At 38.6% G+C, this 258,157-nt stretch overlaps 9 protein-coding genes across 17 annotated transcripts; 6 read left to right on the top strand and 3 right to left on the bottom strand.

The window, feature by feature from the left end:
- Positions 1-25,974: 25,974 nt before the first annotated feature.
- Positions 25,975-35,666, bottom strand: dnaaf4 (dynein axonemal assembly factor 4). The gene is made up of 10 exons (XM_086074165.1): positions 35,515-35,666; positions 35,299-35,427; positions 34,922-35,069; positions 34,189-34,322; positions 33,020-33,236; positions 30,103-30,248; positions 29,238-29,347; positions 29,000-29,153; positions 27,251-27,356; positions 25,975-26,396 (listed from the first exon to the last, which is right to left on the bottom strand). Exons 2-10 carry the CDS (start codon positions 35,413-35,415, stop codon positions 26,278-26,280), a joined length of 1,251 nt encoding a protein of 416 aa, XP_085930291.1. The 5' UTR covers positions 35,416-35,427; positions 35,515-35,666; the 3' UTR covers positions 25,975-26,277.
- Positions 35,667-37,114: 1,448 nt separating this feature from the next.
- Positions 37,115-50,643, top strand: anpepb.1 (alanyl (membrane) aminopeptidase b, tandem duplicate 1). 2 transcript variants are annotated; one of them, XM_086073298.1, is made up of 21 exons: positions 37,115-37,433; positions 38,064-38,370; positions 38,994-39,136; positions 39,239-39,375; positions 40,928-41,054; positions 41,524-41,678; positions 43,307-43,420; positions 43,534-43,677; positions 43,811-43,876; positions 44,765-44,834; positions 45,160-45,370; positions 45,694-45,770; positions 46,026-46,159; positions 46,248-46,303; positions 47,528-47,675; positions 48,104-48,195; positions 48,402-48,509; positions 48,587-48,754; positions 48,834-48,974; positions 49,832-49,913; positions 50,076-50,643. In XM_086073298.1, exons 1-21 carry the CDS (start codon positions 37,130-37,132, stop codon positions 50,232-50,234), a joined length of 2,943 nt encoding a protein of 980 aa, XP_085929424.1. In that variant the 5' UTR covers positions 37,115-37,129; the 3' UTR covers positions 50,235-50,643. The 2 variants fall into 2 exon arrangements, with proteins under 2 accessions (XP_085929424.1, XP_085929426.1); XM_086073300.1 differs by having other exon boundaries at positions 37,130-37,433; positions 44,765-44,830; positions 45,189-45,370.
- Positions 50,644-53,220: 2,577 nt separating this feature from the next.
- On the top strand, positions 53,221-66,490 carry LOC147176048 (aminopeptidase N-like). 2 transcript variants are annotated; one of them, XM_086073302.1, is made up of 24 exons: positions 53,301-53,323; positions 53,422-53,567; positions 54,491-54,588; positions 55,417-55,533; positions 56,738-56,924; positions 57,018-57,160; positions 57,553-57,689; positions 57,986-58,112; positions 58,285-58,439; positions 58,531-58,644; positions 58,852-58,995; positions 60,477-60,542; positions 60,691-60,756; positions 61,670-61,842; positions 61,968-62,047; positions 62,123-62,253; positions 62,392-62,447; positions 62,748-62,895; positions 63,010-63,101; positions 63,376-63,486; positions 64,045-64,212; positions 64,304-64,444; positions 65,388-65,469; positions 65,546-66,490. In XM_086073302.1, exons 2-24 carry the CDS (start codon positions 53,425-53,427, stop codon positions 65,699-65,701), a joined length of 2,835 nt encoding a protein of 944 aa, XP_085929428.1. In that variant the 5' UTR covers positions 53,301-53,323; positions 53,422-53,424; the 3' UTR covers positions 65,702-66,490. The 2 variants fall into 2 exon arrangements, with proteins under 2 accessions (XP_085929427.1, XP_085929428.1); XM_086073301.1 differs by lacking the exon at positions 64,304-64,444 and having other exon boundaries at positions 53,221-53,323.
- A 116-nt stretch (positions 66,491-66,606) lies between these two features.
- Positions 66,607-99,255, bottom strand: LOC147176047 (synaptic vesicle glycoprotein 2B-like). The gene is made up of 15 exons (XM_086073424.1): positions 98,938-99,255; positions 90,680-91,229; positions 88,634-88,857; positions 83,117-83,297; positions 80,357-80,508; positions 80,122-80,255; positions 79,801-79,890; positions 78,387-78,500; positions 76,912-77,000; positions 76,747-76,822; positions 75,424-75,512; positions 73,369-73,502; positions 72,718-72,915; positions 70,917-71,076; positions 66,607-70,037 (listed from the first exon to the last, which is right to left on the bottom strand). The coding sequence occupies exons 2-15, from the start codon at positions 90,919-90,921 to the stop codon at positions 69,854-69,856; spliced, it is 2,067 nt and encodes a 688-aa protein (XP_085929550.1). The 5' UTR covers positions 90,922-91,229; positions 98,938-99,255; the 3' UTR covers positions 66,607-69,853.
- Positions 99,256-106,156: 6,901 nt separating this feature from the next.
- LOC147176046 (dual specificity tyrosine-phosphorylation-regulated kinase 4-like) lies at positions 106,157-116,116 on the bottom strand. Of its 2 annotated transcripts, XM_086072567.1 has the most exons (13): positions 115,926-116,116; positions 114,456-114,638; positions 114,293-114,373; positions 114,046-114,209; positions 112,395-112,531; positions 111,931-112,071; positions 111,698-111,836; positions 110,311-110,386; positions 109,454-109,587; positions 109,322-109,382; positions 109,093-109,192; positions 108,902-109,002; positions 106,157-108,083 (listed from the first exon to the last, which is right to left on the bottom strand). In XM_086072567.1, exons 2-13 carry the CDS (start codon positions 114,517-114,519, stop codon positions 108,001-108,003), a joined length of 1,281 nt encoding a protein of 426 aa, XP_085928693.1. In that variant the 5' UTR covers positions 114,520-114,638; positions 115,926-116,116; the 3' UTR covers positions 106,157-108,000. The 2 variants fall into 2 exon arrangements, with proteins under 2 accessions (XP_085928693.1, XP_085928694.1); XM_086072568.1 differs by lacking the exon at positions 115,926-116,116 and having other exon boundaries at positions 114,293-114,356; positions 114,456-114,628.
- A 3,185-nt stretch (positions 116,117-119,301) lies between these two features.
- LOC147176045 (F-actin-monooxygenase mical2b-like) lies at positions 119,302-170,746 on the top strand. 5 transcript variants are annotated; one of them, XM_086073315.1, is made up of 37 exons: positions 119,302-119,473; positions 133,255-133,599; positions 136,331-136,538; positions 138,493-138,609; positions 138,864-138,965; positions 142,102-142,257; positions 142,381-142,481; positions 144,486-144,743; positions 144,879-144,994; positions 146,806-146,932; positions 149,741-149,825; positions 151,188-151,335; positions 151,966-152,165; positions 152,944-153,023; positions 153,343-153,411; positions 153,538-153,663; positions 154,602-154,769; positions 154,915-155,178; positions 155,968-156,102; positions 156,186-156,599; positions 156,745-156,846; positions 156,977-157,069; positions 158,289-158,475; positions 158,577-158,641; positions 159,883-159,964; positions 163,814-163,930; positions 165,192-165,242; positions 165,545-165,663; positions 165,754-165,921; positions 166,038-166,216; positions 166,382-166,716; positions 167,034-167,101; positions 167,207-167,296; positions 168,421-168,514; positions 168,873-168,984; positions 169,089-169,162; positions 169,282-170,746. In XM_086073315.1, exons 2-37 carry the CDS (start codon positions 133,336-133,338, stop codon positions 169,515-169,517), a joined length of 5,310 nt encoding a protein of 1,769 aa, XP_085929441.1. In that variant the 5' UTR covers positions 119,302-119,473; positions 133,255-133,335; the 3' UTR covers positions 169,518-170,746. The 5 variants fall into 5 exon arrangements, with proteins under 5 accessions (XP_085929441.1, XP_085929440.1, XP_085929442.1 ...); XM_086073314.1 differs by having other exon boundaries at positions 166,017-166,216; XM_086073316.1 differs by lacking the exon at positions 154,915-155,178 and having other exon boundaries at positions 166,017-166,216.
- Positions 170,747-171,304: 558 nt separating this feature from the next.
- Positions 171,305-189,540, top strand: LOC147176044 (alpha-parvin). The gene is made up of 13 exons (XM_086074309.1): positions 171,305-171,696; positions 176,959-177,048; positions 178,306-178,376; positions 178,865-178,967; positions 179,150-179,290; positions 180,594-180,709; positions 180,827-180,885; positions 182,839-182,858; positions 182,956-183,017; positions 183,432-183,500; positions 184,518-184,619; positions 185,563-185,635; positions 187,396-189,540. The coding sequence occupies exons 1-13, from the start codon at positions 171,558-171,560 to the stop codon at positions 187,470-187,472; spliced, it is 1,122 nt and encodes a 373-aa protein (XP_085930435.1). The 5' UTR covers positions 171,305-171,557; the 3' UTR covers positions 187,473-189,540.
- A 14,200-nt stretch (positions 189,541-203,740) lies between these two features.
- On the top strand, positions 203,741-246,886 carry LOC147176043 (transcriptional enhancer factor TEF-1-like). Of its 2 annotated transcripts, none has more exons than XM_086073852.1 (12): positions 203,741-203,980; positions 217,223-217,556; positions 227,597-227,661; positions 230,794-230,856; positions 233,576-233,650; positions 234,501-234,550; positions 235,277-235,338; positions 237,111-237,235; positions 238,202-238,375; positions 242,734-242,874; positions 242,946-243,098; positions 243,179-246,886. In XM_086073852.1, exons 2-12 carry the CDS (start codon positions 217,352-217,354, stop codon positions 243,290-243,292), a joined length of 1,227 nt encoding a protein of 408 aa, XP_085929978.1. In that variant the 5' UTR covers positions 203,741-203,980; positions 217,223-217,351; the 3' UTR covers positions 243,293-246,886. The 2 variants fall into 2 exon arrangements, with proteins under 2 accessions (XP_085929978.1, XP_085929977.1); XM_086073851.1 differs by having other exon boundaries at positions 203,742-203,980; positions 233,519-233,650.
- Positions 246,887-249,514: 2,628 nt separating this feature from the next.
- On the top strand, positions 249,515-253,296 carry LOC147176042 (ras association domain-containing protein 10-like). The gene has a single exon (XM_086072562.1). It carries the CDS (start codon positions 249,819-249,821, stop codon positions 251,217-251,219), a length of 1,401 nt encoding a protein of 466 aa, XP_085928688.1. The 5' UTR covers positions 249,515-249,818; the 3' UTR covers positions 251,220-253,296.
- The last annotated feature ends 4,861 nt before the right edge of the window (positions 253,297-258,157 follow it).

The raw sequence follows: 258,157 nt of genomic DNA, 5'->3' as shown, positions 1-258,157 counted from the left end.
TCAACAAAGTTACTTTGTAATATTTATGAGACTTATTTCTTTTGCAATATGAAATATGATCATCTTACTCATAATTGCATCACTTTCAGATAATGGCTGCTCGTTTTTGGACAAGTTAATGCAATATCCTATCAAATGCTTGCACCTTAATATTACACCAAAACAAAACAATGTGGATGGGTAAAAGAAACTGCATGCAATAAGTTATATTTATTATATAATAATTTATATAATAATTATTATAACTCATTCACTGCCATTGACGGTTGTAGATGTCAAAAATTCATTTGAACTATTTTTTATTAGTTTAACATATTTTTTCCACTTTTGTTAACAAGAGTATGAAAACCTAGATTTTTTGTATTGTACATTTAGAACAGATATAACATTTGTGATTAATTGTGAGTTAACTCATGAAGTCATGCAATTAATTGCGCTAAAAAAATTAATGGCCTGACGCTCCTCATTTTTAATAATCGTTTCTTTTTTTTAAATTGCCTCAAGCGATTACATTTTTAATTGTAATTAATCGCATGACTTCAATAGTTTACTCATGATTAATCATACATTTTATATCTGTTCTAAATGTACAATAAAATGAATTTTTGACGTCAATGGCAGTGAATGAGATTATAATATATAATATATATAATAATTATAAAAAAATATATAACAATCATTATTTACCATAGTTTCTAAAAAAAAAAAAATTCTCACATCCATGCATATTTTTTTTCTTTTTACTCATGATCTTAATGAGTAAATAAATGATCAAAGTCATGTTTTCTCTTTGCATGCTTCGTCTTTATGTTCTCTCTCTCTCCCTCTCTCCCTCTCCACCGGAGCATCTGTTTCCAGGCGGTGTGGAACAGAGTGGATTAGTGAGGCCCTGGGTGTCGGAGAGCAGCAACAAGCATTAAAACCATATTAACTTTCCATTAAACATCACCTCGCTGTGTAGTGGGTGAGAGAGACAAGTCTGCGAACAAAGCTGCTTAGAAGCGAGCGAGAGAGAAAGCGAGTCCTCCTCAGTGCACCTGTTCTCTCAATGCAATGTGCACCGAAAAAGAAAAGCAAGTACAATGCCTTTGTTAGACATTGTGATTGTACATATAGAGTGGATTTAGTTGAAAAGACTCATCATTTTATTTTTTAGGATATACATCATTTCTCATCAAACCACACATTTGAACCACGAGTAATTGAAGGACTTGGCGGAAAGATCGAATGCATTCTCCCAGTGCCCACTTCACAGATCTTATAAAAGCTCTTTGCACGCCTCGACCTAGCACAGGTCTGCAAAAATATCAAAACTTAGTCTAGTCTGCCCCTGCACAGATTTTCACCGCAACTTGTGCCAGACTTGCACTGGACACGAAAATACTCAGAGCTCCAAAAGTTTGGATTATTCGATTCATCGTGTGCCGCACTCAAGCATTAAACACATTGCCCAGTTGGAAGGAGTGGTATTGGGAAGCAAATGCGGACATGTTATCGTGTCAATTTCAGATAATTATTAATGATAGATAATATTGCATGTAGAAATAATACATTTACAGAATTTTATATACAGTATATATATATATATATATATATATATATATATATATGAGTGTAAAAATTGGTGCATTAATTTTGAGTTAATTTAAAGTTACTTTTTTTATTTTTAACACACGATTAATGACGGCCGTAACTTGGAAAGTCTGGTGGAATTCCACTCGCAACACAGCAGACACGTCCACATCAACATTTAGCAGTAATACATTTCATATTAATGCAAATATGTGTGGAGACTGGGGTCAAGTTGCATTTTACAATTTTAAAAATGTGCAAAATTCCACAAGTTACTTCATGTTAGAGATTGGAGAGGTCTTACTATAAAAAGAAAAATGCACTGAGATGTCACCAACATCTTACAAATGCAATTATGCCATCTAGTGGCAGAAAAATGACCTCAACACAAATCAATATCACACTCGTTTTTTACATTACAGACTGGATTTTATGAATTACTATGAAATTACTTTATCATTGACTAAAAGATGCAGTCATATTTCTATTAGTTTAACATTTTTTCCCCACTTTTATGTTCACAACAGTATTAAAACTTAGGGAAAAAATTATTGAACATTTAGAACAGATATAAAATTTGCGATTAATCGTGAGTTAACTATTGAAGTCATGCAATTAATTGCGATAATTTTTTTGGGGGATGTCCTTATTGAGAGGTACTAGTGGTCATTGAAAAAAACCAACCACTTTTTCTAGGATTATTCACAAAGAACACCAGCACGCGATTGGCTTTCACTGCTTCAATAATTCGTTCCCTTGATGCCTCAAACATATCCCTGTGAAATGCTCATTGGCCAACCCCATGAATTTTCATCAGTGTCAGGGTGTGAGAACGTCCCTAGCTTGAATTCATGCGTGCAACAAAAGTGAAAGTGCACCAAAGCAATTAGACTGTGTTGCAGACAAATATGAGAAGTAGCATGCCTCCGTGTCCCCATCATCGGGGTACTTGTGACACATAGCATGCTCATTAGTTGCAGATTGGTCATGGGAGCTAAGAGCATCACATCACTGTTGCACATTCGCTGCCGTTATAACAGCAGCCATTCTTCAATTCAAAGGCCATTCTGCTCTAATCTCATTGGAGTCTCATAATGTTCTACGGCCTTTTAGTGATGCTCTTCAAGCACCTGGCAGGTTGTTTAGAAGGGAGCTTGTAAATGTCTGTGGTTAAAATGGGCCCTGGGGTTCAAACACAAGCCAGCCGCTGCACAGGCAGAAGGAGGGGGACCGATTTGCTTGTCAAGTTCAGTTTGTGGTTTGGGTTTTCAATGGAGTGGGGATAGTGACACACTTCTTGCAACAACTTGTTGCTTTAGGTCTTTCACTTTGGGAAAACCGCAGTGCATGTTTGCCACGACTGGTCAGCCTCTTTTTTTGTTTTTCCTCTTAGAATACATTTCTCTTTCTACCTTTCTTTGGTGGCATCATAAAAAAGACAAACATCAAGCTGACTCTGCAACCTGATTGGCCGCTCCGGTACGGTTTTTAACTGGTTTAGATCCTATCTAACGGATCAGAGTTTATTTGTAGATATGGAGGATACATGTTCCTCTAGTACCTCTATTTATCAGGGGTGGGAATCTTTGAATGTCTCACGATTCGATTCGATTCAATTCCGATTTTTGCGTGCGATTCGATTCCGAATCGATTTTCGATTAGGAACAATTTTTGATTCAAAATGATTTGATTGACAATGATTTTTGCTTCAATTTATAGATGTTCAAGAAATCGTAATGATCTACTCCAGTCTGACTAGCTAATGCTAATTAGTGCTCTACTCGCGGCACTTTTATCACTCAAAAAACATCTCAACGCTGCAAAAAAAACAACTTTTATTGGAATAACTTGATCGTGACTTTTTCCTTCTACTCTCTAATGTGGCTACAACAGTGTATCAGACCGCATGGAACCACACTGCCCCTAAGTGGCCAAATCGGGTACAACATGAACAACGCTCCCAATAAAGGCACACACAAACAAAGGGAAGACAGTATAAAATAATTTAAATAAAATAAATTTTGGGGCATTTAAAATCGATTCTGAATCGTACTAAATGAGAATCGCCATTCTTATGAGAATCAATTTTTTGGCACACCCCTACTATTTATGCTCCCTCTTTCATCAGGAGGCATTTCATCCGTTTCCAAAGTTATACAGATGCTATGCACACAGCTGTACATGACAACCCTTTTAAATGTTATTTTAGATGGTAAATCATGGATGGCAGTGAATTTCCTACAGCTCAACCAGGACAAAACAGACATTTTAGTGATTGGTCCTGAAGGCAAGAAAGAAAAAAACTTTAATCAAAATTACAAGACTTTACAAATTCCTTACGTGCAAAGAACCTTTTCCTCACCTGGTGCTTTTTCATGTCTCCACATAGTCACTGAATGTGCGCTGTGTGTGTCGATGTACACGTGGGTGAGTGTGTTCATACAGGTGTGTGATTTTACTTTGTATTTCTGTAAAGCACTTTGTGTTGTACGACGACATATTAAGGCCTCATATAAATATATATTTTTTAGAGGGTGGGGGCAATATTCAGAGAAAAAAACCCCTCTTTCTTTAGTGGCAAATTTTCTACTTGGTTGTTTGTGCCAATCCTTTTTGGTCGGGATTTCAGCATTTGAATTTTTGATTTAGATTTAAGCATTCACATTTTGAAGCGTTGGGTACTGCCAGCGATAAAGACACCTCACTTTATTAAGGTCCCGAGAAGCAAGCATTTAAGTTAATTTGTTAAAATGTATATTTACTTGCATGTTTATGTTTCCAGAATTATTATTTACAAATTCATATATTTTGGTATATTTTGGTAGAAGTAGCTAAGTTGATGTGTCGAATCTGCTGCTCTCCATCATTCACTTGCATTTACCTAGTATAAGTTTAAGTATGCTAGCTTCTGATTGGTTAGTGTTAGTCAACTGATAGGGGATCAGGAAGTGTTGTCGCTCTCGCTGCCGCGTATGACATAAAGTGGCAAATTTGCGAGTTTTTTTTCCTCTCGCAAATTTGCCACTTTATAAAGTGGCAATTTTGTGACTTTATAAAGTGGCAGATTATATATATATATATATATATATATATATATATATATATATATATATATATATATATACAGTATACGCCGTCGTAGAGGTGCATTTAATGTATGAAAATAAGGGAATCCATTTTTTTCTTAGAGCGTAACTGGTAGACGTTTCCTTTCTCATCCTTTGTATTTTTTTGCTTTTCTTTGCTCTGTATATTAGCGGCTATTCATTTAGACGGCAGTACAGGCCTTTTGATTACTTTAGAGACGACTTTCTTTCACGTTTGGAGTTTGAGTGAGCCAGGGGAAGCAAATTGTCCTGTCCCAAAAGGCCTTTATTAGGCTGAGTTGAGCTCAGTGCTGAGGGCAGAGTCTCAGAGCTAGCTGAGGTGAAGCGACAGAAAGGTTAGCAAGAGGCTTGACGCTGAATGAAAAACGCAGTCTAATTTCTTCGGCTGAATACAAGGACGCCAGCGCAACTCTGCATGACTACCAGGTATTGAAGCGGACCACGCCACATAATTGGATTGAACGCTGGCTACGGTATTTATGTCACTTCTTGTCTTGTCAATCCCATAACAGGCATGGCAACAGCGTGGGGATCTCCCATGGTGACGGAGCTTTGCCTTATTCAGACAGAATGGAGAGAAAAGAGCCAAGCCTCATTTAATTCACGTTTAATTCTCACTCAAAACATTTTAAGGGCTGACGTTATTTGCATAACAGGGAGAAGGGACTCTGCCTTTTCAGTGTCCCTGCATGCGTGTGTGTGTGTGTGTGGGAGAGAACAGGAACAGTGTTGTAACTGAAAGTGCATAGCAGGCTTATATATGCATATGCTGAGGAACACGCTTTCTCACACGGATCAGCAAACAGAGAGATTCTGTTGCAATACACTCATGCATGCTGCTGTTTATTGACTGGTTCACATCTTTGTTGTGATGGCATTTCAAGCAACTATTTCCCACTTACTCAGACCAAATCGCACAAAAGCTTTTGTTGAAATGTATGATACCAAATTGAACAAATACAATAGTATCCTTCCTCAAAGGTTCTGTTTCACAAAAGTTGTTCACATAGGAAAGGCATGCAAGAAGAACAAGTATCTTTAAGTATCGGGGCACTCTTTAAAAAAAATAAAAATCTGTATCTTCATTTTTTTCTATAGTGAGGGGAACATGATCAATGATACCTGACAATACTATGCTGTTACATAATATACGCTACAGAACAATATCATATTAGGGTAAACCTGAAAGAAACGACAACGAGAGACACATGCAGCCTGATGGCTGGAAGATGAGTCAGATTAGGGTCAGACAGAGGTTAGGCGTTCCCCTCCCCAACTGAGCTGTCAAAGCCTCAAAGCAAAAGTTGAACCTTAAAAACTCTTCTTGTCATTTCCACTTGTCAGTCTCACAATTGTGTTCTCTTTAATAGTGAGTGGCAGGCAGTGACAGACTCTAGCTCTAGTTTGAGTAACCTAAATGTGAACTAAAACAATACATAGCAAATAGCTGAATTAGACCAGAACACACAATAAGCAGAGGTTGTAAATCCAGGTCCAGAAAGTAAAAACCCAGCCAGAGTTTGGCTTTAGCCCCAGATGCTAGCTTGCGAACGCCATAGCTAGCTCCCTGGGTGCTCGGTTATGTTGGAAATCGTTTCTTTGATTTCTGCGTGTTCAAAATAAAACTCAAAGTTGAAGTCTCGTGGAGAAGTTTTTTGCCAGCTTTATTTTCAGAATTTCTGAAGACACCTAAGAACCTTGCTCAAACAGCATTTGGTCTAGAAGTGTACCCCCTCTTTCCTTTCTCCCTTACTTATACATCTTGTCCTGTCAGCAGAGTGAAATACAATACTTGATTATCTTACTTCAGTTCCTATCTTAGTCCACTCAAGATGTGGGTAAACAATTGGCCCCCGGCGCCTCCTTGCACCACGGATTTTTATGGACGGCCCTCTGATTTGCATTTACAGACATCCCCTCATTTAGATTGAATCAGAAACCTTACTTCCCCAGGGAAGAGAACAAAGACTATATATTGACTAACATCTGAATGAATTGTTGTCTTATTATTACACATCTCTAACTAATATAAAAAACAATTAAAATATAAATTGAAACAAAAAAACAATGTTAATAATCTAACAGTTACCTGCTAGGGAGCTAGCTAGCTAGCACATTAAAGCTATTAAAGCACTAAAGCCAAACTGTGGCAGGGTTTTTACTTTCTGGACCTGGATTTGCCACCTCTGCCATTTAGAAAGGAATACAAAGAAACGAAGACATTAAGGCATCTGCAGTAGCCTATTTCTGAACTTTTTGAAAGATTGAGGGGTTTTCCTCCACATATCCCAAATTAATTTGGCATGTGAGTTTCCTTCCGTTGTCCAAAGATTGTGGTTGGCCCGTGTTGAACAGAACTTGCACCAGGCCAGAAAGGCAGAGCCACATTACTGCCAAAGGTTACGCCTTCAGTGAATTCTTTCAGAAAATGCTTCGATCGATAGATCATATATTGATACAATGGACTGCAGTAGAATGGAAAATTGAAAAAATAGAACTAGAAATAATGCTGGCAGCCCGGTGAGCTAGTGGTTAGGATGTCCGACACGTTTCTGAGATTTTAGTTTAGAATCTCAGCTCTGGCCTTCCAGTGTGCAGTTTGCATGTTCTTCGTGGGTTTTCTCTTTCTCTTTGTCTTCTTTGTAGTGACTGGCTTCAGCAGTAACATGGAACACAAAGTGGACACAAGGACTTATGAGCAGGTAAGTAGCCCCTTTTTTGTATTAGTACAACCAAAAATACTTGCAAATGTGAAAAATTAAACAAAACAAAATTCTGAACGAAAAGGCCACAGGGTAATTATATTTTTGACATTTTCATTTTAATTAGTTTTTATTTCATTTTGAGTTTTGTTTTTTAAATTTAGTTAGTTTTAATTAGTTTCCTGGGCGGTTCTGTTAGTTTTTATTCATTTTAGTAATTAAAAAAATGCTTAGTTTTAGTTTAGTTTCAATATTAGGCCTATTTTCTTAAAAAAAAGAAAGTGTATTACTTGTGTGCAATATTTAATATACACCATGGTAAAATGAAAAAAGTAACACATTTCTTTCCTAGGATTGCATTTCGGCTGAGTTAAATGAAAAAGCCGGCGAGGTGAGCCGTTAGAGCCAAAAGTCAAGATTCAAGAACGCAAAATTGTCCCCTCGGAGCGACATCATCTAAAGATGCTTTTCTATTGGCTGCTGCTAGATGACGTCACTTCTGTGTGACAAACTTTCAGACGTCCTTATTCCGGTTAATATCGAAATTAATATTATTTAAATCATCCTCAAATACTCATATATTAAATTAATTATCAAAGATTAAAATCAAATACATTTTTGCTATAATTTGTTAGTTTTAGTTAGTTTTGTAAAGAGAAAATATCGTTTCAGTTAGTTTTCATTTTTTTTAAAGCATTTTTTATTTTGCTTCATTTCGTTAACAAAAATATTTTTTAAATGTCAGTTTGAGTTATTTCACTAGTTTGCATTAACTAAAATAACATTGAAAGGCCATCACAAAGGACAAACCAGTTCATGCTGCTGACAACAAAAGAAATGTAGCAGTACTAACGCAAACACAAGGATGGAAGATAAACTAGCATAAAGAACAAAGCCGGTAAAAAAGCTTTGTGAAGGCGGCTGAAACAAGCAATCTGAAAAATAATAATAATCCAGCACCTTCCTTCCTCTGTGACCGACTTTAAATAACATGGCAAATGGATGCCAACAGGTGCAAGGGAGCTCTGCCCACCACCAACACTTCCAAAAGGTGCCGGAATAGAGAACAAAAATAAACAGAGGGTAGAAAAATCAGAAAACATAACATTCTCTCCACATTTCCTAAAATAAGTTTGACGTGGGCATCCTGAAGTTCAGTACTGACGGACGCCCGTTTTGCTGACAAATGATTCGAACCTTTAAAAAAAAGACAGACTAAGCACTGATGGAAGTGGGTTTTCATCCGTCAATGTAATTGTCACCAATTGGGCCACGTACCAATGGACCTCTCAGGATTTTGTATGTGAGGCAATCAGGCAAAATCCTGAACATAAAGGCATGGCAATTCCTGACTTGTGCTCAATTAGTCAGCCTCTCAATCTTGGGCTATTGCTGTGATATATTTGGAAATATTAACCATCTCTTAATTAATTTGAGCTCTGTGACACATCACTCAGCGTCCAAGATGCAGTCAATGAAGGAAAATCAATTTGTAGTTACATACAGTGGCATACAGCACATAGACAATCTAATTTCGTTTTCACTGAAAGTCATCCTCTCTGTGTGCCTCTACGACTCTCTTTTAACCCGAACCTCCCTTCCACCTCCTCCAGCCGAGGCTAATCCCTGGTTTAGCCTTTGATTTTTAAACTTCAACTTTCTCCCTTCATCCCACCGTCTGCTTCAGCAAGGAGAGGTGGCTGGGATAGAGTGACTAGTCAGCTTCCTGCTGCTCCTCTCTTCTTGATCTTTGTTGCCTTTCGGCCCTTTAGCCTGCCTCTTTGCTCCCAGCCAGCGCACACACACACAAATCCAGGCGGGCACACGTTATATATGCAGAGTCTACACATGTATTTGAGTGTGTGTGGTTTGATCTGCTTTCCTAGTGGACCCTATTGTGTCGGGGCAGGAAACAGCTAATCCAGTCGGATCTAGACCCAGTCAGGGGCCCGATGCTCTTATTATCATCGTCATCTTGGCTTTGGCACAGCTTTTTCCCAAAGGAATAAAGATAAATCCTATTTCTACATGGTTTCTGTACCTGTTGATATCACGCAATTTTTGATTAAGTTTGAAAACAAAAATAATTTTCAATTTGAAGTGAATGCTCTCAACTGTCAGATTCGAGTACAGTAACATCACAAATAAAAAATGCGGTTTAGACTGTAGTATGGATAAAAAATTGCAATGCGCTTCAAATCACATTTGAAAATAGACAAAGAGAGACAACTGCATATATGGTATTGGACTAGATTGGTTATTTAAAAAGTATGTAAACTACAGCAATTCTCATTTGGCATTAAAGTACTGCATGCTTCTAAAATGAATGCACTAAGTGTAGATTAGCTTCTGTTAATATTAACATACTAATCATATTAAGTTTTTCAGAGTTAAACAAGGCATTTCTGGGGCAGGGCTACAGGGTGACTATCTGAGCTCCAATTCAATAGTTAAAAAAAAAAAAATGTAAGCCCCATATCTGAATTTTACTTTAGAAGAAGAAGAAGAAAAAACTGTCCAATGAGTGCTGAACTGGAGTACAACAAGGTGGACTGTCAACCCAAAAAAATAATTATTTTGACAATAATATGTTCTATGCAGCCCCACTAGTCTAAATACGGTATTCTGGTTAATATTGCGTTAGTGGAATATGACTTAAGCAGCAAAATCCAGCAGTTGTTATCAATATCAGAAGGCGGCCATTTTGCCACTTGCTGTCGACTGAAGATGACATCAATGTTGCTCAGGTCTCAGGTAACAACCAATCACAGCTCAGCTTCAGAAAACAGGTGAGCTGTGATAGAACGTTGCCTGAGCCCTGAGCAAGTGGCAAAATGGCCGCCCCTTAGATTGACAAAAACAACTGGATTTTGCTTTAAAACTCCTATTCCACAAATGTAATATTATTCGGAATGTCATGTTTAGACTATATTATTGTCAAAAATTGCTTACGGTCTGCTTCCCCTTTAAGGTGGTCAGACTGTAATTTGAACTTTGTTTGTTACTCACCGTGAGTGCATTTCTTGTTTAGCGCTATTGAACTGTCAACCAAGATAGCATTTAGCATTATTGACAGCTGATTGGCTGGCAAGTTGGGTCGAAATGAGCATTTTGCATTTTTCTCGCTGACAATGTTGACAGGAAATGTAAAACAAATCACATACGATTGATAATCCACCATTCTCATGCGTTTGCGTTAAGGTTAGTCTTAGCTTTGCATACGGTGGCGGCAACAAGATAATAAAATAGGGGGAAATGTCCAATGTCAAAATAAAATTGTGCACTTTGAGAAGAATTCCTTTTATACAAACAAATGTTCATTTTGTAGAGTCATTTTGCAAGACTTCGGTTGATTAGAGGCATCTAAAAAGTTAAATTACTCATTTGAATATCTATTCTGGAAAGAGTTTTCAATTTAGCAAAAAAGAACATCCCTAGACAAATCATGCCCATCATCATTCAATAGAAGCACAAAAAGGATGTCCTATTCAAGGATGCAAACCAAAAAAGAAAACAGTAGGAATATCAAACTGGAAAAACGCTGTTAAGACATTCTTATACAGCAAATGCGTACAGACACAAACATACACCCCTCATTATGCTACGGTCATGGTGCCCAGCGTGCCTCCATTCATTTGACTTCCGACTTGTGAAATTATCAAACAAAGCTCGAGCGGCAAAGTCAGCGGCCCACGCCAAACATCGTGCACGTGCACGCAAACACACATTGAGTGACGCCCTGGAGAAGAAAGGAACAGCTAGGAAGGATATCCTCATTTCTTCCATATCAGGGCTCTTTTGAAAGCTTTGACTCGGAGCTGAATGAGAGGTTTCACTGAAGCCATTCACCTCAATGATCTGCTCTGATCCACTCACAATCGACCATATCTGTTATACATGGCTAGGCCTTTCATTGCCAGCAACAAGGGAATTGGACAGGGGAAAGAGAAAGAGCGCAAAAGAGAAAAGAAAAAAAGGAAGGAAACCAGAGCTCAACTAAATAATTCATATCAATTTAATATGCATATTACTAGCACACTTTTTTATTAACACACGCAGTTAATGATCATTTAGCAACAACAACAAAAGTGTGCAGACCCTCTCATACCTCAGGATGTGGCTATCTTCAAAATGAACCAGTCACATTGAAACTCAAAAAAAAAAGTTCTATGGCATTGAATATACCATGGACAACAGTGAAGACAGTCATTATCAAGTGGAGAAAATATGACAACAACTGATGGCACTCCAAAATTGAAAGGACGAGAAGAAAACAGAATTTCTGCCAAGTACTTGCTAGTTAGTACATTCCCATATTTGTCTTACGTTTGGGCTATTTGTTACTGAAGCACCATAATACAAAGAAAACCGTCCAAGCCGGGCAACCTTCCACAAAAACACACGTGAAATTTCTTAACCACATATGAGAAAGTGTGTTATAGTCCAATGAAACCAAGGTTGAGCTTTACGGAACATCATTCCAAAAGTGAGCACTTTATCTACAGTGAGGCAAGATATGGTAACATCATGCGTTTAGAACAAGGACATTAGTCAAAATACCTGTCAGTGTTACCACGAAAGATGAAGACTTCTGCTGTAAAGAAAACAATACCAGGAAAAGCCTCCTAGAAGATCAAAAATTCATTTAAATGGTAGCAGGTGTATGATGACTCCAATCTAAAATGAGATTGATTAATATTTCAACAGTTATTCACTGATGGAAAGGTTGTTTTCGTACGAGTATTTCTTCTAAAGGAATAAAGCTCGTTTGTCAGCTATTGTTGTACGTGCTTTAGTTCGAGGACGTAAGTAAGCCAAGATGTGTGTGAGTGTGTGTGTGTGTGTGGCCTAACCCCCCCCACCCCCCAGCATCCTTAATCCCTTTAATTGAGTGGAGCTCATGAATTGTCCTCAAGTCTTCGTAGCCTGCTCCACTTCACCATATGTCCGATAAACACTGACGCTCAAGATAATTTCTTCTTCTCATTTCTTCTCAAAGAAAGCCAGACTCTCTTTAACTCCTTTCCTCTCGTCTGTCCACAGCTTATTGTGTCAAGATAATTGTTGCTTTTCAGCTCGTAAAAGGTGCAGGCAACGAGGGCCAACCATACGTGTGTGAGTATGTAGTCGTCTGCATTTGAGTCAAAGACTGAACAATAGCATGAGACTTTTGCTAAATATGCAGTGTAATCCCTAGCAGAAAGAACTCGTTTGAAGAGCTGGCTCGTATCATGCATTTGTATCTTAAGCTTAGCTGTATCTTGCCTTTATACACCAACGTAATGGATTTGAAATCCATCCATCTATCCATCCATCCATCCATCCATCCATCCATCCATCCATCCATCCATCCATCTTCTACCGCTTATCCGAGGCTGGGTCGCGGGGGCAGCAGCTTTAGCAAGGAAGCCCATACTTACCTCTCCCCAGCCACTTCAACCAGATCATCCTAAGGCGGTCCCAGGCCAGCCGAGAAACATAGTCTCTCCAGCGTGTCCTGGCATCCGAACCAGATGTCCGAGCCACCTCAAATGGCTCCTCTCAATATGGAAGAACATCGGCTCTACTCTGAGTCCCTCCCGGATGACTGAGCTTCTCACCCTATCTCCAAGGGAGAGCCCGGACACCCTGCGAAGGAAACTCATTTCATGCCACTCGTCTCTGGGATCTTGTTCTTTCGGTCACGGCCCACAGCTCGTGACCATAGGTCAGGGTAGGTAGATCGACGTAGATCGACCGGTAAATCGAAAGCTTTGCCTTTCGACTCAGCTCCTTCTTCACCACAACGGACCGATACAGAGTCTGCATCACTGCAGACGCTGCACCGATCTGCCTGTCGGTGTCTCGCACCATCCTGCCCTCACTCGTGAACAAGGCCCCAAGATACTTGAACTCCTCCACTTGGGGCAGGATCTCATCCCCGACCCGAAGAGGGCACGTCACCCTTTTCCGACTAAGGACCTTGGTCTCGGATTTGGAGGTGCTAATCTTCATCCCAGCTGCTTCACACTCGGCTGCAAACCGCTCAGATCGATGAAGCCAACAGCACCAGATTATCTGCAAAAAGCAAGGATAAAATGCTGAAGTTACCAAACCAGCCCCCCTCAACGCCTCGACTGTGCCTAGAAATTCTGTCCACAAAAGTTATAAACAGAAACGGTCATAAAGGGCAGCCCTCACTGGAAACGAATCTGACTTATTGCCGGCAATATGGACCAAACTCTGACACCGGTCGTACAGGGACCAAACAGCCCGTATCAAGGGGCTCGGTACCCCTTACGACCGAAGCACCCCCGACGGGACTTCCGGAGGAATACGGTCGAACGCCTTCTCCAAATCTACAAAACACATGTAGACTGGTTGGGCAAACTCCCATGCAACCTCGAGGACCCTGCCGAGGGTGTAGAGCTGGTCCACTGTTCCACGGCCGGGACGAAAACCACACTGCTCCTCCTGAATCCAAGATTTGAATTCCCGACGGACTCTCCTCTCCAGCACCCTTGAATAGACCTTAACAGGGTGGCTAAGGGGTGTGTTCTCATCTACCCCCGGGGCACTGCCACCGAGGATCTTTTTAACCACTTCAGTGACTTCGACCCCAGAGATAGGAGAGCCCACCTCAGAGTCCCGAGACTCAAATGAAGACGTTTTGGTGGAATTGAGGAGGACTTCGAAGTATTCTCCCCACCGACTCACGAAGTCCCGAGTCCAAGTCAGCAGCACCCCATCTCCATTATAAACAGTGTTAATGGTGCACTGCTTTCCTCTCCTGAGATGCCAGATGGTGGACTAGAATTTCCTCAAAGCCGTCCGGAAGTCGTTTTCCATGGCCTAACCGAACTCCTCCCATGTCCGAGTTTTTGCCTCAGCGACCGCTGAAGCCGCGTTCCGCTTGGTCAGCCGGTACCTGTCAGCTGCCTCCAGAGTCCCACAGGCTGAAAAGGCCTGATAGGATTTGAAACGCAATCATTGATATTCTATTGACGGGAGAGGTTTCTCAAAATATGGCATTCACACACAAAATTGTTGAAACTAACTTATCAACATGTATATTAAGCTACAAAGCTTCTGAGAGAATATTCTTTGGTTTGGTTTTAAGTGTGGCAAAATTTGAGTTACATCAGCTTCCTTATTTCCAGGAAAAAATTAAACATACAAAGATTTTTTTTTTTTTTTTATGGAGGGCCTCAGTTATGTTCTGTACCCACCGCAGGATGTCTTGACCCTGAGGGTACAATGAAATCTTAAATACTGTTAAGGAATTCTGGAACAAAATGTGCTACGATTCGAGAAAGCTTGGTCTCAGCCACAGATCATGGGTCCTGCAACAGGATAATGATCCAAAACAGAGAACTACATCACCCAAGAATGGCTAAGCAGAAAATATTGGAGTATTCTTCAATCCTAATGAACGTCTGAGGAAGGACCTGAAACATGAGAAGAGAATGTACCCTTCAAAACTACGACAGCTTTGGAGATATAGAAGTTTTATTGGAAGTTACAGATGTATTTATTCATTATTATAGCAGTGATTCCCTCAAACGGTTGTGCAACAATATACTAGGCAAGGCACTTTTATTTGTATACCACATTTCATACAGAAGGCAACTCAATGCGCTTTACATGAGCAAAGACACACCGACAAGCGTCAACAAACACAACAGTTAACGACATTCATAAGCAAAGCAGAGAAAACCAAAGTATCTTACAAAAATGACTAAAAGAACATACATTGACAAGATTAAGACACGTGAAATAGTCTGGATTTAAAAGTATTTACACTTGGGGCATTTCTGTGCAGCATAACAGCTAAATGCAGCTTTACTATGTTTACTTTTAACTCTGGGCTCCACTAATTGACCCAAGTCTGCAGATCTCAGAGCCCTACTCGGTTTATATTCAATCAGCATTACTTTTGTATTCAGGACCCAAACCCTTCAGTGACTAAGGCTATGTTCACACTGCAGGGCGTGGTGCCCAATTCAGATTTTTTGTTAAATCCGATCTTTTTATGCACTGTTCACGTCACAAAAACAAATGCGAAATCTAATGTGAATGCAACGCGCCCGTGATGCGACTGGCTGGGTCGAGTGCACTTCTGTGTCTTTTTGACGTCACTAAGTCACGGAAGTTTAATCTGCCCGTTTGAAGCACACATTTTAGAAAGGAGGAAAAAGCTAAAGAAGTCACGGATGGACTTTTTTCATACCTGGTTGGATTGTAGACAGGCCGGGGATGCATATTAGTGATAGAAAACCCCACTAAAGTGCATTTTCATACGATGGGAACTTTAAATGTTGCCTGATTCTTCTCTTCAAGTGCTATTACCGGTATTCCAACTGGACTTTAAAGCCCAATGTTTATCTCAGCTCTTACCAGCCATTCTCTCACTTCTCAGTGTTTGGGTCTAACATAAAAATGACATAAAGAGACAGAGGAGGAAGACGTTTTAATTAGAACGCCATCTCTCTCCCTCTCTCTCTCTCTCACTGCATCTAATAGCTCTTATTGTAAGAGCTGCCAGGCCACAAGGACACTCAAAAGGCAGAATAGGGGCATTCCTTATGCCACTTTGGCGAGAGGATGAAGGGATAAGAGGTGATCAAGGAAAAAAAGTTAGGGTGGCAGTAGTGGAGCAAGAGCAAAAAGAAAGAGAGGCAGAGAGAGGGGTATTTAGTCTTGGACTTTAATTAGAAACCACCAGAGGAATTCTAAACAACTCTCTTCTTTCTTTCTGTGAGTGCACAGCTTTTAATGTGCTGGAAAACTTTTGGGGGCTACAATAGAAGAGGGATGAGAGAGTAGTTGATAGGAGTAGGTACTGAAAGCAAATGAGAGGATGTTTACAGATAATGCCATTGAGGCTGATCGTTAATCAATTAACTCATTCAAGGCTAATGAAAAGTCTAATTAACTTCAGGTTAAAGGCCATGGGAGGTTTTGAAGGAAAAACGGTTGCTGAATTTGAGAAGTGCTACAAGTTACAGCAAAATAAAAAAGAATCCGATAACCAATGTAATTGGTTGGTGACATATTTTGTTAGTCAAAATGCAGTAGTTTAAAGAGACAGAATTCAGAGATGTGTTTCTAAAGGTGTTCTTTAAATCTGCCTAGTCTGAAGATAACTGCTGAGAAAAATGTAGTAGCTACTCACTTGTGGACAGGCTTGAGGAGTAACGGAATACATGTACCGCCGTTACGTAATCAGAAAAAGAAAAAAAAGTAACTGTATTCCGTTACAGTTACAGGAAAAACATGTAATCAAATTACAGGTACATTTATTAAAAATAGGGAATTACTTCGATGAGGGAGAGTGCGAAAGAGAGCAAGGGCGAGAGAGAGAGAGAGAGAGAGAGAGAGACAGACAGAGCGAGAGAGCGCATGTGCACGCCTGCGCGAGTGGGACTGTTGCGACATGTCGGGGAGGTTGGAACGAACGAACTGACTCGTCGTGTCCTCCACACGTAATGCAGCAGACACGTCAAACTTTAGCAGTAATAAATGTAATAATAATGCATATATTTGTGGAGACTGGGGTCAGGTTGTATTTTACAATTTTAAAAACGTGCCGAATTTCACAAGTTACTTCATGTTAGATAGCTCTTAATATAACCAACCAACGTCTTACAGATGCAATTAGGCCATCTAGTGGCAGAAAAATGAACTCAACATAAATCAATATCACACTCGTTTATTTTTTTTACAGTACAGTGCATCTTTTGAATTTTAACCCAATTTTATGAATTATTATGAAATTGCAGTATCAATGACTAAAAGATGCAGCCATGTTTCTATTAGTTTAACATTTTTCTTTCTCACTTTTATGTTTAATTATGTTTTTTTTTTTATTGTACATTTAGAACACACATAAAATTTGAGATTAACCGTGAGTTAACTATTGAAGTCATGCTATTAATTACAATAAAAAAATTGAATCGCCTCACACCACTTATAATAATAATGATGAGATTTTGGAGTCCATTGCTAGGAGAAGATCATTAGTTACTTTAGCAAGGGCCGTCTCAGTAGAGTGATCGGCCCTGAATCCCGACTGATAAGGTTCATATTGATTGTTAGCGGCCATGTATTCATTCAGCTGTTGCACGACAACTTTTTCCAAGTGTTTTTGCAATAAATGGTAGATTACAGAAACTTTCTGGGTCAAGATTGGGTTGCCTAAGTAGAGGTTGAATAACAGCGGTTTTAAAAGCACAATATGGAGGCCTTTATCCTTGCAACATTGCCAGAGGAGAGTGATACATTTATAATATTTATAACGAAGGTTCAAGGATGGTAGACAATTGTCTTGCTGGTTCTTTCTTCCTTCTTGATTTTCACAGGTTCTCTGCTCGTGTCAAGATTGTTAGACGGTCTCTGATGTTGCCCTGGAGAATGTTGATGACCTCCTTCTCAGTCTCAGAAGCCTTTTTTTCCACTACTTCCTGTCTTGAGCTGCTTCTGTCTCGGATTTGAGCATATTAATAAAAGGATGTTTCACCATGGGTTTTTGTCGGGACAAATAAAGTCTTCTTTTTGAAGACTTGAGAGTTCTGGATGGCTCGCATTATAATTTAATTATGATTAAGTTTATTCGTTTACCATAGTATAGCATTGTTTAGTAAGTTTATTATTAAGTTAATACCGGTAATTCCGCAAGTGAGAAAGGATCTTTGTAGGAGTGAGCATCCAGAGCCTGTTGAGTCAGAGACCGTATAAAAGAGGCAGTGAGGCATGCCAGACCTACAGGGTTTTTTGCCACCTGAGAGGAAACACACACTCATGCACACACACACACGCACACACACCAAAGGAAAGTGCTGTCAAGTGCAGCTTAGAGAGGCCGTGAGTGGGGCAGTAACAATTGGCTCACGGGGTTACTGGATGACCCCTCGGAGTCTATAATTCAGAATGGGGTTAGTCTATCATTCACACGCTCAGACCACCATACACAAACACACGCACACACACAGATTCACCGGGGAAAGATACAGGAGTTCATTTCGAGGGTTGGTCGATCAAAGAAAAGATAGGCAAGACACAGTGAAGGAGAGGAGAAGTTGTGATAGTGTCTATTAGAATCAGGATGACTGAATTACACGCAAGCAAGTTTAGAGACCAAAGGTCATGTCTGTAGAGACCACAGTATTTAAGACCCCTAAGGACTCCTTTATAAAGAGCACATAAACATTTGACCTTTGACTTGAAACTCCAGCAGTTAGAACTTTCTCAATTCAAAAATTGCATTCAAATATTCAGTAGACGTCACCATCACCAGGACACTGGTCTAGTAGTAGTTCATGCTGTATTTATTTATTTTTATTTATTTTATTTTTTTCTAAGAGCTCAGTATTGTAATTCGGTAATTTTACCGATTTGACATGTCATCATCATTGCTCTTTTTTTTATTTTATTTTTTATTTTAATTTTATTTTGTATGTGGGTGAGTATGTGTATGTGCGTGTGTGCGTGCGTTTGTATTCATTAGTTCACCAACAACCTAATAAAAAAATCCCATACCGTTCACCTAAACCGAACACCGCCGTCAGGAGACCCGAGGAAGGATCAAAGAAAAGAAATGCTGTATTTATAATAATAAATTAAATAACATTTACAACAAACAACTTCTATGTAGATTATGTGTGTGTGTTTTTTGCATGTTTGACTGATAGTCTGTCTATGGCCATAATCAATAAATCAATAAACACTTCACTGACAAATTTGTTTAAAAAGCCAGCAGAATCTAGTAACATAATTTAATCGTCTTTATCTTCGTTAGGCATTGATTGATTCATTCAAGTTCAAAACATAAAAGAAAAAAATCCAAAAGCTTTTCAATTTGTTTTGCTTTTCAGATGACCCAATTGTTATCTTTTTTTATTTCTAATTTGTGCTTGAGTGCATTTACTCTGGGTACTCCGAGTAAAAAACTATACAACCAATTCAACCAATAAAACTGGGTGGCAGATATCCCAAAGCAGGGCCCCACACAATTTTAATGACCATATCCGTAAATTGCAGATGTGTTAATTTCTTTTCACTTTTCATGGCTACAGTCCACTGACATTAATGCGGTCAAGCAGGGTGATGGCCAACTAGATTGAGCATATGTGAAAACCACTTAGGTTCATTTTTCCCTCCCATTTTTATTTGTATTTTTTTTCATTCAGTTACACCCCAAAAACATAAAAAGGAAAAAACTGGAGAGAAAAAAAATCGCAGCGATGATATGCAGATTCACTTACAGGACTTCTGCACTGTAAAATAATAATAATAATTCTTCCCTTAAAATAAATAAATAAATAAATAAATAACCACTTTTTGTGCATTTTTAGTTGATGAAAACGTTAAATGCAGCTCAGATGGGGAGGTTTATCGCAGAATCCAATTAACTATGTCTTTGGACAACGCATTAACCGTATAATGCCAACATATGGTTACTGGTGTATGTGCATGTTTGCATGTGTGTTTGTGTGTTAGGAGATACCACACAGAGCTGTGACGAAAGGAGCAAAATACAGACATTTCACACACACACATACACAGTGATACACACACACAGAGGAGTTTTTCAGCTCATTAGGCAGAGGGTTGCGTGTCAAATCAGGTTTTGTACAGAGGCTGCGGGGTCATTATGATCTAATTTACCTTTAGTGGTTATTCAGCTGGGTAGACAAGCAGAGGAAGGAGGAGGGAATGGAAGCGGGAAGAGATGAGACTGGAGGGTAAGGAGGGAGTGACAGAAGCAAAAGGATCAATTAGGTTCAGTCACTTTTTCTGCTATCATTCATATTGTTATTCCATTTTGTATTTAAAAAGTGTTGGAAACAGAAGGTGAATTTATGAAATTAAATAGAAATATTCGAGTAACAGTTATGATTTGTGGGCGGTGGCAAGATAAATACAACATCCAAAAAACATTGACTTTTACTGACAAACAAACAAAATGCATTCTCTATTTTAAATGTCACCCAAATGCAGACATTATATTGCCTCATTGCTCTCCAAGGGCGCCCGTCAAGGGTTCTAACATTAGCTAGCTACCTTAGCTTCGTCAATCACAATGTCAAATCTACCTGAAAGAAAACCATCAATGAATATTCTGTATATCTCGCGTGTTTTTATACAAGTTTGGGAAAAAAAACGTCTCTATGGCGACACGCGAGCACGTATCCTGAAGAGACGCACACCCGGAAGTCAAACATCGCAAAACAGGAGAAGCACAAAATATGAACACTGACTGCTCTTTTTGTGAAGATTCTCCCGAGGATATATTTCATTTGTTTTGGGATTGCCTGTTTTCTGTTAAGTTTTGGAAATATATTTATGATTCTGTTTTCATTATTATAGAACCGCAGTTTTGAAAATATACTGTTTGGCTTCAATAATAATCCATCTGGAAGTAAAAAGGCATTTCATATCATCATTCTTGTTCTAATATTGGCAAAATGGCATTTACACAAATGTCGATACATTAACCAGAGACCAAATTTTTTCATGTTTGAAAATTAAGTCAGACAATATATTAAGTCTATTGGACATTCCACAAACAAGAAAGCAAGCAAAACCTTATATTTATGTGAACTTTATAATATATTTTTGTAGAAGTCCCCCCTGGCTGTTATACTGTTTTGTATTATTGTATGTTCAAAAATAAATTTTAAAAAAGAAAAAAAAAGAGAAGCACGCGAGAGAGAGAGAGAGAGAGAGAGAGAGAGAGAGAGAGAGAGAGAGAGAGAGAGAGAGAGAAAGAAGAAGAAGTAGAAGAAGAAAAGGAAGAAAAAGAAGAAGAAGAAAAACGCTGAAATGCCACAAGGCACTGCATGACATACAAATCAACACAGTAGAATATCGATGCATTTTATCGGGCATTTTTAATACTTCAGTGATTTGAGTCATCATATTTCCTTTTTTTTTTTTTTTTTTAAAGAGCTCAGTATTATTCATTCGGTAATTTTACCGATTTGACATGTCATCATCATCGCTCTCTTTTTTTAATTTATTTTTATTTATTTTGTATTTTGTATCTGTGTGTGTGTGTGTGTGTGTGTGCGTGCAAGTGTGTACTCATTAGTTCACCTAAAACCTATTAAAAATCCCATACCGTTCACTTAAAGTCATCATATTTCCAGTATTGTACCAGAAAGGAAGGTAGCACAGGTTTCGATTAGTAACCTACACCCTGGACTGGTCACGAGTCAACACAAGGTCCAAATAAAAACAGACTGCTGGCACCGTCACTGCACGAGTGACATCTTAGCTCACGCTTCCTGCACTTAAATTGAGCTTTTGAACTCTGATCAGAGAGGAAATTTATTCCTATTTCAGTGTTTCCAAAGAAGCAAGACGGTGTCACGTAGAGGCTAACAAGACCTAACTTTGGAATCCAGGTGCTGATGGAATTCTACGCTGTTCTTTGTGGCCGGAACATGTATACATGGGGGTCCCCTGCCTTTGTATGAGTGTGTTAAATGGGTTAAAGTGTGGTGTCCAGAAGCAGCAGTGTGTGTCCTGGCCAGCGTGCATGGATAAAGGCCTCCATATTGTGCTGGTCACTCAGCTCCAGTAGCCAGCCAAAGGGGGTGTCCAGCTGCCAATCAAACCGACCTCCGGCAACAATGGGAAAGTCACCCTGAGCCTACACACGCACACGCACGCACACGCACACACATGAATACCTAGATTTAGATTAGCAAATAGTGTGAATATTTAACATGAAATCAATCATCATTTGATTTAAAAACAACAACAACAAACTTGGATATCATCCATCCATTTTTTTAAGCGCTTGACCTCACGCGGGGGGCGCTGGAGCCTATCCCAGCCGGCTTCGGGCAGTAGGCGGGGCACACCCTGAACTGGTTTCCAGCCAATCGCAGGGCACACAGAGACAAACAACCATCTCACAATCTCACCTAGGGAAAATTTGAAGTGTTCAATGAACCTGCCATGCATGTCTTTGGAACGTGGGAGGAAACCGGAGTACCCGGAGAAAACCCACGCAAGCACGGGGAGAACATGCAAACTCCACCCAGGAAGGCCGAAGTCCGGACTCGATCTCACGTCCTCTGCACTGGGAGGCAGACGTGCTAACCAGTCTTCCACCGTGCTGCAACTTGGATACCTCATCATAATAATAATAATTATTGGCAACAAGTCAAAGGTATCTGCCAGTTGTTGCCCCAAGTCAGCGAGGGTTCGCTTCAGCTCACCCGAGACCCAAATGGGGACAAGCTGTATTGAATATGGATGGATGGATTTATGGCTTCCAGTATGCGTGTGGATATTATATTTGTTTATCCAATCAGATTTCATCTGCCAAAGGCCTTCAGAATTAAGTGTTGGCCAATTTACAACGGGAACATTTCTTTAACACGTCAGAAGTCAAATTGTTCCCACCTCACGATAACTTCAGCATTTTTCTGTCCTTTGATTGGTCGATTGGAGCAAAGCTCTGCACACATGATATGTCATAGTAATTAGCCTGAGAGTAGGATGTATTTTAGGACAGCTTTTTCAGATAAATATTGATTCTCCAGATGACGTAGCTGGCCCAGTTTCATGATGTTATGTTGCATTTTTAATGGTTTCTCTAATTGTGTTGTGATAGGCCCAGATGAAGGCCCGGGTACCAAATGCATGGCCCAGCATCAGCCAGGCATCATCTCTCAGTATACATAATTCGCATTCTGAAGGAATTGTAATTTGTAGTGTAATTGCAAAGAATCAAATGCAAGTCCCCGGTTTGTTATTACCAGTGCAAAATACCCCACCTTGATGTCAGAGTGCAAACTAGAAGCACGGCAGTCAATTCCCAGCAGCGGCGCTCAGTGCACGGCCCTCCTTTAGTTGCGTTTCCAAGACCCTGCATTAATCTTTTGTAATAACACTTGAAGCCTTTCGCTTGTCCATGAGCTCTGGAATTGTGTTTATCTTTTCAAACGCTTTGAGAAGTCATTCAGTGACAAGCATTCACTGCAACGACGCTGCCACAATGGAGCCCCACTACAAATCACAGCCTCTTAATGACCCCATTCTTTTGATGCTGAATTTCAACTATTGGTAATTCCCGGCGAAGCTTTCGGCACATTTGATTAGAAGATTAGAAGAAGGGGGAAAAAAAACACAAAATTGGCCGTCGGATTAAAAAAAAAAAATTAAGAAGAAGAAACGCGGCTTTGCAAGGTGTTTATAGATTTCAATTGTGTCTGTGGACAGAGGGCAGGGTGTGTGGTCGAGGTCCTCGAGTGGTACTTCCCATCTTTGGAAGGATTGGATCTGCTTGGATCGGTAACAAAAACAGAAAGCACATTTAAAATCCAAGATACTGATTTGATAACATCTCACGAGATGAGCTCACGGAGCTGCAATTCGAAAGGGCGACAACAAGCAATTACTCTAACTAATTTGGATGATTTTGGTTTACAACTAATGAAAACCCCAAATTCACAGAAATATGAATATTACATTCAAACCTTTTTGATAGATTCCACGGATTCACTTTATTTAGCCGAAAGAAAAACAATGGGCTCGGCGGCACCACGCGTTACAATGACCGTAGCTTCCACGGCATCAAAAGAAAACATTCGCCACCCCAAAAAAAAAGGAGTGCTACACATGCACACAAAAAACAAAGAAGCGCCACCCTGTGGCGCGGTGCCACACTACCGATTGTTACAATTCGTGAAAATAATTTTCCAATGAGATTAATTTCACAATGAAACGTACATATTGTGCAGGTGAGTGATATATATGAATGTAATTACAACAAATGGGAGATTTAAATAAATAAATAAATAAAAAGGTAACAAAAAAAGGTAAAACATAAAAAAGTACCCCAAATGCAATTTAGCAATTGAAAGCCTTTTCTTCTACAGCATAAAATCCACAGGTTAGGGGTGGAGTGTTGTAGGTCGTGCAGGACTTAAAAAGTCTGAAGTCTGCTTTAGCTCATACCAGAATGTACCACGAAAACTACGACTACTATTATTACTAAGGTAGCCTGGTGGGGGGAAAAATGTGTAATATCAAAATGTTCCTATTGTAGGCCTACGTCTTTCTTCAACAATTTATCCAATTGTGTTCAGTAGTCATTACCACAGTATGACCCCACAAAACAACAACAAAAACATTCCATCCATCCATTTTCTACGGCTTATCTGGGGTCGGGTCACGGGGATAGCAGCTTTAGCAATGAAGCCCAGACTTCTCTCTCCCCAGCCACTTCATCTAGCTCCTCCGGCAGCGCGTCTTGGGTCCTCCCCGGGGGCCTCCTGCCGCCATTCCAACCTTAAAAAAAAAAACAACCAGAAATATGTTGTGGGACGGGAAAATTTGCATCTTGCTGGGACTCCTACTTAAAGCTGCTCTTTATAACAATTTGCCCGAAAATCTCTTTACAATAGCCTTTTCATTTGACCAACATTTTCTAATAAATAATCCTCCCCAAAGCCTTTAAGTGTCTTTTTTGTGCATAACAGGTTTAATGAGTTGAAATTCCAAGCAAATGTCCAAAATTTATAATATTTCAGGCTTCTAAGAAAAATATATTTTTTATTTTTATTTTTATTTTTTAAATTATTATTTATTTAGTTATTTTTGCGAATAATTAACACCAAGTAAAATATATGAAGCAGAACAAAATTTAGAGGATAATTTAAGCTTTTTGTTTGTTTGTTTACAAATTAATAACTGAAAAGGTCGGCCTATGTGAAATTATTCAGCCCCAAGTTGAAACTTTGTAAAAACACACACACACAAAAAAAAGAAGAAATAAAGAAGGCTTATGATACCAGTTTCACACAGTGGACTTTAATGTTGCTGCCATGGTCTCAATTACTGTAGGTACTGGTCAGTGCCTCTTCCACGATCCTAGAAGTGATCCTTCTGTCCAATTGGTACATTTTTTCCATCACAGTCATTTGAGATGAGGTCGATTGTCTGGACAAAGTAGTCAATGAATCTTCACCAAGCAGTGTCTTTCCAACACATCCTTACACAATAAGAAGTGATTTTGTGTTTAATTGTTTCTAGAGAATTGCAGTCCCAAGTTTGTAGTAATTTGCTGTCCCCCTTTGGTGAATTGAGGCTCTCACACATAATAAACTTTATTATATGCTTTATTATGCTCTATTAATAAAACATCATAAGGCTCTAAAATTCTATGACATAATTACTTAGAAGCTATTTATTAATGTACAGTATATGGTAAATGATTTTAACGAAGAGATTCTTAGTATAAATAGAACCGTGCACAATGCAATGCCATACACATTTCTAAACAAAATAAAAACTATAATAAAAAATCCCAAACTATTATATAAACCTGGTGTCAACACTACCTTTCATCTGGTAAGACAAATGGAAATGAAATATTAAATATGATTAAATGTTAAACAAGGAAAGTGATGCAATTCCAGTGTAGCGCTTGTCCTCATTGGGTTGGTGGGGGAGCTGAAGCTTCTCGCGGTCACCGTGACCGAACTTTAGGCAAGATGCGGGATGCACCCTGGTTTGGTCGCCACCCAGTTACAGTAATTTATTTCCATGTTTCAAAATGACCAAATCACTACCTTTCTTTTTCATGAGTCAAAACCTTTTATTTTCAGTGTACAGATAGAGAGAGAGCAGTGTATACATGTCAGAAGTACAGTACATATAAAAAGCCTACCCAGCCCAGTTCAAATGACAGGTGGTGTCCCTTTAAGCGGGCGTGGCCTTGTGAGAGACGTCAGAAGCGCTGACTCCAACTCAAGCCATTTATATGGTTATTTAGTGTTTGCGTCTTCTACATGCTCTTTGGTGTTTTCTCATTTTGTATTTGTGTGTTAGCCCCACTCAAAAAACGGCTAAACCCCACATTGACTAAAAAAAACAAAACGTTTTCAGTATCATGGCTTTCACTTTGTCACAGGCTCTTCTTCACTTCCTTGTATGATGTCCCTAATTTTGTGTGTGTCCGCCTGCAGTGCTTCATTGTTTGGGTCAATCTTCAAAGCAGTTTGGTATTCTTGTAATCCTGTGGAAAGAGTTAGATGAGTTAATATCAGGATAGCCCAATAGGGGTGCGTTCTCCCCCCCAAAAAGAAAAAAGGTCACGATAACTCTCGCTATGTGGCTTACTAAGCGTGTAATGCAAAACAATTTGAATAATAAACTTGGTTTTGATAACGAACCAAATCAACATTTTACATTTGAATGCCATTACATTTTAAAATCACTACATCCTTGAATCATGTCACACTCCATGTATTAAGATATGTATTCAATAATCTTTTATGAGAGATGCACACCAGGTTCAAATTGCTATAAAACGGTTTGATGTTGCTGATGATTTGTCGTTTTTTTTTTTTATTCAATTAACTTGAATTTGGATTTTGGAGAGCTTTATACAAAAATAATGAATATTATTCTTTACTGCAGTGATGGTCAGCAACTCATATTATAGTGAACCTATTATATTTGGCATTTGCTAATGTTCAATAAAATATTGTAATTATTTTACCGCCATCTTGTGGCATCATGGTGCCAAGGAACTTTAGTTGACGTCACAATCCTGTTTTATGCTGCTGCTGCTTTGGTTTTGACTTTGCTACTTTGACTTTGCTGCCATCTTGTGAGCAGAAAGTTGATTTCTTTTTATGGTAAGCTACTGCGTCTTCAGCCAGTGCCATTGATGAAGTGTTTTGCTGTATCAAAATTTGATTGTCAATATTCCAGTTTGAACATAATATGCAACAATACTTTACTTACAGTACAATTTCCTACTAAAGTCTGATGAGAACAGTTGCTGTTTAGTGAGCGGGTTGTTAATGTGAGTGCTTTGATATACGACTGCTTAGTCAGACTCGGTCGGCGTGGTGCATTTCAGACCTTCCGCATAGAGCTGCAGCTGGCAGAAAGCAGAGCCTCGACGCACGAGAGCTCTCGCTCGGGCAGCCGCATTGGCAGAAACGGCTGGAGTCAGCAGTTCAAGAGCCTGCAGAGAAAGATCCACTTCAGCCTTAACCACCGCACAAATACATTTTGAAATACAGCATTATAATAAAACCTGGACTGGATATAAATTTACTCAGAGGCCCTTTTCAAACCTTAGACGAGTGGAGTGCAGTATTTGACTACAGGAGCCCGAGACTCCGGTTACCATTGACCCTATGAGGACGAGCGGTATAGAATAATATTAATTTAATATTAATAATAATAAACAATGGCGTCTCTCAATCCACCAAAATCATCATCAGGTTAATGCCTTTTTGATGTAATAGGCGTAGAATTATAATATCGTATCGTGAGCTTCGTACAGTATTCTCACAGTGCAATGTTTACTGATTAGTACTTCAGTGTAGAATTTTAAGACCAAACAATGTTTCCTATGCATAAATCTGACTGCGAAAGTCTGGCTGCCATTATTTAGAGTGTGCCTCATATTTATATTACTACACGTTGCTTCATGAGATGTGTCACACACAAAAATCTTTGCTGTGCAACTGGCTGTGAGGAGCTTTTTTAATTAATTTATTTATTTTAAATAAAGACTGATTTCAACATTGAATGAGTTTAAATCTACAGGAGCCATTTTTATTAGTGTATTGAATGGCAAGGGATTCCATGCCAGTTGCATGAAAAGCTCTGATGGAAATCACTTATGTGCAATAAGTCATAACTTAGTATCAAGTTTGCACCTTCACATTTCAACCAAGTCCCAAGTTACTGTGGCAAAAATCAAGCCAAGTCGATTTCAAGCAAGTCAAGTCATTAAGTGAAGCAAGTCATAAACAGTGGCTACCTGTCAATCGAAGGTGCGAGGGACAACATTTAAATGACAATTATTTACAATTAAATATTTAAAATGTATTTTGTTTATCGCCGGTGTCTCAAATGAGCACATACCTCTGGTACGTGTGCACAGAGAATCGCTTATAGACACTCGTTAAAAATTTGACAAGCGTAGTTGGCCCTTGTGCAATACACAAGTATTAGGCACCATGTTGGGCGCCGATTTCCACTGCCAATAACATTTAAATGGATTACTGCTCGGGCTGATCTGAGCAGGAGCCTCATCCAACATGGCCGCCACGTTTACACAGCCGGCCGTCAACATATATACATGGCGGCCATATTGGATGAAGCTCAACCAGGCTTTTACAGCATATCGTCGCTGCTATGTGAAAAACACTTATGTCCATTTTTGTCATTTTTAAAATGTTTATGTTTTTGGGATGAAACTGAATGCAGACATCCCAAAAACGTCAAAATTTATTTTTTTTAAAATGGACATGAGTATTTTTCACATAGCAGTGACGATATTCAAGTTTTGTCTTCTTATTCAACAGTGAAAACTCTATAATATATAAATAATGATACTCACTTCAAGACTCGCATTCTGGCTAATACCAAAACATGCCTGTCAAAATTCACTTGTATATAAACATAAACCATAAACAATGCCTTTAAGTGCCATCACTTTGTTTACTTTTTGATAATTATTGCTGTTGATGTAACAATCATTTGCTGCCTTTCAAATTGCCCGAATACTAGTTTAGTGTTTCTTTGTTACTTGCCAACCTACTAAAATCACACCAAATTAATCAGGTATATAAATAATATTGCGACCATTCTGACCTGAGAGGAGTCCTCAATGGCTTTGTGAAAGTTCCGTAGCTTAAGATGACACGCAGCCCTGTTTGAAAACAAAGCTGGGATCTTTCTGTTGAGTCGGATTGCCAGGTTGTAGGCATTCAACGCACTCAAGTAGTTTCCAGCTGCAAAACATTTGCTTGGGGAAAGAAATATTTTATTTAGTAGTCTCCTACACCACAAGTCAGCACCTACGATAGTTATCAATGATGACTTGACTTACTTTCCTTTCTCCTTCAACCAGTCGGGATTCCTTTCCTCCTCCCTTAAGTCCTTCAGCTCATCAAGATCTGCATTGACCGCACGCCTGGCCTCGGCTTGCTTTTTCAGCCACTGCGGTTAGCGGAGCAGCACAGGTGTTGGGTGCAATTCTTAATTCTTTGTTAGAGTTTGTTTGGCGTCAATGGAAGCATATGCACGGCAACACGTTAAGCCAGGAGTGCCCAAGTCCGGTCCTCGAGAGCCCTTATCCAGCCTGTTTTCCATGTTTCTCTCCACCAACACACCTGATTCATGATCAGGATCATTATCAGGCTTCTGCAAAGCTTGCTGATGAGCTGATGACCGGATTCAGCTGCTTGAAGGAGGGAGGCATGGAAAACAAGCTGGATAGGGGCTCTCAAGGACCGGACTTGAGCACCTTTGTATTAAGCGTTTATGGTGCAAAGGTGTGGCAGCTTATGAGTTTGTGTTTCTGCTTATTTCAAGCTACTGGGATGCCGCTGGAGGGAATTTGTTTTTAATTTTTAAATTTTTATGTGTGATAATGTGGGTTGGTGTACTAGGTCTATTCAATAATTGGATTGGAAAGTCATCCAAAGTTGTGACTTTTTAAAGGCGAAGAGACAGCTCCTTTGGCCAATGCTGTGGTGTGCCGACCATTATCTTGAGCGATTCAACTAACTTGATGTCATTCCAGCAGAGGGCAAGTATATTTTCAAGATGTATTTTCATGCTGCCATTGTTATGTGTTAGCCTAGCGACCAGAAGTTAGCACGCCAGCACATCCCAAACGCAGAAATGGTGTGTGCTTTGAGTCCATTCATGGAGTTGGACAGTTTTGAGTCTGGACTAAAATATGATCTTACCTCTTCTTCCTCCTCAACTAGTGACTCTCTGAGGGCTGTCGGGAAAACTCGAGGAGTGAATGAGACCTGAATGTTTCCTGGAACTCTTGGAGCAGGAAGATCCATTTGCTTTTTCTTTCGCTCTGCTTCACTGACACGTTTTTCATCTAAATGCAAGAATGAAATTTGCATCTACAACTATGTACAGTTCTCATTATAAAAGAGCACAGTTCAATATAGATAGTTGATAGACAATCGTAAGGTTTCCTTTTAGAATCATTCAGAAGAAGCATTCTAATGTGGGGACCATTGATTGCAAATTTCAATGTGCCCACACAAAAATGTAATATTTCAACAAATGATTTTCATGGTCCATCAACATTCTGAAAATTGCACGCGTTAGTGTTTTTGTTTTGGTTTACATTATGTTTAGTTTTGTCATGTTTTCCCTGTAGCCATTTTATTATGTCTTGTGCGTTAAGTTTTTGTTTCTATTTGTTCTTGTCAGCAAAGTCTGTTTGTGTCTATCAATAAATGTCCATCCATCCATCCATCCATCGCTTATCCGTGGTCAGGTCGCGGGGGCAGCAGCTTCAGCAAGGAAGCCCAGACTTCCCTCACCCCAACCACTTCAACCAGCTCCTCTGGCGGGGTCCCGAGGCGTTCCCAGGCCAGCCGAGAGACATAGTCTCTCTAGCATGTCCTGGGTCGTCCCAGAGTCCTCCCGCTGGTGGGACATTCCCGAAACATTTCTCCAGGGAGGCCTCCAGGTGGCATCTGAAACAGATGCCCGAGCCACCTCAACTGGTTCTTCTCAACGCGGAGGAAAAGCGGCTCGACATTGAGTCCCTCCTGGATGACCGAGCTTCTCACCCTATCTCTAAGGGAGAGCCCAGACACCCTGAGGAGGAAACTCATTTCAGCCGCGTGTTTCCGGGATCTTGTTCTTTTGGTCACAACCCACAGCTTGTGACCATAGGTGAGGGTAGGAACATAGATCGACCGGTAAATCGAGAGCTTTGCTTTTAGACTCCATCACCGCCAAGGTCCCCGCCTTTGGCTGCCGCCCAGCTCACTGCGTACCCGACCCCTTCGGCCCCTCCCACAGGTGGTGAACCCATGGGAAGGAGGACCCACATTGCCTTTTCGGGCTGTGCCGGGCCCTATGGGGTATAGGCCCGGCCACCAGACACTCGCCTTCGAGCCCCAGGTGCACCTAGTTGTCTGTTGATTGTTGTTGTCAGTCACGTTTCCCCTTGTTAGACTGATATTGATATTCATAATTCATGTTACTCTTTTGAAATTATAGTTGTTTTAGATGACTCTTGCTATCTAGTCCTGCCTTTCTGCTTCCCTGCACTTGGGTGGCAAGTGGCTGAAGAGAGCTGAATGGTACACACAAGCGAACAGTCTGACGAGTCTTCTTCTTTTCCTTTCGGCTTTTCCCTTCAGGGGTCGCCACAGCGAATCAGTCGCCTCCATCTAACCCTGTCCTCTGCATCCTCTGCTCTAACACCAACTACCTTCATGTCCTCTTTAACTACATCCATAAACCTTCTCTTTGGTCTTCCTCAAGACCTTCTGCCTGGCATTTGGAAATTCAGCATCCTTCTGCCAATATACTTACTATCTCTCCTCTGGACATGTCCAAACCATCTCAGTCTGGCCTCTCTGACTTTATCTCCAAAGCCTCTAACATGTGCTGTCCCTCTGATGTACTCATTCCTGATTCTATCCATCCTGGTCAGTCCCAAAGAGAACCTCAGCATCTTCATCTCTGCTACCTCCAGCTCTGCCTTCTGTCTTTTCCTCAGTGGCAATGTCTCCAGACCAAACAACATCGCTGGTCTCACCACAGTTTTATAAACCTTTCCTTTCATTTGAGCTGAAAATCTTCACACCTGACACTTTTCTCATGATAGTCCATGGAGATTCCTGTCTAACCTCGTCTGGCATCCTGTCCATTACATAGCAAAACAAAAAGGGGCTCAGAGCTGATCCCTGATGTAGTCCCACTTCCACTTTGAACTGCTCTGTCACACCTACAGCACATCTCACCACTCTTACAGTCCTCATACATGTCCTGCCCAACTTGAACATTTGGGGTGGGGTGGGGGGGCGGGCGGCATGAAACCATACTGGTGCTCAGAAATATGTCCTACCTGTCTCCCTGATCACATTTGCTGTAATTGTCCAGTCATCTGGAAGCACCTCCTGACCATCCATAGCCCGTCTCAACTCCTTCCTGAAAGTCATACAGCACTCTTCCTTTTTCAGCTTCCACCATTTCGTCCTCTTCTCTGTCTTTGCCATCTTTGTCTTCCTCACCACCAGAGTCATCCTACACACTACCATCCTATGCTGTCTGGCTACACTCTCACCTAGCACTACTTTGCAGTCGCTGATCTCCTTCAGATTACAGCATCTACACAAGATGTAGTCTACCTGTGTACTCCTACCTCCACTCTTGTAGGTCACCCTATGTTCCTGCCTCTTCTGGAAGAAAGTATTCACGACAGCCATTTCCATTCTTTTTGCAAAGTCAACCACCATATTTCCTTCTGCGTTCTTCTCCTGGATACCAAACTTGCCCTTCACCTCCTCATCACCTCTGTTTCCTGCACCGTGTCCATTGAAGTCTGCACTAATGACAACTCTCTCACTTCTGGGGATGCTCTGCATTATTTCATCAAGGTCCAACCAAAAGTTATCCTTCTCCTCCAGCTCACATCCTACCTGTGGCGCATACCCACTAACCCACTAATGAGTTAGAGGTCACAAAGACATAAGAAAATGGGCACAGGGAAATCATGATGAAACATGAAACCAAATTAAATACAATCTAAACCAAATAAAAAACACAGATCATGAGATAGATAAAAACTTACTTTACAGAGCGGGTGTATAAATGTTTTTTTTGCACTCTTACATTACTCACCAAATATGGCCTTTCCTCCACTTGATTTGCCATTCTTACTGTTGTGTTTCACAGCTTTTACTTTATTTAAATGATTGGTCTGAGTTTGGAGTTTGAGTCGCGCCTCTTTCTCAGCTTTCTTGTTCTCCTTCAGCTGCCATGCTTCGAGTTCAGCCGTGGTTCGCTCTCGTTCAGCATCCTTCATTTTCTGGATTCGTTCTCGTTCTTCACTTTCAATCTATCACCAGATAGTAAAAGTGGTTATAAAGGACTGCGCAAAAACTTAGACCTGTTCAATCTTTGTTTTATTAAAGACAGTTACTTAATAGCATTCAATACTGTTTTTAAAATGGTAAATAGTAGGACAGATACAGCAATGAAAAAAAATCCACAATACATTAGCTGTTTTCACAATGGCTATTTAAGCTGGCATTGTGATTGCTCATTCCTGTCTTGCTGCTCTGTATGTAAAATACCAATGCAGGTTAGGGAGCTAATTCAACTTCTGATTTTGTTACTTTACGAGGGAGTGGGTGAGCGGAATGTAAAGTTTAACACCTGATTTCTCTTGAAAACATTTGTCACGTTGGGCTGAATGTGAGAAAATGCAACATTAAATTATTGATCAGCTCTGCCGTGAAGGTCATGTGAACCTGTCACCTGGTGCACATGGGCAAGACATTTTGGTGAGATCTGGATTTCGGTGAAATCTGGATAAAGGCACATCCAACTTTTTCCCTTGGTGAATATTGAGCGTGCAAAAAAGCAAATCGATAGAATGAGTAGCAAAAATTTGCAAGTAATTAATGCGCCATCCTCAAAATATTTACAATTGCCTACAGACTTAAACACACTAAATTTGTTTAATTGAAGCCCCTCAAGTCACTTCAACATAGTTCCTTGGCATCAAGATGCCACAAGATGGAAGCTCGTCATCTTAATTCAGCATGTCACAACACGGCACTCAAGTATTACTCTTATTGTTTTGGCATGAGCACAAAAACAGTTAATAAGTGAGTTTTCCATAAATAATGGAGAAAACTAAAATATGCAGAGGTTACTCTATTCAGAAATGTATTGTTTGAGTCACTCATCACACAATCAATACGACAAATAATGGAGTCTCATTTGTGTCATCAGTGGAATTTTTTTTTTTAAACGTTCTTTTAGAAAACCAAAAGGTTTCTTACATTCATCATTGTCTTCAGAGTATATTTCTTCTCATTGTGCTTTTTCTCCGATCTGTTTTTGGTCTCTGCAGCAAGCTTTTCCTGCATATTGGACAGAGCTTGCTCTCGGATTTCCCTTTTTGTTTCTTTATCATCTGAAACAGAGCAGAAAAAAAATAATTCATACTCCAATAGGAGAATTGGCAATAACATTTTAACAGTTAATCTTAAAAGTTAATATAAAAAAATGCTAAATACGAAACTGTATTGAGTCATTTCTTCTTTTATCTATATATATATATATATATATATTTACCATCGGAAGTATTTTTTAATTTCAATTGTATATTAAATTTGTATATATATATTAATAGTTAAAAATTCAGCAGGTCTCAGTAACCCTATGAGCAAATTGTTTTAATAAATATCTCCTATTATGTTGTCGGTTTAAGAAAAAGCTGTATTTTCAAAGTAATTGTTCTCATCTGTACATTCTATAATTTTTTATGTTGGAAAATGTTTAACACTAACTTAGATGAACTAGTTTCCCATATTCACAGAAATATATTTTCATTTATATATATAAAAAAAAGAATAAATGAATGTAGTAGACACAATTTGGAAGGGAAAATTGGTTATCCAAACATTTGACTCCTGGTTGGCTCATTATTGACTTATTTGCGACGAATGAAGTATGGTATCCATAACATAGAAGGTCAAAAAGTATGACAATAAATGAGACATGCAATCTTACATGTGCTTATTGACAAATGTTCCCACTGTTTGTTAGTCCTCTTTGACAAACTGATCACTGCAACTCCGTTTCCAATCTTTGCTGAGCTTTGCTCATCATCAACCAGCTCAGAAGGGAACACTTCCAACAGGAATGGTGGAAAATGAACCTAATGAAAACAAATCACAAATCTAATATGTATCAACCAGAATGGTGGGAATAGAACCTATTGAAAACAAATCACAAATTGTTTTATGCTTATAAGCAGGATTTTATTTCATTATTTTATTTTTATTTTATTTTATAAATCTCACCAAGTAACTTGGGTATAATGATAAGTGTCAGTGTATGCAATGTGTGTGTTAGTCAGTTACTAAGTTTGTTTAGCTCGATTATACCTTCAGGTACTCGTCTGACGAGACGATGTCCACCTTCTTGGCTCCTTTCAGAGGCACGCTGATAAAAACCATTGACTCTGTCTGCGTCCACGAGTGGTCTGTCACGAGCAGAGGCATCTCGGTCGGGGCCTACATTATACAAAGCGCAGGCGGATTCGACACAAACTTTCATTTACACCGAAACCAACCAAGGACCGAAACATTGACTTTTGTTACCTGGCACTTTAAATTAGGACAACGTTCTTTCTTTACAATTTTCTGTTAGTTCATTTAATTGGTGGTATTTCTGGTTATGTTTTATCACTTAAACTTGCAAGTCACGCTTAATTTATGATTCAAAACGACTTTATTGCGACGTAAGTGTGACAGGCAAAAAGCTACCGGAAATAGTACAACAGAGTCTTGTCGCTATGGAGACCATGGAGCCTGAATGTTGCCTTCAAATGTATCGGAAACACGAGAGTCACAGAATTCACTATGGTAAACTAGATTTGATCATTCTCACGAGAAATGGATGCCATAAATCTAATTTTACTATTCTACTATTTAAACGTTAGTAGCCTTATTACGCCCCTAAAAGATAATGCATTAAAAGAGACCACAGGGCAGGAATGGATCACTGTGTGAAGAGGTTTAATTTTCCCTACCAAAAAACCAAACAAACAAACAAACAAGAAACTTTTTGATGACGAGTCGCAAATTCAGCTGCAAACATTTTATTCTTAACTTGATGTGCATTTTATAATGCAATTGAATCACGTGTTTTTATTTATTTATTTTATTGTATTTGTTACTACTGAATTGCCATTCAAATGTATTTCATTTATGATTGATGGAGATTACATAATAGGAACCTTTGCTTCCAGTCTTCATAACAGCTTCCTGTTATCCATTCTGAAGAGGCCAATTGTCATTTTATATTGTATTCCAAGGTTAGGTTGTGCATTCACAACCTTGTTGCGTGTGTAATCAGATGGAGATAAGTTTATAAAAATCGCTTATCTTTTAAACATCACTATTGTATGGGTGAAAGTGAATAATTCACTTCGACTTGGTTGTATCTTTATTGTCTTACTAGAGCAAAAGGTGACCTCTGTCGTGCTTTACTGCTTGTGGGGTGTTATACAAAAGGAAATATGATTATCAACTTATCATTTCCCTGCTGTTTTATTGACTCTCAAACCATTCAATCATATCCTTTGTGACACAGGAGATAGTGCTCTTTCCGTCATTTTTGCCCATCACTGGTACCAATGACAAACATTCAGGTAGAATAGTAAACCTCTCAATACAGAAAATCAGCACCTTGATAAGTGAAAGTCCCTATCTTCCAAACTAAACTGTAATGTGTTAAAACATCGAAATACCTTTTCTGTACAAATTTGCACAAACTGTCACTAATATATTGGAGATGTATTGGTCATATTATGTCAAACTTTCTTTCTGGCAGACTGATTGATGTCACAAACTGTTTTATGATACTCATATTTTAGGGCATTTAGGACTTTATATGATGTACAAAAAATGCATACGAATGTATATCTTAGTGTGTTTTTTAAATATGACTAAATAAAAGAACATTTATTATTACTGTACTTAACTTTTGCAATTAGTATTGAGTAACAAGTATTGCAAGTTACTAATTGTTAGAGTAATGAAATCATCCTTATGTAACTGGTGGGTTAAGTTAAATGTCACTGTTAACTCATCAGCTGATGCAGTAAAAAAAAAAAAAAGGGAGGAGAAATGCTGTACAGGGCTATATATAAAAGTTGACCTTTTCTCTATTGTATGCACTGCTTCAGACTAGGGTTCACCTCCTGGCAGCAAAATGGGGAAAGGGTTCTTTATTAGTAAAGCTGTTGGGGTAGTTTGTATCATCCTCGGAGCTGGTGCTGTGGCCACTATAATAGCCTTAAGTGTGGTTTATTCCCAAGAAAAGACTAAAAATGATAATCAAGTGTCCCCAACAAATGCAGCAACTACATCCAAGCCCGCTGCCACGACAACTGCCCCATCCAACAATCCTTGGGACAAATATCGACTGCCCAAGAGCCTGGTACCAGAACTCTATCACATCTCACTGTGGCCTCGGCTTACTCCAGATCCAGAGACAACGCTCTATATTTTTACAGGTAAAGTCTTTATTTATTGAATCTGTAGTCTAAAATTTTTCACCCAAAAACTGTTAAATGCTGTAATTCTCATGACTAAATTTTGCCAGAGAACATAGTTAAACACAATGTTAGATAAAGTGATTTTTATTTGGCAGGTGTCTTTTATCTGGTTGTGAATATTTGTTCAGAAAAAAATCATTTAAAAAAAAAATTGGTTTGACCAAAGTTTCCATAATTTTTTGTCTCCTTTCCCAATACAGTATAAACATATCCAATTTTCCAAATTTAGAGTTGGTTCGCATTTTCTAGAGTATTCTAGAAGCACCATTTAGAAATGTGGCCAAAACTTGTTTCTTCCTTTAAGATGGGGTAATGGACACATTTTCAAAATGTCAAATAAAATAAAATAAATATAATTCTTCTGTCACAACGTCTTCAAGTGATTTGCCACTTTACCTATACAAACTCACAGCTTTGACTGACCTAAGTACTTGTTGCTGTCATATTGCAAGACTTTGAGATAGTAGTTTCTGGTTTAGAAAAAGACACATTTTACACATTTGTGTTACATTTATTGAACATAATTTTCAACTATTAATATCATTTCTTCACTTTCTTTCCATCATATCACACTAAATGTCATTCTAGGTGATTCCAGTGTAGAATTTCTGTGTGCTGAGGAGACAAATCTGATTCTCATCCATTCCAATAAGCTGAACTACAGCAAATATGAGAATGACCAAATGGCAGAGCTCATAGCGGTGGATAGTGAAACCAAAGCTCCCTCAATAGTTTCCTCCTGGCCCCAGAAAGAAACTCAGTACCTGGTCTTAATGCTGGATAGTAAACTGATAAAGGACCAGCGGTACAAGCTTCACACAAAGTTCACTGGAGAGCTGGCTGATGACCTTGGAGGCTTCTATAGAAGTGAATACATGGAAGATGGAGTAAAAAAGTATGTGTTCTTGTTTCTGTTTTTGTTAGTAAAATATATTTTAAAAATCATTACTACATTCACGTGTGTAAGATAATCTGCTTCTCTGTTTTCTTATCTATAAGACATTTTATTGCCCTCCTTGACATGTTTGATGATGAACATGGTGATCCTGATTGAAATCCTGGTCATGGTGAGCGGTAACAGCCAGTTGGGTCTGTAGGCAAGACCCTTTATTCTATCTATATCTCAAGCTTGACTAAAAAAGGGTATGTTGTGTCAGGAAGGGCATCAGGTGTGAAAACTGTGCCAAACATATTAAGTGAAGTTCTTCACTCATTATTTTTAACCTGGTAACACACTGTTTGGTAGCGCAACTTATTATGTATCGTTTTGTAACTTTTTACCCCTTATTGGATCAAAATCTTGACTCAACATGCTTGATCAAATCCTCAACCCAACTCGCTGGGTATAAAACCCCAGCACTGGCGCAGTCCTTTTTGGACCTAGCAATGAGTTAGCTATTTTACCCAGTTGGCACTACTTTTAAGTTTTAACCCAGCAGTTGTAAGAGTGCAGTAGTTTTTCCAGAGTACTATATTTGATGCAGTGAAATGACAAGTTTAATACGCTTTATTGTTCAGGGTTGTTGCAACAACTCAGATGCAGCCAACAGATGCCAGGAAGGCCTTCCCTTGTTTTGATGAGCCGGCTATGAAAGCAATTTTCCACATCACTCTGATACACGACCGTGGAACTGTGGCACTCTCCAATGGCGAACAAAAAGGTTCAGACACGTGGCAGTGATCATTCATCCAGATTATTGTTACCTTGACTTATTTATCATTTTTGTGCTGTTGGTTACAATCCATCATATCATTTTCTGCAGAAACAAGTGAAGTCATCATTGGTGATCAGACTCTACAGCAGACAGTTTTTGAACCAACTGAGAAAATGTCCACCTATCTATTGGCATTTATTGTCAGTGACTTCGGTAATATCACCAACAAGATTGATGATGTCACGGTAATGTATTCAATTCAGCAATACCAACACTTGTATAGGTTTATTGTTGAGCTTATCAACAAGCCAAATTTGTAAATACATGTTTGCATTGCATACAGTATGTCACAATAGCAAGTGCTCAAAACAAACAAAATACAACGGACCTTTAAAGATACAATCCTGGACATTTTTTGACCTTCTATGGGCAATTCCGAGCTTGTGTCACAAGTTAAAATGACGGTCGTACTCAGTGAAAGAGAGCTCTTCGCTCATTGAAAAGCATTGAACTTTGGGTCATTGTAATTTGATATGTTAGGACTATTTCAATTTCAACATTTGATTAAATGCTATTTGTGTAATGATTTCCGGAACAATCGGATAGTGGATCCCGCAAACGCAGAGACACAAAAGAGTGTGGATTGACAAATTGAATTGTACGCAACGGAATTCTACGACACAAAGCGCTGGACGAAGCCAGGAGAAAAACAGTTGACAAAAGTCGCTTGCAAAGTATGCAAGGAAAATAAAGTAACAAAAATACACCCGAGGGCTGTAGAATCGCACAACGTGAATAAAAAAAAACAAAATACAAAACGAGCTATACAAAGCGGATAAACTAAAAGCGACGTGGGGAAAAACAACACGTTGATACTAATCACTCAAGCGTAAAGCTGAGGAAACACAAAACTACGGCTCAACGCGTCGCGTGGTTAACAAGCACTCAGGCAATAAGCCAAGGAAACAACAACATAAAATTATGTCTCAAAAGACTCACGTGAGAAACTGGAAACAAGAAACGAAGCTAGCGATAGGAATTTGGAACACAAAGTCAGAATAAAGCTCTTGGGCGAGGACGTCGCAAGGTCAATACTCCAGTCCTTACAAAGCGTTGATTTGTGAATGAGAAACAGGTGCGGCGCAGGAGGACACGGCCCTCTACTCAATCAGAGACTGAAAAAAAAAAAAAACACAACGCAATGAAAGCACAACCTTAACAATTTGACTACTATAACAATCTGCCTGGTTTGCATGCTCGTCACAGGCAAAGCAATATAATACGCCGTGTAAAGGAAGCATTTGCAATTTGCGTTGCATTGTGGAAATATCAGAAAAGCCCGGATGCTTGGAATTGTCCATTTGGAAAAGGTTTACCCCATGCAAATGACCAGAAATAAAAATAATCCGTTTTAAGGACAAAGTCTTGACAGACAAATACCACATTTTTATAAGTAACAGTTTAGTTTAGCGTTCTTAGCTGTCAGAATTATACAAGTGAACAAATACATTCATAAAATGCGTTAACATAAAAAATAGTCGATGGCTAAAACAAACAGTCCTGCTCAGAGTCAATCCTAAGGCAAAATGTTCTTCTATTATTACTGTATCAAGGCTAGCACAGGCCTGGCCAGCTAGCGGCAGTAGACCAGAGACAAATTCATCATCAGTCTTTGAGTGTTAGCATTTAAAGACAATCGATGTAACGCTGCTTTGTTCGAGTAAATCTAAGAGATCTCAATTCATGAGATGTATTTCATTTTCACATTAGCTTCTGTTCTGTGTTTTGTCGGTTTAGATTCGAATCTTTGCCCGCAAGTCAGCAATTCAGGCTGGCCAAGGAGAATATGCTCTTAGCAAAACTGGACCAATCCTGAAGTTTTTTGCGGAATATTACAATTCCACATATCCTCTGCCCAAGTCAGGTAAGTCAAATACGCTGTTTCTACTTTCCAGGGTTAAACAACCTATATATGAATTTTCTTCTTGGGCAGATGATTTCATTATGTTAGTATTTTGTATTTATGCAGAAATAAGGCAGTATTTGTAATCAGAATGAACTTGAAAACAATGAAAATTGATCCATAAACGGTAAAATAACAAGGCTGCATTTCTGTGGTAGGCCTAGTAGTAGCTTGCAGACATACCAAATTGTACTTTTCAATGGACTTCTTTGACAGCACTGTAGGCTCATTCATCATCCATTGTTGAAGAATGACAAGCTTTTATCAGCTCATCAGAGGCACTATTTGATCTCTTTATGTTTGTATTTCATGGCTCGATTGGGAACTGCATCCTAACTGGTCATAAATGACAACGTTAAACAGAAACAGCAGTCATTCAAAGGCTGCCTTTTGCAAACATAAACAGTTGCTTTACTCTTCTTGAATACAGATCAGATAGCCCTGCCAGACTTTAATGCTGGAGCCATGGAGAACTGGGGTCTAATCACCTACCGAGAGACAGCTCTCCTCTACGATGAAGCCTTCTCCTCCAACGGCAACAAGGAGAGGATCGCCGCCATCATCAGCCATGAACTGGCTCATATGGTTAGTTTACATAAATAGTGGTTAACAATGCATCACACCTTTTTTCAGTAAGGCCTAAAACATCACTTTGTAAACCATTGTGGTAGATGCAAATATGAGTGGAAAGGTAGAAGTTCATCATCACTCCAAAGGCAAGACCAGGCAACTCTGGTTCAGACAGTGCATTTTTATTTTAAATTCACTACTTTGATGGAAATAATTTGTTAATGAGCATTCACTGTCTGGAGTCAATGGATTTATCCAAATTATTTGATAGATTATGGAGATGCTCTACCATGCCTTAACTTCAACCACCTTCACTTTCTGCTTGTTTGTAGGTTTTGTTGCCTTCAGTTGAAGCAAGCATTGACATCTGGCTACTAACTTGGAATCTTTTCTTTCAAAAATTGTTCAGTTTCTTTTATAAAAAAAACTAAAAATACAATAAAAACTACATATGTATGGATAGTAGGGGTGTGCCCCAAAAAAATATTCTCATAAGAATCGCGATTCTCATTTAGTACGATTCACAATCAATTTTAAATGTCCCAAAATCGATTTTATTTAAATTATTTTATACTGTCTTGCCTTTGTCTATGTGTGCCTTTATTGGGAGCGCTGTTCATGTTGTACTCGATTTGGCCACTTAGGGGCAGTGTGGTTCCACGCGGTCTGTTGCACTGTTAAGTTGTAGCCACAATAGAGAGTAGAAGGAAAAAGTCCTGATCAAGTTATTCCAATAAAAGTAGTTTTTTTTGCTGCGTGGAGCCGTTCTTTTGAGTGATAAAAGTGCCGCGAGTAGCGCGCTAATTAGCATTAGCGAGTCAGACTGGAGTAGATCATTACGATTCTTTGCACATTTATAAATTGAAGCAAAAATCATTGTCAATCAAATAATTTTGAATCAGAAATCGTTCTTAACCGAAAATCGATTCTGAATCGAATCGCAGACACAAAAAGCGGAATCGAATCGAATCGTGAGACATTCATAGATTCCCACCCCTAACGGATAGGTCTGATGCCAATAAACATTTTGGGTGGTTGAAAGAAAAAAATAAATAAATAAATGACTTAGTTATCACACCTCAAAGTAGCAGTTACATTTTTTGTAAAATAAGGCAAGAGGGGTGTTTTCCGGCGAACTGCCATTGGCACAAAAATTGGCATACATTATTATTTTTTGTAGTTATGTTAGTTATTCCCTTATTCAAAGCTCTAATTATGACCTATGAAGTATTCAATTTTTTTAAATGTACATATACAACACAGTTTTCTTCATAGTCCATTTTTTGGACTTGTAGCGTCATGGGGGGGGGGGGGGGTATTTAAATAAATATAAAATACACATGTATGGATAGGTCTGATGCCAATGAACATTTTGAGTGGTTACAAAATGGCTTAGTTATCACACCTCAAAGTAGCAATTTTTGGGGGGTGTAAAATAAAGCGAGAGGGGTGTTTTTCGACATTGCCATTTACATTTTTTTTTAGCATACATTATTTTTTTTGTATTTATGACTTTTATTGCCTTCATCTGCACTGTGTGTGTGTGTGAGGGGAGGGGGGGGGTGTTGTCTGTGTGTGTGCGTGTGTGTGTCAAGTGTCACCGTTACAGCAGCAGTAGTAGTATTCTATTTTTGTGCTTTTAGTGGTTTGGGAATCTGGTCACCCTGAGGTGGTGGAATGACTTGTGGCTCAATGAAGGTTTTGCGTCATATGTTGAGTACCTTGGAGCACATGAAGCTGAACCTGACTGGAATGTGGTGAGGATCGCTTTCCAACTCACAGTCTCCAGAATCACTCTCATGTTAGATGATAATGATTTCGATCAAGCACTAGTTAGTGACCGTGCTGTTTCAAATATTTCTTTCAACAGAAAGATCTTATTGTGCTGAGCGATATGCACAGGGTGTTTGCGATCGACGCTTTGGCCTCCTCTCACCCTCTGTCCTCCAAAGAAGAAGATATCCAGAAACCAGCACAAATCAGTGAGCTGTTTGATGCCATTTCATACAGCAAGGTAACTTCCTACAGCAGGCCTTTCACACCTACCTGAACTTTTAACATCGCTCTAACTGAAGCAAAAAGCATCTTTATTATTGGGTAATCAGTTAATTTGCATTTTGATCTACATGTTTTTCCTTCATATTTAGGGAGCGTCTGTACTAAGGATGTTATCAGATTTCCTGTCTGAAGAAATCTTCAAAAAGGGCCTCAGGGTAAGGATTGTTTGCACCAATATTTACCGCCTGAAAAATACTCATGTGATGCTTGAAATAATTTTAACTTTGACAGTTTGTGTACTCACGACCTAGGAAAATGCTGTATATTAAAACTAGGGTTGCCACAAACACTTATTTTACTCGTCGACAAGTCACCGATAGTAGTCGGCTCGTCACTATTAGTTGACTTATCGGACCATATCCAAATCGCAGCATATCACACCAGCAGGCTGCTGGTCTTATGTAACCGTCATTATCTTACAGCTTAAATTATTTAAGGTATATGCAAATTAAAAATAAAGATGATTTTATTCAGCTTTATTCCTGACATGTTTATAAATGATGGTGCAACTTAAATTGAAGGCAAAACTGTGGCACATTATTAGCTGTAAATGTTTAGTGCATTTTAAAATGGAACCAAAAACTGTGTGTGTGAATTGTCAATTTTCCAAAAATGAAAATCTGAATCAATAACATTAGTGTCATACTAAACACTTGACTGTGAATTAGGTGCTTTTCCGGGGTAAAATGGTAGCAGATCAATATGAGGCAGTGGTGGTTTGCCCACAATCAGAGTGCCCGCACACGTGCAGTGAATGATTGACACTTTGTTGGCCACACCTTCTGTCTCTGATTGGTTATTTTTCTTCGGGGTCAGAGTTATTTTTTTCTTGTGCAAGATGGAAGCAGGGTTAGCATTTTTTTTAAATTTATTCTACAGATCATATTAAGTCATATTACAGTAACTGTTTTAACAAATTTGCCCAAAAAGTGATTGTTGAAAATTGAAAAATTCCCCTGCCAAAAAGTAGGCTTTGATTGCATGTACAATGATGGCTGCATTTACACGTTATATCCACTTTTACCTTTGTCTATATCCTTTAGACCTACCTGGCTGAATTTGCATTTGGAAATGCGGTTTATACAGACCTGTGGAAGCATCTTCAAATGGCAAGTATTTTTCATGTATCATTATATAACAAAAAAATAAATTGTACCCTGTATCTTCTATTAGTGGCACATATTCTGCTACATGCTGTGTGTATGGCAGTGAATGAGTTCATGACTGTGTGTGTTGTGTGGGTTCACGTGCATGGGGTCAGTTGTTTTACTGAGAGTATGCGCCATGTGTGAAGCTCAGTGTTTCCCAGCCTTTAGTCAGCCAATGTAGAAACATATACATTTAGGAAATTAAAAATGAATCCTGTAAATACAAAATCAACAGTGTCTAAAATGTGTGACATCACGGAAGCAGGACAGTACTGTAACTTGCGCGTCAGTTGAACAAAGAACAATTCTGTCTCTGCAGGCCGTTGCCGATAGTGGCTTAGGTGATCTTCCTGGAAATAGAACTGTCCGTGACATCATGAACACTTGGGTGCTGCAGATGGGCTTTCCCGTGGTTACAATTAATACAACAACTGGAGTTATAACCCAGAAACATTTTCTCTTGGATCCAGACTCCGAAGTTACTGTTCCATCTCCTTACAAGTATGAATTGTGTTCAGTTTTAAATACTTTCAAATTTCTTCATCCAAAGACAAGTATATCATATATCGTATATCATATCATTTTTTCCCCCTGCAAGTGAATAACTATGATTTGACCCTACTCAACATATGGTAGTTATTTATTTGTAAAACTGTACATTCAAATATGAATGAATAACAAACCTAAAATCTAAATTTAAGAAATACAAGTCAGTTAAGATATTATACCCACTGGAGGAATTACTACAAACTACAAAGAAAAACAAAAAAATATTTTGGTAGTGGCCGAACATATGTGTATGAGTAATCAATTGTCTTTTGCAGTTATGAATGGATTGTACCTATCAGGTGGATGAAGAATGAAATCCCCCAAGCTCAACAATGGTTAACGAAAGGAACAGGTAATTTGCATTAGTAGTTTGACAAAACGTAGCCACCAATAAAAAAAAAAAAAAGTTATTCTCAAATAAACACCCCTTTGACAATATTATTATCTTAGTCGATGCAGTCTATTGTTCAGATTTAGCCTGTGACTCTATTGTCCCAGTCAGTATCAACTGTATGTCTAAATCCCCAACACCAGTACCTTTACCAGCCTTGGCACATAATATACTTTAATAATAGTGACTAACCCATGTTATGTTTCTTCTCTCTAGATACAGTAGAGTCAATGAAGTTATTGGAGTCCGATTGGCTTCTGGCCAATCTCAATGTAGTGGGTTACTACAGAGTTAACTACGACCAAGGCAATTGGGACAAGCTGCTGGAGGGTCTGAACAACAACCATTTTGTAAGACATTTTGTGACATCACCACACAGTTTTTCAACACCTTTTGATTTGTTTCAGTCAAGTGATAAGACTTTTGTATTTTCTCAAGATCATACCGGTGATCAACAGAGCTCAGCTAGTGGATGACGCCTTCAACTTGGCCAGGTACTAACTAACTAACTAACTAACTAACTAACGAACGAACGAACGAACGAACGAACGAACTAACGAACTAACGAACTAACGAACTAACTAACTAACTAACTAACTAACTAACTAACTAACTAACTATTTGACCAAATATCATTATAATGCAATCTGTTTTTGCAATTTTGTTACACAGCTAATAACTACACTAATTTTTGCACTTGTTGCATTTGTGCAACCAACTTTTTCAATTGGTCGCACCAGCATAGGATTTGGTTGCACCCTTTTTGGGGAGGTACACCATGACCGTATTTGCTGATGTATTGTTGTCTTAATAGGCATACCATTGTTTCGTATGACGTAAAGCTTGACAGTAACTCAAGATATTATATTGTATATTTGAGTGTCCAGAAAAGCGCTATATAAAGCTGATGTATTATTATTATTATTATTATTATTGCTATTTGCAAAATATTCTTCTGTAACAAGACTTTGTCTGCAACAAGCAGTGGTTGACAAAACAAGTCTATTATTTTATATAATTTTAAAAGAAGACCCCTAAGGCTTTGCTGTCCTCATTTTGTATAATAAAATAAAATAAAATAAAATAAAATAAAATAAAATAAAATAAAATAAAATAAAATAAAATAAAATTAAATTAAATTAAATTAAATTAAAACATTTAAAAAAAACAGCAATAGACCGTGTGGTGTTGGGACACAAATAACAAGGCCAGAGCGTATACAAAAAAAAAAAATGTTTACTGAACACGCTATAAAGTAGTTCACAAGCAAATCGTATTGTAACCTCTGCTTCAAGTAGTCGCCATCTTAGAACTCCTCTCCTTCTCTCATGTGTCCCAATGTTATCTGCAGAGTAACACTGCCACCTAGTGTTGCTCAAAGCGCTCCCCTTTCATTAATTTCCGAACAGAAACAGTTTTAGCCACGTTTTAAACGGCAGAAACATGCAAAACTAGTGTCAACGGATGACATTTTTACCATCCCATATTGAAAGGTTAGCCACATTTGCAAGCATATTAGTCACAGTCTCAAGCCCTGACTTACTAGAAAAGTAGACAATCATACCATTCGATGAATAAAATACAATTTAATAACCACCTCTTTGTCATGAACACAACAGATGCGGTCATGTATTATATTAAATAATATGCAGTTGAGATATGGTATGAAAAACGGACTAATGTTGTACTCATCTTTGCAATGCTTTAACCCCCAAAAGGGCGGAGCTCGTCCCCACGGTGCTGGCTCTTAAAACCACCAAGTTTCTGGATAAGGAGAGGGAATACATGCCCTGGGAGTCGGCCCTGAACAACCTGGACTTCTTCTACCTCATGTTTGATCGTAGTGAGGTTTATGGTCCAATGCAGGTGGGGGTTCTTCCGGCTCAGCTTGTTAGTTGCCTCAGAATAAACATTTTGGAATTAAACTTGGTGGATAAAGTTTGGCTCAGTAAGGCAAGGATGGAGTTTGATGTTGAAGGTCTTGACTAGCCCACACAGAGCAAGCAGTTTTGGATGAACCAGGACAGAGACTGTGATCCAACACCACTGACCTATGATCGATATTCATGCTTCTTCACAAATATTCCCACAAGAACTTCTCAAAGAGACACATTCCATTTTCTTTTGTTTTGAAAACTTCGCAATCGAGTCGACGTTTTAGGAGCAGCTATTTTCAAGAACTAGATGTTGCCACACTTATACTATGCGCATGCGTGTGTATTTACAGTATGTGCTATATGCGCATGCAAATGTTATTTGCTCATATCATTCAAGCTCATTCTTGTTTGTTTCAGGATTACTTAAAAAAGCAGGTCATCCCACTGTTTGACTATTATAAGGACTTGACTAAGAATTGGACTAAAGTACCAGATGGACACATGGATCAGTGAGTAAAGAGTGAAGGAAACATTTCATTTGCCCCTGATATAATCTGCCACACTATGCATTAGACTAGACAAATTAGACTCCTTTATTATTTAAAAAGTCACTAAGCTATTACTGTATATTCATCAAGATTCCTGTTTTTAATCATAGTGACTGTTACTCTGTTAGACTGTTAGTCCTTGTTCATAATTTTGGATTTACATGCAGGTACAATCAGGTGAATGCCATCAGTGTGGCTTGCAAGACAGGCCATCCGGAATGCCAAGAGAAGGCCACGATGTGGTTCAAGCAATGGATGGATGACAAAATAAACCCGTAAGTGAATAGTAAGATGTGTCCATTTTGTACTTCTATTGCCATTTGTGATTTTCTGAAACGCCATCTGTCTCCAGAATACACCCCAACCTACGTTCTACTGTCTACTGCAATGCCGTTGCAGCAGGGGGCGCTAAAGAGTGGGACTTTGCTTGGTCTGAATTTCAAAATGCTACCATTGCGACTGAAGCGGAAAAACTCCGTGCTGCTTTGGCTTGCACAAAGCAGCCTTGGCTGCTAAATAGGTACAGTAAGTTCTGTCCAGATCATCATTACATCATACCATACTTTTTACTTAACAATCAATGTGGCGGGTCTCTTCAGGTACCTGGAGTACACGCTGAATTCCAGCATGATTCGAAAGCAGGATGCCACCTCCACCATTGTCTACATTGCCAACAATGTGATTGGCCAGTCTCTGGCTTGGGACTTTGTCAGGGCTCATTGGTCATACATTTTCACACAGTGAGTATGAAGTAATACTTTTTAAGTCCGTCACGTGTAGCCTGTTAACCATTAAAGATCACAGCATGACTGTTTAAAAGTGCTAAAATAAACTTTACAGCCCAGAGTAAAAGTTTTAACTACAGTTATATGGCATGTCAGGTGACTTATTTACCTGACATTTGACGAAAAGAATCTAAAGGCAATGAAACGGTCCCACTCATGTGACATCAAAACTGAATGGTAGCTTTACAGCTTGATCATTGTGAAACTTGTTCTAGTTCAAATTCTGCTGTGCTGACTGTTGATCTCAGGCCAAGTGCAACATGTTCAAGTTAACAATCAATCCAGTGCATTAAACACAACATGTTAAATACACATTGAACGTTTGATAAAGCGAATATTTGTTTGTTTACTTGTTTATTTTTTTAGTTAACTTTTCTGCTTGGTTTTTGTCAATTTGTCATCAAGGAATTCAATTACGATGGTCCCATCCACGAAAATGAACTATTGTGCTTCCAAAATTGTAGATGATTAGAGACTGAAAGTCCCTAATGAAGTTTTAAAAATGATCAGGGGGTACAAAGCAAGACGGCATTTACAATATTTTATTTATTTTCTTTAGTTGACATTTCTGCTTGATCACTCAGTCTCTAGTACAGACTGAAAAAAATACTCAATCAATTCCGAATCCTTTATATTGAAAAAAAATATGACTTTATTCTCAAGCCTGCTTCTTTTTTGTGTGTGCTCTTTTCTCATTAAATAATACTAAACATATCCCTTTCCACGGCAGTTACCTTTTACTAGTGTTTGTTTGAAACTTTGTGTAAAGTTTTAAAATATAATAATATCTTGTTGTCTTTCTGCACTTACAGGTATGGAGGTGGATCTTTTTCCTTTTCCAACCTCATCAATGGAGTCACCAAACGGTTTTCCAGCACTTTTGAGCTCCAACAGGTTTGCTTTTCTAGATAATCTAACAGTTATCATACCAGATGCATTATTCCTGACTGTGGCGGCAAACAAATAAAATAAAAATAATGTTATTCTGTTCAACAAAGCTTTCATAAGCATTACTAACGATTCTAATAACAATGTACACTTTCTTTGCCATTGCAGCTAAAGCAGTTCAAAGAAGATAATGCAGAGGTTGGTTTTGGCTCGGGGACCCTGGCAGTGGATCAGTCCATCGAGAGAACCATCGCCAACATGAAGTGGATAGCAAAGAACAAAAACAGCGTCCTAAATTGGTTCAAGGATGAAGCAAAAGCTTTATGATGCCCTCACTTGCTGTCAAATATAGCTAAGTGTATCAAATTATATTTTAATAATTGTTTGATAGAGTAAACAAAGCCCCCCCCACCTTGAAAATATAGTCTTCATTTTAGATCTTAACCTAAGATTTGTTTTGCCTTCTCTGAAATAAGTAAATGATTCAGTATTTTCATTTGAAAGGAGAACTTTTTCATGCAATTTATTTTGAATAATTCAGAATTGGCTCACCCTATTATTACACGATTTGAATTAAAACAAACTAATTTGTATATACTTTCTGGAAAGTTTTGACAGTCAAGGGTAAAATGACCAAAATAATTTGAAGACAGATGCTTTGATTACCGATTTGCATACTATAATTCCATTATTTATTTTTTATGTACTAAAGCTTTAGCTGGTTTTGCCAAAGTTTTTGCCATCAACATCCTTCAATAAATATGTCTATATTTACTAATTTTGCCAATGATGATTTTTTCCCCCAAACTGAATACTACATACAGAAATAATTGACATGAAACAAAACCAATTTAGAAATGTATAGAGATGTTCCTTCAATAAAGGATAGACTAAACGTTCATCTCATTTTGAAGGAAGTACAATTCCAAGTTTTATATCAAACTTTATTTATATAGCACTTTTCTGTCTCGATGGGGTGGAGGACCCAAATGCAGGGAGGCAGGAGAACCACGGTAGGGATGCATGCAATACTGAAAACTATTTAACAGAACCACTAACAGCGGGTAAAACTCTAAATAAACAAAACCAACAAAGTTATGAAAATACCAAAAATCAAAGTTACAACAAAACACAAGAGTGGTGGCAGCGACAATGATCCAACCCAGACTGAACAAAACCTGGAAACTAAATACAAGCCAACTGACGAGACAACGAGAGACACAAGTGGCTGGAGGAGATGATTGGATGACAAGGGAACAGGATGACGAGTACAGATGCAAACAAAACCTAACGAGCAAGACAGGACACAAAGCCAAACCTAAGCATGACAGACACAAATCAAAACACTTTTCATACATAAAAAAGTGCTGTGCTATTAAACATCCAAAATACAGTATAAAAATAAACCCTCCTCCTCACTGCAACATCCCCATGTTCACCCCCCAACCCGTCCTATGTAAAAAATAAATAAAAATAAGTCATGACGGAGCACAGAGAAAGCATGTGAGGAAAACCACCTGAGGGGAGCTCATCCACACTGAGAGGCATGACAGCCCATGGCCCCAGGGAGTGTCGCCATCACAGAGACCCCGTACCCTGATTGACTGGGGTAGGCACCACAAAGTCGAGCCCCCACCTCCCACTACCCCACAGCCACCCCTCCCAGCGCAGAACTCCCCCATGAGGAAACACTGTAGCTAAAAAAAAACAAAAAACAACAACACTGAGATTAATAAACTAAAAGAGTAAATGAGACCAATTAAATGCTGATTCCATATTTGAGGACTATAATGGCTGAATGCAGCCTCATTGTGTGTTTTGGTCCTTACCCTCGGAAAAGATAAAAGGTCGATACCAGATGGCATGAGGATCTGCAAGGGTTGATATTTTGATAATATGGGTTTTGTTGTGCAATGTGCAGGTGCCATCACATGCCTTTACTAAGTACCATCAAAAATGATTGTTATGTTGGTGAACAAATTGTCAACAACTGATGACACCGTATGTTAGGGTTCCCCAATTCCGATCTCCGAGGTAGTGATGGGACGTAAATGTGTGCCGAGGGTTCGGAGCGTGTCGAGTAATCCAGAAAGAAATTTCAGAAGCGCGTATCGAGGCATGATTCATTCCGGCCAAATGACGTCACCGATGACGTGTGACACTTCACGGGTTCAGGAAGTGTCAAGACTAAAGCATGTGTAATTATTTCTAAACCAACACTGTTGCAAGAGACCAAAAAGGCTAAGTCGTTCAAACTAGAGTTTTAATTTTGGCCACAAGGGGGGGTTTGTGTGCCCATGAAGCCTCACGAGCAGAATCTTGGGACAATCTTGGACAATAAGTTAAATTTTACTTGCCGCTCAGGCAATCTTAAAAAAAAGGTCCAGCAACGACTGTCTTGTCTGAAACTTTCCAAGTTCCACATCGATAAGTCTTTGATGATTTGATTTGACAAATCATGCATTGAATCTGTGTTGACTTTTTCTCCTCGCTGCTGGTTTGGCAACCTTAACACCAAATCAAAAAAATGGACTGAGCAAAAATAATTAAAACCAGTGATGGCAAAATCAAAACTGTGTTTTGGTTCGTACCGGAACCCAGGCGGAACTTGTGTTTCGAATCGCGTTCCTAAATCTGTCTCAGAATCAGGATGTCACGTGATAGTTGCCTTTCGCGTTCTATTACGCCTCCAAACGTCACATTGTTTCAGCAAATCTAAAATTCAATAAAATCCGACCATTGCACTATATTAAAATGTCTTAAATCTGAAATCAATCCAACCTAAGTATACTTCGTATGTAAAATTGCCCTGCTGATTCATCGCCCTACATGACAAAATATCTACAATCTCTTGAACCCTTTTAAATTTCAAAAAAGAAAAAGATAACATCCTGTACACCAGAGATGGGAAATTCAGGTCCAGAAAGTAAAACCCCCGCCACAGTTTGGGTTTATCCACAGGTGCAACTGGCAGGTAAAAAAACAAGCTTGGGTGAGTAGAAGCACCTGTGGCTACAACCAAACTCTGACAGAGTTTTTACTTTCTCGAATGATATTTCTCATCTCTGCTGTACACTCTGACTGAATCAATAACAGCAATGTTTATTTTCAACAAGTTTACGATGGGAATGACTAGAGAGTGAATTATGATCACCGTGATGAAGGAAACACATCTTTGAATTTCACGAGGCCGTGGGAACATGCACCGGACATTGTTAAAGATAACATTGTAAACTACTCTTATCACTCCCTGGAGTCAATGCTTGTCAGCTGTTTATATCACTCCTCTGTCCTAATACGTCATCCGTTGCCCTGCGTACAGCGAGAGGGGGTGACTTAAGAAGGAATAAGGGAGTATAACTGTAGAGTGCTGACTTTCACTTGTTTTTGCCATTTTGGATCTAAGGCCCTGGAAAGTAAGCGCACTTTGGCTAAAATAGCTTTTTGCTTTAATTACACCGTGACTAGAGGAATGATGCCTTTTGGTGAACCTTGTGTTTGTGTTGTTTATTAGGTGATGGAAAAAAGACGTCGGGTCAGCAAGTTTTGTATTCTGTGTGTGCTCTTAGCTGTTGTCTCTGTAGCAACCATTGTCACGCTGTGGACTATTGCCCTGACAGGAGGGGATGAAGGTGATGATGTTGCCGCTCCTTGGGACAGGTAGGATTATGGGCCTCTGAAGATGTCGAACAGTTTACAGTAGTAATCTTGATAGGAGATCCTTTTTTTTCTTTGTCAGTAAATTTGCTGTAAAACACACGGCCCAAAACACCACTTCTTTATTAAGATATACTCCACATAGAATACTAAACATTAAGTTAAACAAATATGTCATTTTGTTGGATACAATTTGATATTTTTTTTATACACTGATACGAAGTCATTTATTTAAGGCTGTTTCAAATTAACACACAATTTAAAAAAAATGAAATGGCATAATGTGTTTTATCTTTAAAGACAATATATCCTGCAGAAAGCAAAAAAAAACAAAAACTTTCCCATTAGACAAAGGCAGATTATACTGGATTCTATGCCGGTCAATCACTCATCATTTATCTTTATCGTATTTTAATTTTTGAACATCCTATTACAACTGCGGTTAATGTTATCATGACTGCTTAGCTCTCTCTCTCTCTCTCTCTCTCTCTCCCTCTCTTCCCTCTCTCTCACTTTCTCTCTCTCCCTCTCTCTAGCCCCCCCCCCTCTCTCTCCCACCCCTCTCGGTCTCCCCCCCCTCTCTCTCCCCCCTTCTCTCCCCCTCTCTTCTCTCTCTCCTCCTCTCTTCTCTCTCCCTCTCCACCCCTCCATCTCTCTCTCTCTCTCTCTCTCTCTCTCCCTCTACCCCCCTCTTTCTCTCTCTCTCTCAATCTTATATTTTGCTGGTATAAAAGTCTTGTTATTGTTAAGACAGTATCCACTTAATGTACATGACTATGTAACTTTTTTTGTGTGGATTAAATAAAAAAATAAAAAATAAAAAATAAATAAACGAATGAATGAATGAATGAATGAATGAATGAATGAATGAATGAATAAAATAATAAATAAATAAATAAAGTCATCTGTGTGTGTTATTTTGTCAGGTACCGTCTCCCCACATCTCTGATCCCTCTCTCATACAACATTACCCTGTGGCCTCATCTAAGCCCTGACCCCAACTCTGGGCTCTACCTCTTCACAGGTGAGTCATAACATTAAATAACTGTTTTGGGGGAAACGTTGCTAATACACTATGCACAATATATTCACTGCTGTTTACAGATGACACTCTTTCAATGCATTTTTATTCTATTTCGTAAACCACAAGATGGTGCTGTGGGCGAAGAAAGGCTGACTTGCATTAATTTGCTGTTGTATATTGACACCCCTTATTTCCTATAAAAAATTTTTTTAAAGCAGTGCTTTAATAAGAATCATGTCTCATGGCCAAAAACTGGAAAATCAAGAGCTGATCTGTATTTAAAATTTTTATTTTTGCACGTTGTCCCCACTTTCATACTTAAAACCATTAAACAAATGTGAATTTCAGACAAAGCGTACCCAATTAAACATTAAGGGCTCTTTTTTCATGACCAGTGCATATTTGATGCAAGGTGCGGTGTAAATCTACGCAGGGGCCGGCTAGACTAAGTTTTGGAATTTTGCAGACCTATTCAAACCGAGTATCGAGGCACATTTTAAAAAGGTATTTTTGTGAATACAGCCAAAACACATTTGTTTTGCTTCCAATCAAAGCGGCTCCATTCCATACGCGATTAGTGCACTGATACTGCAAGCAGACCTTAACGGGCAAACTATATAAAGTTGGCTATAGGGAGGTCATAGAGCTGTGAAGTGGGCACCTAGAGATCACTTTTCACCCGTATCGTATGTGTTCTTACGTATGTGTGCCTGCACCTTGATTAAATTCACCCAAAAGGTGTTACACTGCTGAATAACAAGCTCAAAATGTAACCTTGTTAACCAAGTACTAAAATATTTGCTGCACTGTGTTGTTCTTTCCCATCAGGTTCTTCTACTGTGACGTTTGAGTGTGCAACTGAAACCAATCTGGTCCTGATCCACTCCAACAAGCTCAACTACACTTTGCTGGAGAACAAACACATTGCCCTGCTTCTTGCTTCAGGTACATTCACAAAAACATTGACACATACTGAAAAAAAGGGATTATATTGTGTGTCCGTGTTTACGCAGAGCGCATGCCACATTGCATGTTAGATTAAACCAGGGCTGGACTGGCACAAAAAAAAAAATGTCACTGGCATTTTGACGAAGGCCCACCGGCCAGGCCCAGCCTGACTCCTGCCTAACATGTAGTTCCAGTGACGTGCAGTGGGCTCTAGGTTTGGGTAGGCAGGCACTCGCAAATTGAGACGCACACACCAATGACAAATTTGTGTGTCAGCAGGCGAGTGTACAGCATATCCTAGGGTGACCATATTTTCATTTCCAAAAAAAGAGGACACTCAGCCTGACCTCGAGATACTTAATACTCAGATACAAGATGCCATACATTCATTCTATTTTGACATATGCCTCCTCTGTATGGGTAGAAAATAAAACAAAAAAAAAAACTCACTTTTGAAGTCTTACATTTTTTGCGCCGCAATCTTTTTTTTTTTTTTTTTTTGAGCGAGGTTCGCACTCATCGCCTCCGGTGCGGCAGCTCAACACTTGCCACTAAAGTAAAAAGTTCTGGGGCACCGTCAGCCAGTGCGCAGTCTGCCAGCCACAGTAAATGTTGCAGTGCACTCTGCCTCCCATTTGCCGCACAACGAAAAATGGACCATTTCAAACCCGCTGTTTCACTCTACATGGTGTTTGCTGACATGGAGGAATTAGGCTGACAGGGAGATATTCACTTTATGACAGAAAGAATGTCATAAAGTGAATATCTCCCTGTCAGCCTAATTCCTCATAAAATCAAGCTAGCAACGGCAAACACCATGTAAAGTGAAACAGCCAGTTAATCAAAGCACATCCACAAAGCCAATCTTTCCTTTTGCACCCTTCTTTGTGAAAAGTACGAATAATTCTTTGTCCCTTACTTTGCTGAAGATCCGGTAGCTAAGGCGTTGGTCTCCCATCCTTCAAAATATGGCGTTTGGTGACCAGTCAAGGGCATGGTTTCAAGTTTTTGTTGTTGTTGTTTTTCTAACTTTTTTTTATAGGTTTTCTTTTTTTCGTCCACACTTACTCACTCTTTCACACACACAAACATGGTCTCGAGAAGTGAACCTGCGTCGCTTGCACTGAAGGCAAGCGACGTCACGGCATGGTTTCAAGTATTAGCGTGCATTGTCACTTTTAAGATGTCTATTTTCACGCAGGCGATGGTTTTGTTCCAAGTGTTACATCCACCTGGTTGCAGCCAAAGACACAGTACCTGGTAGTTCAGCTAAATGGCGTCTTAACTCAAGGAGAGACGTATCTTCTGCACACCGAGTTCACTGGAGAGCTGGCTGACGACTTAGCTGGCCTTTACAGAAGTGAATATGTGGAGGATGGAGCCAGGAGGTAAGATCTATTGTACGTTTTCGGGCAATCTTTTAAGATGTGTTTTGAGTGAGGTCAGGTCAGACGCTCAGAATGATGATAACTTATTTACAGGATTGTTGCTAGCTCTCAGATGCATCCAACTCATGCCAGAAAAACCTTTCCTTGTTTCGATGAACCAGCTATGAAAGCTGTTTTCTACATAACTCTCGTCCATCCACCTGAAACTGTAGCCCTGTCCAATGACATTAAAACAGGTCAGTTTGAACTGCAATCATTTATTCAGATTGTATATAGGCCCTCTGCCGCTTTTGCCTTACACTTGAATTACACATAAATGATTTTAAATAATTGAAATCATCTTTTAATGTGTTCTGTGTAAATTAAAAATGCACGTTTGCATGTTTGTTTACCATTTGCCGATTCATGCACAGCCCTACTACTAAGTACAGATAAAAAATAATAATAACCAAATTAAAATATTCATAATCCAACAACAAAACATTGTTGGCATAGTGAAGGTTGAGAATGAAGCACAACTGGCAACTCGGATTATGTTCACTCCCTTCACAGTCCTTGCAAATGAAATTGTCTCCCATTGATTTTCAATCATTTGTTGAACAATCTTTTGTGTTTGTATCCATCTCAGATGCGGTTAACATCACTATTGATGGCGTATCCGTGACAAAGACCACATTTGAGCCAACTAAGAAAATGTCAACATATTTATTGGGCATTGTCATCGCAGACTATGCACACCTCAATGCTACACAAGGCAACATCATGGTAATATTTGATTAGTGGCAGTAGATTTGTTTTTATAATGTCATATGTGCACCTATAAATGTGTTTATCATTTATATATGTATTACCATGTTAGAGTCAAAAATAACTTTTATGGGGAAAAAAAACCTTAACTATTGGGTTTAGCTAGCTACACATGAACATACTATCCTGCTGTCTGCAATTACTGTATAACTATAAGCTCGTGAAAAAATACTACAAATAATTTTATTTTCATTTCACTTTGAAATTTACGTTAAGAAATAATGTGTGTAATTCCAACATGGTTGTGTTTTCAGTTACGCATCTGGGCTCGGAAGAAAGCCATGGAGGAAGGACAAGGAAACTATTCGCTCAACGTGACGGGACCCATATTGGAATTTCTTCAACACTATTACAACATATCCTATCCTCTGAGGAAGTTGGGTTAGATCTGAACCATTGGCCACAATATAATTTTTTTACCCCTTAAATTTAACCTCTTGAATTGTGCAAGTGGTTTAACTGCCAATGACGCTAACATGAAATGCTTTGTTAGTGAAAATATTAGAGGATGCCTCCAAAGACTCTCCAATCAATACATTCTCTCATATCATAGATCAAATCGCTCTGCCAGACTTCTATTATGGGGCGATGGAGAATTGGGGTTTGGTGACATACAGAGAAACCAAGTTGCTATACAGCCCTTTGACCTCCTCCAGTCAAAATAAACAGAGCACGACCACCATCATTGCTCATGAACTAGCACACATGGTCAGCTGCTGTTTACATTCTCACACTTAAAACGAGGCCTTCAACTGAATGATTCACAATTGATGGTGTGTGATGTCATTCACTGATGCAGTGGTTCGGTAACCTGGTGACCCTGAGATGGTGGAATGAGGTGTGGCTCAACGAGGGCTTTGCTTCCTATGTATCTTATCTGGCAGCTGACCATTTGGAGCCAACATGGGGCTTGGTGAGAACCTAATTTCAGGGTTGAACCCCCCCCAGGCAATGACAAGTTTTTGGCTTGTTCAAGATGTTACAGTCCCACTTGTGCTTTGATGCTAATGTTACTCTTTTCAATTGTGTAAAGTGCTTGTGCAGACAGTTTTGCTGCCTTGCTACATAAATCTGTATTGTGAACTCCAGAAACTGATTACATATCACGTCTTTGTTCTAGAAAGAACAGATCGTTCTCAAGAAAATCCACGGAGCGTTTGCAATTGATGCCTTGACCTCCTCCCATCCTTTGTCTTCGAAAGAGGACAGTATCGTACTGCCCGAGCAGATCAGTCAGCAGTTTGATACCATTTCATACAACAAGGTTTAACCCACACCCACACACACATACAGGTTTCCATATGAGATGGGGACCAAGGTTTTTATTTTTATTTTTATTATTTTTTGTTATCAATTGGAAATAGCATGGGGGCTTGGCCCCTCACCGTAGTGATGGACAAATAAAGCTTCATGAAGCACAGACGCCTTCTTAAAATAATTGCCTAAATCTTTTTTCTTTTTTGGGATTTTTTACAAAGCACACAGAATTAAACCATTTGCATCATTGAGGAGATGATTTAGGCAAAAAAAAAAAATTTGTGGCAATTATTTTAAGAGGGTGACAACTTGATATATATATATATATATTACTTCTCTAGATGGCACTTTTGTTTCAAAGATGCAGTGGAAGTGTAAACAATGTAGATTGCACTGGCATTCATCTTTAAACCTAAAGCACCAGCTAAAGGAGTAAAAAAATATGCTTAATGATGCTTCATTTTCCCATCACTACCTCACCGTTGAAATTTGAATCACAGATGCATGATGTGGAGACATCACAAATTACAGCCAATGAAAATGCACAGAAACTTTCACTTAGGGGAAACATCCATTTCTGTGTGCGAGTGAAGTACAGCCAACGGCAAGTTGAAAAAAATACAGTAACCAATGCAAGAATTGTGAATTTGGTAGTAAATCAGTAAATTGTAACATTACCTGTTAAAATGTAAGCTTTGGATTAAAAAAAAAGATGAGCCCCTAAAGCTGCAAATTTAACAAAAGGATTTTCGGTTCTTTGCCGTCTATGTAATGTTTTGACAGCCTGTGCCTAATAATTTGGAAAGGTGCATTTTAATGTTCTTATTTATTTTTTTGAAAAAAAAATCTGTTGTCGTTGGGAACGTTGTTTAAAAACACCTCACCCATGCTCTAATGGTTGATGACATATTCATCGACTATTTAGAAAAATCTGAGAAATATATTACGTTGGAGTGGTGGTTGCGGACGCAAGGAGGGCGGGGAGGCAGAGCTGCAGTGAAAAGGGATTTCATTAAACAAAAACAAGGAATTAAAGAAGGTTCTGGCTGACAAACAAAAACAACATCCAAAAAAGGCAAGCAAGTAAAAACGAGGCAGCTGACGGGAGGAAACGATAATGGATCAACACAGACAGAGAGGAGACAAGAGACTATATACACACACACTAATGACAAAACGAGACGCACCTGGGCAAGACACAAGTGGCGGAGGGCACTGATTGGTTGACACGAGGAAAGGCAGGATTACACTTGACAAGACCAAGGGAGGCACACAAGGAAAAACGGAACACAACATGATCATGACAAAAACTTAAAAAAAAATGACAAACTCAAACGGAAACCAAACTATACCTAAACCATGACAAAAGTAAAATAAAAAACTAACTAAAACCTAACCCAAAGCATGACAAGTATCATTTGCATACAAATTTGGAAATGTAACTATATTTTCTTAATGAATTTCCTCTGTTGCTGTCTGTTTCTTCAGGGTGCAGCAGTCTTGAGAATGTTGTCTGGTTTCCTATCTGAGCCCGTCTTTGTTCAAGGACTCAATGTATGTGCCTTTGTGCAAATAAATGTTCTAATTTTTTGTTTTGCTTAAGCAATTTTAATTGATAAAGAAGAATCATCAATATTGTCCAGAACCCAAAAACTAATTGCTTCTCTAATGCAGCATAATGTGCTTGTCTTTTTTTCTACAGAAGTACCTGAGTCACTTTTCCTACAGTAACACAATAGGAAATGACCTATGGGATCATTTACAAACGGTAATGAGCTTGCATTTCTTTTCTTTTTTCTTATTCCTGAGCCTATTCCGAAGATCGTTTTGAATCTGCCGCAGCTCATCAAATTGCCATCGTGATTGATTTATGTTCAACATCAAGTTCAAATCCCAGGATGAGTCATTTTCAACTCATAGGTGGTGTTGTCAAAAGGCATGAATGAATGTATGAATTGTAATAGCAATGCTGTGAAATACATGGAAAATTGCACACACAAACACTCAATTTATTTGTTTAGTGTTATGTTTGGTTTTGCTCAAGCAAAGGTGTAATTTAATGTAGTTTATGGATTCATTTAAAAACATCAGATAAATAGAAAGAAAGAAAGAAAGAAAGAAACAAACAAACAAACAAACAAACAAAACTAAGCTTGAGGAACAAATTCTCAAATTAAGGATATGAAATAAAGTGATTTTTATTTAAGAACCGTTTGTGTTATATGTTCTACTTTTTGAGGATCATCAACACGTACGAGTGAGGGTGTGCTCAAGGTATGACTACATTTTTCGGGGGTACACAAGTTGAAAAGGTTGGCAACTACTGATTTAGTGATTTTAGAGGATTTGATGCCCGCTGAAATATGTAAACACCCACTAGTACTCATGTCCGCTGAGCTCAGAATCTGCCTGCCTGTGGCCCAGCCAAATTCACTGAAGTTAGGTTAGAATATCTGCGCCAATTTTTAGACATGGTACGAGGCGAGCTGGCATATCCAGTAGAGTGGACCAACTTTCTGTCACCAAATTGTCATTTCACCTATCTTAAAAAGGCACACCTTCCCTAAAGCCAGAATGCCCATTTTGGCTTAGACCGCTCAAGCGCCTGCATGAAAATCGGGATGCGCCAATTTATGCACTCTGCCGCAGGTTTATGGAAAGAGCGTTACCTTTGTTTACAGGAGGTGGAAGCCAACAATATATATCTTCCCCATCGAGTTCATGACATCATGAATCGTTGGGTACTCCAGATGGGCTTCCCCGTCGTTACCATAGATACTGCCACAGGAAAAGTAACTCAGAAGCATTTCTTGCTGGACGCCGAGTCCAGCGTCACTGTGGAATCACCATATAAGTATGTTACCACACTTTTTTATTCATTTATTTTTTAATAAAATAAATCTTTCAACTAGTATTTGACTAAATATTGACTACTCATTTTATGCTATCCAAAATGTGCTTTTGTCATGAATTCGCCAGCTATGAGTGGATAATTCCTATTGAATGGATGAAGTCTGGCGAGGTCCAAAGAGATATCTGGTGGCTGATGAAAAAAACAGGTATGGAGAAAAAGGATACATTTTCATATCTGCACATCATGAACTGTTTATCCTCGCCCGCCTTGCCCCTTGTAGCTATGAACTTGGAGATGAAGAGTGGCAGCTTGTGGATTCTTGCAAATATCAACGTCACGGGATATTATCGGGTAAATTATGATCTAGGAAACTGGGAAAGACTTCTGGCTCAGCTTGTCAGAGATCATCAGGTACAGTAAACTGATTTAAACACAAATCAATTATTTCATGTTTCTGTCTTTAATCATTATTTCTTGCGCTAATGTCTTTGTAGAATAAATATAATTGCGATCATGTTATTTATGTGAACATGAAAATCTCCTGTGCAGGTTATACCGCTAACAAACAGAGCCCAGTTTATGGATGATGCTTTCAATCTGGCCAGGTAAACACAATGTCTGCGATTTTTTTTTCCCATTTGCAACCCTTTACAAGTCATTTATTGTAACCCATTACAACATTTAGTTGACCAATTGGTTACAAATAAATAGCAATGTTCAGATTTATTAACAGTCTGACGTTGACATTTAAGAACATTCACCGTTTCCTAACTAAGATATCCCACAATAGCGTCCAAAAACATATGAAAAGAAATCCATGAAGAAGATTTATTATTTCTCAACCAAATCATAAATTGGATAGTTCCTAAACAAGTCAAATTGAAGCATTTCTGTTCACTTTGCAGAGCTTGGCTCATCTCTCCCTCACTTGCTTTGAGAATCACATCTTATTTGTATGCTGAAACGGAGTACATTCCCTGGCAGACTGCTTTGAATAACTTTGACTATTATTACCTTATGTTGGACCTAACTGAGGTCTATCACCCTATGCAGGTACGTAAATAGTAACTTTGAAGCATAACTCGGACACATTGTCATGTTTGTTGAGGTTATGGAAAGCAAAAGTTTGCAACTTGTACTTCACTTATCTCTCTCAATCACTTCCAGGCGTACATGAAGAAGTTAGTCACGCCTCTTTACTTCTATTTTAAAAACATGACATCAGACTGGACCCAGGTGCCACAGAGACAAACCGACCAGTGAGTACATCACATGGATTCTAACAAATTGTGGCGAGACGCAGGAAAGTTAAATTGCAAGAACACAAACGATGGAAAGATAATGGTCACCAACTTCCACTAGTGAGGATTCGAACCATGTAATAAGTATCCATGAAGTACTTGGTAAGCCCGTACCAAGGCTGTGATTATTTGCTGATGCGGATGAACATAGTATAGTCTCAGGCAGACTGAACAAATGGACCAATGACACATCAAGCTGATGGCCATGTTGTTGCTGTTTTTCCCCTCACAGGTACAATCAGGTGAATGCCATCCAAATGGGCTGCAAGATTGGAATAACACAGTGCCAGACCTTGACCAGCACATGGTTCAAGCAATGGATGGACAACCCTCAACAGAACTTGTGTGTTCTACGTAACATTATTCAGCCATCCTTTTTCAGTCATAAATTCAGTAATAATGCATTTACTTGCGGAGACTGGGGTCAAGTTGTATTTTACAATTTAAAAAATGTGCAGCATTTCCCAAGTTACTTCATGTTAAAGACTAGCTTTTAATATAAAAACAAAAACGTACCAACGTCTTACAAATGCAATTATGCCATCCAGTGGCAGAAAAATGACTTCAACACAAATCAATATCACACTCGTTTTTTTACAGTACATTACATTGGCTACTCAATTTTATGAATTATTACAAAATTACTCTATTAATGACTAAAAGATGCAGACGTATTTATTTTAGGTTAACATTATTTTCCACTTTCATGTCGACAACAGTATGAATATTTTTTTGTATTGTATATTTGATTGTACATTTAGAACAGATAAAAAAATGTGCCATTAATCGTGAGTTAACTATTGAAGTCATGCGATTAATTCCGATAAAAAAATAAATAATCACCTGACACCCCTAGAACTAACATATAAAATGAAATCAAACTTTGTATTTCTCTTGCCAGGATCCATCCACACCTGCGGGAAGCCGTATACTGCAGCGCCATCGCATCTGGTGACAAGGCAGAGTGGGAGTTCGGCTGGGCTCAGTTCAAGAATGCATCTGTAGCCAGCGAGGCTCATAAGCTGATGTCTGCCCTGGCCTGTACCACCAACACAAACTTGCTGGAAAGGTGAGCACATTTTACTCATTCATGCTTTGAATACAAATGAAGTGAATTGGATTTGATCTGTTTTTAATGGCTGTGATGGCTCATTTTGTAGGTATCTCTCATACACCTTAAAGCCAGCTATGATCCGTAGGCAGGACGCCGCTACAGTCATTGGGGCTGTGGCCAGCAACAGATTGGGTCAGGAATTAGCGTGGAACTTTGTTAGGGTACAATGGGAGTACATGTTCACTCAGTAAGCATTATACACTAATGCGTGTTTGTGTCTTACTGAATGTGATGAATTGAATTTGATCATGATCTGTCTTTTCTTCATCTTCTGTTTTTTGGTTTAACATTTCCCATGCTGTAATTAAATCAGAGTTTGTTTGTGACATAGAGCAATGGTAAAATTACTTACGAGCAAATTCAATTCCAGCAGTACCCCAATATATGAGTGCCCCAGCCGTGCCAGTAGGGCGGTTCTCGTCGCCAAACTTTTACTTCACAGCAAGTTTTGAAAAGACATGGCTAGGACTATACTTGCTATCTTCAGAATTATGTTTGGCTGAAGGTTGTCATGAGCTTGCGCTACGGTAGCCCACAAGTGATTTAGAAACAAAACAGACAAAAACGCGGCAAAACGTGGGGGCCACTCTGACATTTAAACTTTGATGTCAAGTAGGGGGCTGCAAAATATTGTCTTGCTAGCCACAAATGGCCTAAGTTTGAGACCCCTACTGTAGCGAGTCTCACAGCTGACCTGGGAATCCTCTTGAACAAGATAAGGGGAAGAAAATGGATGGGGTTTAACCTGTTCCTGTTTAAGGCTACTGAATGTAGAATATTCAATTTCGAATCGCTAGTGATGGGAAAATGCAGCTTCATGAAGCACCTGTGATATTTTTTTTACTCCTCTAGATGGCGCTCTTGGTTTCAAGATGCAAGTGGACATGTAATCACATTCCATTGCACTAGCCTTTATCTTTAAACCAAGAGCACCATCTAGAGGAGTAAAACATATTGCAAATGCTTCATGACGCTTCATTTTCCCATCACTAGACTGTAAACTGTATTTTTGGGGGGGTTCCATATTGCAGCTTTAAATTTAAAGACCAAATACTGAAACACAATTTTTGTTGATGTTCTTAATTTTGCTGTCCGCCACCCCCCACAAGTCACTGTATTCTTCTTTTTAGATACAGTGTGGGCTCCTTCCATTTTGCCTCGATAATTCATGACGTCACAGCAAGGTTTTCCACACCTGCCCACTTACAACAGGTGTGTCAATTTGAACCAAAGTGATGTGTTTTAGTCCTGAAGGTGTCTGAACTATTTCTCATGTTTCCTCTGGTAGCTGGAGGATTTTGTGAGCGAGCACCGTGCCACAGGCTTTGGTTCAGCAACTCTGGCAATGGAGCAGGCCGTGGAGAGGACCAGAGCCAATATCAAATGGCTACAACAGAACAAACAGGAGATCCTAGACTGGTTCAACAGTCAGACAGACCAGTGAAGTGTCAGAACGCAGCTGTGATTCATTTGCTTACTAAATAAACCTTTGGAAAAACAAACACATTTGTTCAAATTTGGATTGTTGAAATAACACAAGAATGTAATAATTGCCCCGAGGTGGTGCTCAAGAACCTGCACATTTGTCCTGGAAGAAAAAAGTCCCCTTTGTGCTACAGCTCATTTTTTCTTCATTCATAAATTAAAATGAATAAATAAATTCACTGTTTAAATGCCATTTTTTTGTGATATTAAAAACAAAATCACTAAAAGAAATCATTTAAAACCTTTCCCCCCGCTATTGTTGTGACCTGTGACATGTAATCGGTAATTAGATCTCGGGAGATTTGAAGTGAGTTTTGGGATTGGTTACCCTTGAAAGGCCACACAGACCTTCATGTTCTAGCCAGATGCCCCTGGCTGCTGTTAGCAGGATGCTCAGACTCATTGTTAGACCATCTGCTTATACAAGCACTGGATTCTCTTGGGGAGTTGAGAACGTGAGTGCCTGAGCTAATGTGGCAGTCGTGATGCAGCAGTTTTCGAGTGATGAAGCAAATGATGCTATTGACCGGCCCCCTCCCTCCAACACTTTGGGACATCATGTATCGTTGCTTTCGCTGTCTGCATTGCAGGAGACCCTGGGAGAGGTTTTGGAGGTAATGTCTCTGGAACATTCCAATATGTTGTTCGTCATTAAAAAAAAAAGAAGACATTGATTGTTTTGAAGCTGGTCACAATAATTTGCAAATATTTGTGATGCAATATCAGCATCAACACTTTTTTAGTCTCTTATTAGTAACAGTTACATATGCCTAACACAAATATTACAATATTATGTAAAAAGGATGTGTATGAATGTCTTGTTTTGGTCATAGGGTTAATAAATCTAGTTCAAAGACGGCAAAGCACTGACAATTTTGCTTTAATGATCAGATTTATCATTGCCACCAATACACACATGTAATAAATAGAAATCAAATCAAACCATAAACCAACAATGAAATGATAAACAATAAATTCAATCACTAGCACTTGGAACAAAACCAACTGTGAGCTTCGCTTTCACTTGTTCCAGACAAAAATAATGATACGAGAAAAAAAAAAAATCCGTAAATATTTTGTGTACTATTCCACTGTCATGAACAATTTGGTTATTGGTGTTATGACATCAAAAATGAAATCAAGATACTCACAACATTTGCTGATTTGCTTCTCTTTTTTTTTTTGCGCCACATTGCAACAGCAATTATGATTGAAAGTCAAATAACTGCTGATAGCACAATTGTATAAAATATAAAAATCAGCAAGATCAAAAAAATATGCACACAACCGAAATTTGAAAACTTAAACAAAATTTGCATTTGATTGGCTCATTGACTGTGTGGTAATGGTGTGGAATATTTTCAAGGGAATAGACTTTGTGGTAACAAGATTCTGATTACTTTTCTGAAACTCTTAACAAAATATTTGAAGATTCATCATAAGTATTTCCTAAATTAAATTTAGCAGCAACAGCAAAATTATAGAACATCAAGAGTATTGCTCTGTTTGTTTTGGATGCTTTCAGGTTGTCAGAAGCTTCTCTTACACCGTTATGTCTGACATGTATGTTGTTAATTATGTCCTACTGTACATGCTGCAATGGCCAAGTCGACATGCAGACTGCGGAGGTGGCAGGTAACCAACCTTAAGTTCACTCACTGAATTGAAGCAAAGCGGCGTAATGAAAGTGTTGTTGTTATGTATGTTTTTGTTTGGTAACAGCTCATGTATGTTCACCTAAAGCTCGTAGATCTGCACACAGCAAGTGACCAAGTGTCATCAGAGGTCATCCATGAAAGGACACAACCAGAGCTAAGCAACAAAGTGAAATCAGCTTATTTTTGTCTTTGGAGAATGCCGAGTATGAGGAGACCGGGGCTTGATGTCACACTTCTTCCAACTTTATATATTTCTAGGAATCAATACATCATATAGAAACAAAATGTATACCACATGTAAGACAAAAGTCTCAGGAATATTTTTGTATTGATGTAATTTTCATATTTTGTGTCAGTGCAGAGCTATAGCAATCAAAAAGAGAGTGTGAACTTGTGACATTGGGTATGTTGTCTCACTACATGGAGTAAGATGTCACACTGGATTTGAGAACTAATGAAATAAGGACCAACTTAATGTTGTTCTCCCATTTTTTTGTTTTACTTGAAAGTGAACATTGAAGTCAGACATAAAGTTTATAATTTATTTTGTAAAATTGTTGAGCATAGCATTGAACAAATGTTAACGTAAAATATTATGCAGCATGTATTGGATTACAGTTCTTAGGAACTGCTGCCATGTAGATCATGGCTCTCAGCCTCAGTGATGCTTTTTTCATTGGCCCATTCCTTGCCTTTATGTCACGTGACAACTTACCCCAAAGTGACTGAGACATGACGTTTACTGGATTGCAGCTCAGCTCACAATTATTCTCTTCTCAGACAGGATATTACTTTATATATGACAAAAACTAGTATGCCACTTTTTTGTTGCGCCCTCTGGCCGAGAAGATAATTGCAATGTGACAATTTAGCCATGTGACAACAAATCCTAGTCTCCATACATGTGTGTACATGTGTCACTTGTAACCCAATATGAGATGTGAGTCATATGCAGAAAGATGAATGATTTATACTTTAGAGGAAGCAAAGACCAGGTGAGGACATTTTTAAAGGTGCACGTTGACATACATACAAACAAGAAAACGTTAGACAAACATGCAGTTAGTCACTTACACAACCAATTGCGGTACAGAACCACTTGCAATAAATACGTCAACATCAAATTTTACAAGAAAAATAACATTTGGCTCCATCACCCACACATGAAGCGTTCTTTCGTATGCGTTTGTATATGTCTTACGTAGTTAGTGTGTTGATAAATTAATTGTATGAGCTGCTTGGAATGCAACTATCACATGCCTGTTAACAAAAAAACAGTTTAGACATTAGACACACCTGCACAGTTTCGGGATTTCATAAATTGTATTAAATGTTTTTCCTTTACAAAGGTAAGCATGTTATTTTTGACTGACACTACTAGAGATTTACTTCATTCAAATGTTGGGCATGCAAATAAGTAAAATTCGTTAAAGAATTTTTTTTTGCAAATTTGTTTATTTGCGGCAAACACACACACACACGCACACACACACACACACACACACACACACACACACACACACACACACACACACACACACACACACACACACACACACACACACACACACACACACACACACACACACACACACAAAATGAAGTCATTGACAGTTCAGTGGGTTCATTTCCCATTCAGTGACAGTCTGTATGTGTCTGAATGGTCATCCACAGGATATCTATAAAATATATGGATGAATATTTAACACATTACACCTATCTAATAGTGTCAGTATAAAAATAAACATCCTCAATGTAAAGCAGCTATAAATAATAATACATAACCGACTATGGTTATAAAAACTTGATATTTGGCAAAATTCTGGCCAAAGACATACGTGTGATGTAGCCATAAAAGAATACCTAAAAATTTAGATTATTATTGATTCAATTAGCATCGTTTATTCTGCCCTACATGTACCAATAATTCCAGTCAATAGAACTGAAACAGGTTAATATTTAACAAATAATGGCATTTGGACCAGCTGGATTTTTAGCCAATCACAATTTCAATAAAAAATTGAGTTTGTTGTCACTGAGACAATTCCATCCTTAAATCGCCTTGTAAGGTCATTTCACATTACATATTTAACACAGACAATGTGGAATGATGATCAATTAGAACATGTGACTTGTGTCATCATAATGAATGTGCCCGTCATTTTAATTAGTGTAGGAATATTATTTTCACACATTATGGCAACATCATCCCATCTCTGATCTTAAAAACATCTCATCACACACTATCTGATCAGCTTCTCTAAACACACATTGTCAACATGAAAAATAAACATTAGAAGATGGCATTTTGATTTTGAAAAGTGGTAGGTGTTTCTATCCTTGCTTTGGAAAGAAAAGTGCAGTAAAAGTCAATTGGTGCTGCCAAGACTTCAACATCAAGCAAATACAGAATGTCTTCAACGCTCGCTCTCATTCCTGAACCTCAAGTGACCTCACTGGAGAATTTTCTCTCGTGTGTCAGGCAGTCTGAGGGCAACCATGCCGCCGCAGATCAGTGCGGCAAATGACAGCAGGATGGGGATGGCTTTGGTGATGCCCACAAAACTGGCGAAGATGGAGCTGCCGAGAACCGCCGCAAGCTTACAGAAAGCATTCAGGACGCCGAAGGCTGTTGCCCTGGGACACAGACACAGATGTAAGAAGATTTTTTTTCCAAGCTTAAAATAGCTTTGATGAAGTAGAAATGGTGTTGCATGTTTGCATATTGTTAGTACGGAAGCATATTGAATTCTCTTGGGGGGAAAAAATCCTCTTTTTCTGACAAATTTTTGGGGAGCTATGCATTTTTTATTTTTTTTTCTACAGAAGCGTATTGCATTTACTGAAAATTTTTGGGGGAGCTCTGTTTTTAAATGTATTTATTTTTTAGATTGTGTTTTATTGAATATTTGCCCCTGTTTTTCTGAGTATTTTTTTCATTTATGTATTTATTTTTAATTTTTTTTTTACCTGTTTTTCTAAATATTTTCCCCCTGTTTTTCCTGAGTCATTTCCCCCCTGTTTTCTAAAATAATTTTCAGGGTTTTTTTTCTCAAATGAATGATACGCTTCCGTATATTAGTGGGGTTTTAAAATGAATTAATTATTAGTTCACCACTAGATGGCGCTAAATAATACACTGTCTCTTTAACAGCTTGGTAGGAAAGTCTGGTGTCCTGGGCGATTTTAGCAGTGGGGCGGGGTACGGCTGTCCCCTTTTCTCTGTGGTCTTCTAGCCATACTAGCCTGGTCCACAGGAGTCTAACCTCCTCCATCACACACTTAGAACCATGGGGGTGGTTCAAATCCCTATTTCTCATGTTTGTTCTGTCTCTCTGTATGTCCACTGAAATTCATTTCTGTCAGGCTACATTGTCAAAAACAATCACAGGGGGAGTTTTTCAAACTCCCCAGTTGCACAGCAAAAACCTTTGTTTTAGCATAAACAGACATACAAATCAACCATTCTGCATGCCCATGCAGTTGAACAGGACAGTTGTGACAAAACCAGGATACCTTTTAGAAGCAGGGTACAGCTCTACTGTCACCACCTCGATGCCATTCCATGCAGCCACACTGACGCCACAGAAGAGACACTGTAGGGCGATGATAGCAGATTGGCTGAAGCTCAGAAAGAGGAAAAAGGTACAACCTGCTGAGATCAGCATTGAGCCACCTAAGGAGACGATAATTCCAATTAAAATGACAAACTGTTACTTTGACAACTTGGCTGTTCATCCGATAATATTCGACTCAAAATAAATTCTTCCACAACCCATATAAGGTGGTAAAGACTATTTTTGTGACAAACACAAATATGGCGTTGTGCGTGGCATCGATGCAGGAGGTTCGATCTGATATTAGTAATTTCACAGATGGGTGCAAGGTAACAGTTTTGCAAGTGGTGGGGCTGCGTTTCTGTGGGAGTGGTCACAGCCTTCTTTCATTCCCTTTAAAACTACTGGGCACTAGTCGCGCCCTAGAGCAGGGCTCAGCAACCTTTACTGTCAAAACAGACATTTTAAATAAATAACAGAAAATCTGTCAGGAGCCACAAAGCATTTAAGTCAGTATGTTAGTGTTAGTCTAATGTACTAAGGGCCCAAGAGCTAATTAGAGCTGCACCACAACACAAAAATAGGAGAGCATCATCCAATACGTAGACATTCATTTTCTTCTACCTTTACCCTTCCCTTTTTTGGATTTTTTATTTTTTTATCTTTCAGACTTAATTTTTTTGTTTTCTCTTTTTTTGCTCTGTTAACTACTGTGTTTGTCGATGCTTATAAGTGTTGTTTTTCCTTGTGTAAAGCACATTGAGTTGCCCTGTGTATGAAACGTGCTATACAATTAACTTGCCTTGCCGTGCCTTTGGATATTTTGTGGACATTTTATGGTCATTTTATGGTCATTTTATGGTCATTTTATGCCTCTCCATCCTTTTTGGACATTTTATGGCTATTTTTTTTTGTAACTTTTTTCTGCCCTGTTGGCTATCAATTTTCTGCCATTTTATGGTAAATTTCAGGATTTCTTCTGTTGTTTTTGGATGTGTTATAGGTAGTTTTAAAAGTTGTAGTTTAAAAAAAAATCTGCCTTTTTTGGGGGGCAATTATGTGGATACTTTATGTTAATTTTAAGTTTTATGGTTACTTTTTTAACATGATCTTTTCCGTCTTTTTGTTAATAAAATTCACTGACATTTTTGGCAATTTAATGGACATTATATGGTAATTTTCTGCCTCTCCTCATCCTTTTTTGGGTATTTTTAGGTAATTTATCAAAACTTTTTCATCTACCTTTTTCTCACAACTTAAAAATGTGGACTCTGATTTTTTTTTTTACATTAATTATTATTTTTTATGTAAATAAATAATAATTAATTTAAAGAATATTTTATCCCCCCAAAAAATAAAAATAATAATTTCTACATATATAAATATATATTTCCAGAGCCACAGGACAGGGATTTAAAAGCCACCTGTGGCTCCAGAGCCGCAGGTTGCAGACCCCTGCCCAAGAGCCTGGACATGACGGAAACACATCTGGACTGGTAAGTGGCCAAATGGAAATTGTGCCCTCACCCCTGATTGTTCATGTGCCCCCAACCCCATAGCTGTGTCGGCCAGTGCAATAATTTCTAAAACATAATAATAATAATTATATTAATAATAATGCATTCAATTAATTCATTTCCACAATGATTCAGAGAGTAGAGCTCTGTATGGTTTTATGTCTTGAAGCTGTCAAATCTCACAGAATCTTTCAGGTATAAAAATGCGCATCAGGTGAATCAATAAAGTAAAATCCTCATCACCTATAATCTTGACTCTGCCAATCTTCTCCATGAAGAGGGCGGAGATGATGTTGCCAGGCAACACGGCAAGACTGCCAAGGAAGCTGACCAGATATATGAGGACATCATTCTCTTCGCCAGTGTCCATGTGGCAGCCACGTTTGTCATGCTCAAAGGTGTTGTTTTCCATTTTACAGTCAATGAACTTCTCCTTCAGATCTACAGAGTATCGCAAAGAGCATAACGAATAAGCGAGGTTCAGGGTATTGTCCCTCCATGATAGCATGGCTATAGAAATGAAAAATAAAGAATACCAAGAGTGGTGTCACAAAACTCGAAACTACAAGTCTTCCCCTTCAAAGTAACCATTGCTCCAGGATGGCTCATCTCACCCACTAAACAAATCAAACCGCAGTCGACATGCTGGTCATCTGGCCAACATTGAAGATGAAATACAAATTTTGTAGGTTGGGTTATAAACATATTTTCTATTGCTATTCCCTTTCGATTCTATTTCCTATCATTTCTGACTCACGTGGTATATGAAGCTGCAAGAGGGTGGCCAACCCTGTGAAGTGACTTTTTCCATTCTACCTCAAACCATAATACTGAGTAAACATACCAGCCAAACCAGTGAGCCTCATCAACATGAGCTGCTTCACCTGAACCTACCTGTATTAGTGAAGACAGTGTTGCGTATGGTGCAGTTCTCAAACACTGTGTCAGTGGACTTGATGTCCTCAAAGAGACAGTCTTCAAACAATGAGTCCTCAAACTTGACAGACTTCAGTTCTATTTTGATGAACCTATGGGCATGGGATGGGACACACAAACAAGCCAAGAGACAAAGAAATCGTGGACTCGGACTTCTAGTGCTGGGGCATTGCAGAAGGAGCAGAATGGTCTCAGTAATACATAGCGGTCCATCACAATCGCTATGCAAACAAGCTTTGCCGCATGCATTGATATGAGCACCATGCATGTATGTATACATGATGGCGGTATCATATTTTAAGCAGAAAACTTGTTGTTGTATTAAAGTAAAGTCACATTCTGTCTTTTTTTAATTCTGCAATAGCATAGAAGTCAAGTAATATACAGTAGTAGTAATCACATACTGTATACTGAAAACTTTGTTTTATGTCATTAAATATCGCCGATGATTTAAAGCCTTAATAGCGGCTACAAAATTCAAATGTGTTACTTAACAAATGTATGTGCTGTGAATAGAAATTAATATTTTGACACACATTTGGTGATGTAAATTCCCACGTATAACACAAAATGACATAATGTTAGTTGTGGCTAATATGGTTTGCCCTTTTCTGCTATGGTGCAATATAACAGCCATATATTTATAGTTTTGACTAATTAGACAAGTATGTGTACCGGTTTTTAATAAAACTTTTTTTTTTCTAAAACAAAACAAAACACTAGCAATACAATAAATTAAAATTGCTGTGTTTAATGTGCACATTGCCATCCATAATCACTCTCTTTACCAGAACATTATACTGTCATTCAATTAAAAGGAAAAATATATATTGTTAAAAAGAGTTAATGAAAAATTAACTCTTCATTTGGATTAAAAAGATTCCAATGACAACATTTGATTCTATACAAGGTAAGATGGGGAAACGCTCTTCAATCATAATGTTAAGCAGCCCCTATTTAAACTGTGAACTTTTTGTGCTTCATCTGAAGCCGAGAGGATGTCAATGCCACCACGTCTGCCAGCCTGTCCGTCTATATCTGACAGTAATGACAAGCACATTAAAATCAACAGGAACTGCAGTACATATTTTCTATTTTCAATATTTTCTGCTTTATCACTATCCAGGATCGTACGTGTGTGTGTATGTAAACAAAGTGTAGATCTAGTCCTAAAGCCCTTCTCTAAATTGCTGCTTGGTTCATTGGAAGATGACTTCAAAATATACTGAAAACATAAATAAGATAAAAGGCGCTGTACGTCTGTAGTGGTTATTGTGGGTAAGTCCTGTAAACACCTGCGCTTAGATTAGCATAACATTTCTAAACAATATAAGACTAAGCCTTAACTACAAACAATTTCAGTGAAAAATATACAGTCAAGGCAATGCTTGAATTATATTGTGAGCTTTTTGCCTGTTTCAAGCTGAAACTGACAGGAACGTAACGACGCATAATTATCAGCTTGTCATGGAAAGTCGTTTTAATGCGGACTCTGAAAATATGACTTTGTCTGTATCAAAATACAGTATCACAATACAACATCAACATTGACCACTAGAGCAAATCTTTCAACTCACTGGGTGCTTTATAAGGTCTCTGGCATTAATCCGCAGTTTATCGATCTATTCTAAGTACACCGTACAAAATGTCAGTATCCAGCATTTAAATGACGCTTGCGCGTAAACCTCAGAAGGTTTATCAGCGTCACAGCTTAAACATTTAGCTATCGGTAGGCCTGTATGCAAGAGCGAAATGAGCAATCACTAACTAATGTTTCACATACAGCACAGCATGCTCTTGAAATGAAATGGCTGATATGCTGATGCAGATGCTGTACACTTCCCAAAAAGATGATTTACAATACTTTGACTGAGGAGGGCTGTGTCGAGAAGGTGAAGTAATTTCAACATGTCATATTTTGATATGCGTTCAGTAACCTCGTGATTTGATTTAAATTGCAACTCATATAAATGTCAATTAAACAACCTAAGGGAATGGCAAGGTGGCACCTACTTGTCATGGATGTACTCCCCTTCTTTATGGACTTGATTCTCCAGAGAAAAATTGAAATGGAAGTTCTCCACTTTCTCTTTATGGAATACCTGAAGACAGATACAAATATTGATGAACTAGTCTAATGAAAATAAATGATTATAATGACAATATCTGTCAGTGTGAAGTATTATAAGCAGGCTTGGGGAGTAACGGAATCTATCTATCTATCTATCTATCTATCTATCTATCTATCTATCTATCTATCTATCTATCTATCTATCTATCTATCTATCTATCTATCTATCTATCTATCTATCTATCTATCTATCTATCTATCTATCTATCTATCTATCTATCTATCTATCTATCTATCTATCCATGTATCCATCCATCCATCTATCTGTGGTGTGGTTGCTTCCAGTGACAGTTCGAAAACAGCATATGGTCATCAATCAATCAATCAATCAATTAATCAATCAATAGCCTACATGCTTTTTAATTACACTAGGATTTTTGCTATTTGTAGGCTGCCCGGGTCCCTATCACCCGCAAATAGCAGGAGCACATTGTATAGAATATATATTGTGGTGATATTTATTTTTATTTTGTCTTCATGAGCATACTCAATATTGGAGTAATCCAAAAGTAATCCAGTTACATTACTTTAATATTATGGTACTTGGATTACATTGCTTTTAGCAGGTAACTTGTAACTGTAATGGATTACATTTTGAAAGTAACTCTCCCAACCCTGATTATAAGTTAACAAATACTATGGACAAAATTAACATTTCACAGATGGGATCTGTGATTTACATAGACTGTTAAAAAAAGAAAATGAAAGACTTGAAAAAACCTAGTTAAGTGTTTTAACTCAGAAATTCTAAGTACATTTTGCAAGAAGAGTTTTAAGAACATTTTACTAGTTTAAAAAAAGCTACTCAAGGGTTGAGGAACAAACCCACAACCTTCAGGTTGGGGGACAGCCACTCTACCACCTGCGCCCACACCACTCTTGTGGTGTGTTAGTATATTGCTGGTGTCAGGTGCAATCCTCGTACCTCGAAGAGCATTTTTGGTCTCCTTTGGACACAGTGCAGTATGGTGGCAAACAAGAGTGGCATGGCTCAGGTGGTTGAGTGGCTGTCTCCCAAGCTGAAGGTCATAAGTTTAAAAAAACTAAGTAAATATCACTCCCCATTTTTTACAGTGGAAGTTCTTAAGTGATGTCATAGAATACACATATCAACCTACAGAAAAAAGTTTAATATGAAAAAATAATATCTACATAATTACATGGAGATATTTGGATGGATAGAATTATATTTCACTGTACATTACCTTGACTCTGGACTCGTACTCCTCATTTTGAAGGTGCTTGATCATGTCTGGGAACCACACCGACAGACCATAGTAGCTGTGACAAAGCCGTGTGACCAAAAAAAATTAGGTGTTCATAATGCAATGACTGGAAAGTTGTATGTGCGGGTGAAAGTGTGAACAAACCTGAACGCCATGCAGAACCAAATGATTGCCATAAAGAGAGTGGCAAATCTCAGCTCAGCAGAAAAAAGAGAAAGTACGTTCTTTAGTACCTGCAACCAAAACACAAATACTGTACATATTACAAAAAATCGACATTGAATTCAACTTTCTCATTGGATCCACACAATTTCACACAGTATACTGCTTATCCTGTTCAGGGTTATAGAGTAAGCTGGAATCCATCCCAGATGACATATGGTGAGAGATGAGGTACACCCTGGACTAATCACTAGTCAACCATAACGCTGACACGTGGGGTTCTATTTTTGTTGATGCCTCATTCAGAATGTCTGAGACACTGAGACAACAAACTAGGTGACTGCTACACTACAGCAATAAAATTTACCATAGCAAACAAACAAAAAATAAAAAAAGGCTTAAATTGAATCCCCCACAAAAGAGTGGCTGTTTAAATTGCAGTTTTTAAATACAATTGTTTGACTTTTTCCTAGTCAAAAAAGGAACGAGCAAAACTAAAACAAATCCAAAAACATAAAAAATATAATCACCAGAAACAAGATATGGACTATAAATGATAGAAACAACAATAATAAGCCATTTTCTCATATTCTGTGAGTGGCTATTGTTGACCAATAATCAGCTCCACAAAATCAATAGCCCACTTTGGGTTGAAGGCTAAATACTCTACATTATTATTAAGTATGAGCAAAACTGGCTGCCATTTTTTTGCTGAGGCGGTGTTTGCACCTTTTCAATGTAACTAATAACGTAACTTTTAATTTGACTTCAATTAATCAGTAAAGTAATTATGTTACTTCATGTACTTTTTCAATGTAACTGTAGCAACGCCGACTGTTAGTCAATGAGGTCCATTGTCTGCTTGGGAAGTTCAGCATTACTCCAGAGCAGCAATTTAAAGGGGAAGTCAACCACTCCAAATTGTTTTTGATAGTATGGTCTATGCACACCCACTTGTCTAAATACGTTATTTTGCTTCATATTAAGTTAGTGGAATATGAGTTAAACAGCAAAATCCAGTCGTTTTTAACAGTATCATAAGGCGGCCATTTTGCCACTTGCTGTCGAGTGAAAATGACAGCACAGTTGCTCAGGTCTCAGGTAACAACCAATCACAGCTCAGCTTCGGAAAACAGATGAGCTGTGATTGGTCGTTGCCTGAGCCCTGATCAATGTTGATGCCATCTTCAGTCGACAGCAAGTGGCAAAATGGCCGCCCGCTGAGATGGATAAAAATGGTTGGATTTTGCTTTATAACTCATATTCCACAGATGTAATATTAATCAGAATGTCATGTTTAGACTAGTGAGGTCACATATAACAAATTGTCAAGAAATGTTTAAGGTTGACTTCTCCTTTAAGGGTTGTGAGACGTAATACATTTGTCATTGGAATCAGTTTTCTGTATTACATTTAAAATATATACAATGGAACTGTACTGTGTGTAATGTACATACCAGTTTACAGAGCGTAAGCGAGCGGACAGCCCAGCGTTGAACAGCTGTTCCTGTAGCACTTTGAATTTCAATTAACTCATCCTCTGCTGTCTTTGGAGCCTTAATGTGTGTCACCTGAAGAAGGTAAATGAGAGGTGATATGCTAATCTTATCTTTGTCCCACGACCAATTAAAATTCTTCGACATCTCCAATGGTGTAATTTTTTATTTCCTCAAATAGAAGCAAGGAAAACAAACTTCTGGGCTAATGCAGATGATCCTTAAGGATGTTCATAATATCACGCACACGTCTTATTTCTTCACTTTTTCGACACAACTCTGAAGCTAATTACATGTAAATGCAAAAATGATATCCCTTTAAATCTAACTCTTTTAACTCATTCACTGCCGTTGACGGTTATAGACGTCATAAAGTCATTTGAACTATTTCTATTAGTTTAACATTTTTTTCCTACTTTTGTTAACAAGAGTATGAAAACCTAGAATTTTTTTTGTACATTTAGAACAGATATAAAATTTGTGATTAATCGTGAATTAACTAGTGAAGTCATGCGATTAATTATGATTAAAATCCTAACGGCCCAAATTTTTAATAATCTTTTCTTTAAAAAAAATAAAATACATTAAAAATAATTGTAATTATTATTTTTATTTTTTTATAATCTTTTTTTTTTTTTAAGAAAAGATTATGAAAAATTAGGGGCATCAGGCGATTACAATTTGTAATCGTAATTAATCGCATGACTTCACTATTTAACTCACGATTAATTACAAATTCTGTTCTAATACAATAAAAAAAAAATCTAGGTTTTCATTACTCTTGTTAACAAAAGTGGGAGAAATGTTAAACTAATAGAAATAGATCAAATACATTTTTGACGTCTATAGCCGTCAATGGCAGTGAATGAGTTAAATTATGCCCTCCAGATATGGTAGAATATTCAATGCCGTCTTGAGAATATTAATGACTACTAAAAAAGTGTTCCGTTTTATCATTAAAATGATCTTAAAACTTCAACCAGACTAAATGTAACTGAATGTGATCAATTGTGTGTGGGGGGGGGGGGGGGGGACGTTGAATGCGATTCATAGATTAGTTGAACTGTCTGGGCCTTTATTAAAGATCGTATGAGTTTGTGCATCAAACGCATTAAACTGGACATTTTCCTTAACCTTTTCTTTTGTTCCAAGGGAAGGAGTCTGTCGTGTGACTCAAAAGGCAATGAGGGAAGAAAATGTCATTTGAAAGCAGCCTTTTCAACCCTTCCCCAATTTTTGCTTGTAATTACCATCTTGGTCAGAGCTGGAACTTTAATGTTGAATTTAACTTAAAGTTGAGTAGACTGTTTCTGGATACTTTGCATTTGCAATACTATCCATATGGATATTAGATATAGCTACAGTATTTACTCACAGTGAAGACTTTTTCCGGTTGTCCTTTGGCTCTCCAGTTGGTGTCGTGGACCTGCTTCAGAATCATCCATGCTTCATCGTGCTTGGCATTCTGCTCCAAATGAAATCACAATGTTAGCACTAATTTCACACAGCAAGTCCACAGGTGGATTCTTAGTGTCTGTAGATCGACATTTTCAATGCGCTTGCAAATTTAATGTCATTTGACACACATTACATTGTTGAATGAACTCCTAGTTGAATTTTAAAGTCAAGTCAGATGGCTGCGTTGAAATTGTTTAGCAAAAATGAGCATGGAGCCCAAACATGGTGGCAATCTGACCTCAAGCAAGAAGCGAGGGCTCTCAGGCATGAATGTTAGTCCGACCAGAGAGGCGATGGCAGGAAGAGCCGCAACAAGAACAAACAACCTCCAACTGTGAAACTGGAACTCTGTGCCCATACTGAACCCCCAACCTACACAAAATACAAGCACAAATACATTGTTAAGCTTAAGATTGTGCACCAAGTTGTATTGCAAATGTAGCTACAATTACAATGAATTATTAGGATCTTACCATATCTGGGAATGATTCCCCAGGCAGTGAAAGAGGCATAAATCCCACCAATCATCCAAAACATACACAACCAGGAAAGATGCTCTCCTCGCTTGTCACTCTGGAGGAACTCGGAGAAGTACGAGTAGACGATCGGCACTGTGCCACCGATACTGAAAAATAGATGGACTCTTTTAACTACAGCTGTTATTTGCATAGAATTGTTTTCCCCATATTAAAACAATTTATTAAACTTGCATGAAATACACACAAGCTGTAATTAAAAAAAATAATGGAAATAAAAGTTATGAAAAAGGAATGTGTTTGTCCATCATCAAACAACAACAAATCCCACTTGGACCACTACAATACAGTCCCCTCTTCCTGTACAATTTGATTATTTGGTTAATGCTAATCCTTTGTTATCTGCAGATAAATAAACAAACAAATAAATAAATAAATATGCATGTATGTTCATAGCTGATCAGAATGCATACTTATATAACTCATTTAAATTATTTTTTCAAATAGTATACGTTTTTTAATTTATCTCTGATAATCTGTCATTAGTTATACTTAAAAGTTATTATTTATTAATTATCAGTAGTGGGAATCTGACTCTCATTTGACAGTTTATGGCTTTGATTCTTGGCTTATTCTTTTCTGTTGGGAGTTTGTATGTTGCCCCTTGCATGCGGTTGTACTGGCTTCACCAGCTTCCTCCCAAAAAGATGAATGTTAGGCTAACTGAAAACTCTAAGCTGCACATCATCACCCTCTTAAGATAATTGGCTAAAATAATTTTTGCATATGTTTTTTTGTGCCCAAATCAAATTTTGTGTGTGAAAAATCTGAAAAAAATGTCTGCAGTGTACAAGCTGCTTCTTGCCTGAAGTCAGCTAGTATAAAAATGGATGAATGAAAGGGTAGTACTACCATTAATAGTATATAATTCCAAAACGATTGAAAACAAGTCAACCTGCAACAACGTACCACACAGGTACCTACACCAACAGTACACGTGTGGTTTCCATTTGCTAAATACATTTGTACAACCACGTGAAGACCCATGGTTATTACACACGTACAATAAGGTAGGATGTGGCAGACAAGCTACACCTACACGACGTTTATTGATGTGGTGCAAGCTGTTTGTGGATGGGATCATTTGCGCTGTGCCGTGACCTGATTTCTGAGTGTGTGAATCCCAGCGGACTGGAGTTATTCTGAGCTTAAGCATTGTGCTTGGTTCCTGCAATCAAACACCAAACTGCGTGCATGCGGCAGTAAATAAATTATATGAGCTTCACGGCTCAAGGAAAGATAATATAATATTTATTGTTAGACATCAGATGGCGACAAAGAAAATATTTATTAAATGCAGTTACATTAATTAACTGATGAGAAGTTAATGGTTTTGGCGGTGGTAAATGTTGGTTAAAAAAACTACTGAGTCAAAATGATCACAATGCCAGACATGATACAGCTACCACAGAGAACGGACCTGCTTTCAAGCCAGGCATTGTCACCAATCCACACTCAGTATGATGAGCCAGAACAAGTAAATCCAAGATTGATTATTTAACACCTCTGGTGAAATGGATGCCCGCCAGTCTCTGTGGTAAAAGATCAAGGGCTAAAAGTGGTGCTACAAATCGTGTCGTAGGACCAAACTTATGGACTACTTGCAAAAAGACAATTCATCTGCTTAATGACACTGGAAAATAGTGGAAGTTGAATGTGTTGCTGGGACTGGGGATCACTAGATCTTGGTAAGCAGTACAAATTACAATGCATTGGGGTGACTGCACACATCATTGACTTCACAGAAAGCGCAATGCTCAATTTCCACTTTTCTGGAAAGTGCCGGTTTTTATTTTAATAAAACTAATTTGTTCAAGACAAGAAGTTTAAGAAAAAAAATGTCCTGGAAAATAGTCAACAAAGCTAACTTGAATATAGAATTTTGTTAGGAATTCCTAGAAGACGGAGGAAATGTATAAGACAAAAATAAATTGACTTTGGCCATTATTTTAAGGGTGGCGAACCAGCAAGTTTGTCTGGATTGGAAATCACACAGGTGTCAGACATCATCACTCAGCTCTTATTTACATTTGAACATAAAGTGGCATGACCAAAATTATTCATACACTTTGCAAACTGTCAAAGTCTATGGGAAATTTTAAACTTTCAAATATTATTTCAAATAGTCCAAGCTCTTCTAAAGCATCCTACCCTGACCCTGATTGATTAGGAAAAGTTGTCATGGCTAAAACAAAGGAGCTCATTGATCTAGGATTACCACCAAAACCAAATATGTGAATCTGTTCTCAAGCTGGTTTCCACGGTCACAAACCAAGCAAACACACAAAAGGCCACTTGGCCTTTGTGAATGGTCATTTGGACAAGTGGAATATTTTTGGTCTCCTATTTTATGATCAGATATCCTTAATTTGGTGTAAAAAAAAAGGGGGCGGGGACTCTCCAACCCTATAGAACATCATGCCCACTGTCAAACATGGTTGTGGGAACCTTAATTCTGCTGCTAGTACTGTACTGTAAATTAACAGGATTTTTTTTTTTTTACAGTGTGATGGGGAGAACAGGCAAACTGCACACTGGAATGCCGGAACCCAGATTCAAATCAAGATCTTCAGAATCGTGATTCACATTATCTCCGTATTTTCTGTGTCCATGTGTGAAAAGAAGAATAAGATGTTCATCCAGAAACTGATTCAGATTAAAAAATGTTGTGTTTGTGTAGTTATGCGCATGAGTTACCCAATGCCTGACAGCAGCCTAAAGAAGAGGAAGAAGCCATAGCTCTGGGCGAAGGAGGACAGGAAGACGAAGACACAGTCTATAGCTAAGGCCACAACCAAACAGCGTCGACGGCCAACTTTGTCTGCGAGACCACCCCATATGAACGCTCCTACCATCATACTCAGGAAGACAGTCAGACCTGCAGAGAGAAACATTAACATAAGTGTTAGAAACTTTTTTCTTACCTCTGACACATAAGTCGCGTTTCCAACTCAGGACGTTCGGGTATGGGGAGGCGGGTAGGGACTTTCACAGGAACCGTCCTCTCAACCGGCCCGCGTATGGCTGTGTCTCCACTGCAGAGTACGACCCATTTTGCAACGTTACGAGTTTCGATCGACACGTAAACGCCGTGCAACGGTTTCTCCTGTGACGTTACCCAAGCACCGCACAACGAAAATCACAACGAGGAAAGAGAAAAACTTTAGTTGGTTGCTGTTTTCTCTGCTTTTTATTTTATGTACTTGGCATGGATGGATGGTTTGAGTGCGAGGAGACGGCGTCTGGATGAAGAATTTTAAAAGGCTAACAGTAGAGTGGAATGAAAACAGGCAAAGGATTACTAATATAATTGTTTTGGTGGAAGAGTCTTAAGCCGAGAATGCATCATCGTCGCGCATGAAGGTCAGATCATTTTTTATACTAATTAATTTTTAGCCAATCAACACGAAAGCCCGATCGGGAGTTTATCGGGCCGGCGGAGTACCTACTCTCGAGTAGGACCTCCGCTCATCCCCGTAAATTCCTGTAAATGCGGCCTGGTTCTGCAGTGGAGACGTGCACATACGGGGCTGGCCCCGTAAATTTACCCCAAAGTTCCTGCGGGGGAAAAGCGGCTATAGTGCTTAATCATGCGGGGTTTCCTTGTTTTTCAATGAGGAGCATCCATCTAGTCCTGATTGATGTAAAGTGCCTTGAAATAATAATCAACCAAGGTTGAAATAACAAAACAAATATATGTAATTATTTTAGTGGATTACTCTTTGAGATTAACTGAGTAATGACATATTTTAAGAGTATATGAAGAAATTAAAGTAAGTCTGCGTTACTCCTAACCTTTCACGTTTTTGTAAACGACATTTTCATCCGTGGCTGTGATTGGTCAAAACAACGTGTACAAGATGCTGCATTGTCCAATCAGCTGAAAGTATTGTACAGAATGTCCCACCTTTCCCGAGCAAATCACCGTGGAGCAGTCCCAGATTGTTGATGTTGTGGAGAATTCCCTTGAGTGAATCACAATAACAACCTGGCTATTGCCAGGTTAATGTAAAGTAGTCAGTGTATTGCTTGTATAATAGCATACATTTACTGTTTAAATATAACTCAACACACAGCCATTATCTAAACCATAGGCAACAAAATGGAATACAGTATACGCCTAAGTCGAAATTTGTCGCTTTCCTCCAACACAGCTGACTCAAATGATCAGCTAATCAACAAGCTCTGTAAAAGCCTGATAATGATCTTGTTCATGAATCAGCTGTGTTTGTGGAGGGGGACATGGAAAACGGAAGGCAGGACAGTGACTCTTAAGGACCAGGGTTCCCTACCACTGGCCTCTGGCGTACTCGCGTTTGTGAAATACTGTAAGTATTTTACAAACAGTATATGGAGTAGTGCTGTGAAAAAAAATTGCCTAAGTTGGATCAGTTGTCCACAAAAATACCTCGCAAAATATTTGCCCCGAAGTTTCGCCGATATTCTGACACCAAGATTCTGACAGTAGTAAATTGACAGCTCTGAAATTACCTTTTTGGAAATATTTGGGAAAATAAAAACAGAATTTCCCCACTAAACACAGTCTATTATATTTTTAAACAAAATCCAGACTAGCGGTACTTGGTACAGAAGAAACATGTACCAATTTAAGTTAAGTAAGTTAGTAAGTAAGTAAGTAAGTAAGTAAGTAAGTAAGTCAGTCAGTCAGTAAGTCAGTAAATATATGTAAACATTCTTCTTTTGTTTTAATTCTTCGTATTAAGTCAGTGTTCCATCACTGCTGAGCGTTTTTTAGAACAGACTTGTGGCCTACTCATGTTGTTCTTGGGGCTATCTAGTACCTGCTGGGTGGGACATTTTTCTGCACAACCCCTCCCCTCCCTGCTCAATAACTGTTCACATTCACATTTACACCTATGGACAATTTAAAGTCTTCTTTAAATCCAACATGCATGTTTTGGGGATGTGGGAGGAAGACCCACAGAAGGACGGGGAGAGCATGCAAACTCTACACAGAGATGTTCCAACAGTGATTTGAACCCAGATCTACTGACTGTGAGAAAGAAGCGCTATTCCAAGCAATAATTCATCTGTTTTGTTTTTTAGTTTTATAGATGCTTCTAAGGCATTTGACCATAGGAAATTATTTGAAAAATTAGATCAGATGGTGTGCAGATGGAGCATACTGTACTCCTCTGTATACGGCACATCTGTGGTTAAATTATAGCCGAACTAGTTTGCAAAAAACCAAGATAGCATATAATGATGCACTGAGAGTATTACTAAATAGATCTCGATGGACGAGAGCGAGTGAAATGTTTGTAACTGAAAGGGTTAACACATTGCAAGAGACACTAAGAAATCTGATGTTTAAATTTGTCCGTCGACTAAATGACTCGAATAATGAAATTATTGCACGCTTGTCAAACATCAGTTGAAGTGCTACACGATACCAGTCCCAGTTCTGGAAACATTGATATTGTTGTCTTTTATATGATGCTTCCTAGTGTATTTTGGTATGTGTGTATTTTTACTCCTCTATTTTTATTGTGGAGTTGGTTTGTTTGTGGTTGGACTTTGACTCTATAATAAAGCATCATCATCATCATCATCATCATCATCATCACCATCTTCCTTGTACAAATCAGTGAATTTTAAATTGATGGTTATTTAAGGGAATGTGATCTCAAGGTTGATATCTGGGTGAAGGAAGAAGATTGTCTGTGGCGATGGAATTACAGAAACTCTTCAAATGACTCAGAGTTGTGTGCAAACAATACACTTGTTCTGCGTGTTGCATAAGACTAACTCTGGAACACAAAACCCGTGTGCAGATGGCCGTACAACAGGGGGGAGCTGTGGCTGTGATCATATTCACATTATGATCTTTTTTTTTTTATGTTACATGTTATTTAGTTAAGTGAAAGTATAAAAACACATCAGAATATTTCATATAAATAATAGCATTGGTGTCTAGACTGCATTTTAGGACATTTAATTTACAACCAAAACGGTTGATGGTGGCTGCACTGCAGCACTCTTTTTACTCCACCCATATTTCTTCACGTCACATCTCCATTTCCCTTTCGCATCCACTGCCCTGCTTATTCATTCACACACTGGAGTTCTCCCCCCCTGCATTTGACTGTTATTTGTTTTTCTTTTTCTGCTGCTGTTTTTGTTATTTTCTCACTCATTCTTTCCCAGTGGAGTTTGTTTTGTTGCTCAGCCTTTATCAAACGAAATATTTGTTCTCACAGTTCTATGAATGTCGGACGTACGTACGTACAGTATATATACGCTTCCCCTTCTAATCATGCTCTGGGTAACCTGTAGAATACAAATAAGTGACTCGAGTAAGCTCTTAATATTCAGAGCAATAAAGACACAGCACGCAATCCCTTGCCAGCAAGCTGATTCATTTCTGCATTCTCAGTGCCCAGTGGATAACGTTACTGTATAAACAGTACTCTACATTACTGGCACTCATTCACATGGATATGTCCCAAAACGGATTTACAGCATTTTAGTGTTAATTGTGAAAGGTTAAACTTTATTGGCTATTCATTTATTTGTGATTATACTAAATTTAATACCTAAAATTATAATTATATACATATATTTTCATTAACTTAATTATGAATAAAATGATTGTATTTTTTCAAACACATATAAGGCGCAGTTAAAAATCAACAGTGCGTATTATTGTATTAGTTGTGCTTGTGCTTGTGCGACCTCAATGGATTTTATGTGGTACACGGTGCTCAAAAATCTGTCCAAATGTTTTAGTATGCAGTATAAATCCACACGAAGGCAGGATGTCGGCTTTTAGGTTTGTCATCTCAAATTCCTTCCTATTTACTTTCACGTTCTCATTGTCATCTCATCTGCATTTACTTCCTAGCAGGTACATATTTCCATCATGCATGAACTCAAACACAGACTGAAGATGCAAAATTGCTACTGATGTGAATTTAAACACGTTAAATTGACGACTGGGAGATAAAAACAATAAATTCCATATAGTAATTTTTTAAAACACGTTTTACTGTGTTATGGATGCCGACCTGCTTTGCCATAGCCTGCTTGTAAGCGTGTCCCCAATGAGAAATAGTACACCAAAATACTTCACCAAAAGCTGAAGCTTTGGAGGAGGAGGAGCCTTGTATATATGCAGCTTAGCAAAACTACACTGTATAACCCATTGTAGCCTATTAGCAATGTGACAAAATTGAAAATGTTTAGTCTAGTTAAAATGGCCACTTCAACCTGAAAAGTAAATCAGATGAGTTCTGGAAAAAAATAAGTTTCTATAGTATACTGAAAAAATAATAATAATTATGAGAACCCTTTTATGTGATATTGCCTATAGAAAATCTCGTTAAAAATAAAGTATAGGACACAGTAAATTCTGTAGAGTAAATTCGATTATTTAGAGTGGGACCAAATAGACTCAGTTTTAGAGTAATATTTACACTTGGAAGAGAGTAAAATAAATGATTGGGGAAAAAGTAAATAAAAGTCACTCAAGGGTGGATGAACGAACTCACGACCTTCAGCTTGGGAGACAGCCGATCTACTCCGCGAGCTACGCAGTTCCTGCTGTGTGTTGGTATATCCATCATGTCAGGTTGAATCTTCTGAACTCCAAAATACCAAAAACTATGTCTTTGGTCTCTTGAAGATAAGCAAACAGCAGGTAGTGTGGCAGTCTCCCAAGATGAAGGTCGTGAGTTTGTTCATCAACCCTTGAATGACTTCTTTATTTTACTATCGTCCTAGTGTAAATGTTAGCCTACTCTAAAATTGAGTCTATTTGGTCCCTATCTAAATAGAGTCAAATTATACGGAATTAACTGTGTATATAAGTAAAATTAGAGTAAAACAACCATCACTTTCTCAGCATACTGGTACTGTATCTCCTCAACCCTTTGTTTTTGTCTTCTTCTCGGCGATTAGCTGACAAATGTCAGCCAAAAATGCAATTGCCAGGTATGATGTGTTTGTATGAGCAATGTATATTCTTGCCCTTTTTCTGTTGACGTCCATGTGGGAGGGTCACGTTGCACCACGATTGACAGGAGAAGTTTGTTTTGTGCTGAATTTGTCAAGTATTGTGAGCGAGGTACCTAAAACACACCAAGACAACGAATCCCGGTGTGTGTGCTCACTCTTTTTAAAACATTTATCATTAGCCCACCATGACCCCCAAGCGATAGCATGTTGTTATGTGAGTGCCAGAGAAAACCTTACCCAGCATCCCTTTCTCTGCATTGGAGAGGCACAGATCCTTTTCGGCAGACGGCAGAACAAAGGCAACCACAAAACATTCCACCCCATCAGCCATGAGAGCCATGCCCAGCACCATGAAGAGTGTCCACTGGAACTTTCCATGGCCGCAATCTTCCATTATGTCCTCGTACTGTTCCGATAGCTCCTGCAGTTCCGAGAGTGCACCATCAGCTCGAGATTTTGCCCTGAGATTGCATATCGGGGGGGGGGGGGGGGGGGGAGATCCTGATGTTGAATCACTCCCTATTGAGCTCACAATTAACATAATAATGATAGATGATGTTAATGGGACAGAATGACTACTAAAGCTACTAATAAGACTCAAATTCGTTTTCTTTCTACCCAGTAGTCCCGGATGCCATTTTTAGATCACGTCAAAATGTTAAACTAACTATCTAGATTTTATTACTGCAATTAGTAACTGAGTTTAACTGAGCATCACAGTGCCTCTGGAAAGTATTTACAGCACTTCCCTTTTTCCACACTGTGTTATATTACAGCATACAGTCACCTCCAAAACTGTTGGATCGGAAAGGTTTAATCCTTTGTTTTTGTTACTGAAGACATTTGAGAATCAGACCAAAAGATGAATAAAGATTCAGAATTCTGGCTTTTATTTCATGGTATCTGCATCTAGATGTGTTAAACAACTCAGGATGGAGCAGCTTTTGTTTGAACAACCCACTTTTTAAATGAGCAAAAGTATTGGAATGGAATTGACCGTGTCGTTCCAATACTTTTGAAAGGGACTTTATTTATCAGTAATAACTGTACCAAATCTTTTTGACTATGATGCCACAAGCTTTTCATGTTGCCATTGTAGCGTGTTGTATGTATAATTTCGAGATAAAAGTTACTCTATTTTACTTTGCAATGAGGCTGTAACAAAAAATGTAGAAAAAGTGGACACTGACTACTTTACGGATGCACTTTAAGGGTCCTATTTTCGTAGACAGATAGCAGGCACTCAGCATAAAAGTGGGCGCATCTTCATCTATGGTGGATGACATCATATTTAATTTATAAAATGACAACAAGCTGTCTATCGAACCCTCTGAAACGTTGTAGTAATAAATTAATCAAATATATTATTCTTATTATTCTTAGAATGGGGGTCCAAGACCTGAATCCACATGTCAAAGCCATTCGATTATATGCAGAGCTTCCAGTGGTCAAAAAAAAATAAAATAAAATAAATTTAAAAATAAAATAAAAAAATTAATAATAATAATAAAAATTAAAATAAAATAAAAAATAAAATAAAAATTTAAAATAAAATTGTGTGAACCTGTTCAACAAAGTAGTTATTTAAAGTCAGGTGTCTCTCTTTTCTCAATTATGGCAATCACCTCTAAAGGATTATCTGTGCAATGCATGTATCTGATCCAATTTGTCAGACTTTTAAGGGTAAAAAATACTATGCTCATGAAAGAGAGGACTCAAAATGTCTTGTAGCATATATGATACGTTTGGCGTTACAGGGTTTGCACAGATTTTACAATAGATTTGAAAAAGTCAGATTGAGTCACGACAGCTCGTTGATGAAGATTCAGCTGCCGAACCGTCGTCTTTATTATTAAATTATTTGCTCAACCATCAAATTCTGACATTAGTGCTTTTCGGTGTTGCATCACTTTATTATCTTGCTTATTTATTTTTATTTAAGCATTCATATTTATATTTTTTGTTTCTATTTTTATCATGATTTTTGACCTGATGGATTTGACTTCTACACTAAAAATAGCAAGCAAATTCATTGCAATTATCTTTTGAGAAGAGTTCTGGTGCTATTTGATTTGGGTGAATCTTGAGTTTATCAACCACAGCCAATAAAGTGTGCATATTGTGGAGGTCTTGCCTAATGTTTATATAAAAGTTTTGCTGTCTAGCCCTTACTAACTATTGGGAAAAATGTACAAAGTAACATTATCTTGGTAATAAAAACAAAAGTCATATTTTTTTGCCCACTTTTGTACCCTGTGAGTGCATCGTAGATGTGTGTCTCACCTTGCAGCTCTCTGTGCGGCCTTCACCTCATCGGGATGTGGTATACCTTGATATTCTCCTTCATACATTTGGTCTTCTTCATCATGACCTTCAGTCACATCACTTGCAGCGTCCTCTTCCTGGGGAGGGTATTCGGCCTGGTAACCATATCCATCGTGACCACTTCCATCACCTTCTCCATAAGTCCCATAGCTGTCACCGTCACTTTGGTGGTATATGTTGTTTTGGTAGCGGTCGGCCATCCTGTCTGGTTATAGCTTCTATCAACGCTGACAAACCAATTGGAACTAGTGGTACGTGTCTGTCTGCTTCGATTGTTTGTGGCAATAATCAGCAGCCCGTTTGACCTTTTAAGGGTATAAACTCTGATCCTTCAGTTATAGCATGATGAGTAAATTGCTCTGATCTGTTGGTCAGTTATTGCATTTCTTGCTTTCTTGTTTTGAGTGTGTAATAATGCATGCCTGAATGTCTTAAGACCAGATTCAGTAGCTGCAGTGGTGTAAAGATGACTTCAGAAAAGTGAAAAACTTGTCTCCAATGTCCAAACCTAAAGACAGAAAAAAAATGTTCGGTTACTTTTTGGTTTGTTTTTCCACATCTTTAGGTTACATTTACATTATAGTTAATCACAGACTCCAATAGGTTCCCTTTATGTTCTGATGTCCCTTACATTTCCAATCCTGAAACATGGACGTCGGGCAGCTTTGGAGCATGTTTGTGGTCCCAGCACAGTCTAACAAAGCTCCCTTGCCAGTGTTGATGTCACGGCAGGGGGTCACATACTGTACCAGATCGCGTGCTCGAAAAGGGATTCTTAAATTTAAATACACTATGCATACTTTTTGGGCTCATTTGCATAACTGTATTTGCAGTATTGTATCGGAAATGAAAGCGTTGATATCGATTAGCAGACGCACACAAGGACCGGAGCGGCACAATCTCCGCGCAGCCAAAGAAAGCTAATACATCGGGCACATATTGAAAGGTCACAGCAAAATGATTTAGTGGCAGATAAAATTCACTTGTGCGGGCCTGCCACAGATAAATACATACGTGGGAAGCACTAAATACAGTAGCTAGCTGTTTTTGTAATATAGGAGGAATCAATGAGAATATTTATAAGGACTTGAAGAACTTCACAAAATCGGTAATCATTTTGTAGAACCAAGCCTAATTCAGAGGTGGTGAGGATGTAATCATGCTCAGAATTTGATTTTTTTGACAAATTTGTGTGAATGGAATTACTCAAGGGCCTGTCTAGTTCTACTGGTTTGTATCCTAGTACAGCATTTAATTGAAAATGCTATGTCAATACTTCATCCCAAGTGTCAGTGTGCATGGACAAACTTATGCAGCAACCATTCCGGAAACATCGTTGACAGGACATGACTGCACTCAAAACACTGTATGCTGTATTGTATATAATAATGACATATAGCGCATACCATTTTCGCTCAATCATTCATGTCGAACATTTAATTTTTGTGCGTGTTTACTGCACCCTTTTATTTGCTTTCTTCAAAGTAGCCAATAATACAAAGCACGGAAAATAAAAACAATAATAAGTTATCTGAGTGACAGTTGACCAGCGTTGATTCGACCTATCAACAACATGTACAGACAATTTGCTACTGACAGATGGGCAGCAGGAAATTAAATTCTGGCAGCCTCATTAGTTCGCCATTGTTGCACAGCCAGGCCTTATCCGCCCTCCATCTTTGAATAATACACGTAATTAATCTGATAGAGTCAGCAGCATGCACTGAGGCTTTCAACAACTTGTAAAAGTGTAATCAGATCATTTTCTGATTCCAAGAATGTCACATTCAGAAATGTATTTTCATACATTAGCAATACAATAGGATTTACAAAGGAAGTAAGCAATCATTTTGCAAAACTATATGCTGTTATTAAATCATGCACAAATATGCCTACAACCAATATGCGGCCATCTATAAGCGGCTCCTGAATGACGTGCAGCAAGACTTCATGAGAGGTGACTTGCCTTGATTCCTAATCCACTTTATCTCCTTTTAATAAAAAATAAATACAAATGTTAGCTCTGAATTGACAAAATGCGAATAAAGGTTGTCTGTACTGTTCATGAAGATATGATAATGACAACTTGACCATGGAAATGATGATTTTAAATTCCATAATTTTCTATGGAAAAATTAATTGTAAAGGCAGGCAAAATGTAGGCTCCTCTTTATGAATATAATTTTCTGGAATAGAATTACACCTGATAAGAATGTGAGTTTAAGTGACACAATATAAGGTATATTGCTATAAAAATCTATATACTGTACATTGAAAATGAGTGGGCCATCAAATGAACAAAGATTCACGCGTTGGAACTCAAACACGTAAACGAGCACTACTTCTTAGCAACTTCCTACTGAAAAAATATATGTTTTTTTAAATAACCTCCAGCCATGTTTTAAAGGTGTAACCTCACGCAAAGTGGCATGAAAATGTTCCACTTATTTAGCATGAAGAAATTCTTTGTGAGCAGAACATCTACTGCATGTACAGTAAATGTAGTGTATCAACAGAAGTGCATTATCTAATCTTCATCTGTTTTTTCTGCGTCATCCTTTAATTAGTGGCTCAGGAGATGAGTTTTGTCTAGAACAGATGCTCAGTCAGGTTGCAATCTGATGGTTAATTAGTTTTTAACTTGGTTAAGGACTGCAAACAAGAACACATGTAAAACACACATGCACGCGTGCTTTCACATACACTGTCAAAACTAATAATAACTCAATGAGCTTGATTAACTGAAGGTTTGCAAGTGCAGCAACGGGCGCAAACTTGATTGCTCACGCAAACAGATGTGAAAGCTGGTTTACTCACTGGACGCAGCTATGATTGCATCTGGCAAACACGCCATATTGCCATATAGTTCATGTATGCGTGTCGCGTGACCTTCACAATCATTAGTGCTGGTTGATGTAACTTAAATTATTAGCAACAGGACCGTTTCTTCAAATGACGCTCAAGGCGAAGACGAGGCGAGAAAGAGCATTTGTGGTCCTTTAAGGCGGTACGGAAACATGAATTGACCGGAGCGCGCCAACCGATCAGACTTTAAAATTTGTCCTCACAGAGTCAGAGTGCTATCCCTCGATTCTGATTTTCCATCTTCTGATTGGTTGTTCTCATGAGCAAAAATTGTTCCAGCCAACATGACTATGCGAATGCACAAGCAACACAACAGTTAAAACGAACAGTTTAGGCAGTTTTCTGAAACCATCATAACCTATTGTTATACTTATTTGGACTTACTATACTCTATGTTCACAATCTTAAAGTTTTTACTGGTCCCATACCAGTCTTTGTATTCCTAGCTAAACTATGATGCTAGCAGGCCCATCTGGAGGGGCGGGACAATTCCCAGTGGGCCGCCCTATATTTCGGGCCGTGAATCGGTAGGCAGGAGCCCACACATACGTTTTAAAATTGCTCGTTTTGGAATCAGCCATTTAATATAAAAAATAGCAAAACTTTAATCCACGAATAGAAGCAATAACAATATAACTATATTAAACCTTGTCTATAGAAAAATAACACATAAGAGGAAAAACACAATCACAAATGTTACTAGTACCAGCAACAAAGCATGATGGGAAAGCCTCCTACGATTACTGTTGCTCTCCAAGTTAGCATCAGTCAGCTCAGTAGTGCACCAGAAGTGGTGAAAATACATTTCAAAATAAGAGTAGTGTTAGCTGCCGTAATCTTTGCTAAATTTGCTTATTGGTTTCTTTTTAATCCATGTCCATGCAAGTTTTAGTTGGAAATGTCGTCGTTCAACATTAATCTGTCAGTTAATGTGTTTTCAGCAATCAGACACACAAAACATGTACCCGATGTTGGAATATTCAACATGTATTTATAATTACACATTTTTCACATTGATTTAATATCATAGAACATTTTTCGTGGGTTTAGCAAACATTTTCACATGATAATCATAACACTTTATCAAAGTTTACTTGCCAACTTTGGGTTGTGAAAAATCGTGATTTAAAAAAAATAAAATTACTTGACGTGTTTGTTTGCAGTTAGCAAGCTAAGATAGCTTGAAAGGCTTCGACGTACAGCAAGACGAATTCATCCGGACACAAACGATTTAATGAATGACGTTTTAGACCAGTAACCCGTGTCAACCAAAAGATAAATAGAACATACATTTGCTGCCACGAGACAAACATTGCCGTGTTGAAAGCAGCCGATATCCTTCACCCATCCAGACACAAAGTAATTGTACGACTCCAGACTCTTGACAGCATGTTAGCATCAAAGTCCTACCAAGTGTAGGCACTCTTCTTTACAATTAAATAATTGAAAATGTTGTGTATTTCTATTGATTGTTTGCCCTCCTGGAGGGTAAGTGGTAGATAAGCATTCTGGGTAAAGTGACATCAGCGATAGTCCCAAGTTGTGGGTCGTAACCAAAAGAACAAGGGTTAGGGTTGTTCAAGTCAATCCTTCAAACCACCAACCTAGGAAAAACAATGAAACCCTACCCTACCTAAATATTGTTGCCACTGTCCACTCAGGATTTTCTTTGGTAGCTTGTAGGAATACGACAAATGCTGTTTACTCCTTTTGCAAACAAATTCCTAACCTGTTCACTGTGCACACAATATGGCCAATGTGAGTTAATCTTCTGTAACAGTCTGTTGTAGTTCATCTGGACCATAAATTACATGAGTTTATGTTTTCACACCAAACACCTCACACCATGTCTTTAACTTTGCGTACTGGGTTACAGTCATGGTGAAGCAGAAAAGGGCCTTCTTCAAGCCATCACTACAATGTTGAAAGCATGAAATTGTCTAATGTCTTGGAAAGATGAAGAAAGATTCACTTCTGAATAAATATTTCTACTGAATGAATTCTGGGTAGCATGGTGGAGCATGTGTCTGCCTCACATTTAAAGGTTGTGGGTTTGAACCCTGGCTCTGACCTTCTGTGTGCGGCTGCATGCTCTCCCCATTGGGTTCAACTACAACACGTGTTGACATGACAGCTAGGACAACCTTCCACACAAATTTCAAATAGACCCCTCCCCCCAAATCTATTTCCTTCCTTCCTCACTGTTATAAATGTTGCAGGTGCAGCTTGTGCCTTCATGTATATTAAATGAACGTTTGGTCCCCTCCCTGCCTGGTTGTTCAACCAATGTAGCATTCACTCTGGTCTAACATCCGTCTCCACCCTCAAGACTATTATTAACAGTAATAGTATGGAAATATGCTCTGAGTTTTCCTTTCCTTGAGGTTCCCTGCGGATTTGTGCTGAGAGTTTAGCCTTCAAGGCAAGCTGACAGAAGCACGTCTTCCTTTCTTTATAAAGACCAACAAACACAGTATCTTCCCTTCGATATCTTAATTACTAAAGATTTAAGTTAAAAAAAATATCTAAATGTCAATTTGCGCTTTACCAACAGTAATACCAAGAGGTTTTAACCTTTCAGCTCACATACTGAAATAAAATTAGCACTTTTTTTTTTAAGTTTGGCAATCTCAAGAGCACAGCACAAAAAAACTCCCACTTGCTTTAAAGCCACCTGTTATCGTGTTATGATAACTTTGAAAGACCCAATGAATGAGCCCAAGAAGTATCTCACGGTACATACATATTATACTGTTGCAATATTTCTAGCTCAACAAGAATCATATGAAAATCATTCTTATTTTCTTTCTGGCAAGCGGAGTTTCAGTTTCATAGCACATTATTGTTAACTGCAAAGAGAGTAGTTGTTTGAAGTCAATCAGTCCTTCCACCAGCTACAAATGTGACAGCGGGCAAGTACCAATTGCAAACAATCTTGAACCCGCTCGCTCATAGCCAGGCCCAAACACTTTCAATGAGGCTCTAACATCATTCATACTTAAGTACAGTATCAGACTAGATTTAAATCATGGATGTATGGTGGGCCCTACTCTGGCAGCCAGACCTCTGCAACAGGGGTTTTAAATCAAAATGTAAATGTGAATGACTTCTGATTTGGGTGTGAGTCTAAACTATAAAAGTCTCAACTTTGGGCAAAAAGTAAAATGTTGGTCTTATTATAACATTATAATGTGTGGGATTATTTTAAAAATACAAATGTTACATCATTCCTAAAAAAAAAAAAAGAAAGAAAAAAAGAAATAGAAATGACATACATACAAGAAATACGGAAAGAACGACGCCATGGGTGTCCAAATATTTTCCTGCCACATTCAGAAAAATAGAAGGATGTAAGGCCCCCTTTGAAATTCTTCACCTTTATTTAAAAAAAAGGTAAAAGCAATCTTCCAAGCAATTTCATATTGTTTATGAATTGTAGCTATTAAAACACCCAACTACATATATGCTTTCTGTTAAGATGTGAGAAGCAAATTTTGGGGTGGTATACAGCCGTGTGACGCACTAGAAAAAAATCCACCCCAACCAAATACAAGAGAAATCTGGATAAAATTGACTTCTTTTTTTTAGGATCATCAATTGGATCTTCCTGACTGTCATGCAGCTTTCACTGAGCAGCCTGTGTGAGACTCAACTGAACACCAGCGGGATGAGATGAGGTAGGATGAGGGGGCTGCTGTTTATATAATACTTTGACTGCGTAAAGCTCAAAGCCTTTCTAGATATGCATCACACCGCAACCTTTACACACAACAACACTTTCTACCTGATAGTTTGTTTGGAATGGGGGCGAGAAAAAAAAACTTCTCAAGTGGCTTTTAGTTTTGAAAATTGCAAGTGATGTGATAAGGGAGACAAAAACAGCACTGGGCTGTGATGGATGTGAAAAGAGGAAGCCGAAGAGTCAGCCGAGTCATTTAGACATAATTAATAATGCATCGTGTTCCTATCTACAGCAGGAAGACTCTCTCTCTCTCTCTCTTCTCTCTCTCTCTCTCTCTCTCTCTCTCTCTCTCTCTCTCTCTCTCTCTCTCTCTCTCTCTCGCTCTCTCTCTCTCTTTCTCTCTCTCTCTCTCTCTCTCTTTCTCTCTCTCTCTCTCTCTCTCTCTCTCTCTCGTCCTCTTTCACACACACACGTTAGCAATAGTGCAGTCTACTCAATCTAATTGGCGCTGAAGCAACCTGCTCAATGTTGTAACGGTATCACCAGATCTGAGGACAGCAGGTTTTGAAGGACAATCAAAGTTCCTTTAGGTGACATTGCTTTTCGCATCACAATGTAACAAAAATTCTAGTGATGGTCATTTGTAGAGCTCCCACACTGTTGGTCTGTTGTCCACGCCCATCCCGCAGCTCAGCAGGATGGGAGCTAAAGCCTTCCGCCGCACTCGCCATGCGTATTACTCTTTTGGCAACTTAATCATAAGGTCAGTCTCATGCCTCACTATCAGGGAAAAGATTTCGCACAATCAACAACGGAAGGAAACAAAAGTAATAACAATTTTGAATCCATCCTCATTCGGATCATGCTTGAGTTGGAGCCTATCCAAGCAAACTCTGGACTGTTTTCCTGCCAGTCACAGGGTACACTGTATAGACAAACAAACATTCACACTCATATTCACCTGGACAATTTTGAGACTTTGAATAATCCATTCCTTATCATTTAAACGAATGTCTTATGGAGGGCTGAATTTGTGACTGGGAGATTCTGAAAACTGAGAGAGCATAAAAATAAATTCCATCTTGACCTTCTTGAAACTTTTGAGAAGGGTTTAAAATAGTCTTGTTGTCAACTAATACAGGCTTTCATTAAAATGCAAGACTTGAAACTGTTGGTACAGAAGTGGTTCAAATGTACCTTTTGATTTGAGAGTACAGTGAAGGTCGAAACAGAAATAATATGCCATCGAGTTCCATTGAACAGATGGCCTTGCTATGATATGCAACTAGGGAGTGTAAATAGGATATGTGAGTGATTTTAATGTGCACATGTTTATGTAACACTGGCACACAATTTTTGCCTTTGTGCTTTCTGCCAGTTTTGAACGCATTTAAGTTATATTCTTACTTTAACACCATATGAAATCGCCTAAATGATGTTTGACTTGTTTCTATACAATTATGGTGATCTGCAGAATGTATGTGCAATGCTCATGTTATAATAAAAATAAGTACGGTATATTGCTTGCATTGTTAAATAAACAATATCGACATCGATTTAAACCATTGGACAAAAGTAGATACTTTAAATATTTAATTACAGCTTTGAACTAATTTAAGCTTCAATAAAATTAATTTCAAATGAAATGCATTACAAATAGTTGACTTACCAGAAAGGAGTCAAACTGAAGTTTACGAGTGTTCAGTGGTGTCACCGTCTCACAATAAATCTATTTTGCAGCTCAATAATCACCCTCAAATCTGAATCTAAAGCTTGAATACTGTATGTATAGAGAGCATCAGTTGGACTACACAGGCAGCACGCAGACAGAGCTGAGGGATTAGAAAAGCAAAGGATAGATGCAGCCTCTCTTTCTCTATCTGGCAGTCGGTCTCTCTCTCGCTGCAGCAGTCCTCTCTGCTGCGTCCTTCCTATCTGAAGCACAGTGGTATAGTCTGCCTCTGTCCTGTATTATGTGCAAGACCATTCCATTTGTCTTGCTGCAGGGGGAGTCCAGGAGTGATGTGAGGAGGGAGGGTGTGTAAGGGGGAGGTGGTGGTTTGAGAGAAGCAGATGGGTGGCTTGTGGGAGGGGGATGGATGGAAGCAGGGAGGGATGAATAAATGAGGAGGTGGAGTAAGTGAGTGGGGATGCCCAGTGACAGATGTGTTGACTTAGGGTGAGATGCTTTCTGCACATTGATGAGAAAGTCCTGTAGATTGCACAAATATCAGACTCTTAACTCCTCTGTGTCTATGGATTCAAAATTGTGTATGTGCATTACGCTATTTGGTTTCCAATTTTTACAACATACCAAATTGACAGTGAGCACAGACTGCCAAAAAAAAAAGGCCAGACAATCCTTATTTGGATAAATATCATGGCCAAGAGAAATACGATAAAAATTCTAAATTTTTAATTGTACACAGTTGTGAATATTTTCCTGAATTTAACTGTTTTTTTATCCCATGCTGCACTGCATGATTTTTGTGTAGTCATGTTTATTATCAAGTAAAAACAATTACATTATTATTATTATTATTATTATTATTATTATTATTATTATTATTATTATTATTATTATTATTATTATTATTATTATTATTATTACAGCAACAAAATTAAATTAATAGTTACAACCCTTCCAAGAGATAAATACAATGGAGACAAAATGGGAAGCCTGACGGGTCGTCAAGCAGCGTCCCGATTTACCAGATAAAAAAAGAAAACATAAGGGGGGGATGAGAAAAAGCAGCCCCAGCCTAAGCTCCTTCCTTGAGATTCAGCATTTCAGAGTTGATTTTAACCCCCAAAGTGTGTTTTTGACACTCTCTGATTTAAATGGAGGACAGTGTTGGAGTTATTTGGCGGAGTTGATGAATTTAGTGTTAAACCAACTCTGCAGAGAGCTACTGGTAATCAAAATGCCACCTTCTTGATTAGAACTGCTCTGCTCAAAGACTTCTCAGAGTACTAAGTGTTATAGGTATTTTTTTTATGTTATGTTCATGGTTTCTTATTGACTTTTTTTTATGACAATATCGGTAAAGTTATTACATTATTGTGTTTTATTATATTTTTGTTAAAGTACAAAATTTCAATTTTTAGGTGCTATTACATTTTCAGGAAATTATTATATTATTGTGGATGACTGGTTAGCACGTCTGCCTCCCATTGCAGAGGTTGTGAGATAAATTCTGAATTGTCCCTGTGTGAGTGTGAAAGATTGTTCATCTGTTTGTGCCCTGCGATTGGCTGGCAACCAGTTCAAGGTGTACCCACCCCGCCTACTGCCAGAATACACCTGGGATAGGCTCCAGCACGCCCATGACCCTCGTGAGAGCTGTTCGAATAATGGATGGATGGACCACACATACAGCATCTCTTGTGAAAGTGCTGTATAAATAAACATTAGCCTTTGAAACCTTTGAAAAAGTGTCCCTTTTGGAAAAAAAACCCTCAGATGTTACAACATCAACAATGTTGTCACAGGGCTGTTGTTGCATCTGTGTTTCTAAAGCTTCTGCAGCAAAGTGTGAATGTGTCTGAAATGGTGAGGAATCATCACTGCTGAGGACAGGAAGAACTATTGTGTGTTAATTAGAACTATCTTCACGCCAGTATGAAATATACACACACGCGCGCACTCGCACACTCATACACGCACGTTCACACACAGATGTGACTGCTGTGTACTTTGCCTTTAGGTTGCAAAAGTGATTTCATAATAGCAGAAAATGTCGACCATTGTGTGTTCATCTTTTTGTATTAAATATGGCAATTTGCAAACGTTCTTATAATTTTGTTCCAGTACACTACGACAAAATAAAAAATGTAGTAAAAGAAAAAACTTTTGGGGATACATAACATTTGACAAGGTAATTTTTACCATACAAAAATTATACTATTAATATACAAAATATAGCCCACCCCATAAACCATTATTATTATTATTATTAATAAAAATAATAATAGTAATAATAATAAAAGGCTGACGTTTACCAGAAGGTGAAGCAATTGTCCAGGTGGCTTCAAATGAAATTGACAGGAAATAAATATTACACGAAGCTGTGTCTAATGAAAGAAGCTGAAAAGATTATCGAGGGGCTATGATGACAGAACGGTGCTTATGCTAAAAAATTTACACCCTGCAATAGGAACCAGAATTATTATTGATTAAAATTAAATTAGGCGGCATTTACTTTCCGCATTCCTCAGGGGCCAAAGAGACCAAGACGAACTCTGCTTTCATCCCCTGTTGTTGGTTTAGTGGTGTTACAGTGGTAACTAGTTAGAGATGATTCAAAATGCAGCATTTCTTATTCATGCAGTGGAAATATAGGTCACATGAAATCGTACTGCCTTTAATGTGTGTTTGTTCCTGCACATAACTTCCGAGGTGTATTCCGTTTCTATTCTCTCACAATCATCACTAAAGAAAAAGCTAAAGCAAAATAAAGTGTGATATGTATGACAATATGGCAGTTTGAATTTTGAATTATTTCATTCTGGTCAATGTGATTAAATATAAAAAAAATGAATTACATTGTGCTCAATCACCTCCTATCCTGTCCCAATGCCACCATTCCTTTGACACATCAGTTGATCATTTGAAGCAGGAAACTGTGTATGTAACCAAGCACACACATGCAGAGGAGGGAGGAAATCCTTAATCCCAGAGGTACACTTTGGCAGAACAGCACAAAGCTGGTGGTTGAGGATTAAATCAGTGTCATCACTCTGCCAGTCAACCGAACAGCCAGTCAATGTGAAGATGAAATACAAATGAAAATCAAAAACCCAATTTAATTTTCTGTGAATCTCCAAAACGCCACGGCAGCATTCGTTTTGTAGTTGTTAAAGTCAGATAGAAATGGCAAAATGTGGACTGCGGATGTTTTTTTGTTGTAGTTTTTTTTACATCATTGTGCTCAATATTACCATGTTCACCCAATGATAATTGCAAACAGCCATGGACAGGGCAGAAAGTAAGCAGTTTATTCATACTTTGATGTACATATCATGCAAAATGAAACAAAGCCCCTGATCTAGTTTAAATTACAATCTTTCTTTAGAGGGCAAATAATCAGTCATTTGCATTTTATTTGTTACATCATGAGCTAGTCAGCAAAGGTTGAGGTAATGGTGGGCGCAAGGGCTGAATGCTAATCTTTTTGTTTGTTTGTTTTCAAGACAGAGATTGCACATACTTAATCACTGCTTTATACATATTCAAAACCACACGGTTGTGCATCGTTCAAAGGTCCAGCGTTGGAGTTGAATATATGAAGTATGTTAGAAAAGATTTAGGACTGATGTCACAGAACTACAATCTGGGAGTTTTCCCTTTAATGTGGGCCAGACAATCAGATAACATGTCTACAAAGAGATCCTGCTGTTTTTTTTATTTTCTTTGTGCAGTGTGCAAGATGTTGTGGTTGTTAAAAGGGTTGTGTGTAATGGAAATTATGCAGGAATAAAAAAAAAAAATCACTGGCCAAGGCGGCAGCCATATTAGTTTCAAGCACCAGTTCACATCCCTTGCAAAATCGTTATTTATAGGGATGCGGAAATGAATTCCTGTAATCTCCATTCATGATGTCATTGGGGAAAGCCTCCGTTTTGTTTTGCTTTGATTACGGTACAGATTATTCTTTTGGAAATGCAACAATTCTTGTAACGGTCCTTGAATAATGCTATGCTAATGCTAATAATTCTATGCTTTCTTCATGACCGAAAAGCAGTGGAAATAAATGACAAACTATCATTACTAGGATATTTTCTATTTTCAAATGCCAAAGCCTTGTATTGCTGCAACCTAACATTTTATTTTATTTCTTTTTTTGAAGATAAGAAACACGAGTCAACCAATCTGCTGGCACCATCTCCATCAAACGAGTGACACCCTGCTCTTCCACGGTTTTCCAGAGTCTTTAAAGGGCAAGAGCATTTTTTTTGTATTCCGTTTGACAGTGTCCTGAGCTGTTGTCCAGTGACCCTCAGTGGCAACAAAATGTCGTGCCATATCCCGCCCAGACAACGAAGCTGCTTCCCTTAATGAGCACTACGGGCTTGATTTACTAATATCACAAAACGTAGGCGCTAAATTATGTCCTCACCCTAACAGATTGCACATCATGAAGTGAAGAAGTAGTGGAGACTGGATTTTTTTTTTTTTAATTTTTTTTTTTTTTTTATGTTTTTGCACCTTGTGGTCTGATGGCCAAATGAAGTCTGAAATAATGAAATGTAAGTTTTAGTGGAAGAGATAAACTAACCTCAGATATAAAAATTTTTTTACAGGCCCTTTTAAATCACACATTTCTAGAATGTGTGCGCTTAAAATGTGGTACAAACTCCTGTCTGAGGTACTAACACGTAACATATGAGAGAATTAACTTTGCTATGAAATATCTGACCATGACTCAGGGTCTTCCCGTGGATGATCAATCCTGGCTTAATAACTAAATTATCATAGGAATTGAGTGCTTGGTGGATAATTAAAAGTGGCACCATGAATACCTGCACAGTCATTGTTGCCTAAATGATAAATCTTCCAAGAACCTCACTAGTGGCAAATGAGCCAGTGATTTACAACTCAAACATAAAAGTCAATGCTAATCAGCTAAGTGAAAGAGTGAAATTCTTCCTTTTGACTGAATTTACAATATGTTCACTGTGCTGTTAGGTCTTTGCTTCACCACGAATATGGTGGGTCGTGGAGTACAAACCATACAATGTTTAGCCATCATTGAGGGGGGGGACTTTTCATCTGCAAAAGACTATTTGACAAGGATCCAGAAGCAGCGCTTTTCTTAGATTGATGTCAAGTCTGACTCACTGCAGTGCCAGTGATGCAGTTATGGATTGGATGAGAGGAGTGTGCCAAATGGCAACGCTTTTCTCCTTCACTTTTGATGTTGACTAAAGCAAATGCTAAAAAACAAATTTTAAAATGGTTCAATATTGTACATGGAAATGAATTTACATATCATACTAAAATGGTTACTGAACTTCACTTGTATAACACTTTTCTACCTTTAGTTTCTCAGAGCACTTTGACACTCTCATTTGAGTTAGTGATGACGTAGCATCAGAAGCAACTTGGATGGTTCAGTATCTTGCTCAAGGATGCTTTGACATGAAGGGTTGAGGATCAAACCCACAACTGTCTTGTGTTCAGGTTGGGGGTCGACTGCTCTACCAACTGAGCCATGCCGCCATGATGTATTTTCTTGTCAATAATATTTGGATTATCCATCCATCCATTTGACAAACCGCTCATCCTCACGAAGGTCGCGGGCATGCTGGAGCCTATCCCAGCTGCAGTTAATGGGCGGTAAGCGGGGAACACCCTCAACTGATCGTCAGCCAATCGCATGGCTATTTGGATTATTTTTAAAATATATTATAAATTCTTCATAAAGTGACCCTGGAGTTGTATTGGAAAAATTACCCTAATTTGTGAAGGAGTTTCCCCCTATCTCAGTTCAATAATGTGCATTCTTCATACAACAAGTAACTTTTGGAATCATTCTGAAACCTTCTGAAGCCCCATCACCAATTCTCGTTATAACACAAACCCGTTGTCAAACCTCAGTTAAAATGTTATGTCTATGCACATGCACTGTACATATCGAACTCTACAACTAACATAAACGTCTAATTAGGAAAACATTTTAATAATTTTATTAAATTGACATCATAAATATAACGTTAGATTTTACATCTGTTCTAAAGATGGAGCCTAACCCAGCTGACTTTGTGCAAAAGGCAGGGTACATCCTGAAATGATAGCCAACCAATCACAGGGCAAATAGACAATAAAACATTTGCACACATTCACAACTACTTGACCATTTAGAGTGGTAGGGAACCCTGGTCCTCGAGAACCGCTGCCCTGCCTGTTTTTCATGTCTCCCTCCATCAACACACCTGATTGATGACCAAGATCGTTATCAGACTTCTACAGAGCTTGCTGATTAGCTGATCAGTTGAAACCGCTGCTTGAGGAGAGACATGGAAAACAGGCAGGACAGTAGCTTCCCCTTGCTTTCCTAAAAGATGCTGGAGACCCCAACGAGATGATGCAGGGAAAAACGAGGAGGGAACAAGAGGGGAGAGAGAGGTTTCTTGATGCAGTCTAGACAAGGTCTGAATACTTATCAGCTGTGCAGGTTAGATAGGGTTTTCCTCCCGTCATCGTGAGGGGCAGTTTTGTTCCTATTTTCTCTTACCCACCACATCCATGTGTATTTCATATTCATCCTCAGTTATAAACTTCGTGTCAGAAGCCATTTGAAAGGCTTATCACATGCTATACACACTCACCAGTTTTTATGTTACCTATCTTGTTCAGCCCATTTCAACGGACATTTAGCGAAAGGCAGCTTGCATCCTGCACACACCTGGAGCTCCTGCTGGAAGGTAGCAACTAGCAATGTGCATGTGCAGGAGAAATTGGAGCAATGCGTGAAAAACGTGAAAAAAATAACCAGACGTGAAAAAATAACCAAAGTTTAATTTGCCCATTTGATATAAAAATTTACATGACCATATTCTAGAAAAAGGAAGAAAAAAAAGACATGCTGCCGTCCTTCTCAGGGAACCTATTTTTCTACCAAAAAAATTACCCCAAATAACCAATCACCTCCCAAAATCATTCCAACAGGAAAACTACCAATGCAATAAATCCTGTGGATGGATCCCCAATTATTCATTAATGCTCATTTGGTGGAACCTCTTTGCACAAATCCACTACATCCTGAACTCAATGCCACTCCTTCATTTCCTGTCTTTCATGAACGGACAAATTGATTAATCCAGGTATGTCTGGCCATTGTCGTTACTGTGGTCAGGCACACCTGGATTAATCAGTTTGTCCAATCATCAAAGACAGGAAATGAAGGAGTGGCACTGAGTTCAGGAAGTAGTGGATTTGTGCAAAGAGCCCACTGTCAATTTCTTGTCATAACACCAGCAGCATCCATTAAATCCAGTAACAGTACCAGCTGGGTATTTTATGACAGCTAGCACATTACCGTCAAGGCTTAAAGGTCTAGATAGCCTACACCAATCGGACGTCGGGAGTCGGACAGCGTTGGACCGACGGCATGCGGCGTCTGATCAGTGTATAAACTACTTTCGTAAAGTCAGATCAAGTTGGAAAACGTCGGCGGGGGTGCGTTTCCAGCAAATTCGGCATGTTGAATTGTCGTCGGGCGTCGGGGCATTTGATCACTGTGATTGACTGTTAGCTAGTGAATCAGCGCACGGGGCAAGAAGAGGAAGTGACGAACGCGGATAAACAGTACAGATGGAAAGCCTGGACCATTTTTTTGTAGCTAATTTTGCCCATTATCACCCTTGTACACTCCGCATTTGAACGTAGGAAGATGACTTTGTCTCTTTGGTTCAAGAGAGACCGGCATTGTATGATATTGTAACGAACTAAGTGTGTTGTGTGTTCCAGTGTTGCGATTTCTGTTTAGCACTCTTATGTCCGACTGTTAGTAAATGCAACACAGGTCTCGCAGGAGGGGAGGTGTGTTCCTGGCTTTTCTGATAGCCCCTCGTGAGTTGTATTCTATTTTCCGGCTACGGCCAACAGAAGCGTTTGTTAAGAATAAGATAAATAAAAGAGTGACATCCCAACCGGTGGCGTTCTTGCAAGACGTTACAATATTACCGTTGGGGTATGTCGACAAAGGTATGAAAGCCCAACTATGGCATGACACGGGGACGTGACTGGATATAGCGGGTAGGATTTACTTTTATACTTGAGAAGTATAGCAACTGTTTGTAATTAGTATTTAGTAAAAGTTAGTAAAAGTAACCGGTATTCATTTTGTTTACGTTTTTATATCCCGACCCGTAAAGAGGTTTCTTTCTAAATAATGACTACCGCCGGCGATGGTATGGAGTTGAATTACTTTTTGCGCATGCGCTGAAGGTACGTAATAGTCGGTGCGGTGTGTATTTACGCCATATTTTCTACGCAGACGTCTGGGCTGAAGCCACAGGGGGTAGGCATCGGTCACATTTGGCCGACGTCGGATTGGTGTATCTAGGCCTTAACTCATTCTTTCACTGAGGTGGCTTCTCAGTACCTGCCAAAGCGTCACAGTAGATCTGCATCCATGTCGTCCTTGCATGTTGGGGACTTCATAGAGCACGGAGCGGCTCAGAACCACAAAGTCTCATTTGCCAAAATATTCTTGAGCAAGTAATTAACCTAAATTACTCTATATGCTACAGTATGTCAGTACACACCATCAATTGGTGAGTACTTTGGTGGTTGAAAGGCACTATGGAATACTGTACATTAAGTTTGCACTCGGTATATGCCACACTTCGAAGTGAAAGGTGCATTGGTCTTGGAGCTGGCTTTCAGTTGTTTCAGCATTGAGTTGGAGGTGAAGATCAGCAGGCTGTTCGTCTGTATGTTGCCATGTTCTCTAGTATCCATTTGTGGAGCACTGAGTGGTAGGCATTCTCCTAGTCAGTTCATGGATTCCTTGCGAAGGTCTGTAGAGCCACAAGAGTCTTGGGAGTCGTGGTTTGCACACTAGTAGTGGGCGCTTAGGCCTCTTGTTGTTGTCTCCTCTCTTAACTCTACTACTGACGTAGCCAACTTTGCTGTGGTGGTCTATGGAATGTTTTTAATATAAATGCATGCATTTTTAAATATACATGCAGTGTGTAATCCCAGTGTCCAAGGGTTCAAGCGTCCCTATTTATGTGGTACCAATGGCTGCAAAAGTGGTGGTGCAATTTTGTCTCTCTTTAGTAAGCTGGTTTTGGCTGCCTTGACACCTGTATAGGGGTAGACAAAACAAGATAAATTATTTTCAGCCTTTTTAAACAACAGACTTTGTGCGCCCATACCCACTGATTACAAATCATCATGTGTCTTCATGTAAGGGCTAGTGTTAACTTGGGGTAGCTTCACACCAAGGGCTCTATTTTTGTAGGCAGTGCCCATGCGCTACAAAAAAAATGCCGCATCTCGAGTTTTGTGCTAGTACAAGCCTAGTTTAGTGTGTTAGGGAATCTGCTGTGGGCGTTGTGACGACTGAGGCTGTTTTTTTTTTCATGCCATCGGCACACAATTTGGTGGCTGAAAGTAGATTAAACTCTAGACCAGCTGGTAGCAGGTCCAAGTTGTGGCGCAGGTGGTGCAATGTGATTTTGGTTAATTGGAAGGAGGTGCAGGAAGATAGCTTCTGAGCTCTGGGGATGTGTGGTAGATTGTAGCAATCTATTAATTGAATGCATCATCAGTTTGTAAAGAGGAACGCTCCCAAAATTTGTACCTACCATTGTGCAGGTGTGATCTTCAACTTCAAGGTTATTGCGGCTTAATGTGTGATTAGTTTAAGAAACCTGTGTATCTATAGAAAATCAGATCATGTTTTAAGAGCAATTCGTAAAATGTATGAAATCCAGCTAATTTTAAAGTGTTAAAAAAAAAATTTTGCAACTGAAAATAACACCAAATACTACCATTTCACGGAACACCAATGGTCATCAAGGCATTTAAGTGGAATGAAACTGGTAATTAATACTAACATGTTAATGTTAGTATTAATTCATCATCAATCACATACAATAACAGTGAACAGTTGACTCACTCATTTTAATAGTTGTCTTCATTGGTTTGGGCGCATCAGTGTTTAGGATCCATGGATGACGCAAAGCCTGTTCTGGCGTTAAGCGCTTCTTTGTATCATACCTGATAAAAGAATACATGCATGTCTTGGACCATCATAAGGATCTACAGTTTCAGGATATACTGTACGTGTTTCAGTGTATGTACTCTTACTCCAAGCAACATGAAATGAAATCCAGAAACTTTGGATTGCTTGACCGTATCCTCAAGGCCAGTGTGTTTTTTTGTTTTGCGAATTCAATGTCCGGGCTACCTGCATTGGACGGGGGGGGGGGGGGGGGGGGGGGGGGGGGGGAGTGAAAAAGTAACCCAAATTTTTTTAAGGCATGATAGGCTAGGGGAGGAAACCAGAAGATGGTGAAAAGTATATCAATGTACTTACCAATGCGGAATTTTTTTTCATTTGCTTCAACCTGCATTTCCATTGGTGGGAGGCCAAGCACCTGAAATGAATTGATATTCAGTACCTTGGTTTAGACATACTGTATAAAACTGGTGAGACTTGCAGTCTTACTCTTGTGATAGAGTAGAACATGTCTGCTTTAGTATGGCCACTAAAGAGAGCGTAGCCTCGGTCGAGTTCACCCAACATACAGCCCAGGCTCCACATGTCAGTCGCTGGGGTAGAAGTTTTGCCGAGGAGCAGCTCTGGAGACATGTACGGTAGAGTGTAAATCGTCGGTCTCTCTGTGGTAGATCATATAGAAACGATATATAAGCTTCCGCATTGTTTGCCGTGTATAATTTCCTATAGTTGTGAAGATTGATGGGATTTCCTGTCCCGTTTTTCCCCCCCCCCAGTGTGCACTATGGTGCTGTAAAAAAGTGTTTATCCCCTTAATTATTTAATCTATAATTTTATTCAATTTTGATTGGCAGTACAGGGTATTACTTTAAAGGGATACTTGACTCATTGAGCCGTTTTCAGCAGTAACAAAAAAAATAATAATAAAAAAATATATAAATATTTTGTCCAGAATTAATTTGATAACTTCATTATTTTCATGTAATATTATTAACTTTAAAAACAAATGTTTCTACTTGTTGTCAACTGTGCTGAGGTAATGACCAATCATGGCTCACCTGTTTTCTGGGTTTGATCAACAAACTGAGCCATGATTGGTCGTTACCTGTTTCCTCAGCACAGATGTGTCATCTTTAGTCAACAGCAAGTGTCCCAAAATTTTTTTTGAAGGTATTAGTTACACACACATCACATTAGTTATAGACAAAAAAAAGTATCGCCTTACTGTTGAAAATGACTTAATGAGTCAAGTATTCATATTGTGGTTGCACTTTGGGTGTACTTGCTCACTTTACAGGAGTCTGTAACACTGAGTTGTGACATTTAGTTGAAAAAGATACACTTGCCATTGTCTTTCAAAAAAATGCAGCCTCCAAAATCGCTCACTGCAGCATTGTTTTCCTTGTCTAATAGAATGTTTTCCTGCAAAAAGGAAGATTAGATAGAATTTTACCAATAGTAGAGCTACTGGACTTGAATTGTTTTTTTTTTAAGAATCAGATAAAGATGACATTGTTGTGAAAAGATTTTGTTCACATGAAGTTTGAAAAGTGTATGCTGCTATAATGCATTCAATGACATTATCACTTCGGCCTCCATGATACAAAAAAGCTGCTCTTTGTGCGATATGATTCACTCAAATTCTCATTTTGTGTTGTTGTTTTTCCTCATTATATTATACAAACATTGAACAAATGTAAAAGAAAAAATGCATTTCCATACGAACAAATAAGGAATCTGTCACAAATAACCTGTTAAAAAAACTGATGGGAAGTGTACATATGCATTCCATCAATTGTTGCAATAATGAATGGAGCTCTCCTTTCATTTGGGACAAACTTTTGACCTGCAGTTTCAATAAAGTTGTTTTGTTTCAATTCAAGTTAAGTTTGTCTTCATTCAAGTTTCTTTCTTGAAACAAGATCATTCACCATACAACCTACATCTTAAAAGCATAAAAACATTAAGGCAAGTCAAAAATACATACATTAATTAATCTAAAATATTCCTCAAAATAAGATATTTTCAAGATTTTCTGACTTAACAAGATATTCAAGATGCACTGTCTTGAAACAAGGGATTTCCATCTTTGGGTAATTTTGGTTGTAAAAATTAAGTACATAGAAATAATTTGAGTCGTTTGACTAGAAATAAGACAAATGTTCTTGGCAAGATTTCGAGTTTTTCCAGGGCAGTATATGGTACCATCAAAAATGCTTTAAGGTGTTGATTGGTTTAATGATGCACTGACGCATGCAGATGTAATGACCAAAGGATTTGCTAGAATGAGCTCAGTTGCTCACGAGTGCTGATAGAAAAATGTTTCACGCAATTGTTATACAAGATGAATCACTACAATAACGATACACATTAGCAGCAACCACTTCTGGTTGACGAAAAAAAAGTTTTCAAACTCAAACTACAAATGGAGAATGTTCCCCTGAGAAGAGGTGAGAGTTGTGACTGCACCCAGAACTTTTCGAACACCTCATACATGTAGTGATGAGGGTCCACAAATTCATTATCTTGAGCAAGAGAAGCATAGCAATGCTGTGGTCCTCCATTACTATTTTGGTTTTGATGTGTGCGCATGTGACAGTGGACTTAATATGTGTGTACTGTATATTTAACAGATGACCTTTATCACAATTCATGAAAATACCTTTTTTTCTACATGTATACTACATGCGGTTGCCTTACAAAGTTAAATCACAAAGATATAACATTTCTTACCGGCTTGAGGTCCCCATGAACAATCTTCATGCCTTTGAGCACTTGAAGACACTTGAGCACATCTGTGGCATATTTTCTAATGTCCCCATCATGGAGTCGTCGCATTTTGCTCTGCATTAAGGCTTTAAATAGGTCCTTTCTGAAAACAAATGGAATTCTTAGAATCTCTCACTGCATGAATCAGAAGTTTTAGTCCAACTACAGAATTTAATTAAAATGTATGGTCAACTTACTCAAAGAGGTCAAATGTGATGCACAGATGGCTGCGAAAGTAAAAGTACTCCTTCATGTGAGCTATATTGGCTTTGTTGCTCTTGTCTAACTTTTGCAAGGTCCTTAAAACTTTTAGTTCCGCCTCCGCAAACCCATGACCCCTAGGAGCAAAAGTATGTTCAAAATGATTATTTTTATTAATGTGTTATAAATTAATTGAGAAATGTACAATACGCAGTGCAGCTTTTACAGAAGTATGGAGTTAGTGCTTTTGTTCATGGCAGGGGTCCGCAGTTCCTTTCCTACCTAACCTGAATTTGTACGCAAGTTGAAACTTGCCATTATCTATTTCTAACCTTAACGAAGTATGCTAATTAAGTACTGAAGTCATATAAAAAGTACTGCAGTAACTGAGCACGTTGAATGACATTCTCAATGCCACCAAAACGCTTAACTATATAACATTGGTTTGGTGACATCTTACTCGGTTGTGTTTCGAAAGACCTTGACTGCCACGAGCATTGTTGTCTTGTGGTCCTTACACTTGAGGACTTTTCCAGCAAATCCTGATCCTATCACCCTCAATATTTCAAAGCGGTAAGCCAGGTGGTCGCCAATCCGCTGTTGATGAAAAAGTCATTAATTTATTTATCAGTATAAAGTCATAAGTACTGTAAAGTTTCACAATACACGGTATAGGAACACATTCATGATGAGTAAAGGGTAGTCACTCCACAGTAGATATTTTGGGGACACAAAAGAAAGAACATGTAGCGGTGCAATTCAATTTTATTTATATAGCATCAAATCACAACAGTTGTCTCATCACACTCCTCACCAAGGCTTGAAAGAACGTTTTTCTTTGGCAAACAATTTTGCTAATCAATGACTTCATTTGAGCAGCAAATCAGTACTTTTGCGGAGCATTTCGGGCTGCAGTTTTTAAATATTTCAGCATTTGAGTATCCTACTGAAAATCCCATAAAATAGTTGTGTATTCGGATAAACAATATTTTTTACTTAGTACAATTCACTGTAATGAACAACCAATTGGGTTCAATTTATATATAATCAAGTTTTTATACACTTCTGACACACCCATGTGTAACTTGCACAGTTGGGCAAAACAATCGTTAAACTGGCCTGTCATTGACAGATGCCCACTTTTTGGAGAATGCTTTTGCATACCTGGCAAGTGCTTTATGACATGTGGCCTCGTAAAATACACGGGACTGAGAAGGACCGTCTGTACTGATGCGGGTCCACGAACGCAAGCATTCCTCAGTTGGTGCTCAGTCCGTGTATTTTTTCGAGGCTTCGCATCATAAAGCACCCACCTAAAAGTAACAAAAGTAATAAAATTAACTGCAACAAAAGTTTATTCCAAAGTAAAAGGTTTTTTTTTGCCAGGGCAAAATAAATGTATTGAAAATGATGCTTTCAACCAAATAATGAATATAATATGAGAAAATGTAATAAATTTAATGGGAAGTGACGGGAGACAGATCTGGTTTTCTGAAGCTGAGCCGTGATTGGTTGCTACCTGGGCGCCGAGCAATTGTGATGTCATGTTTAGTCGACAGCAAGTGGCAAAATGGCCACTGCCTGAGATGGATTAAATGGGTCAATTTTGCTGATTTACTCATATTCCACAAACGCAATATTAGTCAGAATTCCATGTTTAGACAAGTGGGGGGCACATACAACGCATTATTTTAAAGAAAATTTTTGGATTGACTTCCCCTTTAAAACAGGATTAGGATATGATAAGAATCCACAAAAGTCAAACATTGTGCGGAACACTGTTCAATCCATCATATTGAACATGGAGAGAGTATCTGACAACTCCAAGCTTGACCCAACCGTCCCTCTAAACTTGGAGCATTGTCATGGCCTGTGTGTCAACAGAAAACGTAGTGTGTACACTCACTCAATTACAGAATGAGCTGCAGGTGATAACCGCTGGTGACAAATACGTTCATGGAACTCAGATATCATGTTATACTGTAACATCAAATTACATTATAATAACATGATACATAATTTCCCTCTGGCGTGGTAGCCATACATTTCCATAGAAATATACATTGTATAAAAAGAAAAAAAAAGAAAACGGTAAGTAGTTCTGTACTTACTGGTTTGTAGAATCCTTGGTCATCATCAAATGACTTGGCCTCCTCAGATATGGTTTGTGTCCGAATTTTACTATCCTTTTTTCCTATGTACCAAACTTTTCTGTATTCTTTAATTTCAATCTGCTCATACGGTGTCAAGTATCGTCTGTTATCTCTAAGAATACCTGTTCACAGATTAACATATTATGTTTCACATATTTGTCATGAGAACAACACAACTGAAAGGCTAGTGCCCTGAAGTTCTTACTTTCATATGTCATACTTGGTAAATTGAAAGTGAATATTTTGTTCTTGATGGTTGTTCGGTATGCCTGAATAGAATGAGAAACTGAAAACATTTACAATAAAACTTGACAAACTTACAAATACACAGAATACCGAAAAATTTGCAACAATCCATTGGAACAGACCTGAATGGGTTTGGGGATGCCTTGTTGATGCATATGGCTTTGTGGGTAACTGATCTTTTGACATATTAACCCAAATTCTGTCATCTGAGGAGGAGGAGGATTTGATGGTGGTGATACCTTACTTTGTTCAGCACATTTTATTGAATTTTGGCGGTCCTTGTTGCTTCTTGAAGTTGGACTGATCTAGAAGTTTAAAAGGTAAGGTTAACACATATTTAGGCTGCTGTGAACAAAATCATCTGTATTCATGTTGGCAACCCGGATTACATCATCATGTCTGGCGAAACATTTGTCTCATTTACGGGTTCCATTGATTCATTCTAAAACATGCAGTCTACAGTTCACTTTAGTAAAAACAATTCATTATGCATTATGTTCACGCAGATTCCTCTTTGAAAAGGCTTGCCATCTGACAGGCTGGCCAGTATATGTTGTAATACTTAAAAAAGGAAAAAATGAATACATTAGGTATTATACTGTGCAAAGAGGTTTCGAAACTATGACATGCAGTATAATGGTATTTAAAACTGCATTTATACTGTGTGTGTGTTCCTAATATGTTGGTACCATATAGGTGAATTAGAAGGACAAATTATGACAAAACCGCTTACAGTGTCACTCCAAATTGTAATACTATGTAAAAGTAAACACTTTTAATACAGGTCTTGCATGGAGATATTGTGCAAATGTAACTAGTGTTATGTAGGAATTTAGAAATGGAAAACGGCCTAAAATCAAATAACATGAAGTAAAAACTATCCTTCTAAAACCCACAACAGAAACCAATCCAGAATCGGCAAATTTAACAATGTTACATTTTAAATGACATGATTCCATGTATATAATAGGGCTCCAGACTGCCCCTAAATTGTGGCATTTTGCTCCTAAAATCTGAGAAAGAGCAAGTAGAGTTTTCATACTCGTCGTGCCTGTGCAACAAGAAGGCCTAAATGTGCTGTTTTGTGTGTTTGTATTACTATTCTTACATTTTCGTTGCTGACAAACTTCTGCTCTACATTTCATTCATCAGTAACAGAGAAATTGAGTGGAGTTAATATTTGTTTTACAAGTCGATTTACAACGTGCACCTCTAAAATTTCAGGTTAGGGCAGGCTCAGCTTCAGGATTGAAAGGTGGGGATTGACCGATTCATACGGAGGTGGAGAAAATAATTTATAAATACTAAATGTATTTTAGAATATCAACTAAAATACTGGCGTGGCTTAAGTGGTACCAGACATAGGCTATTTTTGACGAGGCTACAGCACCCCCTAGCCCCGGTCCTGGGTTAGGTGCAAAAAAGAAAAGAAAGAAAAAGTTTAGTCTGCAGCCGTGATTATATTGTAATGTTGGTCTCAATTAACAGATGTCCCCGCATTTATTGCAGTGGTAGGTCTTAAATTACCCCCTGCGCGGCCAATTTATGTCACATTAAAAATATATATATTTTAAATCATAAAATAAACTTACCTTGTTGGGTTGCAACATTGCTCTGTAAATACATTGTCGTTTTGGGAATCTCCTCCAGTATGCTGTCTTTTCAAGTCCCAAGCACCTCTGCTTGAAGACTTGACTAATATCAAGATGGTTGAAAGTAAACATTTATGCTGTCGCTTGGTGGTGCAATACGATTTTATCAGAAAACCTCGTGTTGACATAGGGTCGTTCTTTGAATTAAAGGCTCGTTGACATCGTCACAGTTTATCTAAAGACTTTTTTTTGTAAACCAGACAAGAACTCATGCGCGCGTCAGCAGAAAATCGTCGTCACAATTTGTGGTAAACAACAGTTTGGTGCTGCCTAGTCCCAAGCTCCATCCACAGCACCAGCAATGCCACATGTCACACGATACATTTTACTTGATGGGCTTTCTTCATCCTTTACACACACACAAAAAAACGTTCGTTTAATTCCTTTGTGATGGTGAGTGTTTGTGTGTGTCATTTATGTCTAATAATACAAATAAACGGGCATACGTTGATACGGTGTCACAGCAGTTTTTACCACCTGAGGGCAGAAGAGGACAAAATGTCAGGCAATGTGAATGTTTCACAAACACATGAGCTGTTAGGCCAGTATGGTGCAATATAGTAGTTAATTATCTTATCCATCTATTATCCATACATTATCTTCACTAAAGGTCACATTTGTGCTGGAGCTCATTCCATTAGATTTTTTGCGAGAGGCAAGATACATATTGACAAACAACCATTCACACTCCCATTAAACGTTTGCAACCAAGTGTATCGCTGAGCTAATTTCCTGATGCTTCCTTCATTAGCATATCTGCCTCACAATATATGTTCCGGATTCAAATCCCAACTCAGATCCTCCTACGTGCACGGTATTCCCATGCTTGCTTGGGTACAGGTGCTGATCATATAATTAGAATTTTGAAAAGTCAATTCATTTCAATAATTTGTTTCAAAAAGTGACACTTGTTACATTAGTTCAGCTCACGCAAAGTTAACTATTTCAAGCCTTTACTGGTTTCACGTATACAAATAGAAATCCAGTGTTTCACAAAATTATAATATTTCATGTGACCAACAAAAAGGATCTCAAACAGAAAAATTGACCTTCTGAAAAGTGTAATTAAGTCAGTACTTTGTTGTACTTTTTTTTTTTTTTTTTTTTTACATTAATGACAACATCAAGACATTGCGGCATGGAGGCAATATATACAACAACAATTTTCAATGGTTTTCAAGTCAGGTGAGTTTGCTGGCCAACCAAGTACTACTGTTATTCCATGGCTAGGTATTGGTAGTTCTGGCTCTGTGGGCAGGTGCCAAATCCTGCTGGAAAATAACTCCTTGTCACCAAAAAGCTTGTTGACAGCGGGAAGCATGAAGTGCTGTGAGATTTCCTGTGCTGTAGACAGCTGTGTTAACTAGTGTGGACTCGATAAAAGACAATGGAGCCTCAGCCACACCAGCAAATGACATGGCTCCCCAAACCATTACTGACTGTGGAAACTTCACCCTGGACTTAAAGCAGTTTGACTTTTGTGCTTCTTCAGACTCTGGGAGACCTTGATTTCAAAATCAAATGCAAAATTTACTTATCTGAAAAGACTGGACAACAGATTTTCTCCTTAGCATAGCACAGACACTTATGACGTTGGTTCAGAAGTGGCTTGAGTCATGGAATTCTACAGTTGTAGCCCATGTCATGTCAACATCTGTATGTAGTGGTTCTTGATGTATTGATACTAGTCTCAATCCAATCCTTAGGATACAACCCCCAGATTTTGTAATCACCGATGCTTGACATCCTCTCCATCCCTGTCACTTGTGCACCTTTTTCCGTCACATTCCCCCCTTCTTCTTAACGCTTTGTTAATGTACTTTGATACAGTGCTATGTGAACATCTAGCTTCTTTTGCAATTTTTTTTTTAGGTCTTTTCTCCTCATCTCAATGATGGTCTTATGCATAACCGTCAGGTCAGCAGTCTTCCCTATGACTCTGAAGCTTACTAAACCAAAGTGAGACAATTTAAAGGCTGAGGAAAACCTCTGCAGTTGTTTGCATTGTCTAGCTGACATGATTGGGTCACAGGGCGCCTACAACGTTGAGCTTTGTCACAATATTTTGTGAAACACTGGATTTTTATCTTTGTGTCTTTCTGCCATAATCATCAAAATTGAAATAAATAAATAAATGCTTGAAATATTTCACTTTGTGTGCTCATATAACATGCAAGATTCACATGTGTGAATATGTGATTTAAAAAAATAAATACAAATTTGTTTTAAATTTGACCTGTTATGGAATGTTGACCGGTGACCAATCTAGTATACTCCCGCCTTTTGCCCAAAACTCAGCCGGGACGAGCTAAAATTTCCAGTGACTCAAATGAGGACACGCCATGTAGGAAATGGTTGGATGGATTAAATTTCAGTTAGTGTCTGGAGGTAATTTGAAGTGTTGTGAAATTGAATTAGGCTATTGTGACCACAATAAATAAATATATACAAATATAGATAAATAAATAGATAAATAAATAGATAAATAAATAGACAAATAAATAGATAAATAAATAGATAAATAAATAGATAAATCCATCCATACATCAATTTTCGTGACCGCTTATTCCTCACAAGGGCCGCAGGGGTGCTGGAGCCTATCCCAGCTGCCTTCGAGCAGTAGGCGGGGTACACCCTGAACTGGTTGCCAGCCAATCACAGTAAATAAATAAATAAATTAATAAATAAATAACACCAAAAAAACGACATGTATGCATTTGAAAACGTCTTTGGTATTGGTAAATACAAAAAGTCCTTTGTATAAATAAAAATGTCCACATTTATACGTGCTTGAATAATAGGCTCCTTGTGGAAATATTTGTGTGACAATGACATTGATAAAGTGGTCTCAAAAAATTTAATATGGCGGAATCCTCTTAACATCATGACATGAATGGTATAATATCATGACATAATACTGTAAATTGAAGGCCTAACATCCCATGATGACGCATGATTCTAAAGGGGAGAATCTGATTACTGTAATCTAAACTGAAAATTTTAGCTGCTGAACGCTGACTAATGTATGATATAGAACAGTGAGTGTCAATCTACTCGAAACAATAAGAGTTTAACATCAAAACAAAACCTATTGTGAAGCCAATTTTTTGCTGTCAAATATACTATAATGGGTGACAATTAGAATTTATTAAATGTGTCTAAAATGACTTAATGACTGTCATGTTGTATACATGCAGATAAAGCTGTTATTAATGCGTATGTGTTTTATTTTGAAAGGCAATACGGAAGCGTTTGATTCTTTATGATAACAGACTTTATGCAATTCAATTCAGTGAACGAGAAGTAAGTAGACACACACCGGGCAGCGGTAATGTGAGGAGCAGACGCGTCACTGGAACGGTGGAACCATTCTCGCGTCTCGGCATTCACGCCAACTTGTGGCAGCACTTTGGAGACATTATTTGGGAGACAACGCGGAATAAAGACTGAAGACTGCGACAGGTTACGTTACTGAAATGAGTTCCGCGGTAAGTAGCTGACACAGCCGCTATGTGAGTGAAAGCACGACTTAATGTTCATCAAGAATGTTACTTGAATTTCGCACCTGACTGGAATTTGCCCAGTCAATTCTACTCTCTCTAACTTGCTCAACGCGAGCGGTTTTTTGAATGCACTGTTTTATTTACGCTGTTTCTCGCTTGAAGCGGCACAACAGGTGAATTTTAAAGCAGGCCACTTGCTAAGGTGTAATGTTCAGGGATTTAATTCAGGCAAGCCGTAATGTCACGACAAGTGGCCGAAAAGAGGCCGTGAGCACAACCACTGTCAAGAACATTGCGATAGCTTTCAAGAATCTAATTCTACTTCAATAGCTTCGATTCACAACTGAAATAACAAATGGAAAGAGAGAAGGTTGTAGGTAAATCCTTAAACTGTGAGCTGAATTTCCCTTGGCTGCAATTATGCCATATCTACCGAATCAAATTGTTTTCACAAGGACGGCAGTCATTCGGGATTTTCATTCCTCCGTGGCTTTGCTCCGTTTGAAACAAATGCTCTTGCTGCTTATGAATTGCTGTATTATAATGTCGAGGTCAAGTCACAAACAAGCCAGATTGTCAATATAAAAACAACAAATATTGAAATATTGTATACACACACACACACACACACACACACACACACACACACACACACACACACACACACACACACACACACACACACACACACACACACACACACACACACACACACACACACACCAAGGTAATATACTAAGAATAATCATAAGGCAGCAGTACCAATGTTTCCAGAACTGTGACTGATATCATGTAGCACAGGGATTTTCAAGTCCGGTCCTCGAGAGCCCCATCCATCCTTTTTTCCATGTCTCCCTCATCCGTCACACCTGACTCAATTAATCAGGATCGTTATCAGGCTTCTGCAGAACTTTCTGATAAATTGATAATTTGATTCGGGTGTGTTGGAGGAGGGAAACATGAAAAACCGTCTGGATAGGGGCTTTCAAGGACTGGACTTGGAGACCCCTGATGTAGCCCTTAAATTGATGTTTGACATTTCCGGCATATACATTTCTACATCAGATTTCTTAGTACAGCCTGCAAAGGTATTGAACCTTATACTGTATTTCCCCCATTTAAAAAATCACCATACTGATAATTCTTCTTCTGCCAGAGTCATCCACTAACTTAAAACCTCTTTTCCTATTAATACAGATTTCAGGTAGCCAACTACATGCAAGTCTTCAGACTAGTTTTTTTAATTATTATTATTATTATTTTTTTAACAAACAGCACAATATTAACCCCTAACCTGAAATTTAAGGGTGCAAGAAAATAAATAAATAGTGGTGCACGCCACAAGTCAACAAAGTAAATATTCATTCCATTCATTTTGTTAAATGAGTTGACGTTTAGAGCAGAATGTTGTCAGCAACAAAAGTATTACATTTTTAAAAAAAATCAACAAATTTACTGGTCACACGGGCACGATTAGATGTAGTAGACAGTCTCAAAGTTTTGGAGCAAAATGCCACCATTTAGGGGCCGTCTGGAGCCCTAACTTGTCAAAGCAACAGGTTGCGCTACAACAGGGGTGGCCAAGTTCGGTCCTGGAGAGCCACTATCAAGCCTGTTTTCCATGTTTCTCTACATTAACACACCTGATTCATGATCAGGATCGTTATCAGGCTTCTGCAAAGCTTGCTGATGAGCTGATCATATGAATCAGCTGTGCCAGAGAAGGGAAACATCCACAACCTGCAGGACTCCGGCCCTTGAGGACCAAGTTTGCCCACTCCTGTTCTAAATGTTCCAGTGACGCGATTCCAGGTTTGTTAGTTTGCTAGTTTGCTAGTTTGTTTTTCTTTCCAGTGGCAGAATCCTGATTAGTGCCATGTCAGTGTAAACAACAGCAAAACAAACAAACACTCCTGGATTTGGACAGCGTCAGTTTGGAATCAGGCCACTTACAAAGGTTGATGAAAATCCCAATTTGACCATCCGTCCTTCCATCTTCCCATCTTCAACATGCCACCTCCTGTTCAGTGTAATTGGGTAGCTAGAGCCGTTCCTAGCTGACTTCAGGCAAAAGGTGAACAGCTACCCTGGACTGGTCACCAGCCCATCAAAAGGCACATATAGAGAAAGACAACCGTTCACATTTACACTATCTCTGAGTGGAAACTAAATCCACACTGCCTTCACTAAAGTTTTAGGTGACGTGAGTGTACTTTGCCCAAACATCAGAAATGCAATAAAAACAATAAAAACATAAAAATACCCGCTTGAGTCTAAAGTACAATGAAACTACAAATAAGAATACATTTGATGCTTTTAGTTAGTCTGTTTTCTTTTCTTTTCAGACTCAGGGCTGTTAAACACAAGCATTTGCTCGCCTAACATAAACCCCCCTTACTCTGCCCCTGATCATCGTGGTAATAAAAATCATGCTCAAGTGTTGGCACCTCGTAGAGAGCAGTGGCTATTTTGCATTAGAGAGGCTGCCGGCTCCAGACTGGCCGTAAATGGTGGCATTTTGCTCCTAAAATTTGAGACAATACATTTTTCTTACACTTGTGCCAGTGTGTTCAGTTAATTTGCTGATTTTTTCAAATCATTACTATTATTGAATATTTTTGTGACTGACAAATGCTCTACACTTCTAGATGTTCAATGCAGGAAGTTGAATTTTGAATCACTACTGCTACGTGTGGCTGAAAAATGAAGCTGCACACTCCCTTCTTCACATAGACAATGCACGCATGACATCACATCTGCAGACAGAGAGCGGGACATTTCAATCCTGAATCTGAAAACTACCGGTCGGAGGCTTGCAGGAGTACCCATTGTGAACAGCTAAAGTGTTAATCTGCTATTTTAAAAATAAAATAGATTGTATTCATTGGGGGGGGGGAGATATTTACCCAAATATTTCAAAAAAGGACAAAGAATCTAATATCGGCCCAAGTCTGGCTGTAACTGAGCATTAGAGCCGGGTTTAAAAAAATTGAATAATCAATATTGAATTAATTTTCCTTTTCAAGCCTGATATTGATTTATGAATAGATTATTTTAATGTCTCTTTTCCCCATAAATTCATAAAAAAAATTAAAACATTTAAAGGCTGATTTTTTTCATCTCTAATGAATTTAAAAGCATTTTCTTACATTTATGAAAGACCTGACTTATTGCACATAAAGCAATGCAGAATCGTTTTAATTTATAGTTACAATTATTGAATTAGAATTAAGATATTTTCAAGTCATCCTTGCTGATGTCAATGTTTGTGTAACACTTAAGTGATTATAACGTGTTACTTTCCTTAATAAACTAAATAATTTAACCAGTTACTGCCTCTGCAAAATTCAATTTGGAATTTGTGGAGTTTTTATCATGTCCTTGATATTTAAGAATAATTGACATTTCATAATTAATCAATATCGCATCGTATTGAAGAGAATTGAATCAAATTGGGGGAAGAAAAATCGAAATCGAACTGAATTCTTGTTAATCAAAATCGAATTGATTGAGGAAATTAGAATTGACACCCAGCCCTACTGAGCATACCTTCATCTTGTGCATGAAGTGATGTGTTCTGAACTTCTGATGTTGCTGCGCTAATACATTGTGCGCCGTTTCTAAACTCAAAATGTCTGATGTCATTACCATTGTAAACCAACGATCCCTCTTAAAGGTGCATTGTGCCGTTTAAAAAGGTCATATTAAAGCTTTTTTTACATCATGCATGCTGCACCAATGCTCAGATGAGCATGAAGAGCCCTGACTGTTTTACTCTGACTGCACCTATCAGCTTTTATCTTCCCTTTATAGTAGAGTGTGCGGACCCTGCATACTCCACAGTTTCTCTGGGGAGGGACGGAGTTTTTCTTTACTCCATTTGAAGTCATGTCTTTGTTTGTCAGCTGTGGCTGTCGCTTTAAGATCGTGCACGTACTCACACGCGCACCATGAACGAGCCTGACACAGATGCTGCAGTTACGCTTTGGGCCAGAGGTGGCAGTTGCGAGTAAATAAAGTGACAAACTGCACAAAGATCCTTTGGTTAATCATACTGTACGTCATCATGTATTGTATACATTAATGTTATGTGTGGCAAAATGCATGCAACTTATGCAAATACCCTACTGGTCAAGCTGTAATTTATTAAGCATCTGGATGAACTTCAAAAGGGGTGTGTGTGTGTGTATAATATTGTGGAAATGTTTAAATGTACATATTTGTTTTTTGTTTTTATTTGTTAATTTTTCCTTTCCAATTATTGTGACAATTATCAACATTCAATTTTCACATACGTAATTACACCCATATTCTGTCTCCATTATTTATTGGAGTTCCATTCCTTTCTGTACTGTATGGTTTTCTCACCCTGCTTTGTATTACAAAGCTCTGACCGTGTCTAGATAAAACAGTGTTAGGAATTACTGGAATTAACAATTGTGTTTTTATTATCACGATGTTGCAGTTGACACCAAAGATGTTAATATCACATTTCCTCTTAGGCTTTTCGCATTTATCTTTCTGTCATTCAGTGTATAACGGCATGAAAACAAGCCACTGTGGCACACACTGTTCCTGGAATGAGTGGTTGACTTATATGGGGGTGACACTGCACGTATCGGCATGAGGGGAGAGAGCAGGCGACAAAAATACACCAGGGAGCTAAGTGTTGCTGGCTGACATGGGCTGCTGTCAGATGAGAAAGGCCAAGTTGAGCTCCAGTGTGTCAGATAATCTTTTCATTGGTTGACTTGAAATAAAAGAAAAAAACAACAACCCTCTCCTCATATTTTTGTTAATCTTTTTTGGGGGTCTTACTCTATATAAACAGTCAAGTGTCAGACCAGGCTATAATACCTGTTCAATCAATGTTAAAAGCAGATTCAATTTTTTGTTGTTGTTGTTGTTGTTGTTGTTAGTCAAGCAACCATTAACGTGAGTATGAATCAAATAATTATTGACTCATTTATCCAATAACTTATTTAAACTTTATTCATTTAATGCTTTTGTTGCATTTGGCCACTCATTCCTGCCTCCCACTAAGATAACATTGAAATAAATGTTGTTGATCATTGAATAGGGAAAATCAATGCTTGCCGTAATCGTTTAAATACTTAAAATATAAATTGTTATATGAATACATAAAATATATATTTTTTTACTTTGTTTACAGATTTTTTGTTGTTGTCCAAATAACTATCTACTGAAATGAGAAATACATTCTGCAGCAAAATTGCATGCAGCTTTACTTTATTGGTGACTAAACCTATTTAATTTAAATCACACACACACACACACTGCAATTAAAAGTAATCTATAACTTTGTGGTTCTTGGAGAACCAGTGGATGCATCTCAATTCTCAGGGTGCACTATATAGGCAATTTGTACAATGATGAAGTGTTCAAATGTTGAAGCTTAAATTGTTCAGTGCCTAAGCACACTCTCTTCGAACGACACTGCTGGAAGAAGTGCAGCAGTGGTTCAATATGTTGTAGCTTAGAACAATGATATCCACATAAATTTTTGAATTTAAAATGTTGCTGAAAACGTTAACATAACGTGACAGCATTATTGTTTGACCATTGTTGACCAATAAACACAATCATACGCAATATGAGAAAATGTTGAACCTAGGGATTTTTTTTACCTAATCAAAATAAAAAAATTGATAAGCTTTAAAAAATAAAATCTACTATTAAAATTAATTTTCAAGGATTGTACAATGTTTTTGTGTACATTGTAATGTGCAATGTTTACATGGCTCAAGCAGTGCCGCAAAAGCGTACATTAACCTTCATTTGTTCATAAAATGTAAGTGTAGTGAACTAATACTGTGTTTGACTGCATGCATTATAGTTGACCAGCTGTCTTAAGTCTACTTTTAACCTGTTGGCGGCTCAGGACACGTTATTCTTTTATCTAATTGTGACTTCATGGCAATGCTGAGCGTTAGAGGCGGAGCCGTCTATTTAAAAAATAAAAAATAAAATAAAAAAAAAATTAAATGTGGGGGAAAAAACCCCAGCAACCAGTACAGAGACAGAGAACTCCTTGACTTTAACTCCATGTATCCATCTTGAGGTGTTAATGTGTACAATACAATCTTATTGCAAGAGTTGCACTGAGGTGATTGATCATTTATTTGAACAAAGTTAAGCCACACTTGTCCGGACTACATACGACACATGTACGTGCGCACGCTTCTTCTTCATTGGTCCATCTGCTTCTTCTTTGTGTCCGCACTGGGCAAAGGAGCACACTGTGACTACCTCCGCTCAAAACATGCAAATGTGATCGAAATTTCCACTTAGACGCTTGTAAATGTGGCACAGCTTAACGCCAACAGCACGAACAATGCGGGGGGCAGGTTTTTCTTCCTGTTTTTTTTTTTTCTTCTATCGAACATTTTCTATTGTAATTGGTAATGTGTCTATCGCGATGCATATTGATATTGAATTATTGCCCAGCCCTAGCAATGGTTTTGTAATGGCTATGCATCTAATGTACAATGGAAGTGCGGAGTATTGTGTCACAACAGCTACTGACAAGTTTGTCGGTTTAATCCAGCCTCCGTCATCTACAGTTTGGGGAGCTAATGCTATGAGGATTAGGAGTTTGATTTAAGGACTTGCATGCGACAGTTAAAGCTGGTCTCAGTACTTGTAAACATATGGCATTCAAAATGCATTGTGTTCAATGTGGCTGAGTTCTCACTAATCTGGATTTAATATAATTAATGTGTTGTACATGGGTTAAAGTTTTGTTTGATTTTCACGTGATAAATTAGAGCTGTCAAACGATATTTTTTTTAAATCAGATAATCCCATTTTAGAATTTTGATTAATCACTTAATTAAAAAGGGCTTTTTATCGACATTTTTGCCTGCTAGATTTAAAGAGCAACTGTTACGTGTTAATTCTTTCGATATTTAATGTTATGAGGACGTCGTCAACATTTTTTGATCCACTGCGTTCTCATCTTCCTCTTTTTCTAATCAGTTAATTGCTTGCATAATTTAAAATGGGGGAAAAAAAGACCCAGATAGTTTGACATGAACAAATATTCTGAATGTCTTACACAAACATTTATTAAATGCTTTACTTTAATGCATGTAGTTATGGTTATTGCTCAAACACAACCTGTGCTACCTTTTATGTAACCATTCGCTGTCAAAATAAAGGATAATCTGTGGTCAAAATTATTACTATTAATCTGCGTTAATACGATAATTTTTTTGTGATTAATTGGTTAACACTTTAACTTTGAAAGCACTAAGATAAATACAACATCATGAGTTTTAGTGCCTACACACTGCTACCCGTCTTGCCAACCAATGTAAATATTTGACTAATGGATTTGACTAAATTGTTCTATAGAGCCTTGTTCTAAAATTGATTTAAGTCCACCACCAGTGTTTCTCTGTTTCGAAAGCAGATACCCTCCCAGAAGGACAAGCATTTCTCCTGTAATCCTCCAAAGATAATGATCGAGTAGCTAGACAGAAGCCACTTCTTAGTAAAATTGTACTGTACATGCATGGCAGGTAACCTGGAGTTTGACCAAAGGCAAGAACATTTAGACCATGTGAGAGAAAATTCTCTGTTCGGCTCAGGCAAAGATTGAGCTGTTGGCATGAATACCAGATATTTGGAGGAAACCAGGCTCTGCCAGTGCTCATCACCTGGCTGAAATCATTCATACACTGAAGCATGGTGGTGGTAGCATCATGCTGTGGGGGTGTTTGTCAGTGTCACGAGCTGGAAGACTGGTCAAAATTGAGGAAAAGATGACATCCTGGATGAAAATCTGCTCCGGAGCACTCTTGACCTCAGCCTGAGGTAATAAATAGTTCATCTTTCAGCAGGACTACGGCCTACAGCACACAGCCAAGATATCAAAGCACCATCTGAATGTCTTTGAGTGGCCCAGCCAGCACCCGGACTTGAATCCGATTTATCATCTCAAGAGCAATTTATAAATGCCTGTCGTGTGTACTGACGCTCCCCATTTGATCTGATGGAGCTAGAGATGTGCTGGAAAGACAAATTAGCGGAATTGCCCAAGGATAGGTTGTGCTTGTGGTATTGTATTACAAAGGGCTGTAATTGTTGTTTAAGGTCAATCAACAAAGTGTTGAGCAAAGGCTGTGAATAATATAGATTGCCCATTTTGCTTTTTTTCGGGGGAAAAAAAAATCCATGTGGTCGATATGGGGTGTTGTGTAGAAGAAAAACACAAGGAAACATATTTAGTCACTGGAATAAGGCTGTAACAAGTGGAAAAAGTGAAGTGCTGTAAATGCTTTGCGGATGGACTGTCACTTGGCACCTGAAAAAATGAAACATGGGTAGTATTAATATTAACCTTTGATTATTAATTTCAAACAATCATGAAAGAGCAATATTACATCACTACCAGAGATGGGAAGTACAAATACTTCGTTACTTTACTTGAGTAGTTTTTTTCAGTACTTTGTACTTTTTTTGAGTATTTATATTTTAGACTACTTTTTACTTTTATCTGTTACATTTTAACATGAGTAACTGTACTTTTTACTTGATACGTTTTCAAAACAAGGACACAACTTTGAGCCACAACAGATGGACCAACGCGGCATGTCTATTATTATCGGCGGATTTCTTTCTTATCTGGTTTATCTGTTTGACGTCAAATTGGTCACCGATATTATCGTGCATCACTAATTACAATGAATTATCAGATACATATTTTTTGGTAGCACGGTTGAGGGCTTGATTTGAAGGAAGACATTTTCACCGAATTTATACTCTGCAAAATATAATTGTAAATTCAAGGACGGTTTGCTAAATGTCACTGAAATTGATATTAAACAAGGGCGGTCAGGTCGGTATCCATTTATTTTCATACCTTTTATAATTTATTTCAATACCTTTTTATCACTCCGAGTCTTAAAGACTATTAATTTAGTGATGATGTCAAACAAAGAAGACTAGGGAGGGTAAGCGGGTATCTGACCAAAGGTGCTTGAAGCAGCATCAGGCTGCAAAACCTCTGCCTCATATTTTATTTTAGCAAGCATATGGGCTGACTGTGTGTCAAATTATACCGGAGAATGTTTTGTAATATAAGCACAAGATTGTGTTAAATCTGGTGCCATTTAGCACGTAGGAGAGATGATGTTTAGATGCCACCGATTTCCTTTCCAATCAGTAAAATTCTAGCTGTTATTGGCGAAACTGATCCAACTACACCTAATCTAATTTCAAATCAGTTTTATGAAGAATCCAAAACATAAGAGTAATGAATTTATTGTAAACTCAGAGAGAAAGCAGTCAGACCATACTGAAATTGTCAGTAAATACTAAAACAAATTAATTAGTGTTGTTATGATACGTTTTTGGGCCTCCGATACCGATTCTGATACCCAGCTTTGCAGTATCGGCCGATGCCGAGACCATGCCGATACCATTTTTTTTTCTTAACTTGAAAAAGCTGTCTTACCATTGGTTCAGAGCATTCAAGGGCCAGTAGGATAGCTTAGCTCGGCATGCGGTGAACATGTCACACATCAGTGAATGTTGTGCATGAGCAAGACACAAGATGCTGCATCCAAAGTCCTATATTAGCAACAGAATTAATGGTATCGGCATGTTACTTGTTAGTACTCACCAATACCGATACCACTGTTTTAATGCAGTATCGAGGCCTATGCCGATACCAGTATCGGTATATGACCAACACAAAAATTGTGACAGTAATTATTACCTGCATTTTTAAATGTTCATTTAACAGTGTAAGTGCCTATGTGAGATTTTCTCAGTGATACACTGTACAAGTTAAATTCATGAAGATATTTATGAAAGCAAATATTTAGTTTATTTTCATAAACTTATTTATTGAACTCCACAGCTAACATTTTTGTACTGTAGCTCGTTACTTGTACAGTAGGAAGCAAGTAATTGGAAGTATTCTGAAACTGAATAGCTCCATATTTCATTTCATTTGAGTTATTTGTGAAACGTTTAGTTAGCTATGTTCATGTAGAGAATAATTTGCTAAATATTTAAGTATGGATTAACGCCACATCCATATGATGTGTTCCCTCTGGAACAAGGCACAACACACATTATCAGAAATTCAACATGAATCACCCACTCCACTGTGCTGACGAAGGGCGTGCATTTTGTTATAGCCTTTTATCTACAAGTTAGTCACGGGTGTGTCATCCTCCACCATGGTGGCCCATTCAGATGTGGCTCATAGATAGTCAGTTTTGCCTGATACGTCTGAGCACTATGGCTATAAGTAGTTTATCTTTAGATTCAGCAACCAGGAAGCACATAATTGCCTAATGTCAGCTTTGTTTTCTCCCAATATAGTAAAATAATTTACAATTTAGTAGTGCTGTCAATCGATTAAAATGTATTAACAAATTAATCGCACAATTTTCTGTAATTAATCGTGATAATCACATTTTTCTACTTTTTCTCTAAAGCTAGTAACAGATATTTACTTGATTAAAATCTTGAAATTAATGCAAAATCATCAAATAGAAAGTATATTTAGTATGAAAGACGAAGTTGCTAGTCTCCCGAGTAGTGGCTGTCCTCTAAAGACGACTGCAAGAGCCCCGCGCAGTGCAGAATGTTCAATGAGGTGCAGAAAAATCCTATATGTCGGCGAAACCTAGACATCCCTGACTTTCCTATGACTTTTTATCAGCTCGCTTATGCTTGCTTTTAGCATTGAACATTTTAATACAGTAGATCCTTAAAGCTGCCTTTTTACACACGACTGCCACCTCTGGACTGAAGAGCCGCGCAGGCCTGTACGAGAACGAGCGAGCAAACTCCTCTGGCAAGAGGCCACTATTTACAGACTAGCAAACATGATTTCAACTGATAAAATGATAGAAAGATAATAAGACAATGATAGAGCAATTCTGAATAAACTGCTTGCACAGATAATCTAATTTTATACCGTGATATAGTGCAGTTGCTTGCAAATAATTTCTAGTAATATTTTAGGCCATGATACTGTAGTTCAAATACACAATAAAGCTCGAATTAATTTGTTAAACAAGAAATTAACCCGCGAGTCGAATTAGCACATGAGCTAACAACAACACGTAGCTATGCGTCCCTTCTCCCCTGGGAGATGTGCGATGTGTACACTAAACACTCTTGACACCAGAATGCAGAAAACAGGATGTGCAACACAGGCACACTTATGTATCAGCCATACACGGATCATGTTCTCTAGATCACATTTTCAACGCTCATAAGCAATATTGAAGCTTTTGATTTCCACCTTCATTTATCATTATTATTGTTACAACTTACATTGACGTATAGTTGTTATCATATCCTACCTTCTCAGTAGAAAGAAGGCCAATTGTCACTGTCACTGCTCCGATGTTTACACGAGTCCTCTGTCTGCGCCTATTGGATTATAATTTTGCTTGTTTTGTCGCGCTGGATAAAACTTCTCCTTTCTTCTTTTTTGGGGGGGTCCGTGCCGGAGTTCCAGATGTGCTCGAACGTGTCCTTTTCTTACTCCCGGCAGATTCCATTCTCATCGATGTAAAAGCTTGCACTTGCAGTCGTGTTGTTTATTCCAAGTGTCTCAGGGTGACACTTCTTCTATACATTATGGCGCAGAAAATGAATTTTTATTTATTTAAAAAAAAAAAAATCGAGCATTCCAGCACTACATTCAAATCACGCATAAATTAAATTAAAACAGTGCGGAAGTGAAAAAATAATAATTGTAAACTCTACCCGGAGATGGGAGCGCATGACGTCACATTCTTAGCGTTTTCGCCCCGAATGCCTCTATTTAGAAGAGGTTTATAGGCTTATCGACGCAGTTGTTGTAAACACGTTAGGATTTGTTCTACACATCAGGGCATTGCTTCTGCATATAGATGTGTAAAAATCAGTAATTTTAACATGTAAACTTGCTTAATGCAGCTTTAAAGTTGTAATAAATAAATGCAACTTTATCTTGATGTAATAATAATAAAAACATTTAGGCTAGGTCGTGTGTGATAAACTTTTAACCATAAAGTGAATAGCTGAGGAAGCATGAAGATTCTGCTTACTAACCAAAGCTCAGCTTGCATGTGTGATTTTGTGCTCCATATTTATTCCCTGATTGTTGAGCTGAACGTATCCAGTCACACACACAACATCATTATCCTATCAGATATTCAGTGGAACAGCGGAACAAAGCAAATATGCGTTGTAGAAAAAAATAATCCAATTAATAAAGTTTGAAAGGTTCTGGTTTGTTGTTGGCTTTAAGTGTACATGCATGCAATGCAAGGGGCATATGTTCAAAGCAAACATGACAAATGTTTAGCAAGGCAGCACATAGAAGTCTGAAGGCTATTTTCAGTGCCACTTACAAGGAGTTATTGCCTTTGGAATGTAACCTTTCTCTTCCTTTACCCGCTAACTTTTTCCCCATTTCAATTTGAAAGGCCAAATGGTCCATTAGATGGTGCATTCAGGTCCATAGTTTTTTACTAGTGTTGCTACTGTTACAGGTCTCAAAATTTCTAGTCTTATGTAAATGTTTTATTTGGACTTTTTAGTTGCTGCTGAAAATCTCTCCAATCTTTGTGAAAGTTATGTATCCATATGTATGTTGTTTTTAAATTAAATTAAATAGAAAACTTTTATTCTTAATTGATCGGTTGATCGATTGATTGGTGAGTTCAGCAACACATTTAGTACAATCCACAATCATGGTGGACTTTCTGCACTCCTAACTATTTTGTATCCCACTATTTTATAATCAGAAGCGTATGTATTGCTATCACCCAAGCAATCTAGGTTTGGTATGCATTATCTTTGTGTCCCATGCTACATGATAAAAGTTGCTTGTAAGAACATGCTCACTATGGATATACTGGTTCTTGCTTTCTCAAAAGAGGTTATCTTGTCATCAGTGTCGCTACTCACTTTACTTATTTGTTTAACTCAGCAACATCTTGGCTTTGGTCCCTAAACCTAATGTGGGGGCGAGGTCTTTAAATTGATATACTTCCCCGAACTATTCTCCATGACTACTAAGTTGAATGAAAGTAGGCCAACCAACCAACCCATGTAAAGATGGGGTTGGAATGGGTAGCCAAAGAGAGGTTTGATCAGAGACTTCCTCTTCTTCATTAGTTTACATGTCTCCAGTTGTAATCTGACGCTTTCAGGATTAGTTTAATAACCCCACTGGCATGTTCCTGGCATGGATTGTGCTCCTTCTGCAGAACGCAGCACAGTAAATGACACCAACACCCAGAGAGTGAAAAATGTAGTGCTAAAGTTGGCTGAATGAACACTGTACATTTTTTTCGTACAGCGCTGCAGTTAATAACTTCACACCAGTTATTTTGGCATTGCCTCAGTAATTTTGATTATTTTATCATGGCAAACCTCTGATGGAATGTACATTTTTACTCTGTAAAATGATAGTTATGAACTATGCGAATTATGCTCCTCTCATTCACAAAAACTGCTATTCAGCTCCCTTATTACTCACTGCTCAGTTTGTTCTGATTGTCCTAAAGCTAAGAATAGAAATACTTTGTTTAGCAGAGGGGCAAAATGGGCTTCAGGCTTCAGCTATAACAACAATAGTATTCAAGGTGTAATTTATATATATATATATATATATATATATATATATATATATATATATATATATATATATATATATATATATATATATATATATTTATTCTGTCCATCAGTGAATATTAAATATTTTATTATTTATTTTCCAGAACCAGATATACATGGGAACATTCTAGGACAGAGTTCTCTGTGTGCAAGGAGAAGGGAGCCATTGATGACAATCAGATAGGATGGGTGAGACCGAGGATGAGCGTACAGCTAAGGCCATCCAGCTCTTTGAGAACTTTGTCCAGATGGCTACATGTAAAGGGACTCTGCAGGCCTTTAGTATCCTCTGCAGGCAGCTGGAGCTGGATCCACTGGACTACACCAACTTCTACAGTTCACTGAAAGAAGCAGTCAACTCCTGGAAGGTCAAAGCTTTGTGGACCAAATTGGACAAGAGGGCACAGCAAAAGGTGTACAGCCAGAATAAAGCTTGTCAAGGAACTAGGGTAAGAGACCTAGAATTGATCTCAAAACGAACATTCTCAGTATATACAACATTTAGCCACATTTGGCACACATGCATAATGTAATATGATATACGTTTTGTTTTTTTACTATAGCCAATATTAAATTTTTAAAAGTCTGTTTTGACTGTATTCGTATTGTATTGTTGAAAATACATTATTGCCTCGATTCAACATCTGTGGATTACCATAACCGAGATGACTGGGCATTTACACACATTTTTAACCTTAAGTTTTAAAAAAGCAGTGAAATCTCATGCCGTTTATCAAACTGCTCCAGAATCGGTGGCTGATGCCGTCAGTGCCTGCAGGCTCATTCTCATTCAATGTCTGAACGTTGGCCTTCACCTGGTTTCTGGTAATTATAAAGAACATCTTTAATTGGAGGAGCAAAAACATAATTTAATTGAGTCATCAAACTGCATGGCTTGGCTGGTCTATGTTGTCGAAGAGTAACACCGCATTCTATTCTGTGCGATCTTTTCTAATGTATAATTGAAAATATTTGCAGCTTAGAAGCACATGTCGATCACATACAGGTTAAAAGCGTGTCAATACTTATGCTGCATTTGAAGAAGGCGGGAAGTTGGACTTTTCTGACCTTATCCTATTAAGTAGGCACCGGAACCCCCCTTTTCGAGAGAAAAAAAAGAAAGAAAGAAAGAAAGAACCCTGACCTCACCAACTGGCTTCAATCTGACGGCACTTGACAATGGCGTCCCCCATAGACCATAAATGGCAAAAACATTTGCATGATTATAAATATATTTGTCTCTTTATTTCTAATAACATTAATTTTGTTATTCAAAAAAGGAACTTTACATTACACAACGTGATTTAGACTGACTGCGTTAGCCAGAACAACAAACAATTTATCGGAATCAACCAACTTTGTTATTTATATTCGCCTCAAATGCTTTGATGTCGGAACTGAGACAATCCAAATAGGATAAATTAGAATTCCCACCTTCCTCAAATGCGGCATTGAATTGGTCCAAAAAGGGTCTTTCTAGTACACTGAAAGATTAACATTTAGGGGGAGACTAAGCAGCCACCATTAAACTGTTTGTCTCAACGAAATACTTAAGGTCATGTGTGTTAGGATAACTCCAGGGCACACACCCTTATGTCAGCAAAGCTATGCCATTTTAACATGGTACTTCAATGACTTCATAGCATTACTAAAGATAAGATGTCTGGAGAGGAAACAGGCCTCGGAGGGGAGATAGTAGAGTTGTTAGCCAAAAGCAACAGCTGAATTATTGTCCCAGACAGGTTTTTCAGTGGAAACAAAGTACTTTAAGATCTTTTTATTTTTTTCTTGTAGCTGTTTGGCCCAGTTCCTTCTGTATTTAGAATCTAATGCTGCTTTTCAATTAGCACGGCACACTACCAAACCACACCACACCGTACGGAACGACATTACATGGCCTCTATTGCATTTTCATTACAACAGGCGCGCGGCAGGACGGGGGATAATTTTTTTTTTCAAAGTTTGCACACCCGCAGTGTGTGGCTCTGCCATAACATTTCACGAGTGGCAAGTCACGCCAACATTGAACCATATTTACAATTTCATATGGACCAGCATGGATGAAATATTGCGATCTTGATTTTGCGACCCGCTTGATCTTGATTTTACGACCCGCTCGCAAAGCTCGCCGCCTGCGCTATTTCTGAATGGAGAGCTCAGCCTCATTCATTTGACTGCGGCTAGAGCTCTCATTCAATTGAATGGGAACACACGACCAGGCAAGCGGTGTGCACTCACGATTTTTTATAAACCACAATCATTACAAATCCATCCACCTTACCTTTTAAATTGTAAACATAGTTCAGCGTTGTTGTAAAACATTATTATATGTATTGTATACAGGCTACTGTATTTTTATGACATTGGCCAAAACCGGCGGGCTCCTCTTGCCTCGCAATCAGATGACAGAGACGACATGGCCCCGCTTCGCCTCAGACGACCGGTGCTGCAGAACCACCTCAGAGATGGTTCTAAAAAGTGGTTCCGTTGTAACCGCCCGGCCCCGAAAAAGTCACATAGAAACGCGAACAAAAAATGCCCTTTGGAGTGGAACCGGTCAGGTGGAAAAGCGGCATAATTGGGGAAGATGAAGTTTAAAAAAAAAAAAAAAAAAAAAAAAATATATATATATATATATATATATATATATATATATATATATATATATATATATATATATATATATATATTCTAACAATAAAAATATATTTTTTGCACAGTGCTGTTCACCCCTATCGGTTTATGACTGTGGGAAAGTGATGTTTTAGAAAGAGCTTTTGGCAATGTATACAAACTTAAATCAAAACAAAGCCGCATGAGACAAAATACTTTTTAGCATTAGGGGATCCAGTTTACACTGATCTTGGCGTTTTTCTTAAAGATGCACAAAATATATTGATTTAGTTACTATTTGCACCATAACAATTTTTTTTTTTTACAGTAACTGTAATTTAATGTGGTTTTTTTCCAATTGTTGGCATCTTAGTGATCTTTTATTTACCGGTTAGGGTTTTTGTTATCAGACCCAACAAACAAACTTTTCATATACTTTTGTTTAAACGTATAGGTATTTGTTTGCATTTCCAAGTAATTCCACAGTGCTAGTATATACACAAATGCTATCACAAGCACTTGTCCTCCCCTCTAGTAGTTCTTGTTCTCCTCTCTAACCCTGTTTAGTGTCTGATCATTGGTGGTGGACCTTGTGGTCTGCGGACAGCCATCGAGCTGGCCCTGCTGGGTTGTAAGGTGGTGGTGATTGAGAAGAGGGACACTTTCTCCAGGAACAATGTCCTTCATCTGTGGCCCTTCACCATTGAAGACCTCAGAGGCCTAGGGGCCAAGAAGTTCTACGGCAAATTCTGTGCTGGCTCCATCGATCATATCAGTGAGTAAATTTGAAGAACAAACTGTTGTTGAATAAATTCCCTAAAATATCTCGTTTTTTAGTGACCTGGCAGACAAGGGAGTCTACATTTAATTCATTTACCACACATTATTTAATTCGCTTTACTTTTTCCGTGAAGAATTTATTAAGTTATTTTTAGCATTCGAAAATATTTTTGTGATGCGTAAATTTTTCCAGCCACGTTAAAAGAACTTTAGAGTGATGTTTGGTACCCTGATCCCTGTTTCACATGGCCATTTACCAACATGTCTTTCTGCAAAGCTAACTGTGTCGTTTTACTTCTTTAAATCTGTGACCAGCAACTTTATACTGTTTATAAGAGACACATGCTATGTGACTCAGATCAACCATGCAGATACTGTGTGTGACACTTTGTGACCCAAAAAAACAGAGCTGTCTTTACAGAGATGTTTTTCCAATCACGCACCTATATTTAGCAGCGTTGAATTGCTTACTTCATTTTGGCGCCGGCTCTCATCCCTCTCTTCTTCAAGATGCATTCTTTGCCGAATGGACGTCAGCTGTCTCCGCATCAGGGTGATGCTCCTTGCAGCCATAGCATTGTGGGCAAGCAGCAATAGTCAAACAGAGCTGATATTCTCTGCTCAAAAAAACAAACAAAAAAACACACAACCAAAAGACAGCAAATAGTGCAAACTGTCCAGCACGATAAGGGAGGATGCCAGTAAAGGCGCATGCAACTGACGAAAAATGTGTCAAACAATGTTACAGCCAAAAACGCTGAAAACAATTCAAGATATGTTAGCAAAGTGCACAACAAAAAAAGGCTGGAAGTAGGGCTGCTCTATTTAATTACGATTATTTTGGTAATAATTGAAATCACAACTGGGACATTATTTTTTTGGTACAAAACAAGAAAATGTTTAAATATAAAAGATATTAAGACAAAATTCTTTGAAACACTATAATTATGCAAATTTCTTTTGGATGAAACAAAATTTATTAAAATAATTATTTTAAAATGTTAAGGTGCAAATAAATCAAATACATTTAAATAACTCAAACATTTTTATTAACAGGACTACATCATGGTATTTTAAGCACCACAGTTAAATATAGACATACAATGATGAAATCTTACCTTTGACATGATCGCAATGTAATTTCTTATGAAATATGAGTAATCTTCGGTGGCTATTTTTCTTACCCGGAAGTCAAACGCTCGGTTCAGTAAAACCCTGCTTCTCCCTCTGTGGCTGCCGCGCCCCTCAGATAGGTTTTAAGCTGATTTTTAAAATGGACTCTAAATTTCACGGGCTGCTAGATCTCTGCGTTTGGTCACGCAAGCCATCAATTCTTGAATAAATATTTGAAAGGAGGAGAGCAGAAGGTTAGAGGAAAGGAGGAGAAAAAAAAAGCACCACAGCGGGTCACGAACCCGCGTTCTATTGCTTATGGGGCGAGCACACTATCCACTACACCATTCAAATTCATCAGCGCAAATGTTTTACACCAGTGTCAGTCAATACATTTTTAGACAGCCAATTGTCATTTCATTGCACTTTGGCAATACAAATGTGAAGAATAATTGATTACTTTGAATTCATTTGGACAGAATGTTTAATGATAAAGGCTTACTTTTGTCATTATCCCATGGTGGGAGGTCTCAAAGAGAGTGGGCGTGCGTTTAGGCCGCAGAGGCCGCACGCAATGACGTCAAAACGTGCCAACAGCTCGTTTTCTCAGGTTGGGAGGGGTTGGTGCTTGGAGAGCAGAATAACCTAGAATTTTTCATACAGGGGCGAATGGAGGAAAAAACTGAAAATTAGTGGAGCTGTTTAAACCGGCTGACCTTTTTTTTTTTTTTTGTGAATGGAAATTCGTGTTATCATGCCAATCTGTCCATCATCTATTTATTGTTATTGTTGTTTTACATGCATTACAGCTGTAACTCGGTGCTTATCTCTTCCAGGTATCCGTCAGCTTCAGTTGATGTTGCTGAAAATTTGTCTTATTCTTGGGGTAGAGGTCCATGTCAATGTGGAATTCATCAAACTTGTAGCGCCGCCAAAAGAACAGACTGATGACAGTAAGTATCTTTTCCACATCTCACCGTTCAGTCTTTTCAATTGTTCCTCAATCAAATCAGAAGTTTGTCACTTAAACAGTGCCTCATTAAAGTTGCCATAATCAATCTGCTCCTTCACCCTGTTTTAAACTGAACTGTTGAACACATCACATCTAACTGCCTGTGTCATCTTATGTGTATTATTATGTAAATTATTTTTCCCCCCGCATGTGTAACAGAAGATAATCAAGTTGGTTTGCTATGCCCCTCCTTAGGTCCTAGTTGGAGAGCAGATATCGAGCCCTCAAGCCACTCCATCTCCGACTTTGACTTTGATGTGGTGATTGGAGCTGATGGACGCAAAAACACATTAGATGGTAAAGTGAAAGAGAATCCCACCAGGAACTATTGTATTTTGCGATTGTGCTTTTTCGTCAATTGTTGTCTTATCGTTCATACTATCAGCCCAAGCAAGCCTAAGCAATGTTCCCCCCCCCAAAGAAATTTGTTCTGAATGCTGACCCAAATTTATCTGACATACACCCTGTAGTCAAAGCACTGTTTATTTTAAGTGGAAATTAGTTGAATAGTTGCAGAGCTCCCCTGCGTCACTTACTAAAGCATTTCCTGTTGACATACTTTTAAGTGGAAGCCGAGTACTCTAAAATGTCCTGCTGAGTGTGTGCTCACTGCTCAGTCATGAACTTTTTAAAAAATTGGGCTCTTTGTTCAGGTTACTCTTACTGCCATTTAAATTTGTATTTGCACTCTTCTCAAATTCTTAAATGGCAATTAATTTTTTTATTAAGGAGGGAAAAGAAAACGTATTCAAAGCTACCTATTCTGCCACACGCCTGTTGTAATGGAATAGCAACAGAGGCCGGATGGTGTTGTGCCGGGCCACGTGGTTTAGTGTGGTACCTTGCTGTTTGGGACTAATGGAAAAGTGTCAAAAGAGGTTCTACGTTCTATTTTAAATGTTTTAAGTGTCCCAAATACGTATTTATACGTTTTTATTGTTTTGTTTTTTATGCTAGAGCATACAGAAGACTTTGATGCAGCCTCTTAACTGCAAAGAACGGTTGAGGAAATGGTAGTTATTACAAAAACGGCCAGCAGGTGGCAGCAGAGCAAAATAGATCAACCCAGGGCCATGTTGAACAAAAGCTAATTTACCCACAGTTCTATACAGATTTGTGAATAATGATTATAATTTAGCTATATTCTAATTGCTGCAAAAACGAAACAGATAGAAATATACTTTTTTTCCTGATGACAAAAGAAGAGACTCTTTCTTTTGGTAGGTTCCGTGTTTTTACCTGGCGATTCGATTTGTATCACGATTCATAGGTCACGATTCGATTCGATACCGATTAATCCCGATACGAATCTATTATTGATTGACTGATTATTGCGATTTTTTTTTTTTAAACTCAAATTTAGAAAATACAAATCAGTAAACTTGTACATGTACACTGTACGATTTGTATGAAAATTTATTTATTTGAAAATTCAGGCTTATAACTGAGCCACTGCATTTAACAAACAGGTTGCAGTCTGTTTCATGTTTGAACAGCAATGAAATAAAATATTAAGGCTTAATGTTCCATTAATATAACATTCTTCCATGCTTAATGTCTCAATCCTAACCCTAAGTAAGACCTTTTGTTGAATATTTCCATAAAAAATTGCAAAATCAGTCAAAATCCAGTAAAACAGCCAGGAGCAAAGGGCTTCCGTGAAATTGACTGGGAGTGAATGAGTTAAATACCTAAGGTTGTCTTCTACAGATTTACAGTCAATGTTACAGGATGATATAGCCCAGGGTTCACCAATTCCGGTCCTTGAGATCCTGAGTCCTGCAGGTTTTAGATGTTTCTGCCTAGCAACATACCTGATACTAAAGCACAGGATCGTTGTCAGGCATTCTGATGAGCTGATTATATGAATCAGGTGTGCTAGTGGGCGGAAACATCTAAAACCTGCAGGACCTCGAGGACCGGAATTGGTGAACACTGCAGCCGATGGCTCTCTCTACACCAGGGTTCACCAATTCCAGTCCTCGAGGTCTGGAGTCCTGCAGGTTTTAAATGCTTCCGCCCACTAGCACACCTGATTCATATAATCAGCTTATTAGCATGCCTGATAACGATCCTGATCTTCAGTATCAGGTGTGTTGGTAGGCGGAAACATCAAAAACCTGCAGGACTCCGACCTCAAGGACCGGAATTGGTGAACCCTGTTGTGCACAATTGGAACCAGAGTGCACTCAGCCAATCTCCAGTCTCGAAGTAAAACCAGTGGGCAGTATTTTATTTTGAAATGGCTTGGTTAGAACCATCAAAAAGCCCCAGAAAGGGTCACAACACCGCCTAGGGGTAAATTACCATGAGGCCTGCAAACGCTGGTGTCGGCAACCCATACACTGTAACTCGAACATGTAGAGAAATGTCAAGTTCAGTGATGAGTTACAGATTCTGCCTACAGCAGGTGGATTGTAGGGTCAAATTGCAATGACGACGCAGAGAATGGTATGCTAATTGCTGCACTGATAGAATAACATATTTTGGTGAAGGCATGGTGTGAGGCGGCATTTCCTCACTGGGAGAAAGCAAGGCTTCTCATAGGGCTGTGCAGTTAATCAAAATTAAATTACAATTTCAATTATTACACTCCACAATTACAAAATCAGCATAATCTTTAAAAAAAGAGAAAGATTATTAATACTAATTTTTTAGGGTTTTTTTGCCCTTTTTTTTTATTTGTTTAATCCATAAGGAACTTGCATACTTATAGTATTTAAAATAATTTAATTTGTCTTAATATATATATATATATATATATATTTTTTTTTTTACATTAAAACATTTTCTTGTTTTGTAACAAAAACTAAATGATCGTCTTGCACAGTGCACATGCTGCACTCCAACTTCAAGTTTTTGCCAACATGAATAAATAAATATATATTATTATAAATATATATTATTCTAAGTTCTGTTAATAATTGAATAATCGTGATTTCAATTATTGCAAAAATAATAGTGATTATTATTATTTTCCATAATTGAGCAGCACTAGCTTCTCATCATTGGAGGCAATCTTAATGAAGAGAGACTATATCGAGATGATGAGATTTTGCAACCAGAGGCAAGCTCATATCGTCACAGTCTGGGAACAATTTATATCCACCAAGATGACAACTCACACCCCTCAGTGTGTGATTTATCAGATACTACCTGCAGAATTTGAGTGTGGATAGGATGAAATGACAAGCCAACAGTCTTGCCATCAACTCCATTGAACACTTGTGGAATCACCTTGGGCATGCTGCTGGTGCCAGAATGACTGGCAAATGGGATGCCATCCCACAGTAGTGCATGACTAGACTGGTGCCCAGCATAAGGTGTCACACTGTTGCGGCTGTGCATGGTTGCTCTCTATGCTTCTGAAGTTCCTGATTGTTAATGTTGAATTGTTGTTGTTCACAAACATTTCTGTCTTTCCTTTTGGTAGGTTTCAGCCGTAAGGAATTCCGAGGAAAGCTGGCCATTGCTATTACGGCTAACTTTGTCAACAGAAACACCACAGCAGAGGCTAAAGTGGAGGAGATTAGTGGAGTAGCCTTTATCTTCAATCAGAAGTTCTTCCTTGAACTCAAGGACGAAACAGGTCAAGAAATAAAATACAGAACCCCTAAACGCTCTGTACAGTAAATCTACATTATACAGTATATATCTATAAGTGAAATGGCACTTTGAAATTTCAAGTTGGGCCTTGTCTGTCTATTTTCAGGAATTGACTTGGAGAACATTGTTTACTACAGAGACCATACACATTATTTTGTCATGACTGCAAAGAAACAGAGTTTGCTGGACAAAGGGGTCATCATTAATGTAAGTTTGCATGTCCATTTTGATCAGCATAAACACCCCTCTCAATTTGTGCACCTAGTATGTTGTGAGACCTAAGTCTTTGTTGTAATTATATTGTCGACTACTATTGATGAAATAGCGTCCATGCAGTACATCCATTATCTGATCTGCTTATCTTCAGCTCATTTTAAAACAACAGTTGCTTTCTAATACATCTTGTACACACATAATACAGCATTGTACACACAAGGTAGATGTGCGTACAAAACCTTTCTTAATTTGTGCATATTTTCCCTCATGGGATTAATAACTTTCTGTTCTACCTACCCTCTTCCAACCTATTCTATTCTGTCCTTCGCTGATTGTATACATTGAGTCACAGGTCTTTTTTCAGGTTTAGATTCCAGTAATACCATTTTATATGTGGTTAAATTCTCAACCTTAAATTTAACGCATTGTTCAACACATTCATGTTTCTCAGGTAATACATTTAAACTAGTGACGTGCACTGAGCTCTCGGTTTGGGTAGGCAGGCAGTCGCAAATTGAGATGCACACACCAATAACAAATTTGTGTGTCTGCAGGTGAGTGTACAAGGTGAGGACACTCATCCTGACCTCAAAATACTTGATACTCAGATACAAGATGCCATACATTCAAACTATTTTAACATATGCCTCCTCTGTATGGGTAGAAAATAAAACAAAAAAACATTGCTCTCTTTTAAAGTCTTACATTTTTTGCTCCGCAATCTTTTTTTAATAAAATTTTTATTTTTACTTCGAGCGGGGCTCGTACCCATTTGCCTCTCAGCTAAAGTTCTGGGCCACCGTCAGCCAGTGCGCAGTCTGCCAGCCACAGTAAATATTGCAGTGCACTCTGCCTCCCATTTGCCGCACAACGAAAACAAATTCACAAAATCAAGCTAGCAATAGCAATGCCAAACACCATGTAATGTGAAACAGCCAGTTAATCGAAGCACATTGTCAAAGCCAATCTTTCCTTTTGCACCCTTCTTTCTCTGAAAAGTACGAATAACTCTTTGTCCCTTACTTTGCTGAAGATCCGGTAGCTAAGGCGTTGGTCTTCCATCCTTCAAAAGATGGCGTTTTCCCTCAAAAGAAAGGTGTAAAAATAGTTTTATATTCTCGAGTGGTGTTATCTTACCGCTTTGCTGTGCATTAAGTGTGTTTTGAATTCACGAAAACACTGTGTGAACGTACGTTCGCAAAGGATTAATACAGCGACGTAAAAAGGCTGCGTAGCGATCTGCCTATTTGCGTAAAGGACTTTTCTACTGGGAAACTGACTACGCATCCGCAAACACACATTGCTACACTGACATTTTTGCCTGCAGGCCAGATGAAGTAATGAGTCATTTTTAATTGAGGTATGAAAATCACCAAATGTTGTCACTTTTAAACTTGTAGGTAGTAGTGTAGGCTTTCTGAAATGAAAGAAATAATAAAAATACATAGAAAAAGCCAAATGGTTTCAACTTTCATTTCAGCCTGGGGTAGGCAGTGCCTACCTTGCCTATCCTGATCGCACGTCACTGATTTAAACAACACAAAATTATTTGACACGTGGGAGATTGTTTTTCCAGTCACTCAAGAGTGTACTCAAAATGTTTTTTGCTACTGGTCTGCATTGGGTATATAGAGAAAGCAAATAAACAGCAAACTCCTCCTGGGTCATTAATAATTGTAAACTCGCCATTTTAAACAGTACATGTGTTCTTCACAATATGCCTTGACAATAAGACCTTGTATTTGTAGTTACTATGGATTGGTTGGGCTTCATTCAATCAGCAAGAGGAATTGCAATGTGCAACTGGCTGTAACTTCTTGGTCTAGTTTCACATCAGTTTTGACCGATCCACATTAGATGCAGGTGGATACGTTACTTTACCATTTTTTTCCCTAAGGTTAAAGTTATCAGTAAGGAATGCAGAAAATCTATATATTTTTCTAACTATACAACTTGATCTATATTGTTTACTTGAGCTTTTTGTTTTTCATCTAGGACTATGTAGAAACAGAGCATTTACTAAGCACTGAAAATGTAAACCAGGGAGCATTGCTCTCTTATGCCCGTGAGGCAGCTGACTTTGGCACAAATTACCAGCTACCATCACTGGACTATGCTATCAACCACTACGGACAGCCAGATGTAGCAATGTTTGACTTCACCAGCATGTATGCCTCAGAGAATGCTGCTTTGATCAGGGAGAAACATGGACATCAGCTACTGGTTGCATTGGTGGGAGATAGTCTACTTGAGGTATGTATCGTCAGTGGAAATGAGCCCTAGCCTGATCTTTTTTTCTTTTCTTTTTTTTGTAAAAATGACCGTCCTTGCCCATGATGATGATGATGATGATGATGATGATGATGATGATGATGATTCTCTCCACAGCCTTTCTGGCCAATGGGTACAGGTTGCGCGCGGGGGTTTCTGGCAGCTTTTGACACAGCTTGGATGGTAAAGGCCTTTGCACAGGGCAAGAACCCGCTGGAGATACTGGCAGAGAGGTTCGTGTGACATTGTTTTTCTTTTTCAGATAAGAAATAAGCCCTAGGGCAAACAATCGTTTGTTGTAGGGTTTTTTCTTGGTAACAAAAGGTGGTAAGGCTGGTGGGGTGGTGGAGTTGCTATGTTTGTTGATGAATGCCTCTCTTATATGGTTATTGAGAGCATGTCGGGAATTACCGTACTAATGACATCGTGGCATGTATTACAATGGAAAGTAGTATGGAGAAAATTATTTTTTTCCCCGTTGAAAAAAAATGAAAAATCTTGTTAGCTATGTGTACAGAAAACCAAGATCGGACATTGATAAATTCATGACCATTATGGAAAGGTTGTTAATCACAACAAAGCAAAAAAGTCCGTTATATTTGTGATTTCAACATTGATTTGCTGAATTCAAACAAACACAAGTTAACAGATGATCTTTATTGAAGTAATGCACAATATGAGCCCTTTCCAACTATCACAAAACAAAGCAGAATAACAATATGCATCCCTGAATGATAGATTTTCAAGCAATATGGAAAGCAACATAAGTGGATTTTTATTGAACGACATTAGCAATCAACTGCTTGTCGTTTCAATTTATGTGGGTAATTATAAGAAGAAGAGAGAGTTAAAGGAAACCATACAAGAGATTAAGAACTGAGGAAGCAATAACAGCTCTTAAATGAGTTTGTTCCATTTGGAATTGGAACAGTGCCCGTGAGGGGTCGGATGTTGACTAAGCGTATGGATTATTTTTAGATCATAAAAACTGCCCACTGAGACCGCATAGTACCAAGACTAAATATGCAGATAGGTTGTGGATGGCCAAGAAGGAAGTTTCAAATTTCATGTAAAAAAAAAAAAAAATACTATTTAGGTTATTTATCAAATATAAAATGAAAGAGGTCAAATTAAAATCTAGTAAATACGAAACTAAATTAATAAATAGTATGTAAACGGATTACACCAAATTATTACATAGTAATAAAAATAATCTTGTGTAAAACCAGGAACATGCTGGATCAGAATACTGAATTGTGCATTTATTGTTCCATATCTCTTAATCTGTTGAAGTCTGGTGGAATACCATAAAAGCACCTAGAAAGATTTGCACATTTCATACAGGATTGTAAATCAGGCTGGGTATCGAGACCATACAAATTACTTGGTCACACGATCAGTGTAGTACTCCAAGTAGCAATGTTTTTTTTTAGGGGTTTGGTGAAGTCAGATGAAGGAAGGGTTTTTTCTCGAGTGCCTTCATGTTTGAACACTTCCAACATTTCTAGAAGTATAAGGAATATTTCTCTTATTCCTTGTCAACTGGTTTAAGCGCATACACACACAGCCGTGACCCTACTGTAATGTTACATGCTAAAATAGTCGCTACTAAGGTTGCATTAAGGCAATTATTGTTTTTTTTAATTAATGCCTTATGTTTTTGATGAATGCTAAATATAAACTGAAATGTATATTTTTTTGTTTGCAAATGTCCCACGGAAAATGTTTCTAGACAAGAAAATAGTTTTCTCCGATGTACAATGTGAATTTAAGAAAATAACTGTTGATTGAATGAAAAAAGAAACCAACTGGTCGTTCATCAAGTAAAATTATTCTCTTTTGCATTCATAATCGCTCTTTAATCAAACAAAAAATATATTTCTTAATATTTTTCTAAATATTTGATTATTGGATAGAATTTTCAGCAGGATACTAAAATATTCAATAGCTGCATCCCTACAACTCCCCCATTATAGAATTACCTGATATGATGCAGTGTTGTACTTCAATTAGTTCCTCTGTTGTTTGTTGTATCATCCCCTAGGGAGAGCATCTACCGACTACTTCCTCAAACCACAACAGAGAACATCAGTAAAAATTTTGATCAGTATTCCATTGACCCTGCAACCCGCTATCCCAACCTAAGTTCCAGCCATGTACGCCCCCACCAGGTTAGTCTGACACTTATCTTACTAAACTACAAAGTCACCAATAGCAACCAGGTCATAGGCTACGTTCACACTGCAGTCCCTTAAATAATAAGTCGAGTGTGAATTATTTTGTTCCCAGTTTGTAGTATTTGATTATGCATTCGACTAATTGGGAGCGTAATGGAGAAGAGCAGAGATATGCACGCACACTTTAGCAACGTTACATCGAGTCATGGGAGTACTACTGTATTACTAATAATTAAAACGGATGACATCAAATGCAGTCAATAAATATATACATAAATATATACAGTATTTAAATAAATTAACATGTATACATCCTAATATTTTGAATTACCTGTAATAAAAAGTACAAATAATTTTGCTGATGTTTTTGATTTTTGTTGAGGTACTGTTTCAGTACCGGTATTGAGGTATTTTAATACAGGTATAGTACCGAAATCAAAATTTTGGTATCGTGACAACACTAGTGTGAACGTAACCATAGATGAGGGACCAGACAAAGTATGAAAGTATCAAAAGACGCCTATGATGATTACAAATATTGGAAGACGTTTTCCCTCACCCTGATGTGGGACACCGGGGCTCACCTCTGGAGCCATGCGTTCACCACCTGTGAGAGGGGGATATAGCGTCGGGTGCAATGTAAGATGGGAGGTAGGGAAATTGGTAGTCCCATCCCCAGTCAGAAAAGCTGGCTCCAGGGACGTGTAATGTCATCTTCCTTGCAGGGAGGAGCCCGAGATAGTGGTCAAAGTCAAATATTTTGGACTAGACATAGTTGGGCTTGTCTTGACGCATAGCTTTGGTTCAGGTACTAGCCCAGGGGTAGGCAAACTCGGTCCTCAAGGGCGGGAGACCTGCAGGTTTTGCATGTTTCTCTTCTCCAACACAGCTGATATGATCAGCTCATCAGCAAGCTCTGCATAAGCCTGATAATGATCCTGTTGATTGGAATCAGCTTGTGTTGGAAGAGGCACCTCCAAAACCTACAGGACTCCGGCCCTCAAAAACCGAGTTTGCCCACCCTTGTACTAGTCATTTTGAGAGGGGTCTAGACTCTCTTGCACTCTGGAGTTGCCCACGGAGAGAGGTGTCAAGCAGGTGTGGGCAAACTTGTTCCTCTTAGTTCGGTGCCTGTACTCTGGGGTTCATCCCGGTGGACGAGAAAGTAGCCTCTCGCTGCTTTTGAGCGGGGGATGGGTCCTGACTGTTGTTCATGCATAAGCATCAGTTCAGATTACTAACCATTTTTGGAGTCCTTGAAGGAAGTGCTGGAAGAGCACTCCTGCTGGGGACTCAATAGTAAGTTGCTTGTTTTCAATGTGAGTTGGATCCCGCCAAGGTCCGGTTTGGTGGCGTCACAAATTGTCATCTCTGGTATTTGCAGATGATGTGGTACTGTTGTCTTTATCTTGTCACAATCTCCAATTATCACTGGAGTGGATTACAACAGAGTGTCCAGCAGTTAGGATGAAAATTAGCACCTCCAAATCTGAGACCAAAATTCTCAGTGCAGTGATGCAGACTCTGTATCAGTCTGTCGTGGTGAAGAAGTGAAGCTGAAAGGCGAAGCTCTCGATTTACCGGTCAATCTACGTTACTACTTTCACCCATGCTCATGAGCTGTGGGATGTGACCGAAAGAACAATATATCCGGTACAAGTGGCTGCAGGGTGTCCGGGCTCTCCCTTAGCGATAGGGTGAGTAGCTTCTGGTCATCTGGGAAGGGCTCAGAGAAACGCCACTGTTCCGCCGCATTGAGGTGGGTCGGGCATCTCGTTAGGATGCCTGCTGGACATCCTTCCCATTAAGTTGTTCCGGGAATGTCCCACTGGGTCGATGGTTCGGGTACGACCCAGGACACGCTCAAGAGACAATGTCCCCAGGCTGGCCTGGGAAGCCCTTGGGATTCCTCAAGAGCTGGACAAAAGTGGCTGACTGAGGAGACGGAAGTCTGGGCTTCCCAGTTAAAGCTGTAGTCTCTGCGACCCGACCACAGATAAGAGGAAGAAACTAGACGGGTGAATTGATGGATAGATTTAAAGATTTAGTTTTTTTGGGCATGCTACTGTACATTCTAGACAAAACATTTATATACAGTATTTTATACAATGTAATAAAAGCCCAAAAGGAGTAGGATGAAGCAGAAGCTTATCAAGGCCTACCCCACCATACTGTACAACAAAACTATTATCAATATGCAATGAAAATAATTATAAAAATAAGTTTTCATCATCACAGCAATGCAGCTATCAGCTGCTGTACCACATATAATTCATACCACATATTTTCGTATCACAGAATACACATATACACTATATTCTCGTACATATTGAATTAGAAAAACCTTTCAGATCAGGAGAAACCCTGGATATTTTATGTTTCTTTAGCATATTTATTAAAAGTACTTGTGTATTTTATTTATTTATTTATATATATTAGCAGCAGTTTTTAAGTAATCATCTAAACTATTCCATAATTTAACACCACCACACAGATAAAACTAATACAGATTGTTCCACAAACTGACACCTTGAGTTTGAAATACATAATTATTTTTGTTTTGTTCTGTATTTAGGTTTGGAACAAATATCTGTTCCTCTTAATTTGTACTCACTGTCCCCTTATTTGAATTTGATTTGCATGTTGATTGGTAACATTTCATGATGGGCTTTATACATTATTTTAAGGCGGTTAAACTCCATCAATTCATTAAATTAAAAATGTTTTAGTTGTATGAATATTGGATTAGTGAGTGACATGACTTTACAAAAGGATCACATCACATTATTTTTTACCTCCAAGGTGCGACACCTGTTCAATGATGGCAAACAGGACTCATCTCACCTTGAAGGTCCCATTGGTAGACCTGTCAACCGTTCCAGAGGAGGTGAGGCTCACAAGAATATTAATAGATATATTTCTTGCACTTTATTGTTTTATTACATTTGTTTGCTGTTTTTCATCACCAGTTTTAATGCGTGAGGAAGTTGCTTTGATAACTGGATCACCATGTGTTCATGCTTACATAGGGACAGCGACAACTTTTCAACATAGTTAGAGAGTTCTCTCTGTTGCTTTATTTGACTTTAAAATTTTCTGATGAACTAGGTTTGATTAGACCACTATCAATTTCCTATCCATCCATCCATCCATTTTCTGTACCGCTTGTCCTCACAAGGGTCGCGGGGGTTGCTGGAGCCTATCCCAGCTGGCTTCGGGCAGTAGGCGGGGTACACCCTGAACTGGTTGCCAGCCAATCGCAGGGCACACAGAGACGAACAACCATACTCACAATCATACCTATGGACAATTTGGAGTGTCCAATTCACCTGCCATGCATGTTTTTGGAATGTGGGAGGAAACCGGAGTACCCGGAGAAAACCCACGCAAGCACGGGGAGAACATGCAAACTCCACCCAGGAAGGCCGAAGCCTGGACTTGATCTCACAACCTTTGCACTGGGAGGCGGTCGTGCTAACCAGTCAGCCACCGTGCCGCCATCACGGCAATTTCCTAGTTGACCTTAATTAAAGAAATAAGAGCTTTTCCAGCACAATGTTAAGCAAGTCACAGTTTGTATTCATGAAGGATAAAAAGAATGATCTTTGGGATGATGAAAAAGTAGAGTACTCTGGAGTCTTGCGAAATGAATGACAACTGTGTATATAAAAAATAATAATAATTGAACTGTTTTTGTTTGATCCAGTTTCATTTAAAAAGGAAAGTTTTGTGGGTGAAAATGCTTCGCATTGCATCAAGTATACATTTGAGACTACTGTATTAGTATCTCTGAACTCCCAAGAAACTATTTTTAGGATCTGCCATACCTCAAACCTCCAAACCAACTCAAATCACATTGGCTTGCTATATGGTTGAGGCACATTAAGCAGTATTTTTGTATATGATACATGGATGGTTCATACGTAGCTTTAGCTTAGCGTGTAGCCTGCCTCTTTAGCCACCTCTCTTTCGCTGCCTACATTGGCAGATTGCTACTTCGTCCAGTCGGGCTCGATGTTTTAGCAGCATGCTGGATAAAGTTCTGGATACTGCTTGTGGGAGACAAACACATTTGCAGAAGAATCCGTTATTTTCAGTTTTATTGTAACTGAGAATCTGCATCTCATAGTACAGAGATGCAATTTTTTCCCAATAATGTTTCACTGTGTTTTGATGAGACTATGCAAAACTATTTATTTCGAGCCTTGATGTAAGATCAGTAATGTGAGCAATCTTCTTTTTCGTACAGAATCTGAGGTGCGGCCTGACCGGCTCTTGACATGGTGTCAGAGACAGACTAATGGCTATAGAGGGGTCAACGTCACCAACCTGACATCTTCTTGGAGGAGTGGCCTTGCCCTTTGCGCCCTAATACATAGGCAGAGGCCCGAACTCATGTGAGAACACACTCATTGGATTCACACTGATATTTACACTCCCCTCAAAAATATTGCAACAGTGAGGTCTTTATTTTTGCCTGGGACTGAGGACATAGACAATAAAAGATGAATATGAGACAAAATAATGAGTCTTTATTTGTCATGTTTACATGTAGAATGGATACACTATTTTCAAACAGAAAGTAGTGTTATTTAAAACAACAAAAGCACAACATTTTATGTGTGCAAAAGTACTGGAGCTGCTCCGCCATAGCTCTCGTGTATGCAGCTGGATTTCCACTTACTGGTACACAAACACACATGATTCTCACTGTGGCCACATAGATTTCTGATTAATGTTGCAAAAAAGTTTGACTGTATGTATGATATGTACAGTGTTTATTGGATTTGAAGCGTCTCTTAAATAGGGAGGGGGGGGGGGACACAAAAGCGGTTCTGCCTACACATATGCTTCTTCTAATCACAATTCCAACAGCAGCTGACTTCATCATTAACATGGCAAAAAAGACAGGTTTCACTGGATCGTTTTGTGTGTGTATAAATACAACAACAATTAATGGTAAATGCCAGGTCAGAATTATGTTTTATTTCCATTAACATGTCTATGTGATTGTCTTTCTATCTCAGTGACTATGACTCCCTTCATGAGGATGAAGTGGCAGCAAACAATCAGTTGGCCTTTGATGTGGCTGAGCATCACCTTGGGATTCAGCCAGTGACAACTGGAGAGGAAATGGTTGAGGGGGCTGAACCGGACAAGCTGCTAATGGTGTTATACCTGTCCAAATTTTATGAAGCCTTCAGGAACTTGCCTGGAAACAGAAAAGGTTAGAATAAAAATATTAATTTTCTCAGTTAATATTAAAAATGCTTAATTGAAGTTTTCGTTGCAAATGCCTTTTCTTTTATAATGTAGAGGAAGAGGTTTTTGTTAGGATTAGATAAACTGTCTATAAATATATTTTGGGTGCAAACATTTGTTGATCAGTGCTGGTCAAAGTTACCTTAGTTGAAGTTGTAGTTTATGAAGGACTCTTCAGTGACTCTTCCCTTGATTGCAACAGTGTGGACAAATAAGTCTTGTTTCCACCGCCGGTATCTACTCTACTCTACTCTACTCTGCAAAAGCCCCGTCTCCACCAACAAATCAACCCGGAACAATTTCCAACTTATATCATTGTGTTGTATTTTCAAATACTGAAAGAAAAAAAATGCAGAGCACAGAACATAAACATCTGACATGCAAGAAGCATATAATAACTGATTTATTAGCTTTTTTTTTATGCTAAGTTAAAAAATGTGGGACAAGACCTCCTTTGTTGTCAACCGCAAGTTGTTCCCTTCTCTGTTCAAAACTTCCTATCAGTTTTGCAAGTTGTCACTTTAGGACATCAAAAGTGTTCATCCATGTCAGGCGTGCGTGCGTGCGTGCGTGAGTGAGTGAGAGATGGGGTTTTTTTAATCCCATACTGCCGTTACTTAAAAATATTTCACATAACATGAACTTTTAACTATTGCAGCTATAACATGAACCTGGCTGGCTAAAAGAAAAATCACAGGGCGATATATAACATGAACCTACTGTATTGTGCCTCTGTATTTCAGGAGCAAAAGAAAGAGATGAGAATAGTGAAAAACAATCAGCAAAAGGCAACCTATGCCAGCCCAGGAAGAGGATACCTAAGGTTGTGTAACACTTTTCTCAGTGAATGTTCTGACCTTTCATTCATGTAATTAATTTATGGAAGTAATTTATGTACTGTATTTCTGTGAGGGTGAAAAGATTGATGCCCCTTCCCACCTCATCAGCTCTTTGCCCTTTCATTAATCAGAGCGCCATCATTGATATTCTGGCACTGAATGTTGGATTCTGGACAATGAATGTGCATATAATACAATTTCCATCTCTGATTGAATGGATTATTGATGTCTGCAGTCTGGAAAGTGCTGAATGATTTTTAGGTTTTATTTTTTTAGAATGGAATCTTGTTCTTGCTCTCGCAGGATGACAAAAAAGTTGACTACGATTCAGTTAATAAGCGGCGACGTAAGGGTAACAGCTACCTCACAGAGGTAAGTAGATTTTCATCACATTTAAGAGTGAAATGTGAATTATCATGCATTTCTATTTATCATCGATTCATAACTATTCTTCACACTATCTTGCTTATGTTCCTTGGGTCCTGCAACCGGCGTCAGTTATCCTGTCACAGTGCGCCCTCAGGAGGTGAGGACGGGAAACTGCGGGAGAACAAGGTCCGATCCATGGCAACACAGCTGCTGGCCAAATTTGAGGAGAACTCAGCAGAAAAAATGCATGGCAAGGTTGGATATGATTAAGTAGTAAATGCATCGACATTTGAGCCATTTTTTAACCCTTGAGTGCATTGAGTTTTTATGCATGTCTTTTTTTTGGTCTTCATTTCTGAAAAATAACTGGAAAGAGTATCTAAATAAGCGAACTAATTCTAGAGAAAAATAATTGGTTCTTTGAATGGGTTGAGGCAGGGTGTAATATAGTGGTACCTCGGCTTATGAGTCACAAAACTTGTGATTTTTTTTTTCTTGATAATCAAAATTTTAGATACTTTAGATATTAGAATTCTAAATGGTGGCAGCAAACTTGACTAACTTCACACTTAAGAACATATTGGCATATAGTGAACAATATTTAAAAAATAAAAATAGGCCAAATGCTTTTTTTCCAAGTTGTGTATTACAGCTCCCAATTAAAGTTGACTGTCAAACTAAAAAAAGAAAAAGAAAATTTCATATCCTGCATTTAAATAAACGAACCTTGCCTTGTATGAAAGTTCGCTAGCCTAATGCTAATACATTATGCAAAATAGCATAAACGGTCTAACAATATTGAGAAAAATATACCCTGTTAAGCAATGGCTATTTGAACATAAATGGTGCAGCAACAAATGTAAACAGACAATACAGTCTAACAGTGCTCTCAAACGTTTATTATTTATCCTCTGTCAAAAATTGCTGTTATTATGTGCACCTTACTGAGACAATTGTGAAACTCTTTGTGTATGTGTGGATGTCTTTATTATACTGCACTTTCATTAATTTCAATGGGGGAAAGATGATTTGTGATGAGAGTATGGTTCTAACCTTAAAATGCAGTAAGTAAATACAACAGTATTGATGTTAGTACTACAGCGTAATAAATTATAAGATGAATAACATTAGTTTCCAGACATTAAATTTCCCTTTTTTCCTCCACTTCCTTTTCCTATTACTTCTATAATCAGCCTGAGGATGACCTTCCCAGCCTATTCTTTGCTTCACCTCTTTCACCTTCATCCACCCCACCTCCTCTCTCAAATGAGGAGGAGGAGGGTGAGAATCCCCGCTTTGCAAAGCCCACGGATGCTCCCCCTCCTCCTCCTTCTCTACGCTCCCCACAACCCAAATGGCAGGTATGCTCCACAAATTGTATCTCTTGCTGTTATTCATCATTCATTTATGGTTCATTTATTGTCAACTTGCTATTCTTACCACAAATGTAGTTATCACTCTATTTGTTTCCTGTGGCTCCCTGTTTATTTGTTTCCATATCCTCAGCCTTCCATCTACCTTCGTTTATTGGAAAATCCTACTGCTGTGGCTCCACAAAGCAGTGGTCTCATTTCCCCCACATCTTCTTACTCTATAAGCGGCAGACGCTCTCCTTCACCCTCACACTTCAATAGCCCATTGCGCTCACCAAGTCCTGAACTACACTACACAGATTGCACTTCTCCTGTTGCTATATCCAGCCATTATTCTACCTCTACTGTGTCGGACACTGAGCTCTCCTCACTAAGGTCAGAGGAGGAAATGCAACAGGTGATCACATGTGTATATTTAATGAAAGGACTAACCTGCATTTACTAATTAGATACTACTAATAGTCGTTTGCTACGGAAGTGTATTGCATTCACTTGGGGGGAAACTCCTGTTTTTCTGACAATTTTTTTTGGGGGGGGGGGGGGGGCTTTGTTTTTGGGGTTTTTTTTGAGTAAATATTCAGAAAAACGGGAAAAAAATCTTCAGAAAAACGGGGTGCGGGGTTGGGGTGCTGGAACTGGAAAAATAATTATTAGTAGTAATTTTGTACTTTTTTTTTTTTTTTACTTTTTTTGAACCTCTGAGCTCCAAGTGACTTGTTGCAGACTTGCTAATAGCGGAAGCGGACACTTTCCCGCATAACGCCAACTGGCCTTAGTTAATTAGTAACACACACAGTATTATTAATGTTTTAGTGTAAGGTATTCAGAAAAACAGAAAAAAAAATCCCAAAAAACAGAAGAAAAAAATACAACGGGGGGAAATTACTCAGAAAAACAGAAAAAAAATATTCAGGAAAAACAGGGAAAATATATTTTTTAATGGAAAAAATACTCAGTAAAACAGAAAAAAAAAAGATTCGGAAAAACAGATAATAAAAAAAAAAATACTCAAAAAACAAAAGCTCCCCCCAAAAAATTGTCAGAAAAACAGGAGGGGTTTTTTTTCCAAGTGAATGCAATACGCTTCCGTAGTTTGCTTATTAGTAGCAAATTTAAAATTTAAAATCTCCTTAAATGTTTTTCCTTGCTCTGGGTAATTTCTGCTTCTTGTTGGTCCATCCTGCAGAATAAATCTGAGAGGTTGTCTACTCGACAGTTAGCACAAAAGACTATAAAGGAAAGAGCTGTCCTCCTTTCGACTTTGTTTACTGGCTCCAACAAACCTACTCCCGCTCATTTTTCCTCCCTTCCTCAAGGACAGGTTCTGCTCATTGTTGAGTTTGTAGATGTTCATTTCTTGTTGTCCTTTTTCTGCTTCATCTTTAACTTCTGACTCTTCCCTAGGTTGAACTATCTACCTCTATCCCTCCTACTCCCCCATCTAAAAGCACCAAAATCTACCCTGTGGTCCACCCTGTTCCTGACCCCACTGCCCAGGCTGGTTTCTTTAACCCACTTCACAAGAATGAATCCCCCTCTCCCTCCATTCATGCTGACTCTGAAGGTTCACAGCAAACCTGTCATGTGGATTCCTTGTCTAATGACAGCAAAGTCCCCACTGAAATATCTGATTCTTATGCAAGCCAGGATGCCGCATCTCCTCTCCTTAAAATTAGCTTTGCTTCCGGTCCAGATTTTGCGCCATTAAAGGAACATACAGGGACAGAATACAGGCCTCAGGGCAGTCTTGAAACTCAACAAATCCACAAAACTTCTCATGCAGCATCAAAGAGCCACAAAGATGGTTTAGATGCTAAGGTAACAGATGCCTGCCATTAGCCTGACATAACAGCAGCATGCATGGCATGGCGCAACTTTGTGCATGCTTAGATTGCAATTATGAAACTACGGATCAATAAAGAACATTTTAATAGGTTGCTCTTCCCTTTGCCTTATGTCTTAGTCCAGTGGAAGTTATGGTCCTCAAGACCCAAAAGGAATCGTTCGAAAATCAGTCATTCGCTCTGAGAGCTGTCCAACTGGAGCGCCAAACTACAGTAAAGAGGTACCAGTTAATAACCCAGCCTAAATCCAGGTTTGGTAAGGGAAAGGACATCTATTCTCTTTCTGACTTTGTTTTGTGAATGTTCTGCTCCCGTCTGCTGTCCTTTCATGTTTGTTGGTGTCAATATTAGCGTACAGTTGGAAAGGTGTCATCAACCATAGATGCTAAAGCCCAAATACTAGCCATCCTCTATGAGACAGATCACAGGCCCAGTGCTGCTACGGTAAGATGTGTGTTTTGGTATTGCAGGGAGAAATCTAACCGTCAAGTTCATGGCCTTTTCTGCACTTTTGTTGGAAAAGCTATACATTTGCATAATGCAAAATATATTGAGCATTTCTGCGTTGTGCATGCTATTGCATATAACTATAAGATAAGTGCCTTGAACAAAACATACCTCTGTGAAAGCGTCTTCTAATCACTGCATCACTTTATGCTCACTTAACATGGTTGATAGTGTCTTGGTTATGCACTTGGGCTTGATGAAACATTCCTAACACTCCTCACATAGAATGACAGTTGGATGCAGCGTGATACACAATATGTTGAAACAATAATAAAGACAAAAACGGAATAGCAGAATGACAATTAGTAGTGCACTGGCCTTGAGATGAGGCAGAACGATGACTCATTTGATTAACACTAGACATGCCAAATGGCGTGCCAGAATTGTTTTTCTAGCGCTGGATTGAAAAAAATATCAATTTTGGAGTTTGCAGAGGTATAGCACTGCACTGTATTTTACTTAAAGAAGAAACTACTATTTTTCTTGCCTTACTTAGGAGCTTGAGAGTATCAAAATATAAGATGCAGTGCAAGTCTGCACCACTGCAATAATACAAGTTGTGCAATTAATAAGACATCATAATGTAAGGACATAATGTTGTGGCAGGTTGGTGTATGTAAGTACATGCAATCAGAATTTTGAAGAAGGTTGCCTGCTGGGATCCCAGTCTGTGGTGTTCATTCCCTTCCTTCCTTCCTTTCTTTCCCCTTCCTTCCCTTCTTTCTTCCTTCTTTCCCCTTCCTTCCTTCCTAATCCATCTTTTAACTAATGCCATTCATTTCACAAGTATTGCAATTTAGTACAACTCGAATGCTGGCTTTGTTGTGGTGTGATCTGCCATGACCTGTGGGTTCATTCGAATGAACAATCTTTGGTTTTTAGTCAATTGACTTTTGGCTCAATTTAGGTTTACATATTCTGAGAAAAAAAATCCCAGAATTATAAAACAATGCTCTTTCTTACTCTTTCAATGTTGATTTTCTAGATAAGTTTTTAATCCACTGGTGTGAATTAAAGTTCATGGCAAATGTGAATGTTCCCATTTTCTGTGTTAAATTTTTGGAATAATATTTTCAGGTATTTGTTGGAATAAAAGAAAAGTCATGTCAAGATAGTTGCACTAACGTTGTCCGTCTGCGTCTTATCCTTTTCTTAGTGTGTGGGACGCAAGGAATTCCACTGTGGACTTGGGGGCAGTGATATCTGCCACTTCTGCTTTAAGCGGGTATACGTAATGGAGAGACTGAGCGCTGAAGGCTACTTCTTCCACCGAGAGTGTTTCCGCTGTGACGTCTGTAAATGCACCCTCAGACTGGGCAGCCACACCTTCAACTCATATGAGGGTATGCTTGAGTTGAGTCACTGTCAAGATGTACCATTTCATCTTGAAATTATTGCCTGTTTAGTGAACTACTTTTATTTGTCAATGTTTGTATTCTTCCAGCAAAGTTCTACTGTAAGATGCATTATGCCCAATACCAATCCAGTACGCACTTCAGGAAAAGAAAGGTAAATACTACTGTAACATCAAACATTCACAATATTTTCAAGAAATTAGACCATTTAACACTAAGGGCCCTTTTGTCGTGCCCAACACAAGTTTGGCACAAAGCGCTGCCTAACTGTGTGCATGGGTAGAGTTTTCTTTCTTGTGGCATTCTTGCAGACGCTCACAGTTAGAAGCGGGCGTTTGCGCCATTGTGAGCGTGAACAGCCGACTTGCTTCCTGGCCAATGGAAGTGGCTCCTCTCATTCCCTTGAAATTTTTTAGCAGGAAAGGCGCACGGTCAGCATGGTGAGAGCAGAAACTGACTCACCCGAGTCCATGTAGGAGATTGACGCACATAATGTATGTTTATAAGGAATTGCAAGATCTCCATTTGCAATCATAGATCACCGCTGTGAAGTGGGAACTTGGAAGGCCGTCTTCCACCCTGATTGTTTGTGTCCATGTATCACCCGACCCCCACATACTGTAGATGTGCCGTGGCCATTGGGTGATTTTAAAAGGGGTGGGCAATTCCGGTCCTCGAGGGCCGGTGTCCTGCAGGTTTTAGAGGTTTCCGTCCTGATTCCAATGACAGGGTTGTTATCAGGCTTATGCAGAGCTTGCTGAAGAGCTGATCATATGAATCAATTGTGTTGAACGGAAACATCCAAAACCTGTCCTCAGGCCCTTGAGGACCGACAACATGAGATCACCCTCCCCCGCGCCATGCTCTCGTCATTCACCGGGCTCATTCAAGAGTTTTGATCGTCCCTTTAGGAATGCTGCGGAGGCTTACCTTGCTTTCTTTCTTGAGTTTCACATTGCTCAGCAGAGAGCCAGCCGCCATTCTACGTCACTACGCACCGAATGCGTTGTGACGTAAATAAAAAATGGCGGCGTGCGTCCAGATAAAGTTTCTATAATATGTTTTAAACTCAAAATGTTTTTTGAAAATAGTTATGTTGGTAACAACCAAATAAATAATATAGAGCAAACCTGTCATGACAGTCGGGTTTCCTTTTAATGACCACCATACACCCCAATCAAGGTTCATATGGCCCCATGCAAGATATATATTTTTTAGTATGCTGCACCACAGATTTCTGTCAATTTTTCCAAATTGGTGTGAGCAAGCTATGAACACAAATAAGTGACACCACCTAGAGATGAGGGACAATTTGAGCAACTCACAAAGTTCTGAATACACTAACATAGTTATTGTCCTGCATATGTAATGCCGTTTGTCATTTGATCTGTGCAGGATGACCACAACCGTGTCACAGCCATGGTGCTAGACAAGGAGAGAAACCCAGTGACAAGCGGCATCCAGACGCACCCTCCAGGTACCCTGGTTTCCTTGCTTAGGCGAGGCCTAAGTTGGCCGAGGCATGCCAGCCGGGCTGTGTGTGTGATTCCTGGACGTCTTTTGGGCAGTGTGCGTGAGTCTTTGGCAGCTGTGGGCACCCATGTCAGAAGCTACTCACATGACTATGTGTTCCTATATGAGTTGCTGAGCATGGGCTGTTCGCTGCTCTGCGTAATGCACGAGCTGCTTGGACAGATCAGCCAAGAGCCTCAGCTAGCTCGGCAGCAGCTCATCGGCCTCTAGGCTACCATTCTGAGCTGAGGAAATAGTCAAGGGCTCTGTTTCACATATGAGACAGAGTGAGCTCTATTTGGAGTTTTCTAGTGTTATCTTTAACATTGTATTCAAAGTGCCCTATTGGATATATTATTGAAGGCCAAGGTGATTTTAATAGGCAAGGTACACCTCACCAATATTTAGTTGTATGCAACTTGATGCCTTTTTAAGCCTACTATGAAAAAGCACATTGCGCTGTATGGATGTTGTAAAGAGCTGAAAGCATGTGTGACGCAAATTTGCTCATTCAAGGCTGCTTCCACTAAAAACATCACTATACAACTGTGAATGATTGCCTAACCTTGTTGATAATGAATCACAATTGAGCACAATGTGCAGCTGAGTAGAGATATCTAAAAAGTCTAACTTTTGTTAATGCAGCATTGAATTGCAAGTTGCAGAGGTGGGCATTCCATAAATATTGACAGAAGGTTCGTCAATGACAGACGTCCGTTTTGTTGACATTTAACGAATGACCGGAAACTTGGAATAATTGACGGACTAAGCATTGATGGAAGTGAGTTTTCAGACTGTGCCCATGAAATTTACTGTCGGTCATAAAATTGCACCTGTAATTAAGCAATGAAGGAATCCCGGTTAAAATAACGTTGACAGATTGACCGATTGATGATTACAGTTTGGTTCGGCTTGAAATATTGACAGATTGACGATGACGGTAGGATGTCTCGACTGTTGATTGCTGAATGATGGACGCTCAAAATTCATTGACGTGCCCACCTCTGGCAACTTGCAAGTAACCTGAAACAGGCTCCTGAATCTAACTTTCAGAATGCGTCGGATGCTTTTGAATTAATTATAAGAATTGAATACACAGGAATTCCACTTGCCATGTTGCCTGCTGCACTATGACTGCAATGGAAGAGCCAAAACAATGTTTTGTTATGCTTAATAGTTTAATTTGTGACTGTTTTGTTGTTTCACTTCACTTTTTCTCTTTGGTTTAAAATCAGTGTACTCTTACAAAATGAAATTCGGCTACATTTGCACTGGGACACCGTTGATAGAAATCTAGAAAATGTGTGAAACAAACCGGTATGTATTTGTTAAGCTTTTTTTTCTTTTTTTTAAATTCTAAAGCACTTTGGTTTTTATTATTTTGCTAAAGGGCAACAAAATAAAAATAAAATTAACTGCTACTATTTTTATTTATTTTTTTGCTTGGAACAAGACGAAATAATTTAAATTTTGACTGATAACATTTTGCTGGTTCGAGTTTGTCAAAATCCAATTCTTTTTTTCAGCTCCTTTTCTGCACTTAAATCTGTTCTGTCCCACTCTTCTAAGATTGTTTATCTTGTTTTTCCTCACTTCATTCACTTCATTATGTTCAGCCTTTTTAACATTTGCAAAGCACAACCTCCGATTGATGCAAGAACGGTGACAATTGGCCATTGTCTATAAATAATGTCTTAATACTTTAGAGGTCATGACACAATGTACATACTGCTAAATTTCTTCCTACTTTCCCAGTGTAATAATTGTGGGACGCACAGATGAAACTTTTTATTGGACATATCCATATAATAGTCACTGTTTGTGCTCCACGGCAGTCATAACATCAATGTGACCTTACTAACCCTCGTGCTTAGCAGTTGCTCACCAATACCAACACGCTTTCTGCCTGCCTCAGTTGATGCATCGTCAACCATCCTTCTCTTCAGGCTAGTTTGACAGTAATGTGTCTGTCCACATCTGTGTGTGGTTCCCTCTGTTACAGAAGAAGACCTCCCCCGTTCAGAACCCCTCTCCAGATCTCTCTCATGTACCTGCTAGAATTTGTCAGAGATAAGCTGCCCAATAGTTGCTCTCCCCCCCCCACCCCCCCAGCGTTAGGTGTTTAACACGATGCAATGAATATACAAAATGAACACAAGTTTTTTACTCGTGATCACTACCGGTAAATTAAAATTGTGTTGTTTTTGTGTGTGTTTTTAATTTCACCCATAACCATAGACTTAGTTGCAAAATAAACATTACTTGCGAAAAATAATTTTATAATTACAATAGAAAACTTGTTTCATTCACAAAGTTGAGTTTTTTGAGGAATAATGAGCAAACTCAAACTGTTGTAATTAAAGCAACAAGTATTTATTTTAGGGTATGCCGTACAGTCAACTTGTCAACTTCCAATTGTTTTATATTTATCCCTTAGCATGCTTACCGGTACGCTATTTTTCAGTTGAATTTGAAAGGTCTAGGTTTTCAAATTGTCTGCATTTATTTCAGTTTTATATTCAAGAAAAACTTGATCATTTAACAAGTTGTGTTCACTTTCTATATCCAATGAGTATTAATTGTCAGCGCTGCTGTAAGTATAGGGCTCGATGCAGTCTACTAGCCTTTTTATTTCATTTCCTTATTCACAATCACTGTAAAGAATGCATAATCTATTATATTTATGCAATGTAAATATAACTACAAATAAATACGATTGGTAACAATTGTTTTGTGCTTTTTTTTGTTAGCGCGATTGCATTGCATAACTTAAAATTGGAGTAGTGACCTATTTTTGTCCTTTCCATACCTATTAACCACACAGTTAACTGCATTATTCACACCCATCTGTCAAGAATATCCTCTGTCTGCCTTTGTGCTTAGTTGACCTAACATCACCTATTTGTCATAGTTGTTTGTCAGTCCGAGTCTACAACACATTGGGAACTGAAAGGACAGAAAAAGAAGAGCTCAGTACAGTCAAAGGCCTTAAATTCGACTGTAGTATACCCAATTGAGTTTGATAACTGAGCAAAGCTGAAGTGAATTGCGTCTCCTATCAACTTCTACTGGACTGTTTCTGGACTTTCTCAAGTCTTTTCCTTTGGGTGGTGATGCTGTTTCACATGTTCAACACTTCACACGTGACTCTTATTAACCACTTCTTACAAACCTGTAGCCAATCTAAGTGGGAACATCAATCTATAAAAGTAAGTCAACTCCACTACAAAATTATTGGGCCTTGTTTTTGTGTGTTGTTTTTTTTTGCTGTAGACTGAAAACATTGGAGTTTGGAAACCTCTAAAACATTAGTATATTATTATACAAGTTGTGTATCAAATACAGCTATAAAATGCCTTTAAAAAATGTTAGTTTAAAAAATGTTTCCCCCTTGTTTCATTCATATTTTCATGTCAAACTCAAATTTAGTCTACTAAAGGAATTGGCCCCACTGTTTCAATACTTTGTTTGATTAAGTCGAACCATCTTTGGAAAAATACTATATAACGTTGACATCCTTTAATGTCAGTATGGATAGTATGTTCATGTTGTATTATAACTTTAGTGTGACGTGGTAGTATCAGTAGTTGGCAAAGCGTTTTAGCCAACATTAGACTAGAAACTGAATTTGTATTTTCTTTTCCCCTTGCATTATAAGGCTATGTACTTGTTGGCAAGCTTAAAATTGAAACATTAAATGGGTATTCGTTTTTTTCATTGAGACTGTGTACTGCTTAGTTTATCCTTACTGTACTTTGGACTTTAGTGACAGTTTTTACTTAGTGTTGTTGTTTTTTTATTATTAATTTTCCAGACAGGTCATCTAACATGCATGCAGATAGATGTTTGACAGATGATCCTGGGGAGACAGACATGGCTGTGGAAACCCTCATTGTGCCCACCACAGAAAAGTCTGCAGAGGTTGCTGAAGGTATGGTTTTCAGTCCAAGATTTAGATCATATATATACAGTACTGTATTGAGACTCAGTTTCAATACCATGAACGTTGGTGCAATTTGAATGAGATCTAGAACTGTATGAAGTTATGAACACTGTCTTCACCAGGATAATAGTCAGTTGTGCTTGCTACCGCCTGAGAGGTGTTAAATTTCCTTCTTTTGTGTTTGTATAAAGCCTCGAGATCTCAATATGGCTAACAATCTCTCTTTTTTGCCCCCAACTATGGTGAAGTGATGACATTTTACTCAAATTTAATGTCACTGAAAATATGGTATTATTGACCACAGCCTATTGTTTGTTTGTTTTCCTTGGTATGATTTTTCCACATTCCGTGGTCGTCTGCAACCATGCATTTCTACTTGAGCAATATGTTTTACTTGTAGTTTGCTATAGTGCAGAACAGTATTGCATCCTACTCAGTAGTTATGCCTAATTTGATACAACTACACTGAATCTAATTAGATCAAGTGGTAATAATGTTAATGTGTAAATACAGTTTATCCTTCCTTTATTTTCTCCCAAAATTCCCGTTTTGAATTATATGCTGTAGCTAGCTTGCTGTTAATTACTTCAAGCAATCATCTCTGGTAACTCCCATCGAAAGGCGGATGAACCTGTCTCTGACAATGCTTTTTCAAACCCGTCTGTGTTTTAAACATTTTTTTATTTTATTTTATTAATGTTAAACTGATCCAACAGTTCTTTGCTCTTTCATCTATAACCGCTTCAAATAACAAACAAAAGATTTGCTAAATTGTCATGACTGTATTATTGTTAATGTTTATACTATGTGTTCTCTAAACGCTTTGTGACAGCTGCGGCTGTTAGAAGGCGCTATGAGGTAGATGCCACGGAATTTTGACTTCCGGGTTTCACACATCAGTGTCGTTTCCGGCCACTGAGGGTCGCGTTCCAACACTCGCACCCCCACCCCTGCGCCCCCTAACCGCACGCTCCTGCCAATGGCGTTTCAACTCTCTGAAATGCTTCGGACAACTGAGACAGACACACTGCACACTTAGACCCGTCGACGGGAACGCGCAACTGAGGGGCACAAAGGCGGAAGTGCAAGAACTCGGACGCGGCCCACATGTCGCCAACAGAAAACGAAAACAAAGCTGATGTGTGAAGACCAGGAAGTCGGAAGTCCCGCCTCCACCGTGGCATATACCCCATATAAATAAAGATGACTTGACTTTTTGTCTTTTGATTGTTTCCCCAAATTTATGCAGGTCACTGTAAGACCAAACACAGTAATCGTTGGAAACAAAGAATCAGAGCAAGTGAGTAATCTTCGCCATAGCTTAACTTTTCTCTTTTAAATGCATCTTCATGTGACTTGAACATTGTTTGAAGTGTATAAGGTTAAGCAATGTCAAATTAAAATGGAAAATAACAAGAAAAAACTTAAAAGGAAAAAAAAAACTAAACTAAATTAATCTCATCAACAAATGCCCCAATATTTGGAAAAAAAAATGTTTGGGTTAATGGCTCGATCTAACCAGAGAACTGAATCCCCATACTGGCCAAACACTAATTTGATACTGATAATTGTTCGTAAACATAATTTTCTCATCTCTCCCAGCATTCCCATTGATATTTGTCAAAAACTTCCGAGGCTGGCGACGGGACAAAGAAGGACCGGAGACTGTTCCTGAAGCAGACTCTGACTTTGAGGAGATCGAGTTGGCTGAAAAACAAATGGTACGTTCAGTGATTTTTTTTTTCCCCTCTATGTTGCCAACTGTTACATATTTTATGAATAAATAATACTAATTGGTTTTCTTTACTCAGACCCATGAAGGCGAGTCATCTGGTGATCCCAAACATCTCTCGACCAGCCCAAAGAAACGCTTGATTTTATCTATTAATGAGAAAGAGAGACTCTTGAGCTGGGACATGCGGGGCACTCCAGAGGAAACTTCAATTACTACAGCCACCAAGACCACAAAGCAACACCAGGTAGAGACATCACTATCTCTCTCTTTGTATAATGCGATAGTCCAACGAGAACTAAGAGAAATAAATTTCACCTCATAATGACCTGTGTTACCCAGACCCCTCTGATGTTTTATCAGGTCCAAGCAGAGACAGAAGCAGATAAGCCTCAGGCAGACTCCGGCCAGCATCGAAGAGCAACCGAAAGCCAATTTGCCTCTGCCTCTTCCCTCTCAGCATTCCAGCTTATTGCCAACGCCTTCAGGAGGAGATTTAGTGTGACCAATTCCTCCAGCAGCTCCAACACAGCCCCCACAATGTTTGTAAAGACATAATTATGTGCTGCTCTTGTTATACAGATTGTACTGGAAACCTTATCAAGTGTCTCCTTCAAATGTTTGATGATGTCATTATCTATTTCTGTGATGAACAGCAGATAAGTATGTTTCACGCTGCATTTTAGTTTATCTTTCCATTTCACCAGGAGGTCCAAACATGACGGCCAACGCAGACGCAGGCCTATGTCGGAGGGAGAGTTAAATTTGACCTCTCCTGAACCAGAGTCATCCAATGAGAAGAAAGCTAGAAACCATGAGGTCGGGCCGGACCTGCCGTCTATGCTGCAGCAAGTCTCCCTGAAGGGCCGCAGAGACTCTGGAAGGGTCTTCACTGATGACGCGCCATCATCACTGCCCAACAGGAAGGTTACCCTTTTCTCCTCCCTGAGGCTCAGGAAGAGGGAGCCATCAGAGAGTGACGGGAAGGACCAGGAGCTCCAAAAGGAAATCAGGATGATCCTTGCCAACCTGAGAAACAAAGGTCAGTGTTGTGATTTATCAAACATGAGATAATTAACAATTATGTGATGGGCATACATTTTCGGCAAGTGCTTTATGACACGAAGCCTAAAAAAATACACAGACTGAGGCTAAGCACTGACTGAAGCAGGTTTACATCCGTCGATCCGGGTCAATACAGACGGTCCTCGTCAGTCCATGTATTTTTACGAGGCTTCATGTGTTAAAGCACTCCCCGAAAATGCAGAAGGTGACAAAGAGAAGACTCTTACATTAATTGTTTTTTTCATGCCTAAGTGTTAGTTTCTTAGCAACGTAAAGTATATGTTTTTTGTCTAGCTGCGAGTCAGCAGAGTCTGGAGAAACCCTGTTCAACTGATGACGAATGTGAATCAACTAATTTCAGGGTTTGTACACTTTTATGTAGATTATGTACAGTGCACTTGTGTGTGTGTGTGTTAGCGTTTCAATGTGTGTATGTTTTATTCCGTGTTGAATGCTTGTGGTCACAGGTGTCCTCAGAAAGACGACTGAAGAAGCAAGAAAAGACAGCGGCCCTGCAGGCCAAACAAGAACAGTTAAAGAGGTTGCATAGAGCTCAGGTACTATTGTTTTTTACTCGTGCTTCTAGTACCTACTTCTCTTTAGCAGCTGTAGAATATCTGTTATTATTTTCCCCCTATTTTTTTGTGCAATTCTGATTTTTAATCAGCACACTTTTCATCTGAATTAGTGCTGTCAAAGTTAAAGCGTTAACTCATTGATTAATCACAAAAAATATCGCATTAATCATGTATTCACATAGATTAAGCACACTATTAGTTTTGAGCGCAGATGATCCTTTAGCTTGACAACAGATGGTTATGTTAAATGTAATGTAGCACAGCTTGTTTGAGCAATAAGCAGAACTACATGCATTAAAGTAAAGCATTTAGCTCATTCACTGCCAGCCATTTTCACTGACGCAGCCCCCTTCGCTCCCAGCTGTTTTACTGGATTTTGACTGCTTTTGCAATGCCCACAGAATTTTGTGTTCTATTGCTATAAAAAACATGGAACCTACCAAAAAAAGATTGGAGTCTCTTTTTTTCATCAGGGAAAAAAAAAGTTGATTTCTAAGTATATTGTAGTAGTAGTAAAGTATATGTCTATAAATTATATAATTGCAGCAATTACCATTAGAATATAGCTAAGTTGCATCATTATTCACAAATTTCGAATTGTGAATAAATGAGCTTTTTTGCAACATGGCCCTGGTTGATCTCTTTTGCGCTGCTGGCCGTTTGTGTAATAACTCATTTCTTCAACCGTTCTTTGCAGTTGAGAGGCTGCATCAAAGCCTTCTGTATCTGTATTTTGTGTCTTTGGGACACTTAAAACATTTAAAGTGCAATGTATTTATAAATTTTTGGGCGCAAATGAGTTAATAAATGTTTGCGTATGACGTTCAGAGTATTTTTTCATGTCAACATATTGGGGTCCTTTTTTCATTTTAAATTATGCAAGTAATTAACTAACCCTTAGAAAAAGAAGAAGATGAGTGTGCAGTTGATCAAAATGTTGAAGACGTCTTCATAACAAAAAAATGTTGATTAAAAAAGCCTTTTGAATTAAGTGTTAATCATGATTAATCAAAATTCTAAGATGTGATTAATCTGATTTAACAAAAAATAATAATCGCTTGACAGCTCTAGTCTGAATGCAATGTGTTTGGTGACTCATTTAGGTGATTCAGCGACAACTAGAGGAGGTTGGAGAGAAACAAAGAGACCTGGAGGAGAGAGGAGTGGCTATAGAAAAGGTTTTAAGAGGAGAAACAGGTACTAAACTAGATGCAGATACAGTAAGGACCTGAAAAAAGGTAGATCGTCCTGTGAAAAACACTTGTGCTCCACTGTACAGTGTGTCTTTGACAATGAGTTTAAAATTTGATCTCACTGTGGGTGTGTTTGTATCAGTATATGGTTGAGATTTGGTTATAATAGAAAGTTATGAAATGACCTACAGTAGAAATATTTAATCTGACTTTCTCTCAGCCCTCTCAGTTTTCTAAAATATGTTGTCTGAGCTTCCCGTTTCATCTGCAATCGCCTTGTTTACCTTCTTTTAATCCCCTTGTAACTGCCGCACTGTCAATACCTAGTGTTTTAACCTTTGCTTTTGTCTCCCCACTCCAAGGAGCTGACAGTCAGACAAATGATGGCGAACATGCCCAACTATATCAATCCTGGTTTGAACTAGTTTTGGAGAAGAACAGACTAGTACGATATGAGTCTGATCTCATGATCTTGTAAGTGACATCTGACTGAGAAACATGAAAGCATCAAGTCCAGTTTGTCACTGGTGATGCACTTTCTGTCTTTGACCAGAAGATGTCACTTATTACTGTTTCAGTGCTCAGGAGCTTGAATTGGAGGACACCCAGGGCCGACTTCAGCAAGACCTTCGACGCAGGATGAGTAAAGAAGGTAAATCGCTCACACACATACACACACATATGCAGTAAGGATTCATTGAGCTGAGCTGATCATTATATATATATTTTATTTTTTATTTTATTTTTTTAATTTTTTTTTCTCTCCCAAAGATACAAAGAAAAGCGCCTCTGAACTCCAGAAGGAGCAGGAGATCCTATCGGAGATTATGAGGACAGTGGAGAAAAGGGACATGCTGGTGTCTAAACTTGAGGAGCAGAGGCTGATGGAAAGAGCAGAAGACCAGGACTTGGAGAGCCTTGTGCTGTCTAAAGGCTACGAGTTTCATTGGGCCCAGGCTAATGACAGCTGGGCGTCAGATGAGTCAGGGCTGAAGGGTGACGTTTAAAGAAAGGCCAGGTCAAGCAAGCCAGGGAGTGCAATTCAAATGAAATAATGCTTGTGCAAAACTGGTCGAAAGATGAAAAGTAAACTCTATACCTTTCCATTATGTTCATCATCATAGCGTACAGCTAGTCTTGACTTTAAAGATTTTTAGCACACAGTTTTTTTTAATCATTGCAGAGACTTGAAAGAATCAAAATAGAACTACTGCCACAAAAGAAATGGCTTAATATCAACGTACTTCATATTTACTACTTGTGATCATGACTGACTGCCTTTTTGAACACTTCATCATGCTACTAGCCTGTGGACACAACTGCTGCTCTTTTTACATAACTTGGATTGTTGACAGATATGTCTTTTGTTGTATATGGTCACTTTTTATCACATGGACTAACCGGACACTTTACCTGGGGTTTCAATTTTGCACAGCTAGAATTTTGTAATTGTATAATGAATACACAGATGTTTCTTAAGTTCACTAATATAAGTTTGTCTCCTGTGTGTTGTGTGGGTGAATAAAGCCGCTTTGACACTGCCGTCATAACAAATTGGTGCATCACAGGTGTAACAGTAGAGCCGGGATTTACTAGCAGGTACCTTTCAAACAGAAGTCAGACTGCTGTTGTGGCTTTGCACTTTCATTAACAGTAATAATGTGAGGAGACATCAGTACAACCGTTGCAATTGCTTTCAAGAAAGTGGCGTGAACAGTGAGTCTTGAATGTTAAACTTCTCACTCCGCTTATGTACTGGTGGCATTTTGCCTTTATTGCCTCTGATACTACCTCAGAAGGCAACAGGTTTGCGGGTCGAATTTACCCTTCAATCCCGCATTGGGACTTTACACACTTGAGAGAACAAGGCTGTGAAAGATGGCCTGTATGAAAGTGGCTATGGTGTCATAAGGTGTTTGTTTTTTCATGTTGTACTGCTCATTTAATTGTAATCTAATGTGTGAATGTAGCTGAATAGTTAAGCAATGTACTCTTGTACAGTATATCCAGCCAATAAACAGGGGTGCAGTGTCTAGAAATTGCTACATGGCTGGAGTGTGCCTATCCTATACAGTTCAGTGTGACTACAATTGATTGCTGAAGTTAAATGGGAAGTGTTGAACCAAATTTTGAATTTGGTGGTATTTAAATGTGATTTTGCTACAGGTTTTGGTTTTATACCATTTGGTTTGTTTTAAAATGACCCCAATCTATAATAAAAATGGATTTAAATGTATTCCTGCTGTTGAATAACTTTGTTGAACTTGATTTGTTTTGTGAGCATATTGTCTGCATGTGAAAGAGAAACTAAACTTTCAGTGATGACCAGCTTTACAAAAAATTCCTATATATATATATATTTTTTTTTTAATATTTATATATATATATATATTTTATATGTATTTATTACTATTAAAGGGATACTTGACTTGGCTATTTCAGCAATAAAAAAATGTCTAGAATTAATTTGATAACTTTGACTATTATTAATGTACAATACATTTAAAAACACATTTTGTCACTTGCTGTTAACTAAATATGACATCACAGGTGCTCAAAGCTCAGGTAATGCCTAATCACGGCTCACCTGTACATTTTTTTTTTTGATGAAATATGCACGTAGCTCTTCTCCCAGACTTATTGGTGGAACCGTACGCTGCAATAGAATTTTCGCCGAGGAGACTGAAAACAACGTGCAAACGCCGCAGAGAAATCAGTGTATTGAAGGTAGGCACGCTTAACGATTGGCAACGCAAGATGGCCGCCGATGGCTTCACTTGATACGATGTAGAGGCGGAAATACGATTTGCCAGGTTCTTGTCCGTGGGCAAACTGCGTCCATTCAGTTAGTCTACCACAGCTGCTTCCTCTCCTGATGTTCTTCCAGAGAGGTGGGGCCTCTCACCACGGAGGAAAGAGTGGAATTCCATTTCCGCTTTAGGGAGTGGACCGGGTTTTTTTCGCACCCTTTCCAGAAAACTTTCAATTTCCACGTCAACTTCGAAAGTTTGAATCAACCAGCGTAGGACTGGAGTATTGTTCCAACAATGGCTTCCTCTCCTCAGAAGTCGCCGTCATCTCCTAAATCGCCGACAACGCCGAAATCTCCTTCTTCTCGAAAGAAAGACGACTCTTTCCTTGGAAAACTTGGAGGGACTCTGGCCAGGAGGAAGAAAGCTAAAGAAGGTAAACATCTAAGTAATAAGCCAAGAATCGAGGGCCGTTTTAATAATAGGAGAAATCCAAAAAATCAATATGAACGTAATCACTAAAAAGTGACTGACTGTCTTGTGTGTATGGGCTACGTGTTTATATCCATGTAAGGTCAAGAATTCACTTGTGACGTTCTCCTGTGGTCTCTGACAAGGCTCGCCTCTCTTCAGCCACTAACTTTGGTTTACAACAGTAATAGTGAAAACAAAGCTATTGTACAATAATTGCAATATTACTGTTATATCGGTAATGGTTTAACCATTTCCTAAAGTTAGCTAAAACTTAATAACAAAATGCAACACAATGTAGCGCTTAATATTGATGATGGTTTAATGTGATTTTTGATGTGGCACATGCATCTCCCTGTTAAACAAAAGCATAACTAAGAATTGTTGATTGCATCGTAATGTAACGAAATGTATGTTCCTGTTACCTTCTCAATATGCCCAGAATAAAACTGTAGATGCTCGCTGAACTGAGTTCTCAGTTCAAACCGACCTATCAAGCCATATGAGGAGTTTGGCGTGGCACCAATCAATACAATGGTTATGTGAGATTCTACAGGTAATTTTTTGCCCCTAAATTCTGATTGGGTTCAGAATAATGAGGCTATTCAGATGTACTGTATATTTGATTAAATTCAACTTTATTACTAAGGTGTAAGCATAGGGGGGGGGGGGGTGTTGTTTAGTAGTTTAGTTTATAATTAGAAGTGCAAAGAGTGATGATGTGTAGACTAGAGTGAGATCTATGAATGGTAGTGCAACATAAGTTAAAAGGTGAAATAAGGTATTGTTTGTAAACAGCGACAAGATGTGTGCAGCATTATTGCTAGTTTATCAATAGTGCAATATGGCATCGGAGGTAAAGTATGATACAATTACAATGAATACTATGGACATTCTGAGCAATAAAATACAGTATGGTCCAGATTACCAGTAGCAATAGTATTTCTTTAGGAAGATCGTTGTCCTGTACATTTATTAGTTTTTAAATAATTTAGTTAATCTGACTTAAAGATTGTAGGTTCCATGTAAACACCTTATTTGAGCTAGCACAACTGGATAATGCTATATTTTGTCTAGATTTTGGTGCATGTACACAACTAATAATAATTAATTATTTATTTATTTTTATAAATAATAAAAGTAATTGGCCCGATTGCCCATGGCCACTACGTGACATTGTCAGGCCACCCAAGATTCTTTTTTTTTCTTTTTTTTAAAGAGCTCAGTATTGTTCATTCGGAAATGTCATCATCATTGCTCTTTATTTTTAGTTATTTATTTATTTATTGTTTTTAATTTTTTATTTTTTATTTTTTTTGTGTGTGTGTGTGCGTGCGTGCGTGCGTGTATTTGTTAGCTCACCAAAAAACCTATACCTGGATTTCACCTTCCTTGGTTTTCTTTGGTCCCCTCGGGTCTCCTGACGGCGGTGTTCGGTTTAGGTGAACGGTATGAGATTTTTTCTAATAGGTTTTTTGGTGAGCCACCCAAGATTCATTGACGCTAGCCTAAATGGACCAGTACACATTTTTGCATATATACTATGAAATCAACATGTTCTTTTTTTTTAAAGATTTATTAGTCAATATTTTGACTTTTATCCATTTAAAATGATCAATCATCCTTTTTTCTTTTTTTTTTTTTACTGTTGCTGCAGATATTTATTCGCACGTCAGGTGAGGAATGGCTTCAACAAGATAAATAGACTCAAAAATGTGAAGTGGAAAATATTCAGCTAGATTTTCTATTACTAAAATCATGCATAATAAATGAACAGACAAATATCAGGCAATAATAAGTGTACTTTTTGTTTGTTTTACCAGCTTCCAATTTAATAGCCAATAACGCGACTCTGGTTCTTACCAGGGATGTGCGGTATAAACGGTTTTGTAGTATGCATTAGCCTGAAGGTAGCGATTTGGACACTATTGGTGAACCGCGGTGACAACATGTTTATTACATCTTTTGATCTCCCTTCGTGCTAACACTAAAGATATTACACCACCATCATGCTGTTGGCCGCTGTTCATATCGGGAACGCTTGATACTAGGGGTGGGAATCTTTGAATGTCTCACGATTCGATTCAATTCCGATTTTTGGGTCTGCGATTCGATTCAGAATCGAATTTCGATTTAAGAAGGATTTTTGATTGACAATGATTTTTGCTTCAATATATAGATGTGCAAGGAATTGTAATGATCTACTCCAGTCTGACTCGCCAATGCTAATTAGCGCACTACTCGCGGCACTTTTATCACTCAAAAGAACGACTCCACGCTTGAGAAAAAAAAACTTTTATTGGAATAACTTGATTGTGACTTTTTCCTTCTACTCTCTAATGTGGCTACAATTTAACAGTGTATTAGACCGCGTGGAACCACACTGCCCCTCAGTGGCCAAACTGGGTACAACATGAACAGCGCTCCAAATAAAGGCACACACAGACAAAAGGCAAGACAGTATAAAATAATTTAAATAAAATCGATTTTGGGACATTTAAAATCGATTCTGAATCATACTAAATGAGAATCGTGATTCTTATGAGAATCGATTTTTGGGCACACCCCTACTTGATACTCAATATTTTGCAGCACCTGTGCTCCCTAAAAGCTACGGCTGGCTAGCTAACATGGCTAAACATGATGCGGAACAGCAGAGGTTAAAGTTCTCTTTGCATCTGCTGTCAACATAGCATCAGTCACTAATTGTCGCCTCCATGGCAACAAATAGATATATTTCTAATAGAGGGCGGTTAGTAATGTTATCAACATTGGTGAGGTCATCATTTTTATTTTTATTTTAAGGTGAGGTCATCAACTACAAAACAATAATGTGATCATTCTGTAGCGTCACCGGAAACACGTCGTGTCATTCCCTGCCTCTGTGAGCATGATTTTCAAGTGTTTTCACATGGAAGTGGAAAGCGCTCCTTTTAAATGGATGATTACTTGGTGCTGCTCTGGTTTACTGTTCCACAGCTGAGCCTCATTTGATGCTGTTGCATGTAATCGCATCAAACTCATGCTGGCAGGACAAGAGACACACACACACACACACTCACTTGCGCAGCGTGTGTGTGTGCGTGTGTTCTATGATTTGATGGAAGGCCTTGGCTACTGGCTTTTTTGACGATCATTGATTCAATTTCACGTCACTGTGACGCTTATGGTCAGTCGCCAAAGCGGTTGCCATAGTAAAGTGCAGTAATAGCCAGTTGAAACTAAAGCGAAGAGAGGATGAGGATGTTAAAGTGCTATAGTCATGGGAACCGGATTGGATGAATCAAATAGATAGATAGAGGATCAGAGATCTCAAACTGCGTGATGGAGGAGACAGCAATAGTAATACACAATTTGTTGTGCTGAGCAAAAGTAGAACAAACACATCTTGTGGCTGAGTGTTTTTAGAGTTGCATGCTCAGATTCAAGAAGTTCTTAGGGGGAGCACATGTCCTGCCACCTCCTGGGAGGGGGTGGGGGGGGGGGACTTTGTTCACCAGGTAGGCGATAAAATATGTCAGCCATTTGCATCCTCACATGGAGAAGCCAAGTTCTGATTCATGTGATGCATTGCATTTCTGCTTTTCCAACATTGACACAAAAGGAGAGGGAAGTGATATGTATGATATGTTATCTACATTGTGGGTACTGATGATACGTGAAAGTCGGGTTCACTTTCTCGTGCAGCTAATCAAATTTGTGCTGCGCAAATATAGTAGATTTTAAAATTGCCGGCCGACTTAAACTCTGAGACACACCACACGTGAGGAGGAAAAAATCACGGGAATAACAGTTTTGAACGTACCGTGTGTGGTGTGTAGCCATACTGCACAATCAACATACTACACACGAGCCAAGTTAATTCATGAAAGTCACGGGAAGTCTCGCAAAACATCTCCAGATTAAACGTGACTTCCGAGTCAACAAACATGCAGGACCAGTCGCGATACTTCCTGGTTTTCAGCCGAAAAAGCGGCATAAGAAGAACATGCGTTGTTTAAAGGAGTGTAAATGCTTGCCCCTCGGTGTTGGCAGCGCGGGTTCGCGTTCCACTCGGAGATCCACGTTAATTTGTGTAGTATCAGTGTGTGCGTGTTTAAAAAAATAATTAAATTTAAAAAAGGAGTGTAATAGCGCATGCACGGGCCAATTCTTCTGCTGTGTGAACCAGGCTTAAAGCAGCACCAATCTTTAATGTTGCCAGGAGCCAGATACATATTTTTGTAATAATTATCAACAATGATTTAACAAGCTGAAAACACATTTGTTCAAGCTCATTTTTAATTAAAAGGTGTGTTTATCAATGTATGGTAGGTTTGTGGCTGGTGTTGATTATGCAGATGCTGTTCCATGGAAGGCAAAGAAATTCACAGGATGTTCGCTCCATGCTCCCGAGACGAACATGTCGAATGGCTGAGCCTCCTGAGCTACCTGACAAACTGAGAAGGAAAACATGCTGGGCATGTTAGAAGCAGCTTTCTGATAAAAATAGCATTTAGTGGTATCCACAAGTGCTTTTCTGGTAAATAACAATGTTGTTGTTGTTTTTTGCTTCCAAACACACGGTCCACAAGGTTTAGGATTGGCATGCTTCTGTTTTGCTGGGGGTAAACAGGGCATAGCAATGGCACAATAATAAACTTGATCCAGATAATTTTTTTATGTTGTATGTATAATTGTTTTTTATTTGTTTTGTATAATTCATTTTCCAAGTTTGTCATTGGCCATACAGTTTTATTTCTACATGATCCTTCAGTTGACTACCATCTGTAGAGTTGTATAAATAATCTCACGTATCTTTCGAGCTTGTAATGCAGGCAGTGAAAACTGGTCTGTGGTGCACTGGATGTGATATCATGTGTATTGTTTTTATGAATGCACATTCAGTCATATTTTGAATTGGGGTGATTAGATTCACCGAGCCTGCAAAGTTTTAGCTTGGGCATGGGCAGGTTGTTGGTACCAGACTAAATATGGAAATCTGGACTGGAAATCAGTCACACGAGCCCAAGTAAGGCAATTGAGAATATATTCTTACCTTGGGTGTAAAATATAGAATAGTAGAATAATTTGAATTGAAATTCTCAAGAGGATTCAATAAATGATTGCATTATTCCTGATATCCTTTGTTACTTTTATACCCAGTGACATCAGTCAGTTTATCACTGACATCACAATTATGTTGTTTTATTTACTGATTTATAATACCTGTTTTTCATCACTCCAGTGTCTGAGCTCCAGGAAGAGGGGATAAATGCCATCAACCTTCCTCTAAGCCCCACCCACTATGAGCTTGACCCAGAGGACACCATGCTAGGTATTCACATCACAGTCAGTCCTTCAATTACACGTGAACATTTTTAGTGCTTTAATAATAGGGCAGTATTCACAAGCTCTAGACTGTTTTAGAAATCTACTATCATGACAGTTTTCTTTAATTTATGGGTTGAAGATTGCATAATCTTGACATGCAAAAATATCATACTTTCATACCAAGCAGGCGGAATTATCGCAGGGTTTTTCCTGTGTACAAAATTCAAAGGTGGCCACCTCCACCTAATTTGCTCGCCACCTCCAGCCTGAGCCACTGATATCGCTCAACACAGCGCTCCGGCTGTGTTGATTGAGCTCGGCAGGAACGCATTTTAACTGCAGTTGCAGTGTTGCGCCATTATGGAGGCGCTATATCAACAGCAGTGCACCGGAAAGACCTGAAGCAACAGCCATTCAACCTTTTTAAACTTTAATGTACCGAAGAAGAAACAGATCATGGAGCAACCGTTGCACATGCCGTTGCACACGGCGAAGTCATAAAAACACTATATGCAATTAACATAATAGTGTTTTACAACATCGCTGAACTATATTTACAATTTAATATGTACCAGTGGATGCATTTTTAATGATTAGAGTTTAAAAATGGCATCTTTGTATTCATATACCGTAAAAAATGGCTTTAAGGAGGGCGGCTCATAATGGTATAGGTTACCGCTGCGAGTACCGATACCTTAAAACATAAGTGTCAATCTCTGGTCCTCGAGGGCCGTACTCCTGCAGGTTTTGGAGGTTTCCCTTTTCCAACATAAGCTGATTCCAATCAGCAGGATCATTATCAGGCTTATGCAGAGTTTGCTGATGAGCTGATCATATAACAGCTGTGTTGGAGAAGGGAAACATCCAAAACCTGGAGGACTCAGTTTGACACTTATGCCTTAAAATAAGACCGGTATTGGCACCCGTACCTGGTATCGATAGTCACCCATCCTGGTCAGGATGATAAAACCTCTGCCTCATTTTAGGCTCGGAAAAACCCTGTATCGAGCTCGGCAATGAAGCCCCATTTCCACTGAGAAGTGCAGTTCAGTTTAGTGTGACATGAAACACGTTTGTGTTCTCTCTATCAAGAAAATAAGGATGTAATAAGTAATTCCGTGCCATCTACTTTCCAAGTTGTGTCAGTAGCGTACTGGGCTGACGAGTCATTAGTCATCCTATCAAAGAAAATAAGAAACAACGTTGTTGGACTGCCATAAACAAATTTCTGCCATAAACTGACATCATGTTCATCTTCTAGAGGAGAATGAGGTGCGTACCATGGTGGATCCAAACTCCAAGAACGACCGCAAACTGCAAGAACTTATGAAGGTTAGTGGTGCAAGGAACAAGTATTCAGACACCTCAACTGAGTCTATTTTACACCTATCAGCAGACGTCCCACATTTGATGAGAGGAGCTGGAAACATGTGAAGGTGAAACCCGAGTTGCAGGAAGAAGTTGGAATCTACAATAAAATATAGTCATAATATTTCTGCATCAGTAGTAGCACAATACAATTGTTCACTAATCGATATGATTGAAGAAAAACATCTACAATAGCAAAAATCAAAGAGGGTGAACTTTGGCACATAATGCATACAACAAAATTAAAGAAATTAATACAAACGTAAAAATGTAGACAGTAGAAAAGCTCTCAAAAACTTTTTGCGAACAAGAAAAAAACTTTCATAGCTAATTACTGTAGTTTATAAAAACACAAGCAAGTCGCAATTGCTCATACTTGTGTTTTAGCAGGCAGCACTCATTGCATCACTGCAGTTCAGTCCCGCAAGGAATGTTGTCATGTGCTCACACAGGTGTTGATAGACTGGATAAATGATGTTCTCGTTGGGGAAAGGATCATTGTGAAGGATCTGGCTGAAGATCTCTATGACGGACAGGTCCTGCAGAAACTATTTGGTGAGTATTAGTTTCAAATGTTTACACAAAAATCTGTACCTATAGTAAGATATAATGTATTCAATTTTCTCAACTCTACCAATACTGTTCTTTGTTCTCTCTCAAACAAGACATAATGTATTGTTTGTTATATCAATGCTTGCCATGCTTATTACGTACTGTATGCTTGTGATGGGTTTCAGAAAAGCTGGAAGGTGAGAAACTGAATGTGGCGGAGGTGACGCAGTCAGAGATCGCACAGAAGCAGAAACTGCAGACTGTTTTAGAACGGATCAACGACTCACTCAAACTCTCTACAATGAACATTCGCTGGAATGTGGACTGTAAGTGACACTGTTGTTGTCGTCACACAACCTATTCAATTTCACTGACAATTTCATGCACTTTGGTCATCGACATTTTATGCTGTTGGCTTTATTCAGTAAAGTAAACTGGGATTACAGAAATTGTTGTATATTTCTTCTTGCAATACAGTATAATTTGGTTTGTAATTGGAATTACAGAGCGGTAAAGAGTAGGAAAAACACAGGTATGCGCATTAATGGTATACTGTATACATGCAGGTGATTCCAACCAGTACTGGGAACTTGAATGTTACCTTGATACAGTACTTGCTTTTAAATCTCATGGTCGGAAAAATAAGCATTACCGTACTTAAGTTGTCTATGGACTATTAATGGAGCATTAACCATACGCATATATATCAGGCTGATTCAAACCCTGCATACTTTCTGGACGCATCATTTATTATTATTATTGGAATAAAGCCTAATTTTAACTTGAAGGGAGATTAACTTGGGTAAGTAGACAGAAGATACACTAGTGCTGAAAAGGATGTCCTTAGAGGCATGTTAGTAATTTCTCTTAAATAAAAAATAAAAAAATCCTAAAAGCGTGAATGAATACCAACAAATCCAATTGATCATGCTGTCCTTTTATGTTGAGTTTTGTCTTAATTAATTTTACCTGTCCTCACTTTTACCCTGTCCTGAATCATGTCTGACCTGCTTTCAATCGTATGACACATGATCACTCTAGATTTTTAAAAATGTTTTGTTTTTACAACAGTGCTCCTTTTTACATCCCATCAATTTGATCTGAATTAATATTCATTACTGAAAGGTGGGGACCAGAAGAAATCTGAGAATTTAAGTTTAAATTTACTGCTGAAAATGTCATGTTTGTCAGAGAAACAATGATTTTATATATATAAAATTGTGCCAAAGAATTCCTTTGTGAAAACTTTGCAGAGATTTACTGAACTTCTTCAATGCATGAACTTTATCTTTTGTCTGGTGTTTTTGCTGCTACTTAGCAAAAACACCACACAGGTGTGTCTTTTATTTTCTTTCTTATTTTCTTTTTGTGTCCTCATTTGTATTATTTCTCCATTAAATTAATTAATTGGGGGGGCGGGAGTGCTACACAAAACTTTTTGAAAGGGGATGAAAGGAGAAAACACATTAATTGGTGTTAGATTGATATATATATATATATATAATTAAGAAAGAATAACAAGCACACAGACTAACAGCTGTAGCTAGCACTAATTCTGATTTTACCAGACAAATATTAATTTGACCAATCACTGACGCACACAACTTCTTTGTCTTTCACAACATAAAGCGGTCCATGCGAAGAGTATCGTCGCCATCCTTCACCTGCTCGTCGCGCTGTCACAACATTTCAGGGCACCAATCAGGTTGCCAGACCATGTTTCTATTCAAGTAGTTGTGGTCCAGGTGAGTAGCAACACTTATTTTATATGCATCTTCTCTGTCCAGGTTTAAGAGTCACTGCCAATAATATGTTTGCATCATTTTTCTGTTAGAATGACTTTCATCTTCTCTGGATTTCAGAAAAGAGAGGGCATCCTCCAATCCAGACAAATTCAAGAAGAAATCACTGGTAACACAGAGTAAGTAGTAGAACAGAAGAAGTAATTTACTGCTTTTTATATCCATTTAAATGTGTACAAGTGATACTCACACACTGCAGATATGCTTGCAGAGCTTTCCATATATGAGTGTGTGTTTTGAGAAGGAAAAGAGAGCATTAGAGGTGTTAATCAGTGAGCCACAGTGACTGCCTAGTGCCTAGCAATTTAGCTCATGGTACAGAGAGCATCGCACACATCAATTAGGAGTGTGTTCACTGAAATTATGCAAGTTCAACCATGGCATAAACGATATTTTAAAACAGGATTATTCTCAACACAATGATGAAATGTTGGGATTATACAAATAAAACAGCAATGACCGTTTCACATTGCAAATAAAAAAATCAAGTTGGTAAATTCATTTTTCAACAACTAAAGCACTTCATTCAGGTGTTAGCCATTAGTGTGAGAGACCGAGCTTGTGTCTGCTACTCAATGACTCCTGGACTTCAGGGGTAGTTTAATTATGTTGCCATTGCAGCAGTGGGAAGAGGCAAAGTGTGGTTGTAATGTGAAGTCAAATGGAGTTAAAAATGTATTCTTTCATTTTATTCAGTAATCCATCCCTCATCCATCCTTTATTTGACAAAACCGTTTTATTATTTATTAATAAATTTAGCAATGCACACTAACTCTCAAACTGGAATTGAGAAGGGTGGGCATTTAATTCAATACCGGGTCTAGTCAAACACACATCAAAGTATGCATTGGTTCCCTGTTACATGACTTAAAATGCAATAAAAAATCTGGTCTTTCATAAATGTAAGAAAATACTTTTAAATTCATGTGAACGGTAAATTTCAAGAAAACAGAAAGATACCCAAAAAAATAGTTATGGTTTTATGAATCTATTGGGCTCGAAAAAGAAAATCTATTTGATATAGATTATTTGATTATTTTTTTTTACCCAGAGCTTTTTTTGCGTGGGTTACAGGGTCTTGACCACAGCAAAATCTTAACTAGCTCTAGCAGTTTTTCTACAAAACACTGTCATATGTAAACAATATACAATTGCTTGATTAACTGATTTTATGTGCTTAAATAAAAATAATAATAACAATAATATATCAAAGTAGCCCTTGCATCGTTAATTTTTTCTGTATATGGCCCTTAGAGGAAAAAGTTTGTACACCACTGAATTAAAGCAATCTACACAAATACTGTATTGTGTGAAGTAGTCTAGTATTGGAGCAGAGCAGGCGATGTATTAGTACCCGTTGTTGAACAACAGTAGAGTCTCTATGTCCCACACACATACACACGTGCAAGTCACACATCTGGGTTGCTGTGGAGCAAGAGACTGCGACCTGACAGCAGCAACGAGAAAGATAACAGCAGGACAGCGAAACACACAAACGAGCACTAGCATGGTTATTAGCATAGCACCACGAGTATTGCCCAGACATGCCTGCCCATAAACTTAATGTATGTCCATGGGAATGTGTGATTTCTTTCTGGCCTGCCCTGCTGCGATAGCTCCTCGACAGGGACATTTGAACTGCAGCAGTTGTTCTTCTCCAAAAGCATGTGATGATCTCCAAACATGATGATGATGATGCACCCCCCCCCCCCCCGCCCTGTTAACATGGAGAAGCTGTTTTCTCCATTCATTGTATCAATACCCAGCTGTGTTGTTTTGCTGTTGAGATGATTTTACAATATGGAGTCACCGTGGACCTCTCACTGATGATGCCCGGGTTCTGTAACTGTGTTTCTCGTTAATCTAATTATGATGCCATAGCTACGTCTATTGTTGAATCATTTCTAATCCCCCTCTTGTTCTCCACATTCCTCTGTGATTGAATTGGAAGCACTTGTCTTTCATTCTCCCATTTTCTATAGAGATTCAAGTGTGAAATTGTGAATAACATGAAATTACACGTTTTTTTCTTTGTATTTTGACACATTTTTTTTCTCTTCTTATTTTACCAGGGCTTTCTCTGGAAGACATGGTATGTTGTTATTAAGATATTACCAGCCTTTTTCTAGATAAGTTCATATATTGTTTTCTTTTTTGGGTTTAATCATTTATTCCATGTTTTCCCACAGAGCGTGATGCTTTTGACACCCTGTTTGACCATGCTCCAGATAAACTCAATGTTGTCAAAAAGGTAGTGATGCTTTGCACACATATTTCGACCTTGTGTCTGCATAACAAACTCTTCAATGTCTTAAGCAGACATTTAACCACAACTACATGTGTCAAATTAGAATACCCTTTTTTTTTAACTCCCACAAAATGCACACATTCACTACTTTGGATCACATCCGGCATCATCAGCTAAGCTCTTCAAAGCAAAACATCTTGGACTGTGAGAGACGGTCCCAAGTGGAGCTTCTTGAGCTTCCAAATAAAGCAAATGTTGACTGGATCTGAGGCCGGGGGGTGTTTTGAGAGGCAAAACTAAGAGGATGCACAGCAGTACAACACACCATTGTCTGAGCACAATTCCTTTAATAGTATTTATTTTTTGTTTGTCTCTCTAGTTTTTGTATCTGATAAATTATTGACTTTGTTTTCTCAGACACTGATCACATTTGTGAATAAACACCTAAACAAGCTCAACTTAGAGGTGTCGGAATTGGAAACACAGGTATGACAACCCTCACACACACACACAGAAATAATTTGTAAATTATCTTAATTAAAGGGCAAAGATGGTTTTAAATGGAAAGAGGGCGGGGCTGTGAAGTAATATTTTTGTCGTGTATTCTTCACACTAAAAGCAGTTGGGTCAAGAATGGACCGACCCAAAGGGTTAAACAAACGACCCACAAACTGTTTGGGTTGATTGAATAACCCAATTGAATTGGGTCAAAAATTAAACCGACCCAACTTTTTGAGTTATTTAACATAAAAACTCGAGCCAAATTAATATTAATAACCCACAAAGCAACCAAATATTTGTTTGTGGGTTATTCATTTGATTAAATGTTTTTACTTAATTGTGATCATTAATGAACCAACCCAAATTTTTGAGTTGTTTAACAAAAAAAAGTTGTGTCCAATTAAATTAATAACCCACAAAGCAATGTTTTAGGAAAAAAACTAACAGGTGATTCAGAAGAAACTTCTACTCAATTAGAACTCTCTAAAAACAGTTGAAAATTGGACTGACCCACTAACTTGTATCAATTTGACACAAGTTTGGGTTGTAACCCAAAAACTGGGTTGTTTTATACAAAACAATTCAGAAAGTTGGGTCAAATTGACCCAAGTTAACAGGTCATCCAAATTTTGACCCACATTGGGTTTGTTCTTGACCCAGCAGTTTTAAGAATGTACACTCTAAAAACAGTTGGCTCAAAAATAAGCCAAAATTACAGTTAATACTGTTCTCAGTCCTGCTACTTGCGTCTTCTCTAACCTCATGATCCACAAGTGAGTGACGGCACACTAATGTTATATGCGGTATATCTGCTCGCAACACTTAAAAAAATATATATATAGATATTACATTTTCTTGAAATCTACTTGGGTGGCCCGCCCGAGTATTAACATGGTGTGGGAAACACTGAGTTCGTTTTTTCCTAAAACATTGCACCATCATGTCTACATATATTGATCTCCTAGCAGGCAGCTGGTGTCTTTACCTACCTGTGTGTGTCAGTTTGCAGATGGTGTTTATCTGGTGTTGCTGATGGGTCTGCTGGAGGGATACTTTGTGCCACTCTACAACTTCTTCCTCACACCGGAAAATTTTGACCAGAAGGTTGAGTGTGCTCTCCATTTTTAGATATTATTTGACTCTGTGGCATAGTTTAATGAAACTTTCAAGTTGATCCTCCAGTTTTCTGAGGAACATCATGCACACATAGCCAGGGTCTGCCCTCAAAAGCTTGGTTCCATGCCATCTCTTTTCCTCAGAGCCCATTCAATGCGCAGCCATCTCTCCTCTCTATTGGCCTCTCTAGTACCACGGTATTCTAAACAGGCAATCTACGGAGACACCACAGTAGCCTTTTGTAACCGTCTTGGCCAGCCAACCCTGCCAAGCTGTGAAGCAGAATGGCAACCGCTGATACAATGTGCACAATTCCAACCACACGCACACACACACACACACACACACACACTTCTGGCCTGGAAGAACAGGCAGGAGCTCATAGCATCTGTAATCTCTTCTACGCAGGGAAAGACTGGAGTGATGGCTTAGGGGCTCCGTTTTGTGTGTGCCCACCCCCAGCGCCTGCTCATTTTTAACTTAGCTCATCTTGTTTTACGGCACGAGACGGCCACACATAATGGCTATGAAAACATTGAAATCACTTCACCTCTAGTAGGAGTAAGTAACTGGATGTTATACTCTTTGTTTATTCTTAAATTGCTTTATTATTTTTATATTTCATTATATATTGCTCTATTACCTTTAGATTTTTTTTTTACTATTATAATGATTTCTATATAAAGTATATAAGTATAAAAGTAGTACAAATGTACTACATTGATAGTTTGTTTCTGCAGATCCATAAAGTGGTGTTTGAGGTTCGAGGTGTTGCTGTGTGTATGGTAACCAAATTGAATTGTCACAAGGTGTATTGTGGCATTTAGCCTCAGGGTTCCTATTTGGCACACATCAGTGTTGGGTTTTCATTTAGTTGCATGGGGGCAAAGCGGTGAGCAGCTTGCGTAATAGATGTTCATTCTCACCATAGGTGCATAATGTGTCCTTCTCGTTCGAGCTGATGCAGGACGGCGGTCTGGAGCGACCAAAGCCGAGGCCAGAGGGTAAGAAACTGTTACACAATCATTTTAAGTGCAAGGACAGTTATTTATAAAATTGCTCCAAACCCCTCTTATTTAAAAATAAAAAATGTAAGAATGAGGTTTCATCCAACTCATTATTTTGTTTAGTCAAATGTGTATTTTCTCCTTAGTAATAATAATAATAAACTTTATTTGTAGAGTGTTTACAAAGGGCTTTAACAGACCAATTACAACACAAATCCCAGACAATAAAATGCAAACAGCCTAACTACAGAACAGCAACAGTAACAATCAAGGCTAAAAAATAGAAAAAAATGGATTCCGACAACCCAATTTGAGATTACAACAAATGAATCCCAAAATAAAAGTAAGTCCACAAAAATAATATTAAAAGACAATAAATACAAAATTAAATAATTAACACAAAAGCCAGGGGAGAAAACACCATTACTTAAAATCCAAGTAATTTAAAAGCTGCAACTGATCCCGCGTTTTAAGCCTTGGCTTTGCAACAATCAGGAGGCCTTGACCCAAGGATCTGAGACAACAGGCTGGCTCATAGGTGGTTAAACAAATAGACAGTTCACATAAGTACAGTTGCTCGGAGCCAGTCAAATACATGCTTTAAAAGTAATCAGTCGAATCTTAAAATCAATTCTAAGACAGACTGAGAGCCAGTGAAGTGGGCTGATGTGGTGCCACTTATTAGAATTAGGGAGAAACCTAACTGCTGCATTCTGAGCCAACCGGAGGCGCGAGAATGATTTTTTACCAATACCGGGGAGGAGTAAATTGCAATAATCTCACCTGGAGAAAATAAGAGCATGAATCAGTTGTTCAAGGTCAAATTGATTTTACTTTGGCTATGGTATTCAGATGCAGTAAACATGACTGGACGACTTTATTGATATGGGTTGTGAAGGGAAAATCTGAGTCCAAGAGGACTCCTATTTTTTTATTTTGTTTTCGAGATTTAATATTCTGAGCAGTATTTGGCAGGTTCAATAGTAATATTCCAAATTTGGAGTTATTGAATTGAAGGAAGTTATGAGTCATCCAGCAACTGATGTCAGACAGGCAATCTTTTACAGCATCTGGGTTTCTAAGGCCCTCTGGACTCAGTGGAATTCCTATTGGTGTGTCGTCGGCATAACAGTGAAATGATTCATTATGACGCTCATAATTTAGCCAAGGGGCATCATATAAATGGGAAATAAAATTGGGCCTAAAACGGAACCTGGCGGTACACCACCGGTGAAGGCAGAAGAGCCTAAGCAGTGGTTGCCTATGGTGACTGCAAATGTTTACTCTAAAAGATAAGAGTAAAAGCAAATCAGTGCAGTATTTGTGACCCCGCACAACATTGTTGAAGGTGATCAATTCAAATAGTGCGGTCCATTCTGTCAAAGGTGGCACTAAGATCCAGCAAAATGAGTATTCAGCCCTCCCCTTTATCGGTTTAAGGTAAGTCTGTACATTTTTACACGTGGTCTGTTTTTGCTACTTTATTGATAATAATAATATTTAATCGAGCCTATTCTAAGTGAACATCCACCTTAAAACAACTCAGTGTTACATGGTTACAGACTGGCTGGTCAAATATTTACCAACTAAAGTTGTAGGCGAGGGCTGACCAAAACCTGAGCTGCAATATAATTGGACATTTGTGACATTTGCATATGACCTTTAAGCCTTAGCGAAGAGACCACAATATTCTCTTTTGTTGTGAATATTGCCCTGTCATAATGGCTGTATCAATGCTTTTCTTTTCCTCCTTTCAGATATCGTCAACTGTGACCTTAAGTCAACTCTTCGTGTCCTCTACAACCTCTTCACCAGGTACAGGAATGTAGACTGAGGACCCAAGCTACAAAAAGGAGACTTTTTTTTTTTTATCAATGGACCACATGTTATAGCTTATAAATACATCAATGCGTTTTTATTTGAATTCATATGTACCATTTTACAAATGAGCACACTTTAATCCCCGCAGCATCACTTTTTGTGACACCTTTGGAAAAAAGTTTGTTCAAATCTGTCAAATGTTTCACATTTCTTTTGAAACATCATCATTGTATTTATTGTACATTTAATACGTTTATCCTGTCTTTTTTTCATCCCCTTGAAGTGCCTTTAATTAAACGTACACTACTTGATAATGGAGTGAGTACCGATACGCTACGGTACGTCATGTCCCGGACATCTTAAGAAACTGAAACTGCGCTTCTTCAAACGATGGTAGTTAGTTGTTATATGATGCAGGTGATATTGTTGTAGACTTGGGACCTTATTTACTATCTGTACAAAAACAGTACACAAACGGCTGTAGATACTGGTCTAATAACTAAGTGCAAACTAGGGGTTGGAATCTTTGAATGTCGCACAATTCGATTCCGATTTTTAAGGCCTGCGATTCGATTTAGAATCGATTTTTGATTAAGAACGATTTTTGATTCAAAATGATTTGATTGACAATGATTTTTGCTTCAATCTATATATGTGGAAGGAATTGTAATGATCTACTCCAGTCTGATTCGCTAATGCTAATTAGTGCGCTACTCGCGGCACTCAAAAGAACGGCTCCACACTGCAAAAAACTTTTATTGGAATAACTTGATTGTGACTTTTCCCTTCTACTCTCTAATGTGGCTACAACTTAACAGTATATTAGACCACATGGAACCACACTGCCCCTCAGTGGCCAAATCGGGTACAACATGAACAAAGCTCCAAATAAAGGCAAGACAGTATAAAATAATTTAAATAACATTGATTTTGGGACATTTAAAATCGATTCTGAATCGTACTAAATGGGAATTGCGATTCTTATGAGAATCGCTTTTTGGGCACACCCCTAGTGCAAACCAGAATTGTGTCAAATCAAATGTGCTAAATTGCCACACACTCCATTGAATGTGTTGTCCTGTGATATGCTGTACCCACACCAAAAAGGAACCGCACAGGCAATCTTGGACGGGTGACGACCTGGGTGCACTTGGTTTACGCCCGTTTTTGTAATCGCACACTTTTAGCTAGATGAAGCGTTATCCTCTTACTCATGTAAACACGTCAAAGCTAAACAAAAATAAACAAACGTGAAATTAAACTCCACTTTATATTGGAGTAAAAATAGCTACAGAAATCATAGAACTCAAACATGCAGAATTGCTCTTCACACTGACGATGGATTGCGTTCCTGCCACCCGCAGGTCTTTTATTTTCGCCCACACTGTCAACACCAATCACATCCAGAAGTCAAAAAGCAGCCTTACTCTGGACCGCGTTCCCCATCGGTACAGTTTGTTCATAGTAGCAGTTCCAAAATGTCGACACGATCAGAATCTGTATTGTGGCAGAGGTTTGATTGATGGGGAAATGCCTGATGCACCTCAAAGAGAGAAAAAAAAAGTAGAAAATAACAGCAGTAGGCACCGGTCTATCATAGCCGTGTTTTGTTTTGTGTTTGGTGTGGTTTTGCGTTAAACTACAACACCCTTTCTGCAGTACTTGAGTTAAAATGTCATACTTTTTATAGCTGGGACACATTGCACAATTAGTCACATAACCCCTCAGTATTTTGTACTTCGCTGGCGTAGGGCCGAGACCTCGCATGTCACAATTTGCTCAATTTCATACAAATTTGTACTAATGGTTAATCCAGGTATGGATGTTATTTTATAATTTATTGACCAATCTAAAAGAGAACTGGTTGAACAAATGAATTTTTTGGAGTCTCCTGATGATTTTGGAGATATGTGGATTCCCCCCTGACGCCAGCGACATGCATAGTGTGCTATCATACTGTACGTTCAGCAACATAAATGTGATTTTATGTTTAGCAAAAACGTTACACTGCCAGCATGTTGACTGTTATGTATCTATTTATGTTTTATATCATTTAATAAATAATCCAATATCACAATCAAGCTACAAGTTTTAAAGTATTTGTTTCCCCTAAAAAGAAAGCACCTTCCTGGGGTTTGGGGTTTGAATCTCTGACTTCCTCTCCCATTCCAGAAACAAGCATGTTCTTAATTGGGGACTCTAAATTGCCCTTAGGCGTGAACGATTATTTGTATAACATGATTTTTATAAATGTCAATCATTTATATTGTAACGTTGTTGCCACTTAAGTGAGTTTTTTTTTTAGAAGAAGAAAAAAATCAAGTGTTTTTACACACCAACTCATATCTGACACTAATTTAGACCAGCGGTGTAGAAAATGGAGTATGTGGACAGTGTGTCATGTAAACGCCTGCAACAGAGAAGCATTTTGCTGTGAGGAACCATATCTGTTGCCTAATGGCTTCTCAGATGCGTCCATGTCAGATGCAAGCGATCCTGAGGGATCCCAAACCATGTTACCATCATTTCCTCTGTGCTCCGTCGCCCAGGGAACAATTCCACACCGCTAGTTAGGACCTTGTTATATTAATATGATTACATTATTGGGACATTGGTGCTCTTTGCGGGGGTCGCATGGGGTCTTGGAACTGCATACCTCTGACTGAGAAGACGCCGTAATGCAGCAATGGAGGATTTCTCTTCAATGACAGCAAAATGCTTGCTTGTATCTGTTAGCAGTCTCAGAGTAACTCAAAATACAATTTGTCTTTTTAAGAGAGAAATGCATGGATGCGCTTTTGCCTCGATTTTACTTCCTGTTCACGAGGGGGTGTAGCGGTCTTGGTGTTTAAATTGTATTATCCTAAATGAAGCATCACTGCTGATTTTAGTGTTATTTTTCAGCAAACAGAGAAATGTTGGATAACATTTCACATCTAATCCGCACTAACTGTGATTAATTGTAAAACTACTTAGCTTATTTACATTCATCACAATGTGTTTTTGTGTGTGTGTGTGTGTGTGTATACAAAAAAACTAATAAGGGCCTCAACCGCTTCACTATGACTGTAGAGTCCGATTTCTTCAAATTTGACAATGCTTGAGGATTTAACAGCAATCCTAACACTATAACTTTCACAAACAATCAATATTTGCTTAACCTAACATCTCTGGTTTATAATCGACTGAGCTCTTGGGTCACTCAAATGGAACTTTGTAAATGCAAACTATTTAATACAAACGTGATTTTTTTTCGTACTACTCGTCGCTTCATTAATTTAATTAATAACTGAGTATCTTGCTGAAGGACACGACATGGTTCACAAAGACTGGGGATTGAACCCACAGCCTCTGGGTTGGGAGAAGACCACTCCATGTCACCCCTTGGTAACTTATTCCTGTACTTCAGGATAAGTAACACATTAAAATTCCCTTAATTTGATGTTGTAAACAACAAAAGTTGAGAAAATCTATATCTGTTGGAATTTGTTTACACCAAACAGATTATTTACCTGTTTTTCTTTCTCAAGATGCTTTGTTGAAGTGTTTAGCACCCGTCTTCAAATCAAAGTAGGACATATTACCTTTTTTAAAGGTCTCATATTATTCAACTTTTCAACATACTAAAATGGTTCTCAAAAGTGTAAAAGACATGTCTGTGACATGCATTTGTCAAAGTTGACTTTGGATCTAATATTTTTGCTGTCTCTTAAATCAGCCAAAAAACGCTCTGTTCAAAACAGCCGGTTTTAGGGGTGTGTCACTTTTATGTAAATAGCTGCACCAGGCCACGCCAAGGCCATACCCTTCTCTCTCGAAGGGGCAGTGATTTCGGTCATGGTAGCCATGTGCTAATGTTGTGAATGGAAACGACTGGCCATGGGAGCAGAAGAAAAGAAAAATACAGACATGTCTTTTACACATTTGACAACTATTTGAATATGTGGAAAAGTGGCATAACATTTTACTATAAGAAAAAGAAGCATACCGGTACTACAGAGACTATGTTGTAGCTTTAGTTTGTGATTGTGCACATTTAGGCCACTGCGCGGTCGCAACGTCTCGTCGAGACCACTTAGCGGCCGGTTAGCATCACAAGTCATGAAAACTAGGTGGCGAGTTGCCAGTCACGGGAAATTAACCACCGCAGATTGTATCTTGACAAAACAATACGCAACCGCTTCATATTTGCTTTCTCATATCTGACCTCTTGTAACCAAACAACCTCCACACGACAAATGTAGCTCCCACTTTAGGCACTAAAAATACACCAGTAATATGGTCGAAGGTGCACATCTCTTATTAGGAAGGATAGGAAGGAAGGCTAAATCAAAAATGTTAAACTTACATCTTTCCCGTTTGCAGTCGTGTCACACTGTTGGGATCGATCCATTATGTTTAAACGTGTTGCAAATCTAGCTCTAAACAGGCTTTCATCAACAAAACAGTCCTTTGAGAAATGATGTCTGTACACGTCCTTCAAAAATAAAATTAATCCACTGTCTTCTCAAAGACAAAGGAAGCATCCACTTTTTCCTGATCATTGTTTCCCCTCTCCACGGAACATTTGCGAGCAGCGAGAGAAAAAGAAAGGCGCAGCCAGCGTCTCGAATTTCAGTGGGCGTGACAAACCTTTACCAGAGGTGGTGCCACTAACCTGAGGGGGCTGGGTTGAGTGCACTTCCGTGTCTTTTTGACGTCACTAAGTCACGGAAGTTTAATCTGCCCGTTTGAAGCACACGTTTTAGAAAGGAGGAGAAAGCTAAAGAAGTCGCGGACGGACTTTTTTCATACCTGGTTGGGTTGTATTATTGATAGAAAACCCCACTAAAGTGCATTTTCATATTATGGGACCCTTAAGATTACAGTGACTTTACATTGCAATTCTATTTTTCTTCCTAGTGATATTAACCTCAGGTCACGAGGAGGACCTTAGGAATATAATCAGGACATAATGGCACCTTCACACTTTTTTATGGTCTCCATGGACCCTCTTGCCTGGGGCCCCCAGTGGGCCTTGAAACAGCGCTGTGCAGCATGATCCCCATTTCAAAAGTGTCCCCTGATCACCTGTCATGTACATAAAGACATGAAAGGTAACACTGATTAGATCAGCAGGCTCCACTCTGAGAGCCAGCGGAAGAGTGAAGGAGGTTCTGACCTCTTTTGACAAGTTCATTCATTCCATCTCCTCCTCGGAGCAGTTTGATCAATACGCATCATGAAAATGGAGCCTTAAGGCCAATCCTGTAAATGTTATCTTTCACATCTGCATGGTGCTCTATCATCCAATAAATGTCAGGAATATGAGGGAGACGGGGCTAAATCCCAATTGGCTGGAAAAGGCAACATTTCAAAGCACAAAAAGCAAGAGGACCTTGTGGCCCGCTTTAGACCGCATTGAGATGGGACTGGTCAAGTTTAGGACAGCATGCAGTCAAACAATATGGACATTGATCCAAATTGGAAAAATAATATACAGTGTTCCCTCACTAATAACGTGGTTCACTTTTGGAGGCCTCACTGTTTTGCCAGATAAGCAGAATTCTACTCATTAGCTGTAGTAAGACTGTAGTAAGAATAGCTGATTGTGATTGGACTCATCTAGAGCTATGTGGCATTGTGACTATGCGGCAGTCGCAATGGCGACAGTGCAGTATGAGAGGGATGCACAGCTCCCAATAGGTCAGTGCTGTCTTTTAACATCCATGGTCTTACCTTTGTAAGTTATATTTCATTTTATGCTATTCGTTGTTTTGTTTTTTCAAATCTTACAACTACAGGATTCCATCTTAGTGTTTTAATTGCAAACACATATTTATTTCTTCTTTTTTTTTCAAATCAGTTTTGGGTTCCGCACACAAAAACATTGTTAACAGTTGTCAGACCTAACTCAACAAAAATTGTAGTTATCACCCAATACTTCTCAATCGTGTGATTAGGATTTGTCAGTACACAACTTCGGGAGTTGAGATTCTCTTTAAACACTCAATAAGCACAAAACAATGTGATGACAGTGCATGATGAAATGAAAATATCTGCAGCCTGATTATTTTTGTCAGGACTGATGTGTGTGCAGTTTCATGAGTTTTCGTGCATGTTCAAATGATCGGATCCTTTACTTTAGTGAGCAGTGTGTTGCCACGGCAGCAGCATTTCGCGAAAAAACGCACAAACTGCTGTAATGCTAGGTTCATGCACTCGTCTGAACAAATATGAGGTTGATCCGGTGTCGGTACCAGATGATGTCACGCTAGAGGATTGGCGGGAAAATGTCTGTTTACAATTGTTCAATAAAGTTATATGAAAAAAATTGACGGTAAAACATTTGAAGAAAAAAATAATAAAGATGTGATTGAAATAACAAAATGTATGGACTAAAATTGTAAAAATGTGAATAAACCTAAGAATATAAAAGCAGGAAATACAGGAAATAATAAAATACGCGATTCACTTCGGTTTGCTTTCTTTTTTTTTTTTTTTTTTTTTTTTTTTTTTTTTTTTTTTTTTTTTTTTTTTTTTTTTTTTTTTATTTTTTTTTTTATTTTTTTTTTTTTTTTTTTTATATTTTTAGTTTGCTTTCTTTTTTAATTGTTCACAAATCACAATACATCACAAAAACAGCCTTAATGATAATAGGAACAATTAATATTCAAAACTGACAATATTTGTCACATCTCAGGCAATTAATTTGTGTATTTATCATTTATTCAATCTATTTGATTATTTATTCAATATGTCTTGCGGTTATATTCTTAGGTTTACTTACGTTTTTACAATTTCAGTCCGTACATTTTGTTATTTAAATTACATCTTTATTATTTTCTTTCCAATGTTTGACGTCAACTGGATCATTTCCGGCCAATCATGGAGCGTAACGTGTTCGTTAGGCGACCCCGATACGATCTGGCAGCCCGATCACATCTGGTACCGACACCGGCTAGCCCGCTAGGAGAAACACATCAAAGAAAAACATTTATTTCCTTTTGCCAGTAGGTGGTGCTCTTTAGGGTAAATACACGCTAAAGTCACTATAATTTTTTCAAGTCAACTTTATTTATATAAAAAGTTAGGGTTAGTAATGTTATTAGTATTAGTTATAGTTATTAGTAAAAAGTAATGGGAAAAATTAATCACCATAAAAAAAAAAAGGGAATCCACCAATAGGCAGTGGGCAAATTGTGACTGTTGTGTATAACAATAAACTGTGAGTAAAAGTAAGGATTGGAGCTGGTATGCAAATTGAAAGGGAAATTTGCATCCCTTCACTGCAAACTGCCTCATTTCAGTACATTCAGACTCATTTTGTTGGTGTTGAGACAAAACACAGCTGCAGTTGAATGAAGCATCAAATATGTATTTTGCTCCAAAACATTTATACTTTTGTTTGTGTATATTTTTCACTTATGTTCTGTCTCTTGCCATAATCAATGAACAACCATTTATTCATTGAATGTATTTAATTTCAAATAAATACATTGTGCCCTTGAAACGAAAGTTGCTCCCGTGCTATTGTAACTGTTGACAATCATTTGTAGAGCACACTGAAGATGCAACTGATGAAATGTTGAGCACAAAATAAAAAGAATGTTTCATTACCCGTGGAAGCAAAACAGCACGTACTAAATACAAATAACATTCTGTTAGATGTTGTATAAAACACACACGCACACACAAGCAGGCAAGTGCTTCAACGAAGGTTAAAATGTACTGTACATAAGAAATCTCTCCTCAATTGGAAAATGGCAGTACAGCTCAAGGTTTTCGTGATCTATAACGCTATTGCACTCTTGAATGCCTCACTTTTTTCCCTCCCCGTCTTGTATTTGCAACACGACACATCCTATTATATGAAAGTTTGATTAATTTTTGTTTTCAAGTGTTCTTTTAATTCATTCGATTCATTCGCAGATTTATTCATTTTGAAGTACCAACAAGGCAGTTGTCAAAGCTCAGTTTTCATTTGCCATCCATTTGTTTACTTAAATGAACGACATACTTTACCAGCTTTGCCAAATTGCCGTGGCAACACGTCTTTGTATTGGTGACCTTTTAACAAGCGTAATTCTATGCAATCTTTACATTTGGCTGAACTGTGATCACAGCAACAATTTGGCACAACAATGCATCCATATTGGTTTTCTGGCTCAAGTCCAATTGAGTCATACACGTTTACGGAGTGGTTCTTATCTCTTCTTATCTTATCTCATCTCTGATGTAATTTTCACGACAGCAAGAGGCAAAATGGCCGCCCCCTTTTAATTCATGCTTAATTCATATTTCACAAACGCTATATTAATCAGAATGCCTTGTTTAGATCAGTGGGGGTGCATGCAACATATTGTAAATAAAATTTGGGGTCGACTTCCCCTTTAGAGTGGTTTGCAGGTAGCTCACAAAGTTAGATTAGATTAGTGCAAAGACAAAAATAAAGGATTTTAAAACTATGATAATAAAAATAATTATATATATATAATATAAATAGATAAACAGAACAGAGAAAAAAAACAAGATCATAATGAGAATTTAAATTGGAATTTAAAAAAAAGGCACATTATTACGGAAGCGTATTCCATTCACTTGAGAAAAAAAATGCTGTTTTTCTGACATTTTTGGGGGGAGCTTTGTTTTTTTTGAGTATTTTTTTTTTATTTTATTTTAAGTTTTTCTGAATATTTTTTTCGGTCCCAAAAATATTTTGAAAAACAGGCTGAAAAAAAAGATTCCGAAAAACAGGAGAAAAAAATATTTAAAAAAAACAAGAAAAAAAATATTCTAAAAAACCTGTAAAAACATATTACAGTATTTTTTATTTTATTTTTTTACCTCTGAACGCCAAGTGACTCCAAGTGCAGACTCGCTAATAGCGGAAGTGGACACTTTCCCGCATTCCTTCATATGCAATAAGATGGTCATGTTTACTTACTGGCTCTCAATAAAGGGATAAATGTGTATACTGTGTTGTGGTTTGTTCTCTAATCTCTGAGGGAAAAACCCCTTTAAAAAAAATATTCAGAAAAACTGAAAAAAATTATTCAGAAAAACTGAAAAATAACTATTTTATAAAACAGGGAAAAATTACAAAAAAAAAAATTACAAAAAATTTAACTGGGAAAAAAATATTTTCAAGTGAATGCAATACGCTACATTATGGAACACAGACTAAAACAACTATCTACATAAAGTGCACACGAGACAAGTATTGCATATTGTATATTGCATGATGTATTGCACGTATTATAGAGAGTGGTTATTTAGGGTTCTTACCGCAGTTGGATAAAAGCTGTTGTTCAGCCTGTTTGTCCTGGTTTTAATGGCCCCGTACCAGTAGCTCGAACATGAAGTGGCCCGGGAGGTACGAGTCCTTCAGGATGACACTGGCTCTTCTCAGGCAGTAGGAGCTATGAAGGTCCTCCAATGTGGGCAGAGGGCACCCAATGACCTTCTCGTCCATTTTGGTGACCCTCTGGAGCTCCTTCTTGTTTGCACGTGCACAGGCAGTACAGTAGGTCCGGAAGCTCTCCATTGTGGAGCGGTAAAAAGACACAAACAGTCTCTGGCTGGCGTTGTTCTTACTTTTTTTCTTTTTTTTTTTGGCGTTGTTCTTCCTGAGGATTCTCAGGAAGTGGAGTCTTCTTTGTGCCTTCTTAGCCACCTGTGCAGTGCTCTTATTCCAGGTCAGTTTTTCCTCGATGCGGACTCCGAGGAAGCAGAATGGGCTGAATGTCCATTTGGTTTTTCCTTAGCAGGCTATTGTCTCTACACCACACGGTCAGCTGCTGCACCTCATCCCGGTAAGCGGACTCATCACTTCCTGTGATACAGCCTACCACTGTGGTGTCGTCCGCATTTTTACTGAAGGTGTTGCTGTTGTGGATGGGGAAGCAGTATGACGTGTAGAGGGTGAAAAGCAGGGGGCTCAGCACGCAGCCTTGAGGGGAGCCGGTGCTGAGTGTGAGGGGTGCAGAGGTGTGGGGGCCGATCCTGACTCTTTGTAAGCGTTCTGTTAAAAAGTCCTTAATCCAGAGGCACGTGGAGTGAGGTAGACCGAGTTTCTTCACTAGACCATGTGGTAGGATTGTGTTAAACGCTGAACTAGTAGGCAAACTGGTATGGATCTGTGCTAGGGGTTATGAAGATCATGATGTGGCTCCTAACCAGTTTCTCAAAACACTTCATCACCATCGGCGTGAGAGCTACCGGCCGAAAGTCGTTGAGGCTGGTTATGGTTGGTTTCTTGGGTAGGGGGATGATAGTCGAGGTCTTCAGGCAGGATGCGACTGCACATTGTGTCAGTGACAGGTTGAAGATTCCAGCAAGCTGGTCTGTGCAGTCTTTCAATACCCACCCAGGAATGCTTTACGTGGATTGATACCCCTTAGTGTGCGCCTCAACTCATTTTACTGCTTATTATATTCAGGATCATTTGTAAGCAAGAGTCTATTCCAGCTGATTTTGGGCGTAGTGCAGGTTGCACCCGGGACTGGCAAATATACCAGAATCATTCTCCACAACGGGTGCCATTGCCACCATGCAATTTGTCAAATGTTCATGCAGAGCAAAATCCACAGCATGAAAGACATGTTAATCCTCCCAAAAAACATGTTTTCCCACCTCAGACACAACAATTTTATTAATAATATCCTTATTATTTAGACCGTGTAGCCATTTTGTACCACCACATCATGGACATTAGGGGTGTTAAAAAAATCAATTTGGCAATACATCGCGATATTACAGCACACAATTATTGTATTCATATGCAGCCGAATTGATTTTTAAAGATTAATTATTGATGGAAATATTCAACAAAATGTCTTACTTAGGGTTAGGTTTCACACTTTAAGCATGGAAGAATGTTATATTAATGGAACATTAAGCCTTAATGTTTTATTTCAATGCTGTTCAAACATGAAACAGATTCTAACCTGTTTGTTAAATGCAGTGGCTCACAGTTTATAAGCCTGAAGTACATTTTCATACAAATCTAACAGTGTAGATGTACAAGTATACTGATTAGTATTTTCTAAATGTTTGTTTTAAAAAAATCGCAATAATTGACTTATCGATTCGTATCAAGATTAATCGAATTGAATCGTGACCTATGAAACGCGATCCAGATCGAATCGCAAGGTACTAGGCAATTCACACCCCTAATGGACAATATGTACAATATGATTTGAGTGATGGATTTTCAAAATCTAATGTTTTGCTACTAGTAAAATCAATCAATAGACAGTATGTAATTTAATCAGGGGAGGGGGGGGGGCTTCAGGCTCATTAGCCATGAACTATGAATTCCACGTCATCTGTGTCATTGTTTTAAAAAACAAAAATGTAGTGACTTCAAAATTTTAAATAAGACCTATAGTCCTTCGATTAGTCCACAAAACAAGAACATTATTCAGCATTAATTCATCAAGCATTTCCCTCCATTTTTTTTTAAACAAGATGATAGGGTGGTATGGACAAAACTGTCTCTTTATATGATTTGAATTTTTAGCATTCATTTAACAGTAGACATTTTTGTCAATTCTGGATATGTAGGCTTGATGATGATGTTGATGATAAAATATAATAATAATAATAATATCAAAAATTAGGATTTATTAATACAAGAAAAGTGCAAGCGTTTAGGCCTCGAGGCACCGAGTGTGTTGATAAAACATCAGGAAACCAGGTGAGGTCATATTTGAGGTCAGACGGATACTGTGTTGAATATTTGCGCTTATTCCTCTGGGTGGTTGTGAGCTAATGGGAAGGAGTGGCGTTTATGTTACACAGGGGCAGTGTGCGCCTGGCACACGTGCGGCTCAGCTGTGTACGGATATGCGTGAATATTTCCTCCAAACACGCTGCAGTGTGGAATGCTGTAGTGTGCCTGCTAGCACTCTGCTATGTGCTTGTGGTGTAAGGTTTCAGTAGGTGTTCCAGGCTGTGACCCTGGCATATCTGTGTGTTTGTTTTATGTCACAGCCCCTCCCTTTGGGGAGATGACAGTCTAGCTTCGCCTGAGGGGATGAAACCTGAGATAGGCAGAGCTTAGTAGTAAACAACAACTCCTTTATGAGGCGGCTGCTTGGTGTATTCAGAGATCTGACAAAGCGAGACAGACAGAAGATTTTCTGGTTAGGTTAGTGGCTCCCGAAAAGTGGGATTCTTGCAATGTAGTCCGTTTAGTGGGGGCCACCTATATTTAAGTCACAACAAAAATAAATCCACGTTTCATTTCAGGATACAGTGAGGGATGTCAAATAAAAGCAGCTGTGCAGCAGTTTATGTGTTGCATACTTTTGAAAGTACAATTGAAAGTGCATGTTTGTTTATTAAAAGATGGTCATGCACGTTTTAAACATGTTTTTTTTTTTTTCAAGATTTGTATCAACACAGACAAATATAATGATACAGTACATTGACATTCTGAAGGTTTGGGAAACTATATATAAAATACTGTTTAAAAAGCTGCAATTAAGTATGGTGTGTACCACTGGCATGAGATCATCTCACATAAAGCCTGTAAACGACAAATACATTACATGACATACATTACACAGTGTGAGTCATTGCATAATGATCACATATGTTCTGTCATCACAACTGTTACATATACTCAAGCACATGAAAACGTATATGTAAATAATATTGCTAAATAATTCCTTTACAATAAATAAATATATCAACATCAATTTAATTTGAGTATTTAGTTAGTAACACAGGGTTGCAAATAAATGCTCATGTTTGGGTTTTTACTGAAGTGTCAGTACATGCTAGCTGTGTTAGCTGCTATGCTAACTGGTCAAGAACAAACAATTTAATAATAATAATAATAAAAATAAAAAACTGATATCCATCCATCCATTTTCTGAACCGCTTATTCCTCACAACTATTTAAATTTGGGTGACACACCATATTACAGTGGGAAACTGACAATATATGAAAAATAGAACTGACAAAGCAATTAGCATGCTAATTTAATTTCTGCTGAGTCATGTAGCTAGTCCCCCCCCCCCTCTTCTACTACATAGCTAAAAAATATTTTACTAACAAGGTTGTGTGTATGTTGAGACACAACTTGTGAGTATAATTACTTATTTGAAATATGTACTCATTTTATCTGTCATATTTAATTTGTAAGTTTGTCATCAGGAGGGTGAGACAAGAGAAAACAAGTGACTATTTTAGGGCTATTTGACATTTTAACTCTTTGACCGCCAAAAACGTTTAATAACGTTTAGTAAAATCCAAATGAGTGCTGCCAAAGACGTTAAAGACGTTCACTATGTTTTGTTTTTTTGGGGGGGGGGAAACGGGTGGAGGAAAGCCTTGGCAAGATGTGCTGAAAGTATCAAGCAGCTCGAATTAGTATAATGACTATTTTTGGGCACTAGATGGCAGCAATGACTCTCTTTGGACAAGATCGGGTAGGAGACGTGAGGCGGAGCTAGAGTATTGAGGGGAGAATGGCTGAGGAATGTAAATAAATGTATTTTGCTATCAAAAAAACCTTTTTCATTGTTGGTGGTAGTGTTTTGCAGAAGTAAAGCACTGTTTAGGCGTTTGTGGCATCATTCATGGGAAAAAAAGGTGTCAAATTCACTAGAGTGCATGAAAAAAATAGCATTTCACAAAAAGCTTGATTTCTCCGTATTTTGGTCCAAAACAGAGCATTTGGATGAAACTAACCTACTGAAAAACGGAATAAGATAGAAACTAACTTTTTTTTCTGATGAAAGATGAGAGTTCAATCTTTCATTTGGTAGTATCTGTGTTTCCATAGTCCAAAGACAACATTTTCTGTGGACCTTGAAAGGTCAGTCAAAATGCTTAAATCAGCTGGCACCCACATATCCTCTTTTCTGAAAATGCTTGGCAGTCAAAGAGTTAATAGGAGCTAAAATTGTCTCAGTACAATAATTTTTTTACAAGTACATATTACTGTTTTGTGCGCATCGATTATTTGAAATGTTATAGATTGCCAGAAAACGTCCTCCAACTCTGGAATACTGTCAGTCAGTTAGTCCTATTCCTCTTTAATATGTCATGTGATTGAATGCATCCTCCTTGATTGAAGGCGGTTGCATTGCACAGCCGCTTTCACAGCACAGCGAGCTAGCATATGATTGACACAAACCAGGGCGACCTGTCTGCATCTCCATCTCATTCAACTATAAGCTGTCTCTCATTCCGGGTCCTTAAAACGCTGCATTTCATCTGCCAATTAACCAACCAAGTTATTTCAAAGGGGCTTTCAAATATCGGCAAGAAATATGTGGCTTTCTTGCTCTCTCTTGTCGTCTCTTCGTCAAATGAATTTTGCAGTGTATAACCGGCTGGTTTCATTACTTTATGTTTATTATGTTTACACCCCAGCAATATACAGTACCCCCTTGAAAACCACATTTGCAATTTGCACATTGTATTGATCCCCTTTTCAAGAGCTGTTTCAAGAATTCTGCCTTACAACACACTAATGTTATTATATTTTCTTTATTTGAATCGTTTTGAGAGACAATATATTGACAGCTTTTTTTCCAATTGTAATTTATTCAATGTGATGTCTTGGAAAGGACAAAGGAAAAAAAGTAAATTAAATTATAATTTAGTTTTGAGAATATTCATGGTGCAGAGCTCAAAAGTCAAAATCAAAATTCAGCAGTCTATTGTGCAAACAAACAAACATTGTTTTTATGATAAATATTTCATTTAAATTGGTATAATCGTAATCTTAGAGAGTGTTACGCTTGGCTGATGTTTGTGATTATGTATGTAACAAATTTATTTTCTTTGTTGTTAGATCTAGACACTTATTAATTTTCTGTTTATAGTTGGTTACCCTCCGCTGCAATGCCATTCCAGCGAGACTTTTGTGAAAAGTGTACTGTATCTTAGCTATCAGTATTATCTCCTGTTAATTATGATTTGTCCGCCTTTCATGATATCAGTATCTGTCAGAATTGTAGCTTATTCGGAGGAATTGACAATTTGCCCTGGAGGCGATGATTTCTGACTTATGACTTTGTTTAGCAACCATGCGATCAAGCTTGCTATCCTGCCGGCCCCACGGGACTGCACGCATTATAGTGAGATGGGCTTGAACTTGTTTTTATATACACGAGGAAGATGCAATGATATCAACAAATGCTATTGCGATTGGTTGGTAGAATCGCCCGGTGGTCATTGTCCTGGATGGACTTTCACTGTCCCCCCCACACAATTTTTTTCTGTAGAGTTTTTTTCTATACTCTTTATAGTTTTTTTCTTTACTGACTTCAACCTGTCCTGACTGTCGTCAGCAGCTGTTAATGTTTCTTAAGTTTCTGGAAGCTCAGTTGATCAACACGCAGTTGGCAATTTGACTCAGAAATAGACACAGTTTACTTGTAATCTGATTTGACAAAATCGGGGCTTCATAAACAATTGGTAAACTCACACCCCCAGCCCTTTTCTTTTTCCCTAGAAATGTATTGTCACTGCCACAGGAACAATTGAAATTATGCCACAAGAGTTTATGGCAATAGCTTTAAATTAAGAATTGTGTAATTCAATTCTGCATTTTTTTTATTACAAATATCTCTGTGTTACAACTTACAATCCTTGTAACGTTGTTTTCGGCATTATTTCCTCAGCGTGTGCCTGACTTCCTGTTGCTACTGGCTTTCAAGTTTACCATTGAATGAGTCTGCTGGGCGTGGCTGGCAAGTTATGCTTTGTTTCAATGGCTTTTAAGGCATAAATGAGTGTTCTCTACGAAATCTGCCTAGCAACAAGTGGCTGGCAAAACTTCTACCCTTTCCCCCTTTTACTTTTCAGCAAGTGACATGTGAAACAACTCTTTAGGTAAATTAAACATGTTGTGTTTAGTATACATTTTTGATGCCAAATAAATAGGATAAAAAAACAATAGTTTTCTTCTAAATAACATTTTACGTGAACTGTTTTCTTTGCAATCGTTTACTTATTTATTTATAAACAATAATAGCTATGAGCAATTTGTCTTTATATAGAATGTCAAGCCAGGAAAGTTGAACATTTTATAGCCTGTTCTGCTGTCAGTTTCTTGTTTGACGCTACGTGGTTTTGTTGTCAGCTGCTTCTCCGTCCATTGAAGAGTTTGGGGGCCGCACTCTTTCTTTTGTTGTTCAACACAACCGTGTGCCTCCACTACAGTCAAGCCCCCCCCCCCCTCCCTCCTCCCGCCAGCTTTCTTTTTCTTTTTTTTTGCCACCCATCCTCCCATCTCACTCACTCACTCACTCCATTTCATCCATCCAGGGTGACGCCAGTCACCCCGCCCCGTTCAACTCAGTCCACCGCGTTCATTTCATTCCTGCTCCCATTCCGCGCATATTTCGCATCCTTGGAGAGAGCCGGCGCATTTTACGCACTCAGCGCGTCCGACCCACAGTCAAACCAAAACCGAGTAGACGCTCACGAGTTGCGGGGGACCTTCCACATGCTGCGGATGCACCCGTGTTCGCAAAAGTGTGGGAATTTAGCGACAAGCAGGCAAATGAATCGAGGTAAGTTATCCAGGAGGAGTCCCCTTCTCCGCTTTTTGCTTGTAAACCACCGGACGTTCCGCTCCAAGTGCTCGCTGTCGCTTAAAATCATTTTCGTCTACATCGAGAGGAAGATAGACACACATAAAGCACGTTTAAAAATTTAGATCCAAGAATATGAAAGTAGTGTTTTTCGTGTGCGCTTCAGAGCCGCCGATGTCGCTTTCGTTCCACTTTTAGTTGGCGATTCCCAAGATATAAATGTTGTTTTCTTCCCAAAATGGGGCGCCTTTGTGCTGTTCCCTAACAGTTTGATCATCTGGCGGCTGGTTCGTGGAAAAAGAAGACGGCGGCGAAACATGCAGCCAGTTTACAAAGCTGAGCGTCAATGGAGGACTTGTTGCATCGGCGGCTTTTCTCTTCCTCCGCAGGCAGGGAGGGAGGGAGGGAGGCGGGTAGGAAGGCAGGCAGGCAGGCAAGCGGCAGGCAGGCAGGCCCCAGGCACCACACACGCACACACACAGGCCTCCCTACACGTACACACGGACACACACATGCACACAACAACACACTGGCCGCATAGTAAATACCCGTCAGTCACAAAACAAAGCAAAAAACCTAAGGGGGGAACGCTTTTAAACTTTGTTATCACATGGCGAACTCACTGAATTAAAATATAAAATAACACTAATTGTTGTGCTTATAGTCAGTATCCTTCAATATAAGCTAACAATCACCTGTTACTGTTATTTTGACATGCAATGGAATGGCTATGTTTTTGTCATACATGCGACAATGCATGTCAGGATCCCTGTGCACTGTACTTATTAACAGAAGTCTGTAGTTAAGCTATGGATAAGAAATACAATTCAAGTCATTTGTTTTATAGACTGGTGTAACTCACCTCTCACCCAAAGTCAACATGGATAGGCTTGCAAGCAGTGCAGGAAATGGATGGAGAATATTCAGTTTAGTTTGCATGGAAAATGTTCGTCATTGGGAACCTGTAAGTACAATTGTTACCTAAAGTAACCTAGTTTTGTGAGCCATTGCTTGACTTGCTCTTGTGTGGGTCTTTAATAATGGTTTCAGAAATCCATAGTAAAATACTCTCACTATATTGTGTAGCATACAATGTACATATGACAAAGATAGATACCAAAATGAAACACACACAAAAAATTGCAGGTACAGGCATATAAAACTTTGAAATGTTAAACGAGACACAGCAGCACTTAACAAAATTACTCACAAAAAGATACTAAATTAGATATTTAAGAGACCATGGATTAAAAAAAAAAGAGTCAGGCATTGTGAGACTTGACAGCTGTCAGTGTCTATCACTCATTTTATAACATTGCGATCAATCTGTAGCAATTTTCAAGCATTTGTCACAAGTAATCGCACATTCGAGACTGTAATTGAAATTAGACAGGTTTAGTAGCAGAGGCATTACAATATTGATAAACTAATGATGGGCATTTGACAGCATTGTCTTGCTCTGCTATAGGTTGTTTTTCCAAATAGATGTTTGTATTTCAATAATTATATTTAAAAAAAATCGGAATTATACATACCTTAAGTGGAAGTCAACCACAAAATTTACTTCACAATAATGTGCTGCATGTGCCCCCACGAGTCTAAACACGGCATTCTGATTAATATTGTGTTTGTGGAATATGAGTTAAGCAGTATAATCCACCCGTTTTTATCCATCTCAAGGGGGCGGCCATTTTGCCACTTGCTGTCGACTAAAAATGACATCACAGTTGCTCAGGTAACGACCAATCATGGCTCAGCTTCAGAAAACAGGTGATTCCGGACTGGTGGTTGCCTGAGCAACTGTGATGTCATTTTCAGTCAATAGCAAGTGGCAAAATGGCCGCCCCCTGTGATGGATAAAAACGAGTAGATTTTTCAGAATACTCTGTTTAGACTAATGGGGCTGTAGCCTATAGATCATATTGTAAAGAACATTTTTGGGTTGGCTTCCCTTTAATCACATGTAGACATGAGCGATGCCTCTGATCAATAATCAATCAAGTGTTTTTGTTGTTGTTGTTGTATGCTAACAGCCTTAACAGGAGTTTGAATATTAAAATAAGACAAACTGATGCTTTCATGTTTTCTTAAAATGCGGTATTTTTTGCTCCTCGTCTAAAATTTCAGTTGAATATTGTTGGTATTTGGGGATTTATATTCAACATTTTCTTATTATCTGTTCCTTATAATGATGAATTAGCTGTGAAAGTGTAACTATGTGTTTGTGTATGTGTGTGTGTTGGGTCATTGTCTTTGCTGTGTCCAGGCTTGGGAGTGTACAAAGCTTTTCAGTCACCCTGGGCAAACAGCCTCCCGTCGCCCCCCCCCCCCTTTCCTGCCCTCCCTCTCCACCCCCACCCTCTTCATTCCGTTGACATCTGTTTTGAGTGCTCTGTGCACCTGTAGACTGGAAGCGTGTGTGTATGTGCCTGTGAGTGTGCGCGAGAAAGGGGAGGACGATAAAGGGAGGTGCAGAATGCAAATCCAGGCGTTTGTTCAGGGTCTAAGCAACGCAGGCCGGCTGACTAACGACCATTTGGTTGGTGTGTGTGTGTGGGTGTGTGTGCGTGTATGTGTTTGCCTCTTGCTGTCCTGGCCAGGCAGCTATTGTTACAGCAGCAACAGGCGTCGGTGTATGAGGACGCACCATATGGCCTCTGTGTGCTTTAGTCACAACCGCTGTGTACTTGCACATGTTTGTGTGTGTGTTCATGTACCAAACCAATGCGGTGTCAGTATGGTGGAGTTGCTCGATGCAAGCTGCTCCCTTTTGTGTCATCTGTCGTCTCATTTCTTGACACAAGGACAAAATCTGGCATCCAGGCTTTTGTCATTTTGTTCAAAGATGTCAGATATAGTCTGAATGGTAAAAGTGCAGAATCATTCATAATGAGTTATTCAGATTGGTATACATCAACAGGTGATACAGTAAATCTGGGAATTAACCCTTGTAAGAAAAAAAAGGGTCCCTGATGGCCACTGATTTGCTAATTAGGATCACAATAAAACAATTTACAAAAAAAAAAGATCTTCTTTATGCTGGTTTCTGGGAAGGGTCCACTTCTTATATGTTCTTGGCTAAACCATCCATTTGGTCCCTGATTGATATGCAGTATATTAAAAAAAAAATATATATATATATATATATTATTATTATTTTTTTAATATACTGCATATCAATCTATATATATATATATATATATATATATATATATATATATATATATATATATATATATATATATATATATATATATATAATTACAGTATATGTAATGAAATTTAGGGAGCAGCAGACAGTTTATAAGTACAACAATGTTGAGTGAGTGGGTGGGATCTGAGGGGTGCAGACGGGAGTAGGTGGGGGATAGGGGAGGGTGGCTTTTGGTGTGGGAGTTTGGTAGGCTTTGTTTAGGGGATAGGGGGAACAATAGACATCCTCCTGGGTGGGGTGGGAGAAAGGGGTTCGTATGCTCGAGAGGGGTGGGGGACATGGGGGCAGGGGGTGAGCATGTGGCTACAGGAGGCCGGCAGAGCCTGTGCTAGCTTGTCGGACTGTCCCGGCACCCTGTCACTCCCCTCCTGTAGTTGTCTGTCTTTCAGTCTGTCTCCAATAGCCACTAAGGAAATTTGACCCACAATGCACCTCTTCACCTCTCTTAGGCTGTCTTTGGAATATCGGCTCTGATTCGGTACCTTTTGTCTTAGACCGTAGCAGACATACAATATGCTGCCATTATAGCTGTTTACTAGTCACTAATCAGCCTGAAAAGCCTTATGATCTGCGTTCCTGTTAGTCTTGATCAACAGGTAGTGTTTACTGCCTTGCCTCTCAGCTAATTAACGGAGCTTTTGGAACCTAAATGTAGAGAGACACAACTGAAAAAAAAGAATTAACATACACAAAACAAATTCAGGAAAAAATAATTGTGGCAATAAAAGTTATTTTTCCTAACTGCAGGAAAATGGTTTTAAAGATTGTGTACATGTTTAAACTATCTGCATTTCAGCTAGTAATCTATTTTTCATTGTCCAGTATTTCAATATTAGGCCACTTAGGATTTAAAAAAAAATTATACTAAAACCTAAAATGAACACGTTTATGCTATATGTGTTGTTGTGGTGATTTATGATTGATTCTGCAGAGTGACTAACCCTGACTGGGCAGCCTGAATCAACCTCTTGTTTCCTGAACCCAGCATGAGTCGAACAGGAAGTGGGGATTTCAGCTCCATCTTGCTTACTTTCCCGGCTGGCCGAGCTGACATGATAGCACTAAGCTGAGAAAGAGCTCGCTCTGTTGCTTGAGTCCTTCCTAGTCTAACCTTGGTTTTGTTGTCTTCACTCGACCTGGGAGTGACAAGTCAGTGTTTATTATTGTATAGGACCTAATCAAATAAAAATAAAAACATATCTTTTCAAAACGTTATTCATGTCAAATAAAGGAGCAAAGATTTTGCCTTTAAATTCTATTCTGTACCGGCACATTAACTGCTGTGTCAGTCAAGGTGCAACATATTATTAACCTGTTTCTAATGTGCTTCAAACTGCATTTCTATTTCAAAACACCATAAATGCACTGCATGATTTTTAAATACTTTTTTTTTTTTTAACTAATAAAGCAATTCCCAAGCGTCACTTTGGATTGTCATCCAATAGTTATGAGAATTACCTTCATTGAAATGTGAAAAAAATAATAATGATGAAACACTCCAGGAGCATTCTGTGATTTAATTTTTAACCTTAGAGTTCCTATTATTCACTCAATATAGATCTATTTTTTTTCTGGAAAAAAAAACCCTTGCAGGTGTCTGAGTTGAGTTTAGGTGCCTTGCTGAAGGCATACTTGCCAACTTTCCCGATTTACGTGGCAGACTCCTAAATTTCAACCATATATCTCACGTTGTTCCCGAATTATGATCAGTTATTTCTCCCACTAATCTCCCGATTTTACAGTAAAGTAAATGCTTTACATGGTAGGGAATATTTGACACTATCTGGCAACCCTGACTGGCTTGCACGGTAAGCGGCCTGTGACGCGACTCTCGCTGGTCTGGAGGTAGTGATAGCCAAGAAGCCTTGACTCCACCCAGTAATACAGATACAGATTAGGGTGACCAGATTTTCAAAATTAAAAACTACCATTTTGCTGAAAATCAAATATACAATCAATTCCCGGCAGGAACTTTTTGTTTTATTTCAAGAACTTAAAGCCCCATTTGAATGAAATGCATTTTAAGGCTGCAAGTAGCTGTTCTCAAATGAATGACAAAAACGACAGGTTCAGGGTTTCCCCACCAGTCGCCTCGAGCGCGAGTATAACAAAAAAACTTTTAGCGTTGAGGTGTGGGGGTTGTTCTTATCCTTCTGCAAATCTTAACACCTGAAAGTATCCAAGCTGAGCAATCACTCGTTGCCTGAAGGTGTGTTTCCATTACAGTTTTTCTCAAAAATAAAAGCGATATTGTAGTATTTCGATTAAGTACAATTTTGACTTGCCGGTGTTTCCATTGATGAGCTGAGAGTTGAGAGTTTTTTTTTTCGAAAATCACGTGTTTCCATTATTAGCTTGCTTTTGCGAAATTTGCCTTTTGCGCAAAACTGAGGGTAATAGAAACGTACCTTGAGAAACACCCTTTTTCAAATAGTTTGATATTTCTTTGTAAAATGCAGTTGGCCTGCTTGCAGGGTTTTTCCTGGCTCAAAATGAGACAGAGGTGTTATCATCCTGACTATGATGGATGACTACCGATACCAGGTATCGGTGCCAATACCAGTCTTATTTTAAGGTATCGGTACCCGCGGCGATGACCTATATCATTATCGGCTACCATCCTGCAGCCATTTTACGATCAGGGACTAGAAATGAGAAATGATATGAATACAAAGTTGCCATTAATTTTTGTCATTTTTTAATTACAATCATTAAAAATTAATCCACTAGTACATATTAAATTCTAAATATAGTTCAGCGTTGTTGTAAAACACTATTATCTTTATTATTATTTATATACTGTGTTTTTATGACTTTGGCGATGGCTGGAGTGCGTCACCTCTGCCTCGCAACCCAGAAATGGGCGTGTGAAACGGTTGCTCCATGATCTGTTTCTTCTTCGGTACATTGAAGTAAAAAAAAAAAAAGAAAGAAAGAAAAAAAGAAAGCTGTTTCTTCTTCGGTTGTTGCTTCAGGTCTTTCCGGTGAACTACTGTTGCTATAGCGCCTCCATAATGGCGCAACACTGCAACTGCAGTTAAAATACGTTGCTGCTGAGCTCAATCAACACAGCTGGAGGTGGCAAGCAAATTAGGTGGAGGTTGCCGCCTCTGAATTTCGTACACAGGAAGAACCCTGGCTTATAGGATTAAGATACATTTTAACATTACGTTCCTGATCATCACATGACTTCTCAATAGGGGTGCATGATCATCAGACTGATATTGGGGGAACATGATGTCACATTCATTGGTTAGCAGAAAGCTATTGGTAGCTGTGGGAAAAAAGCAGTTTTTGTGCACAGGTATCGTGCATGCCTGCTGTACAACATGTACAGTATGTTACTGTCGTTTGTATTGGATCTTCAATGTCGATGTAACAAATAAGTTGGCCTCCAATTGCTCGGTAACATCTCGATATCCAAGAGGGTTATACAGTAAACATGTTGCACTGATACATGACCTCGTGGATTGGGGGGGGGGGGGGCATCACAGCCACAATATCCTTGTGTGGGTGGTGTTATCTTTCAGTTCTGTGCTGGCTCTTTTTAACTACATGTTTGATTACCTTGATGATCATGTTGGTCATGTCGCTCTTCTACCAACCGTCAATTCCGGTTCTGTTGTATACTGCTTTGGAGAGAGAGGAACAGGAAATGACCAGATTGGATAAAAGCTTTAAGATTGGCTCATAAACAAACGACTGCACATACACTTAGACACTGTAGCATGTTTTCTAGATTTACAGCAGCCTCGGCCTCCGCCTCGTTGTCTGCATTTAAATCTGAATTAAAAAAAGCAATGATCAAGATATAATGGGCAACAGATGTGTAATGTGGCCGTGGTTGGTTGAATGCAAATATTAGATTGAAGAGGATCTAATTATGGTTGACGGATGGGGTACCATACTGTAGATTTACTATTGTATTGTGTTTGAAATAGCCCTGCATGTACACACACATACACACCAGTGTCTGTCTCGCCAATGCTCCTAAATTCACACTTATTAAATGGTGTTAGTGTACCCCCCCTGGCCTCTTATTGTTTTTGTGTGGTTCTGTGTGTATGTGACACACACATACTCCCCCATTCTATCCATAAGGAAAGGGCTAGATAATGGCTTCCTCTGACTCAGCAAAAAAGTACACGTTGACCAGAGTTAAACTGCTCTTAAACAAAATAGGCCAATCACTGCATTCGTGTGCAGGCTGGGACCAATTACCATGTGTGTGTGTGTGTCTACTTCAGCGCTAATTAAGACATGGTGTATACTGTATAATAAGTGTCCAATGAATGAAAGTCTTCTCACCACAAAAAAAGCAAGTGTCTCACTCATAATATTAGGTTAGTATTAGCACAGAGGAAGCATGAAAGAGTTGTTTATTTGTATTTTTCCACAATCTTCTGAAAACATCAAGTCACTTCTAATTCTAAACAGCGAATTAATAAAGTATTTTATTGAAACAGCAACATACCCTTACAGATCCATATAATATGGAAAAGAATTGGGACACCTGCCCATTATACTTAAATGAAAAAAGCTATAGGGGCGTCTATTCTTTCGGAACACCTTTTACAAGATTTTGGGGATTTTTTTTTCAAGATACCCAAGCAAAGATAAGAAAAAAATGGTGGTTTGCTTCAGGAAAACTTTTTTTTTTAAATATATATATATATTTAGATTCATATAAACTGTGTCATGTTGTCCTCAAAAGCCTGCTTATCTATTACGGTAATCTGTCGGGCCTGTAGACTTCCACATATTCATTGGTGATGTTACGCACACGTCCTCACATGACTGTCAGTTTACACTCCATCAAAGGGTGTGTTGTAGCCAGTGTTGTAAGATGCACAAGCAAGTGGCAGCATAACCTCCACATTTTGTTGCGTCTATGGCTGCTCGATGTTGCTGTTTGAGATTGTTAGCGCTTGTGCTGTTTATGACCTATGACAAGAAATGCGTGAATTAGAATTGGCCTCATTTGGCCTTAAAAGTGCTTAGTTTATTTAAAGTAACCTGTGAGAAACTGTAGGCTACCGTTTGAACAAGTACTGACTATGTATCAGTAATGTAGTGGAAATTGGGAAATGAGACCAGTTACACATGTTGATTTATAGTGTGCGGCCATTTTCTATTTACACACCTAAAATTACAGGTTAGGGGCCAGTGTATTCCCTGCAGTAAAAACGTCTGGATCGAGCTCTGTACTGTGCTTAAACACATCACCTGTAATTGAGGGCAGATAAAAGTAAGGTAGCTTCTTGAGTGTTTCTTTACAAAATGACATTGCCAACTCCTGGCCTGGAATCGATGCCTCATGTTTTCAGTTTGCACGTCCGCATGAAGCTAGATTTAGTTTTCGTCTCTACATGAAAGCCTTAAAAAAATCAAATGGCAAACAATGACCTTTTTTTTTTACAAGGTTATTGTTGTCATCGTATCATTTATCTTGCCAGCCTTTCCTAATGCCCCTTTTCCAATTCATTGTATCTACTTGGATAGTCATAGCAGAACTGACTATTGATTCATTTCCATAGTAAAATGAGGTCTTAATTTTAATACTTGCAGGGCTCCAGACCGCCTCAAAATGATGGTATTTTGCTACTAAAATTTGAGACTAAAATTTTCATCCACTCGTGCCAGTAAAACCAGTAAATTTGCTGATTTGTATTTATCATTTATTTTTATTACTGTTGTTGAATATTTTTCCTTGAAAAAAAATATATTTTCATGAGGGGCAGTAAAATTAAACAACCCAGATAATGTGGTTGCACAAGTGTGCACACCCTCTAATTACTAAGGATGTGGCTCAATTAATAAATCACGTTCAAACTCATGTTAAATGGGAGTCAGCACATATCTGCCACCATTTAAAGTGTTTCTTATGAATCGTAAATACCTTTAAGCTGTTCTAGTAGGCTTTTCCTGATATTTTTGCTGCCACATCTTACAGCACAAGCAGTGGTCCACAGACAAATTCGACAACATCAGAGAAAGGAGAAATTGATTTTGTGTGAGTTATGAGTTATTCCTTTTGAGACCAATGTGAGGTTCAGGGACAGGAAGTACATCAACAGTGGTAGAGATAATATTCTAACTGATTGAAAAATATGAGCTGTACATGAACAATTTTTGGCTTGCAAATTTGGCAAGTGGCAAGACAAATGGAAGCTCACCTGAATCAGTAAAACAAGTACGGTCCTTGATCTGAAGGCAAAATTCGACTGGACAAAATATTACATACTCAGAATAACTCAGTTTCATCTTCAAGGAAGCACTTAAGCATGACAAAAGTAGAACTGCTTTGTTTGCCTTGTGGATTATGGGAAAACCCGCCTTTATAGAACCTGTGCGTGTATATGTTGGAAACTGTTCAAACAGATGCTGTCAAGTGGTCCATAAGAAGAATTAGTGGAGGGAAAGGAGTATTGTACGTGATTAAAACAATCCTGACTATGGAGGCTTTTAGCCATGGACTTTGCATGCACATAAACCCATACATGTATTTGGCTTGTAGAGGTGCTGCAACAAACTAGAGAAAGGAACACCAAGGGAGAACGTGAGGGTCCAAGGCAGCTGCAGGATTGTGGCTGGATGCCCTGCGTGTGTTCTGCTGAGGGTTTGGCACTGACACCATGAAGCCTGCTGTCCTGGCTGGAGTGTCCCAGGCCTGCCTGACGACAACACATGCACACGCACACACAGAAGAAGGGGTAACTCAGGATATGAAGCCCAGTAGTCAGAGTTGATTGTTGTGTGACTAATGTTTCTCTCCAGCGTCCATCTGTTACTGGGCCCCTCGCATGCTAGAAGCGCATGAAAACTCTTTTTGCCCCCGTCAATAATCCTCATTATAAGCAATTCCAAAGACCCAAAACTCATTACAAGCTCTCAAACACGCATTGGTTACAAAATCATCCTGATACGTTAAGTGGGCAAATCAAAGGTAGATAGCAGTTGGTAGTATATAGCATTGAAAACTTGCTCTCCTCACATTGAGAAAGGTAAAAAAAATTAAAAAGTGCTATGTGTTAACCATGTGATGTGCCTGCCCTGACATACAGTATGACACAACGCAAAATTGTTTAAGTAGGTCAAAATGTTCTAAATAGAGATTTTATAATTGAAATTCATTGTTTGAAAGTTTAATTTTTATGAAGTGAACATCGCAAAGTGTTCAAGAAATGCATTTTGTGAAAGGTACACGATGATGATGACAGCTATGATCTCAAGACAATAGCAAAGCAATCGTTCATTACCTTGCAGTGGTCATAGATTTCCATGCGGGGAATCCCCGCAGTATGAAGCTGACAATTCCCTTTCGCTAATTTCATAATCGTCTTTATTCTTTCTGTAAATAAGCTCAAGTGAATTCTTGTTGCTATACGTAGATGTCATGAGTCTGACCCCAAATACTAACTTCTGATTGGTCAATAACCGTTCGTTCGAGTCACACGCAATGTAATCATGGGATGCATTCAAGATGGCTGCGTCTGTGGTGAGTTAATATGTTGCGCGTATCAGTTACAAAAACATGGAATTTTTGTGCTGATTGTCAAGTTCCTGTCAAAAATGGATTGATTTAGAACATTAGGCCGTTGTACTAAAGTGGCTCTTTCCAAGGAGAGACAAGTTGCCGATCGTCTTGCAATTTACATGGTGCTAATGAAGTGAACTGTCAACCAATCACGGCTCAGCTTCAGAAAGCAGGTCAGTCGTGGCCGTTGAGACCTGAGCAACTGTCCGTGACGTCATTTTCAGTTGACAGCAAGTGTCAAAATGGCTGCCACCAGAGATGGATAAAAATGGGTGGATTTTGTTGCTTAACTCATATTCCAGAAACGCAATATTAATCCGAATGGTTTGAGTAGACTAGTGGGGGCCGAAATCAACTGTGATTGGCTTTTAACACCCTTGTGATCCTGACAGGAAAAACGGTAGAAATTGATTGCCAAAATATCTGTGTATTATTTAGTGGGCTTACAGAGCGGCACTCACAAGCTCATTTATTTATTTTTATTTAAGGTTTCTTTTTCAGAGTTTTCTGACGTGAATCCGGTCAAAAACCTGTTTTTGTAGGTTAATGAGGACTGAGTTTGTGGGTCATATAATCAAAACAAAGACTTAAAAAGGATGTCTCGATTTCTGTTCAGACAATCCCTTCTTTAATGTTAATGTTGCAGCTTAAATGCTCAATTCCAGCTCTTCATCTTTGCTAATCACTATTCTTAGAAATGTAAATCAATGTTGACCAAAGTCGTATTTCACACTGGTAGTGATTGATGTCCGCTGGGTATATTATCACTTGAAGACATGCAGCTGTACATGCACACTTGTCACTCACACGGTCAACGCAGTGGAAACGACATGCAGCCTTCTGAATGAATGGATTGTTGTTGGACTGGAAAACTAGAGGGTGTTAGGGCAGGACAGGAGAGGGGATGGAAGTAAAGGGCAGGAATCTGGAGAGGAAACATAAATGGAAGTGAACAGAATGAGCGCGGAAGGGACACGAGAGGACAAACACTCGTAAAAACAGCACATCTCATTTATTGCATGTTCTGGGGAGTCCAAGTCCCACTTGCGGCCTTGTTTGTTCTTATTGAGTTATCATGCACTGCTGAAGTGCGTGGACCCCTGTTACATGCAGCCAAATGTAACATGCTCCTGTTGCATGTATGTTCATGTGCCCCCCCCCCCCCCCCACACACTCACACATGATTCAAAATGTTTGTTCATGCTGTGGCAAGGGACATAGCATGGGAAGTGTGAACAGTTGAGCCCTGACAAAATGACATGTTTGCCCAAGGAGCTGGCACTGCAATTGTGCATTGGTGTGTGTGTCCTCGTGTGTGTGTGTGTGGCGTACTATGCCAACCCCGCTGTTTACCGTAGGGGATTTTAGGAGAATTGTAGGCAGCTGGCAACCCCTTGTTTTGTTTCTCCTTGTCCGCTAGTTGTGGTGCGTAGTGTTTGTTGCTCTACTTAATGTATTGTCAAAAAAAAGATTTGTTGTTGCTCATGAAAGGAATCAATAATTTGCCTTCGATAGTGGGCAGATGGGTCTACTCTGCACTCCAAAAGGATTTCTTTAGAGCAGGGGTTCTCAATTAAAAATGTAAAAGGTCCAGAATGATTTTTCTTTTTTTGAGGAAGTCATAGATCCACAACGCACGCGTGGTGGCAATTGTTTTGGGGCTTTTAAATTTTTTATTACAAAACATTTATTTTATGTATCACAGTGATTCGTTCTTGCTTAGTATTACCCAATAAAATAAAATAATCAACTTTCACTAAAGGCGAATCAAGTGTCTTGGGTATTCAACTGTTCACATACATTTCAAAAGTAAAACAAAGTGTCATTTTCCTTTTAGCAAAATGATCATGCATTAGGAAATAGTTTCTTGTGCTTAAGCTAAAGTGACTTCCGGATTTGCGTAGTTATCAGCCAATCAGTGCATTGTTGTCATTGCAATGACAGCCCATAATGCAAGCTTGAACGCTCTCTCTCTCTCTCTCTCTCTCTCTGCCAGTCTAGCGCCAGTCACTTAGTGTGTGGTAATTCAGTCTCACAAACAAAAATCAAAAACTGTCATTATTTTGAGAATGTTGTACTTACAGTTCAGAAAACAACACCCATCTTCCAAGTTAACCTTTATTTTTAACGACATCTGTAACGGCATCTGTGATTCGAACTTGAAGTGGCCTGGGCTAATAAAGCATTGACACCAATAACCCTTTTTCCGTCTTAGTTGATTTGGAAACTGGCTTTCGTTATTGCCAAATGAAGTGTAAACCTAATTCTAGTTGTTCTGCTATTGCAATGACAGTGACAGACTTTATGTGCCTACAAGCAGATGTTCTGACCTCGTACCAGACGTCAGAACATAACAAACTGTTTATCAGGATCGCGGTTACTAAATAATGATGACAATTGATCATTTTGAGCTGTTCATTTCTCCGCGTACATCACATAAAAATGTCCTTCCTGTGTCTTGTTTTCATAGGCTTCCTGGAAACTTCCCTTGGATTTTGACCAACTTTTTGCTTTTCTATGGTTTGCCAACCAATTTTGGGGGAATATTTTGGATCATAAGCAATTTGGTCTAACCTTTAAAAACAAATTTGTTGCCAAGATGGAACGCAGCAGTTGGAGTGGCAGTGAGAGTCCCGGGGACGACATGGACAGAATGAGTGACTCTGGAGGAGACAAGACAATAGACGGGGACCCTGAAGGGGTGTGGAGCCCTGACATTGAGCAAAGCTTCCAAGAAGCCCTTGCCATTTACCCGCCATGCGGAAGAAGGAAAATTATCCTATCGGATGAAGGAAAGATGTATGGTGAGTGCTAATGAACACCACGTTGTTAAATCACTTCATGTGGAATGCTCATTCATAAATTGGACTGTTTATGTTGTTTTCATAAGTCATAGTCTGCAGTGTGCACTGTAGTAGTAATGCCTCAATGACCTTCCAGATTGGTTATCCACCACAAATTAACATCTCACCCCAAAGAAGCCCCCCCCCCTTTTGCTAAATTATCATGATAAACTATCCAATACAATCAGCAACTACTTGGAGTAGTTTGTTGATGCTCAACTACTCACACGTGGCCATTATAAATACTTTTTTGCTTTGACCATTTAAACTCAGTTGTGTAGTGGCTAACTAACAGCAACACCGTTTTGGCTCCCACCTGATGTTCTCAATTTACAAGATGTTACAATGTGTAGCAAGATTAAAAAAACAACAACTTGTTTCCACAAAGCAATGCATTTTGCAATGAAGTCAGTACTAGCTGCATGAATCAATTTGACTTTGTTCACAAATAAAGGCCTAACCCTAAGAGGCCAAATCATCTCTCAGTATGCTACTGATTTATTGAAAGCAGTTAAATTGTGGCTGACTTGAACAAATAATGTAACAATAATAAATGGCTTCCAGGTTCTGAACTTTGGAAATGATAAAACTGAGCTATAGTACAGTTACTTTGTCAAGTAGCAAAGCTCTTGAGAAAAGAACAAAGCACTTCAAGAAGTGTTCACTCAAAAGATTCATTCTTTTGAACGAAACGTTCACAAACGGCACACCACTACGGATTACTGGATTATTGGCAGGTGGTGGAAAATAGACTTTATGTGTGTGTGGAGCTGGGTTGAGATTAATGGGGCACCCCACACATATTGACCAAAACTGTTAAACGCCCAATTTTTTTTATTTATCTTTATATGTGAGGGTTCTGCCAATGATAAGAGAATCTTTAAAAATCCTTAAAGGTGTACCGGGCCTAAAAAGTAGTATCATTTAAATCTTAACAATACTCATCCGTATTTCAGAGTGCAACGGCTGTCAGAAAGTTGCAGAATGGCTGTAACACTGAGAATGTGTCTGTGCGTGTGTGTATTTACAAGTACTTACAGTGCATGCGAGGTAATGAAGGTCACCCCCTTAAAAAGTATGGGCGATGTCATAGATCAACAAAAGTGACTTGAGATGGCTGAACTTGTAAAAGTGACAAGTGGATATATCTGACAGTGAGACAAAAAACTTAATCATTCCCTCACTATCCAGCAAAATTGGGCATGCCATGGTCAAAGTAAGGAAACGGCAGACAATGAGGAGCTTACAAAGAAAGTACCGGTAACTGAGTTCCATGAAGTCCACCTTGGTCTGAGGAACATCCAAGAGACTTGGTGGAATGTCTTCATCCACATACCATTCATTGAAGATCAAATGTTCAATGAACACTTCAAACCCCTTGCTCAAAGACCTTCGACCAAAGCCTGGATGGAGCTGGCTAACTTCAATTTGCGTCGCGAAGGAGAAATTGCCCTAATCTGCATTTTTTGTTTGAGACACTGATGATGCTCAGACAGAGGTGAACCGGGCATTCAGGAAAGTAAAGAAAAAACTCAGACCATGTACATAGCAGGGTATTTCCCTCCACTGGGTGTAGAAAAATATAGTGTCCACACCACCACGTTTGTAGAAAAGAAAACATCCACAGCTAACCGCATGAATGCATTTTTAAGTACGTTCATAACAATTCCAGACCTTAAGGTGGCAACAGTTCCCCAAATCCTATCCAATCAGAGTACGCCTCTACCTGGTGACGCCGCTTCCACAAATTGGGCCTACAATGAGATGCATGCCAAGCCTCTAGGTGGCAGTAGTTAGCCAAATACTGCTCATCTCTTGACGTCACTTCACCATACGTCACACAAGTACGGACTGTCAGCCGCTGATATGCATATATGCAGATCAGTGCTGTCAGCGCACACAAGACTTTTTTTTATTAATTAAAAACATGCTTGTAAACAGTACATCATAACCGGAGCATAGAGGAAAACAAAGAGGATAAATACAAAATCTTAAAAAGCTTCACTTCTTTTTTAACAACTTTTTTTCCCACTTACTCATCATACACACACATACATACAAACATGGTCTCTCCCCGGTGTGGAAGCGAATCCACGCCACCTTAAAATAATTTTTTTTAACAACTTGAGGTATGTGATTGAGTGACAAATGTGTTTACTGACGGACGCACGTGACCGCGGAGCTGGAAAAATACGCAGATCTTCACTTTAGCCGGAGTTTTTAGAAAAACTTTGTTTGTAATGAAAAAAATCCCCGCGGACGTGTGGATGACAGGGCAAGCTGCAGAAAAATATCTCCCGTTTGCAAAAAAAAAACTATGTGTATACATGGCCTCAGTGCAATCCCAATTCTCCTGAAACACAAAATTTTGTGAGTATTGGAGACTGTGCTTGTGTCCAAATTCACAAGGCTGTGTCCTCCGAAGGCCGCATGATGTCACTCCCGTCGCGACTTGACAGCAAGCACGGACTTACATATGAATGAATTGTCAATCCAGCTTGTCAGTAGCACATTGACCGACAATCCATTCATGTGTAAATCAGTCATAAATTTGTGCGTGCTGTTGAGTCGTGCCGGGAGTGACGTCATGCAGACGACAAATTCGGCCTTCGGAGGACCCAGTCTTGTGAATTTGGACACAGTGTGTTCTTGGAAGACACCCAATACTTCTTAGCAGGAGTAGGGCTGCAGCGATCAAATATTTGGGTATGTGGATATCCTACAAAATTATTTTATAGAATAATCCAGTATTCAGATTAAAAAAAATTTTTTTTTTCCTTTTTGTTCTTCATATAGAACAAAGAGAAAGTCTCAAATTTCACTTAATAATTAATGACCAACTGGTTGTCATTTTTAGATAATTAACTTTTTTTTTTACTTGAATTTAAATTGTGCATTTTTCTTCTCTGTCGCCATTAGTAAGATTTTGGCATGAGGCGAAATGTTGTCAGAACCACATTAGTGATTTTGCCAGCTAAAACAGCACATTAAGTAAGCCAGGTTTGTTAAAAAAAATTGGAGCAGTCGGAACTGCAACTATGTCAGGCTGTCAGCAAAAGTGTGCAGTCATTTTAGCAAATTACTGAAAAGTAGCCCGGCACTTGCTTAGCGGTAGCTGCTAGCCACTAGATGCAAATGCTGACAACAGGCGTCGTGTGTCAGTGTCAGCATAATTATTATTTTTAGCATCCTTAATTAGCAACTGAATGTGATTTCAAGATGCCGTGTTGATATTGGTGGCAATAATATGATATATGACAGCAATATAAACGCCCCAAATATAAGTCAGGAAGATGAGTCAAGACTCAAGACAGCTGCCACTCCACCACGGGCACTGCGGGCAGGCATGAAAAACTTCAAAATAAAGTACAATTTTACAGCCAGTGTCCACAAGAGACTGCTGAAGAGCCCCTAGGGTCCCCAGAACGCACAGTAACTAGAATGTGTATTTGTGCCTTTGCGTGTGCGCGTTTGAACTAATCTAATAATGAGCAGATGGTCCTCTGGCTGCCACCAGCTGTGTCTCCCCCTCGGCCTTCTCTCTGCAAGTAGAGTGCTCTCTAGTGAATTCTTTATGATACTGCGTCATATCGGGACTTCTATAAGTAATAAATTAAGATCTTGGATCTGAAGTACTTCTTTCTCTCTCACTCAGTTGATGGAGTCTTGCGTGGGGACCTAGCTTGGTTGCGGTACATGGCCAAAATCCATTAGTCATCTTCAATATTACTCTCATTTGAAGACTATCATGCCTGACCTTTTAGTCTTATTGCGGATTTAATCTTATAGTGTTGCTTGTTGGATCCCAAAGTCCCTCTTTGGTCTTTTCCCAATCCCTCATCATCTGTGTTCTAAGCAGGAGTGGTCAGCTGCTTCAGCGAAATGCTGTGATAAAGCCAGTGCACACCACCTGCTCAGCAACAGGCACACTTTAGTGAACAGCTGGTGTGCATCATGAATAGGATATCTCGTTCGTATTGATCAGGTATATCCAAATAAATGTTGCTGCTGCTTTGTGCCTGCTGGATGTGTCAATGTTTGCTCACATTTTTCACAGTTATAGCACGATGAGGCGATATGTAAATGTTTTTTTCGGCAACAAGCAGCCTTAATAGGCCAGTGTCAGCATCAAAAGGCCTGAAAAGCATTAAACACTGACAGCAAAACCTCTCCTCAACTGTTAAGTTTGGTTACCTAATGGAGTTTGACGTTTACTGTTCTCTGAGGCACAGTATGGTGTGTGTGAAATCTTTAAAAGAGACGAGCAACATTTGGACAAAAATATAAGACAAATAGGGTATGTTTATGCCACAACAACCTAGCATAAAAACTAGGGGTGTCAGGCGATTACTTTTTTAATCGTAATTAATTGCATGACTTCAATTGTTAACTCATGATTAATCTCAAATGTTGTATCTGTTCTAAATGTACATTAAAATGTACAATAAATTTTTTTTTTCCTTTGTTTTCCCATGTTTATACTCTTGTTAAAATAAATGTGGGAAACAATGTTAAAATAATAGAAATATGTCTGCATCTTTTAGTCACTGATACAGTAATTTCCTAATAATTCATAAAATTGAGGTAAAAATATTTAAAAAGATGTACTGTACTGTAAAAAAAAACAATGTGATATTGATTTGTGTTGAGATCATTTTTCTGCCACTAATGCCATAATTGCATTTGCGAGACGTTGGTACTGACAGCTCAGTGCATTTTTCTTTTCATATTAAGAGCTTGTGAAATTTTGCACATTTTAAAAATTATAAAAAACAACTTGACCCCATTCTCCACAAATATTGCATGATTATTAAATGTATTACTGCTAAATTTTGATGTGCTGCGTTGTGACTGGGATTCCCCCAATACAAGCTTTACAAGTAAGGGGTGGTCATTAATCGCACGTTTAAAAAATTAATGTAATTAAAGAAACCTTAAATTAACTCAAAATGAACGCACTAATTTTGACACTCCTAATAAAAACGAATCTAATTGATTGCTGTTCACAAGCTGCAAAAACGAGGGAAAAAAATTCTTAGTATGCAATCCGTGGCCAAAGAAGCATGAAAATGTCAATGAAGACTTTATTTTATGGACTACCATTTTCAGCACTTACCCTGCGGCTTTCATTTGTAAAGAAAATATCCCCTTTGTTCTCATGTTGAAACTACAAAGAGCCCAAAAAAATTTTTTAAATCAGCAAATTCTGTTACAAACGGTCTCACTTTAACAGGGACATATTTTGACGAACGTGCGCCACACGTTTTATTAAGATGACGGCGGACTAACATTGTGTGGGAAAAACAAAACAAAAACACAATATGCCTTTTTTAATCTTGACCTAAATGAATAATGTGTCCATCTTTCATATTTGGTGCTTGTTATGCTGTCTGAAAAACATGTAAGAAAAAAAAATGTTTTTGAAAGTATGTTCTACTTAAGCAAAAACATAATGTATGCTCTCTGAGGACTCCTTAAACCATTTTCCCCACACCTCACTGTCATTAATGGTGGTTTTGTGTTCCAGTAAAGGTAGAATGAGCTGCAGGTGAGCAAAAAAAGAAAAGAAAAAAAGAATGCTGTAATATCTTACTGTGAAAGGCATATCTGTGGCTAAAGATACCCCCCACTGGCAGCAAGAAAATAGACTGCAGTAGAAAGGAAGGAGACGTGCAAGGGTAACGTGATGTACTTTTTAAAGAAATGCGCCAAAAATTAGGACATAAATGTGTGTAAAAGGGAGCGAGAATAACAAGGTGGATAATAGTGGATTGGTGTGATTATGTAGTAGAGATTCATTGTAATAACCAGCAGGCTAACACGCACCATAATCTACAGGTGAAGATGTTTAGAATGTGCCCTTTAAGTTACTGTACATGCCAAGTCATCCTTAATATACTACATTGAGTTGTCTTGAATGGCTCTTTCTATCTGACACACTTAAACTGAGTTTTTTTTTATGTGTTTTCTAGACTCAATCACAGTAGATCCTTTTAGGACATGTTGGTCACTGCATCATATGCAATTTCTGAACTAATATTCCACATATGTACAATGATATTCATCATATTTGGCTTTAGGGTATATTCACATTCAAGATTATTTTACACTATTCGGAAATCCTCAATCTGATATGTTGACCCTTTTTTGTACGTAATCTAAATACATGATACATATATGTTTTGCACATTCATTCATTCATTTTAAATGTCTTTAAAATGTAGGTAAATATGCAATTTTCATCATGTCCAAATAATAGTTGGGTTTCCATCCACCCATTTTTATTCAAATTTTCAAGAAATGTGAAAATAAAACTGACTGGAAACGCTACAAATTCGAAAAAGGGCCCAAAATTCTCATAAAGGTTTTTACACTTCGAGGGGGTGGATTTTGAAGTGTATCGAAAAAAGAAAAATGTGAATTTTTGCAATGGAAACACGTCCGGATACATGTCGCACGTTTTGACCGGATTTTATGCCACACGAACGATTGTAGTCCCAAAGCAATGTCGGACGATAAAGTAGGTATGTTTGGGATGGGGGGGACGAAACTGAAATCTTTTTGGAATTAATCAAAGAAGCGAATAGTAATGCCATTTTAGATGGAAAACAAACACTACGGTTTAATCAAGAATTACAAAAGAAAACTCATACGACATCATCGCACGGCGCAGTCGCTTCCTGGTCTTCTTCTTTTAAATAACGGGTGGATCACATCTCTATGGTGTATGTATACCGCCACCTATAGTGGCGGAGTCCCCTCTCAATATTCGCAAAAGAAGAACAGATGGAAACAGGCATAAGTTGCATGTCCATTATGCGCATTATCAGTAAATTCGCTTGAAAAAATTCTAAACAATTGGATGGAAACCTGACTAATTTTGGTAACCATCTGTTTAATGTATACAGCAAATAGTTCATTGCTTCTGTTAAAATTACTATACTTTCTATTATATCTTTAAATTGTTTAATTTAATCATTTTTTTTCATAGATGCCAAAACCATTTACATAGGTTAAATGTAGCCTGTTTGCTTCAAAGTCCAAATTAGGGGAAAGACCAATCCTTTACATGGGCCGATATTGAACAGGGAGTACTTGGAGTTAACAATACACGCTGAGTCTTTCTAAAACTTCACTCAGTTTTTGTGAACTAAATTCCTAAACTTAAATTAGAGACCTCGATCATGTTTGTCCGTACGGGCATGAGTGAAACCCAACTCTGGACCTGAGTTCACATTCTGAAAGTCAAAACATATTCACTGTTGACTTTTTTAAGGGACAAGGTCTCTTTTTCCATGGTCCTCAAATGAGCACCAAAGGTTGTTGTTTGGTGCTAACCCCCCCAAACCAACGGCCTCATGGATGAGTTTAAAAACTTTTGGAAAAGTACACAGCAAATCGATCAGTGTTAAATTTCCAGTGCTGGATCAAATATGCAGTAAGCAGTGTTATTTTAACACTGTTAGGATAAAAAGTTATATTGTCAGAGTAAATTTCCTTGAGTGTTGGGTGTAACCTGAATAGCACTACCATGAGTGTTAAATTGACCCCACCCTCATTTCCAGTGAAGGAGCAACTTTCCAATTTTCCAAGCGCGCTGTTGACATTTCAATAGTGATACATCCAGGTGTTGTTGCTAGGGTGGCATGGCTCAGTGGTAGAGTGGTTGTCTTCTGACCCTGAGAGAATGGGTTTGATCCCAGGCCACTGTGACTATGACAAAGTGTCCTTGAGCAAGATACTGAACCCCCAGTTGCTCCTTATGCTGTGTCATCAGTAGTCAAAATATAAAGCGCAGTAACATACCAGAGTAAAGTGTAGCTTGAGTTAAATACATTTTTAACTCTGACACTAGTGCAATACACTCCTAAGTGTTTAAACACGAGTTTTAAAGGTAGTTTGGCAGAATTAAATGTTTAACACTGACACTATTGTAGAGTACTTTCAGCACTACTTAGTGTTTACCAGTGAGATTTTTAACACTATACAGTGTTGGAGTAACACTGGTTAAGTGTGGCAAAAAGTACCACTTTGAAAAGTGTCGCATTTACACTCATTGGTGTGGACACATTTAAACTATTTTCTAGTGTTAATCCAACACTAGCGATTTTGCTGTGTAGGAAGCACATTTTTTAAATTTGACTTCTCAACGGGTTGCCCTCATGCCCTGCCTGCAGTCACTGCTGCGATCAACAGACGTCTCTTGCTGCAATATATTTCGAATGCAAATGCGCACTTTCTGAGACAACCAAATCTGGCGCGCACATGACTGTTTCCACTACACAAGCGCACTTTCACACCACTTATGTGCAGCCCTGCTTAACGGTGAATTGCAGTTATAAAAGTTAGAGTAGCTTCCCGTCTAGTGTCAGTATATTTATTGTACCAGAATTGTATCAGAATAATATTTCATCATGTCTTAAGAACAGAAGTTCCTTTGTGAAAAACAGTTGTTCAGCAGTTTAAGTTGAAGTGTGTGTGTGTGTGTGTGTGTGTGTGTGTGTGTGTGTGTGTGTTCTGGAGCTCCTGTTGGTCACGGTTAATGACCATCTGACTTTGGCCTTGAAGTCTTTCACTGGCCAAGTACAGCGGGAGGCAGAGACAGGAAGGGGGAGGGAGCAGAAGCCTATTCACTTGGAGAGGGACAGAGGAGGGGAAAGAGAACAGCCAGAACAGAAGATGGATATACAGTGGGAGGGAGTGCGTGTGCGTGTGTGTGCATGTGTGTTGGAGAGTTTCAAAAGAGGGAGGGCCAGAGAGAAAGATGTGTGCCGCAGGGTTAGTGAAGGATGATAATTCACCGTTAAGCCTCCTAGAAAGACCAGCTGGCCCCTCTGGAGTCAGATGTCAGCCTCCGCAGCCAGGACTTGTCCTGTGTGTCCGTGCGCATGTGTATGCACGCGCACAAGTGTGTGTGTGTGTGTGTGTTGGCAGTCATGCATGTATGTACATGTATGTGTGTGCGTTCTGTTGTCAGTGGCAGCGTTTGACTGCTGGAAGGAAAACACCTGCATGGGGAGCTGTAGATTTTATCAGTCTAAGCTGCATGCTGCCTATCTCAGTGAGAGCGCGATAGGTCAGAATACACACAAATACACACACACACACACACACACACACACACACACACACACACACACACACACCCCCCCCACACACACACACACACACACACACACACACACACCATCTGCTAGTTAGTTAGAGCTATTGTTGTGAGCCATTTGGGTTGTGTGTTGAGGTTTGGCTTTGTGCTGATCTTGACCATCAGTTAGCCAGCTGGCCTGACTTTGGTTTTTCACTTGATTGGAACAAAAAGCACCGTAGGGCACCAACCAAACAACACACAACACCCACGTTTACTAACAGGCAAACTAACCAACACATTATATAATTTCACACAGCCTCATCAAAATATGGCACACTTGAACTTATAATGTGAACACACTTTATTCTTTATGGCTCTTTCGGCTGCGCTAATCTATGCTAGCCAGGTCATGCTGTGCTCCCAATTCAATGGGTTGAATTATTCAGCATTGTCCGTGTATGTCAGTGTGTGTGCACTAACACATGTGCACCCATGTAAGCATGGTTACAGCTGGCCTGGTGCTTTCGTTAATCGGGGGTGGCCAGTCTGCATGAATGCTTGTATTGTTGGGTCGTGTGTATTCAGAGCCACGGAGTGTTATTGGGAGTGCCTGATTATATGCATGTGTGTGTGTGTGTGTGTGTGTGTGTGTGTGTGTGTGTGTGTGTGTGTGTGTGTGTGTGTGTGTGTGTGTGTGTGTGTGTGTGTGTTAGGAGGGTGGTTATGTATGATGATCACAGCGCCCCTATATGTGAGGCTGCATGTCACTGGGCCAATGACACCAAATTGTGCCACTTAAGTTCATCTGAATTCTGACTGTGATTAAAGAAAAGTTACAGAAATGTAGTTGTATGTCTGTGTACATAACAATTGGCCAGGTGAAATAATCTCCTGTTTTGTTTTTGCTTTTTAGGTCGAAATGAGCTTATAGCCAGATACATCAAACTCCGCACAGGAAAAACGCGGACACGGAAACAGGTATGCACGAAGGAGGTTGAATCCAGAATACAGACTTCTTTTTTTTCTCCCTTTTTTTTTTAAATCAAATGTGATACATGCAATAATACGTGTGTTATCCATCAAGGCAAAGTAATTGTTTTTTGTTTTCATATTCCCTTACCATATTTTTGTCAGACTATTAGTCACACTTTTTTTCCCACTTTTTCTGGCCTGTCTTTTGTCAGTTGGCATGTACTTTTGGTGCATTATTGCTGGTGGCCAGAAGGTGGTGGTAATACATCAAAAGTATTTACGACCCACTAAAAGAAAGTAGAAGAAGAAGTGGAAGAAAAACAATTACAGGAAGTAGTAGTTATGACAATACTAGGGGTGGGAATCTTTCAATGTCTCACGATTCTATTTGATTACGATTTTTGGGTCTGCGATTCGATTCAGAATCGATTTAGATTCAAAATGATTTGATTGACAATGTTTTTTGCTTCAATTTATAGATGTGCAAGGAATTGTAATGATCTACTCCAGTCTGACTTGCTAATGCTAATGCTAATTAGCGCGCTACTCACGGCACTTTTATCACTCAAAAGAATGGCTCCACACTGCAAAAAAAACAACTTTTATTGGAATAACTTGATCGGGACTTTTTCCTTCTACTCTCTAATGTGGCTACAACTTAACAGTGTATTAGACCACATGGAACCACACTGCCCCTAAGTGGCCAAATCGGGTACAACACGAACAGCGCTCCAAATAAATGCACACGCAGACAAAGGCAAGACAGTATGAAATAATTTAAATAAAATCGATTTTGGGACTTTTAAAATCGATTCTGAATCGTACTAAATGAGAATCGATTTTTTGGGCACACCCCTACTCAGGGATGTGATTTTTCCGCTAATTTGCGGAATTCCGCTTTTTTAATCTCCAAAAATAAAATGTTACAATTTTTTAAGTGGTAAAAAATCAGATTTCGTCTCTCGATAGCATTCCATTTTAGTGTTTCCGTAACTGAAATGAAACGGATCTTGCGATTGGCTGAAGTCTCCGTGTTGACCAATAAACGCGCTTGTTATAAAGGCATAGGCGTATGCCATTGTTTGTTGACCAATAAACGCGCTTGTTATAAAGTCATAGGAGTATGCCATTGTTCGTTTCTCAGACGTTTTTGCCGGGTGTTTAAAGAAAGATGTCCGTGATCGAACGCAAAGATGCTCCGCGAGTTAAGGAAATTGACAAGATCGTAAAAACAAGTTTCGATGGGACTGGTTAGAGAAGGATATATCTACAAATGTTGGAAAGAAGACTGTGACGAATTTGTTCAGTGACTTTATTCGGAAGATCGATCGTGCCGGGAAAGCGCTTTGCATTTGGTGCCATGATACCATTGACTATGGTGGGAGAGGTTTCAAAGCTCTTGAAAGTCACGCAAAGAGCAAAAAACACGTGAAAGAACTCCAGTCAAGAACAACAAATTATTCCATCGCTGGAAGTTTCGGTGCCCAAACGAAAACTCCAAAACTTTACCGCCTCCATCCCTTATTGACATCACAATCGGAAGCGGTAATAGAGAGACGTGATCCACCCCAACAACCTGTACCAGTTGCTGATAGAGTCGTGAATTTTGAGGTCGGTGGTAAACTTTTCAAATTAATCGAAATCAAATTTTCGAAAATATTATAACGTAATAAAAATGGCCATAAATATTTAACATGGTTAATCATTGACACAAACTCAAATGAATGCTGCATGTTTGCACTTTTCAGGTTTCAATATGTTGACTGTCTTGATGTATGCAGTTATAGAGATGATCTTAGTCAATCATGCATTCGACGAATGCATGATTGTGTTTTTACCAGAGCTTGCTGCATGAGGTATTTTATGTTTTTGTTATGCATTATGTATTAAATTAAGAATGATTGATTAAATGATTTATTGCATGGTAAATATATATGATGATATTCTCAGTGATAGTTTTTAAAAGCAAAGGCAGTCCAATGTTTTTGAATGTGACTGATTTTGAGTTGACTAAAACTGCAATTTTATATGGGATAGTTCAATATACATTGAAAATTTATGCTGTTGTTTTGTCTATTTCTTTGTCATCTGAGTGCATTGAAAGTACTTAAAAACACGGAAAACCCATGAGCTCTGGACCGAGCTGAGTGCCCGCGGCCCCCAGACCCCCGGCTAAATTTTCAGATAATTTCACTTTGGTCAAATCACATCCCTGCCTACTGTGACATATTGTTAGTTTAGCATTTGTCACAACAAGGATAAGTCAAGGTAAGCCATTTTAAATAAAAAAGAAAAATATTTTCGTAATTATCTTTGCTGTAGTCAACATGGGATGCGATGCCCTAAAACCACTCTGGGATTGTATTGTTCTGAGAAGCAGAGTGCCTGGCTTCCACTGCCATTAATTTCCGAACTAGCCTATGTTATAAATCAACCAGCAACTCACACTTGAACTGTTTCCATCAGTACTACCTGACGCCCAGCCCAGGCTTCAACACTCCTTGTTAGGGGCACTGTGAATAACCGAATGGCACATTTGAACAACACTCCGCGATTCTGAATGGTCGGAGTGAAGCAGTGCGCCTTTGGAGCAGATTTCCGAACGCACTCACAATTAGGGGACAGCGATTTTAGTTGCGAGTCCATCTCTACTGTTGGTTTTTATTAAATACATTTTCCCCAAAATGCAATTTATACTCTGAGCAACTTAGTCAAATAAATTTCCCTCAAAAATGCAACTTTCTCCAGAGCGACTTAAAACGCCTTTTGCTTCTGCATTTTTTGACTGGTTCGACTTGTAGTATACTCCGGTACAACTGAATTTATAGTCTGAAAAATATGGTATGCATACAGTCCTATATATGAAAGCAAAAACAGCTACTAATACCTCAGTCCTTGTCCAGTGTTCCTAAGTGTCTTTCTGCTCACTCATTTGATGCACAAAGATGGATATAGTCTGTTGTCAGGGGACGAGTGTGTTTGCGTGTGCGTGAGTGCGTGGAAAGAGTCTTTTCATAACCATGGTAACCCACTGTTGATTGTTTCCTCTGCTCTTTCTGTCGTCTCCTCTGCTCTTTTCTACTCCTTTGTACTTGTTTGTATTCTACTGTACTCTACTGTACACTATAAATCTTACAGGTTTCCAGTCATATCCAGGTCTTAGCCAGAAGAAAATCTAGGGAGTTCCAGTCCAAAATAAAGGTAGGACTAGTTTACAAAGGTATTTTAGGTGCACAATAGCTGCTTTTCCACCAACAAGCCCAGGATTTTTGCGTTCTGGGTAACAGGAGTTCTTGGTTGTAAAAATTCCGCAGAGAATTTAGAGTTTGTGTTTCCACAGCGTCTTAGGGTTCTCGGTAATTAATTCAAATGATTTTGATAACGTATGAGTTTGATGAGCCCAGTCGATGTAAAAACAAGACCACCCAGAAATTAACCATCCAATCAGCCTTGGTCAGTGCATATGGAGGATCAAAACTGCCAAAATTCAAAATAAATAAATGACTAAATAAATAAACAAATGACTAAAAAGGAAAATAAAACATATATATAAAATGTAATTCAAAAATGTTATTCAAATGAGGGGGCGGTCTTAAGTGTGTCTTGGGTGATAGTCGTCCATTGCTGGAGCTCTCCATGTAAGCCAGCGAGACTTCCTTGTTCACCGAAGCCGCTCACTAGACCAATGAAAGGCAGTTTGCAATGGTGGAGTCCAACCCAAGACACGCTTAGGACCGCCCCCTCATTTGAATAACATTTCGTCCTGGCAAAGCGTCTGCAGCATTAAATAAATAAATGTGAGAGCAGAGCGTTTTTATTTACTCATTGATATTTAATTTTATTATATATTTATTTTTGTATTTATTTTTATTTTTTGAATCTCGTTATTTATTTATTTTATTTTTACTTTGATTGATTTATGCATATATGTATTTTTTTGTTATTTTTATTTCCATTTATATTTATTTTTTTATTAATTTTTTGAATTTTCATTTTCATTTTTATTTATTTATTTTGTCATTTATTTTCAATTTTGGCAGTTTTGGTCCTCCATAAGTGCAGCCCGCCCCTTCAAAGTTCCAGCCTGGCTGAGCAAGACCCTGCTGCTGAGATAGTACTCGGATGCCCCCTGGGGAATTTAATTCCCCCAGAAATTGTTGTTGGTGGAAAAACGTGCAAACTGAATTTTACCAAAGTAAATTGAAAAGTTCTCCAAAAGTTCCAGCGGTGGAAAATCCCCTAATAAATGCAATGTGTTGCAAATGTGAACATGTTGGGAATACCTGGTCACAATTTCTGATTAGCGAATACACAGTAACTATACTGCTGGAAGAGCAAGAAGCGACCGACCATAAGCAAAGGTCGTGACTGATTATCTTAAGTGTCTAATTAAGCCCTTCTTGTCCACTTCCTCACAACCTCGTATAAAATAGCAAAAAAAAGAAAACTCCAGCTATGCACACAGTTTGACCTCCCTTTTGCACTAGTCTTGCGCAGGGCACGAAAATAGTGCTACAGGATTTAGCAATGCAAGAAATCAAAGGATGGCGAGTGAGCTCCATAATTCATAATTCAGGAGCTACTCAAATCAAGTCTTAAAAGACTGAAATTAATTTTATAGCCAAGCCAAGAAGGGCACATTTTATGAGATTTTTCTTTTTATTGCTGTCATGCCAAATAAAGTATGCTGCTATGATTGTGAAGTCAAACCAGTGGTCTCAAACATTATTTTATTTTATAGAGAATAATAGAGATTCAAATAAATACAAATGAACAGTTAAAGTATGTTAACGTAATATTACGTTTATTTGTTATGAATAAAAGTAGAAATTAAAATTATACAAATAAAGAACAGAGAGAATGTAGAAAGTAAATAAATCTTGTAAGATAATTTTCAGATTGACTTGAGCAGACCACATGTTGCGCCCGGAGCATTTAAGGAGTGACATCATTGGTGTCACGTTAAAATAAGCCCTACGGTTAGCATAGCGCTAGCTAGCAGCGCCGTGTTGCGCTCTTAAGTATCGCTGACACCTGTGGAGTTATCAGCGTGCAGGGCAAGCTTCCAAAAGTTGAAGACACAGCCGGTAAGAGCAACATATTAAATGGAGAGTCTAGCGGAGATCGGGGGTCGCGTTTGTTTAGCGGGATTGAATTTACACGTTTCTGTTAAATTAATATGATGGAGAGGCACGGTGTTTAGGAGGACGGGTGTTGCTATAAGGGTGTTGACTGCTGGCTAATTGTTTGTTGCTTGCTTGAATTGATACGCTCGGTTTCTAGCCTGCCTTCAGTCACTCATGGTGAAAAGTTTGTGACGATGATTCTGAATTAGAGTTGAATGAGGGCTTATTGGTAGCATTTGTTGAGGCGTGAATGGTCACAGGATAAAAAGGGGGAACAAATAAATTAGAAAAAAAATGCAATTAAATTAGGTTTAAACATAATTTAACTATGTGTTAAGAAATAATGTAAATACGTTTAAAAAACGAACTTAATGTATTTTTATTGAATGGGTTGTATTGATATAAAATTAGTTTGCATTGAATATAGAATATTGATTAATTTTGCTAAGTCTAGATGTTTTCAATGTGCTTGTTTGTAATATTTTGTACCGAATGTGTTTTCTTGTTTGAAAGGTTTTTCACCTAATGATCAATGCCTTGGAAAAATAAAAGGATTCATTGAGTGAATCCCAGGTGGAATCTTGTGAATGCTTGTCTCTTTCAAGTTGGAGAAGCTGCACTTAAATCAGATAACTTGACAATGATTGATGCTTGCTTTTAGTTTGGATTGTCTGTTGGTTATGCTGTTGACGTTTCTCTTACATGTTCTCTTTGATGATGTGTTTGCTGCATTGTAGGATCATAATGCCAAGGAAAAAGCACTACAAAGCATCTCGTCAATGTCCTCTTCTCAGATCGTTTCAGCCACTGCCATACACAGCAAGCTGCTTCCGGGAATCGTGCGGGCCAACTTTGCCGGCAACACACAGGTAACACATGCTAACATTGCCTAAGACCACTCCTAAAACATAAAAGAAGAAGAAGAAAAAAAAACGTTCATGATTTAAGTGTTTGATGGGCAGAAAGATTGGCACTGTACAAAATAATCTTCGCTTTTCCTTTTTGCTTGTCCAGAAAGTGTTGCCACTGTCGCCTCTCTCTAAGGGAGGGAGCATTGGGAAATATGCTCTGAGTGCGTACTGATTCACGCCGATTCATCGGAAACTCAGTGTGTTGTCAAATGTGCCGTTCGGTTATTCAGAGTGCACCAAACATGGATTGCTGGTGCGCGCTCAAGCAAACAAGCTACTGATAGGCTCCATTTGGAAATTAACAAGAAGGGAGCTCGCATTGACTTCCCTTTAATAGAAACATAAAAGAATGGAGGGAAACGTCGGGGGAAAATGCTGGAAAAATTCAGCATTTAAGCTTAGCTTAGCTTTTCTGTCCCCACTTTCAGGCCTAGGTTCTGTGCTTTTTCTTTTCTCTTTGTCTAGAAACCCACATTGCACCTCTAATCTGTCTTCGACCCCACAGTAGCTGAATTGCCCTGTTTAGGTTAACGGCGCTGATGGTGGTCATTGTTAACTTGGGGAGCAATCCGGGATAGAAGTCTTAGGCTGAATGGCACGCTCATTATCTTTTGGCCAAGTTGTAAGCCCAATGCCTTTCCTGATGCAACCCATAGGGCTGCATTCACTTGACTGTATGAAGTAACAAAAACACCAAACAACAATGCTTTCCATGTTTTTTTCCCTCACTATGTGATAGTGAATAACACAAGAATGTACTGTGATCATGCAGCCCTTGTTCAATGTATTAATGGTGCTTAATTTTCAGCTGTGGCAGGGGATGATCCCTGGAGGACAATCCAGTTCCGCCTCAGAAGAGTAAGTCACATTATGCACTCTTTCAAGCTGCATTACTGTTGTTCAATATGAACTGTATCACACTGTAATGTATACGAGCAGCCTTGAATGAAGCAGTAATGAGTTGGCCAGTCTTTGTTTTTGGTAGATGCAGAAGGTGGACCTTAATTGAACAAAAATTATCATTTTTGATCATTACAGAGAAGGATAAAGAGTAGTAGAAGAAGAAAAAGGAAGCCAGTATAACGCTTGGCTTACCTGTTAACTACATTGCGATTTTAAAGTCTTATTTTTATTGTGATGAATGATGTTATACAAACTCAGCACAACCAGTTGCACCTTATTTGGGTTTGGCAGCAGCCTAATTGCCTATGGTTGCAATGTCACAGTCACAAAGGGCACACGGATCACAGCACAATATAATCTTGATAAATCATACAGTACATGTTCCTTATGTGAGAAAAGTACAGATAGAATTAATTGAAGTTTAGTGCACTTAAATTTGACCCTTCTATCTCCAAGCATAATCTTTATGTCTTGAGTTGAAGTCACATGACTGCATAATGGTTTGAATATGAATGAAAAGAGGCCTTTTATAGCTATTAGACCCTCTTGACCGCTTGTGCAAGTGTTCCTGCAAGTCACAGAACACACTGTAATCCATTTCGGTACAATGTGACTGGCCATGCTGTGTCTTGTGTCCTTTTAGTCTTAATGCTGCCCTTTCTGTCCGCCTCTTTCTCTCAGCATCAAGCCGTTCTCGCAGCAAGCGTACTCCGTGCAGACAGCAGGGACCACCACAATCACAGGTGAGAGGAACCACACGGCAATTATCTCTTTTGTCTGAAGCGAACAGGTGGTCCTCCTTCTTGCTCTTTAGGCCTCTGCAAAGTAGTTTTTTAAAGTGGGCCGGGTCACCATGAGGGTTGCCTTGTGGGAAGGTCCTGAGTAGAATAAAGTGGGTCAGTCTGCCTCCTTTATAGTGATCATTTTAAGCCTATAAAATGTGCAAGCAATCATCTGGTTGTATGTTATTTTAGTTTAGACACTCAAAAGATACAGCTTCCATTCAAAACGGCACTTTGGTTAAGTTTGATTAGAATTGTGAACATTTAAAACTTTTATCAAGTCATCAATATGTGTTTTCTATGTACCGTACATTATTATGACTTGTGGTGAGGCACTGGCGATTGTCAGATTTACAAGCCAAAAAGTGGCATGGCAGCCCTACATAATTTTTTAAATATATTTTCACAACCATAAGGCTCAGTTACGGGTGCTATTGCTGTATTTAACACACATAAGGCGCACCGCACTATTGGGCGCAGGCACGGTTGAACATACGCTAGCTTAAACTGGTAGCATGCTTTCACTTGCTAGTGTATGTTTTTAAAAAGGCAGTGGAGTAAAACGTAGTTCAGTTGTACTTGAAGTATTTGTACTCGCGTTACTCTTGAGCAATCCTCATCTACAAATCCAACTCAAACAGCCGGGCAAGTTCTCCATCAAACACGGCAGGTTCCTTCGTCATTCTAGTATTGTCAAAGTCAGTCTCGTTAGCATGCGGCTCCTCAGAATTGATGCCGACTTTTGTGAAAGCTCGATTAGTGCAAGCAGACATGCACAATCCATTCACAAATTGTGGCGTAACTCGCTCTAGTTCCAAAAGCAATAAGCACCATGACGTCCTTTTCAATCTTTTATACAGAAAACCCGGCCCTGGTTGAGGAAAGTTGAGTCTTTCAGGTTCTCATGCCTGCCAGTCCTCAACCAGGGCCGGATTTCCTGTTTAAGCAATGTCGGCACTGCTCCGCTGACTGTTGGAGGAAATGCTCCCACACAGACAGTCAAGTGGGTTGCTTACCAAAGTCGCACAACTACATTAGATTTTTGAACTCAGTGCACAGAAAAGGCGCACATCAACGATTTTTGAGAACATTTAAACTTTTAAGTGCGGCTTGTAGTCGTGAAAGTACGGCATCAGCATTCTTTCACAGAACAGTTGACCACAAGAAATCTTGCATTTCCACCGGTTTTGAAAGATCTAATTAGCCAGCACAATTTCTTACTTAACAGACATACAGTAATAGCCAGCAGCAACATGAGCAAACGGGTGAAAAATACCAGAGTGAAAGTCAATAAAAGACAATGAAACTGACAGAGATGCATAAATATTTCGTGCAGCGCAACATCACAATGAAATCCTATAATAAAAATCAGGTTTTGTTTTTGGGAAATGTTTACATAAAACATGAACAATTGCAAAGCAGTGTCTGATGGAAAGAGAGAAAATGACATACGGTAAATCAGTCTGGGCTTGTAACCTCTTATAATTATAGAAATCATCATCGCTATACAAAAATACATTTTAACATAATTGAACTGTGCCACGTACATCATAATAACATGACAACATACAGTACTTCACTGGATTAGAGATCTCAATTCTGTTTGATGTTATCAACAGTAATATTATTTAAGGACTGTATCCTCACTTTTTAATTCTTGTGTTAATTTGTAATTATTTAATTAATCATAATTTGATGATGACACTGCTTCAATTTGTGCGTGTGTCGTACAGGTTATGAGCGTCCTGCACCCGAGCCGCACAGAGAGCCAGCGTGGCAGGGTCGCTCAATCGGTACCACTAAACTAAGACTGGTAGAGTTCTCATCATTCCTGGAAACCCAACGAGACCAAGAAGCAGTCAGTATTACACAAACACACACGCACACGCACACTCAGATGACAAATGGCCCGCGTTAGCCTTCATTGTGCGTCTCCACGTATGACTAACCTTGTTAAAGCTCTGTCCTTTCAGTCTATCTGTCATACTGCCACACTGTGGATTCAATGCCATTTTTCTGCCTTGTAAACGCTGACAGATGGCATTCATCTTGCTGATTTTTGTTTAATTCTTTACTGCACACAATATTTCATGTGCCATCAAGCATAAACATGATTGAGTGCTTGAAGGACTCGTGTACACACATTTATAAGATTTAAAAAAAAAAATATATATATATATATATATATATATATTATTAAGGATTAAAGCTTAGCTACTTAAGATAACTATCTGTAAAGTGTGTGGTTGTGTGAGTTTAATTGAACTAAATTCTTGAGCTACTTTACAGCTCAATCGATATGAATCACAAGATGTTAGCAATTTTTCTGAGTTAAAAGGATTTTTTTGTCCATAACATCATTTTTCAAACTGTTTATGCATCTTGTTTGGCATACATTATGCTATTCTACAGCATTTATGCAAATGCTGTCATTATCTATTCGAATGCCGGATACCAGCTCAGTGGCCTAGTGGTAGTGTCCACCCTGAGACTGGGAGGTCGTGGGTTCAATCCCTGGCCGGGTCATACCAAAGACTATTTAAAAAAAAAAAAAAAGGGACCCATTGCCGCCCTGCCTGACAGTTATGGGTTTGAATTGGAAGGGTTAGATCACCAAATGATTCACGAGCGCGGGCCCTTCTGCTGCTGCTCACCGCTCCCTCAGGGGATGGGTCAAATGCGGAGAACAATTTTGCCCCACCGAAGTGGGTGTGAAAAATCGGTGGTACTTTAGAAAAGACAACACATTGTTGCTTAAATTAACAACCTATGTAATCAATGTCCTCATTGCTGTCTGATTTGTTCATTATTCTCCTCTCCTCAGTACAACAAGCACCTGTTTGTGCACATCAATCAGAGCAATCCGAGCTACAGTGACCCCCTGCTGGAGTGTGTGGACATCAGGCAGATCTACGACAAGTTCCCAGAGAAGAAGGGTGGCCTTAAGGAGCTCTTTTCCAAGGGCCCTCAAAACGCTTTCTATCTCATCAAGTTTTGGGTGAGCGCATAACTGAGTTAGACTTGATGTCTACAGTAGACATATTGGGGTTCCATCCATCTCTTTTCCCAAGCCAACTAATTCAAGCTTCAGATAGGCTTTGAAATTGCCCCCGCCCTCACCAAAAAAAGTGTTATACAGTGTTCTGCAGATCATTTAATATCTTTTAATGTGGTATTCTGGTTAATATTGTGTTAGTGTAATATGAGTTAAAGTAGCACTAAGGAACTTTTCAACCTTAATAAAATATTTTCGTTGCGCTTCTGATGAAACATCGATTTAAAATTAGTTGAATGGTACCTTTGCCACGGCCTTAGGGGGGTCTGTATCATTTTTACTGGCACTAAGCAACTTTGAGGAGGATGGTAGGAACGCTGCCACACAAAAAAATACAAATATGCTCACTGCTTTATGGCATACGTCACTTGCCCCTTTCCCCATTCGTTACAAAGACAGAAGCCAACTTGAATGTCGACACAAGATTACTGCTTTCCTGGCAGAAGCTGCAAAACAACTGAAAGTTCTGGCTTTTGCTCGCTGGCGTGAGCTAAAAAAACGATGCAATGCGCTTGTTCTCATGGGAAATGTGGTCTTCCTTCAGCCATAACAATACCGCTTTTGTCCATATGGCGCCGCCATAATCAACGTAAGCTGAAAGTTCCTTAGTATTGCTTGAAGCAGCAAAATCCAGCTGTTTTTATCCATCTCGGGGGGGGGGGGGGGCGGCCATTTTTCCACTTGCTGTCGACTGAAGATGGCATCAATTTTGCTCAGGTCTCAGGTAACAGCTCAGCTTCAGAAAACAGGTGAGCTATGATTGGTCATTGCCTGAGCCCTCAGCAACATTGACGTCATCTTCAGCCAACAGCAAGTGGCAAAATGGCCACCCCCTGAGATGGATAAAAATGGCTGGATTTTGCTTCATAACTCATATTCCACAAATGTAATATTAATCAGAATGTCATGTTTAGACTAGTGAGGCCACATCTAACATATTATTGTCAAATGTTGAAGGTTGGCTTCCACTTTAAAACAACTCAAATTACAGCCATTGTTAGGTAAACCCCTGGCAACAAAAGTGAGCACACCCCCAAGTGAAAACGCCCAGTGTCAATATGTTGTGGCCAGCACTGCCTTAACTCTCTAGGACCTGGACTTTACCAGAACTTTGCAGGTTGCCACTGGAATCCTCTTCCACTTCTCCAGAGTTATTTCCCATGAGGTGCCATGTTGAACTGTCAATGAGCAATATGAGAGGGTGTGAGAACTGTCATAATACCAAATTTAACACACCTGCTCCTTGTTCACACCTGATACCTTGTAACATTGAGTCACATGACACCGAGAAGGGAAAAATGACTGACTGTGCTCAATTTGGGCATTTTCACCTAGGTAGGGGTGTAATCATTTTTGTTTGACTTAAATCGAAGGAACAATACATTTACAGTGTTGTAAAAGCTGACTACTTTAACTTGTGTCAGTGTCATTTCTTCAGTGTTTCCCATGAAATTATATCATGAAATGTGTGGGGTGTCCTCAATTTTGTGCGGTTGTAAGCCAACCGGTAGTTTTCCATTGGGACATTTCCGATGCTGACAGGTGTGAGGGTGTGTGAATGTTCTATATGTGTGATGTCTTTCCACCTGGGATATGAAAGTGGTGATCTCACACTGGCTTTGTTTGAACACCTGCTCACCTCCTGACCTCCTGTGTTGCTTCATCTCCCACTCAGGGATAAATCAGATGTTAAACACCCCTGGTACCCAATTATATTCTCACTTTTGTGATTAGTACAATTTGACTGGACAGAAATCATTGGCAGTTGCAAGGCATTTGTTTTTAATTGTTGTGTGACTTGGGACTTTTTTTTTTCTAGACATTTTTTATTTTCTTGTGAGACGGATGGATTAAAGACTTGTAGGTACAGTATAGACTTACAGATTTCTCCCAGTGATGCATTTTGAGTTACAGTTGAATTTAGTTTAAAACTAGATGTCACATTTTCTCACAGTGACTGGACTCTTTAGCGAGTAGGCAAAATAGTGGTTACACTAAATATTTAAGTGGTCAAACATGCACATTCACATGCAAATATTGCACACACAAAATCTCACCTGCATTCGAAGAATAATTGGAAATATGTTTGAATCTTGTTTGATTGTCAGTTATTCAGTACAGGATGCTTCCTAAAGAAAGTGTGCGCGCGCAACTCCCACCACACAGTTGTCCTTGAAGAACTCATTACAAATAGTGCACACTCCCCTCACTCCTCTCAATTAGTCATTGAGGTTCAACATGTTCCATTAGTTTGGAATATTTTCTTTTCTCTGTCTAAATGTATGCCCAATTACTGTACTGTGTTTCTATGGGTGAATTTTACATGACAATTACAAGTGAAATATTTCATCTATTGAATTATCATTCTTAACTTTAATATAAATGCAGTCAAGACGTTTTGCTTTCTTGTCAAAGCAATCGTTAAATTCGGGAAATAGTTTGGAAATTGATTAATCGTTTCTCTTATTTGTAGTGATGGACAAATGAAGTTTCATGAAGTGCTTGTAATATATATATTTTTTTATTCTTCTGAATGGCCATTACATTTAATCAATTTCCATTGCATTACCTTTTTTCTTTAAAGCAAGAGCACCATCTCGAGGAGTAGGAAAATATTGCAAGTGCTTCATAAATCTTCATTTTCACATCACTAAGTAGGTCAAAGGTCATTTCAAAGTCAACAACAAAAACATGTCCTAGAATGGTACGGTGCTATTCTATACCATTTACAATTACACACATTGTATTTTTTAAATAATACCCTGTTGTATCTGCAGAATATTTGGTATTCGATACAGCTCTTGTATTGCATCTCGTTAGCTCGTGCAAGTGGTAACATATAACAATGTTGAAGCTGGACAGTTTAGCTACACATACTTGACTTTCTTAGCACTTTAAAACAACCAGCTGTATACAAAGTGATGTAAATAAAGCAAAAATCGTCAGACATTGAAATAAATGAAGAACAAAGACCGTAAACACCATAAAACACTAAAACAATGCAGTGTCTGATGTCGAGTCAAAAGCTATAGAATAAAAATGTTTTTTAAGACAAGTTTTATAAATGGACAGAGAGGGTGTTTGCATCATGTTTAGCGGGAGGTCAATCCAACGGAAAAAGTTTGATCCCCTCCGAGCTGCCACTTAGTCCTCAGAACCTCCAGTATCAGTATTCAGTACCACAAAAGGTGTTCAGAGAAAAAGAGGTCAGCATCACTTCCTATTGATTTGATTGTTTGGCTGATTTTCTTTCTCCTACACACGTGTGTCTTAATAAATTCAAATCTTGGAGAAGAAATCATTTATTTCAGTCATTAATTAAAAAATACTTAATCAATGCAGTAAACCTATAGTGTCATGTAATCTACTACTTAATTTTAATGATTAAAAATCATTTCAATTGTTTCTGTGTTAGGGTGGTCCTAAAATGTGGTTTGGAGAATGAATAAATGTTGAACTCTAACCGCCTAAATATGTTAGGATATCAATAAAACACAAATTGATCTGAATTGGGTCAAATTTGAATTCTCATTTACGCAATTGTTCTTCAGCCATCGCCTGAGTTTATATTGTCTATTGTGCTTCATTCATATTGATGTGTTCTTTCTGTAAAACATCACAATTAAAACATGAGTTGCTATATGAAAGCTCACAACAGCATATCTAACTAGGAAATATCAAAATGAGCAGATGAGATCAAATATGATATATATTAGACAGTACTATGGGATTTCCATTTGAAAATACATTTGGTGATGCAGTTAAACAAGAATCAATGCACACTGACTGCATGGTTAAACAAGCTCATGTCTGCCAGAAACACATTATTTCATGATTATACTGCACATGAATCACATAATACAGAAAAACATTTGAATAGCATGTACAACTTCAAAGGGTTTGATTACATTGATTAATATTGAGTACTTATTCAAAAATGCTGGTGAGGTAAGAGCATGAACCTTTAAGTTAAAAAATAAGGACCACCCTAACCTGTATAGTATGTATAAAACATTTCCATAATCTGAAAAGATACTTACAAAGGGAATAATGCTTTTAAATTATCAGAGAGAGAGAGTGCAGGTGCATTCATCAACGAGTATCATTTAGATTCTCTAAAGTAGCTCTGTGATGCAATTCTAGGGACAATGACAGCCAATAGGGGGCGCTCTTAGGCCTGTATTTTGATTTGAGCTCTCCCTTTGTAAACTCTTTACTCTTTTAGACACAAATGACGAATGTGTCTTTCTCCTATTGTTATCATTTGACTGCATTCTTCCTTTTTGCTTCCATCTTGGCAGGCTGACCTAAATTACAACGTACAAGAAGACCCAGCGGCCTTTTATGGCGTCTCGAGCCAGTACGAGAGCTCCGAGAACATGACTATCACCTGCTCCACCAAGGTCTGCTCTTTCGGCAAGCAGGTCGTCGAGAAGGTGGAGGTGCGTCTGTATTTTCATTGACACGTTACTTGTTTTACTTTCTCAATATCTTCTCAAGTCTCTTCCCTCAGACGGAGTACGCCAGGTTTGAGAACGGGCGTTTTGTCTACCGAATCAGTCGCTCTCCGATGTGTGAATACATGATCAACTTCATCCACAAACTCAAACACCTGCCAGAGAAGTACATGATGAACAGCGTACTGGAGAACTTCACTATTCTGCTGGTGAGCATACAACACAGAATGTGCGATGTCGTCTGATGAAGGGCACATTTCGGATGATTTTTCATCTTTGGGCATTTTAGGTGGTGAGCAACAGGGACACTCAGGAGACCTTGCTGTGCATGGCCTGTGTGTTTGAAGTGTCAAACAACGAGCACGGAGCGCAGCACCACATTTATCGTCTTATCAAGGAATAATACAAACACACACTTGCACGTGTGGCCTTTTTCATGGTATACGAATTTGACATTTGAGGTGGCGTCTGAAAATTAAACCTACAAAAATGTCTTGGAAGCAAACGACTTGACTCCCCTTTGGGAAGAAAAATTCCTGCACTGTCACAACCAAAGGGAGACAAATTAAAATTTTACGTCATCTAGTGGCCGGTTCGGATTGCGCCCCATCCGCTGATTGGTTGGAGCGGGGGAAAAAACTGAGCATTCACAGTCAATACCATTTTGACATGACATGTCAAGGATGCTGAAACATACTCAACGTAACACGCTTAGCCTAACTTCAAAATAAAGTTGACAAATTACAGTAATAGATTGACGGCAAGGCAAATAGCCTTAGTGCACTTTTCCTTTGAAAGTGGCCCACGTCGTGACGTGTGGCAAGCTTGACTTCCCTTTTAGACGTTCGTGGTTTTGATTGTCATTAAAGTTGCGACCAACATCAACACAACGCTATTCCAAAGTCACGTTCAATCGCTAATTCAGGATGCTAAGAAACCGCTAATTAATTACGTCGTCATTGTATGATACGGCAGAAGTTTCCCACGTGAGTGGCTACCGGCTAGCTGTTAGCATTACCAATGAGTGTCTAATAGGTTTGACAGCTGGCACCTGGCTTACTTTATTTATTTTTCAATATTTTTCAAATTGCACGGTGAGGTCTTTTCATTGTTATATATAAAAAAAAAAAGAAGATAAATAGAACTTTGTCTTCATTTATTTTATAAAATACTTTAGCCCATTAAAAAAGAAAAACATTCAATGTCAAACTTAGCTGTTTAAATGATAGGAACACATCTTTAAGCCATTAATACCTTTTTATTTTACACACGGGACCATGTGTAAAATAAGATTTCTGCCTCATATTGCACTTAAAGTTGTGTTCCTAAATCCTAAACGGCTATATTAGACATTTTTTAATTGTTTGTTTTTTTATGGAAAAAGCGCTGTACAAAATAAATGAAGACAAAGTGCTATTCATCTTTTTTTTTCTTTTTCTTTTTTGCTAATCCGAAAAACGATCCGATCCGGGACTCAAATCCGTGATCCGAACTGTGACTTTTATCATCCGTTGCACCACTTTGTCGTCAGATCAGATGAGACCTGGCAGAGTTTTGATGATCTCCTTAAGACATTTTGTGTTGCTTACCTACTTGAAAACAAGACAAAATCAAATATTCCTCACTACCTGAGACTGTGTGTGTGGGGGTGTGTGTGGGGGTGTGTGTGTGTGAAAGAAAGGTCAGACCCTGTGTATCATCAATAATAACTATACAAAGTTCATGTTAGAGGAAATAACATCATCCAGATTTGGTTTTGTACAGATAACAATGTTAAATTGTGTGAGCGGTAGTCTTGCACAAAACAAAACGTTTGTCCCAAAGAAAATCATCACATTTTTCTACAATTTTGTATGTTTTCGTCAAAGGAAATTTAAAAAAGCCTCTAAACTTTGTGAAATTATTATGAATAGAATATATATAAACAATATTTTAATGTCAGGAACATTATCTAAAATGTATGTTAATAAGAAATTATAAGCAAAATGAAAGAATTCAGGTAAAACATTTTGTGAAACAGCACTGATTTAGATGTACTGACCGTGTGAAATATGTTGTAAAGGATGTTTTGGAAAGCACTGTGAATTTTATAAACTATATAACACAGTTGCTCAAGATGGGAGAACGTTTTAAAACAAACAAACAAACAGATGATGTCCCTCCAAATATGTTGTCAGTTGACTCCAACCAGCTTAGTTGAGCTTTAACACGTGTGAACCAGTTTATGTGTTTAAAGAGAGTGAATGTTCAATTTGATCATTGCAGCTCACGTGCCTCTGTTTTTTTTTTAAGCTATATTTCTTGGTTGTTGACTAGGGCACTTTTTTAAACACCTAAAGGCAGAACTGTACCTTCGTTACTCAATAAAGAAATGCATTTATGAAACCAAAAGCTGTGCACTGTAGCAGGTGATGTTTGCTGGTTGTCATGCTAAATGGCATGAAGTGCCTTTGTCTGGAAACTAAAGTGTCTTCTCGTTCTTTTGATATTCTTTTGTCAGCGGTCGACAGTTATTCAGAGAATGAGGCTTTTCTTATTACGCATCATCCAATATTGGACTCATGTTTAATGTTCAGTGTTTTATAGTCATTGTGTTGTAGCAGTTTTTAAACCCCATGTGATGTAAATACACTTAGGGACGAAATGCTGTCAGATGCCTCATTTAAAACAATGCAGTGGTTTGGGCTCATCTTTTCGATTGAGAGATTGTCATTCATGGTTACATGCTTATTTTGTCTTAAGGATCATTTTTCTAACAGTACAGCTCAAAATCTGATTCTCTTACTCTTTCATTATTTTTAAAACACTTTGGTGAGAAAAATAATAATATATATATATATATTAGGGGTGGGAATCTTTGAATGTCTCACGATTCGATTCAGATTTTTGGGCTTGCGATTCGATTCAGAATTTTTTATTCAAAATGATTGGATTGACAATGATTTTTGCTTCAATCTATAGATGTGCAAGGAATTGTAATCTACTCAAGTCTGACTCGCTAATGCTAATTAGCGCGCTACTCGCTGCACTTTTATCACTCAAAAGAACGGCTCCACGCTGAAAAATGTTTTTTTTATTGGAGTAACTTGATCGTGACTTTTTCCTTCTACTCTCTAATGTGGCTACAACTTAACAGTGAATTAGACCGCGTGGAACCACACTGCCCCTAAGTGGCCAAATCAAGTACAACATGAACAGCCCTCCAAATAAAGGCACACAGACAAAGGCAAGACAGTATAAAATAATTTAAATAAAATCGATTTTGGGACATTTAAAATAGATTCTGAATCGTACTAAATGAGAATCGTGATTCTTATGAAAATCTAATTTTTTTTGGGGCACACCCCTAATATATATTATTATTATATATATATAATTCCTCTGGATGGGGCTCTTGGTTTAAAGATAAAGGTAGTGCAATGGGATCTGATTAAATTTCACAGCGTTTTTAAAATCAAAGACACCATCTCGAGGAGTCAAAAAAAGAAGAAGAAGCAAGTGGTTCATGAGGCTTCAGTTTCCCATCACTAGGCACTCCCGTGAGAGAATCTCCTCACTCCCGAAATAAATATTTGATGTGTTCCAAATGGTTTCAAAGTTCACGTGCTAAGTTTGTGAATGATTGTTGTATGTTGTTAATGTTGTTTTAGGAGAGATAGGATCATACAGTAACAATTTCCCAAATGGCCTTGAATATTTGCTTCCTGTTGAGTAATGGAAGAGGTTTTTTTTTTTAAGGTGCTTTGTATAAAGGTGACAATAACGTTTATTACAGATGTTGTGTATATCTTTGATATTCTAATGTCCATCCTACTTTGTGAAGAGTACTGTACATGTAGGAGAATCAAACGCCAGTTGTGTTTCAATTGGGTCACACAGGGTCTGATCTTTTGCTTTGTAACGTTTTTCCCTCATGGCTCTAAAGTATGTTAGATATTTTCTAGCTTTGTAGAGACTTTGTATGCATATGCTATTCACTTTCAAATAAATGGCCAGTTCTAAATGGTGTTTTGTCAATATTCATCTGTATATGCAAAACATACTGGGAATTAGATACTGTCACTTGTATTCATGCACTGTAAGTAGGCTGCAGTATTAGCTCTACGGCTAATACTTTAATAGCATTTCATGTTTAGTCATTTAAAAAAATATATATTTTTTTGCTAATAGTGTCGTCAGACTCAAGTCAAGATGGATCATGGATGGCTGACGATGGGGGTGTTGGCGTGTAGAGTGTAATGCTCTTTATTGAACACTGGAGGGAGCCAGACAATAAGTTCAAAACCTGCCATGAACGTGCTGTCAATTCCATTCTACGGATGGAAATTGAAAACCTCTCACAGACATTCAATTATTTTAGTGACTCATTTGAGATTGACCTCACTGTTACTGCTAATTCGAGAAAGCAATAAAGCATTGATAATGTATCATTGTTATTTTAGATAGGACCGTCTGTGTCTGTGGGCGGCCCTGGTGTACTTATAGTGACCTCACAGGAAATTAGTTCAAAGATTGGGAAAATAGTCTGTGCTATCTTACATCCCAGACCTACCCTTAGCATCAACAAATGTTCCTTATCTAATCTACTTTTGTGTCCATACACTCCTGCCTGTGCGTGTTTGTGTGAAACGTGATCATGGATGCTTTTCTGAGCATTTATCTCCCAACAAACCTCATGGATTCTAAAAACAGACTAATGACACGCGGTATTAATGTAACCGTCTCTATCTAACACACAAATGCTCTTTAGGGAGATAAATCCTTTCATGAGATTCCTCACCCATATTTAAGCCTGAAATAGTTAAAGAAAGGATAATGGAGTCGTATACAGCAATATATGATAACTCTACAGCAGAATCTGCTTTATGATGAGCCATTGAGCCCACAGCTGTGCTTTATCATCAGCTGTTTTTTTTTTTATAACAATGCATGCTGTTGTGCAACATTACTTAAACACTTGCGGGCTGATTTACATGGGACATCAAATACAATTCATTCTTTCATAAATTGTAGCTTTAACTATTACTCCACCTCCCTCTTGCCCCTGTGAAACGGCCTGTCATTCTGACTCTGCTATATTACTGAACTACACAAACTTCAGCAAAATTCAAAGCAGATGAAATTTGGACTCCATTGACCTTTCCCAAATCTTGCATTCTAAACTTTACCACTTCTTCATTTCTTGTACTGTTGCTTCCCTCTCAAGCGTTCCTCAGTCACACCATCCTAAAGGAGGCCAGTCTGGACCCTGATCTTTCCAGACCCTTCTTAAATTGTCCATTCCACTTTCCATCCACCTTTTTTGTTTTGGGTAATAGTATTTCTTCTCCAAAAGTTGAATGTAACACTAAATACAAATGATTACATGAAAATCATCTTTTCATCATTTTTTTTGTGTGTAATTTCCAATTTTACACCAGTGTAAATTTGTTTTAAAAAGGAATAGCAATATCAAAAGTGTTTGTTTGTTTTTTGTTTTTTTGTTTTTAGAACCTCAACACAAAGAACATTTGTCACCTCACTGGTAAGCTATTTCATGCCCGTGGGCTACTCATGTGGTCCTTTGAGCTACCTGGTGACCCCTGGTTCAAACAACTTTTTGTACCTCTTTAATTAACCTAAGAAGGAGCTTTTTTTTCTTCTTTTTTTTTTTTAAGGGGGACGAGGCGACCCACCCAAACACGGCAAGAACATATCACACATGAACCAAAGTCTGTCCGTGGAAATGAAACAATACATCATTTATTCTTTGACTGTGTGACTACTAAACAATTTTGGTGTGGTCCCCTAAAACCCCCTGAAAACTGTAATACAAGTGATTCAAAGTTGTAATGTTTAATTAATATTTAATTAATTTTGGCATTCTTTGCCAAGATTTTTATTCACAAACAACAATTTTCCAGATTTTTTCTCCCAGATTTGTGTCGTGTCTACTGGAATTTAAATCAATATTCAACTCTATCAAATTAATTAACAATTAAAAAAAACGTTGTTGAATCTGTTAAATGTTTTTTTTTTCCAATGAAGCCTCAGTTGTAAAATTCCTGTTTTACTGTGACATTTTATATTACTTAATTTTCTTTTTCTTTCTTTCTTTCTTTCTTTTTTTTCTTTCTTTCAATTTTGGAGATATCTTTGTTAAATATAGAAATCATAAATATGCAATTGACAAATGTCTTACTCAATTTAGATAAACAGATTTAATGATAAAAACATCCTTTGCATATTAATGTATAAAATGTTGTGGTGTTTATTAATCGATTTAATAAGTTTAAGTTTACTTTATGAAAGTAGTTCTCTTGTGTTCAACTGTAAGTTGTCGCCTGAAATAAATGAAAATGAAATGAAAATGGAATACAATTTATTTAAGAAGAAGAACCAAGATTCAAACCCTAAGCTTACTAAAGTGAGGCACAATTGTTAACAATATGGTTATTAGGAATTATTAGGAAGCAAATATCAACACAACAACAAAGTTTACGTCTGAATTCAGTTACAGCCTAAATAAAACCTGATTAGCTGGGTTTGTGTTTTGTATTTGTGCACGTGAGCGAGGAGGAGGAGGAGAGGACTAGAGTGGGCGTGTCCCAAAGCTTCCAGTAGCCTCCTCTTCTCTCCCACGCACACGCAGCCTGTCCCAACACAGGCAGGCACGCTCGTCTGCTACTCTCCGGGTTGAGCTTTTTCTGCCGGGGACCGAGTGACACGATGCCCACGCAGCGGGGAAAAACCGCGCGAAGTCGACGGCGGACAAGCAATGGATGGAATTACTTTCGAGATGCGCTCTGACACTCCTTCGTCCTTTCAGTGTTTACTTTTGGACTTTTGTATTTTACTTTTCCGAAATTGACTATCACACTGAAGTTTGAAACCCAAAGATTAATTAAAAAAAGTAAACAGGCTATCTGGAATCACTTAAAGTGAGTGAGATGGATCCAGAAGAAGGGAAAGTCTCTGTTTGGGTCTGCCGAGAAGAGAAGCTGGTCTCCGGGATGACTAAGAGGACCACATGCGCTGATGTGGTCCAAGTCCTGCTGGAGGACCAGAACCTGCGGCAAGGTGCCTCAGCTGGGATGCTGTCCGGACCCCCGCAGTCCTATTGCGTGGTGGAGAAATGGAGGGGCTTTGAGAGGATTTTACCCAACAAGACCAAAATCCTCCGACTCTGGAGCGCCTGGGGGAACGAGCAGGAGAACGTCCGCTTTGTCCTGGTCAAAAATGACGCATCACTTCCCAACAACGGGCCTCGGAGTGCTGAGGCTCGTGTGGTCCAGCGCAGGGAGAATTGGGGTCCCGGCGGGGTCATTAGGGCCCCCGCTAGGACCTGCTGGCCTGCCGCGGCCACCAACTTGTCCCAGGAGAGGCAGAGGCGCATTGTGAGAAAGGCCTTCAGAAAGTTGGATAAGATGAACAAAAAGAAAGAGCAAACGCTTGGTAAAGATAAGAGCTCTGTGGAGAAGATGGAAACTTTGGTCCATTTGGTGCTTTCACAGGATCACACCATCCGCCAGCAGGTCCAGAGACTCAAAGAGCTGGATAAGGAGATTGAGAGCTACGAGTCCAAGGTGCACTTTGAGCGCATGAAGAGACACGGGGTCAACTATGTGCAGGACACATACTTGGAGGACTCCTCCGCATTGCCGGAGGACTGTACGCGCAAAATCTCTCCGGAAGCGCTGGCCCAGTTCGAGGAGTACGCGCGGCGGTGCGAGGAGGTCGTGAGGCTGCAGGAGGAGCTGACGGAGCGAGAGGCGCTCATGGAGAGCATCACCGCGGAGATCCAGGAGGAGCTCAACCGCAGGTGGATGAAGCGCCGGCGAGAGGATAGAGGAGAAGATGACAAAATGTCGGAAATGTGCCTGTCTGCTCCTCCCATGCTGGAGTCTGGAGAGGAGGTGGCGTTGGAGGAGGAGAGGATCAAAACTCAGCTGAATACCAGCCTCTACATAGGCCTGAGACTCAAGACTGACCTGGACGGCATTAGGGGCGACTTGGACCTGAGTCTTGCGCTCTGGGAGAGCAAGGAGACTGAACTGCTGGACCTACTGGCCAAAGTGGAGACTATGGAAATCGATCAGGTGAACACCAAACTGGATGAGGAGGATGAGGATGATGATGATGATGATGATGATGATGATGATGATGATGATGATGATGCAAAGGCAGGTGAGGGTGCAGTGGTGCCGGTGGAGAAGAGCGGCATTTGGGTGGAGCAGGCCCGAGGTCTGTCAAAGACCTGCAACGTCAACGACGAGGACTCGGACACGGGTCTGAGCTCCATGCACAGTCAGGACTCGGACAACCCTCCTGTGTGTGAGTCTCTGGTCTAAACCAGAGAACGTGGACTGTCATACATTTAGGGCCGAATCCACTCTGGGTTTGCGTGGCTTTTGCGTGGCGCTAACCAGTAATAGTGGAATTGGTGCATATTTAAATGAGGTACAGATGTGGCAAATCCAGGCCCAGAAAGTTAAAACCCTGCCACAGTTTGGCTTTAGCCTCAGGTGCTAGCTAGCTAGCTCCCTAGCTAGCTCCCATGGTGCTTATTTACCTGCTAAGGAGATAGCTAGCTAGCTAGCATCAGAGGCTAAAGCCAAACTGTGGCAGGGTTTTTACTTTTTGGACCTGGATTTGCCACCTGTGAGGTAATATGCATATGGCCAACCTCTATGCAAATGAGCCTCATTGATAAACAGCGTCCAATTCGCTAACACAAGCGCTCATTTCCACACGCAGTTTGAGTGACGCAAAGAACGTTTATAGAAAGCTGGTGTAAACTTGGTGCTATCTGTGGAAACCTGTTAATAGCAGCAGTAGCGCAGTGAAGGCATCTTGAATCATGAATGAATGATGTCGTCTTCCTCTCCATAGGCGCTCACCGAGGGAAATCGGGTTCAAATTGCGCTCAGTAGTCAAACTTTCTGCAATGTCATTAGAGCAATATCCTTTGTGAATAGGGCGTTAAGATGGAGAAAACTGCGTGCAATGAAAGGCGTTATTAGTGGACGCAGTTCATTCTTTGTGGATTCGGCCCTTAGTGTTATTTAGCAAAGTAAGCTAACGTTTGGTTTGATAAGCCATGCCTAATTTGTGACTTCCATGCGGTGTGTAAAAAAAAAAGAAAAAGTGGTGCCACTTTTCAGTGGTGCTATATTATTAACTCTGTGAAAGTAAACCACGTAGATATGTAAATATAATATATAATCACAGGTGTCAAACTCAAGGCCTGCCAAAGCATTTAATGAACAACTAAAGCAGATCATGTGTCCACTTAATGTTTCGTGCTAAAATTGGTCAAATGTTCAAATTGTCTTCACTTCAACATTGAAATATAGCAAACACCAGTCTGCCTGTTCAAGTTCCAACATTCATATTCATGTATTTTCCTATTAATAGTCACATTAAGCACAGCATAGTCTGCAATTCATCTTTCTATATCTGTAGACAGGTTAGCCACAAGGTCACACAAATGCATTATAGATATGGTACCATCTGCAATAAAAGGGTATTCTAACAAAACAGGGTGGGGGCCCTTAGACTAAAGCATCATTACAAAAAAAATAAAAAATAAAAATTAACACAATTGCTGATAATATGTAACAATAAACATTTGTTCAATAATTGTATTCTGTTTTCATACATTCTTTCTGGCACTTGGATGATTGTGTTGTCAACAAACAATAAGGGCTCAGTATTTGGCAAGTTCCAGCTAATTTGATTAAATATGTGATCACATGGTCATCAGTAATAAGTGGCAAAAAAAATTGTTTCGTCATTTGCAAGGCATGTCATTATTTATTAATGATCAACTATCATTAGGAAGGAGTTGTAAAGAAAATGTTGAGAGGCAAGGGTCCCAACTTGGCAAGCACTAAGTCTTTGTTGTTATCTGATGACTTATGACTGACATATTGTAAGATGGTGATTAGTGGGAAATCAGTTCATTTCAGCCTAATTGAAAAGGAAAAAAGTGCATAATTATTGTCATTAATCATTAAAAACACAACTGGGTGCTTTATAAACTTCCTTCCCTTCTAGTCTGTGTCGTTATGTCATTTTGTTCTGGTAAAGTGCTCTTGAGCACCGACAAAAATTAACTTATCTATTTGTGAAGACCTTACAACACAACTAACAATATTGCGTTTCCAATAACGACAGTTACTGGATAACATTTGAATGAGAAAGAGTAATAATATGGTTTTTGTGGCATTAGCTGACTTGAGTGCCACTTTGTTTGGCTCTCCCAGACCACAACATGGCGACATCTCGCTCTTTCGTAATCGCTGGCTCAAGCTCAGCGACTGAGAGGCTCCATATACTCTCAGATATGCGATCAGCGCCACTGTGGCTGCATTATAGCACATAATTACACATGACTGTATGTGTTGAAATAAACAGCAAAACCTCTGGCTTGTACTGTGGCTTTTTTTTTCAGCACCAGTGACATGTTTAAGAGCATTTTGAGCATTCATTTCATTCAACACTCGATACGTACCTCTTCAATGCAAATACATAAATAAATACATATAGAAATAATTAATTAACTAAATTTCTATGTTTATTTTATTTCAGATTTTTCCTATATTTTTAAAATATTAAATTTTCTAAAATAGACTGATCTTATATACTGAATGTAAAATAACATGATGTCACTATAACTGTAAAAACACAATATTTATTTTTTTCCCTTCTTTTTGTGTGGAGAAAAACACAATATTTCTTTTTTTTTCTTCTTTTTGTGTGGAGAAAAACACAATATTTCTATTCTTTTATCCCAAAACGCATTAAAAATACATATATTAATTTTTAAAATATGTTCACAAATGAATCTTAATTACACAAATACAGTATGTGTCTGTTATTTAAGTGAATAAACTGTAAAATGCAACTTTAAAACTCTGTGGGGAGAGGGGGAAACATTTAAAATTACTGAGAAATTCAATAGCCAAAATTTTAAATTTTACGATACATTCTTTGTTAAATTGACTAATGTTTTTATTGAAAATAACTACAATTACTGCAATGTTCTAGTCATCAGAAGGTGAATGAGTAGTCAAAATGTAAAGCGGTTTGAGAGCCTCGTAAGGTGGAAAAATGCTATATAAATAAATTACTATGATAGTAAATTGTTTCAATTTTAAACCCAATATCTAGATTTCCAACAGTTTTTTGACATGTTTTGAAAGATGAATCACATTATTTTTTGTTCATATACTGTTATATTACATCAAACGCAAATTATTATAAAACCTCTTTCCATCAAATCTTGTCATTAAAAAATTAATTAATAACCAGTCGGCGAGATGGCGGACTCAGTAACAGGGTTAGTTTTTACTAGGCGCGCCGGCGTGACGACTGGGACCTTTCTCCGCCGGGCCTGGGGTTCGGGTACGGGTGGCTGGGTGGGGGGTGCTGGGGGTGGGCGGGTGTCGGTGGAGGCTGATGTCGGTGGATCTCACTCTGCTTCATCTATCCTTCTTTCCTTTCTTTAGTCTTTCCTTTGGTCTCTTGAGGTCTCGCTAATTTGTTGGAATTTATATGCTCCAAGGTTGGTGAAAGATTCTGGTCGGTGCTGGATTTCACTTTTCTCTCTTTTCTTTGATCACTCCTCGGGTCTCCTGACAACTTCACGACTCGGGATTCTGAAGTATTCGGTTTAGGTAAAGGGTATGGGATTTTTAATAGGTTTCAGGTGAATTAATAACTCACACGCACGCACATATGCACACGCACACACACACACGCACTTACTCACGCATACACAAAAAAAAAGAGAGAGCAATGATGATGACATGTTGGATCGGTAAGATTACCGAATAAACAATACTGTGCACTCTCTACAAAAAAAACAGATTTCTTTATTTTTATTCTTTATTTATTTTTAAGCAGTACTATTTTATTCTTACTATATTTCAGTTTTAAAGGGACAGCAAACTTTTTGGAGCTTTTAGCCATGTTAAAATGCCAAGTCCTCACCAAAAACATCACAAAGTGGTGTTTCCTCCATTCGCCCCTTTATGAGAAATTCTAGGTCATTCTGCTCTCCAAGCACCAGCCCCTCCCAACCCGAGAAAACGAGCTGTTGTCACTGTTTGACGTCATTTCCTTCCCTCTCTCTTCTTCCTTCTCCTCCCCTCTTCCTCCGCGATTTCTTGCGGCAAGGAGCCGTTTTGTTTCAAATGTTTATTGAAGAATGGGCTCTTTGCACAAATCCACTACTTCCTGAACTCAATACCACATCTTCATTTCCTGTCTTTCATGATTGGACAAACTGATTAAACCAGGTGTGTCTGGCCATTATCATCATGGTTACTGAGGTCAGGCACATCTGGATTAATCAGTTTGTCCAATCATGAAAGATAGGAAATTAAGGAGTGGTACTGAGTTCAGGAAGTAGTGGATTTGTGCAAAGAGCCCATTCATGGCTTGTGTGGTCAAACACAAGGAGATGCCGCAGCCGGCTCCCTGGGGGCGTGGCAACCACACCGGGAGAGGCGGGGTTTGACTGAACTGGGCATTTTACTTCCGCGTTAGAAAAATAAACACCTATAATTTAATAAAAAATTACATCGCCATAGTGTCAAAGGTAAGATTGAATCATTATATGCCTGTATTTTACCTGTGGAAGGGCTTGAAATATTGTGATGTAATCCCTTTAAAATGTGAAAATGTTTCAAATTAAACATAAAAAACAACCTGAAAATCTGCAAACTGTATTTTAATTATGGGGAAAAAAAACCCTGTATTTTATTATTATTATTATTATTATTATTTTTATTTTATGAAGTACCAATACGTTTCTGTTATTTCACTGTATTTTTTGGGCGACCCAGCTGCCGAAAAATTACCGTATATTTATATATATATTTTTTAACTTTTTTTTTTTTAAGTTTTTTTTTTTAAACAGTGTTCTTTGGTTTTATGGCAAATGAAAAATAGTGAAAGGTGTGCGAATTCAATCGTGTATGAATGAATATATGTGCACGCTGGTCACACATAGTGGCATGTAATTGTTCCTCCCTGATCACTCTTGCGTGAGCTTCTGCTCTAATCATGACAGCCTGAAAGAGAGACATGAATACACTTCTGCCAGCTCATGTTACAGTGCAGTAACACACCTGCACACAGCCTACGGGTGATGTCTTCCAGGGTCGGGTCACTTCTCACTTACCGCCACTGCTGTCTCAACATGCAGACATCTTTGTTCTATTGTACCTACAATTAAAACAAAGGTATTGCATTTTATTTTTGTATTTTTTGCTGTATTTACAATGAAAGGGATAATGATTCATTGTATATATTTTTGGAGTGTGGGATGAAGCCCGAGTACGTGCGGAAGTCATCGCGAGCTCAAACAACATACAAATTCCACAGAGTAAGGCCAGAAGGGGGATTTTGAGGTAGACCTGCTTATCCCTGTGCCGCATGTTTAACTCTTCACTGTCATTGACGGCTATAGATGTCAAAAATTCATTTGAACTATTTCTATTAGTTTCACATTTTTTTCCACTTTTCTTAACAAGAGTATGAAAACCTAGAACAAATGTATTGTACATATAGAACAGATATAACATTTGGGATTAATCTTGAGTTTAAATAATTTGGTAATCAAACAAAAAATAAAATATTAATAAAAATTAGGGGCGTCAGACGCTGAAATTTTTTAATTGTAATTAATCGCATGACTTCAGTAGTTAACTCACGATTAATCACAAATTTTATATCTGTTCTAAACAAACAATAAATGTATTTCTAGGTTTTTATACTCTTGTTAACAAAAGTTAAATATAAATAGTTCAAATGAATTTTTGACGTCTTTAGCCGTAAACGGCAGTGAATGAGTTAATAGTGATACCAAATAGTCTGCTTGTGGCCAAATCACTTTCAAACTTTGACACTCCCTTTTTCAGATAACCCGGTTGCCTCGAGGCCGCTTTCTGTCGGCTTTCTCATGTCAAAATGTCACTCGATACGAGCTGCTGCCATCCAACACCATCCGTCTCATTCCAACACGCTGCTTGTCAACGGGGAACATGTTTTCAGTACGCAGTTGTATTAATGATGGTGTGTGGTTGCTAATTCTTGACTTTCTTGTTGACTTCTTTGAGTTTGAATTGACACTAATGACTCTTCAGTCCTCAATGTCAGTCAAACAGGCTCAGCTGATATCAACAAGCCGCCTCCGTTTCCCTTTCCTTGTATCCGTGGTGGACTTTGACCATTGTCAAGCCTCTTAGTATCCTGATATGTTAAAAAAAAAAAAAGTTGCTACTGGCACTAATCACTGTGTAATTCTCCCTTGATACCTTTAGCAAGAAGGTATTTCATTTAGATGCATTATTATGTACAAACTACAAAGTCTTTGTATGATAACAAGTATAAAACAAAGGCTGCTTGCGAACATCACATGACCAAAATAGGTGAGCTGTGATTGAGCCCTTAGATGCTGTGATGTTGTTTTCAGTCGACAGGAATTGGCAAAAATGGCCGTCCCCCTCAGATGAATAAAAACAGGTGGATTTGGCATCTTAATTCAAATTCCACAAACACAATATTAATCAGAATGCCGTGTTTTTACTCGTGGGATCACATATAACATATCGCTGGACTGAGACCACACAAGTCACAACTTGGTGAATTTCATATTGTTTTCAACAATGTGTACACACTGATGCTGTTTACGGGATCTCCTGAAAAGTGACGATTATGGAGGTACAAAAATTAATAAATAAATAAAATGTAATAAATATAACTAATAACTGCCCATTTTCCTAACACACAGCCTTCATCCAATAGTGTGTTCCTCGTGAGAGTTTGTGGAAGCACGATTACACTCGAGCACAAGTCACTGAAAAGAAAGTAACATTAGAAGATACTCCGCCCTGAGGACCATTTGTTCAATAGCTTTCCATGTCCAGAGAAAAATCAGCGTTTCGGTTAAAGGTTCAGAATGACCTGTTTTTCCTTTGCACAACCAGATATGTCCTCATGATAAAAAAAAGGACGTGATGAAGCTCAACAAACCGGCAGTACGTGCTACTGCAGATAAAAAGACAAAGGACAAATAACACAATACAATTTGCTAGTTGGACTGTTGGACTTTCCATTGTGGTATCGTCTGGTAACTGGTAGGCTTGATTGACAAGAAGAAATAGGGAATATTGTTAGAAAATTGTTGCCCGTGTAAGTGTGTGTGTGTGTATGTGTGTGTGTTCGCTTGGTGGTGAGCTAAGGTCAGTGAGCCGTCACAGCTTGCATCTCTTTACCT

The sequence above is a fragment of the Leptonotus elevatus genome, chromosome 4 (assembly GCF_054856555.1).
Source record: "Leptonotus elevatus isolate MCC_2025b chromosome 4, RoL_Lele_1.0, whole genome shotgun sequence".
Taxonomy (NCBI): domain Eukaryota; kingdom Metazoa; phylum Chordata; class Actinopteri; order Syngnathiformes; family Syngnathidae; genus Leptonotus; species Leptonotus elevatus.
Note: the sequence above shows the minus strand (reverse complement) of the source record. Positions and strands in the feature narration are given on the sequence as shown.

Coding starts and splice junctions, on each gene's coding strand:
- dnaaf4 (XM_086074165.1), bottom strand. CDS start 35,415: ATGCCTCTGCTCGTGACAGACCACTCGTGGACGCAGACAGAGTCAATG. Junction 30,249..33,019: donor TGGAGGAAAGGCCATATTTG/GTGAGTAATGTA, acceptor TCTTGCATTTAG/ATGAAAAACGTGTCAGTGAA. Junction 27,357..28,999: donor CCATTGAGGACTCCTCTCAG/GTCAGAATGGTC, acceptor CTTTCTCTGCAG/GCTCTTGAACTGCTGACTCC.
- anpepb.1 (XM_086073298.1), top strand. CDS start 37,130: ATGGGGAAAGGGTTCTTTATTAGTAAAGCTGTTGGGGTAGTTTGTATC. Junction 41,055..41,523: donor ATATCCTCTGCCCAAGTCAG/GTAAGTCAAATA, acceptor TCTTGAATACAG/ATCAGATAGCCCTGCCAGAC. Junction 43,877..44,764: donor TCTTCAAAAAGGGCCTCAGG/GTAAGGATTGTT, acceptor TATATCCTTTAG/ACCTACCTGGCTGAATTTGC.
- LOC147176048 (XM_086073302.1), top strand. CDS start 53,425: ATGGAAAAAAGACGTCGGGTCAGCAAGTTTTGTATTCTGTGTGTGCTC. Junction 58,440..58,530: donor CTCATGAACTAGCACACATG/GTCAGCTGCTGT, acceptor TCACTGATGCAG/TGGTTCGGTAACCTGGTGAC. Junction 62,254..62,391: donor AGCTTGTCAGAGATCATCAG/GTACAGTAAACT, acceptor TCTCCTGTGCAG/GTTATACCGCTAACAAACAG.
- LOC147176047 (XM_086073424.1), bottom strand. CDS start 90,921: ATGGCCGACCGCTACCAAAACAACATATACCACCAAAGTGACGGTGAC. Junction 78,501..79,800: donor AACCGGAAAAAGTCTTCACT/GTGAGTAAATAC, acceptor TACCTTCTTCAG/GTGACACACATTAAGGCTCC. Junction 73,503..75,423: donor GGGGAGTACATCCATGACAA/GTAGGTGCCACC, acceptor CCATGCCCATAG/GTTCATCAAAATAGAACTGA.
- LOC147176046 (XM_086072568.1), bottom strand. CDS start 114,539: ATGACAGAATTTGGGTTAATATGTCAAAAGATCAGTTACCCACAAAGC. Junction 109,003..109,092: donor TTCATTTCATGTTGCTTGGA/GTAAGAGTACAT, acceptor TTCTTTTATCAG/GTATGATACAAAGAAGCGCT. Junction 108,084..108,901: donor GAAGACAACTATTAAAATGA/GTGAGTCAACTG, acceptor ACCCCTATACAG/GTGTCAAGGCAGCCAAAACC.
- LOC147176045 (XM_086073314.1), top strand. CDS start 133,336: ATGGGTGAGACCGAGGATGAGCGTACAGCTAAGGCCATCCAGCTCTTT. Junction 142,258..142,380: donor TGAACTCAAGGACGAAACAG/GTCAAGAAATAA, acceptor GTCTATTTTCAG/GAATTGACTTGGAGAACATT. Junction 151,336..151,965: donor AGGCAGAGGCCCGAACTCAT/GTGAGAACACAC, acceptor TTTCTATCTCAG/TGACTATGACTCCCTTCATG.
- LOC147176044 (XM_086074309.1), top strand. CDS start 171,558: ATGGCTTCCTCTCCTCAGAAGTCGCCGTCATCTCCTAAATCGCCGACA. Junction 180,710..180,826: donor TTCAAGTAGTTGTGGTCCAG/GTGAGTAGCAAC, acceptor TCTGGATTTCAG/AAAAGAGAGGGCATCCTCCA. Junction 185,636..187,395: donor ACCAAAGCCGAGGCCAGAGG/GTAAGAAACTGT, acceptor TCCTCCTTTCAG/ATATCGTCAACTGTGACCTT.
- LOC147176043 (XM_086073851.1), top strand. CDS start 217,352: ATGGAACGCAGCAGTTGGAGTGGCAGTGAGAGTCCCGGGGACGACATG. Junction 217,557..227,596: donor GGATGAAGGAAAGATGTATG/GTGAGTGCTAAT, acceptor TTTGCTTTTTAG/GTCGAAATGAGCTTATAGCC. Junction 233,651..234,500: donor ACTTTGCCGGCAACACACAG/GTAACACATGCT, acceptor CTTAATTTTCAG/CTGTGGCAGGGGATGATCCC.
- LOC147176042 (XM_086072562.1), top strand. CDS start 249,819: ATGGATCCAGAAGAAGGGAAAGTCTCTGTTTGGGTCTGCCGAGAAGAG.